At 39.2% G+C, this 288,358-nt stretch overlaps 6 protein-coding genes across 15 annotated transcripts; 2 read left to right on the forward strand and 4 right to left on the reverse strand.

The window, feature by feature from the left end:
• Positions 1-52,241: 52,241 nt before the first annotated feature.
• On the reverse strand, positions 52,242-196,922 carry KCNC2 (potassium voltage-gated channel subfamily C member 2). Of its 8 annotated transcripts, XM_036400377.2 has the most exons (6): positions 196,559-196,916; positions 195,111-195,868; positions 105,159-106,089; positions 102,601-102,768; positions 97,855-97,949; positions 96,724-96,834 (listed from the first exon to the last, which is right to left on the reverse strand). In XM_036400377.2, the coding sequence occupies exons 2-5, from the start codon at positions 195,741-195,743 to the stop codon at positions 97,888-97,890; spliced, it is 1,794 nt and encodes a 597-aa protein (XP_036256270.1). In that variant the 5' UTR covers positions 195,744-195,868; positions 196,559-196,916; the 3' UTR covers positions 96,724-96,834; positions 97,855-97,887. The 8 variants fall into 8 exon arrangements, with proteins under 8 accessions (XP_036256272.1, XP_036256267.1, XP_036256268.1 ...); XM_036400374.2 differs by having other exon boundaries at positions 95,704-98,774; XM_036400375.2 differs by lacking the exon at positions 97,855-97,949 and having other exon boundaries at positions 95,704-96,834; positions 196,559-196,912.
• A 19,671-nt stretch (positions 196,923-216,593) lies between these two features.
• Positions 216,594-236,039, reverse strand: CAPS2 (calcyphosine 2). Its single transcript, XM_054514818.1, has 13 exons — positions 235,938-236,039; positions 235,099-235,131; positions 233,026-233,181; positions 230,596-230,715; positions 228,060-228,127; positions 225,600-225,776; positions 224,428-224,502; positions 222,603-222,666; positions 221,244-221,359; positions 219,070-219,146; positions 218,403-218,583; positions 217,766-217,885; positions 216,594-216,682 (listed from the first exon to the last, which is right to left on the reverse strand). The coding sequence occupies exons 1-12, from the start codon at positions 235,971-235,973 to the stop codon at positions 217,795-217,797; spliced, it is 1,194 nt and encodes a 397-aa protein (XP_054370793.1). The 5' UTR covers positions 235,974-236,039; the 3' UTR covers positions 216,594-216,682; positions 217,766-217,794.
• Positions 236,040-242,911: 6,872 nt separating this feature from the next.
• CCDC107 (coiled-coil domain containing 107) lies at positions 242,912-250,515 on the reverse strand. Of its 2 annotated transcripts, XM_036401463.2 has the most exons (7): positions 250,319-250,515; positions 249,207-249,236; positions 247,636-247,841; positions 246,397-246,463; positions 245,179-245,269; positions 244,195-244,304; positions 242,912-243,589 (listed from the first exon to the last, which is right to left on the reverse strand). In XM_036401463.2, the coding sequence occupies exons 1-7, from the start codon at positions 250,485-250,487 to the stop codon at positions 243,300-243,302; spliced, it is 963 nt and encodes a 320-aa protein (XP_036257356.1). In that variant the 5' UTR covers positions 250,488-250,515; the 3' UTR covers positions 242,912-243,299. The 2 variants fall into 2 exon arrangements, with proteins under 2 accessions (XP_036257356.1, XP_036257358.1); XM_036401465.2 differs by lacking the exon at positions 249,207-249,236.
• Positions 250,516-256,240: 5,725 nt separating this feature from the next.
• On the forward strand, positions 256,241-262,333 carry LOC118698265 (glioma pathogenesis-related protein 1-like). The gene is made up of 6 exons (XM_036401442.1): positions 256,241-256,420; positions 258,555-258,800; positions 259,236-259,348; positions 260,074-260,156; positions 261,958-261,984; positions 262,069-262,333. Exons 1-6 carry the CDS (start codon positions 256,241-256,243, stop codon positions 262,293-262,295), a joined length of 876 nt encoding a protein of 291 aa, XP_036257335.1. The 3' UTR covers positions 262,296-262,333.
• A 1,852-nt stretch (positions 262,334-264,185) lies between these two features.
• LOC118697947 (glioma pathogenesis-related protein 1-like) lies at positions 264,186-275,333 on the forward strand. Its single transcript, XM_036400968.1, has 6 exons — positions 264,186-264,581; positions 269,029-269,274; positions 271,240-271,349; positions 273,085-273,167; positions 274,320-274,346; positions 274,430-275,333. Exons 1-6 carry the CDS (start codon positions 264,402-264,404, stop codon positions 274,579-274,581), a joined length of 798 nt encoding a protein of 265 aa, XP_036256861.1. The 5' UTR covers positions 264,186-264,401; the 3' UTR covers positions 274,582-275,333.
• Positions 275,334-277,105: 1,772 nt separating this feature from the next.
• On the reverse strand, positions 277,106-281,873 carry KRR1 (KRR1 small subunit processome component homolog). 2 transcript variants are annotated; one of them, XM_036401545.2, is made up of 10 exons: positions 281,773-281,873; positions 281,170-281,345; positions 280,574-280,708; positions 280,179-280,304; positions 280,001-280,084; positions 279,362-279,418; positions 278,709-278,879; positions 278,463-278,540; positions 278,243-278,336; positions 277,106-277,763 (listed from the first exon to the last, which is right to left on the reverse strand). In XM_036401545.2, the coding sequence occupies exons 1-10, from the start codon at positions 281,858-281,860 to the stop codon at positions 277,621-277,623; spliced, it is 1,152 nt and encodes a 383-aa protein (XP_036257438.1). In that variant the 5' UTR covers positions 281,861-281,873; the 3' UTR covers positions 277,106-277,620. The 2 variants fall into 2 exon arrangements, with proteins under 2 accessions (XP_036257438.1, XP_036257437.1); XM_036401544.2 differs by having other exon boundaries at positions 281,170-281,348.
• Between the last annotated feature and the right edge of the window lie 6,485 nt (positions 281,874-288,358).

Here is a 288,358-nt window from a genome sequence, read left to right on the forward strand (position 1 = left end):
AAATTACTTATCATACCCAGTAGAGAAGTGTGGCATCTGGTAATGTTGTTAAGTAAAAACATAAAAGCATTTGTTGAAAAAGTACTAACACACATAATGCAGTGTTTCACGCTCTTAAGGGAATTCAAACTTCAGGAGAAAAAAAATTGGTTTTCAAAGCTGGGAATGACAAGGCTGTGCTCTTGATTCTTTAAACAAAAAGCAGGTGTAACACTATATTCATAATTCACACTCCCACTGCAGCAGCCCCACCAAAACAACAACATCCTTCTTTCACCATCACCACAAGAGAAGGAAGATGTTTTGAAGTTGTGTGAACAGAAGTGCTGCTCAAAACTAGTGAGAGCTCTGAGTCATTTCTTTCTGTTTTTTTCCAATTTGATTATTTTTAAAAAGACAACAAAAGGAATAAAACCAGAAACAACATTAGCACCATTTATAAATGGTAGTAAAGTAGTTTCTTGCAGTGCTTCACTGAAATATTCTTTTTGAAAAGTCTTTGCCACCCCCAGGAAATATTTTTCTTGTTCTCTTTCACCAACGAGGCAGATGCCTTATGAAGGACGTCAGGACTTTTCAGTGCAGCCGTTCATTTACATATCAGTCCCTGAAATATTAATATGGGAGCCTTTCTGCTGAATGTCTCCCCAGTGGCACTATTAAAACATGTTCATTAACACCACCTTCTCTGTCACAGTGAGGTGTTGTAGTCACAATGGTTTTTCTTAAGGTAGTCATCTGTTTCCTCTAAAAGAGGAGTATCAACTGAAGACATTGATCTATAACATGATATAAGGTGATATATGAGGACAGAAATACTTCTGATTTCCTTGCAAAAATGTTATTCTAATATATAACCTGTGGATATTGTCTCCCACACGGGGATGCATTCACATCTTACCAACACAAGGGAAAACTGAAGGAAAAAGCTCAACCTTGAAAAGTATCCTGAGAGCAGAAAGGAATAATGACCTGAGGAGGGCTTCCCATCAGATGATTAAGGCACCTAGTTTTTCTGCAAGTCATCCTTTTGTTTTTCTTCGGAATTTAGTTTTGAAAGCCTTCACCAACTACATTTTTAGATTCTGATTCATCACCCATGAAAACTAAAGTCTTTCAGGGTATTGTTTTAGGGTTCATTAAATATTGAAGTTGGGATACATGACCTTCCTTTTACAGGCAGTACCCGTTTGTTAAAAATAGGTGCTTAAGGGTTTTTTTAAAACATTTTAAATTACTGTCAGATGTCAAAAAAATGGCACTTTATGAGCTACTGGTTTTCATACATGCCATTCTAAATAATTAAAAAGTGAAATATTTTGTTTATAATGATACAGCTAATTCTTGTTGAAATTTGAGTTATGACCATCCCATTATATAACATGCAAGTGTTTAACTCCTGTGACCATAATAATATGAAACAGAGTGAAGCAACATATACTGGAAGATAGAGAACTATTACTCTGCATTTGGTTATAAACACATTTTAAGAAGAAATAAAAAGTTGAATGTTGAAATCACTAGAATGAGGCCAGTATATAAAATGCCACCTACTGATTTGATATAACCTGTACTCTGAAGAGCCAATTCATACTCCTTTTGAGAAGTTTGGGCAACCTAAATAATAATGCTCCAAATGTTTGCAGGAATCTACTCATGGACTAGAGCTTAAAGCAGTTCTCTTTCCATTGCCTCTGTGATCCTAAATGGCATTACTTCAGTTAGCAAATTAAAACAAACATGTTTCCCATTATGAATACAAATTAAGCTATGTCTCAATGAGAATTTCTCATTTCTTCCTTATTTTTCCCCTCTTGTTGATTTCTCTAAATATATTGGGGGACATTTATAGTTTTTAGCACTTTGCAGAAGCAGCCACACAACACTAACAAAAGGATAGCAAAGGAGTACATTAACTGTCAGGAACAGAATCCCAGACAAAAGTAGGGAAGGCAAGACTTTTCCTCACTTTGCCCAGATATAGTTTTTTGCCCAGAGAGTATAATAGTTTCCATAATAGTCAACTTTTCATGACCCACTAATAGAAGGATTTTCCAAATGCGTGCTGTTGTGGTTACTTTAATTAGATCAATCTGTCAGAGAGGTGATGTCACTGACACCATTTTATGTCAGTGACATCAGAAACTAAAAGAAATATAAAATGGTTCCGTTTAAAAATGACCGCCAGTGCACGACCTTGCTCATGGAGATAGGTTTATGTTGTTTATGTTGTTGATTTACTGTAACGAGTTCCTCCTGGGTTTGGTAATTAATATCTCCTCAGTTAAGTGCCTCATGTCACTGCACTAATAAATCTCATCCTGTGCAGAAAGAAGTTGAATTTCCTGAGGTGAGCGTGCCACTGAATTTATATGTACAAAAAGCAACATCTTTCTATTCCCTTTCAGGGAAGTAAATAATTCAGTGACATATTCTGTCTTTACTATGGTTTATGTGACAGCTATCTTTAGATTGCTAGAATGTTAAACTCCATAGGATCAAACCCTGTATGTTATATTTTCTCTCTATCACTTAAATCCAAATGTAAAATGTTTTCCAGAAATTACAAACATTTGGAATCATAATACCATTCTTGTCTTAATCCAGTCTGTTTTCAAGCAGCACTTGAAAATAAATTACCTGAAAACACAGACCATGGCTGTGCACACATAACCACTAAAAATTAGCAAGCAGTTTCTAAAGGGAAACTGCTAATTCTGCCCTCTCACTCCAGGTAACTTCCCGGCTGCAGAATTATATTGTTACTATTGATTACCACATCAACAACATGGCAATTTTCAGGAGACCAAATGGCTCCTAAAAATAGCTTCCTGCTGCTCTCTATGAGAAGGACTAGAAAATCCTGCAGTAGTGTTGCTTGTGCTCCAGCAGAATGGGAATGAGACTGCTCTTTCCCAGAGGTGGCTTCCTGCCCTGCCCTTTCAGTGAATTTTTCAGTGAGCAGAAGCAGCAGTGCTCCATGTCGTTGCTTTGGATAGCTCTGGAAAAGCAAACTTGGCTGGAAGGTAAAGTAAAGCCTTCCAAAACCTTCTTTTCCTTCATATGCAGTAGGGCATATGTGCCTCCAAATGTGCAGCAGTGCTTATGTGACAAGAGAAGCTGCTAATGGGTGGGAAGAGCCAGGGAATTCTGCCTAGTTCCCTTAACCAAGAACCATTATCCCAACCACAGGCCCACTTCAACAAAGCTGCCCTATATGCAGGTCCAAACACTTGGATGAGGCCCCTTGCTGCTATGTCTTGTGTACCCAGACTATTCCACCTACCCCAATATGGTCTGCCAGAGAAGAAAAGTCCATGTATGCGAGCATCAGAAGGATTTCAAAGGTGTGTTTGCACGTGGCATTTCTATTAAATGTTATTATTTAATAGCCTCACTTTAAAAGTCAACCTATTTTCCTTTTGCATGTTTGTCAAAAAGCTAGAACTCAAACAGTAGGAAAGGAGGTTTTTTAATCTTAAGAAAGCATTAAATCCCTTTTCATTAATCTGCTTAAAAAACATATTTATTAAATAAAAATTTGCCAACCAAGCTTTCTCATTCAAAAGCATTTTACCAGCTCTACCTGCTATAAAATATTGAAAACCAATAGGATTACCTTGTGTATGTTCAACTAAAATTAGGAAAAGCTGAAAGTCTTTTTCTGCCAGTGCTGAAATGCCCTTGACATATCTAAAATATTTTAGACAATTTTCTGATCTAACTTGAAGGAGTCCTGTGTTGCATCTCATCTCACTAACTAAAGAGGAGCAACCTTTCTGAGCTAAGTGACTATAACTTTATTATACTTGTCATCTGCAAGAAGAATGAACCCTCAGCAGGAAATTTTTGTGCTTCAGAGGATTCAGTTTCAATGATCTGAAACTAATCATAAGTTAAGTCAGCTGGGAAAGCTACTTATAATAAGGAAACAAAAAGAGTGATAATTGAAATGAGGTTAAAAATGCTTAATAAGTTTATAAGATCTCACATGGAGAGGAGGCTACATACAGCATATAATAATTCAGCCATATCTAGGAGGACAGTAAAAACAGAAAAGGATAGAGCATTAGATGGTGAGAATAATTAATAGAAGTTATATGGAATCAGGAAAAGACAGGTAGAAGAAGGAAGGAGCAGGTCAAAGACTACAAAATACACAAAACCAAGAAGGTTTCTCAGAGGCAGGAGCAGGAGCCCTAACACCAGATGTGAGCAGCTGTTGGCAGAAATGACAGGTCAGTAATGTGGAAAGACTATATTCCACAAATGTTCTTGATCTGCAGCTGAAGGAAATCAATGAGTATTGGAGCTCCCAACAGTAACAACCAAGGACACAAAAGAGAAAGCAGTAATTTTAATCATTTTAAAACTAAGCATGCCTGAATACCTTACATTGATAAGTCCTAAAAGACTAAGCTGAGAAGATGTGTCAACACCAATTATGAGGTTTAATACCTTTGAATAACAGAAAATTTCTGACTAAAATAAAAAAAAAAAGCCACTGTTAACATTTTTAAAGTATGTATAGTTCAATCATGCTGGTATAAACCCAGACAAATAATGAAGAGGTGATATAGCAATGGACAGATACAGACCTAAGGAAAGGAAAGGAAAAAATCAAATTACCTTTGATTTAAGGAAAAAATTCTCAAAAAAATCTTAATATTTTGTTTGGTTGTGTTTTTTTGCTGGGACTCTAAGGCTTAGCTGAGAGTGTCGTTGTTAATTTAATACAGTTAATGCCTTCTTAGTGTTGTTCAGAAAGGTTTTGACTTTGTTCTATGTGGTGTTTTCACTAAAATATACAGATGACATAAGTTGACATCACATACTTTTGAAGGATTCCAAAGTAGTTAACTGAATTGGTATTAGAGTAATTCTAAACAGCTTTTGCCATCATTGAACAGCTGTGCTTCTAATAAGGACCCTCGGGGATCATTTATATTGAACATCTTTTCCCATCGACCTTGCAGCAAATGCAAAATGTAAAAAGGAAAAGGCAAGGAGCTGAATCCAGCTGAATCCATACTTATTCCCCCTGCCCTAAAGCATGAACCCACAGTCAAGCTTTAATGAGCCAAATGGGAATCATAACTATTAGGACTAAAAGTACGGAGCTCAAATTTTAATTGGCTTATCATGACTAAAATCAGATAAAGAAACAAGATTAGATGTCATTTTTACTTTGATCAAAATTTTTAGTACTTCAGTTCATCCAGTGCAAACTCCATGTTAGACCCGCTTCTGCTTACCTCTGCCCTTTGTGTGTTCTGATCAGTGTATAAACAAGAGGAGCTTCTACAAAGAAACAAACCTTTATATATATATCAGAAATGGGCATAATTTATATTGATGGTTCTGCTTTCTGAGCAAGATTTACTGCTGGCCACACTTTAGAGAATACTCCTCCAGTCCAACAGTTGTTCCTCCTGCTGATCAAAAGCTGAATAAGGGATACTTCAAATTCTCTCCTGAACCTAACCTAATGCTTATAGAAACAAAGGAGGGGGAAAAAAAACAACAAAAAAACCACCCACACCCAAAACAAAACAAAACAAAAAAGCAACCAAAAAAAACCCCCACAAAACAAAACAAAAACAAAACAAACAAAAAAACAAAAAGAAAAACAAAACAAAAACCAAACAAAAAACAAAACAAACAAACAAACAAACAAAAAACCAACAAAAAAAAAAAAACAAAAAAAAACACCTAAAGCCTGCTTTGTGATTTCTGGTAGCCACTGGAAAAAACCAAACAACATGGATATTAAAAATGTCCCATTTGTATGCATTAGGTAGGATACTTCTATTAAATTGAGAGTCCTCAAAATGTCACTGTGGCTCATGGATACTAACAAAGGCAGAAGAAGGATTCAAAATAACACAGAGCTGTTAATCAGTTTTGTCTCAAAAAGCAAGCAGTGGGCTGTGAACTTACCAGAAATATCTAGATTACTTTCTTCTATCTCTTAAATCTATCTGCTTCCTTTGTGAATGTCATTTCTTTTTCTGTTCTAGCCTTTGGCCTACAACCATCTGCAGGGTGTACACTGATGCTATCAGACAGCTCAGCAGGAATTGGTCACACCTTCTCTGGGGGCATTTCCTGCAAAGTATCATTTCGTTCCACCAACAAAATGGTTCATTTCTCGCGGCGTCCTATTTTACCTTGTTTTGTCTTCCTCTGTTGTCATTTATTTCCTGATGGATTTAGAGGTTTCAGAAATTCACTGACACTCAGTAAGGTGTAATATATCACATACTTTTGCTAGCAGTGTTTGCATCAATACTGTATCTCCAGGTGTATTTCATATATTTTCTCCTTCCATCTGAGAAAGGAAGATTGAAGAGTGATTGTCATGCTTCTGGGAAGTTGAGTATGTCTTCTTTCTCAAGCAATACTTGATTCAGGTGCAATGCATACATATTACTTATTTAGCAGTCCTCCATAATTCCATGTGAGACAGGTGAGGTTTTAGATAAATAGGCCAGTCATAAAGGTAAACAGCTGAGATTTTCTTTTCTCCCATTTGCTGTCAGCAATAACAAATTTACAACAACAACATTCATGCTGTGCTGTGCAACATATTAATTTGGAACATTCTTACCCTGAGTACTGTCATACTCCCCTCCCTTCCCATTCCTCAATAAAAACAAGTTCATAAAAGCTCTGGCCCAGATCCAGAGCACCTCAGCTCCAGTTTTGAGGATGTCTCATTTTTAGGTGCCTGTGTTTGGGAAGAGGACTGAATGAGTTTTTCTAAACTAAATTTCCTATTGCCTTTTAAAGTGGAAAGAGATGAGTACTTATAAAGGACTCTGGGAAGTTCAATCTGCTTGTGGAGTCGGCTGGTACTCTACTGCTTTGTAAAGTATCCCATCAGTAGAAGAAAAAATAACCAGTAGGAGTAACCCTGTGTTTGCAGACTTTTATATTCTGGAGCAGTTTCTCCTTATTTTTATACAATGCTAAAAAAATCAGAGAATACAAGGAATACAATTTCACTGCCTAAACATTTTTGCTGAGATTGCACAGGGTGGTGTGAAAGATAGCTCCTGTCCAGGCAAGAGAATAGACCTAACTGTTGCTTATCAATTTTAATTTAGCTTTTCCAGAAATCATCCTTTCCTAGAGCTCTGGCACTAAACCAAAGCTCTAAAACAAGACAAATAAATAATTGCATTTCATCTAATAAGCTGGAAGAGAATTCCCTTTGAAATCAGAATTGGATGGTATGCAGTATTTTGCATACTTTATATAAATAATTACCACCATCCTCTAAATTATACAGATTTTATCTCTTCAACCTCTGCTGTGTGTATAGAAATCCTTAATGCATAAATCATAATTTTCTGCCATGTGACATAAAGTTTTTAAATAATTCATCCAGATTTGATGTCAAAAGGTGAAATATAAAATACAGAAAAAAATAACCTCAAGTAAACATGGCAAAAGATATAGATATTAAAGATTAAATATGTAAGTTATTCTCATAGTGAACTATCCATTGCCCCTGAAAAAATGCAAACATATCCTCAGGTTATTTATAAATCATACCACCCCAGAAGGCTCTGGAGATTTTCATGACTGTTAGAGATCAGTCAGTATAATCAAGATTTTCAGCAGGGTCTGTGATTCTCACAGAAGACCAGCCATGCCAACTCAGTTGGCATACAGTGGTTCTGACTGGATTTCTCTTCTAGGAGCTTCTGCCTTTTCAAACTTGCATCTCCTTTCAACAGCCACAGCATCCTTTAAGAGGGGTCCCCTTGATTGCAAGAAACTTGCCCATTCTTCTGAGGACTCTGTCACCAAAACTGTGACTCTCCTTATCCATCTTCAAGCAAACAACTATTTTCTCAGAAGTCACACATCCATGTATGGCAATGCAAATTTAGCTACATTTTTTTTCCTGTTATTTATGCACTTATTTATCTCTTTACGTGTTTCTGTATTGTCTTCCTCATATTTTTTTTAAGTCAAAGTGTTCATCTGTCATCAGTGTGACCTCAGTAAAGAGATTTTTAGCCTCCAATTATGCCTGACAGTAACTGCTGTTAGCTGGAGATACTCCAGTGCAGTAAAATGCACATTTTCTTATAAAGAAATTTTTAAAGATGCCTCAAATTTATTAATATAAGAGAAGTAACACCATTACCTATGAAACCAGCAAGGAATTTAACTAGTAGAAATCTATATGAAGAAGAAATTAAACACTTGAAGGGTCCTGGAACCTTAACAGCAGGTCTATAATAAAGTCATATTGTCCAATTTGAGAAAGGCCAAACCTGTGTATAGCAGTGAAAGGGGGGCCTCAAGAGAAAGCCAGTGTAATCCAAACACTGTCCTTGATCCATCCAGGTATCTGTATTTTGCAATAAATCTTCCTATACACGCTGCAGGGGTATTGAACTAAATGCCATTTGGGACACATTAGGACTTTAGGTATTAGAAGTTTGATAAGGAAGAATTCCCTAGTCAGTTATTATATTTAAATTCAAAGAATTGTGCAGGAGCTGCATCCAAACGACACTCTCTTCTGGAGAAGTCTTACTTTAATTGCTTTTGTCCAAAATTCTGCTCCTGAAAACGTCAGCTCATTCTTGAAGAGTTTTAATTCTTTAAGCATTCTCTGAGCAGGTTCAGGGCTGCCTGAGTGGATTATGCCTCTTGGCAGAGGTCACTGCCACACCTGCTGCTCATACTCCATCCTGGTAACAGCCAGTTCAGTCACAGTTTGAAGAAGACGGGTTCCTTGTCCTCCTTTGCCTGAGAATTTTTAAACCTACATCACAAGAAGAACCCTGACCCTCTGCTCCACCTAACTGAGAGCTGGGAGTTGAATAACATCTGTGCCACTTCTAATCAGAGTGCAAAAGGAAACACATTTCCTGTGCCTGTTTTTTAGGTCACTCTCCTGGGTGGGAGGAGGCCTCAGCTGTGGTGTCTGCTCCAAGGACTGCCTGTGCACTGCAGCTTGGAGTGGTGCATGTGAGAAATATAAACAGACCGTGGAAGAATGTCTCCAGCCTGTGTCTTTGCCTGTCCCCAGGGAGTGCTCTGACTGCATAATCATGCAAACAGGTAAACTCTTTCCAGGATTTTGATGCTTTCATGCACATCACAGCAGGTACCATGGGTAATGTCCCCAAGGAGCCAGGTGGGTTAGCAAAGCAGAGAAAACAAGCCTCTGATGGATAGACCTGACCCCTATTCTCCTATGCCGCCAATAAAGATGGGGAGAATTATTTTCTTGCAAGAAAAGAAACGATACTAAAATTACTATAGCTATGTAAATTTAAAATAAATATTTTTAAAAATATGACTTATACTCATGTCTGAAGGAATGCAGTGTGGACTTGTGAAAAGGAGTGAGAGAAAGGGTTGGGCTACTGCAGAGCTGCCCAGGTGCCACAGAAGTCCTGAGGAGCAGGTCAAGCTGGAGACATCCTGAACACCCTTCCTCTTTTTCACTCACTCTGAACAGCAGCTTCAAGGCCCAGTAACCTGGCAGAGAACCCTGCTTTCCAGAAAAGGATCTTGGGGGAATCAAAGTGCATGGGACTCAGAAGTCATCCTACAAGCCAAAGTTGCAAGCTGAACTCATGGCTCCTACATCATGATGTGGGATCCATGTAGCAGGCTGGATTACATCTCTGCTCTGAAGAGCTCTTCTCCAAAATGGTTTAGACATGGAATTTGACCATTTTTCACCTACAGAGATCGATGCATTTAATGCAGATAATTTCTGATCTTATAGTTGGATGTCCCACATGAATCTGGCATCGTTTATTATCAAATGTAATGCCATTTGCTCTTTGTGTCTCTCTAAGAAATAAAAGTTATTCTAACAGCAAAGGGACAGTATAGGTGGTCTGAAAAGATACTGTAAAACTGTATGTAAAAATGATGTGAAAATACTAGCTTGATTCATGGTGCTAGAATCTGTAATTTATTATGACATCTGTGAAATTAAAGGATCCCTATATATAAATAATATAATGTCATTGTTTTTAAAACTGATCAAGGTGAAAGAAGAATTAAATAGTATATCATGTACATGTGTCACTGACAAAAGTGTTGCAAAATGCAAATCAGCTACTATGTTTACATTATGTAAGGTCATAAATTTTTCATTTATTTCAGTAACTTCAATTATGCAGTACTTGAATGCCTGTAAGCAGAAGTTACTACTAACCAGAACAAAACCAAAAACTTTTAAAGAAATCATAGTTCTTTGCTTCCCAGTAGGATTCAAAAGCAACAGAGTTTGTACAACAAACAAGGATAAAAGTACATGCCTTTCCCATAGCATTATTAAGCTGATATCTAAAATACCATACACATTTTAGGAAGTGGCAGCTGTGGAATTCGTGCATGTATGAGAGACAGATGGAGATGATCAGCTGTAACGTCTCCAAAGGGGCTTTTGTGGTGCCTCAGACCAGTGAATCATGAAATGAGAAATGTTTGTGTGACAGAGCCCAGGAGCTCCACACGAGATGAAAGCAAGCATCATCAAGTGAGTATTCTGCAGCCTGACACAGAGTAAGAGACATTCACTTGACTGATACTTTTTTAAAAGATAGTTCCAAAGAGCTTGATAGTTTCACATTTCACAATTTTCTGTGCAAAACTGTGTCCAGTTTCAGTTACTGAAGGGGTAAGATTAAATGAAAGTCAAAGACTAAACTGTTACAACTGTTATGACATATAATTAAACATTTTTACATTTGACTTTGAGCAGTAAAAAGATACCATATAATAGGCTCAAAGAAAAAAAATATGACTTATAGGCTGAAAACCATCATGATTATACATGCTGTTTTATGAACCAAACTGGGCCTGAAAGTTGCACCTTGTTTTGGTCTTAAAAATCTTTTCTGTGTATTTATTTTACATGTACAGTATTTTACATTAAATGTGAAGCATTTAATATCTCTCAAGGCCTTCAGATTCCTCCTCTACTTAGCAAGCACCTTCTTGATCTGGTCCTGGTAGTGCCTGCCACTCCTTTTCCACATTTCAGTTTCATTGCAACTCTTCTAACTGTTACAATATTATTTTTGTTCTCAGAGCAGGTCAGACCAATTCATGGTGGCTAAATGTGGGAAACATAATAAAGGTAAGAAGACTTCTAGGAAGTTGTGGAAGCAGAGAGACTGGAGAACTTAGAGCTGTAAATTTGAAAGTAGAAAAGTTACAATAGTATAGTAGGTAAGGACTTGGGGCAGAGATGCTCTGGTGAGTCATCAGTGGCCCCAGTCTTTTGCCATGAGGATGATAATGATGATTATTTCCTGCTCATTCTTGAGTCCAGTTGGCACTTCTTTTATCTACTTGCTAACACAATATGCACCTTGCTTTTTCTTAATTGGTTTGTAATTCCACATTATATCTGTGTTTACTATTTATGTTTTGTTTTACATGTACTAACTGCCTGGTTCTGGTTGCCAGCTTTGAAAATGCTTTTGCCAGTGTCATCCTATGCCCCTCCAGCTACCATCCCATACCTCTCTGCTCTTGTACACAGCATCTTGAGTGCCCAGTTTCAATCTTCCCATTGACATCAATGCACATGGGAGAGGTTCTACTGAAGTCACTGTTTTCTGTCTGAGAACTTTCAGCCTTTAAGTTACCCTGTGTTTCCTTCAAGGAAACTCTAGGTATTTGAGTTTCAAGAATTTCAAGAAGTTCAGCATTTGCAGCAAAGCTTGATATAAGTTTGTTTATGTGCTTGAGTTCCATGCTTACAGGTGAGCTGATTGCTTATTTTACAGAACTGACATTTTGTAGATCCTGGAAATATTTCCTAGCTTCTCATTTCTAACCTTGATATTTCAGAAGCATAATTGAGAGATTCACTGTACAGGGGAAAAAAGATACAAATTAATCTGTGCCAAAAGCCCATCAGCACCATCTGCAGTTGATTCCTTCCTGATCATTCAGCAGTACAACTTACACACTACAACTGGATGTCCTTACTTGAACCCTCAGAAGGTGTAAGTCACTGTCTTGCCTATTTGAAACCTAATTAATCATAAGAGTTTTGGGGCAGTTGCCAGTCATTGATTTTGTGAGTTTGCTTTAGATATTTTCCCTGTGAATTTGCAAAACAATTCAACTCTTTCAGAATTCTGATTCCTTGGTGCCTCAAGGACAGATCACAGGCACAGGTAAAATTCCTCTCCACTCACTGCTTACATAGCACTTTTGCTTAGAGAAAGGATTCTGTGAGCACTCATAATTTTATTTCAGTGTAATACCAATTTTTTTCATTTCACTTTCAGTGGAAGCATGATATCACCAGCTATTTTATGGGTGTTCAAGGCTGGTCTTTTTTCCTAAAAGAAATGTATTGTCATTTCTTCATTTGATATAAGCACATCATTCTTGTTATGCTAATGGATGTTTCACAGTATATATATTACTAACCCCTTCATTTTCTCTGTCATATAACATTCTTTAAGTTCCATTTCTTAAATTCCCCCAAAATTTTCTTCTGTTGTCACATTTGCAGACTCTATTTGTCTGCTCATTACTCTTCATACAATATCGTGGCTATTTTTTTCCTAAACTGCCCTTAACAAGAAAAGTGAAGACAAAGTTTAAGTTAATATAATAAAAGTTTGTCCTGAACACCAACTACTTCATGAGCAAATCCATTTGGGGTAAATAAAAAAAATCAGCAGCTTACATCAAGCTTCTTGTATTATCATATTTGGAACTTGTCAGCCTGCATTTTTGTACAAACATCTTTGAAAATCTTCTGCTTCTGTCATGTTGTTCTAAAGATAGATGTATTAGTAACAAAACCATATTTGATTAAATAATTAAATTCTTGTCAGCCATAATTAAACACTAGTTCTTAACAGAACTCTAATTATTTCTCCTTAGATTTCTCAGGTCACATAAACTACTCTTGCTTCTAAAACATGCAGCAGCTCTTAATCTAATTTTTAACTCTTAATCTAATCTTGGGTTTTTTCACCCTGCTGTTCTAAACCTATTCATCATAGTCAATGGGGGCCACAATGCCAAGCATCCTATTCCTGTATCATTTTGGGACCCTTTCCCTACTGCCACAGAAATCTCACAGAAAAATAAAGAACCAGTTCAACTGGTTGAACTGGGTTTTAGCAGCTTTTTAGCAGAATTTAGCAGCATTGTCCAAGACAGAAGGCAAGTTTCACCTCCCAACACCATGCCACATTTCGTTTCTTCCTTTACAGTATTTTTCATATAGATCTTTTACAGTGACCACTCATCAGATTCTGAGTTAAATGAAAAAGGAAAACTTTGAAAAACATTTTGTTTATGATAATGCAGAACACCATCTCAATTCACAGAACTTGTATAAAAGAATGGAAATCCAGTGTGATCTATATTTCAGTTCAGTTCAGACCAGAGAAGTTGTGGATGCCCCATCCCTGGAAGTGTTCAAGGCATAGCTGGTGTCTCTGCAGGGAGCTGTAACTTGATAATCATTAAGATCTCTTCCAACCCAAACCATTATATGATTCTATGATATGTTTAAATTAGATGTTTTCATGTTCATGCATGTAACAGATTCATCTCGGTTTGAATCAAACCTGCCTTACAGGTAAACCTGCTTTCAGACTGTTCAATAGCATCAGACATAGATAGAGATCTGGAAAAAAAAATTAAAACAATTTCAAAAAAGAATCACAAGAAGGAAATTCTAAATTTTCATCTAGCATTTGAAAAAGACCAATTTTTTCCTCATAGAAACTAACATTTTGGAATCTACTTTCTGAAAATACTGAAGATCTCCAAAATGAAAACAAGGTCCAGTTTCATCTTAGTCTGGAAATTACTCGGCTCCAAAATGATGCCAAAAGCAGTCATTGGTCACTGAAAAATAATTGTCTGTGAGTAAAACCTTTCTCTTAACAAATTAAGATTGTACAGCCTGTACAAAACTAATATATTTATTCCACTTGTGTCTTACTAAAAAAAAAAATCACAAAATAGAAAGTGGATTTATTTTATTTATTTGGACTGACTTCAGGTCTCAAAGAATGACTTTGGAGACTTTCAATACCGTACAACATCAAAACAAAATAATGTTATTCATGATTGCATTGCATTTTCTTTTTTAAAAAAGTAACACACCATTGTCTTACTTCATCAGATTTCTTCTGTTCATCCTTTTATATATAAAAAGGAATGACTTTAAAAAGTTGAGAAGAAAAGCTATTGCATAAGCTACACTGCTTATTTCTGCCCATTGGCCTGATAAGCTATTTCAAGATAGTCTTTCAATCAGTTTTAAAAGAAGTCAAATGGGATAAAATGCAGTTTCACGGATCATATCCAGATAAAAATAAATACACTAGGCTAGCATCCCTATCTGACCACATTTTATCAGCTTGAACAGCAAAGAGATTTTGGATGTAAAGGCACCTTGATAAAGGTGACTGATCAATTCAGACTTTATAAAACAAGACTCTTTTCAAAACATGACACTTTCAGTACAACAACCAAAACCAATGCTCCAACAAAACAGTTTCCATAATACATTTTCTTTGGGGAAAAAAAAAAAGATTGCTTGAGATTTTCAACATCACAAGAAATATTAGCTCATCCTTCAGTGGATGGAATAGATGGAATATAATACAGATGGAATATAAAATTGGGAAGCCAAAGCAGAAAAAATCCTGTAGTTAAAGCACAGATGGATAGAGATAACAAAATGCTGTTCCCTCAACTATGAAACCACTCTTTTGTTGATTGGAAGTGTTACAGTTATGATGAATCATGACTCAATCCCAGGAAGCAAGCTGAGCAGGCATGAGTTTAAAGTTGGATTGCAAAATCTCCTGTAGCTAAAAAAGCACACATTGCAAAGCTTCACTCTTCTCCTACTGCATATTATTTTGACTGAGTTGTGAACCTGTAGGCCAGGATATTTGCCTCTTCTACGTGTCCGTTTATCTTCAAGAACAACTGGCAGTTTTCTTTACAGGGTGCTGTCCTGAGCTTATCAGCAAATACAACAAATGACCATGATAACATGACCAGATTATTTACATTTACTATTTCTCCTTCCTCTCCCAGAAACTTAATAAACCATTGTGGTTATTACTTATGAATATTGCATGAATATTACACTAGAAATACTGTTCATGCTGCTGAATATCTCCCATATGTAACAAAAAAATTCAAAGCCCACTCTGCTTAGACTTTCAGTCCAGATGGCACAGATTAAATCACATGCTCTTTTATGACACATTAGTCATAAGGCAGTGACATGCAGAATATATGGTGAAAGCCTAATCTTTAGGTGTAAGAAATGACCATCAAAAAGACAACTAAAAATTGGAGCAAATTTCCATAAGCTGAAGTGATGGGCTTTTCTTTAAGTTTGACTTCCAATAAAATAATTCAATTTTGTACAGTATGCTTTTCTGGCTGTCATTTCTCTAATCTGAGCATAATGCTGACCCATCCATTTGGAAGAAAGAGTAGAAATTATTGCTGAATTCAATAAGTAGTTGTCTCCCATCATGTACAGGGTAGCTAGCATTGGAGCTTTGCTGAGCTCCTCTTGCAGGCCCTAATCTCACTGCTGTGACTCCAAGAGCTCAAAAAGGCAGGTCAGTGATTCAGACAAGCTCCTACCCACCATGTGCTAGACCTAGGATGAAAAAATCCTGACACTGGAACAATGAGCAGCTGATGTGTTTCAGGAGTTTCAGAGGAACTCGATTAGCTGGACTAAAGCACTTACCTTTAGACCTTTAGGAAGGAAAACTGGCACTTTGATTCATGTGTGCAGGCTTGGGAGGACTTTGATTATGTTTAATTAGATCAACAAAACAAGATTTAGTCACGAACTACTGCAGAACATTTATATTTTTAGTATTTTGGATATTTTGGATTCATTACCCTTTGTCCCCCCTCTCTCTTCCACTCTTTATAAATGTTGAATGATTCTCCATTCATTTTGCTAAAATGAAGCTGTGCTGTTTGTTATTCTCCTCTGTCTTTTCTGAATATATTGAAACACAAAACTTGCAGGAGGAAATGTCATTTGGAAAGAGAAAGTTCTTACAGAGGATGGAAGAAAAAAACATTGTGTTCTCTTTTATTTTGTCATTCCCCTACATTTTTCATCTTCATTTTCTCTTCCTTTCTTATGGAGATACACATAAAACTTTTGTAAATAGCTTCAGGAAACCATTCATCCCTGGGCTAGACCAGCACCACAGGTAAATCAGGAGATAGAGAAAGTTTTGAAGGATGCCAGAGCACAGAACCAAAACAGGAACCAGTTGGAAGGAGAAAGATTAAAGTTTCTTTCAGAAACATAGTCTGGAGAAGAACCTGGTAGACATGGATATTTTTAATGGAAAAGCATGCCTTTTTCAAAAGTTAATATTATGATGAGGCACTGGAAAATGTTTTCAAGAGAAGTAATGGATGCCCCATCCCTGGAAGTGTTTAAGGTCAGGTCGGATGAAGCTCTGAGCAACTTGGTCTAGTGGAGGGTGTCCCTGTCCTTGACAGGGAGTTTGGAACTAAGTCATCTTTAAAGTCTCTTCCAATCCAGGCTGTTCTCTGACATGATTCTATGATATATTTTGAAACTGAAGCATGAGCCCAGTCTCATTGGATAGTTTGTGAGGTACTGCCCTGGGGGTGTTTGCAGAAGGTTGTGAAGAATTCAAATGTACTTCTCAGTGCCACATAATTTTTCTGTTCCTTGGGAAAAACTGTGTTCTAGAAGTAAAATTGCCAGACAAGATATCTAAATTTACAGAAGAGGAAAATGGTGCATAAAGATGTTTTTGAACAGCAGGGTGTGACTCTACTGCAGGACAACAAAGACACAATACTGTAGGACTTCTGTTTTTATGCATTAAAAGGATGGGCTGCACCCAGACCTGGGTGAGATGAATGCTGTGATCATAGGCTACTCACTGCTCAAACCACAGAGATCCATCAGACAGACAGCTGTCCCTCTGTCTGGGAACAGCACTGAGCAATTCACTGCAGCAGTGCCAAAGCTTTTTGGAAATCATCTCCTCAATCAAAGTTTAGGGATAGCTGCACATATTGCCATGTTGGTGGTTATCATCAGGAGCTGAGGAGCTTATAAAAGCTGAGAACCCACCTGCCACTCCTCTTTCACAGGCTGTTGGGAAGATATAAAAGCAGAGGAGATGCTTTGTAAAGCCAGATTAGGCATGAATTTTCATTTCTGACCAAGTGAGCCACCCTGTGGTATAAAGTTCTAGTATGTATTGTCATTGAAATTATTATTTTCTTATTGAAATGAAATTATTTTATGAACAGTTCTGGGACAAGAGTAGATTAGAATGAAATAAATATATTTGCCAGCAAGTTTTATGCAGCATAAAAAGGCACTTGCAATTTATAAAATATATATATCTATTTCCCAGGCAGTACAGCTCTCCAGCTATTCCCAGGATATGAACTTGGTGTACCTTTAAGTGCTATATTACCAAAATATGAGAAAGAAAAGACATAAGTCTCAGGTACATGGAGGCTACATTCTATTTTTGGTGTTATAGTGAGGTAAATCAGAAGTCAGCCCAGTGAAGAAAATGGCTCTCAGATACACTCGTATTAAGCTGAAAACAGAGCACAGCCCTTGAAATGCAGTTATATAATGTCTGAAGAACAGATTCTGGTGGATAAATGATCTCTGAAATGCTACCAGATAATTAAGCTGAAGTCAAAGCCCAAACCTAAAGCTCATTGCTGCATATTAATTTAGTAAAAGAGATTATTCATGCTTTGGAGGTTACCTTTTCATTTGGGAAAAGCAGGTATGCCCTTAAGGAAGTTTTGACTGGATTTCACTTGCTTATTTTAAATTGAAAATCCTCAAGACAAGCCAAGAGAACTTGATAGCTGATAAACATCTGAGACCAAGGGGGAAACATCACAACATATCATCAATATTTTTAGTTCCCCATGAATGATTTACATTCCCCTGCACTATCAGATATCTTCAAAAGAACATATCAAAACTGGAGAGCAGTGCACTTGGTTCATGTAAAGTTAAATTTGCTGCAAAAAGCCCTATGAATTCAAAGCGCCGAGATCAAGTTCTGATTTCTGATGTTGGGCACACACTTGCAGTCTGGCTTTGAAAAGTTTCAGTGAGTCTGGGGAATTTTAAGGCTGTGTGATGGTATGACTACAGGCAAGTCCCCACTGAGCTCTGGTGCACAGCATTAAAACAGAACCCACAAATATCTGCTCTTTTCTGCTGCCTAAGCACAGGGGAGCTAAGCCTGTGCCATCAGGGGGCTGGTGTAACATCCCAGCTCAAGAGATGGCTAGCACTCAACTCTCCCAAGAAAGCTGGGACCACTGGTTTTCAGATCAGTCTGAGCAATCCCTCCTAGTGTATGTTGTAAGCAATAGCAATGAGTTTTTTTCTTTCTCCTACTTTTTGTTTTTGGTTTTGTTTGTTGTTTTTTTTTTTTTTTTTGTAACTTTCCATATCGGATCAAGCTAAGAATACCAAATGGCAAAATCCTATATTTTTATAGCAAAAGCTATTCTTAGCTGTTCGGTGAGAGGACAACTGAAATTCAATAATGTGCCCAAAATCACGGAGTACATTGCAGAAATTGACTCCAAAGATCTTAGTAAACAGCATACTGATGACTTGCCCTTGACATGTTCTTACCTATTGCAGTGCAGACTGAATCAAGGCTATTTTCACCAGTGGATCATCATTCCTCATTATACTTACTGCAAAGTGGTGGGTTTGGAATCTATCAGAGAATGTATAAATAGACCAGGAATGCATGGTGATGAAGGCATGAGCATGCAACATTTTACAGAATCCATGCAGAAAGAACACTTGATTACGGAAGTGTTTTGAAATTTCTTAATACTTAAGAATTTTTATTTGTGTTTTCCTTTTATCTGGTCTTGATTAAGATGCTGAAGTGCTGCAGGTAACCTCCAATCATTGAGCATTTAAATTAAAAAAAAGCATCATCATCTCTTCTGTCCTACAGTGAGCTCAGAGATCCTCTGCTTCAATAGATGGCCAGTAAGGGGTGAGTGAGCATTCTCAGAACAGAACTAGAAGTAAGAGTTTTCCTTCTGACAGATACATGGGGTCCATGGAATATTTTCTATAAATGCACATTTTCTATAAATGCACATGTAAAATCTACAAAGCAAGTAGTATAATCCAATATAATCCTCATCCTCCCTTCATTGTTGCAGGACTTTAGTGAATAACTGCTAAAAATGGAAGGAGAACATGCAATCATCTGAGAACAAATAAACTATTTTTTAAGAATGCACTGAAAAATAGCTTTAATATTCAGCACAGCTTAATGAATTGAAGACACTTTTCTACTCAGTCCCTACCAAGCTGGAACATTTTTTCTTTGCAGCTAAATGAAAGTCCTTCGTTCTCTTTAGAAAGCTGTTGCATATAATGACATGATAACATCAGTAAGAGTTACACTGGCATTTGTTATAGTATGGCTGTCATACACAAAGGTCGTAGTTACAGTGGCATTGAGCAAGATAAATTTACTCTCTGTAGAAAGAATTTTGGCTAAATCATATTCAGCAAAGAAGAACTCACAACTGATGCCCCTTTTAATTAAAAGACAAAATGTTCTCAGATCAGGCTGGTCTTAATGTGGCTGTGTCATTAGAGAAAAATAGTCTGTCCATTATTTAGGTGACTCATCAAAATGTTTTCTTGCTATTTACTTCTGATTCAGGAAATTTTTTAGGAAGACATATTTTCAGAACATTCAATAAATTTGATTAATAGATCTGAGGATTTTTTCTCTGATGCTTATCTTCTCTTATGGCCACTGATACAGTAGTACACAGTTCTGCAGCCCCCTTCACCACTAGGCTGAACCTTCACTGGACTAACCAGAGAAAGTGGCCCCAGGACTAAGACTGGAGATGTGGATCATCATCCAAAGATTCAATTTTTTTTCCTCATTGTGGTGACTATCAGTAATGGGTAGTAACTAGCCCATGTCTACAGCATTTAGGTGATGTAAATCCTTGAGTACAGGCATTTGTCCTGAACACACTAGTATGACCACTGAGTTAAGGAAACAAGTGAAAGAGACTATGCAGATTAGTGTCATTCATGAATATTTTTAAACTAATTATGTTTTATTTTTTCAGGATTTGGTTAATTTCTCATTATGCTATTTAAGACTGATGCACTTTCTAAACAGGTTTCTCATTAAATGTTACATGGACTTGACAAAAGATCTCACTGCTTTTGGAAAAGAGAGTAGTTTGTCTCCTTGACATTCCAGAGCTGCAGCCAGGCAGAAAACTCTGAACCTTGCTGTAAGCCCAAGAACTTTATTTGTGTTTTTGTGAATGCAAGTGAGCAAATCTCTTATATGCTTGTTTTAAACTGCAATCCCCTCCAGAGTTTGGCATTTGTTCCAGCTAGGACTTGTCATCATGTTCCATCAGGTACTTTTTGCTCCTGTAAAAATGTCCCCAAATGTTCACTCATCTTTAATCACAATAAATTTGTCTCATACTTAATTGATTTTACAAACTAAGATATCTCTCTGAAAAATGAACTACCATCCAGAAGGACACTGTCAAAAGTAAGCCAAGTGCTTTCCAAGTTGTGGCTCTCAAATGTTTTGTTAAGGACATAAATTCTTAGTGTAGGAAGAGAGAAAATTGTGTTAAAATAATAAAAATCAGGTATACTTCTATAATGCAATTGTAAAGCAAACAAAATCTTTACATCAGTTAGTTAAGGCTAAGATTTTCTAACATAGCAGGTTTGTTCTGGTGTTCCTTGATGGTGGCTACAGAATTTTGTTTCAGAAACAGCACTAAGACATGATGCTCCTCTAGCCCCTTTATTTTACCAGATTCTGACTGGGCAAACAATAATCCTTGTCAGCTGCAAAGTAAGAAAGTAATATTGTATTTCCAGCTGAATGATTCAATACTCTGCAGAGTGGAGACCACAGTAATGTCACACATTAACACATACAGGGAACTAGATGACAGTAATTTGTTTCACTTTTTTACCAAGCACAGTTTGGGACAGTTAGATTTATGAAGCCATAATAAAATATGGACCACGTCAGTGGTGGAATTACATTCATTTCACTTTCTTGCTCTTTCTCTCTTACTTATTTTTAGTGCTGTTCAAAATACCTTCCTATGTATCTGCACAGAGATGTAAAACAAATATATTGACTTAAATGAATGATTTAAAATGTAATTTATAATACTCCCATAATTTCAAATGATAATAACATGTTTCCTCAGAGACTTTACTCAAGTAAAGAATAAATAGAGTTCTTATATTTTCCCTCTCCTTCCAGAAATTTTCAGTAACTTACTTCAAAAAGCCCAATTTTGTCAAACAGTGGGATATTCTTACTATTGTAGCCCTGTTCCTCCCTGAATTCCCTGCCCTTCTGTTTTGCTTCCTTGAGTGTTGCAGTGCCCACCCACTCTAGGTGAGAATTTGCTGTCTTCTGACTGAAGAGCATTGATACTAGACAAGCAGAGCAATGGTGGTGTCCTTTCTGCAGGAATGTGTCCATCCTGGCATTTCTGCCAGCACAGAAATGGCAGTCCTGACTTCTCTATTACAGAGCTGCACACACTTTCAATTGTCTTCCATAAGGGAGAGGAAAACAGCAGCTGTGCCCCACAAGGGATGATGTGTGTATCCCTGTGTGGAACAGCTGTTCCCTGACTCTGCCTACTTTCTGTGGCATAAACCTGTGATGGCAGATCTACCCCACATGAATTTAAACCTATAGGAGTAATAAGTGTTCCATCTTGCTGAGCTTGCTGTCTGAGCAGGAGTTCTCCTTCAAATGGAGGGAAAGCAACAATGCACAGCCTGATCCAAGGGAAGGAATGCCTTTTGCTCAAAGCTGTGCTACTGCATATGCCACCTCCACCTGAGGAGGGTGAAGAAATTGTCTCTGCTTTCACCTGGGGCTCAGTCTTGTGTGCCTCTTTATTCAGGTTCCTGTGCTCTCCCACAGCCTGGGACATCAGCTGGCTGCAGAGCTGGGCTATCACAGCTACCTCCATCTTCTCTCTTGGGCTGTTACCAAATCTGGAGGTGATGGAGGAGGCTCTTTCAGCTATGAGGTGCACCTTACTGGAAGAAAGTTCAGATGCACGTGAATATCTGAGCCTGGCATAGAGGTGCAAAAGCAGGTATTTTTTACATGATGGGATCTCATGACACTTCTGAATCATGACAGTGAAATCCATCTTCCTCAATCCAAACCAATAGCAATACATATCTTTTTGGCACATTCAGAATGGGAAAAGGTGCTCTGAGGCCAAGTACAAGAGTATTTGGTGCCTAAGAGAAGAAAGGCTGAGGAGATTCATCATGGAAAACTTTGACTTGCTTCTGGCAAGACTGATGATATTTTTTGCACAAAGAAAAATTAATGGATCTGTCTGAGTTCAGAATGAATTAGAAGAGAGATACAAACATGCAGAGAACTTTTCAAATGTCTTCAGTAGTTTAGAAGGAAATGCAGACTTTGTCCATGTTGTCTCAGACTATTACTCCATCTCTGCTGCTGGACTGTGGCTAGGGAAATATGTAAGCACTACTTTATTAAGTACAGACATAAAGATGATTGGGTTTTCTGCTTTCCATCAGTGCTGTAGGAAAGAGGTTAGAGGTTTGTACTTCTATAATAATCTGTTGAATAATTTCATTCAGCTTTTCAAGTTATCCCAGGTGTTTATCAGACATGTATGGGGAGACATTATTTGGTATGTCATCATCCTAGATACCGATTTCTCAGTTTCTTCTTAATATCTCACTTTGGGGGAGACAGAAGATTCCTGTTTATTCTGTGAAAACTCTTCAATTTGAAGGAAAACTCTCTCAATTCTGTATCACTTTTTTAATATTTCACCTGTGAAGCCACTGTCACATATCCTATTTTTAAGTATACTTTTTAAGTGTTTTGTGACTGTTTCCTTTAATTGTACCTTCTCTTTTTGTCCTTTGCCTCTCAGCATTCATGTCAAGAACTGGTGGAACAGTCCCCAGGGCAAGCCAGCCACAGACACTAACTAGCTAAAGGAGGCTTCAGTTCTTCTCCCCATAAGTTTTTTCCCCTCCTTGAAATATCAAATGCAGTAGAGTTCAGCAACGGACAGAGTTCAGAAAGAAAAGGTGTTGAGGCTTTATGTAATTGCTGGGATGAAAAAGAACCATGGGTCTCCACTAAGAGATCAGCTGGGAACACAGCCTTGGACTTGGGACATGTCCTGCCCCTGTTCTTGACAGACCCTTACTCTTGGATGTGGGAGAGGAGGGACACAGAGTAACTTTCTGGGGACTCCCCCATCTCTGGGAGATCCACAGGAGGTTTCTGTGAACAGAATTTTAAGACTGCTCCTTCCTTTACAACTGCTCCACAGCTCAAAACAAACAAAGCCCAGCTGTTACCTCTTGAAATATTATGTGTTCTAAAAATATATACATGTGTGATGACAGTGAGATGAAGCTTTGATTGAATATGAATACATTGCCTCTGATTCACCTAGATAAAAAAAATATTTATTAAATTTTAAATGCAAGATGCAGAGATTCAATCTGTTACAGAAACAGTGAAGTCAGAAAGGAATGGCAAATGTCATAACCTCACCTACAAAATGAGGTTGCAGTCCCTTCAAAATGAGGCATCCTGCTCTGGAAAATTGTATTAAGACAACATTCATGCTTAAACATGAAATGATTTTATTTTATGGTATTTCTAGGCATAATTCTTTTTTTACATAAAGATCACCTGAATTTTCTCTAGTTTCATCTATGCTACCATGATGTCATGTTCTGAAGGCTTGAAAAGGTCTCTTCCAATTACACCTGACAGGTTTTGGGCATCTGAGAAAGAGCACTCCAGTCCTGTGGCTTCAGAAAGCTGCACAGCTCCATCCCTCCAGGCAGGTGTTTCTGCTCTTTCCAGCTGAACTGAAGACAGATGGAATTTGACAGTGTTTCCCCTTCAGTTGCTTCCCAAGGAAAATTAGCTAGCTTTGTCTTTTGGTTCATGTAGTCACAAATGACAAACAATTGACAGCCAAAGGTATTTTCCCACACTAAATCCACAGATCTGACAGAAAACACGACTGAAACAAAAGCAATAATAAGGAAATAAATTCCCATGGGCCTGTGAAATTAGAGTGCTTTGTAAAAATGACTGCATTTTTTATCTGTGTCATTAATGGCAGATGCAAAGCTAATAATGGTATTGGTACAAAAGATGAAGTTAATAATAGGGAGCCCACAGGGCCTTTTTACTAATATTGCTGTGCCACAGCTATGTTCGAGCTAGACAAGAAAAGAGATTAATTCCAACTGTACAAATGGTGAGTTGAAAAAGCTGTAGCATGGGAATGAAATGAGTGAGTTCTACAAAGTTCTTCCTACAGCATGTCCAGCTTTTTTTAAGGACTCTATGGATTTATAGTAAGAAGGCCACAAAGGAAAATGTTACAGAAATGAATTTGCAAACTCAAAGAAAGGTATTAGTAATACTACTATGTCTAAGAAATTCACTACTTGGCATATCTATATGAAATACTCTCAGCCTATAGTAGTGTAACGTGATGGAAAAGAAATATTCAGGCTGAAGTAAGAGACTGCTAATATAACCTTCATGCTGGCCCTTCCTTTGCCAAGTATCCAGTAATACAATTTCTGCTCTCTGCAGTCACAGAATAACGAAACTCTTGCAAACTTTCTCTCCTGACCTCCAACAGTGAAGAAAGCAAATTTTGCATTCTCCTGAGTTTGGGAGCATGTCAAATCTATTTACTAGTGTCCCATTGTATTTCTTGCTCTTATTTTAGTCCATATCAAAGGAAAATAGCAGCTCAGCCTTATTATTCCAAATGTCTATTGATCTAAGGTCCTTAGGAACAAACCTTGCAAGCACAATGATCTTATGGTTTTGTTTTCTGAGGTCTCCAGGTAGATCTCAGATTTAGGGTAACATGCAGCTTTCCAAGAGTATTTTAATGTGATAATACCTGAGCATACAACTATTAAGAGGAAAACACTCTAAAAATTACCTTCCAAAAAATAAAACCACTTAAGACTTGCTGGGTGTTTTTTCAATCCAATTTACCATATTTTTTTTAAAGTCTTTAAGTTCAAAAGAGAAATAGAGAAAAATCTGGTTTTTTCACTCTCTTTTTCACAAGAGAGGGAAAAAAGCAGATGGTTATACAGGAGCATTTCTGTTCCTGTGCATACAGGGATTAATGATGTGCTCATCAGTACCTCTGTGGGCATACATTAAAAGATCCGGTCAGGACTGATAGTTTGCTGCTTGTGTTACTTCACATGTTTCAGAAACTCCACTGAGTCTCCTGAAGTCACAGCAGATTTTACAGACCTTCAGCAAAGAAAATGGAACCACTGTAGGCAGTTACACAGGTTTTCGTCTTTGTCAGAAATTAAGGAGTGAAAAAGGTGCAAAAAAACTCTATTAACAGCTTTCTACAGATCTAAATATCATTAGTACTTCACTAAATGGATGGTTTCTTGTAGGATTGCATAAAGATAATTCCTTTAAAAGAGACTTTTTTGCCCACCCCTTTCACATACTGTGCAATACATACTGACTATGCAGTAAGATCATTACAAAGGTAATTTCTTTCTGCAGCATTATAAAAATTTTATTGGATCGATAGCTGCTGAAGTATTGAAAGCAGTCATAAATTTTTACGGTATTAACAGAATTCGGTAATTTGTCACTCAAATGGGTCCAAATGAACGAGGTCTATGAAACTATTTGACAGTTGCAAAAGCTATAGAAATAATGCAGGTAATTTGGAAAAAAATAGTTGGGTAAGTTTGTCTCAAACCATAATTTGTACATCAATAAAATCAGAAAATAGCTTTCTGCAAAAGACTGACAGACTTGGTTCCTGGCTGCCACGTTACCCCATGGCCTGTGAGTTTAGTTCTGGCAAATATGCTTTGCTACTGAATGAAATACAAAAGTCTCTATTCCCTTGGAAACACAGATCCTTAAGCTCCTTTAGCCTTGCAAAAAATGGAAGTATTGACCATCAAGTAAATTATTTCTCTTTCTCTGGAAAAAGCTATGAGAAAGAAAAAATCAAACAGTTCTCTCCTCAGTTTGCTTCATAGGGACTATTTTAGCTACCCATTAACTTCTGAGCCATTTTCATCTTTATTATTTACCAGTCAGCCATGAAACAGAGTAAAATGAGATATCTTTTACTTATCTTAAATTGCTTACCTTTGGCTCCACAACATTTTCCTTTAGGTCATTTTGCTCCTTTTTTCAGTTGCTGGTTTTTTTCTGGTTTTTTATTCGTTTTTGTAATAACAAAATCTGATATGACAACAAAGAAGGAAGAATAATTTTTAAAAAGACCCTTCACCAAAATCTAATTAAATTATTTAAGTAAAGTTTGTGGTTTGTTTGGGATTTTTTTTTCCTTTACCCAAGTAAATACATTTTTTAATGACAACTACGACATTTCCTCATCTTTTAAAAAGCCACAAATTAGTTCCAGATTATTTAGTATTATTTGTATTAAGATTTTGGAAGAAACTATTTTTTAACATGATGATATCTCTTCAGGCCTTTGCTACACTTTAAGCCTTTTGTTTCACTGACAGGATCGAGACCAGAAGGAAACACGACTGAACACAAAATGTTTTATGAGGAGGTTTCATGATTCTGTCATTTGACTTCCTGCTGCAGCGGGGAAACAGTGCCAGAGCCCATTTTGTACTGTGGTTTCTATTAGCTCTGCTGGTGCTAGCACAACCAAGAGTCAAATCTATTCCAGAAAACACAAAGAAAAACAGACACTGTGGCTGTGACTCTCCACCTTAACAAGTCTGATCTGCACCAGCCCTCCATAGCATTGCATCAAAATCATGCATCACACCGCACAAACTTCTCTGTGAGCTCAGGCGTTCCTTGATGTTGGTATGTTACCAATCCTCCTCACCCCAACAGCCACAGACCAGCGGGTTAATCAAAGCATTTCTCTGTCCTGATGACCCCAGGTCTGCAAAAACCACCCTGGAATTTGTTGATCCATCATTTTGCACCACAGTACTACCAAGCTCCATAGAGTTCATGCCACCGTGTGCTGGAGAAAGCACAAAGCTTTTCAGCTCATGAGATAAAAGTAAAATATGCCAACTTTATTTAGGTTGCACTGTTAATTCTACTCTAAAACACATGCATATGAAAACTAAATCTGGAAGTGCATGCTTCAAAATGTCAGGAAGACAAACACATGGTCAGCACAAGTTTTGTAAACATACACACTGACATAAGAACTACAAACCAAAGCATGTTCTCTAAATTTATATCTGGTTATCTGAGACAAAACCCCATGGCTGATCTCAAAAGTCGTTTTGTACAGAGTAGATTGGAATGATATGCTAAATCTTGCACATGAGTTGAATGTGAAATTAGCCATGAAAGGGAGATAAATTACTTTATTATGTTTTTCTATTTATAGAAACGAAAAGCTACAGAAGGTTTGGTTTGCTTGATTTACTAAGCAGCTCTGCAGGAACTAAAGCTACTCTGAGGGTAATATAAGTAAACAAGTGTACGTAAAGAGAATGACCACCTTTAAATACCCTGGCCTCAGAAATAATCTCCAGGAAAAAAACAAGGGGAAAGGTTTTGTTTCATCTTCTCAGAAAACCTTTTTCTTTAAGAGAAATTCTTTTCTCCTCATTTCTTGCAAAAGTCCATTTCTAGTGCTCTTGAAAGGCACCTCAATTATCATGAATCAATTTATTTGTTGAAATGATACTTGCATCAGGTTTTGTATATTTCACTGCATCTGGTCGTTTTTAACACCAATTTATTAATCATGTTAAATCTACAGATAAAACTAATTTGAAAGCATGAAAAATCAATATTTTAAGTTTCTGAAATCCATTCTAATTTGTATACTGAGAGAAAATATTCTTATAGCTGCATCCGAGATCAGCATCTTTAAATCTTTTCAATATATTCCATTATTTTTAAATAATTAGGAAAAAAAACATTTAATGGCAGAACATTAGACTATTTCCTAATATAACGCACTGAAGCATATGAAAATAATATGCTGTACTGAATCTTACATTACATAAGATGCCTCATAAAAAAAGTCATGTCTAGCCTTTTTTCAACTTTCATTACTTTCTGAAACTCAGAGGAATAGCTGAATCAGGTTAAATTAACTCTGCTTGCTCAAATCAAATATAGATAGAGCTATAGGAGATATAAATGTTCAGTAATTAATTAAATAATTTTCTATATTTTCTATTTTATTATGATGCTTTCTTCATATAAGACCTAAATTTATTATTAAAAATGTATTGTTTTACATTTTATCATTTAACATCAGAAGCTTCAGCAGAGATTGTTCTATTCTTAAGAAAGTAATATAGAGGAACAGCTCTTAGTGAGTACAACTGTATGCAATATTCAGTCATTTAGTATCTCTCCTTTATCCCCATTGGAGTTGTCCTTAAAAGAACAACAAAAATTTAATTATGAAACATCAAGAGTTTAACTGAGACTGAGAAACTGTTATGTGCCATAAAACCTGCACCACTCTTAATCTCATGACTCCTAGAAATCCAGAGACTTATAATTCTATTTACCATTAACACATTTTGAAGGTGTTTTGTATCTCTTGAATATCAGGAGTCAGAGGACAATCACCTTTGTGTGGAAATTTTTACTAATTTTGCCACTAATTTCTCTTCCCTATAAGCTCATGTGTTTCTGTGCTGTACTTTCATCCTCTTTACATCATCTTCAAGCTGATCCTTAACATGCAAAGTATTCCTCAGCCAAACACACAAGTCTGTATTGCAAATAACATGAACTAATAGTTCCTTCAGTGAACGTCTAGCACAGAGCAAACATGTCCATCACTCAAAACATTTTCCCAGTGATTCCCACCACAGACATGGTAATCACCACTCCATCAGACCATCTCTACTACCCCATTGTTGATCAGGCTCTTACCATCAGTATCATAAAAAATACACCTTTGAACAACCACATAAGTCATATACAAATCAAATGACCATGTAAGTCATATACATAAACAAACATGTCAGTGAAACACCATATCATAATATCCTCATAAACAAACTCAGGGGGTGCTGGATGAGTGGACAGTGAGATGGATTGAGAACTGGAAGATCCCAGAGGGCCATAATTAGTGACACGGGGTCTAGTTGGAGGCCTGCCACTAGTGGTGGCCCCCAAGGTTCAATACTGGGTCAAACATTGTTTAACTTATTCATCAATGACTTGGATGAAGGAGCAGATGCCTCTTCAGCAAGTTCACTGACAACACAGAGCTGGAATGACTGGCCAATACCCCAGAGGGCTGTGGGCTTTTCAGAAAGACCTTGACAGCTTAAATAGATGGGCAGAGAAGAACTTTCTGAAATCCAAAATTGGCAAATTCAGGGTCCTCCCCCTGGGGAAGAATAACCCCATGCACCAGCACAGGCTGTGGGCCAATCTCAGGCTCAATGCTCTGGGGACAAGGACCTGTGAGTCCTGGTGGGCAATAAGCTGCCCATGAGCCAGCAGTGCCCTTGTGCCCATGAAGGCCAAGAGCCAGACTGCACACTGGGGTAGATTGTCCAGCAAGGTCGTGGATGTTCAGGATATTCAAGAACCATCTGGATCCAATCCTGTGCAATGTGCTCTAGGATGATGCTGCTGGAGCAGCTGACCCACTGTGGTCCCCTCCAGCCTTACCCATTCTGTGATTCTGTGAAACTAGAAGTTATTTAATGTGTGAGAACCAGGATGCTGCATGCAATGCCATTTCCTGTGAGAAGAATCGAGATACCAAACAATATCTCCATAATATTTCTCTAGCAAAAAAGAGATCACATTCTCAGCTGAATCTCTTCATTCTTCATATCCAAAGGCAACACCAACTATTTTCCAAACATAAGTTTAGAAGCTAGGATTCCTAGTCATTGTCCTATAACAATCAAAGACAAGAAAAAATCCCAAACACCAAATTCTTTTTCTCCCAATTCCCAGCTTTAAAATATGTGATATGTAGCATGCCTGTGAGACTACCCAAATGTAATGTAGAACTTGTGCAGAACTTGTGGTTTACCTGGCCCAGACTAACACTTGTTTGTAAGTACAAGATAGCACATCAAAAACAGATGAGCATTGTGCACAGTTTATAACGTGTCCTGAATATTTTTAGTACTGTTTCAGTTCCAAATCAAATGATCAAGAACATGTAGCTATTCATGGGTATGCTTATTTTCCTTTTCACAGATGAAGATTGCTCAGCATGATCATCTTTTTCCCAATGCAAAGTTTTTGTGGAACAGATTCTTACCCTGAGCCTCTGCTGAAAGATGTGTGACAGCTGCTGAAGAGGTCCCTGCATCTTTAAGTTTTGAGAAACACACATATTTTCATAGAGTCATAGAATCACAGAATACTTTGTATTGGAAAGGATCTTTAAAGATCATCTGGATTCAAGCCATCTGCCATGATTGTTGGACCCTCCACTAGAACAGGTTGATCAATAATCGGGTTTTTTTTGCAGTGAAATAAATTTGACCCACAGGACTCTGACTATAATGGCACTGCCTAGCAGGGTATCAGCTCTTGTAGGGAGGACTTACTCTTCAGCTCTTCCACCAAGCGCAGGATCCTCCCCAAGGCAAGATATCAGCAGCAGAGCTGCCTGTGGACTGCCAGACCTCAGGATGTGCCAGGCACCAGCTAGATAAGAAATCTTTGGAATGAGATTTCAATGAGAGTTCAATATCTACTAAATAATCACAGGCCAGTGCTGGTCCATCCTTATCCCAATTTCATTGCACTAAACACAGCCTATATACCATCCATATCAATGCAACAAAATAATTTGGTGTCTGGCTTAGATAATAAACTTCCCCTCCACCTAATACTGATGTGCAGATTTGCTTTACTTCCTACAGGAAATTCTTCCAATTGCAGGATGTTTTAAGGACTGAGTGACTAGATGTAACAAGGCTGTGGTGAAGCACAACAGTTTAGTTAGGAGTGAGGAGATTATGACTGACTAGCAAAGGAAGGAAGAACATGGGACACTGCCTGAGAGGAAGGGTTGAGATGAGTGTGAAAAAAAAGTAAAAGGTCAAAGCAAGAAAAGGAATAAAATGAAAAAGGAAATAAAGAGAACCAGAAAAGAATAAAAAACACAGGAGAGACGGCAGCTGAGGGGAATATGTTGTAAATAAAACAAGTCTTGAAGTGCAGCAGGAATAAAATAATGTATTCAAAAGACCAGGACCTGCAGAGCTTCTCTGAGTTGAATTTAGTGTTTCCAGGTCCTAAGATGGAAATAACCTGGGTTAAGAGATGAAGGAAATGATGGTGCTGCTTATCTGTGCTACTATTTAGACACATTTGCTGGCAAAATTATCCTCCATTTAAAGATTATGGCTGAGCCCATCATGCCTTCCCATTATTTTCACTGATAGCCATAAACAGCCAACAGCCATACAGGTGAAATGCTTTGTTGCATGCAGGCACCATACAGAAATAATGGCCCTGTGTTCAGGGGAAACATTACAGCATGGCCACATAAAACCCACTTAGAAGCAGGATTCCTGATTGTGCTGCACCCATGGCCAATCCCATCCATGCAAATTGGTGTTCCTGTGCACACACTGCAAGGACCACAGCCCACCAGTTCTCATGATTTCTACATGAAATTACATATTACTTACTGTTTCCTGGACTACAAGAAATATTTGGTGACACAAAGTGAGGCTTTCCTTCTGCTACCATACACAGATTTTCAGTCCATGAAGTTCACTGGTAAACCCTATGTGTCAGGACTAAACCAAGACTTCATTGCTGCATGCTCTCATCTGATGCTTTCATTTCTTGCATTGCTCACTTGAGTTTCCTGATTAATTATCAAAACTGGCTGCAGGCATGAGTCGTGCTTTAAAACAACCTAATCAACTCATCAAAAAGGATATAAAGACTTTTCACTAGAGCAAATTTTTCTAATTGGGTCACAATCTTTTTTTTTTTTATCTACATGACATGTCACAAAAAAGCCCAATTGGTTTAAAACCCCTAATCCTTGAGAAGTGTTTTATCTCCTATGCTGATTTTCATGAAAGTTATAACATAGAAAAAAAATCAGTGATACAGATGTTTTGCATAAGTTTGTGTTACATGTGTAAGTGCTTTTTTGCACTCTTGGATGTGACATCACCCCTGAGCTCACATAGGCCGTTGTCATTGCATAACATGCTCTGCAGTCCTGAAATCCTGTGAGGAGAAGCTTCTCTTAACTGTTCACAATTGAATAATATACATATTATATTATGTCATACACAACTGAAGATTTTGCTACAGCTATGGGACTAGTGAAAATCAGAAGCTGCAGGACTGTTTCACACAGGTCCCTGGTCCTTTGTGAACATTTACACTAACATCTCCATTTTTGTTACTAGCACCTTGCTACACATAGGAGCATCATACTGAGGTTGGGTTAATTAATTATTTAATGAAGCTTCTGTAATTATGATGGAAAGGAGCCAGACTAGATCTATATCTCTTGAATACCTTGCTTTTGGGTAGGTTTTTGCCCCCTTCATGAAGCACTAAGTAAGTAAATTGCACAGTTTGTCCTTGGTATAAAGGCCTCAGAAGTGTTTGCCTGGTGTGTCTTGTTTACCATTGTCACATTTAAGATTGAAAGACAATTTTCTCTCCATTGAGATTACCAGGGTTTATATTTGACTTTCTCTGAAGAAAGGCAAAGAAATTACCAGTTTCTAAACCTTTTTATTTTTTTTACGCCACATGATCTCCCCTCTGTTTTTGTTCACATAAAACAGCATAGCTGTGGCTTTTAAACTTAAACTTGAAGTCTGAATTTTTCCCAAACTACTGTGAGCATTTTGTGTCCTGTGCTGAGCAGGGATGTGAGGAAGGGGTGTTCTGTGGAGCGTTTGTCTGAACATCTGCTGCATAGTTGTCTGTGGCAGAAGGACAAATTCAGGGCTTGTGTAGGATGGTTTGTGGTAAATTGTGTTCTTCTGAGTGCCTTATGTAATGCACTTCCATCATAAGGGGAGGAGAGACATAGGCCAGTACATGAACATGTGGCCAAGAGCAATTACTTTAACAAAAAATTTGAGTGGTGTCTGGCTCAATAGAGGTCGCACCTTTGGGACACAATTCATGATAAAACAGCAAAATAAAACTCAGACATCCAGCAGAGCTGACAACACCTGACCTGCATGAAAACTGTGATTTGTCAACTATTTTTCTGTCTCGGTCTCTGTGACCCTGAGGCAGGTTCAAGCAAAACTCTTTTCTTGGAGTTCATGAACCATGCAGTCCCTGGTCCTCAGAGCTGCCCTCACACCTTTGCAGCAGCAAGGCAGAGCTTTTGGGTGACTGCCTCAAGTGTGCAGGAAAGGCAAATTAAGGAAGGGAAAGGAGAGGCCTTGCTGAACTCAGAAAGCAGCAAACCTCAATAATGTGGCTTTTGCTGTAACGTATTATTTCCTTTCCCTTTCTTCCCATTTTCTCTGTGCCACTTACTTCTTCTTGCCTCCCTGCTCACATTATCATCAGAGAAAGAATAAGAGCAAATTGGAGGGGAGGCAGAGGAAGGCAGCAATAATGCCAGCAAGCTGTGGGAGTGCTGGGAGGAGTCCCAGTGAATCCTGTTCCCCTGGTTGTCCCTGTTTGTATAAATGTGAAGGTCCATCAGACCTGCCTGCTTTTTTTCCTGGGTTTCTTCTTTTTCTGATCATTTTAGGTGGAAATTTGAATCTGGAATGATCATGAACAAGTTGATCAGGAAATACTTCATAATTAAATCAAAAACAGTAGAGGAGAGTAAAAAAGAGCATCTTTTATTAATTGATAACCTGAGGCTACCTGACTCCCTGTAAGATAATATGTAAATCAGTGGAATAAGCCCCAGAAAGCACAACAGAGAGATTCATTAGTCGGGGAAACAGTCATTATCAAGCTGCTGGAAAGTTGTCCTGCCACTGAATCTTGTAATGAAGTGTTCAAACTTCTAAATTAATTGAAAAGAAAAAGTAATGCAGAGACCAAGAAGTCAGAGAAATTTCTGAATTGTTAAATGTGCAAATGTGAATATAAATACACTATTGCTCCATCTTTAGCATTTCCTTTGTCACTTTATTTTTCCTTTGCCATCTTTGTGATCTTCTTCTCCACTGTCTCAAAGCAGTGTCATGGTTACATAGGGGCTGTTGCTTTTCAAGGCCTGCTGGTGGATGTTCTTTGAGCACCAGGGACCCTGTACCCAGTGGGGTTACACCAAACAGGCTGCACACCCTGCAAGCCAGGCACATGTCGAGGGGCAGGAGAGAGAGAGAGTGTCATACCCTGGAAAAACCACCATATCATCCTTCAGTGCCCATCCTCTACTCCAACTGAAACTGCCCCATTTCAGAGTAGCATGTTCTCACACTAAATGGACCAATAGCTTTATTTTTCCCTCAGAAAAATTGCACAAATATGTTCAGCCATAGTTTACCCCTAGGCAAAAGGATTACAGTACTAAAAGAGAATAATTCAAATCAATGTGAACAAACTTCAGCAGCATTTAGTCTCTTATGAGAACATTAACATAACAACAAGAACACTACAAATAATTTAGATTATAATTAAGGCCATTAAGGAAACATGCACAGTATTAAAGCACATCTGTATACTTACACCTACAAGCTGCTGGTTTTCTTATTTCTGTGAGGAATATTACCTTTTTCCAATCTTTGCATAACACCTGCTGCTAGAGCTTCTGCAAGGGCAGCCAGGGGCCCAAATGCTGATGATATCTTTGTCCCTAATGGAGAATCAGGAAACACATAATTCCAGCTTGCTGCTGCTGGCAGGAGAAAGGGCATACCTAGATTTAGATACATATCTTCCTGACAGAACAAAAGCTGTCTCCTTGCAAAAAGAAAACTTTCTTTTCTAAGCAAATATTATTTCACTTTCTATCAGGCTACAGCACTGTGGAAAATGTTTCATTAAGGCAGACAGTGGATTGTTACTCTCCCTCTGTCAACACAAAGACAGCTATGCAGCCTGATTCCATAGAGAAGAGATGTGAGCTAAGCATGGATAATGCTAATATAGATACTACATATAAGCTTAAATAATTTGAAAAGGGAATTTAATAAGCAAAGCCTGATGCCAGCTTGGCTAGCAGATGTGTGCCTTGAGTGCTAATGGGACAATAATTACTGTGTGCAAGTGTAGGGCACAAGGAAGCTGTATCACCACTCAGAAAATGTGAGTTGTCTTTACCAGGCATGAAGGCAGTCTTGATGTCTTTGAAATCAGAACATGAAACAGAAAACAGGAATGAACCTGATCTCAATATGCTGATACTCTGCTCCCCTCCTTTGCTTTGCTAGAGCAAAGCAAACTGGAGAAACATTTGCAGTGTTAGTTCACCTCTGTGGGTTAGTGGTCCTGCTCCCTGGATTGTGAAAAGGCAGATCTTGAAAACAAAGGGCAAATAGGTTTTGACAATTTACTTTTATTTACCCTTGGTTTCAACAGTGTTAAGAAGAAAATAGTAATTTCATTTGCTGCCCAAATTTGACTGGGATCAATAAATATCTAATTTTTTTTTGCACTGGCCAAAAAAATTTGTAATACTTTCTTGATTTAACTGAAAGGCTGCTCTAATGGATTGTAATTTATTGTCTGGGGATGTCCTCAACACTGGTGTCAGGGAAATGTGTCCCCTTATCTATTCAGACTGTAGGAAAATGCTGATTTCAGGAAGCTGCAGGTTGCTAATGACAAACTCACTCTGTTTTGCTTTACTATATGGTTACAGTTTGGTCTTCTTCATCTTCCCCTAAGGAAATACTTTGTGTCCTTGGGACTGCAAGAGAGAAGCCCAGGTAGGCAATATGAGCACCCCCAGGTCAGCAACCAAATGTAATTTATCCCATCAGCACCTGCAGAACTGAACTAAAAAGTATCAAAGAACTGCTGCAAGAAAAGAGATCGCAAACCTGAATTTATCTCTGGCTCAGAAACTGTGTGTACCCTCATAACAATGTGAAAAACAAGAAGGTCTTTCCCGTTGTTCTCAGAGACTCAGAACAGTGAGGGCTGCAGGCCCACCCAAAATGAAACTCCAGGTGCAAAACAGAGCAGCAAGTGCTGGGTCCTGGCACAATTATAGGGCAGCTAGAAAGAACCTTAGGTCCTGAGGCTGGTAAACAGCAGTGTGAGACTGGGCACTAATGGACAGTTAACACTCTCACTACTAAACACAAATATTGACAGTATTGATGTTATTGGAATTCACTTTATGTATGTGGGTTTTTGCTCATGGCATCAGGATGCACAGGACTTAGGACCTGAATTTCTTTGTAGTAGTGATTTCAGCTCTATTTGACTATTATCTCTTAAGCTTTGAAGTTGACACCATTTTTGATTCTCGGACTTTCTTTAGAACAACATGTTATGCTGGCATCACAATGCAATTTTTGAAAGTTCTCTCTTTTGTAAGAAGTAAAATGCATTTTAACTCACTTCTGGATGTACTCATTCAGTGTTTTTTGCTTGAATCATGAAAAGAATTTGAACTATTATCAGTTTTGATGCAGAGAAAGTAAGCAACCTATTCACATTCTGTTCCATACTTATATTAAAATATTAGCACAATTAAATGGTTGATAAAAATAAACTATTCTCCAAAATTAATACCAGGTTATGTTTACACATTCTGAGCAGGTTTTTTTTAGCAGGAATACAGTGAGAGTCACTCTTAACTGTTTTTCTAGCTTAGGCAGGTCATCACAGCACTATTTTAAAAACCCACACATGCTCAGAATTTTTATTTCTATTTTTTTTTCCTGACTAGAGCTGTAGTAATTGGATTCCTTCATTACTCCTTCTACATCGTTCTAGGTTAAACAAACGAAGGTGATTAAAATGAAATGGAGCAAGTAATTGCTAAAGCATTAGCATCAGCAGAAATGAACAATTTCACTGTACAGTGTATCCCTCCCACCACTGCAGGAGAGCTTGAAGTCTGCTGTTGTACAGAACAGCTATGAAATTTGATGCCTGACACAATTACAATTATGCTTCAAACAGTGGGTGCTTCCACAAGCACACTAAAGGCCTTTCCTGGTGAGAAATCAGGTGATTTGTAATGTGTAAAGCACTCTGTTTGAAAAGACTTTGACACATCCAAACGTTCCTCTTAATTCTCCCTTTCCTAAAATGGTAAATACTTTCTCCAACCTAGGAGAGTGTTCAGACTCTTCATATGAAAACCTCACTCAGACCTGGGCATTGGAGAATCTCTCTTGTACAGTCTTTATTTCCTACATTTCAGGCAGAGCATGCCTTCCCAAATGCTTTGTCAGAGGTTCATTTATGACAATGTGTAAGAAAATTTTGAAATCATGGGTTGAGATTATCCATGGAGATTTTCCAGGTTTCTTACAGCTTGCATTGGATGCTTTAGAGAAGGGCAGACTGCAGCACCCAGCAGCTGGAGCAAACCACACCCTCACAGGTTCTCCGGGGTGCTCCAGCTGCTGTATTCCCCAGCAGACACAGCCATGAGTCAGTGGATTAAGTTTCCATAGTAGCAGTCTGGGACTGGCACAGATGTTGCAGGTCCTGCCTCTCTCTGTACACAAATTGGTTTTGGCACTAATCCTTGTGTTGTGTTCTGCTACTCTGGTCCCAGAGATGGCCAGGAGAAGGACCAGGCCTGCAGACTTGAGGATGTTGGGAGAAGAAAACATAGGAATACTTTGATATGAGGCTTTTCTACTCTTTCTTTCTCATTCTTCCATCTCCATACATCTCCATCTCATACTGGATAAACAGGATAGCATCCCTATCTCATTATTTATTGCTGTCTCAGCTATTCAAAGACAAACAAACAAAACAAAACAAACAAAAAAAACCAACCCAAGCCTCAATTACCCCTAATTTCTGAACTGTGGAAATCGACTGCTTAGGGATTTAGTCTGTTCTTTTGATCGACTGGTAGGATCTTTCCAGGACACATGCCAGCTTCTCTTTATCTGCACTCTCCTATTTGTGAGAGCCCTGTGACCTTGGATGCTACAGGACTGAGAGTACTTCTGTGAAGGCTTCACCTTTTTCAAGTACTTTACAAGCTGTGTATATCAAATAACATAACAAAGCATCAAAAATAGCACAACCCAAATCAGAGAAGGCGTTTACCAAGGACTGAACTCAGCTAAGCATTTTTCTTCCTCTGATAAATGATCATCGACTTCCTCTGATAAATTATCTTTTTCTTTTGATCCAGAACCCATAAAATGCACTAAATAACAGTATCATAGGAGAGTCCCTACTGTTTGAAAGCTACTTTGTCTGTATTTATTTTTTTATTTGGTTTTATCCTGCTGGAAATATCTAAACACTCACATAATGAGATTGTCAGCTGCAAAAAATTCAAATTCTGTTCTTGGGGCAGGAGGTCAAAGATCATCTCCAAAAGCAAAAATGTTGCTCCTCACAGAAAAGGTACTTGGGAACTCTAGGTATCTATCTTTTCCAAAAAAAAAAAAGCAATATTAGGGTGCTCGAAGCACTCTAGGAGCAACTCATTATTAGATAATTTTGTCTCTGAAGCATTGAAATAATACATTTATTCAGTGATGACTAAATATAAAGATCATAAACATTAGCAGGAGTAGGCAACTGAAGCCCAAGTTTCATCACTTCCAAATGAGTGCCCCAACCACAGGTATAAAAACTGTCCCCCTTGTTTTTTGCATTCATTCATATGAGGTATGGCAATGAACCACACATGAAGCAATTAAGCAGAAGGAGGGGGGAGTTATAATGCTGCTGTTTGTATCATGCTTTGGAAGGTGGTAAATATGAAAGTAAATACTAATGCAGAAGGAAAAAACTAATGGAAATTCAATCTCCTACATCCCATACCATGCCTGACCTATTAGCTCATAAAGAGGCACCACCAGAAAAAGGCCTAGGAACTCCATTTTGTGATGTTTTATGAATCCTGATTGAAGTGCTAGAATAAAGGCTCAAATATTATACTTAGATCCAATTCTCTTCACTCTTTTCCTCCTTTCTGGCTAATGGAAATCTGCACTCCTGTGCTGGCTCCCCTGGGCTCTTCCCCAGCTTGGGAGGTGCACAGCCACACCTGGCTGTGAGGGACAATGGTGCTGATGCAGGGCCAAGTGCCTAAAATAATGATGTTACAATAAGAACTATTGCCTTGTCCATTCTCCTTAATGGATAGAGCTCTTCAGCATACATCCCAGATCCCCAGATATTTCATCACTTTAAAAATTCAGGTACTTCAGAACATTGGCACTAGTGTAGCAACTGTGAGGGAATTTCTTCCCAGGAATGGAGGTACTTTACCTCTTATTTATTTGGGGTGCCACAGAAAAGGGTTGAGGCTACAGTAAGTGATAGTGGGAGCTTGCTACTGTAGAGGAACTGGTTTGCATCTAAAAGCCTTTATTTTAGGATTTTAAATGGAGATCAAAAAGGCTTAGTCACAGAGTTATTTATTTTCCATTTTCCGGGAAAATGAGCCAAGTGAGAACCTTAAGTGCTGCTACCCCTGCAGCCTAAGACTTCAATCCCAAGAATAAATAACTTTCCAAATTTATTGTTGCACAGAGTTTTCACATTATTGCCTCCAATGAATCTAGTGGGTTTTTTTGAAAGCTCATTGACATTTATCACCTTCCATCACAAGAGAAAGCAAAAAACTCCTGGATTTTGAGGCAATTTTTTCTTTAATATCATATTGAATGACAAAATTCTGTTTTCTTTCCATGACCTCACTGTCCATCACTTTTTTATTATATTCAGCTTTTTATTATTGTTTTTAATGTGATTTTAGGAGACAACGCCAGGAAAAAAATTATAGAAGAATATTATTTAAAAAGACATCTTTTTTTTTCCTGACTTGAGTACATTAATGGCTGAAGAGATACAAAGATATATGCATAGACATATTTTGTATACTTGTATATGTAATTACACTGTTAATGTTCAAGTAATAAATGCACACAATCACATTGAGTATACATCAGTCAGTATTTACAAGCAGAAGAAATTATTCTTGGTCTGTCCATCCAATAGCCAGGAGGGTTGTATGCCAGGTTAAGCAAACATGTCTCATTAGAATATTTTGCTCTCCAGATATTACCAAAATTGGTTTACTAAATATCCATGAAGATGGTGTCACTTGCTCAGATCAATGGAGAATGTAAGTATTGCCAGACACCTGGCACGGGGACTCAGTTTTGCACAAGTGCCCAGCTGAGCCCTGACTTGCTGTCCATACCACAGTGGGAATCCCAGCACATCTGTAAAGCTGCCAGCTTCTTCAGCATTCCTGAACAGCTCTGGAGAGGGGCAGAGAGATGCCAAGTCTCTGCACATGGGCCCTACCCAGCAGCCAAGCACAGGGAAGAACTGAGCCCATAATTCAAGCAAGTGCATAATCACAACAAAGACCTCTCACTGGCAGCAAGCCCAGCACTGCTCACCCTGCAGCAAGAGGGATGTTTCCAGGGCAGCTGCAAACCCAGCCTCCGTAGGGTGAAGTGTGACACCAGACTCCACCTTCTGTGGGTCCTTGCAACACTCCAGAAGGGAAGGCAAGAAAGGAAAAAACAGAACGATTTTCCATTCTTTCATCTCAGATCCATTTCTCATTTTTTCTCTCTCTTCTTTTTACTTCTCAGACTAGACTTCTATGACATGCAAGGTGGACAGCTTTTATTGCTACATCACTGAAAGGCTGCTGGTTCAGATTTCTAGAATAAGTGAGCACAGCTCAACAAAATTTAATTGAATTTTGCTGGAGTGTGTGGACAAAAATTTCAGTGCTGTCTTTGGACCTTTTAAAATATCCCAGCATGCCCTCTGTTGTGACCACTGTGTCTTAGGTCACACCACCATGGGATGCCCCTTCTTCCATCCCTACTCTGTATACCACTGGATTTCAGTGATTGATCATGCCTTAATAGCAGGTTTCAAACGTATTCACATGCTCAAAGTCAGCTGAACCTATTGACACTATAATAGATTTTCTAAGAAGAAAATTATATTTTATGTTCTTCTGTTGTATTAATAAATTCTGGTTCTGTGGTTGATCTGAGATGATACACAGGGAGTAAGTGATCTAGCTAAGCAAATCATATTATAGTGTCTAAATTATTAAAAGGAAAATGTGGCTATTGACATCACTTAAATAGTTATCTGCTGCTATGTCTCATTTCTATGAGAGGAAGATATTTTTATGCTCTACTGAAGAAAGTTAGCAGAGCTTTCTGTTCCCCTAAAATGTGAAGAAACTCCAAAATATGATCATCAACCACTGTATGTAGATTGACATGAAAGCAATGAGGGTTTCTGATGGCCCCACTTGTAGGTAATTTGCAACCAGCTGTGGAGTCGAAGATGAAACAATCAAACTAAGGTTATACTGACGAGGTCAGCTCAGACACAGGACACTGTAAAGCTCCTGGTAGATTTGCTGTTAACCTCTGTGTACAGCATTGCCATGGGCAGGCACGGGAAGTCAGTACTAGGAACACTTTAGCTCCTGAAGCCCAGATGAGAAAATCAGTGTCCTGCTGCCTGTACCAAGAGCAGTCATCATTCTACGGTTTTGCTCTCTTTTAGGTGTCCTTCCAAAATTTGTTCCAGGCCATTAACCATTCATTTGCGAAGTTAAGAAACATAAAATACTGTCAGGCGCAACTAAGAGAATAACATCTGTGAGCTGAATCCAAAGAAGGAACCTTGGCTGGCTGACCTCAGGGGTGTAAACACAGAGCTCAGATGTTTATAGCAGTTCTGCCAGCTTCTGACAAGCCAGGGAGCTAATAAGGAAAACACCAATTACCTGGTATTGCTAAGGGTCTTCATGTTCCTCACAGCCAGCTTTAGGAAGCAAAACTAATTCCTTGTCTTTTTTTTTTAAACTAAGGACTTGGATTTATCATTTTCTTGACTCCAGCAAACAGTTCAGCAACATTAGTCCCAAAGGAATGAACAGGATGGGATAATTTTCTGCAAGTGCCTGTGTCTTGAAAGACTAATAAGCAAGAAAAGTACTCAAATCCTCTGACCTGTGCACAGCACTTCCCAATTGCCTTCTCCAGCAGCTGGATTTGGTGAATCCCAGTTTATGGACCCTCATAGCAGGATTTTAAATGCTGCATTGTGAGTACTGCTAGGTGGTTACAGCATTAAAAGATGCTGTGATTTGACACATTACAACACCCAGATCCTCTCTTTGGATCCTCTGAAATTTGTGCTACAGCCTTCAAGTGGTTCAACAGCTCTACCCATGCAATCCAAAATCCCCATGAAGGAATGTCTTTCTCTCCATGCTTGCTGGCTGAATTCCTTCCACCTGTCTCTGTTCTTTGTGTTCAGCTGCTATCATTTACTCTCTGTCCCGAACACTTCTTCCACAGAATTAAACTTATTAGAAAACTTAAGATGTACTTATGGTGAAGAAGTCATGTATGTCATTGTCCTGTTAGTTCAGCTTTGGAGCCTATTTGACTGCAAATTCATAGAAGGGTTGAATACCCCATACATCTTGTTAAAAAATGGGAAGGCTTCTTGCTGATGGAGAGAGAATATAATGAACCTGGAAATTACTCTTCATTTCTCTTTTTATTTCTGTGAACTAATTTGTGATAACCAGTCCAATATGAACGTAGTAAGAAGTTTCCTGTCAGCCCCATCATGGAAGTAGCTAATCCCAGGGGAATGATGCTGGGGCTGTAGGAGCACAAGTGCAACCTACTCAATTGTTACAGAGTCTCTTCCATAAGGAACCAAAGCATGCAAACGTTATTTCCCAAAAAAGTAATTCAGCTGTCACAAGGTACAAGGGACATTTAAAAGGTCATCATGAGAGCTAAGAAAAGAAAACTGAGGCAGTACTGCATTCAGAATACTTTTAGGCATTCAAGGACAAGTTAGGAGCCTAAATAGATCCTTGGATCTGGGCCTTAGAGTGCTGAAAACAAAGGTGAGGAAGGAGATAGGATTGTAACTGGGCAAGTTGAATAAAGAAGCCTTATTTTGACCTAGAATATGCAAGAGCATGCTTGCAGGCAGTGGGACAGGAGCCAGCAGAGTTGAAGGTGAGGCTGAGATAATGAGAACAGAAATAAAGGAGGAAAGAGAGCTTGAAATAGCAGGGACTGAAGAGATGAGAGGCAGATAATAGTCCACAGACCTCAGAACTGGAGACAGGATGTGACAGGAAAGGGGAAATTAATGGTGGGGGATGGGGCAAAAGGATGGGGAGAGGCAGAAACTCTTGTGCTAAAGACTCATTTTTTAAGAGATGGTGGAGTAGTATGAGAGGGAGGCAATGCAGTCTAGCAGCAATGATGGAAATATTGCCAATGAAAACTAAAAGAAATAACACTTTTCAGACAAGATACTTGCTCATAACTTACTGTATCAAAATATAATCTCTATCACCATTATTGGAAATAACAGTGGAAGGCAATTCACTCTGAATATCTGATATGTGACACAAAAACATGTTCAGAGATGTTTACCGACAAAAAGTATTGAAAGCTTTCTTGCCACAGACTATTGATATAGCCTCTTTTATCTACTCCCTGTTTTCTTCCTTCCAGACCTTTTTTTCTCTCTAAGTGTCTCATGAAATTCTTCTAAAAGTTGCCCCCCTCTTATTGTCAGAAATCCACATTATTCCATTCAGTGTTGACTCTCTGTGGTAATTTCCTGTCAAAATACCTTAGGGCCAACTGTGAAGAGCACAGGGGTGACTGCCCAGTGTTGTGTCACACCAGGCAGGTGTCTCAAATCATCATTCAAATTCAGTGATTCTCAGGCTTATAATTCACTCAGGCACCTCAGAAAACCTAATGTCCTCATCTTTTTCCATCAATATTCACGCTGTGATGATTATAAGTGCCTTCAAAACATTCTGTTCTCCTTTCTTTGTATTCAATGTCTTTAAGTTGAGCAATTTGTTCACTGACTTTGAGTACAAATTTTACTTCCTTTCAGCACCGAAAGTTATACTGATATGAAAATAGGAGTCTGCTCTTCCCACTTCTCCCAAGGATCACGTATTCCCAGGCATGGAGGCATATAAACTTCTCATTTATATGAATTTGATTTTTTTTGTTAACATAAACACAATTTTTTTTTTACTTTTTTTCCCTTATGAAATATTTACAGTCCTTCTCTGTATTTTTACCAAAAAGGATAACTAATAAATATTTCCTTTATTTTTTAAAGAAGATATTTTATATGGAAGACTTGACTACAAACTGATGCCCAGTGAAATTATTAATCATCAAATAGAATATTAGAAACTTAAAGCATAAATTATATTTTGTCAGATCCTGTTGCAACCTCAGTTGAGACCATGATAGCCAAATGAGGTTCCAGAAGCTAAACAGAAATATAACCCTTGAAGGTCACAAGCCTGATGAGACCAGGGTTTACACACAGAATATCCATCTTACTCCTAGGAAAGACTGTGTTAAAAAACAGAGTTCCCATGGCTGTGAAAATAAAGTGGAATGAGACCAAAAAAAAACCCCAAACCAAACCAAAAAACCCAAAACATGTGAAGAATGTAGCACCTCTGACATAAACCAGGGATTGAAACACTGGATGTGGAATCCTGGCTTCTGTCAGATCAGATGTTGACTTCAGTGACTTGAGGCTTTTCTCTGTATCTGTACTACAAGGTAGAGAAAATAAAGCATCTGCTTTATGCTTTGAATTGTTCTCTTTCAAGTTGTGTTTTGTTAGCTTCCTCTTTGATCTTTGCATCAATTGCTTGTTCAATTGAAGCTGCTTCTCTTTTGTTTTGTTTCATAATCAGCAGTATCCAGTCGCTGCAGGGCTCAGCAGAGAGAGAGAGCAAGGCCAGCAGCTGGGCACCTGCTCCTCCTGGGCTCTGCAGAGGGTTCAGAGAAGCTTTATGGCTTCCAAAGCCATGAGGAGTAAAGATAAACATCATACAACCTTTATTGTAGGGAAAGAGGCTTGGGGACATTATGGAGAACCAACAACATCAGATGGCACCACTTCACAAAATATAGTCTGAGAGTGCGGGGCCCAGCACAGCGCCCGTGCAAGAAAGCCTCTCTCATCCCAGGGCGTGAGGCAGTGTGGGAGCTATTGTCCCAGACCACATGGAACAAATGCAAGCAGGCACTGCTGCAGGGCTGCCCCTCTCCCTCTGACACAGGCAGCAGGATGGGGAGACGTGCAGGAGCCCACGCGCAGCTGGAGAGTGCTGTTGGAGGGCAGACATCACCAACAGGATAGGGAGAAACGAAATAGCCACCTTGCATTTGAAAGAATGGAATGGAAGGAAGCTGAAAAGGCTTGGTCGAGCCTGTACATCAAGAAAAGTCTTCAGACAGTAAAGGAGATTGGTACAATGATTTTTCTAGGAGAGCTGTTGCTGCCTAGTTCCCAGAGACCATTCAAAAGTGGCATGGGGCCCTTTGTTATGGCTTAAGCCAATGGGCAAGATGTTTTAGGAAAGGTTTGTGCCCACATGAGCAGCAGCTTGGCCTCTGAAACTCACCAAGAGTTTTCTGTGCCCTTCTACAGATCCCTCCTCTACCACAGCAACCTTCTTTAATAACATTGGCTAAAGTATATCAATCCTTATTTAGTCTTTACATGATAATGAGCCTAAATAGGCAATCTGGTATTTACCTAAAGCTCCCACTGATTTCAGTGGCAGCTGGGATTGCTCAGCAGCTCTGAAAATCAGGCTACTTATATTTAGCTATTTAAATATGGAGTTAGAAACCTAATTTTAGGCGCTCAAATTTGAAAATTTTGACCCTAATATTCGATACCAATTCATTTTTCATCACTTTCAGCAAAATTTTGCGGAAAAAAATTAGAACATTATGAACAAATGATGAAATTATATTTTGTTCTCACATGATTGCATATATCACTTTGATGACTTTTAAAAATAGCTGGAGCTTCCAAACCAGTGCATGCAAATTAACCATATACACTGGTTATATTAAAGAAAAATATCCAGCCTGCTAAAGTTTTCTTTTCAGAGGTTTAACTTCAGAAAAATTTAATTTATTTTCTGTAGAATACAAGTTTGACCAGAGCTCCAGGCAGAGACAGCCATATCCATTGGCTTTCAAAGAGGAAATATATGATTATGATTTATTGCTCCCAGGAATTATGGTACCAATCATAATGTAATACATTTTCTTGGTCTAATGCATCTTTTATTTTTTCCTCTAGTGACTTAATTGTGTTATAGTTCAGAGAATATTTTTAATACAATAATCTAACTGAATTATTGAGGCCCTCTTCTTCACCCTTGTGGCTTCACAGAGATTTCATATAAAGGCCCTGAAATGGGGATAGCCTTCTGTAAATGAGTTAGCTGTGCTGCAGTGCAATTTTCATTTGGTTCTCCCATGCTTCACAAACTGAGGATAAAAAAACTATGTCTTTTTTCAATTCTTTCTTAATAAATGGATACAAAGCATGGCAACATCCTACAAATTGCTCCCAGTGAAGAAACACCTTATTTATTTGACTGGAATACCTCCTGTCACCTAACAGATGTATGAGTCCCTCAAAAGCCTCTGAACTGTTGTGGCTGCAAAAACCAATCTTCTGCCAGAGGTTCCCACAGTGCTGTCTGGTGAAACTTTGGACATGGACTTTATCTGCTGGACCTGCAGGCTTAGTGATGGAGCACGGACCCTGTCTGTTTATTCTTCATGCGTATGAACCACTTTTGCTTTACTCACTGTGTCCATGCATCCCATCTACTTCAGTGAGAAGTCATGTAGTTAAACTCAAGTTTATCACTCCTGGCCATCAAACCCAGACTGTCAGATAGCCAAAGGGATGAAGGAAGCCCGTTGCTGTTGTCTCTGCTCTGCTGGGGCAGCTGGGCTGGGCAACCTCCAACAGAAGATGGTAAAAAGCAGCCTCCAGCCTGTAAAGACTTAAATCACCACAGATGCTAGATAAGTAGACTTATTTTATTGATTCCTGTAACAAAAGGACTACCATCATCAAAAGAGCAATCAGAAGCCTTATATCTTTTTCCTTTGGTCCTTCTTTCTCTTTCAAATTTGCTATTCCCTCTACAGGGACTGTCACTCTTTTGTTCTATTTTTTGTCTCTTTCCTGTCCCCTCCCCTGTTTTTCTGTCATGATGGGTGATCAATCAGCAATTCTTTGCCTCTAGATCCTTCAATTTTTCCCTCTCTTTCAAACAGTCCATTTCCTCATATTAAACTGATTCCTATTTCATCATTCATCTTATTCATCTAAGTTTAAGATTACTGTAAGCCTTCCTCATGCACAAAAGGCAACCAACCTGGTTTTCTTTAAAAGTCATAAATCTGCAGGCGAGACTTCCCCGTTCCCCTGGCTGTAAACCACTGTGTATCACTGTAAACCAAATCTTGATCAGAGCTTTCATGAAGACCTGGATATATGATCAGTCACGGAGTAGCAGTCATGAAAGTGGTGCACATATCCAGAAGGGAAGAGCTAAACGTGCCAGGAGATGAATGTGAATTGAGGGAGAGAGGGAGGGAGCTGGTCTGTATGTTCAGAGCCTTCGTTGTCTGTTCGGAGAAGCAGGACAGCCCAAACTCTGTCTTGTGAAATGGGAAGAGAGCAAAGCAAAGATGGGATCAGTTCCATCTATGTATCCAAATACACATAGATCTTACCCACACCAATCAGAGCTCAAAGACCTTCAGTTGTTCCCCCAGTTACCACCAATTCCCAGGTTCAGATTTCTAAGGTCACATTTTAAAGAAATACATAATCTATTTTCTGCAGTGGGTGAGGCAGTGAGAGATGAGTTTATATTTTAGCTTAAACTAACTCCTTCACATGGAATTTTTTGGCAAAGCTGAGTTTTGTTAGCAAAACTCAACTTTGATTTTTGACTTGCAAAATACTTTTCTTTGGGTTCTTCTAACTACTTCTCTCCCTCTCTCCCTCCCTCCCTCATGCTTTCAGTGTTGGAATTATACAGAAACTCTAACACTAATTCATTTAACAAATAAAGAGAGCTCTGACCTCTCTACTTAGCATATTTAAGAGGTAATCTCCATACAAATATGGCACAGGAAATAAATTTATAGAAAACAGGCTTATGCTGAAAACACATTAAAAGAGGTATAGAAATTATGCATGTGTTTTTCACTGAGAACATACAAAACAAATAGAAAATGCATGTATCTGCCTCCCAAACACATTGAATATAGGATTACCAGCAGCAGAAATATGATCCCAGTATGAGTATTTCATCTGTGATACCTTCTCTCTTGAAAAGAAATCTCTTATTCTTGATGACTTTTTTTTCAGATGTATATTTAGGGAATAAGTATGAACATGTAGTTCAAAATGAGAAAAGCAAAATTTATGTGAAGCTGCTCTACTTTCATGGGTGTATATGTTATTTTTATGGGCAGTAGACAAAGTACCCATGCAGTATGACACATTTTGCTCTGTAGGTCCAAATAATCACAATACTCTTGAAAGAGGAACAAACATATTCTTGAAAGAGACAAGTATTCTGGTGGCCCACAGGAATGAAATAGCAGACTTGCAAATACTGGGGTTATAGGACTGCTCAAAAGCCTCAATTTTTCCTTTTCTATTTACAGAGAGTCAAAAGTCATCCACTTGACTACTCCCTACAGCTTTTTCTGCCTTCTCCAAGCTGCCAGACTGCAGTCAGCCGCCAGTAGTATAAGTGGCAAGAGCATTCATGTTACAACCTTAGGCCAAGATTACAAACTCATCTTATGAGTTCCCCAGATGTGCTGATTACAGCCACAATGTTTCAGTTGTTTTCAGCACACAAAATGCGGCAAGTGCAGTAAAAACTACATTGTCACTCAATCACCTCTGCACCCCTACTGGCATCGATCTAGAGTTTTATTTGTACCCATCTCCAACAGCGAGATGAGCAAAGGGGACACAGCAAACCAATTCCATTTGATGTGGCTGTGCCAGTCATATGTGTGAAGCTGTAGCCTCACTTCTCCAGCACTGTCTGTAAGGGTACACAGTAAGAAATGCCCGAGGAGGTGAGCTGGTCTTTAACTCAGAGTCTCTCTCAATTCAAGTCTGATTAGATCCTGAAAGAGCACATAGGGTGTTAAGTTAAGGGTTTTATCCCAGTGGAAACAAACCTTACTAGGTATATGTAGGAAGAAATGTGTGTACAGAGATGACCAAAATTTATCCTCGAGACATGGTTACCAGAAATATTTAGCTCAAGCTCTGTTTCTTAAACAACCTGCAAAATTGTCCATTCGCAGAGAAAGCTTTTAAATCAAGAGAACAGAAATGTTAACTGCAACCACAAAACCTCCAGAAATAATTTTCTCAATGACAAATCACTTTAGACCATTGATCTTTTTACCACCCAGCAAGCAATACGCAGAAAAATTCAAATTGCAGCCCTCAATGCCAAAGCAGCAGAAGGGCTAAGCAGTATCCTGCCTTTTTTGCTGCCTACCAAGCAGAGTTTCTAACAATTGCTTTAAACATCTTCAGAGGCATTTTGGCACAGCCAGGGCAGAGCTGGGACAGCACAATCCTTTCAAGGCTTTCTAGCCAAGAGCAAAGTTTCATTCCATCAGTTGTTCCTCTTTGGAATGAAAAGCGGTTTTGCTGACAAGCTAAATGCTGGCTGCAGTGGCTGCTGCCTGAATTCCTTACAATAGGATTGATTGTGTGTGTTGAAATACGTTTGAATTTCAGCAGAGAGAGTAAAGATGCATAAGAATACTAGTGTTAGGCTTTCTGCTATTGAAAGAGCAGCTAGTGAGGAGCAGCTGTGGTTATCTAAAAACACTCGTGCATGGAAGAACAATTTTTGTTTCAAAATCTGAAAGAAACTCTAATGATGAATCACAGGCAGGCTATAAATAAAACATGACTATGGATTTGCAGACCCAGAAAACTTCTCATTAGAGAATGTTGGGTTTAGGACCAAATTACCTTCTTTTTTGCTTTTTTTTTTTAATCTATCAGGATCATTTTGGAATAATTACTTCTATGATGTCAAATCCTTTATAATGCACAGTGAAGTTTGTAGCAAGACATGTGACAAGCATTAAGGTTAAGCAAATGAGCCTGGCTAAATATCTGTTAATAAGCATGACTCACCAGCCTGTTATACATTCCCAAGTTTACATCCTCTTTCTATAGATAATAAAGCAGGGAAGGATAGAATTACCAATCCTCAGCCTTCTTTGTGCTGAAAAGATGAACAGTTTCCTGAGTCCATTTTCTAGTCTGAAAGGTCAAATATACTTTCTGTGTCTGATGAACAGGAAAGATTTGAGAAAAACGTAACAGTAGGCTGATGACTAATTTTGATAATTAATGGTAGTTATAGTTAGCAATAGCACCCATTCTTTGCAGAATCACATAATAACCAAGATTGGAAGAGACCTTCAAGATCATCTAGTCCAACCATCAGTCCAGCACCACCATAATCACACTTAAACCATTTCCCCTAGAGCCACATCCAGACACTTCTTGAACACTTTCAGAGCCTTCCAACTCCAACACCTCCCTGAGAACATACTGCAATGCCTAACTATTCTTTCAGTGAAAAAATGTTTCCTAATATCTAATTTGAACCTTCACTGGTGCAACTTAAGGCCATTTCCTCTCATGCTTTCATCTGAGACCTGGCAAAATAGATTGTCCCCCACTTCACTACAACCTCCTTTACAGTAGTTTTAGAGAGCAGAAGTTCTTCTAAGCCTCCTCATCTCCCTCCAACTCTCCTAAAAAGATTAGTGATCTAGACTCTTCACCAGCTTCATTGCTCTTCATTGGACACACTCCAGCACCTCAATGAGCTTTTTGAAGTGAAGAGCCCAAACTTGAACACAGGATTTGAGTTGTGGCCTCACCAGTGCCAAGTAAAGAGGGACAATCACTGTCCTGGTCCTGCTGACAACAGTACTCTTGATACAAGCCAGGATGCCACTGGCTTTCTTGGCCACCTGGGCACACTGCGAGCTCATATGCAGCTGTGAAACAGCACCCCCAGGTCCCTTTCCCCTCAGGCAGCTTTCCAGCCACTCTGTCCCCAGCCAGAAGTGCTGCATGGGGTTGTTGCAACCTGAGTGCAGGACCTGGCACTTCACCTTTCTGACCCTCGTACAATGGTCCTGGGCTGGACAAGCCCATCAATCCAGCCTGTCTAGATCCCTCTGCAGACCCTTCCCACCATCCATCAGAAGAACACTCCTGCACAGTGTCTGCACTGCAAACTGACTGAGGGTGCCCTCAATCCCCTCACCCAGGTAGTTGATAAAGATATGATATGAAATAGGACTGCCCCCAGTACTGAGCCTTGGAGAACCCTCCTGGTGACTGGTCTTCAGCTGGATTTAGTTGCATTCATTACCACTCTGGGCCTGGCCATCCTGACAGTTTTTCACCCAGCAAAGGGTACACATGTCCAAGCCTTGGGCTTCCAGTTTCTCCAGGAAAATATTGTGGGAGACAGTGTCAGGCCTTCATGAAGTTTAGTTAGACAACATCCACAGCCTTTCTCTCATCTCATAAGTAGGTCACTTTATCATAGAAAGAGATAAGGTTGGACAAGCAGGACCTGCCTTTTACAGACTGGACCTTATCTCCTGGTTGTCCTGCATATGCCACACAATGGCATTCAGAATTATCATCTCCATGACCTTCCCTGGTACAGAGGTCAGGTTGACAGGCCTGGAGTTCCTCAGGTTGTTCTTCTGACCCTTCTTGTAGATGGGCATCACAGTTGCCAATTTCCAGTCAACTGGGACTTATCCATTTAACCAGGACTGCTGGTAATTGATTGAAAGTGGTTTGGCAAGCTCTTTCACTAGCCTCTTAATTGTTCTGAGTGTCTCTTTCTAAAGAATATAAAATTATGCCTTATATACTTGTGGAGAATCATAAAAATTGGGATAGGTGGAACCTGAAATTCATCAGACTTTATGGGATTTGGTAGCTAAATGGTAAATGACTGGATTCTCATTCACTGCATGCATTCTAGCCTTGTACGGGACTCAGAAAAAAGAGACTCAGAAATAATTTAATGATGTTTTGAAGACAGGCTTTTATTAGTGTTTTCCACCATAATTTGCATAGACATCTTATTGCCCTCAAGATGCCTCCAAAGTCTTCAAGACAGTATGCAGGTGCTGCAATCTGTGTATTCAGGCTTTACTGCAGGCACAAGGTGGTTACAAATAACAAGAAATATGCTCAGATATCATGTTTCATTTGAAAGGAAAAATTTAGGCCTGAAAATAAAGTTCTGTTCTCAATTTCTTGATAGTCCAGTCTTACTTACTTCATTCAGTAATGAAGTATAGCTGTAAAAGCACAACAGTTTGACATCAGCCAGTTTTGGTTTTTTACAGGTGAGTTCAGGCATATTTTCTCCCAGAGAAGTTCCTTAATGTCATATGCAACCTTTTCTCTTTTCCTGGTTCCAAAGATGATATTGTCTGTAAAAGAGGACAATAAGTATTTGTTAAACAGAATTGAAAATGTAGATAACTGCAGAACCTTTAATATATAAACTATTTCTATTTAATTTGCATTTTCACCAAATGTACAGACACATGTTTATTCAGCTAAGAAATATTTTAACTGACCTCTATTTTTTTTCTTAAAAAAGAGAAATATTTTTCAATACTTTGTATGCCAACAAGTAAGTGAGATCGATTGAACTTGTCATCAATTAAATTCCATTAAAATAAAGATATTTCATATTGATACATCCTCTTTCTTTGTTTTCAAGCATCATAGCCTTGCTATGCTTCCTTTCAAAGGGAATGGAAACTTTCTGGTTTGAAATGGATGGTGAAACTACATTTAATGTTTTCTCCCTAGATAAAATTGGCTTCTTCCCAGTTCTCCTGCACTGTAAGGCTGCCAGGTAGGCTCCCTCCTGTGTAAGCAGTGTAATCCCTGTGCCACAGCAGGTAATACATCCTCGGCTACAACCTCTCCTCTGTGCCTGGAGTATCTCTGCCGAGAAGGGTTAGCAGCTCAGGAGCAGCAACCAGTGTGTGAGCTGAATACTAAAGCTCTTGTGAGGGATCAATAGACAAGGGATGTTCTTATTGTGATTCAGCAATCTCCTCTACCTGGGCACACACCTGCTGTATTAGAGAAACTTCATGTCCTCAGCAGCCTTTCTGAACTGACATGGGCTTTTTGGTACTGCAGGACTCTGCTGTCTGTCAGTGCTAATGACTGGGTGGTCGAGCAGCTCCAGTAATGGCATCTTCTCTTAGCCAAGTATTAAATTATTAAACTGTTTATGTAAACTTCTTTAGGGTTTGAATGTCTCTTTTTTCCTGTTCTTCATTTATGTTTATTCAAACCCTCACTCAGAGAGTTTCCTAATGCGCTAAGTTGATGTTTCTTCATCTCTTCCCTCTCTCTGATTATTTGCAGCTACAGCCAGAAGCTGATGGCATAAAACTGCTTATGTTGTCATCTGAAGCATAAGTGAGATATATAGCGTACACTCTTCAACTAAAAAAAAATTGGGTTTTGTTCCATTGGGATCCTATACAGCATTCAGATTCAATCTACTTGCTTGCCATATGGACAAACCCTGTTTAAAGAGATGCCATCTGTCGAGCTATATGCAGACATGTGCTCATACTTTCTATTTTAGGAATTTTCTCCCAATTTTTAATGTTGTTTTTCTTTTGGCGTTGGATTGGTCACCTGACCAGTTGTAGTGGGTTTTATAAATTAGTCAGATGCTGGGTATGTTTCACCAGCAATCCTGCGGCATGCTGATGGCAGAAACCCTTGTCTGAAGCCTGCTGCCCTTGGCTCCTGGCAATGCTGGGAGGGCTGTGGGGCCTGTGCCCTGGGCTGTTCCCTGGAGGGGGGTCTCCGCTGACACACACTGCTGCTGGCACCCACACACCTCGGGTACTGGGACGTGCTGCTGCCACGATGACAAACAAATCTCCTGACTTAGGTGAGCCAGGAGAAGACCAGATTAATGGTCTAGGTTCAGAATTTGTTGTGAGTATTATGGAGGCGGACCAGTTCCTAAAATAAAATTTTAAAAAGTGACCATGAGTGATCCACAGCATTGATCAGTTCTATGTCCTGAAGACACAAGGCATAACACTCAATATTGAGTTTTCCCTTGAATAAAAGCTAGCACTGATCTCTACTGTGAACCTCCCAATTATTCCAAAAGGAGCCGATATTTTACCTGTTATTTCATCAAAACTCACCAGAAAAAAATACTGGCCTCCTGCTGTTTTAAAAATATCATTCAACTGAGCTCCCAGATGTCCCATGACAGAATTTCTATTAAACTGCAGGCTGAGCAGGACTTCTTAACACAGTTTAGGACCAGCCTTTCTTGCTTTTTCATGTTGTTATTTTTGGAAAATAGGCTGTCAAGTGGGATATGTCATTTTCTCAGTCAGTCTTAGAGGAGGCAGTCAATGGAACAATTGATGATCACAACACAAATTCAAAGATAATTAAATGTTAAGGGAAAGGATTTTACTTGATAAACATGTTTTGCTGCCATCAGCACAAAGACAAAAGACAGGATAACTGTGTAAAGAAAGAAAGGTTGGTGGGAGACAGTAGCATGACAAAAATCTCTAGGAACAAACATTTACAGTCAGCAAGAATGGCAACCTGTTCAAAAACCTTCAGTCAGATTTCTTCAGTGAGAAGAAACAAATAAACAAATGAAAAAGATAAAAACACATTAATACTTCTCTCTAATCGTAAATTGTCTGAAAGCATGCATACTGCAATGAATTTTACATTGCTTGATTCTGAATACATTCAAATTATCTGGGGGACAGCAATTCTTCTAGAATGATGATGGGTCAGCATCAGGATATCAGTTATTCTTTTGGATGAACACGGGTTTCTGGATGGAGTCACTGAGATATTTAGGAATCTACATGGATCAGGAACAAAATACCCAAAGGGAAGCTTAAATGCCACAATACACTTATGATCTCTTGAATATTGATGACTTTCTGGCCCCCCCTAAATTGGGTAAAATCTTTGGATGATCTATCAACTTGAATATTACTAGAAAAAAGAAAACCAGCAATATGTTCTTTGTTTTGTATTTCATGTCTATGATTTCTCAGACTCTTTGAATGAATTTTTTTCTGTACAAATATTTGGACTTTTCATCCATCAATCTATAATTTTGAAGCATTTTAAGAAGTTAAACAATTTCTTAATAATGCTGGAGGTTTTCTGTAATATAGGGGGAAAAAAAGAAAATTATGTGCAAGTGCATATATTGACTTTGCTTCATTCTTTTTTAAATGCTTGTGTTTTCAGTGTCATGTTAAATCTTCCAAAAGCATATAAACCAGAGATCTAGGATTATGGTGTTTGTATGTTTTGAGAAACATGTCTTATCATCTTTATACAAAAAATTCCAAGAGAGATCATTTATGCCACTAAAAATACAGAAACTTTGTGCTTAGTTCTGATATGTAACATGGTTTCAAAATATTACCAGCAAAGAAGATTGTGGTGTCATATTTCTGAGAGTAAAAGTAGCAAGACACTGACAAATGTTACACACAGCTCCATAAATTAAAACATGATAATTTTGTCCTGCTATAATAATGAGGAAGATGAGTAGAATTAAATGGATGATTAATAATCAATTTCCTTAAACTTGAGAGATCTCAGGGAGGCACTTAAGTTTCCACTCATTGTCAACTGCAACTGGAGTCACGGGCAGTGCAGAGAAACAAAGGTGTGCACACACTGGGTGACCATGGGTCCTGTCACCCACCAACCTGGCATGCACACATGGACAGGCTCCCCACAGCTGACTGATAGAAGAGCCTACCTGACCCTAGAGGATTCTGTATTCCCCTTTCAGGGACACATCTGGTATTCTTATGATTGATTAGGATGGAGCTTTGTAAAGCACATTTGGGGCTCATTTGCCCTATCTGTATATCTTCACCCCAGTGCAGTAACTCCGTGTAGATACCTCCTCATAATTACACATCTGAAATCTTTTAAGTAAATTAACACGTTTCCAAAACATTCCATAATGTGAACATTTGCAGGCTGCAGAAGGACAAGTTCCCTAGATGACAGGGAGTTCATAGAGAAGAGATTAATACATTTTAGTCTTAAAACATGCTCCTGCATTCTCTGCTCTTTTGAGATTTCCCCACCTGTTGCCATGGTTTCCAGTGACAGTTACATCTCTGTCTTCTATTTCTCTTTTTCAAGTATATCTTTTTAAAGACAGGTTTATAGTTCCTTTTTCTGGACAGTCCTGTGGGGTCCAGAGAGTCTCTGGGACTCCTCTCCAGACACACTTAGCTAACAAAATTTTGTCCTAATGAGGCTTCTGCACACAACAGTGTCTATATTTTTAACAGTGGCTATATTTTTAGCACTGTTGTTCATGCTGTAATACATTGCTGCAAAACAAAATTTCACATCAGGACAGCTCCGTCTGAAGCAGAATGAAAACTTCATTGGCCATTGCCAAAACCATGTACCTATCCTGGGCCCAGCATTCTACTTCCCTCCCTTGTCATGGAATCCAGGAAAAACAGCATAGAACAGAATGGTTTCTACCCCCTTCAAATTACTTCATCTTGTATCACTCATTATAAACTTACAGTGAGTCAAGTGATCTTTTTTTGCCTTAAGAATTTTCTGCATTAATTTCACAAAGAATTAGGCAAGATGAATATCAAGGTTTATTGGCAGAGAAAGCTCAGCCTAGGAATTCTCACTGAACAGATAATAAATCTTCCTGCTCATCAGGATGATCTCAAATTCCCTATAGTTACAAGCATTCACTATAAGCAAGGTCAAATATAGCTGACTCTCTTTGCCACTTTCTTTCTTGAAAAACATTATAAATTAGAAACTGGATTGAAAGTCTCATAAAGATGTTATTTACCTGCTGACAGGGGGCCTAGCTATATTGAATTCAGAAATTAGTACTAGAGAAATCACACCAGCTAGAAACTCACAGCAGCATCAGGTAGTCTCCAGACATATTTCTTTTCCTATTTTAAAAATATATGAATGAGAGAATAAAAATTATCTATATGGAAATAACAAAAAAAAAAAGGTTCGGTGAAAAAAAGCTAAACTGCTGTTGGTCCACATAATGTGCATTCCTACATCGGTTTCCTGTTCAGGACACCAAAGTATAATATCTATTCAAGGGCAGATTCATTTACAGCTTTAAATGGGATGTTTTACAGAAGCTAGGAGGTGAAATAGGTACAAATAGACACGGTTAGTTATCAAAAAGACAGGAAAATGGAAAAGGTAGTGGTGAGGTCAGAACTTGTTGTGAAGACTACATCTCTTCAACTGTAAATACATTTTAAAAAGGGTCTATAAACTAATGGTTTGACATCAAACTTTCAAAAATGCAAAAATATTTATCTGATATGTTCACACTTAAAACTGATTTCAGATGTACATAGGGATCTGCTGTGCAGCTGAAATTACTCATTTACACCCAAAGATTTTAAAGCCCTGGGGTTGAGGCCGCAACTTCATCTGAGTTCATCACTAGAGTGAATGAGGAGGGCTGTAGTCTTCTGAACTAATAGACATTTGAATAGGCCAAAGGAACAGAGAATAAAAACAGAGAAAAAAATCACACATGCCTGTCAAAAGCAGGCATTTTTTCAGGGCATGTTAACTTATCTGGTGGAGAGGATATGTTTGATTGACAGGACTGAAAGAAGAAGGCTGAAGTGTTGCTGATACTTTTTGCACTCAAACATCTGTATTAAATTACATTTTTTTCTCTTTTTGTCAACAAGCTGGCAGGGTGCACACAACATGTCAGCTCTGTAACACCAGCACCACTGTTGGAAAAGCCCAGTACGAGTGCTTGTTTCTGTGAATAGATGTCTCTAACTAGAGAAAATATAACCAGTGGTGAAGAGAATCAACAGGTGATGTGTGTCAAAATTATACTTAGGCCTTATAATGCACAATTTCTGGCTCTGTCCAGATATTAGCTGGCAGAGAGGTATATCCACAGCCTCAGTCACAGACGCCTGCACTCCCAGAACCAGGAATCCCATTCCCACAATGTTTTCGAGCAGGCGCTTGTTCCCTGCCGCCTGGCTGGTTAATGATGGAAACAGCACACACACCATATGTTTGCTGAGGCACTCCAGAATAGCTGTGTTGGTCCTGGCCTAAAACAAGGAATGAAAAGCCATGGCAAAAATGCAAAAGAGCCACCCAAAAGCTTGTTTTGAATACCTTCTTTGTACCTGACAGCGGTCAGTGAACACTCTCTGCAAGGTGCTCCTGTTCTCAAAACATCATACCATGGTTAACACTCAAGAGAAAGTCAGCACAAGGGGTTTTGTTCAATCTCAGTGAGAAAAGGATAAAGAAGACTCACAAGGAATGCAGCCCTGCCAGTATGGTGGGAGTCCTAGTAGAAAGTGGAATAGGCACAGCTGAGAGAAGGTTACAGCTTTTGCCATGTAACCATCATGACTACCGAGGAGGAGACTTCTGTGACAACAACCAAGAAGGCCACTGCATCTTGTTTCTGAACAGAAAACCTGCTCTGCCCGATGGCAGAGAGGATTAAAAGGATGGCCTGAGATAAATGGTCTGTCAGTCAGAATATTTTAAACAGAAGCTTTTTTCCTGATGAAGTGGTATATACACTCACCATGACATGTTTTTAATACATGTCAGTACTGACAGCCTTTCATTTAGGAAAGAAATGCCATGATATAGAAAAGACCAGTTTTAACATTTTTGAGAAGCTGTTTTAAAGTAAAAATTATTATAATATTTCTTGAAAAGATGAAATCAGAAATTAAATGTTTTGTCTCCCCAAATCGAAACCAAAAAATCCAGTTGATTTATTACAGTTTTTGAAAAGGCTGTTGCTCTTCTGTTACTCCAGAGCAAGTGAAAAATCAGAAAACTAGAATTTTGAATGTAAAATACATTCCCAATTCAATTATTCATCTTACAATGCAAATCTGACAGTCACTTGAGTTCGTGCATACATTAGCATAGGTTTTCACATATTCTGCACATACATCTGGAAATATTTTGATATTGCCAAAGCTGTTTCACCTTCTCATAGACTATTCTAATCTTCCCTCATGAAATATCTGGGAAAAGAATATATTGTCATTATCTGAATTTTAGATATCTCTCCCATGTATTAGGTAACATATGTGGAATTTTACTGTATTTTTCAAAGCAACATTTTACACTTGAATTATTTTTTTATTTTTCTTCCCTAGAAAAGGCACATGAAGTTAATTTATAATAATAAAGGTAAATGTTTCTTTGGTGGGTTAGCCTTGGCTAACACCCAAGCACCCACCAGATGCTTGCTCACACCACCCCCTTGGTGATGTGGGGGAGAAAATAAGAAGAAGCAAAAAATCTCAGAAGTTAAAAGACAGGGAGTTCACTTACCAGTTACTGTCAAAACAGACTCCACTTTGGGAAAATTAACTGAAATATTCCAAGAAAAAAAAAATCAAAAAACAAACCACCAAACCCCAAAATATAATTGGTAATTCTAGTAATGGAAAACAAAAATGCAAACATTTAAAAACCACTTTTCTGTCCCCTTTTCTCAGACTTAGGTTCTCTCCACCCTCCTCTCCATTGCTGCAGCCCTGCATCACAGGGCTGGGTTATTTTGGTCAGTACACAGTACTTGCTTTCTCTGTTCCCTCCTTCTCATATTTTTCCTTTGCTGCAGTATGGATCCTTCACGGGCTGCAAGGGATATCTGCTCTGGCACCTGGAGCATCTCCTCCTCCTCCTGCTCATATGATGTTTTGTGTTCTCTCTGCTTTTTCTCACAATTTTGCTCCTTCCTCCTCTCCCTTTGGTGTTCTGCCCATTTTTAGACATGTTTTTCCAGAGGAACCAACAGCTTGGCCATGTTTTGCCAGGATGTCTGTTGGAGTCTGTAGGGATGGGCTGTAGCCCCTGATCTCTCCTCACAGAGGCCACCTCTGCAGCCCCCCCACTTTGACACTAACACCCAGTAGAGTGACTCATTTCAGTCTGAGCTGTCATATTAATGAGATTCAGCTCACTTAACTTTCACCATTTAGAGGTTTGACTACAAAAGATATTTTTCTTTATGATAAGGATGACATCGTCACAGAAAAATCCACCCCATCTTTCTGTTCATTTCATCCTTTGGAGGTTTCTGTATCTTGAAATGAGGAAACCACAGATGCCACACCTTTCTTCAGTATTAGTTGACATTAATCCCCTCCCTCAGCACAGCTAATTATCCAAACTCTCCTTCTCACCAGGAGAGAACATATAAAGAGCAGTTCTGGACTCCAAAGATGGGAATTGTCTCATTTCAGCTGGGGAATTATCTTATTTTTAGTGACCAAAACCTCAGACACATAGTGAACGCTTGTCATCTGATCTCCTCTACAGCTGATGGAGGAGAGTCAGGCACCTTGAAAGGTACTTTAACCCCCTGTCTTTAGATGGAAGGCATGACCTTTCTGAAGTATGAACTCTTTCCCTTGTCTGTAGAGGGGATCTTGGTGACTGAGATGACTAAAGACCTCTTTTTCAGATATGTCATCCTTAAATTTCAAGACCATATGCTGAAATTAATGTGCAGTTCTCGTTCTATATCAGTCTTCGTAGTTTATCTGAATGTTGTTATTAACAGAAGAGTCTGATAGGTGAAGACGAAAAGCATTTAGTAGAAACCAAATTAGAAATGGAAAGCCAGCTAAAGAGCTGGTATTCTTCAGGTTGTAGGCTCACAGCAAGCCATCATGTCCTTCTACAAGAAAGATAGATGAGAGCAGCCACTCTTCAAACCACTAAACAAAAAAACCTCATCCTGTAGAACTAGAATAATTTACCAACAGTAACTCTGTCTTACCTTAATCACTAGTCTTTACATGTAACAGCAAAATTGATTTGGTGCTATAGAATTTAGATATTCTATCATTCTCTTGTAATCAGTTGAATATGTCTGACTAATGCTTGAATCCCAAAATAGAATTATTGGTGTGTATCTGTGACAAGACCACCTGGAAGACCTTTGCAAGGGATGCTCTACTAAATAAGATACCAAATCTGTAGCTGAGGCTCTTTCTTCCTCTACACAGATATTCTACCATCATATTTAATAACCTACCTAGAGTTTTGATAAGGAAGTGTGTTAAATACTCCATAGTTTTCTTGTCAGTGAATATTAAGGCCCTCTGTTGTGTTAGCCCAATACCTGATGACACAGCTTTCACACTCTCAGAACAAAGTGTCGAGTTGCCCCAATTTCAATTATAGTTGATAATGATAAATGGCAAAGTACTTGTTACCAAATGTTCCTTCTGAAGAGACAAATCCACAAAGCCTGACATCCTAATGTCTGCTCAGTTAATTTTCACTTTTCTCTGTATGTCAAGGGAAGTTTCCATGAACTGGTTTTCAACATGTTTATTTATACTGTATGTTGAACAATGTATTATTTTTGATAAAGTTTCTGTTATTCCCCCCAGGATTTAATACCACACTTCATAAATTCTGTCTCTTATAATTAGCAAGAGCTACAATTTTCACAGCCCAATTTTTTTTCACTTTTCTCTATGCACAAATACTCTCCTACCTGTAAGATACAGCAGTGTTTTTTCCTATTGCTCTATAAATATCTGTCTCACTACGCATCTGAGTAATCTAATATGTTTAAACTCTAAGATCACACAGCAACTCTGGCTAATGAAGTTTTGATGTTTCTGCTCTGCTGTTATACTAATCAAAGGTGAAGAAGAATATTTTAAACAATAAAAAACCTGAAAACTATTTCAGAAGGTGTGAAATTTCTAAAGGTTTGTGCAATTCCTGTCCTGCAAATTATTCCTTGGACTCTCCTGTGGTTGATACTGGGTGCACCAGGAGGTGAAATTAGTGTTCATTCCCTCATAGGTACCCACTTCTGAAAAAAACATACAGGCTCCACTCCATTTAAAAATATCTTCTATTCCACAGCCAAAGAATGTGTCATTTCTCAAAATCTTGGCTTATGCATTTGTTTTCTCAGGTTATGTAAAATACTGCTCCCTACACAGTGCCCAGGATGGTTCCTGTGCCTTGGTGCACCGGGCCTGCCAGTGACCAGCAGGGCTGTACAAATCATGGGTGGAAACATAGTGAATGGGTTTTTTCCCCATCAGATTCTCTGTCTACCAGCGACCTGCAGGACTGTAAAAATGAAAGTTGGACCAGTGACTGCTTTTTTCCTTCTTTTCTCGTGATGGTTCTCCCTCTTGACTCACTCCATGGTTACAGTTAGATGCACAATCTCTTTTTACTTCTTATTACACAGCATTTCTGTAGGCTGATAAACAGCTGCTGGATATTTTCTATGCCAAAAAAGATCACAGCAGTGATGGGGAAAGTGTAATTCTTAAAAAATAAATGAGACATTATGTAAATAAAACACTTTTAAAGCCTCCAGGCTGCAAGGTGCTATCCAAATAAGTATCACCCACACCCTCATGTGCTGCTAAAAAAAATCAGGGTTAAGTGTCAGTTTAGATGTGCATTTCAATGAGGGTTAATAGTTCCACAATAAATGACTCATGCAAAAGCATTTGTTTGGGGGCAAGGCAAGAAATACATGAATTTCATCTCCAAGAGAGATGTGTTTGGGGGCATTATTTTGAACATAGGCCTGATGCTTGAGCAAAAGGACTTAGAAATTGTCTGTATGATTGAAAAACACATTCAAGCAGCTTAAAGTGATTTTTCTCAAATAATTTTTCCAAAATACAATTTAAATAAGGTGGCAAAAATTGTAGCTCTTTTTAGAAGATGAGGCATAGGATCCAGTATTTTTCCTTTGAACCCGCATGCAGTTAAATCTTTCAACTTTCCTTTTTTCTTTTTGGTTCTCACTGAATGGCCTTCTCATTCTTATGTAAGGATTTTACTTTTTTGATATTTGTAAACACTATATATTTCAATAGTAAGCAGTGAGGCAGGCAGAACAGAATATCAGTGTTGCACAAGAATGAGGCAGCAATGACTGCCCCCCTTTGAAAATAATTTCGCAGTATAGATGCCATGTGAGAATTTAGAGGCATATCCTGGAAACACAGGCCAAGGGGTAAAATATTTTTAAATATGTGGCTGTTGGTCTTGTTTGTTAGATGCCAACAATATGAGCAGTTTGAAGGCATAATGAAAAAACCCCTTACTCTGAAGACCTGGTAAGAGGAGATACAGTCAGGAGGAGAATCCAAGTGCTGGGTGTCAGCTGAGTAACAACTGCAAAAAAGGCCTTTACTTCCTTTTCTGTTTTGACTAATACGAGCAGGTTAACATGATGATGGAAGGCTTAAATATACCTAATAATTTACAAAAATATGTCTATGGTACTTTTGAAGGGCTTTGATAATTCTAACATCTTCAAAGGAATCTAAAGCAAAATAGTATTCATTTCTATGAGCTACACAGAGTGTAACCATGAGGTATAGCAAAAGTGAGATTATGCAGCTTGGTGAAAAAGCATAGGGTTTCTACTAAGGAGGCAGATTATATTTAAAGCCATCATGAGCTTAAAGGAAAAGCAAACCTGTGTTCAGCATGATCTAAGGCTGCTACTGAGCAAAGAACAGGCCAGAAGAAACTCACACAGCAGGAAAAGGCTGTAACAATTAACCAGCAGGAAAAGTTTTTGTTATTGCTATTTTCATGGGAATGTATTGCACAGAGACCTGAAATAGCTCTTCATGGCACTCTGCCCTGCTGTCACAGACATCTGCAAGGTTATCTTTCCAGGAGGGCACTAACACTGAGAGAAGACATCGGTGGGCTGTTAGCATTTTCCCCTGAAATAATATAACCTAGCCACGTACTTTGCTAAGGAAGTATTTATGTTTCTGCAAAATGTGCTTCTTATCACCCAGATGGAAAGCAGCTTTGCTGTAAAGGACCTGGGGGTCACAGTGCACACCAAGCTGAACATGAGCCAGCAGCCTGCTGTTTCTGAAAAGGTGATTGAGAGTGTCTTGGACTTCATTAGCAGAAGTGCTGCTAGCAGGCTGAGAGAGGTGATTGCTCCCTCCTACACAGTGCTGGTGAGGCCAAACCTAGAGTTCTCAGTCCTGTTCCTGGCTTCTCAGTACACAAGAAACATGGACCGACTGGAGAGAGCCCAGTAATGAGCTACAAAGACAAGACCACTCCAGAATGACAAACAACTGACAACTGAGTAGCTTTGCCCAAATCCCATCATATTTCATAATAGCAAGAGTGCTATTTTTGGGAATTAAAAAAAATTTTTCCCTTAACATTTTATTTTTAAAAAATAGAATTGTCTGACTGAAAAGCTTCCAGACTTGAAGGGAAGAGAGCTAGGGGAGGCAGGTATGAATATCTGAAGGAGTTAATAATTTTGACAAGGGTATTAACTATTATGGCAGAGGTTTGAAATAGAAAGAAGTGGGGCCATGGTTTGCAGTATGACTGCAGTTTTAGCTTACCAGTCTGGGCTCTGGTCCACCAGCTCCCTGGTGCTGCTGCCTCAGCTTGAGGTCTCGAAGTAAAACACCATAATTTTCCAGGTTGCTTGCAGAAGAACAGGAATATCAAAACAAACTTTTAATCTGTTCTGATGTTTGATACTTCTGGGAGAAGAAAGCACTTAATTCACAGTTAGAAAATATGACTGGAATCAAACAGCTTCCCTCTGAAGTCCTCCAGAACAATTACTATTGGGGCATGTTAGATGGTGACCTTAATTTCCAGGAGCAGGAACAACAGTGTAGAAATGTAGAAATGCAACATGCAGTGTTGCATCGATCTGCCTTGCAAATTCGAATTTTCCTTCTCATCCTCATTTATATTGCCCATGTCTGCTGGTGTCATGAGTACTGATTTGGGATCCTGGTGACTATGTCAAATTGTATTGGGTGAGTGATCTTAGATCACTGAAAGAATCCCTTTCAAAGAGATTAGCAAAAGTCTTTTTAAGATCATGCTGCAAAAGCATGATTTAACAAACTCTGATGGCAAGGTTCACTCCATTACCTGCTACATGGAAGAAACATACAAATGAAAATCATAATCAAGCTAGAATGATTTACACAGAGACCAAAGCTGCAAAAGTCTTCAATGCCCACTTTGTGTTACTCGACTTTGTGGGTTTCCTAGAGAGGTTCTTGGCCCAGCTACAGAACATGGCTTTACCTCCTTTGGAGCTTGTACCAAAATACTGCAGGTTTGGTCAAGGGGTTGAGTGCATCCATCACAGCTGGTGCTTCATTAATACTCAGACAGTCCTGGCTATCTTTAAGGAAAGCTGACACTACAGATTGATTTAATTCACTCACAGAAGACAGAAAAAAAGCAATAAATCCTTCACAACAGCCTTCCTCTTGCACTTTTAACTCTGTTCTAGTACTGCAAATAAATACTGCATGCATCAACTAAGGGGTTTTTTTGTATTGTATTTATAGGGAGAAACTTGCAATTCAAATAGATTCATGAACATTTAGGAAGTATAGACAAATCACATATACAAATTTAAGTAGCTCTTCCTTGGCAATGCAGCTTGGGTTTTGTAAACTGGTCCCAGCAACCTGCTTCAGACACTTCAGCAGTACTTGATTGCCTCCTTCCTTTAAATAAAAGCACTAAACCTAAAGCTTTTAGTAACATTATCTTCAATGAGACATCACAATTTTTTTCTCATTGCATTTTATGTACTTAAAACCACTTAAAGTTAACCAACCAAAGATTTTTGGCAGTAGAATTCTAATGAGCAATACCAACGACTTCCATGGCAATTATTGTTTAATTCATGGGTTACTTTATATGGTTTCAAAAGCTTGGTTACCTGGCAAGTTCAATTAAGAACATTACAAATCAAAGCATTTTATTTCAGTTAAAATTAATTACATTTAGGACAACATATCTAACATGATAGAGGGAAAAAGCCTAGATCAAGCAATTAAATGACATTTCTTCATTAGATCAAAATAATTTTATACCAATCCATTATTTATTCCATAATTTTATTCCATTATTCCAAAGAAAATATTTTCCCAATTTACTCTAGGATCATCTAGTTTAGGTTAAAAAAAAGTGAGCTCCTATCTTGGTAAGAAATTGAATGCTTAATATGGTCTGCCTGCATAGAGGTGATGTAATTTTGTTCACTCTTCTCTTTTTGGAAAGGTAAAATATTTATGAACATGTTTCAAAATATCAAAAGATGCATGTCAAATCTAATTTAATGATATGATTTTTTTTTATTGCCAATGGCCAGGTTGCTGAGTAGTAAAGTAAATTGTCAATGTTGTGTTGAATTGCCTTATTTTACCTTAAGTTTTCTATTTTGAAGTATTTACCCTCAGAATAGTCAGAGTCTGACAACGCTGCTGGTTATATTAAGTGCAACATTCCACCAGATTGGGCACCTACAACATCTGAATCGAGGGTTTGGAATTTGTGAGGCTTTACTTTGGTTAAAACATTTTGACTGAGATGGCCATGTAGGCCATTTTGGAGGTTCTCTTGCCAACACCAACTCCAAGTACTAAACCAGATATGCTTTTGAGGACTGGCTGAACATTGATATCCCCTATTACAAAAGCAGAGTATTCTTGCTTTGAATGGGAAAAAACAGACAGATTAAAAAAAAATGTGCTAGAAATTACTCATTCACTTTTACTGCCTATTTAAAAGAGCAGGCACCCTGCAGGTCTATTTTCCTGGCTTGTGGATGGTTTGGGAAGGTTCAAGACTTTCTGTAGACAACTTCAATTCTCAATCAAGGACAGAAGTCTCTCAACATAGTCCAAGATGAATCCAAATGGAGAGTTCTCTCTGATCCGCCTTCTGAGGACTATACCAACCTTGAGCAGTCTAAAGAGAAAAATCAGAAAATATAGTTGGCTCAAGAGGAAAAAAAGGAAAAAAAATGTTGGGTGATCTGACTAAGTTGCTCCTTCCTCAGTTCTGCTCATCACCTAGGATCCAAAACAAGCATTTGCCTTTAGAAGCCCTACAGCCTGTGGCTTTACTTTAAGAGTTGCTTTTGCCATTTGTTTCAACACTAGAGAGTATTTTATTCCCCAAAAATACAGTAGTGTTCGTATGTGCTATTTTGCAAGGGTGGCCTGCAGTCAATTTCCATCCATTAAGACAAGTGCTGTCACTCACTGTGGAATGCACATTTCCAGCTTGTCATACAAATGAGCCAAGGGTGAAACGAAAATAGTGAAAAAAATACAGCACCATAACAGAAGCCGACTCACGACCTGATGAGATCAAAATATGTAGGCTATAATTGAAAAATCCTTTCAGAATAGTTGCAATTAAATTAATTTGATTGATGTATGTGAACACCAGACATCAGCCTTGTGTTAAGAGTCTTAGCCTTCAAGTCACCATCAGGAAGGACATGTTAGTTTATTATTTTCCTCAAATGGATTAAGTATATAGACTAACCTTTTAAATTTGTTTTAGGATATTGCAATTAGTATTACAATAATATCTGCAGCCTATTTTATGCCATTGGATTGGGTTTGCATGGCCAAGTTTTGGTAGCACGTGGGCTACAATGGTGGCTTCAGTGAGAAGCTACCAGAAGGTTCTTCTGTGTCCAGCAGAGCCCATCCCTGGCAGCTCCAAAGACAGATGTGCCACTGGTCATGATTGAACCAATTAGATATGGTGATAACACTTCTGTGATAACAGATTTAAGAAGAAAGAAGAAAGTTATTGCACAGTTGTAGTTGTGGCTAGAGAAGAGCAGGCTGAGAACATGTGAGAGGAACAACTCTGCAGACACCAAGGTCAGTGGAGAAGGAGGGGCAGGAGGTGCTCCAGGCACCAGAGCTGGGATTCCTCTGCAGCCCATGGTGCAGTCCATGGTGAGGCAGCTGTGCCCATGCAGCCCATGGAGATCCACAGGAATGCAGAGATCCACCTGCAGCCCATGGAGGAGACCCACACCAGAGCAGGTGGATGCCTGAGAGGAGGCTGTGACCCTGTGGGAGGCCCATGGAGAGACGATCCTTAGCTGGAGAAGCCTTTCCTTGCAGAACTGCACCCTCTGGAAGCCTGACCCACACTGCTGCAGTCTGGGGAGGACTGCTGCCCATGAGATGGACTCCTGTTTCAGCTGTACACAGAGAATTGTCTTCCACGGGAGATACCCACAGTGGAACAGGGCAATGACTCCTCTCTGAGCAGCAGGAAAAACAGCAGGTCATAACCCCCATTCCCTTCTCCCTGTGCCACTGGGGAAGGAGGTAGAGCTGGGAAGGAGGGACAGGCAGGGGGAAAGTGTTGGTTTTTTTTTACTTCTCATTATCCTGCTCGGATTTTGTTAGCAATAAATTCAGTTTGTATCTCTAATTCAAGCCTGTTTTGCCCATGACTGTACTTGATGAGTGACCTCTCCTGGCCCCATCTCAATCTATGAACCCTTAATCCATCCTATTTTCTCTTCCTTGCTGAGCTGCAGAGGACAGGGCAAGAGTGGCTCTGGTGGGTGCCTGGCATCCAGCCAGGGTCAACCCACTACAGCCATCTATTCCTCTGCTTGCATACTGATAAACCTGGAACACTGTAGGAATTCACTATACCTCAGATTGAGGAAAACCTCATTGGTTCTCAGTTTCACCAGTCCACATGTCACCCAGAAAAAAAAAATATATATATATCATTTGTGTTAGGCCTACACTGCATTTAAAAATTCTGTGCCTACAGCTTGGTCTTTTGCACCACAGCCAAGACCAACCTTATGAAGATGCCTTTGTACAATCCAGTGAAAATCTTCTCACATGTGGCGGTACAGAAGTGTTTTGAGCTAAAGGAGTAAGAAAGGAATTTGTACTTATAAGAAAGACTATTCAGTTATGAACATAAGAAAAACATTAACTTAAATATCATGATTAGTATTACACACAATACTTTGTGTGTGTATATATATGTGTGAGTTTAAAGCAGATTCAGTGATGGCTTTTGGAGTGATTCCTCTAGTGACTACTGCTGTGGTTGTCACTCATCTTGTTTCTGACAGATGAGACATATCAGAAAGCTCTTATGTTGTTACAAATAATTTTGATGTTGGCCGTGAAGACAGCTCACTTGCTGGAGAGCACTCTGGTTGGATACATGGGTTTCAGAAGAGAGAAAGAAGATAGAAGCTGAGCCCTGGCACAGTGACACTCTTGCACTTAGAGCAAGTACACAGTGTGAGACAAACTGCTCAAATCTTTTTGGGAAAAGATGGACTTACCAAGAAATGTTCTTTCACAATCTCGAGATTTTAGATCTTGAAGAAAAGACTAATTTCACCAAAGCATCTTTCAGAAGCATCTTCAATAAAAGACAAGGCAACCAACAGATAAATATTTGCAGATAATGCTGGAACTTAATGAACTACAGGAAAAATACATACAACCCTGCTGAGTTTTCCTGACTGGAATATAAAAGGTGTGAGAAAATGATTTTTTTCAGGCATCCAAACTCATATTGTAAGAAAACACACTTCAGCTCAGTCTAAAAGAGTCTGTTATATCATCAATAACTACTTATTAACTGAAATAGATGGATAAATATAGAGATCTTCTCTCTTGGTTGCATTGTAGTACAATGTCTTAATATTTTGGGTGTTTTCTGGTAACTTCCTCTTCTGAAATCATAGCCTAAACACACTGTCTATTTAATACCTACCCCTCTGTCCATTTAATACCTAGCTGCAAAGAAAGACTGGAAAATCCACAGGTGCATAATAGGGAAGAATTAGCACATTTATTATTTTTAAGTCCTCATTTTTAAGACATCATTCAAATGGTTTGGATTCTGATTAATGAATTCTGAATACCTGGCTAAGTTAACCCCAGGGCTTAGACATTCCTTCATGTAGCAATGGGCAATGACTCCAGATGTCATTACTTCTCTGTACCATGTGTTTTATTCCAGGAGGAGAATAAGCAGTAGAAAAGATATGTGATCACTGCTTTAGCAAAGTCAGACATCTCAGAGGCCAGGTCAGGCCACCAGACTTCACAGAAATGATTGACAAGTGCTCACATGGCCACAGATGGCACTGCAGGCACAAGAAGTGCCATCAGGGAGACTGGAACAAGCAGCCAGTGTGTGCCAGGCTCAGAAAGCACCTCTTCCCCTTGCTGTGTTGGTGCAGCTGTAAGCCCAAAGAGAAGCATGAAAGCATGCAAAGAAATAAAAGCAGGATACCAGAATTTGCCTAAGGTTTGTTTATCCAGATACTGACCTCCCTGCCATTAGGCTGAGGAAGGATACAGAAAACAAAATTCAGAGGGCAGCTTGTTTGTGAAAATAATGTGGTTACATATGATCCTCCAGTTAATGAGATCCCAGTTAAATACTCTGTAGTGTACCATAATAACTATATGGTAGTGAACAAGGCTGCATTTCTGAATGCTGATAAAGAAAGCAGAGGAAAGTTTTGCATCTGAATCTGTGCTGAACAATGTCCTGTTCCAAGATACACTTCAGTGCTGGACAAGAAAACTGCTTCTGCTATAAGAAAAATATCTTTCTCTTCTAGTTCTGAACAGTCATTGATGGGATGATTCAAAAACAGTTTATTAGAAAACATTTAACACATCTTTAGGTATTTATATTATTTTCAATCAGCTGGGTAAGACTGATTTCCCAGTGTATCAGGGCAAGTGACATTTGACTCTAGTAATACTCTGTAAAAGCTGAAAATGAGACACTGAAAGGCATACAGAGCCCACCAGCAGAGATAGATAGGCACCCAAACAGTTGCATATAGTGGGCATGGGAGATTCTTTGCCATTACCTGCATGTCTTCAGCACTGCTGCCATAAGCAGTGTCTGACTGTTTTGAAGTGTTTTCCATGAATGTAATTAATGATAATGATGGTTGATAAGGTTGGACACCTAGCTGTCACCATCTTAAAGTCAGACATCTGGTCTAATGTACACATTTCTGTTCTTTAAATTCAGTAATATGACATCTGAAAGCAAGTCATCCCATTTAGCTTTCAATTCCTTTCTTAGGGATGGCATGAATAGGAGGTGCTTGTGTCTCTCCATTGCTTCTAAGGAGCATCTTGATAAGGGGCTATTCTCCTTCTAGCATTATTTAGTTCATGATTAAAGACTGTTTTACTTGCTGAGTTTTAAATGTTTAAGCTTGATGACTTGTTTTGGGTTTGATTTAGTTTTGTTAATTTGTTTCTTTTTATGGGTTTTTTTCATGTTTTTTTTTTTTTTTCTGAAAGGAACATATATGATGGACTTTGAAAATTCCTAGTTAAATTTTGTTAAAATTGAATATAATTATATCCTTCAGTAATGGGAAGCACTTTTTCTAATAAATAGCAATAAAATGTAACTTTTGAGGCTGATGAAGTACACGGACTAAAAAACAGCTGTAGCTATTTGAACTTCATTATTGTGAGAACACAATTATTATCTATGTATAAATAGTATTTTGATTTTAGATCCAGGCTAAATAAAACTTACTGAGGAAATGAGGACACATAAAATGAATGGTTGGCTACAAGAACTAGTTTAACAGTAAGATGAAAAGTAATACAAAAATTAGTGTTATAAGTCCAAAATAAGAATTGCAAACTCTCTTATGCCCTGCCATATAGGAAAACAGGTCTGCAACACATATTTCAAGAACTTAATCAGGAAACCCTGCCCAAGTTTCTGCTGGGGTTAAAATGCAGAGTCATTTTAACCAGTCACTTCACAGCATGACTTGAAATTTTGGTAAACCAGAGAAGTAATCTGTCATATTTCATCTTGTCACAAATATTTTTGCTATGACCTCATAAGCATGAGGAATGTTTGAAGAGCAACGAAGGGGAAGATTTACTTTGTAGCTACTCCAATTTAGACTTCACTTAGTACATTCTCCAAACATATATGCAAGTTGGTTACAAATATAGGCTATACAAGAAACACCCCGAACTTCCTCCTCACCTTCTACTTAGCCTTTGTAAATACTTCTTTTCACCCTAGCAAACTTGGGATTTCCTCTTCCAGATAAATTGCTACAGCTTATGTATGTGTTCAGCAAACACAGCAAAAAGGTCAGCAGCTGGATAAAAAGACTGTCATAAATAAATGCTGTGCAAAAGGGGGTGTGAGTACGAGTGAAGATCTTTGTCCATGTCTACAATATGAAGGAAGGGTGTGAGAAGGCCCTGCAGACCCCAAGTGCAAAGCAGCCCTTCTGGCCAGGGCAGTTCTCCTATGCAGTGACCATCACAGCGATTGTGGCTCTCCTTGCCTTGTGGCTCTTGTGCAAACCTCAGCCCAGACAGGCGGTGGCTTGGCTTCTCCCCGTGCTAAAAGAGCTCATGGTTATGGTACCTGGGCACACAGGTGGAGTTTGATGCAAGAGAACCAATTCTCTCAACTGGAATTTCACAGTTTCACTGGACAGAAAAGCTTGATAGACAAACAACCTCCTGAAATCTCCTGAAGTATTGTTTGAGACCTCTCCAAGAGTACCTTCTATGATGTGTGCTTGCAAACCAGTAATTGCTTTCAGCTATAGAATAAAATTTGATTAATTTTTCAGTTAAGTTAGAAGCTATACATTTTACTAAGTCTAGTTTTCCCTACTTTGTTTCTTACTTATGATTCTTCCTTGGAAGGTATAAGCTTTGAAAAGTTCAGCTACTTTGTTTACAACCAGATACCACAACTTTTCTTTCAAAACATGCTGGTTTGTTGTGATTTACTAAAGAAATAATGTGTGGCACTCGTCCTTCATAACAAAATTGTAACATGGACTGTTTACCATTACGGTCTGTCTTCTGCCTAAAAGCACCCAGATGAGTGAGAGGTCCTCATCTAGACATGAAAAATGAGGTTTTTCTGTGGCTTTGCTTCTTTAAGTTGCCCAAATACTCTCCCTGTAAAATTAGAAACAGTAGACCTAGTAAGAGGCTCAACTTTAAGTCCAACTTTTTCCAATGGTTAAGAAATTCAAACAGCATTAGTTTCTGGCTTCCTAAATCAACTGGCTACAGAAGTTGTTGTCTAAGGTGTCTCCATGTTGACATCTGGAAAATAGTGAAGCTGAGGACTCAGTGGTTTCACAAAAGAGTAATGACCAATTTTTTGCTGATTTTCTGTAAGTTTGCATTTGATCTAGCACTAACTGCTATTAGAGCTTTCTTTTCTATCTGAAATTTACAAAAGTTTTGCTCATGATACCCTAAGGCAATTTACAAAGAAGACCTGAACCAGTATCTCTATTTTCACAGATACAGAAAATTAAGGCACAAGTTACTTGGACAGTGCAACTGAACAGCTCAAGGCTGACACAAACTTCCTGAGCATTTGAGATCTGATTAGCCAAACCTGAAAAACAGAGTTAGCAGTGTTACAAGTTAGGACCCCTGCTCTGGAAACCAGACCTCTCACCTGAGGCAGAGTATCTGCCCATAATCTGTGCACAGCCCATTGCCATGCTCAATAAAACAACTTAACTGGCTGGCACTGAGGGTGCTGGGCCTGGGAGGGTCAATACTACCAGCTGAAGAGGCAAAAGGTCAATTAAAGGCAGTAACTTCGTAGCCTGGGGCTTGCTGGTGTTCCTGTGCTCCAGATGCACTGTGTTTCAGCACTCAGAGTATGCCTGTCCCCCATGCTCTGCTCCCACCTCTGCCCTGGCAAGGATAGCACAGTGCATCACCAGGTCCCTTTCTTTTTATTAACACTGCAAGTACTGGTGCATATTTTAGGTTGTTGCCAACCTCCTGAATAAGGACAAATATCCTTCCTTTCCTAGCCAGGCTTTTCTGGCAAGATTCAGCTCTGGACACATAAATGCAGGTTATCTACATGCAAGCTGGGTGCCAATTTATCTTATTTCCCAACATAGCCAGTGAAGAAAAGACAAACAGTGGTGCCTAGGCTGCAGGGTACATTTTTAAATGGATTTAACTTCTTCAACTTAGCCTTCTGGTGCCATTTGAGATGGCCTTGGGTATCTGCCTTGCCTCCAGCAGTCACTACAGGTGACCTGAGGTCCCCTGTAGATCTTGTGACATATCGGACAGCCCAGTGGAGATGTCTAGATTCCTCAAAGGCATTGTAAATGACATCTGAATCATGCCTTGTGTTTTCTTTGGAGAGAACTGAATCATTCTCTAGGCTCCACTAACTGCTGACTAGTTCTAAATCCACCAGCGTGGGAGTTCCAGCACCCCACTCATATGCAAATGTCACATGAAACCCCAGGTTCCTGCTGCCTGTCTAACTCTCACTGCTCTGTTATCTTTCCTGAGACACCTACTTGGACTTTGCTAAATTTATTCTACTGTTCTGCCAATTAGCAGTCAAGTATGGCTGCTTTATTTTTAAATAAATTTCAGGCTTCTTACAAATATTTCTTCCAAAGAGTAATAGGGCCCCTAGAAGCTGTTAGAAGCTGTGCCAATAGCTTGCTAGGACTTCACTTACAAAACCTCCACATTTTCTTCTCACATAAAGGCTCTGTCTCGGTGTCTTAGTTCAAGAGGTCTACATGTTCTGCTGAGCTATAAAAGTCTGCTTTTCAATCTTAATACTCTTATCTCCCACATTTTCTTTTTCAAATTAAAAGATGAAAAATCTTCATAGTGCCTATAGGAGGCTGGATTTTTTTCTGTTTCACAATCACTAAGTTTGGATTAGTGATTGTGGGCCAGGATGCTACTGCCTACACCAGTGCCTAAGTCCTTGTTTGAAATACTGAAGGAAATGCAGCATGGGACCCTTATCACCATTTCTGCCCATCCTGACTTGAAGGCTTAGCTCCATGGTGGAGTATCGACTAGAGGAACTGGGACTGTATCACTGCCGTTGGACATCCAGGGCTGAAGCAGAGCCTGCGTTGTTGATGTTGATGGTCTCTTCCACCTCTGTGTTGAGGGTTTTTCCTCATAAACTCTGCAGAAGTTAGCATTTTTTCTGCTTTGTTTTTTCATTTAAGCCATTTACTTCCCATAATTTGGAGGCAGTGTTTTCTTCCCTGGCTGCTCTTACTGTCTTTTAGCAGTAGAAGGCCTGGAAATGGATGACCATGAAGGCAAAATGTGTTATTGGCATGGGTGTTATTCCCCATGTACTCCGTGCAGAAATCCAAGTGAGGGCAAAGTCAGGTCAAACTTCCAGCTAAAGAGAGCACCAAAAGAAGAGGAGGAGGCACAAGCCTGCCTCTTCTCCTACGTCCAGCTCCAGCATAAGGGTAGCATTTCTGAAAACAAAAATGGGGTCTTCTAATTGGGAAAGAATTCTCCCTGCCCAAGCCTTTCAGATTCAAAGTGAAAGCCAAGTGAAAATAGCCAGAAACACTAAGGCAGGGAAGAAATGTCCAAAAAAAGGGAGTAAAATTCTTATCCTAGCAACAGCAGCAGCTGAGGGAGGAAAACACTTAGCTGAATGAGGGTGTCTTTTTTGAGGCTGGTGATGCTCCCCATGCTTGGTAGGTCACAGGACTCTCTGAGTGATGTGGAAACTGCCATTCCCTTGGCCTTTGCTACTCTCTGACCTAGATTTAGTGAAATAGAAAGGCACTGAATGGTGGACAGGCATTTCAACCATATCTAAGGGCCCAAAGCCACCAACATGGCTCAGCAGGAAGCAGGAAAGGAGTGTCCTGCCCGCATGAAGTATTCCCACTTGGCAGAAGGGAGGTTACAAGGTCAAACACAATTCCTGAGGATCCTCAAGCACTGTCTCAACAGAAAGATCTGTATGTGGAAAGGCAAGGAGCAGAGTTTGGGTTCAGAACTGCAAAGCTGCTCCAGTCTCTCTGCAGTGAGAGGATCTCTACTACAACTCTCAGGGGGGAAGCAGGCACCTTTATCTCTGTAAGGGGCAGGGTACCTCTGTAAGGCTCCGTTAGCCAGAGCCCCTAGGGCCACTTACCAGGCTCCTGAGCTGAGTTACAGGCTCTGAGGAGGAGCAAGACACTTTGTACTCAGAAGGAGATTTTGAAGTTTACCAAGAATTTAGCAGTACTTGCCCTCCAGCATAAGCAAATCTCCCTTTTCCCTCTTGAGTACCAGATGTTGCCTGTTGCCATTTCTCCTATTTCCAGGGCACAGGCAGAGCTCATTAAAACCATCTCTATATTCCTTACAGGCATGGTGGGCTAAATGTCTGGTGCCCACCAAAGCTGCTCTATCACTGCCCTCTTCAGTTGGACGAGGGAGAGAAAATATAATGAAAGACTCTTGAGCTGAGATAAGGACAGGAAAAGATCACTCACTGATTATTGTAATAGGCAAAGCAGACTTGACTTGGGGAAATCAGTTGAATTTATTACTAATCAAAATCAGAGAAGGATAATGAGAATGAAAACAAATTCTAGGAACACCTTTCCCCGACCTCTCTCCTACTTCCTGGGATTAAGTTTGTTCTTGGTTCTCAATGTCCTACCCTGCAGCAGCCCAGGGACACAGTAAGAATGGGGCTATGGTCAGTTCATCACATGTTTTTTCTGCCACTGCTTCTGCCTCAGGGAAAGGAGTCTTTATTCACTGACCTTGGTCTCTGCACAGTTGTTTCTCCCATATTCTCACTCTGCTCTTCTCTGGCCACTATTACTTCTGAGCAACAACTGCTTTTTTCTTCCTTCTTTCCCCCCCATAAACATGTAATCACAGAGGTATGGCTGACACCTCTGATTGGCTTGGCCTTACTCTGTGGCAGGTCTAGCTTGGAGCTGGTTGGCACTGGCTCTGTCAGAGGAAGTTTCTGGCAGTTTTTCATGGAAGCCACTCCTGTAGCCCCACCACTACCAGTACCTTGCCACACAAGCCCATTACCACAAGAAAAGGGTTATATGGAAGGTTTGGGGCAAAGAGAGATCTACAGGCTCTGAGGGAATCAGAGCATTGCTGTTGTGACTAAACCCCTTGTCTACCTCTCCCTGCCTTCTAATGGAGGAGGGAATATTCGAAGAAATCCCTCTGGATACCACTTGCAACACACCATCCTCAAGGTTAAGCTCAAAAATGAGTATCCAGAAAGCTTCCACTACTTCATTTATTTTTTATAAGATGAGTGGATTGTATTTCTGGAGACAATGTGACTTCAGTTAGAGGTCTTTAATTCCAGCATCAACAGTTTTTCCTTTAAAATCATTGGACATATTCCTGGTGATTTTTGGACCTATAGCCCACAGCATATTTTTTATTCTTCCATCACCAAAGAGATTCATAAGATCTGATTCTGAGGCTGGAGGTGGAAGTGCGGAGCTTAGCAGTAGGTTGAGTTCCATATGATATACCCTGTGTAAGCAGCCCTGTCATTGTTCATAATTTTTTCTCAACACAATTTGCAAGAGAAATGACAGTAATCTACATTTCCTCTAAAACTATTATCATTCTGCTATGGCACTAAAATTCATCTGCCCTCAAGAAATGTTTCAATAGGAACCTCCATGTATAATACATGTTTTCAATTTATTATTAATGCACTTCAATCTGAATCACAAATTCAACATGATGTCTGACTTTTTTCAAACTCGTTCTGTTCCATGTCAGCTCTTATAACATGTTCCTCATCATAGCATCTGAACAACAGGCAGTGCATTAAGTGATGGACTTAAAAATCAGTCACACACTGTTTAGCTTCTCAGCTTTGCCCCAGAGGTAGAAGTCTAGACCACGTGGAACATTCTGTTTTGAGGGGATTTTTGGTTTGGTCTGATGCATGTTTTCTTTTAAAATATTTGTATTTCAGCCACTCAAAGCAATGGCTTTGAGTATGTGATGGTCAGGTTAGTGACAGCCCTTGGTTCTTGCATGATTAGCTCCACAGTCTTGGCTTAGTCAGGCCCACCCCAGGACTGACAGCCCTCACCCCTGTGATAAAGCACCAGTCATCCCTTGGCAGGTACCAGCTTTGGTCTTGACCCCAGCATGTCAGGACACTTTGTAGATGGGCACAGGCTCAAAATAAAGATTAAAGTCTAGCAATTAGCTACAAGACCTAAGAGCTAACCTCCTGTGCCTGCAGAGCTGTGGCTGGTACCCCTGCCTGGCTGCAGTGCTGGACCTGTGGAGCTCTAAGTCAGCTGTGTGCAGCTCACAGGTTTGCATTTTTCCTTAGGCTACCCCACAGCCAGGGGAGACTGCAGCAAATCCCCAGGTGAGGGATCCTGCAGTGACAACACAGATCACTCCATACACACGCTCTGGAGAGAGGCAGGGCTTTGTTAGGACATCACCAGCATCCCTCTTACAGACAGCAGTGCACGGTCTCATGCACACACAGCCACTGCCAGGCTGCATCAGGCATTCTCACCATGTAAAATGGTTCCTAAAGCTTCTTTGGTCCCTTCCCAGCACTACCCATTTGCTCCCACAGAGAGGTTTAATAGCCCAGTTACCACCTGGAGAGGATAACAGCTGTGCCACGGGACATGCAGAGCCAGTGGGACTCTTTTCAGAAGCTGAGAAACAGGGGGAAATGAAGCCAAGAAACAAGCACAATGCCACACACTGTCATTTCCCTTTGCAGAAATCTAAGGAGCTATAGGGAATTGTAGATTTTAGAAATGGTTATCTCTTTTCAGGAGTACAGGATATTTTGCTGCTGATGTAAATATTCCATTTATGACTGTAATCTTGATATCCAGCTCCTGTGTGTTGTTCAAAAGGCACCCCTCAGACTACTTCCTCAGGCAGTCAGTAAAATAGTAAAAATCCCACAAGTCACAATTTGCTACAGAAGCACAGACACTATGAGCTATACAGCAGCTGGAAGGAGTCCATAAAATACATCAAAGCATCCCTTTTGAAGTTCTTTGAGAACATGAATGGCAAGCTAGTGCTGAACAACTTTGCATCCAACCATGGCAAATGTGAGATTGCTTTACTTGAAAGGAACAATCTAGCCAAATTTTCTTTCAAACCTCTGAAAAGAAAAAAAAAATTTCATGTGAGTAAGCATTTCAGAAGAATGAGTCTGAGCCAAAAAATCATTATTCTGACATTCATAAAACTCACTTTATTAAACACATCAGCACATATTACAATACTAATGCAGCTATAAGGACTGGGGAACAGACTGAGCCCAACATCTCCCAGCAAGTCAGAAGCAAACCTGGGAAGACAGCTCAAGGACTCTAACTTACAGGTTTCTTGTGTATCAGGCTATATCTCCCCTTTTAAAGAGCTTTGTTGCCATCTCTGCACTACATCCCTGGGTGTCACAAAGCAGGCTGCAAGCTCCAGAAACCAAGGAGAGGAGAGAAAAGCAGTTTGCACCCTAGGAGTCTGATTGCTTTCTGTAGAGGAGAGCCCATCAAAGGGCAACCAGGTTATATCCACCTGCAGGACAGACACCTTCCAGGCCCCATCCTCATCAGGTCTGTGCAAACTGAGCCAAGATCTCATCTGAGACAAGGCATCATGAACAGATAGGAAGCCAAACTAAGAAGGAAAGAAAGGAGGAAAAAATTCTACCAGTAAGGTAATAGTGCATTTACCACAATGAACTGTAAAGGGGTATACAGAAAAGCAGGTCTTGGACAACAGATATTTGATGAGTATGGAATACAGAGTAAATTTTAAGAGGCTGTATTCCACTAACAGGGTTAAATTCAGAATTGCACTCTGAACAAGGTAGAGAAAGCACAGCACCAGCTCTTCCTTAGCTGCTGTAAAAATGTTTCTAAGGAAAGAGATGAATCAGTGATCACAGCAGCAAGCCTGATACCCTGTGAGTTTCCCTTATGACTGTCTGAGAGTTCCATGCTTTCCATGCCTGTAAATCCCTTGTGCCCAGCCAGCCATTCCCCAAAATAGGCCAGCCTGATCACCTCTTTTCTCCAAGCTAAATTTCTGTTCATGAAAGCCAGCTGTCACTCAGGTGTTCCTATTAAATTTGCAGTTCAAAATGGTGTGAGTGTTTAAAAAATTTACTAATGTTCTATTTGTGGGAAATAGCTCTATGATATTCTAAGGAAGTGTATTTAGTTTATAAATATTTGATAAATGCAGCTTCTGAAATATTACCTTATCAGCTTTTTCTCTATGATACACACCCTTATCAAGATTTTAAGATCAAAATTTATAGATAGTGCAATGTCTTTCTTTAGATAGCACAATGTGGGGGCAAGGAAGCTCAGGAAAGTCTGAAAGGATGGATACTCAAGGACATGGGTGACCCACTTCCATGTGCACAGAGGCAATTTATGGTCCTCAAAATTTGACAATGGTACCTCCATCCACAAATCTGAGCACATGAAGCCCTCATTGCAAAACTGGGGAAGGGTTGCAGCCTCCCAGTTGCTGCTCTACCAAAGACAAAGAAAGCAGCTGGCACACCTGAGGCAGCTGTGCAGGAAGCTGTACAGATTTATTTCTGGTAGTGCTGGAAAACTAGACCCCTTTGGGATTAGGCAATATTAAGTGATGACTTGGAGGCTCTGGGTGTAAGTGCTGATGGTGGAGGGGCCAATTCAGGTGAGCACCTAAGTCCTTTCAGGCCCCTGAGACTGGTGAGACCAGAAACCTGGTGAGACCACCACTCTGAGGCAGTGGGTTTCATAAACTGTGGATAAAGGTATGAGATTTCCCAAAGAAAAATTTTGTTGGACAAAACCTTACATACAATTATGTTAATGAATAACCCAAAGATGTGCAGTCTCCAGAGCCATTCAATATTTAATGCTGCTATTTTCAGGTTAATTTATGCTGGTTGTTTGGGACTTTGTTCCTGCTCTCTGACTATCACTAAGCAGAGGTGACAGTTGCCTTTGAAAGACAGATTCAGTTTGAAGCTGCCAGAATTTTCCTGAACTGGTTCAAGATTTCCAGCAGATATTTGTGAATGATCAGAAGGAGCTGAGTCACCTTATTGAAGATTAGAAAAGAAAATAATCTTTAAGCAGCTTCTCACAGAAATACCTTACAAGATCTTTATCTGCTCCAAGGGCATTACTTTGAAATCTGGATTTTGATCATAAAGGTGATTCACTAAGACACTCAAAGACATGGTTTAAGCACATCTGAAGTCAATGGATCTTGCATAAGTGCATGCATTCAAGGGTACTTCCTTACTCTGCTAGGAAGGGATCATTTCTCAGAATGAAGGTTTAGATATTAGCCCTGACATTCATCTCAGTGGTCTGCAGTCATGACCAAGAGTTTCTGGCAGAAACATGCACAGTGCGAAGCACTTACACATTCAATCTCAGAAGCAGGTTGCCTTATATTGGAGAGTTAAATGATGGATATGTCAAAACATTACAAAAAAGGATAAAGCAGACAGCTTCCAGATTGGCTGCAAAAAACTGATAAACAACATGGGGTCAGCACTGCTGTGAAGGAAAAAATCCATGGTGGAAAAATGCAGAGGTTTAAAGAATAAAATTCTGTTGCCCTCACTAGAGTGTGTGCCACCCAGGAAGGATGCCAAAGACTCTAAATATTAGAGAAGTGAGGGATTTTGTGCTAATTTCCCTGCTCAGATTGCCAGCATTAAGAGCAATTACAAGGCAGAGGCTTTAAGTGGACTTGGGATGAAAATCTAAGCAAGAGTTCAAGAAGCTGAAGGAGTCCTGATGTTTTGTAACAGCAGAATACAATGACAGTGACACAGTAAGTGATAGTGAGAGGCTGTAGAAATTCTATCAGGTGCTGGAGAACACATCATTGCATTATGCCAGTCTCCTGAACAGGCTAATCAACCCATGTTGACTGATTTCATTAAATCTTGCAAACATCAGATAGCGCTTTAAACACCAGGATGTGCTTTGTAGATAAACTCTCAGCTTTCCATGGAGAACTGGACAACTTTTACAACACTGTGAAGAAAATTGGAGATCAGAATGTTTCTGGATACTTAAACATACAGATAATGAAGACCTTTGCAAATCATATTAAAAATACTGGGGCACTTCCTAGCAGAGTAGAATTACCAGGAAATGACTGAAGCATTCCCACTTCCAAAGGGCACTTCCAGACAGGGGAGAGTTCAAAGTGCAAGAGGGGCCCAGAGGTCACAGATACCTGTACTTCAAGTGCAGCAAACCAGGAGCAGTACAAGATTCTGTACTGTCTGATGAAAACTGAGCCAGAGCTCAGATAAAAAGGGTGAGGCTTGGCAGGAAGAAACTGAAGCAATTAGCATCTTTATTGCATCCTTAATGCTACCTGGGCTGTGTTCTCAGCCCTTGCACCAGTGAGAGGCAGAGTTCTCAGTAGTGGAATTTCTTCAATTTTTTTCTATTAACAGAATGGTCCATCATTTCTAAATGCTTGCAGAAAAAAAAAAAAGCATTCAGAAGGCTCTGTGAGGGTCATTCAGGGATTGAAAAATTTCAGAGGAGAACCAGACACAGTTTAGATTGACGTCAGTTGACCTCAGATGAACTGTGGCATTATGGAATGTCTAAAGGTTTCTCAACATGGCAAAACACAAGACAAGACAAGTGAAATAACCCATATTGGTGGTACAGAGAAGGCAAAAACTTGCTGCCTGGAGCAAAATAAGCATCCATTTGTTTAATCTGGTGGAAAAAATGTTTCTTGTTATAAATATTTTTCTAAACTAGCAGACACTCCTTTCTAGTCTGAACACATGCTTTGACCATGCTTTGACATATTTTGCACGAGTCGTCACATATTTTGTAATGCATTTATTAGAGTCATACCCATGAGCATTTTTGAATCGACAAACACTTTTGTCATTGAATATTACTGGAACCTCTGTTTAATTTGAGTGAAACCATCTCTGCACAGACTATGATATGAATTCAATGCACTATTTTAATTATAACAAAAGAACAAGCCAGGTTTAGGATTGTGAATATTTACTGCACTGGCCTTTGATGGAAAAAGTTGTGTACGAACATGACTGTAGAAAAACAAACTTTCAATTCCCACATAGTAATTTTTATTACAGAAATGCAAGTCCAGTAAGGGATATGATTGTTATAATCAATCAAAGATGACCACAGACAGATGAAACATGGATCACTCACAATCACCATGGACTCTACACTCACAATAAGCCATATTCAGATATGCTTTCATATGTTAGATGGTATTCCCAAATTCTATCAATATGGACATTTTTGGAGGAGGAGTAATCTTACAAGAAGAGAAGAAAAATAATAAGGTCCATAACGTATGCCTAAGTTTTAATTCAAAGACTTTAAATACACTAAAAGAATATAATTTTTTTCCTCCAGATCCATTCCTGGAAATCATTTTCTGTATCTACTTATATCATCAAAAGCAGTAAAAAGACTAAACTTTCTAGTTTAGTCCTGAATTATTATGTTGCCATTTATTCCTTTACCGTTTTTCACTTTCAGAGTTGGGCAGATAATCTAGATTTCCTTCCATAGTTAGATTTCTGGGACATTAATCTTTTCAGGGGCAAACTTTGGATGAGTGGATTGCAGTAAAAATTTTAGACTCGGCATGTTATTTTTTCTCTTGCATTTTTGATGTTTTTTCCTGGTCTGCACAAAGACACCTTCATACTTAAAAAATGCCTCTTCTTGGCACACTACATATCAACCAGTGGCTTCTGATGCCTTTGCATGATGGCATTCACTAAGGCTTTTTCCATCAATTCCATTATTCTTAATCTTAAAGTTCAATCTTCTATTATAACGAATAGATAGTTATTTCATCTCGCATCTTGCATTCATCTTGCATTGCATCCTTGTGCAATTTCAAAAGACAATTTCACAGGATCACTCTGGTTTGAAAATATGAAGGCAGATGCCATTTTGATGCTTTTTTTGAGAAAAAGAACAAAAATGTGCTTGAGGCCAATCTGCAAACCAGTGTGCACTTTCATGGGAGTTTTCTGGAAAAGTCATATTTCTAAACTTATCTTGCTGCTGGTGAGGCATACATGAAATGTGGGCAGAAGCTCAAAGGCTGCATGTAAAGCAATATGGAGCATTCACAGCCCATCACTCTGACTGATTCTATCAAAACCATTTATATCCTTCCTCTGGTAGCCCAGAGAGCTACATTTGTAAGTGTCTTCCATGCTGAGAGGCAGAGTGAGACATAAAATCACATAAACTGAAGAAAGATTATTGTCCTTGTACTTCCCCTTTTTCTTATTTCTTAGTTGTTCTTTCTGCAATTCAATTTTCCCCTGACCATGAGCATGATGCCAGCAATCTGGGTCTTCTCACACCTGCAGTTAGAGGCCAAAGAAGGAAAGGAACCTTGGGCATCCCATGTCAAAGGCAGGGATGGACCTTAATCTGATGTATGTTGCAACTGGTCTCCAAGTTTTCTAGTCAGTGCCAACTGTCTCCACTGGCCAGGAGTCACCAGGCTTCTGCTTCATCAAACTGCAAATGAACTCTTCCTGTAGCCAATTTACATGACATAATCTTCATGAAGTAATGAGAACAAGCTGCACTGAGGTTTGAGTAAGATCAACATAAAAGCAAATATTTCTAAACTTATTCACAGGTCCCCAGATGGAAGGCTGGGTTTTACCTTTTACTCTTTTGACCCCAGACTACACTGACAGGTTTGTTAACATTATCCATGGGAACAATCCCACCAATGGTTGATTTGGGGTTTTTCTTCTGCCCTGTCAAGTGCTCCCCTCATCTTTCACCCCTCCTGTCACTGAGCAGTGGGCACACACAGTGTCCTCTCATGGTTCTCATAACCACTTTCATCTGCAAATTCCATTTCTTAGTTTAGAACTGTGCTCCCAGCCCTACTTGGCAGGAAGAAATATCTTCCCTAAAATGAGATTTGCTATGAAATGAATAGAAGAAAATAAGATAAATTCTGTAGTCATGTCAATTAGGAGTGTTTGAATAGTCTTTGTTCCATTTGGGTTAGGCTGAATATTTTAATGACTACTGGGGTGTTCTTGTGAACATGTTTGTGCGTGTCACACATTTGCAGCAGAATAACTTCTCACTCTGCAGCACTCATTGTCTTCTCAGATCCAGCCTGCATGGAGTGTGACAAGTGACATTTAACCTCTGCATGCTGAAACACGACTGACGTGCTGTTCCTCTTCAGAATGTGCACCTGCTTGCAAAGGCTACCATGTCAGAAGCAGCTTACCCAGAAACTAAAGCAGATTCAGCAAATGTTTTTTAAGGACAGCTGAACATGGTCTCAATGTAAAGGACTGATAGATATGGAATCTGAAAGTAACTTTGTTGAAACGGAAATTTGACAAAGACTTTTTACACAAGGTACTTCTCTCAGTTTTACATCATAACTTGTTAACATTTGTTCATGGTAATACCACCTTACGATGGCATTCATTAAGGGTTTGATACAAAAGGGGGGAAGCCAAAAGGTTAAGAACCCTCACCTCTAAACAGGACCCACACAACACAACTGCTGCCGTAATCTCTTTATTATTGTCCAGTAAAAACATTATGTTTTCACTTCTCCACATGCTAGAAGTACAAAGTTAGTTCTAGAGAAAACTGTATGTCTCCAACATATAGCAGTCTCTGCACTCCACAAGAGAAAATCATATTTTGATAGTGTTAAAAAAAGTTTAAAAAATTTCTAGTTTTTATTGAGATGGGAAAAAATTAACCCCTGTGCAATCAAGATGACAAAAACACAGTATCAGTCATTTGAGATTATTATTGAAGAGATTTACTTTTGTTATTACTTTAGTTTTATTGTTTGTAAACAGTAAGTATGAATCTTTTTGATTAATGACTGAGGAAACAAAAAGTAAGGAAGTGCACTAATGGACATCCATTAAACTATATGAATTTTTCCAAAGTAATTTTTTTTTTCTGGGATTTCCTTGACAACATTATTTTAGGACAACTATTATATTAAAGAAGTGTTCTAAAGATATACAGTACTACTTTGTAAGTATAACTTTTCATCTTTGTTACTTTTTTATCAATCCTTGTTCCTTTATCTCCAGGAAAAAAGTAAAAAGAGAGTGCTGGTAAATAAATTTGTAATCCAGGTCCACAGACAAGGGCTTCCAAATGCAGAATGATTGTGTCTGAATTAAAGCCAGTGGAAGGCTGCACAGTGCCCATACACTGAGGGAAAGAGCCTGTGGGGATGCTGCCCAAGAGATGCCCAGCATGATGAGAGCATGTCCTGACCACCAAACTCCTTTCCCCAGAGGTGAAAGCCGGCCTGCCACAGCTTTGCTGGCTTGAGGCACAAACCCACATTCAAGCTTCCAGACAGAGTTGTGTCTTCTCAGTGCTTTCCAGGCAGCTCTGTATGATGTGATGGCAACCAGTGGCACAACAGACCACCCCAGATAGCACTAAAAACTCAGTGCTGAGCTCTGAAACACGCAGTCCATCTGCACACATATTGCTCACTGCAAGCACGCTCACAAGCATTACCTGCAGGGGGAGGAGAGGATGATGACACAGATTTGGGGTTTTTTCCCTGCTAGTACAGCATGACTGGGAATTAGTGGTCTCTGGCAGTGCCTCAGCACTCACAGGCCCTGTGCAGATTTCTCACGTGCAGCTCAGTGTGTGGAGCCTCAGAGAGGTTATCAGCAACCCTTCCCAGTTATCAGCCACCCTCCTGAACCACCTGTGACCAAAGAGATGAGCTGCTTCTTCACAGCACAGGTGCCTACAAGGAAGGGCTTTTCCAAGGCTGAGAATAATGTCCCAGCTTCCCCCTGCAGAGAACCTTATGCACAAAGCACCTTTCAAAAGCTCCTGGGATCCTTCCTTGAGTATTTAGCAATGTCTGCTGTCCATGAAGCTCCAGCATGGCAGTGAAAGGATAGTTTTGCTTAGAATCCTTTGTGGGGAGAAAGAAGATGGTCATTTGTATTATTTATATATATTTGTATTGTAACTCACTTGATGTTATGTAAAATTTATTTCAGAAACACTGGCGGCCTTGTAGTCCAATGAGGCTAAAGACCACATGCAGTTGTGTGAAGCCAGTACTTGCATTTCAATATCAGCTGCTGTGCTTTTGATGTCTCCTTAAAACTGCCTTAAGCTGGTCTTGAAAGAGAAAATAGTGTTACAAGAAAAGGAAAAAAAAATAATTTTCTATGTATACACTAAATTCAATAATTAAGCCTAACTGGATATAAAAAAATCCAAGCAAAACAAACAAGCCCTCTTATCACCTTAAATGCAACCATAAGCAGATTCTGGGAGTATATGTAAAATGGAAAAACTCATGAGATAAAGAGAGTTTAATAAGTAAAATTAAAACTAACAAAATGGAAAAACAAAGCCAAGAAAAAAAGTCATGGAAAAAAAGCCCCAAAAATATTGCTCATGACCAGCTGACCAATGCTGACAGACTCCAAGCAACAGCAGCCCTGGAGAGTTCCCTCCCTCACAAGCTTTTACAGCTGAGCATCATGTCATATGGTAGTCTTGGACATTCCTTTGGTCAGTTTGGATCAGCTGTCCCAGCTGTGTCCCCTCACAGCTTTTTGTGCACACTCATCCTGGTCACTGGCAAGGTAGTTGGGAAGCAGAAATGGCCTTGAATCCTGTGTCAGCACTGTTCAGCAAGGGCTAAAACGTGGGTGTGTCATCAACACTGTTTTGTTTGAAGATCCAAAAAATATCCACACGAGCTGCTACGAAGAAAATTAACACAATCCCAGCCAAAACCAGTACAATCCCTTAAGCAAAATGCATAATGACAACTGCATCTCTAACAGCTAGGCCTCTAGAGTCTACACCAAGCCCACAGAGCCATCTATCAAGCCCTGACCACACCACGTTGGGCTGGTTGTGGTGACAAACATATTGGCACCACCTTCATTGTGACAATGCAGTACATAGAGCATCAGGAAGAAAACTGCATTAGGACCAGAAATGCAGAGGTTTTTCTCAGTTCCCAGCTGCTGGGGATGCATGGGGGGCAAGGTGGCTCAGGAAGGAGAGAAGCTGGTGGCTGTAGTGATGCCTAGGAAAGGAGGATCTCATAAGTAGAGTACCCAAGGAGCAAATGCTTTTCTGTGCATGCATCCTGGGGGATGCTCTGTGCATTCCCTCAGAGTGTAAGAGCCAAGCCAAGCCCTACAAGAGAAAAGGGGACGGGGGAGGAGCAAGGTAGAACATTGTGGCAAAGGGGCCAACGTCTCTGGCTGTGAGCAGGAGAGGACATGCAGCAGTGATGCTGCACCCCACCAAGGTGTCCCATACTTGTGCCCAGGCCCTGGCACAGCTCTGCCCACTGACCTGCCCCTCTGCAGTGTCTGCCTCCCTGTGCAGCACAGCTCATCCCCTCCAGCCCCAGCATAGGAGGACCAGCAGGATTTGGCCACTGAGACTGATGTGGGGTAGATTGTTTCAAGCCCTCACAGCATGGTCTCCATCCAACAGATCCCTTGGGTCTTGGTGCAGACAAGCCAGCGCACAGACACAGGGACCATCCAGTCCACTTCTGTCCTCCTCCCACTGGGACCAGCATAATCCAAATCCATCCACCTACTCAGTGGGCAAAAACACGAACTCTTCTATCTCTGAAAATAAAATCACCTACAGCTGAGCTCCCACAGAGAGATTGGAGCAGATCCCCTGCCTCCCACTGCCTTGTGCCACGTGGTACAACTTGCAGCTTATACCAAGCACATGATATTGTTAAACACCGAGATGTGCATGATACAAATATTTCTGTGATGATGTGACTACTCTGCAAAGCCATGGAGGCAGAAAGGAATGAGGAGGGGGCTGTGACATGATTGGCACTCACTGCACAGCTCTGCTTCCCTGCCAGAAGCCCAGTGAGTGAAGCCCACCACAAAGGGAGAAAACATCCTTGTGAAATCCTCAGGAGAAGGGGACATAGACACATGCTGCAGCACAGCAGTGTGGTGGCTGTCACATAATACTGCTTCTTGGACAAACAGCATGTTCCATCTGATTCCCTAAAACTTTTGTCAGGAATTTCACAGCTTAGTATCAAGGTTTGGATACTCTACACTTACACCTCTGCTGGGTCCCAACCAAGGCAGCTGGCTTCAGGGCTGAAATCAGATCCAGAACACAAAAGGGTGTTGGCAGTGCTGCTGGCAGTGCAGCTGTAACACCAGGGTTGTGCCCTGCAGAGGACAGCCACACTGCCCAGTGGGCTGGGATGGGCTTTTTAGGAAGGCAGTGAATTAAATTCCAGTGGTGGCCATAGACAGATGCTTGCACCTCTCTGCTCTCTGTGCTGAAACTTCTACAGGGAATCAGACAGCTGCAGTTCCAACCCCTTCCTTTAGCTTAGACATGGCAGTAACAGCCCCACTGAGACAAAGCCAGGCCCACAAATTTCCCCAGGGATCTACTGTGAACTACAGACCATAACCTGGAGCATATCTGTTGCTAAGCATATGCCTGCCTGCCCTGCCAGCTGTTACAAAACATCTCACCTGAAAACTTGGATAGACATATAACATAGTTTGTTTAGCATTTTTAAAAAGACACAGACAATGCAGGAATGATTGAGTAAAAAAATTACCTGTTACTGCCTAAAGATTTAAACACAGATAAGTGAGACAGGCTTCCTAGCAATAAGGACAATAGAAGTCTAGAAATTATGCTCTAGTTGAAGGGTACTGAGGATTATGAATAAAACTTATTTGAGAGCTTCTGTTTAGGACTAGAATATAAAAACTTTTCTTTAAGTAACTTCTTGTAGCTACCTTTGAGGAATGTTTAATTTCTGACATTAATTTAGCTAATGCACCTCTTTTTGTTATAGATATCTTTGGATCTGAGGAAATTCACTATTACAGTAAGTCTTAAAAAAGGGCAGAATCATGTCAGTATTTGTCATTATTTTTGATAGCTTATGATATATGTTCAGCACTCCAATCATTCTGCCCAGTACTATCATATTGATTAGTAAATGAATAGTTCAGTGAATATGTGGTTGGAAAATCTAATTTCTGAATTTGGTTTCTAAGCAATGATCTCTTTCTGGTTTTTTGGCATGTCCCTCTGTAGTGGCCCAGGCACTGGACATATTCCAGTTGCAAACTGCTTTTCATTGACAGCTGTGCTGCTTTTTAGACAGCATTTTGTGGTTCCAGAATTTAATGTTCCCAACTGTGGCAGCTATACAAAAGATGCTGCAGAGAACTGCAAATTCACTCCAAGCTGAGCTGGACCTAACTACAAAAGATGACATCTCCAACAAGTTTTAGTTGGCTTAAAAAGAAGTCTCAGTCCTGTGCTCCTCTGTCCTTGTGATTTGGATCCAAGTTCACTTACCTTTTCTCTTCCCAGCAGCTCTCATGCAGGCTACAGCTGCTCTGTAATGAGGAGACAGGCAAAGGAGTCAGGGGGGTAAGTCCTGAATACAGGATGGGCAGCATTGAAGCTAGGAAAACTGCAGAAGACAGAGAGCAATGAAGACACATGCAAAGAGAACAAGGGAATAATCTACATAGGGGGTTCAGTAGCCTGCAGAATGAAAAAAATAAAAGCAAACTGGTAATATGAACTCTGCTTAGAGCTTCTAACATAGCCAAATACTCTTCCACTAAGAGTTCTTGAAGTACACCTGGAGCTCATATGACAGGACGGTTTCACCAGAGATTTCCTGCAACACCAAAATGAGAAGCAAGCTCGGGAGTCAGTGTGGGAACACGTTCATCCCATGTGCACCTGAGCATGATCTGTCTCCCAGGCAGGCACTGGTTGCACTCTCCTTTCTCAGAAGAGCCCAAGTGCTGAAAATGAAACTGTTTCTGAGGCAGTGGAGGGGAAATGTCCACGTATTGGCACTGCACATCTGCAAGAGCAAGCAAAACACTGTGAGAGGCGCTGCAGCAGGGCCATGTTACTTCATGTTACAGTCCCTGAATGAGGAGAGAGACAGATCTGGATATTTTTCTGTCAACAGACACTCACAAAGATCAATTTATCAATTTGACCCTTAATGAAAGAGGCATCTAAGACAAAGGTAACATCAGTTTCTAGACATGAACCATCCATCTTCTTTATCTCTGGAGAAAAAAACCCAAGCAACTTCCTTAGAGTTTGCACCAGGGTGTGCACAGAGCAGAGGTGCTGCCAAAGGCTCTGCAGTTTCAGATGTGTAGATGTGGCACTTAAAGCTGGTCTAGTGCTGGACTTGGACTTGCTGTGTAATCAGTTGGATTCGATGATCTTAAGGTCTTTTCCAATCTATTCTATGATTCTATGATGTTGGTGATAAATGTCCTGGAAATGCCCATGACATAAGCCAGTTGCTTCCCAAGACCCAGTCTTGCTTAAGTAAGCCAAGGACAGTTTTGCAATTCATGTTAGAGAGGTTATTTGACACTAGGACCTTGTTCAGATAATGTCCTGTATTGAGGAAACACTTCAGTAATTATAGATGGAGCTATTAAATTTGTGCATGTGTTCTTCTCTGAGCACAGTCCTCATGCTCTTAAGGTCTCTAATTGCTCCTTTATTCAGAGATACAAAGCATAGTTCTCAAAGTTTAAGTAGAGGTTATAAACAGCAGTAACTAAATAAATTTTGTTACTGTGATTTCCAAACAAAACTAAGAGGAGTTTCAGAAATGTAAGAGTTACAGTCAATGTTATGACACTGACATAACAGGGAAAGCTGTGTATTTTTATTTCTATTATTTCTATTTATTCTATTTCTATTATTTCCATTTCTATTTCTATTTATTTCTATGTGGTCACAGCTTCACGTGGCAGATTTCATAAGAAATTAAGAAAACCATGTTGTTCAGTGCTCCGTCTATGCCCCTTTCCAGTGTTCCAGTTCAGAAAAAAACTGGAAAAAACCCTTATTTTTTATGCTAGAAAAATGCAAAAATTGCATCTACACAGTGGCATGATCTGAAGACAATCAGACTGCCAAACTTCATCGCACCAAAAATATTCAAAAGCATGGAGAAAATAAGATTTTCATAAAACCATGGTGCTGCATTTAGTCACAAGCAAGGAAATCCCTGTAAGAAACTGAAAATCCTTTCTATATTTAGCATCAGCTTAATAGGATAATGTGGCTACAGTTTAGTATTCTTCAGATTGATGGAGTTTGCATTGTTTCACTAAAAAGACCAGGCTTCTTCAAGAAGTCTGATCTTGCTTCTTTTGCAAATAAGCTGTCTTAAGGTCAAGGAGAACAACTTCCACTTTCCTCTTTAGTAGTTCATTGTCTTATGCAAGTCTAATACTGCTCTGAGGAGGCCAACACAGAATTTTCTGCTTTTCGTGTTTTAAAAAGGTGCCCATACCATTCTCTAAAACAAAGAGTTGTTAAGCTACAGTCATCTCTTACAGCTTCAGTATTTCCCAGGGACTATCTCCTTCTGCATAGTACAATTCATGTTTACAATTCTATAAGAATCCAAACTACTATGTTTGAAAAAGACCTCTAAGATCATCGAGTCCAACCACTAACCCAGCACTGCCTTGTTCACCGTATCCACCAGTGCCACATCTACATCTACATCTTTTAAATACCTGCAGGGATGGTGATCCCACCCCTTCCCTCAGAAGTCAGTTCTAATCCCTATTTAAAATTGTACTCTCTGACTTGCTCTAGTATCTTATCTAAAAATCCCATTTGAGGAGAAAACTGAGAGCTTCATGTGATAGGAAAATGTAGCAATGCTCTAACCAGATGCAGAACATAAAAGGAACACATCCTAAAAGTTTCAGAATAGCCTAGTTGTGCCCTGGGTTTAAACTGATCTCCAGTCTTCCACCTGCAAATAATACAGGAGATGTTAAATGAAATGCATAACATTTTTGTGCCAAATTTTCAAAAAGTGTCCACCTCCAACTTCATTTTTTTAAAATATGCTAGAATATTGCCATCTGCGAATGTGAAGCTGTGAAAGCATGAATCTGAAATCTGTCAGCTGTTCATCAACATGCTGGTAATAAAAAAATGCAAGTGACAGAAGGTTGGGTTTTGGGGAGGAGGTTGCAGAGGGTGAGGGGATGGTGCCTATTTTGCCAGAAGGCAATGAGATGCTGCACCTAGACCAAACTTGGGATACTTCTGCAGGCTGTGGTGCAGAGCCAGGAGGCTGGCTGGAGAGCATCCCAGCCTTCCCATGGAGACAGCACGTAAAAGATCCCTGTCTCTGGGGCTAGAAATCAGGCATCTCTGCAATTCCAACATGTCCCAGGGATATTCACTGAAGTAGGAGAGAAATGCTCATAATGGCACACCAGCTAGGTACCCAACACCCAGCACTAACAGCTCAGTATTTGCCCTCAAGTCAACTCTTGGCTTTTAAACCCCACCACTGTTTTCTCTTGGGAAATTAAATAAATAAAGTTTATTTCCAAGAGGAAGATAATGTATTATAAAAATATTAATAATTCTGATAAATTTGACCTGGTAGAAACCTTTCTGCTTTTCTGTAATTTCTTCTCACTCAGTATTCTAAGGCTCTATTATGGAATTGTTCAAGCCATTGCTTGTAATACAGCATATTAATAAATTAATTTTCTTTTTCTAATAGCAGTTTTCCATTCCAATTTCCTTTATCTGACTTCTGCTTTTTTTTTTTTAGATTATAAAATGCTCTCTTTCATATAGTCAATTCATTCATGACTTTTAAAATTCATAGTTCACATAACTATGCTGGCAAGTTTGCTCACATTACATTGATCCCTCTCCCCTGTAGTTTTCAGTTACCCATCTGAAGAGATTCCTTAAATTTCCCTCTCTTTTAGAAGTTTTAATTCAATCCAGACCTTTTGTAAGAGAACTTTTATGAATATCAATTTTTTCACACATGAGAAAGCCCCCTTATTATACAGGATTATATTAATTATTATTAGCTGCATGCTTCTTAGCAATCTGGCACCAGTTTGCAGTACACAGCTATAAAAACTCATAATGCAATGTCTCAAAATTTGCTGGAACAACATTTTTTGAGTGCTGAACGATAACTGCCTTCAAAGTCCAAACAACCCATAATCTGCTCATCTCCAAAATATATCACAGCTTTTGATCTCTGCACAAACCCTGCTGTTGTATTAGCTCATCTTTCAAAAGGATGCTCATTTTTGATATCTTGACTTCACAGTTTTAAAAGGCAAATGAATAACAGCTTCTCCTAAATTGTTTTAGCAGATGCATTGCTTGTAAATTCACAGCTGTTTTCTGGTTTTGACATCTAACTCTTAAGTAATACTTAAACAAGGATTGAATAAGTTTTTAGACTCCTAAGTCAAGCCTAGAGATGGCCACAAGCACCGTTTGGTGGGTATTTGATCCCCAGAATACCCACACAGAATCTTCCTGCTTGCACCAAAACTCCTCTCTCCTGGTGCAATTTTGCTTCTCATCATTCATCTACTTTCCTTTAAAAGATGGCCAAAACCAGAAGTGAATGAGAATGTGCAGCCCAATCTTAACATTGTATCTGAGACACTGCAGTACCCTGAAAAGTGAGGTTTAGGTTCAAAGCCACCCTCAGCATGCGGAAATTAAACCTCGGTGTCCCACCTCTTATAAAAATGCCCTTTCACCCTTTCTGGGCCCAGAAAAAGGTGAGGAGCGGGAGGGGGCTGGTGGTGAAGCCACCTTTTTCCTCTTAGAATAGTCAGAGTTGGATTGTAGTTTCAAAACACATCAACAGTTACCAGACTCACCATAAGCTTGACCTCCAGGTGTGTTTTAAAAGAAAGCATTTAAACATGGGCTTGGTTCTCTAGCAGAAAAATAATACCGAGTCCAGGATATTCTGGACTCAAAGTCCAGCGTTGGTGGAGATCCATCCAGGCTCCTTACCATCCAGACAGTAGAAGATGTCAGACACCATCTGGCCATCAGAGTTTTCTACAGTCTTGACCAACAAAATGCACTCCCTTGCCTGCATCCCATCTGGGGATCATCACTGTCCCTGTGTAGCACTGAGGAAAGCCAGGCTCCTCTCTCTAGCTCTTGGGGCAGACATTGCCCTGGGTGACTGGGGCTGGCTGTGAGCCTTGTGCTGCCTGACCACTACACCTCTTCTTCCCTTGGGTACTGCTCACAATCACAGCACAGGCAACTCTTAATCCTTGGGCAAACAGCACAGTGAGCTTTCCTGACATATTATAACACATTTTCTAAAATTGAACACCTGTTTTCTGATCCTGTTTTCTGGAACTTTTCTTACATTACAGCGCATATGCCAAAACACTGTGTTACAACCTCTCAGATCATTTGTAAAATTGCACTAGCTACCTCACTGCTCTCAGACAATCTGCTTGTGTATTTGGGGATTTCTGGTTGCCACAAATACAGTATATTAGAAGCTTTAAGCAACTATTTATCACCTCCTTTTTTTAGGTTTGACTTCACACCAGGATGCAACAAAACTCCCATCAGACTTAAAATACCCAGCCTGACAGAAACTTCCACATCAGGCACAGGGTCATTAACAAGCTGATAAATTTTCAATTGTTGCAGAAGCCAGCTTATGTTAGCTTTTGAATCAGCTCCTCAGGCATTCCAGGAGGCTGGTTGGAGAACTGGGATGGCCACTAGCAGGTAGGGGACCGATACAGCTAAAGAAAGCTCATGAGCCAGTTCAGAAGATATGTTCCAAGTTCCTCCCCAGGTCTTTTGCCTTTTATTCTCCAAATCAGGTATTACATTTCCACTGGTTTCCACCAGGATTGTGCATGCACCTTGACATGTTCACAGAAGTTCCACGATACAGAGTTTCACAACTGGGACAGGTCCCTACAATTGGGACACCAGGGTGACAAAACAGATTCTGGAGAATTTCCCACTGAATAGGATGGAGAGAACATAATTACCACATCGTAGCACTACAATGTCTCATAAACATAGAATAGACTAGATCCATTTACCACAAAAATCACAGAAAATAACTTATCAAAGAATATATATATTTTATGTAAAATATACATTTGTAGAATATAATTTTAATACAATTTTTATACTTATTGATGTTGGGTTTGCAACACTTTGAATTAAAAAAAAAAAACCCACAAAATATTCTTGCTGCCAGAATTTTATTTCTGATAATACTTATAGTTTGAGGTAACAATGAAAGAAGACTGTGTGCTGTGAACAAAGTCAGTGATGTTTGTCTGCAGTCACATTTTTGTTATCAAAGTGAAAAGTAAACTTAGGACTTGGCATGTACACTACAATTCATAACAATTTAGGTCATGGCAAACTGAGAAAGCAAGGACTTATGCAAACCTATTCTGTTCAAATTTGTGACTTTTGCAATATATGCCATTAGTATGACAGAAGTCAAGACAGATGTAGTTTACATCACTATCATTATTAAGCGTGTGTCTTTGTATGATCCACAGCACAGCTTACTGCAGGAACCAGGAATAATAAACACAGGGGTGGGGGTCTTTGCATGGAACCTTAGCAATGATGACATGAATTCAGCTTTCCTTGATATAGATAAAAACTGATTTTCCATGCACACACGTTTTATTTACACTGGCTCATCAACAGTGACTAGTCACCCCTTCCTCTGGCAGCAGTAATTACGAGCGGTCTTTCATCTTCTTTAACAAGCTCTGCTTCGCACGCAAAGTCTCAGTGACCTCCTCAAGGTGTGAGTCGTTTATCAGGGCCCATTCAGCAGCAGCAGTCTCTTTCCAGTACAGTCCTTGGTATGGCTAAATTCCATTGTCCCTTTTTCAGCAGTCAAAAATCCATGATAAATTCTGTACAACACTGTAGTTAATATAACAGCAGCACCAGATATTATATTAATTCATTTGCTAAAAGCTATTTGCAATTATCTCTCTATTGACAATATTTTACCAAAAGTAAATCAATGTACATCTCTAAATATCAGAAATGTATACTTTGATAACTACATTATTGTACAAGAATTCTGACATGCAGGTCATGCTATTGGGCTTGGCTATATACAGAAGAACATGTTACATGGTCAACAATAAATTTAATTTCTTTTCCTAACAAAAAAGTAAAACATGACAGTCAGGTATTATTCAACAATTTCAAGGATCACTTAAGATTTCAGTCATTATGGTCTTCTAAAACTCTACAGTTTAAGGGTAATTTTTCCTCACCAGCCCAGAACCTCAAATTTGCCATTGCATTTGTCCTGTTGCATAAACAGAGGTTAGTATTGAATGAAAAAGCCACTAGAGGAGATACAGTTTCAAAATTGTAATGAATGCTGGTTGCTGGGAGAAAGATTGATGCAATAGGCAACCGATCAGTGCTGAAAAGTCGCTCAAAAAACCTTAGGAGTGCACACGAGTTAGTCTAGATGATACTAACTGCACTTGAAAAATATGTATATTTCTATCTATACATGGATGTATAGTCCATATGAAAAAAAGAGAAAAGGAGAAAAAAGTGTTCTTAGTTCAACTTAAAAGAGGGGGGCATTTTAACAGAATCTCTGTGCTTTATGGAGACAGATGGAGAATACAAGGAGACAGGTTGCAAAACAGACAGACAAACAACACATAGGACAAAGCACCTCAAAAAACATTGACTGAAGAAATTTTTGAAGCCCACTAGCCAGAGGTATGAGGCTGGTCAAAAACCCGACTTGAGAACTACTACCCTCTTACAATGGTAAAAAAAGCCCCCAATAATTGTTTCAATTTTACTTGGTACTCAGCTTCTGAAAATGTTGAAGAACCCTGGAGTAGAGAAAATACTACAGTACCAAGCAGCACTTGCTAGCTTAAAATTGCAAGTCTGGATGGCGTTTACCTTTCTTGCATGTTTTGTGCCTTCCCCAAGCCATTAAGAAAGAGATCTGGCTTCTGCTTGCGTGTAACCAGTAATGACAACCTCTTTGCAGTTATCTGTGTGCAAACAACCGGAGACATTCAGAACTCTGATACAGCAATCCAGTACCGAAATAAGTTAATCACAAAATAAAGTCGTTTATAAACAAGTAGATAGTTAAAAAATAAAGGAAAAGGTTAAACACAGAAAAACAATCCCACATGCAGACCAGTTTATCAGTGCTTTCATTTCAGCAGGATGGTAACAATGTGAGAACACACATCCAGAGCCCTCTGTGGTCTCCACGATCCGCAACACTGCTTGTCAGGTGATGGAGACAGGATGGTCCATGCAAATGAGCAGACCCTTCAGAGCAGACATCTTCAGAATGGATTAGAGTCACAAGAAATGGAGGTTCAATGGAGTGACTGATAATTACTTGGAAGCACATTATTTTAAGTAAATCTCCCTGAAAATATGCTTATTTATTGAATATATGGACAACAGCATCCACTAACTGTCCTTTTATTGCCACAGGAAAGTAGGACAATATAGTAGATAAAAGGAGAAATGCTACCTGAAGTAATCTTTAAAAGCCAAGACAAAAATCTTCAGGTACCCAAGTGGCTTTTCTTACTACTGACAGTTGTATCATGCAGGAGTTAGACCATATTTGTGGAGCCTATGCTTAATGCTACATTTATTTCCAATATGTGGTAAACAGTATTTGATTTAATGCTATGTAGCCGATTGACGCCATCTGGTTTACAAGATGGAAGGGATGGGAGACCGAGAGCGCCTTAGAGGACAAGGTGAGCTGTAGGGTGATGTTACTGGAGACAGTCGCAGAGCATTGCCTGTCAAGCCAGCTATGTTGTTTAGGCTTCGGGATTTTTCATAGCCTTGTATGAGAAAATGCACAGACATCAGTTGAATTCAGCCAAAAAAGAGACAAAGACAAACAGTACAATGTAATGTAATCCAAGGAGCTATCAGGGACTCAGAGGGAATCTGCCTGCAAAAGAACTCAGTGCTGAGACACATTACTACCAAAAGATACTAATAAATAAAATTATTTACAAATTAATGCATCCACTTTTTCCCAAAAAAAATTAAACAGACCACCACACAAGAGGTCTGACCTGCTCTTCCACATCCCATCTTGCACTTAGTATCACAGGCTTCAGCAGGGTTGCACACAGAGCAAGATAAGGGATCCCACCAGGGTGACTGAGCTATCTGGCTAAGCATAATCAAAAACCCATTAAGACAGACTACAGAAACTGTCAGAATTACATAATCTCTGCTACATTCAATTCCTAATATAGTACAATTTTTTCTTTAAAATAAATAAACCAGAAACCAGATAAATTTTATACAGTATGTGTAAATCAGTTTTGCAGAGGACCGAATGATAATATAAGAAGCTTTATCTTCAAAAATATTAACTCTTAGGCTTTGCTTCTAATTTTGAAGTTTAATAAGACAGCAGAGCTTGACGTATTTGTAAATGCCTCCTGAATGGCAAACTTAAAACATTGAATTTGTGCTTCTTTTCCAGATGATTTGAACAAAATCAACGGTATTAATTCATATAAGCAAGTAGTAAATTATTAATCATTAAATGAGGCAACCACATAATGCTTCACAATTTGAAGGGAACATTGCACTTGCAGATATTTCTGTTCACATACTCTGTGAGCTCTAGCTACCTACTTTTTGCTACTGTGGATTGTTTTCACTTCGTAGAGGCTATGCTGTAAACCAACAAAAAATCATTGTTTTCACTGCATCACTATCTTCATATTCAAGTATTTTCAGCAGCTGCTGAATAACCCCATTTGTTAGGAAACAGATCTGCTTGTCAGCCTGAAGATATCAGCAAGGAAATACAACAAAGGTTGAGCCAGCCAGGACCTTGCTCCTGAAGTACATGGGTACATGCTTCAGTGTAAGCATGAGAAGTCTCACTGATTTCAGTGGTACTACTTATTTCCTTGAAGACAAGTATGCATTTAAGCATTTGTCAGGTTAAAATATTCAGGTTTAAATTGCTTATAGGGAAATAATGAGACTTTTTTCCCCAGAAACCTTAAAATACCAATGACAGTAAAGTTAACACCACATGGAATGACAGCAAACTTTTTTTTTCTTTCTGATTGAAACAGTTATTAGCTCAAATTCCAGGTCTCTAGGTAATAGACAGTTAATGGCATCTCTAGGAAAAATCTATCTTAGGCTCTCCCCTGACAACAATTAACATATTTCTTACCCTGAAATCTGCACACTGTAAAACTATACTTAAAGCAAATGTATAACCTCATGTCTGTTAAAACATTGTGCAATGTTCCCTCCAGATGGCAAGGGCAGGCTAGACTGTGATACTACACAGAATTCTGATACATTTCTGAAACAGCCTCCAGTTTCTGAGTTTCTATCAGTATTTACACAGACTAGAAAGAATTATGTTTGGAAAGGGAATTAAAGAGAAGCACAATGCTAGTGTATATATTTAAACTCCCTGTAAACATAAAGCTTATTAAAAAAACCAAAATAATCAGGTAGCTTTTTCACATAAAAACTAGGAAAGTGGTTTTTAAGATTATTTTCTTGCTACTCTTCTAATGATAAAAGGAAAGAACTGAGAGAGGAAGATGGTAATGATTATAAAGAAAGTAGAAACTCCTAAAAAATGAAAACCAGATACACAAGATGAATAGTGAGAGATGCTTGATCCAAAATCAGTACTTTTCAGGTATTTTAATGGATCAGATCTGAATCAGTATCATCTTGGAGATGGAGATGCAAAAAGCTCAGAATAAATTGTAACTGAACGACCAAGAATCAACCAAGGAACAAACCAAACAAGAAGAATGTACCAAAAGAAGGAAAGAAGGAAAGGAAATAAAATGTGAAAGTACTAGACTTGATGTGTGAATGACATTCAAGCATTCAAACCTATTTGTATATTATTTGAAGATATTTTCTGCTTATGGGCTAGCTTCCCCACTCTGTATAAAATACACTCCAAAGCCAGTGACGAAAACATTTCAGCCTCAACTAAGATTATCATCAGAGCCAGGCAAAGAGCATATTTCTCATCAAAAAACAACCCATTCTGAACTCAAGCCCCAGTTTTCTAGTAAAAACTACAAAACCTAAAAAAATAACCAAAAAAATTTATTTTAAATCTAGATTTACAAATCAAAATGTTCCAGGATAAAATAGGTTTTACTGTTATATAAATACGTCTTTAGTAGCTAATGGGTAACTTCTTTTATTATTTCTGATCTGCTCTAGTCATGGTTACCACCATAACTTGCTGAGTGAAGTCAAAAAGCTGATCATGCAAGATGCCATGGTACTCTACCTTATCCAGGTGTTCTTGACCTCCTCAAAGACTCTTAGCATTAGAGATATTTTAAATAATCCTAGTTGTTGAGAAGACAGTGAAATATACGCTCAGTGAAAAACGTAGTAAATTCGTGCAAAAACATGCTTGCAATGATTTTTCATTTAAGCTCAACATTATATATAGGAGTACATAAAATGCCCGAGCATTGAGTCACACTCTGCAAATGCCATACACGTGGAACTGGTTGCATATCTGCCTTCACAGGTTTAACCGACTGAGCTTATGCTTTGAAGTGCAAAAAGAGCATTGGCAGAACAACCAAAGAGAATTCCTTTAGATATATGGCTGGCTATGTTTGCTATGCACCAAGCAAGTTTGGGAAAAATAAAAAAAAAAAAGCCAGAAAAATCTCGGGCAAAAATGTTTGTCCAGTGCCACACGGCTACTTCAGAAGAACTCTGAGGTGAACAACTACACTTCAGCACTCAGGAATGCAAAATCTGTCTGAATGATCCAAGATCAGAGGAATATAATTTGCCAAGAAAAAAAGCAGTTCTTATCTTAGGAAATGGGAAGATTACCACTGGCATGCTGATCTTAGGACTCTGTCCTGATGTTAGGTTTGCAGCCACAGCCAGATGTGGCCTGCTGGGGTAGAAACAATCAGTCACGTGGGAGACACAAGCACAAAACAGTTTTGCAAACTCCACCTGGGCACTCCCATCCTACTAAGCAGAAGGTAATCAGATTTGAAGAGGCTAAATAACTAGACAGGCATTTTTAACACCTTGAAAGGTTAAGCATTGTTTTACTACATAGCTGAATTATGGATGGGGTAGACAGTAATATTTTAGTATCAGTGGTTGGTATTGCCAAGGGAAAAAATAGTTTTTGGCATTATCAGCTCAAAATTTTGTTTGAAAGAAATCTAACTAGCATCTCAGGATATCATTTTTGTGTTTAGAAATGTTGCTTACTTCTGACATGTCAACCTTTAAAGTGTATTCAGCTGTAAATTTTATAAAGAGCAGACTACAGTTATAATATGATTAATTTGTCTTTTAGAATGACAAGTTATATTGAGTGATGAGTGGTTGAATGAGCAAGGTCTGAATTGCAGGTTTTTCCACTAGAGATTACAGGCAAAATGAAGACACAAGTGAAATGAGTGTCCAACATCAAGCACATTTTTTGAAGACTAAAGGGGATGAGTGTTTCTAAAAGGAAAAGAATGACTAGGAGTAAAGAAAAAAAGGTACATTGTGAGTACAGTCTTTCCTCTTAGAGCATTGTGCACATCATTTACTCTAAGATTGTTTTTCACAAGCACATTGCTGAGTAACCTTTTATGATCTAATGAAAGAAGTCCATACCTTTCCTGATCCCTCCATCAGTAGCACACGTGTAATCACCTGTTGTCAGTAGGAAACATGTTCCCCCTCTTCTGTTTTTGTCTCTTGTACTAGAACGTCTGATGGGAGGGAGCCTTTCACCAGGTGAGAGTGGCTGCTCACTTCCTGCACTGTCTTCACCTGATAACACTGGTTAAAGCACCATGCCCATTTACAGACAATAATGAATGAGGAAATGAGACATCACAAAGAGCTTACGCTGAATGCCAGATATTCCCATCACTCAAAAAGTAGATATAAAGTAAATCATTAGAAGAAAACAAGATTGCAATTCATCATTAATCAGTACAAAATGGCAAAAGATATACGTTTTGTTCAAGAATAAATGATCTTTTGACTTTCCTGTTCTTCTTCTAAAATTTGAATAAAATTAGATTGAACTAACATGAACTGAGAAATAATCAAACCAAGGCTCAGTTATTCACCTACTCTGGACTGTAATTTGTCAGAATACAGTCAGCCTTGGATATTTCAAATACTTATTTACTATTTTGGCTATCATTTTTGCTAAACAAGAGGTCATGTTAGGCATTTTTGTTTAGAATATATAGTTTAATGTTTTAAAGACAAGCCCTCACCCAGAAGGACTATATTTTCAATATTTGGCACTATACACTGTTTATTAACACACTTAGCTTTCATTTCCATATTTATTACACTTGCACTGCTTGTCATCATAAGTACCCAACATTAAATGCTGTCTTGGTCTCTGTACTTTATTTTGTCAAATGGCAAAACCTGTACCTCTCCTGATTTGTCACTCCCAAAGGACTCTCTTTTAAAATTATCTACCATTTCAAATTCAGGCCACACTTCAGGAAAAAAAATCTCTTCTCAGTACAGCACATAACTTCAGCTTTACCTTTGCATGTAAACCTGCACATGGTTTTTTTCTGAACTGGGAATGCAAAGGGCAGAATTCAGCCTTGAAGTTTTGCACATAATTCATAGTGACTCTAATAACATTCTCTACCAGAAATAAAGCTACAGTGCATGATGTGAGTGGTGGCACTACTGAAAAGGAAGATAACACTTTAAAATGGCTCCTTCTTGCATGTCTGCTTTCTCTCTAACTTCAAGGATTATAACCCCTTGTAAACAAAGCTGTAGACACAAAAAAAAGTGTCTCTTAATGAGAGACACAGTGATCACACTGAGCTGTCTCCATTAGAATACCTTCAGTAGGACCTGATGGCATGAAAAAGCTGTTATCATTCACAATTTAAAGATGCTACCTCAAAGGTTATCAGTCAAAGCACTGAAAAACTAACCATATTTTACTGTCAGTCTGAGTATTTTCAAGCGTTTCCATCTTTTTAAATACATTTATGATGTTCAAAAAACTGTGTTAATTTGTGAACAGTAACTCGGAGAGTGAAACCGAGCTTCTTTGAACAGAAATGCTCTTCAGTAACAGAGCAACAGACAGAAGAAGGATATTGTTCAGAGATGGATTTTCCGGACTCTTCTTTTTAAAATCTATATTTCAATTACTGAATTACACCAGTCATGAGTGGTTTTGCTCTTATTATGCTTTAGCAGCTTTACAGCTGGAATCTCATGGCTGGTATGTGAGCTTTTAAATAGATTGTATATGGCTTAAGAATAAATACACTTAAGAAACAAAAAAATATTCTTGCTGCTAAACTATTTAATTATACTGAGAGGTAAAATTTACTTTTTAATTGCAACAGATTTGGAACACGGAGCAGTGGCTTGGAGGGACTGAGGCTGTCATTTGATAGGCAATTTCACTGAGTAAAGCAAAAAATACTCCTTATTCATCATTTGGAACTCTAACAAATAAGGTAATAGAAATCACAAAAATCAACTGTAATAGAGATGATGTTGCTAAGGGCTGTCATTTTCTTTTTTCTTGACAAGATTTACATCAGCTATGCTAGTATAATTTAATGAATAGTAAATATCATGCAATGTTTCATCTAACACAGATGAAGGAGATTCTTTTAGCCAGGGAAGCAGAATGCCAAATGGAAAGAAAACTAGAAAGAAAATTTCTTCCTATTTCCTTTGAGTGCTGGGCTTTGGATGTAAAGCACCTGCTCCTTTTAAATGACTGCTTCTTTGTAGGATCTTGCTTAACAGGCCACGATGTGGCACAGGCAAAGCTGACACAAGAGACAGACACTGAGGCAAAACACCATGGAGTCCAACAGGGTGGGACACGGTGGCTGCTCAAATAGTCACAGTCATGCAGAAAAACAAGAAACATCCATACAACGCAACAAACAACAGGCAAAAGAAAAGGTTGATATCATCAGCAGGAAAGCATTCTCAACAGAGCAAGCAAAACTGTATAGACCAGCTACATAGAGGTTTGGGAACATCACTATACCTATTTTTGTCCTCTATGAGACTGACACACGCAAATGTTGGAGGGGAGAAGGGTGGGAGCTACATCTTCTCCTGGCAGAAAGACTGGCTGCTTTCTGACCCCTACCAAACATACTGGTCTATAAAGTGTTTTCAGAGGACATGCATTTCCAGTGGGGTCCTACCTGATGATCTGTTGTGTTCCATCAGCTGGTTGTCCTTGCCCAGGCAGATGTCACCCTGCGTGCTATTGCAGGCCATGTTCAAGTCAGTCTTGCAGAAGGTGGGTGAGCTGGCTTGAGGAGCAGGAGGGATGTGCTTCTTTCGCTTCCTTGGCAATTTCTGCTTTGCCATGGCCAGGGAGTAGTACATCCCAAAATTGTTAACTATCACAGGCACGGGCATGGCTATGGTGAGCACTCCCGCCAGGGCACACAGGGCTCCCACCAGCATGCCTGACCAAGTCCGTGGATACATATCACCATATCCCAAGGTGGTCATGGTGACTACAGCCCACCAGAAGCCGATGGGGATGTTTTTGAACTGTGTGTGTTCACTCGCTGACGGGTCATTAGGCTGGGCTCCCACCCGCTCTGCGTAGTAGATCATAGTGGCAAATATCAAAACACCAAGTGCCAGGAATATTATCAGCAGCAGAAATTCATTGGTGCTGGCTCGCAGAGTGTGGCCCAGCACCCTGAGGCCCACAAAGTGGCGGGTGAGCTTGAAAATCCGGAGGATCCTGACGAACCTTACCACCCTGAGGAAACCAAGCACGTCCTTAGCAGCTTTGGAGGAGAGCCCACTCAGGCCCACTTCTAGGTAAAAGGGCAGGATGGCCACAAAGTCAATGATATTCAAGAGGTTTTTGATGAATTCAAGTTTGTTGGGAGAAAAAATAACACGTACTAAAAATTCAAATGTAAACCATACCACGCAGACTCCTTCCACGTATGTCAGTGCAGGATCTGTCTCAATCTCATACTGTAACACAGCTTCTGTCCCATTGATGACCTGCTCAGTTTTGTTTATAATAGTGTTGAAAGCCTCATGTGTTTCCAGGCAGAAGGTTGTGATTGAAACTAAGATGAAGAATAAAGAGGCAAAAGCGATGAACTGAAACACAAACAGATAAAAGAGACATCAGAACCACACAGGTCTTCACATTAATACAAATGATGTCTGTGTTTATAGTAAAACTTTTACTCATTCTTCCCCAAATGGCTGACAAATTCATACACATAAAAATTTCCATCTAGGCCAGAGAAGAGCAGCAGACAGCTCTCACATGCAGGTCAGGAGTCCAGAAGCAGGAAAAGCCTTGGCAATGGATTTTGTCAATCGTGACAAAATGCAACTCATTAGGAAAGTGGCAACAATTTCTTTAATCTGTACTAAATTGTCTGAATTTGATTCAGTTGTCACGATTCCTTTCAAGCAGTCCCCATACACACCAACCACAGCAGTATTTACACATGTCCCGCTCTCACACAGTGGAACATGTGGGCTGACCCTAACAGTCTTGAGATTATGGTTCAGAACTCACACATCTTGAAGAGCACCTCACAGGGATCTAGGAGCAGATCCAAATTCTGGGTTTCCTTTATATTTTCATTTATTTAAAAGTGCAGGATATTTACTGATGGAAAATGCCTTCTGTGTTACAGGTAGAGTTGGTTGCATAGCCTATTATGTTTGTAGTCATCCATCACTGACTCTCTCAGGCAGCCCTAAAAGTAACCCTTGCAGAACCTCATACACTGTGGTGGCTGAGCTTTGTCCCATTCTTAGGATCCACAATCCTGCTAATCAGGTTACAAATTCAGGGCAATCCAAACAAAAAGAAAAATACAAATTCATTTCTAGTAGAGGCATGTGAATTGATAAAATGCAGGTAAATAATCTGGAAACAGCCATCACAAAAGATTATTTAGGACTTAAAAGGCACAGACTGCCTGATCTTCAACTCAGCCATCACAGCCAAGCATTGAATAACAGAGAACATTCAATATAGGATCTCAAAAATTAACACTGAGCCAAACAGCTAGAGCAGGAGATAGATTTTCTTACACTGAGGAATATACACCAAATGAAAAGGTGTTTTGAAGTCAGCTGCTCCTTTGCTACAATAGCCAACTTCTTTTCAATGACAATACAACCAGTTTAGCTAGCATTCAGCAGCAGTGGTGTGGTATATAAATAACAACAGTTTTTATTTTGAATTTGCATCTTAATAAACATTTTATAGCCAATATTATTCTGGGGAAAAAAGTCTTCTGGAGACATGAAGATTTTTGAAAGTGTTAGGGGCCCAAGCAGGCAAAAAGATGCCAAAACAGGTTAAAAATATCTAGTACCTAGTTACCACACTGAAATCTTCAATGTCATTGGAAAAATCTAGTTGCAAGGCAGACAAAATAACAGCCATAAGCAGGAATGCCTCTGTTCTGCCACTTTAATCCAAGATACAGCATTGTGGCAAAACTGATTTCGTGTACTTCGGATATCAATGACTGAATTTAGTATTAGCATTCATATTTAGTGCTATGTGCCACAGGAACTCATTTAGGCTTGCACAATACTGAATGCTGGTATTTTTCTAACACAGAACACTTGTTAGACAATAAAATATTGTCTCCACAACCTGTAAAGAGAATTCCTTTTATTCTGGAAACAAGCTTAAATTTGCAGTGCAGGTCTGGCAAATTTATTACATTCAGATTCATGAGATGGATCTATGAAAAATCCCATATAACTACCTATATCAGATATTTGCAGGTTATTTATAGCTTCCTTTCCCCAGTCAAGGAAACAAAAGTTATTACACCATGCCCTACAATTGCAAACACTCTAAATCTGTTACCTTTCAAAAAGTACTGAGTCAGAGACTGAACTGAACACTTATCATCCAGTCTGGACTTCTAGCCACAAGCTAAGCAAACAATCTTACACTGTCTGATTTTTACTGAACAGGCTTTTCTGCCTTTGCCTTAACTACAAATTTGCTGCATGCTCATAGCTCACAGCACCTGACACCAACATACACAAAAAAGCCTCAGTCTTGTGTGAGACAACTTGTGAGAGTCAGCAAATACAACAAGATTTATAAAACCTAAGTGAATTAATCTCAGCAGATCTTTGCAAAACTTCTCCACAAGAGAGACAGAGAATGTATCAGACTCTAAGCCACTGGTGGGCTAAGAATGACCCTTGGGTGTGTCCTAGAGCATCCTCCAGGATCCTTCTACACAGTCAAGCATGGAAAAAGCAAATCTTTGGAGGCTGAGTCACTGAAGCTAAGTCAGCACTGTAGTTTGTAATTTGGGAGGGAAGTTTTGACAGATAAAATACTGGGCAACCTCTTCAACAGCAACATTGGTGATTTCAGACAACTGTGAAAATTTTTTTGCCTGAAAATAAAAGAAAACTACATTCAGCCTAACCAAAGTAAAATTTACCAATTAAATAATTTACCAACAACAGAGATATGACAAGGATTAACTGTGCATTCAACAGCACAGTGAACCCAACAGTACATAAATAATTACCACTGTTTTCTGGACTGTATTTCAGAGTCCATTCAGGTTCAGAAATCTTCTAAAAAATGCCAAATACCACGAGAGTAACTACAGGTAGAACTGCCTGACAAGCTATTTATTACTGTTTTGCTTAACATTGACACTGCATTGACATTGCACTTGGCAAGGTAGATTGGAATTTTTAGCTGTGCACCTACATTCAGTGTTTTATTATCCCTGAAGGAAAAAGACATTCAGTAATGCCCAAAATCTATCCTAAAGACAGTCATGTTCCAGAGGTTAGAACAAAGACAAGAAAACACTATCAATCTGGTGACAGATTTCTTGGTAAGCCTGCAATAAGCATTGATAGAAATGTAAAACAATAAGTTGTACACATTTTTCCATGCATATGCATACCATCACTGATTTTGAGCCAAGACACACATTCCTTTTATCTCTCATTGCATTTGGTTTTAAACTGCCAGCTCCTTGGATGAGGACAGAGCTTGCATAGCACCTAGCAAGATGAAGCCTCATACACAAGAGACCTACACTGTTATTGCAATAATTGGAGGATTCAGGGAACATGCAAGAAGCAAATGCAAGGACCAATGCAAGCCGGAACATTTTATCAGTCAAACAAAAAATGCTTAGGGATTAATCTTATATTAACAAAGATGCTTTGTTAGTATTATGTTACCTATCAGGCAATATGTTGAAAAGCTTTTCATACACAGCTGCAATGATAGAAACTAAATGAAGTCATGTACTATCCCCATTTTATGCTTTCCTTCTCCTTCATCCTAAATCCAGCTTCTCTAAAGTAATTAGCCCCTAAAAATACATCCATTTTTGTCATGTGGGCAAGCACCACATTTCAGAAAAAGCCAGTACAGATTTGAACTCACAGATTCTCTGGTGGATGTGCTCAACCAAGTTCTATTCCTCAGTCCTGCAATAGTTCCTCAGTCACAATAGCCAGGGTAGCACACACAACTTTCTGTTTTTTTTCCTTTTTACTCTTATGAAGCACAAAAATCTAAAAGGAGTTAGCCTGATCATTATTTCAGAAAGGTTACAGCAAGAGACAATTTTCTGTTTGACTCATTAGCAGCCTTTCACTGTGAGAATTTCTGAAAACTTTGGTTTTGACTAGTTGCAAGACAAGTTCAGCCTTGGTATAGAGCAAAACATCTTATTCACCTCCTTTTTTAAACCAAAGATTGCAGCCCTAACACATTTTTTGGGAGTCTTCAAAAAAAGCTGAAGAAAAAATTTCAAATAATATCCATGTAATCATGATCTTTTCCTCGTTTCTTAAAAAGGGGTTGTCTTTTTTTTAAGTAATTGCTTCTCGTTTGCTTCAATGGATGTGATAAAATTAACTTTCTTCATTTAGGTTTTCTTTTTTCCTCCTGAAGGAACCATCTTTCTAAGTGACAGAATGGTTGTAGGCACACTCTGCGGCCACCATTTGAAATTCAAATTGAATTAATAAAAAGTTCAGTCCATTTCTGCCAGAAGAGAGCTGTTAAAAGTTACAAAAATGTTCAGTATGTAATACACAGCATGTAGAGCATTCCTCATTAAGCAGTTAAAGCTCTCAGGAGGCTGCTGATTCCCTCTGCTCACAGTTTGAAGGCAGTGTGCACCCAATTTTGTTCTTGTGTGTCAGCATCACACGTTCAGACAGTAGAGATTCCACCTCCCAGCTTGTCTATTGACATGATCACCAGCCAAGCTCTGTTGCTAAGTTCTACTAACATTCACAGTAAGTGGATTAATCATATATTCCTCAATTTTCAATGAAGCACATAAATCTAGAGTGTGAGGTGCCTGCAGATAACTTGTTAGAAGTTATAAAGAAAACTTTATTATTCTTACTTTGAAATCAGTGTTTCATGGGGGACTGAGTAGCTCAGAGTTTAAAGCAATTTCAAAATTGACAACCAATTCTAGAACACCAAATTGAGCAGTCTGTGGATTAGCAGAACTTTTATGAGTCCAAAGTCATGTTTTACTTTGCACATGGCTCCTTAAGTGCCTAGAAAAATTAAGGTCACTAAAAATTGTGGCTGTAAACGACCTGACAACAGTCTTAGCTCATGGGCCATGTCTGGATTTCCCAGTAGGAAAAGGCACAAGGTCAGAGGATGCTGTGGCTCACATCTGACCCACAAATATATGCTTCTTTTTCAAGCAAACCCAGACATGGGACTGGTCATTGTCCTGGGATGGAGCCAGGGCCTTGCTGAGCCATTCTAAGGCTCAACAGCTTAGACAGAGTCCAAACAAAGCAACCGTGGAGCTGGAAATTAACCCTCGCACTCAGGTGTATTATACATATTAAAAAATCAGGCTAACCCTAGTCCATATTTAAAGTAAGTTTTTTCTGTCCATCCCATGCCCTTAAATAGGTAATTTTTTCTACACAATTCTTTAGTGTTCTAAAATGGACAGGTCATAGTCAGTGAAGAGGTTAATGAATAGCAAAGTGTTAATAGCCACAGTCATCCTAACTTCTTGCTTCATATTTAAGTTTAGAATAAAATCTCTCACCATATTTCAGTGTTTTCTCAAAAAAATAAATCCCAAAAAATATATTTCCAAAAAAAAATATATGTATCTTGTCTGGATACAACTTGTTCTGGGGTTGGATCTCAACAACTCCTCTTTCAACTCCCCTCACTGTGTAATGTATATTTTGTATCATGAGCACTTAACAGCAGCTTTTAAGAATCATTTAGTTTGAGTTACATTCCAGGACACAGAAGGTTTGCCCTTGACATACTTGACAATGGAAAAAGAAAATGACTGAATATTTAATAAGCCCTTGAAAATACAACACTTAATATTCTCTAATGCAGGTACAGAATTGCCTTTAAAGAACTTAGATCAAAACGTTGCTTTAAATAAATTTCTTCACAGGCACATAATGAGATTTAATACATGTGTGAACTTAAAACGATTTTTAAAAATCACTATTCCTCCCCACCACACTCACAGACTAAAAATACAACTATAAAGCATCCAAGAAAAGAGACTGTGATGATTTTTTTCTAAAGAAACTAACTCTGATGGCTTGCTCACTATTATAACCAAAATCCTACTTTCATTAAAAAAGGTAAGAGATTACTGAACAACTTATTTTTTCTGACCAAAACAAGAGTAGAGGAGTTTCCACTCATGGGTTCTTTGCTTTCCCAGATAATTCATGTTAACCAGAACCCTCAAAACTGGGTAACTTCTGTTGGACAACAGAAAATTTAAATGGAAAGCAGTATTTTTTTGTAGTACCATGCTCATTTTGATAAATTAAAAAAAAGTCCAATCTTTGGAGATCTAAAAATTATTCCCAGTGATGTCTATTCACATCTGTTAGTTTAAGCCTCATCTTTTCATATTTCAGAATATAAAACAAATTATTTGAAAAAAATAATTCAGTTTCTTCGTCATACTAACCCTCTGACCACAAAAAGTAAGCTGATCTATGCATTACATGCACCCACTCTCACTGACTGCAAGAAGTTAGTCATATATATGCATTACAAAATTTTATTTTACAGATTTTCTTCACATGTATTTTAAGACTCATAGAGCTATTTCTTAGGATAAAGCAGTTAATAGTTGTTATACCAAAATTATATACTCCCATCATAAACATAATAAGCTGATATTAATTTGGTTTTTTGTCTCTCTCAAGGTTCAGGAAAGAAAATACTTTTTTCTATAAATCTTCCATAAATTTTTCCTGTCATATTTTCCAGAAGCCTTTTTTATTCTTTCAGGAATTCAAACAGTTTCTGAAATCCCCCTAGCACTGCAGGGGGACTGAATAAGACCCAGACAAACAGGGAACAGAGCCAAAATCACATACTGTTTCTAACCAGTCCTATCTAACTTGCAATGCTGGTTTTTTAATCTAGTTTTATAGCTGCTTAGTCATATAAAACCAAAGTCTCAAAAAAAATCCCATAAAAATGCAATAAATTTGGGCATTCAATGAGAATATGACTCAACTTGAATGTTACTTATGCAGAAAAAGAAGCTGTATTTGTAAAGTACATGGCATGCTTCACTCAAAGTAGCAACTAACCTTGGCAATGAAATCACAGAATTAGATACCACTTCCAGCTTTAAAGAGAGTTCTTTTTGTTTATATTTGACAGATTGTCCTCATTTCTGATTTCAACATGATAGATTTTTTTTTTCTGTTTAATTCCATCTGGCTATCAGGAGACTACTAAAATCATAATGTGATGTCAGAATGAGCTCTTGTGATGAACTTACCTCTCTATGTAGTTTAATGTTCTGTGTGGCACAACTTGAACATTAATGTGCATTTCACATAAACCCAAATACCTCACCAAACATACCATCAGTCTCTTCACAACTCTTTTTCTCACAGCTGCTATTCTCCCTTAGCTGTAAGTTGCCTATAAAAAACTATAATTTCATGAAAAACTAAAAAGAAGGCAAAGTCACAAGTTTTTGTGGCATAATGCATTTGCAGTGCACTGTATCTGGATATACTTAGTAAGAAAATAAATACCATCAAAACCTACCAACCAAACTAGTGGCATTTAAACTATAAACTCAAGGCAAACATACTATCAATTTACTTCACCACTTATAAATCATATTCTCTCACATTATTTCTCTCCAAAGATTAAGGAATTGATACAGACATAGCATTTTAAATAAACCATCAAAGGACAAACAAAAACATGGTACATAAAGTATCAGTCACTAAGACCAATTTTATATCTCTAAATCTGTAAAGCACCCTCCTTCTTATTCTGGGGAATAATGTGGAATGTCAGCATTAAAGTGTTTTTTTTCAATGTCTACATAAAGATTTAACAGCCCAACCTTAGCATCCTAATTGGGAAACTGGCCCCCATAATATCTCAACCAGCATCAAGCCACAGTTAGAACAGTTCTTGCCAATATTTTTGTTTTCATCTTACAAAAGATAGGTCTACTCTTTTCAAATCCCCAGTACAGGTTTACCTCATTTGTACCCTCTCCTGCTAACAACATTTGGCATTCAATTTAGCAGTTAAACTGCTGCTGTTACAACTCTACACATAGTCATAATTGAATGAAAAAAAAAACCCAGTATGGCAATACTTTTATTGATATACTGTCTAAGAACAGCCTATAGCTAATGTCCAATGTATAGATTTATAGTGCAGCAGTATTTACAGCTGACAGTGGCTACTGTCTGTATGTAGTAGCAAGAACACAAATGCTCTCTTGCTTACTTATTCTTTTCTCATTTGTTATAGTTTTAAAACCTGTTGTTTTTTATTACCATCTGGAGCACAAATAAAAAGGTTATTAATGCATCTTTTCATATTTAGAAATCCAGGCACAAAAGTAAGTCACTCTAACTAAGCTGTTAGGTAAATCAGCAGTCTAACACCAGTTTGACCCAGATACATGTCTGACTCAACAAATCCTAGTCACATCTACATTTTAAAGCAGATCATAAAGAAAACCAGAGTTACAAATCATTCTGCATTTTAATTGCATTTAATTGATATATATCTTTCTAAGGAATTCAAAACTGATTTACAAAGCTACCCTGGTTTACACATATGCTCTCCTGCTCAGCATGCAAAACTTTTTCCTCTGCCAAGCAACTGGAAAGAAGACTTGAGCATGAATTTCAGTGGCAGGACCACACCTCATGCAGTGGGATTCCTGGGGACAGGACTGATCTGCTACCCAGGGCATTCCCTCATACTCCATCCCTCACTGCCTACAATCCAAGAAGATGACTAATTTCCTAAATAACCACTGTTGTTTCCCACTAGGCAAATCAAAATCATCTGACTTTGTTGTCCCATGGAGCATCTCAGTAAAACATGTCACACCAACACACAGCGTACATTCCACTGCATGCTACTGCCTCTTGGAGACTCAGCAGAAGTCCTTGAACAGCAATTACACTGCCTGCAGAAGCCTCTGTTTCCATTCACTTGAATTTATGAAGCTTTCTTCACTTGTGATTTTTCTGAGCTGTGACTGTTGCAGCAATGCTTTTGGTTTAACAGCTAGCTGTGTGCATTATTTTAACTAGACTTGGCATTTATATTCTAGCAATCATTTTTTAAAAAGGCACAGCAAGGCTCACTTTGCCCTTGTCTTACTGAAAAGGTCTGCATGGCTATGTGGCTTGATAAGCAAACCACTGCCATTCATTCATTAAACATTGCTATAAATCTAACAGGCAAAATATTTATAGCAGCTGCAAAAACGCAATGGATGTTCTTCCCTGAGTCAAAGCAAAGGTGAGAAAAAGAGGAATTCACAGCTTGTATTCTGGCCTGGTATAAGACATTCAGAGGTTTCTTATTACTAAAAGAGCATATTCCAAAATGAGCTAAAACTGTCTGAAGGGAAGAAGAATGCAAATTTTGAAGCGTGCGTTTCAGCCAATCCCAAATTTACATAATGTGTCAAATTAGCCTCTCTGTTTGCTTTGTTGCCCTTCTCTAGGCTACCCGCTGTTCACATCATTACAGGAAAGATTAGGCTCTGGGACCTGGCAACTTGAAATACTACACAGGCACTATATTTCTTTCTGCACTTGATTTATCATGAGAAGTTCTCATTTGCCTCAAAGGGTCAAAACTGGAAAAAAATCTTCAGCATAATACTATTTATTATTAATAGACTTTTACACCCATGCGGACAAATGGAGAAAAGAGAGACATTCTTAATATAAATTAATGAAAATTCTATTATAATGTAGTTTGCCTAGTACATAAATCTCACATCCATTAAAATTACAGAAACATTTTCATCTGTATCATCTCACTTAAGCACTCAGGCTCATTTATGTTTCCTCTCCCTGAAAACAAGTCTGATGGCCTAATTTAAAATTACACTTGGGTGAATTCGGAAGAGTTTTTGAGGCTTGACATCCATTAAGATTTGTCATAGAACCCATGCCAGATTTCACCAGGGAAGCCTTTTCACTAACTCATCTAACCTCTTTTTGTTATCCTGAAGCTAATCAAAACATTCTGGAATAGCTTCCTAGTTTTCCAGGCCTGTGTCTTTCCTGTACAACATAATAAGACTTTTTACTACCAGTGCTGGAATGAAAACTACTAAACTACTTCTTAAAAATTGAAGGGATGGAGCCATTTTCTAGCTACTCAAAAGTGAATGCAAATTCCTCAAACTGCTGGTTAACAGGTCTCATTTGACTGGAAGCTTTTCCTTCCATACCCTATTCAAGTAGCACTGGGTTAGTTTTTCATACCTGCACCACAGCAAAAAAATAGATTTGATACTAACTAGTACCTTTGCTTCATGATTGCAATTTAGTTATGGGAAAACAAAACCATAAGGAATAGGATGCCCAGACTGTGGCATTGCCTAACCCTTAGTTGCTTGGTAAGACAATCCTAATGATGAGCTTCCACTGGAGCATGCTTTGTGGAGTAATCTAGGCTTAATAAAAGCAAATCATGAACACAGAAACTTCAGCCTGTGGTTTCCTACTGCCACAGGAACTGCCACAATTGCGATGCCGTAGAGAAAACCTCTCTGCCACTCGCACCAGCAGGGTAGCCAACAGCAGGAGTACTTTAACTGACTCATGGCAGAGCACACAGTCCCAAGGCTCAGCAGTCTCCAGCTCTCTGGTTCTACCTTGAAAATCCTCTAGGAAGTACAGATTTTTTTCCCCCCTCAGATGTCAAGAGTTTGACCCTTTCTGCATTTCCAACTCCAGTGTGTCCCCTACCCTGGTACTTTCTCTCCCTGTCCTTCTATCCCTTTCTCAGCCCCAGCTCTGTTCATCAGGTTCACTGCTGGGTCCCAGACTTCCTTCCTCTCTTCTTCTGAGCAATCTCTTCTTAACTTATTTGTATATCCATGTCCTATACCTCTAATCATAATAATTCTTTATTTCCTTATGCAGCTCTCTTTCCAGAGTTGATGTGCCTCTTCTCTTCCAGGCCCCAGGCTCAGACTTCACCTCACATGCTACCTGGCTGTTTGTCCCAGGCTGTTTGATCAGTTAGTTTGCTCAGCTTGTTAGTCTCCTTTACATAAATCACAACCACCTTCCTGTTTTCCATCTCCAAAAGGAAGACATCTTCCTTCTGCTCCAGTGCTGATACCACTCCATGGTCCCCTGGTCCGGCCGCCCACTGTCATGTATCTTTTCTCCTCATCTTGCAACCTCATCAGGATTTTTATGCCAGCCTACACTCCCTGTGCAGTTTCTGTGACTTTTATATTTGTATCTGAAGGGCACATGTGCCTGGAAACTCATCTGATCTTTCCAACCGAATAACTGGTCTAATGAAAGATATTTTTTCTTTCAAAACTGGTTTGACTTTGAGATCAAGGCTTCCTCCCCTGCAAGGGGGAACTAGATTCCAGGAAAATGGAAGGAGCATATACTGACCCTAATTTTAAAAATCTACCTTCTAATAAAGTCAGAATAGCTCCTCTTCAGAGAAATATTTACATCATTCTATAGTTAAATCACTGGACAATGTATAAAAAGAAACAGTATCTCATCTTTACCCTTTTCCTAGGCCAGACAGGACAATATCCTTGCAACTCCTCCATGACACATGACCCTCTGAAAAGTCTCAGTAATTTTTTTAAAATAAATATTTGAGATATCTAAATCAATGCACCTTAATACTCTGGTACAGCTGAAAGAGTACCAGAAGAAGCACTTGAAGAAGAATTTAAGGTCAGAAGGGTGTTTTTATGAGAGAGGGAAAGGTAAGACTGCTGAAACTCCTGAGCTTGATGTATGTGAGTATGTTTCAAGTTCACAACACAATCACATAGATCAAAGCTAAATTTAGAGACTGTGAATTATTCATTGCAACTGTAGTCAGCTAGGTTTATCTGAACCCTGAGGAACCAAGCATCTCACCCCAGACAACACTAGTTCACGTGTTTTTTCAGACCTATCTTTTGGCTCCATGGTGCAAAAAAATTGCATTGGTCAACCAGTTACCCAGAATCTTGTTGAAGGTTTTTTGAAAGATGGGTAAATAACTATATGTAGCTTACTTCCACTTTTTAATACATTAAAATTCCATTTAAACTTGTCTCCAGGAATGCAGAAGTGACAGCTCAATTGAGCAGAGAAAGCAAATGTAAGAAAGAGAAAAGCCACTAGTGCAACAGCTATTAGGATACTCAGACAACTGTGACATTCAGATTTCATCCTCTGTTCAAAGCAGACACTTGAACTGAGATGAACGATAGTTCAAGGCTCTCCTCTAGAACCTGGGAGAAGCATATCAAAGAGATTACACAAGTTTATGAGAGGGATTATCGACTCTGGGCCTGTGATAAGAGAGGATTGGAATCAGATACCCAAGAGGTTCCCCCAGCCCCTTGCCCCCATGAATATTTCCAAATCCAATTTACACATCTATTTAATACACAGATTATGTTCTAAGCTACTGCCATTGCAAGCATTAGCCCCGACTCTGTGAATAGCACCATTTCAATGTATTCCTATTATTTAGCTTAAACGTTCTCTTAGAGCTTCATCACCAGCTTGCCCGAGGGACTGACACTAATACACTGAGGGCTGGACTAATCAGCACAAGGACAAATAACAGCAACGCTGTGCATCATCCTGCTGAAGATTCCTTTATTCAAGAGCTTGCTGTTGATGAGCAGAAGTTTGCTAACAGCAGAGGGGAACCATAGAGGACTTGCTTTGTGACCTCAGGAAAACCCAGGACTGAATTCCTGTGTCAGACCTGTCAAGCCAACATGGCATATATATTTCTTCACAACCAGGTGCTGATATGGACAAGAGAATTCACCCCAATCCAGAAGGCTTCAGAAGAAGCCTTCCCAAAATGCCAGGGAAAGCTACTGTTTGTCTACTGCTTATGACAACTCATCTCTTTCAGAGGTATAACATCTATTCAGAAAATAAATATCTTTATCCTTTTCCTTGTGATTCCAAATGCCACTTATTTTTAAATTTACATTATTAGCTTACTTAGGAAAAAATCAATACTGAAATAAACACAGCAGACCCATTCCAGCATCTTTTAATTACATTCTCCACACAAAGGAGTGTGGGAAGAAATATAAATTTAATATAATAAAAAAATTGGATGTTCTGGATGTCCAAGATTCACCTACAGTAAAGCAGCCACCAGTAAGAAGTACTCCAATGATCATGTATGTGTCAGAGTGAACACGCCATTGAGTTTGCTGGGGGAGATGTTTTTCTGTGCAACTAGGGTTTTGGGCAAGCTAAAGGCAAAGAACTCTGCACTGGTTATCTTTACAATGGGCTGGTATTTTTATTTATTTATTTATATATTTTATTTATCATTTGGGCTGGTGTCTTTCCAAAGATTCTCACAGCAATGAAAGGCAACATTTGCAGCATTCAGTGGAAACTTTGCATTAAGGGAGTTCTCCAGAGAGCATTTCTGTGGTGAAACCAGGTTAGGAGATGAGGCAGTAAAGGAGATCTTTGATATGTCTGGAGATCTTGCTGATGATTATGCACAAAGGGGACCATGGGAGAATGAATTGCCACTGCTGCCACTACCAGGCAGATTTTGCTCACTAGAGACCTTTTGTGACTGTAATCTGCAGAGAGTGGCACGCAATGCTGCACTGAGGCACACTTTGCAGTTTCTATTTCCAGTTTAAGTTCTACATGGCATATTTACTGCTGGCACTTACCTTTCAAGACTAGTTACATCTGCCTGCATACTTCTCTTTAAAAAAAGAGCAGGTTACTTGTACATGGAATTAGAAGTGTTGTCCCTGATGAAATATGCATGTGACATACCAGCAGAAGGTGGTCACTGGTGGTGTTTATCAGGCAAACCAAAAAATTAGCAGGATGCCAGTGTACTTACCAGCCTCCTAAATCCATTTATTGACCACGAAGTTTCTTTGTTCCTTAAGATGTCCCTTCAGAACTGTAACAAAACTGCATTAAAACATCAGCTGTGGGTTTCTTCTGGGGGGGGGGGAGAGGAAGTTGTTTTTGGACTGAAACTACTTGGACAGATGATCATTAAAATAGTTTAAAGCTTATCACTTGCAGTGTTCAGGATTACTTTGCCAAGCAAGAGCAGAGACACATTAATAGACTGCATATAACAAACCAGGAAGACTGTGGGAAACAGAAGAAAACTTAAATGCATGAAAGGATTCTTTCTAGTTTGCAGCACATAGGAGACAGTATTCATTTTTAGGAATAAAAGGCTGATTCTTCCTTTACTAAAGGAGATGCTGCAATATAAATGTTAGCCCAGCCAGTCAGATATTTCCCCCACCCTCAACAGATGAATAGCTCAGAACAAAATCATTCAAGATTTTGTGTGCAAGATTTACCAAGTATTCTAAGTTTACAATTATATTTGCAGTACAGGTTACTTATACATCACTGTGTTTGACCTGCAGTTTTACATCAGGCTGCTCTGGGGCATGTCTCTCAGTTCAATTATGAATTTGGCCCCTGGGGAGAGACAGGAGTGGTGCCAGGTTAGCAAGGTACCAAGGTTGAGAGTAGCATCTCCACCCAAAAAATGGAAGAATCTTGTGACTAAGGGAATTTTTAGCACTGCAATAAATACATTAATCTGATTTCAGCAGCCGTTGTGACTCCCATCTGTGAACCCATTCTTTTCTAGAGGAAAACAATTAAAAGAGAAGTTACTTTCTAAATTAGTACATAAAGAGTCACCTATACTGAATATTTTTCATCCTCCCCAACTCAAGTACTCCAAAAAGATTCATGATACCATTTTTACTGTGTAGGCTTGCATTTTGAATCCCATGTGCCCATAGTTCCTCCTGATTCTGAGCTCGATTCCATCCCACCAGAGAAAGAGCAGGCAGCTCTCAGGCCACAACACTATTATAGATTCTACCAGTACCAAAAAAAAGGACTATTTCCAGCTTCCTCATATAGAACAGAGATGAAAACCATCAAAGTTCAGATAAAAATAACCTGTCTCCCACATCTATGCAGTCTGGTTGCTTCCAAGACCTTCAGGCCTCTCACTTCTCTGTCACTGCATTCATTTAATCTAGAAATGAAAACTCCCTAAACTGTGAATGGCATCCAGTTATAAGTGAGGGTGTTTGGATAAGTCACTGTGCTTCAGTTGATTTTTTTTTTCTCTTGGTCCTTCACCTTCATTCATGAGAAGTTGAACCCTGTTTCTGCATCAGTACCACACACAGAGTGGATACAAAAGCAGTGCCTGGTGAAAGCCATGAGCAATTCCAGTACATTTCCAGCTTACTGTGAACGTTTGGAAGGACAGCACTCTGCATGGCATGCAGGATCTTTCACTGCCAAGTTCTTGTGTGGAGACAAAGCTTCTGTCTCAGGCAATACAATAGATGCCCTCCAAGCCTACAGACATGAATAACACTCTTCTAGTAGTATCTTTCTTTATGCTGAATGTGGATATTGATACAGACTTAATGCATGAATAAGGCACTTAAATATTTCAAAACTTTCAGTGGCAGTGGATCTTCCAAGAACACTGAAAACTGTCAAACTTCTTCCTCCCATAAGTCTCAATATATTTCTGGGTGGGAGTACATAAAGAAATGTTATACAATATCTGGAAATGTTCCAGTTTGAAAAATCATAATGTCTGGTCAACTCCCTTAGTTCTAGCACATCATCTGCACACTGCTACTTCAATTTCTAGAATAATGTAATCTAAGAGGTGAAAATCTGCTATTATTAAGACAAGAACTTTTCATGACATTTCATCGGGGATTCCAGTCTCCTCAGGAGAGAATTTAATTTCTTATCTCCCCTGTCTCACCCCCCACAAAAGAGGTGTCCCACCAAAAAAAAATCCAGTATCCAGGGGTCCAGATGCTCATGGGGTTGATGAAAGACCATGTCAAAGTCTCTCAGGAGACAATGTGTGCCCAAACTGCAGCCTTCCAAAGTGAGAAGTCCACCCTTCCCTGCTTTCCAAAGGGCTAAACAAATCTCAAACCCCAAAATTTATTTTAAAAAAGTTTTTGTTTTCCAGTCGGCCATAAGCATTATTTTATCCCAGTTCCCAGTGAGTAAAATTTTATAACTGCAACACCCCAACATATTCTCTCTCGTTCTTTTCCTCTCCATCTCTTCTTTCTGCATCAAGCACCATCTGAAGTGACAGACAGGCAGACAATGCACCAGCCTTTTCAAATCCTACTGGGAAGCACATGTGAAAGAGAAGTATCAAAACCATCCAAAACCACACACAAAATATAATAACAAGCAATTAATTAACCTGTCAAGAGAGAGGCAGACATTATTGTTCTGATGAGCGTTTTAGATTGTGGGTTGTTTCCCTTGCCAGGTGCAGCTGCAGTGATAGCAGGGGGGAGCTCACAAAATACTGTACTGCCAGTCCAGAACAAAATCTGGCCTTCAGACAAATGGCCTGGCCAGGCACTCAACTCAACTCAATACCAGAGCTTTGCTCCAGAAGAAATCAGACAAAGCAAGGGTGAGCCTTTTGTATGGGTTTGGGGTTTTTATTTTCCATTTTGCACAGCTGGCACCAATACTATTTCTATTGATTAAAAAAAAAAGCAATTGGAACCCAAATGGAACCAAATATATGTAGCTATTTAGGCTCAACACTATGAAATACTGAGCACCTCCTGCAGTGGAAACAGCTCTCACTGTTACCCACATTAACATACACAGCTTTCTCTTTTGGCCCAATCTGCAAAAACCTTCTGGGATTCAGAAAATTCTCTATGTTACATGAGGTTACATCACTACCAAGATTAAGAGGGTTTGTTGAACGTGGCAATTACACAAGCCTCTTTATTGTGGGGCCTTTCTTGTTCCTAAGTTCACCGTAGTTTATTCATAAGGTAAATGAGTAGGAAACAGCTAATCCTTCAGGCACAGATAATTGTGGTGCAAAGAGCAGACTGTTATTCATTGGGGGGGGGGGTGTTTTTTGTTTGGGTTTTTTCTTTTAGATTTCAACCATAAAATTTCAGCTGAATCTCAGTATCAATAGGCATCCTGGGGAAGACATAAACAACATAGCCTGGGAAAATTTTCTAAAAGCTATAAAATTATGGATAGCAAGAGCTTGGGAAGCAAGAAATATTGCCTCTCTTAGCAGACTACCAATATGGAAGAGGCTACGAGATTACTTTTGGAAAAACAGGGTTCTGACACCAACTGAAATATATGTCAGGACAGCTAAGATGGAGTTTTAATCACTGAGTATAGATCTACATTTCAAAATAAAGGGAGCCTTATTTCCCATGTCACATGTAGAGATTTCATCCAAAATTTTGGCTACCAAATGCTATCAAGTCATATAATGCTTCAGATATGAAGTCTGAAAATCTATGTTTCAAAACCTCATATTAACAGTTTATTTCTAACACATGAAAAATTATGCAAGATATGACCAGGAAAAGTACTGAAATGTCTAATTTTAAATCTCTTTCCATGTACCACTGGCTAACAACCCAAATACTCAGATGTTAGAAACTGAGGATGAAGCGTAGGAAGGCTTTTGTGCACTTCTAGATAGACCTAAGCCCACTCTAGATGAACCAACCACTGGTATATTGCCATATCCACTGTCACAAATCCATGACCACATGGGACAACCAGAACAGGAAAACATAAAGTCACTACCTGTACTGGTTGAGTTAAAGTATTTTTTGTTTTATTTTACTTAATCTGATAATAGTATGTCTGAAGACAGGATTATATTTGTTTTCTGCTGCTCTCTGTTACCAAAATATGCACATTGCAAGAGGCTAAAGAGGCCACAGTGTGACTTTGCTATAACTGATTTGACTGTGAGGTTCTTGAACTTTCCAAGGAAAGAATATAAGGTAGTGGAAAACTTCAAGCAAAATGAGTCAAATTCTGTGTAGATAGAGCCAAATATTAAAACATTTTTGTGGTTTCTTGGCTGCAAAAATGACAAAGCATAAAATTGGCTCATGAAATATAGGGTCGACTTCCATTTATGAAGAGATGCATACAGACATCAGAAACAGCCCATTTGAAAACTTGGGCCTGTGAAAGAACATAGAAGGCAATAAGGCAAGTCACATGCCAGAGCAAAAGAACTGTTACCAGTTGAATGTGCATTTACAAGGCACACCAGGGAGGCAGGAGGACATCAGGTGAGACTCTGTGGTATACATGCATCTACATTATAGTGCAGCAACAGTATGCACAGGCAAGGACACCTTTCCCTGGTTTCCTTCAAATCCAGGTTTCCTGTAATGCTCCCAGTATCAATGACACTCTTCCAAAAGTATAAGCAGATTCAGGCTTGTGAATCAGCTTATCACTTCCCTTAGTGCCTGACCATCACCATGCAAGATCTGATTACAAATGCAGCTCCACTGGTGCAATAACAAAATAACTCAGTACAACACAAGGATGTTCCATGCTGTTGGAATGGAGAACAGAACAAACCAAATCTCATAAAACTGGGAAAAAGAGAGAGTAAGCCAAAAAAGTAACCTAGGCTGGCAACGTCAGACCACCTGAGACAGTGACTGCAATTCAGAGTTTGCAATGAGGCACATGCTCAAGAATCTTACTAAGATAGCAATAAGCACATCGATTTTGGTAATGTGATGCTGACTCCATGAGTCCACGTATGCACAAGCTCACTCAATGTGCACAGACTGCTGCTGTACTGGTCTGCAGCTACAAGGGGCAATAAAGTTATGAAGAAGCCATAAAACAAAATCTGACATCCATTGCTCTGAACAGGGACTTCAGGATCTTTCTTTTACTCCAAATAAATCTGGAAAAACTCATGTAATTTTGAAGTACCCAAAAAATATATTCAGTACAGTCTTGTAAGATATGCAGACACACAGCAAGATCCTGATCTATGTGACAGGGTATGTGAGAAAGCTCCAATTCCCCTGGGTCCCGTTAAATATCTCCACTAAGATAATGGCATGGTAGAAGTGTTCATTGAACTAAATCTGGATGACATGTATGCATCAAGCCTTTGGAATCTTTACATACCAAATCAGCCAAATTTAAAGTATTCAGTTGACACTGTAAACTAGGCATGAGTGTAACAGAAAACAGTAAAATAAAACTTACCCATCTGTCCCCAAGGCACTTTTGCACGCACTTTTACTTTTAAGACTATGACACTGCCTTTTTAAAGATTACTAGCTGGAATGACTTGTAGGAGACAAACAGTTGATGCTATTTCCAAACATTATTTTCATAAAGTGAGTCCTAATTTCTAAGAATAGTCCTAATAATTATGCCACATAATGTAGCTCAGTACAAATGAAAAAATAAACACAGCCTTATTCAACCTCTGGTGATATTCTTATCTTAGATGCAACAGAAGTTGATGAAATGCCAGCAGAAATGTTTTGAATTAAAGGCTGATTAGAAGCCTCATTTTGATCTTCAGCATGAATTTACTCTGAACCTCAGGCTAGACTTGAGAGCTGCTATCATATGTGGGCTAACTAGCTCACAGAGGAGACAGGAGGAATTCCCAAGTTAGGAGTGAAAGGAAGGCTCGCATACTTGATACAGAAAAATAAAACTTTTTTTCAATTCCAATATCCTTTTATTTACTTTTTAGTAAGTTACATGCAGATAGGGCGATTTACTTCAGAGGCTTGCTGCCACCATGAAGCATTGAAGGAGCAGTTTCTTCAGAGTTTCCTATCTCTCAGATACATGTAATTTGGACAGTTGGTCTAAATCACAGATAAAAACACGGTGAAGCAAAGGTTTAAATTTTCTGAAGGTCTTCCTATTATGCACTTGTAAGTGTTCTTGCGTGTGCTTGAAAATTCTGTGCAGTTCTAACATTTTAGATTTTCAGCCTACATTCTTACTAAGGAGAAAATTCTAAGAAATGAAGAAAATGTAAGAACCAAGAAAAGGTAATAACACATTTCATGTTTTGACTACTGTAACAGAGATTTTCTTACAATCACAGAAATACAAAATAAATCCTAGCCTTCAAAAGTATATTTTCTCAACCTGGTGGACTCAAAGAAGAAGTAAAGCAGAAGGAAGAACCCACCAGGATCTCCAGAAGCAACACTAGATATTGGAATGAAACATTCAAATAGGAGCCAGTCTACCTGAGGGAACATATCAACAAGTGAGAGCTGGAGGGTACCTTTAAATGGGCGTAGAAATGCACCACAAAGAACTGTAACTCCTTTTCTTAGAGCTGACCTTCAGTCAGATGCTTATTTACAGTTTTAGCCCTGGGAGAAGTATCCTGATACCTCAAGTAGGCAGCCTGGTTAAGGAAAAATGAGACATGGACAGAACATATGGTCTGATCGCTAGTACCTATTTAACATAATTAGCCCTTCACATGTGTTTTGGCAGTCACTTGTGCCACAATCAAAACCAAGCTTTCCATAAACATTAACCACTCCCACAGAAAGACTGGGTTTAGATGTGTAGTTTAGACTTAGACTACTAACTGTGTGTAGATGAGATCAGACACTTTTAGTGAATTAACACTGAAAATTCGTGAGGAAGGAGCTGATCACAATTACCATAACTGGAAAACACTGAATGAAAAAAGGGTTTCCTTCTGCTGGTGTAATAGTTTTGAGAATTGCTCTTGTAACAAAGGACAGAGAGAAAGAGCTGCTCCTTAGAGGACAGGATCTCTTCCTGGCAAATGTACATAACTGAAAATATGCCTTTGCTACAGGCTGCTCTGTGAGTTCCTCAGCATTCTAGATGCTCAATTCAGGATGGTTTTAGAGTACATCTAAAGAGAGACCATATTTTCACCGGGAACGTTAAAAAATCATCTTGTCTTTAACCTGATCATGCAATAGGCAATTAATTTGTTTGCTTTCCTAACGAAAAGGTAAATAAATATGCCATAAACATTCAATCTGCAATCTTTCTCTCTTGCCAGTATGTAGTTGGTTTCTCATGGCACAACAGCTGTGCCATTGTCAACAACAGGCCACTTGAGCTACTGCAAGCCTGGACTAATTCCACTGAATGTAACAGTCCCGTGTCTTCAGTCCTTCATCACAGCTGTGCCCCTGGTGGAAAGGCTGGTTATGGTGGTTCAGCAAGCCAAAGGGCAGCAAACAGCCCCGGGCATAAGATCCTAGACCCTAGTGGGACGTCCTAGTCCCTCTCACCTCCTGGCTCACCTCCCTCGGATGCTGCTCCTACAGGGATGCAGGAACAAGTAAAGATAAAAACAGATAGCTACATGTGCTCCAGAAACCACTCAGAAGAAATAACTATGCAACAGAAACCCAGGTTGGTTCAGCAATTTCAGAAGTCCAGACTGAAAGTGGTGTGTCAGCAGCAGCATCTGACCCACCATCAGCTCATTGTGATGATATTAAATCTTTTATCTTTGTAGCCCCTACTACATTCTTCCTTTTGGCCATCAGTCATGTAAGGTACCTGATTTCATTCTGCAGATTATAAGGCCATTTATTGGTAAAACAATTTTCTGCCCATGACCTTCTCCTTAATATCTAGTTGACCTTGGTCAAACGCCCAATTAAAGATTCCTCCTTCATCAGAAAAGTGTTTATATACCATGTTTTCAGTATAATAGCATATCAATCAAGATGCCAGCAGTCACTAAATGCAGCTTTCACGCTCCACACTAGGTAGCTGTTTGCTTCTCTAGCTGCCTATAAATTTCACAGCAACTAATAATGCATGAAAGCAGCTAAATAGGAGGAAAATTATAACAATATGAACTATAATGAACATTTTATTGCAGCTTACATTGCCAGTGTCTGGAATTCTGGAAATATTACTGTTCAAAACAGTATTATTTCAAATAATTGCACATAACACAGTGAATTATTTCCTCTTAATATTTGACTGTAAAAGAAACTGTCTAGATAAACTACACACAGCATTCCACAGGACACGGATTTAATCAGAAATCAATCAGCATATATGCTCTTTGAATTTAATAATCAAGAACTGTCAGTGCAAGCTGAAAATATCCCAAGTTAGATTTCACCATAGTTACTAGCCTGTTAGAAGAATACAAAATGTGATCTTAAAAATCCCTGTAACCAATTGACTACATATGTCAACTTGCCTTGAAAGATTAACTTAATTATGTAGAAAGGGGGAACCAGAGCTTGTAGGATTGGTGGGATTTAAAACTCTTTGATGTATGTTTCTTAAGTGCTGAAATAGGACAGTTGAAACCACATATAATACTATGAAAATGTGCTTTGAAATTCTTTGAAAATATGAAGTGCTACATAGCTGCTATTACAATTACTGTATCTAAAATGTCCATGCACAAACCATCTTTGAATGGCAAATGTTACAAAATCCTTAACCAGGCTGGAAGTTATATCAAAGGGATGTTTTTAAAGGATGTTTTCTAACATCTTGTAAGTTCCTGCTATTGTAGAAATAATAAATCTCATCAAAGTTAGTGGAAAATAGGCTTGCATTGAAAATCTAGCACTTACCGATTTTTCTCAATTGGCATCTCTGTGCCAATTTCTTCCAAGCTAAAAACCTCTACCTTTTTCAGGTTCCTAGGTTAATAACGCCAAATTCAGAGGTAACAGTCACATGTGACTACAGGACTAGAGTCCTGAAAACTACCAAAGCTATGCTATAAAAGAATCTTCTTATCTGTCCTCTGAGCTTTGAGGTGCACAAAATCACCAGCTGACTCCTTATTGTGTCTTCATAATTTTCTAGGAAACATAGAGGTTCTCCTTATTAAGAGCTGCCCCACTCAGGGAATGTTAAGGTCTATGTTCTCCTTAAGCTCACTGGGGCTCCAGAAAATAGATATTCTCTGACATTTACAATGAGTCTGCACAGAATTCCTACCTTCTAGCCTCTCTTGATAGTGGGGCAATTCTGAGTTACCCTTCATCTAGCCCATGAAGAGGTCCCCTTTAGAACAGAACCCATGAGAGTGGGTTCTATGTCTGTTTGGGGGCGGTTGTAGAGTGATGATGATGGTTGATTGTTGTTTTTGATAGTAGGAAATACAGAAGAAGGTTAATTGAAAGTGTATTGATGACAAATTATTTGGATAATGTAGGGATATGTGGATCATGGAAGTAGATCGGTCTGAACACCTCTATGCACACCAACATTTAAGAAAATGCATCTTCACTTCTAATGCACCTGGGATACAAATACCATCGAAACAACCTGAGGATACTCTTCATATTCAGGAAGCAGATTTCTTAAGACAAAAGACTGATAGTGACAACAATTGTACTTCGAACTGTTAGGCTTCAGTTACCCTAGCTTTGAGGAGAGGGAGAGTACAGATGTAAAGTTTACATAACATGAGGAGAATCTGAAACACTGAATATGAGATTTTATATTGGAGGGAAGATTCAAAATGTTTACAGACTTGTAAAATAACATTCAAAAAAATCAGTGAGATTATTTTACCTCTGAAATAATTTCATTATGACCAGACAGCATCACATCCTTCAGATAATTTTGGAAGTCTATTAATTTTTTTTTATTTCAAATCTAAATGTTTGCCTCAGATCCTGAAACACAACAGAATAATTTCTGCTTGTTGTATCTCAGACTATAGTTATACAGTAGCTATAAAATTATGTCCCAAGAAATTTCCCAAGAAAAAATGCTAAGTTAGGCATTAAAGGAAACTGTAATATAAGAGCAGGTTTTCAAATACTTTTTCCCAATGTAGTGTTAAAGCCAGATCAGAAGAAATTTTTAGCAAGAGAATGACATTGCAATTTCATCAGGAAACAAAGTGTGACATCTTAATTTGATCATGAGATACAGTCTATTTGGTTGAACAACTGGCCAATTCTTTCTGTTTAAAAGCAGTTATACAACCTAGGGTAGAGAAACAATTAGTTATTAACTCTACAAATGAACCTCTATGTTAGGGCAACAATACACTGTAATGAACAAACATTCTTATTTTAAATACAAATTGAGAAATATTTTGCTCTAGAGAAACAGCACACAGGAAAGTTTAAGAGAAAAGTATCTTTGATACAGTATGGTTTAAGGAGTGCTTATAACCCCAGGGATCAGTGACATTTCCTGTTACACTAGCAAAAGTCTATTTAACAGGGGCAAATCCATTAAACCAGAGATTTCCTGGCTACTGTTCAAGCTAGACATCATGACTAAAAGAACATGAGTTCTGAAGGTCTCCCCAGAGACCGACCAACAAGACTGGATTTTCAGAGATCACTTCATTGGAAATTCAAAGGTGTCTTAACACACACACTCACGTGAAACCTTTCAGAAGACCTCAGGGCTGAGAGTGGGCTCTTCAGAGGCACTGAGAGCTGCTGAGAGCAAGAGTGACAGCAACACAGCAAACCTTTTCCACAAACATTAGCAAACCATCACAAAACACTTCCTTTGCACCTTTGTTTTAAAAATTAAGAAACTGACACTTAATAAGGTGAAATGAGTTTACTAACAGGAGGTTGGACTGAGTTTCCCTCCCATCCCATGCTATGCAGCCAGGTGTAGTACCCTCACTAGTCACTTACATCAATTTTCAGAAGAATGTCTCTAACTCACTCCTATCATATTTTCTGGTTTACCCTAATCCAGTCTAATCTGGCTACTTCCCACTCTGACTACAGAACTACTAACAAAGCCTAATTCTCCCTCATGTTCCCAAGGTAGAATGCCACTGAATTCAAAGATGAGAAAATTAATTATAGACCAAACAATTTCTTTTATGAGAAAACACAAAAAAAACCACTTTCTTTTTCAAAAAGATTCTTCATGTTTTCTCCATTGTATCAATGTTTTGAAGATATGCAATGCTACATAGCTGCTATCACAATTATTGTAACTAAAAATAAGCTATTATGGTGTCAGAGAAAAAAATAATTTAGGAAAAAAAATATATACCACAATACTCTAGCTCTATAAAAAATGCACTCTTGAATGTTTTTATGAACTTGTTTCACAACATACATATACACAGCCAGGATACACAGAGGCCAATGTTAATGTCCCCCTTCAAAATATCTAAAAAATGAGTCAATAAGATTCACAATCAATGTCCCGTTTCCTAAATGTGCTATCATTACTACATTTTCCTAAATTAGATATATGTTACTGTAGTATAGTTTTCATTTCTTGTTACAAGATTTAATATGCATGCAAAACCAGCAAAAATAAACAGATGAATAGAAAAGAGTAACCACTTTAATATACCAACAACAGGTGGATGATTATTTTGTTGCTTGGTGAACTTTTCCTGTGTAAGAAATAGCAACAGTTATAAACTAACATAAGCAGATTTATAAGCACTGAGTGCAAGCATTAACTGAAATAATGTCCCTCTGGATTGAAAACTTAATTTTTCACATTGCTGATCTTTAGAATTGTTGAAATGCATCTATTTATATTCCTAGGTTTTCAGCATATGAAGAGAAAACTTTGACTTTTTGCCTGGCAAATGCACCTTTAGCCTCTATGCTCTCTTTTTTGCTCTGGAACATGTGAAAAAAATAATAATTATGAAAGTTCAAAAGAAGCAAAAATGCACTCTTTAGATCTTCAAAGCTTATAAATTATTAGCAATTAGGAATTAGAAGCATTTAAATTAATGAAATTTAAGTAAAAATGAAAAAAATTTTGACTGCCTTTGAAGGCATTATTTCTTCATTCTCTAACAAATAAATATGGTTTTCATATGATTAAAAAGTATCTGTGATACTTTCCTTTTTAATTTTACATCCTTAGCCTACCCATATAAAGACTGCATCTTCCTATGGAATTATGAATGCAAGCAAAACAAAAATCTAATCCTCCTTGGTTAAAGAGGAGAATCAAAGCAAAAATTCAGTACCTGATTAACTCCTTTCCCTATTGCTTCAGAAGTAACAGTGAAAAAGAAAGCAAGCACTCTGTTCCCATTTGATTCCACCAGTAAGCTCCCAAGGGGAAAGGATGTCTGACTCATGAACTAACACCTTGGGAGTTCTCAGAATTCTTAAAGTATTTAGTTGCCTTGCTCTCCTTGTCCTTCATCCCTAGACATCACATAATGTTAAAAAACTGCCCGAGTCCTAACAGATAGGCTTACATGTGAGTTGAACTGCTACAGCTTCATTTTTTGCTCTTCACACACCAAACAGGGATTAATTATCAATACGCTGTAGAGACCTAGAAGCAACTTCAGTTTAGGGAAGTAAATGGTGGTATAACATTGTTTGATTTGACTTTTAAATTTGCTTCCAGATAATGAAAATTTCTTCAGTGGCATTTTCATTTTAACAGTAAAGTTCCCATACATTTATAATTCCATGATTTTTTTTTCTCTCTCCAAGAAGGCTTATCTTTACCTCCCTTGTATGGACTGTGTCCACCTGCTTACAAATATTTAACAGTAATTAATTAGACATAAAACCAGGTGCCTTCCTTTTGCAGATCAAAAAATTATCAAATTGTGCTTGCCCTTGAGATGTTATACATCAAAGAGGCTCTTCAAGCATGCTGAATGAACAAAGATCAGAATGTTCAGCTCACATTTCACATGAAGAGCTATGATATTTGCAGCACGCCTCATTGGTTTATTTATTATTACCTTTCTCAGGATTCGTGGGGTTAGGTGGCATTTCTGACTCACCACCAAAACCAGCAGGAAGCCAATGGAAAGGAAGAATTCCATCAAGCATGTTATCATATAATGTGAAACAGCATTCCTCCCTTGTCTCATCTGCCACCACTCGGTTAGAGGGCTGAGAAGTCTCTATATTTCACTGTTCAAAGCTCAGAAGATAATCGTGAAAAAGCCCTCCCTGAACCTTCTCAGTATTTTCCACCTCTGCAAGTTAAAAGGGTAAATTTATTTGTTGCTTCACAGGCAATTTCTCCTCACCTTCAGGCATCTGCCTCTTAAAATATGGAGGCAGGGGAGAGTAGAAGAGATGGAAACAATAAATTTTTTCTAACATTCAACAAAACCCTGTTTTTTATACAGTCCCTTCCAGAACTATATTTTCCTTGCAGGTCTTCTCAATGAAACATTGGGATTGTTGACAGTCAAGGAGCTGTGAAGAGTTAAAAGAAGGTCAGAGAAGCCAGTAAGAAGGGAAAATGCAGCAAAAGGGGCACTGTCAGGGAGTCAGAGGGTGTAACTATCAGTACAAGTCCAGGACTGTCATTTTGAAAGTTCGTGCTATGAGCAGTCAGCAGCTTGGGTAGTGAAAAGCACGTCCCACGAGACAAGCACACAGGAGGTGAGGCACACTCAAGCCCACAGAACACCTACATGATTGCCCATGATGTGTCAGCATCAGGCCCTCAGAGTACATTACCAGGGGTGAGTAAGATAATTTAGCAGTAAGGTTTACACTTTACAGTAGGTGCTTCACAGCATAGGAACAACATGGGCATAACATCAACTGGAATGCCTTACACAAGAGACCACAAGTCAGGACGTTGCCACTCTGAGAACATCCATTTGACTAAGGGGCTGAAACTGAAGATGTTAGACAGCCAAAAGAAGTGAAAGAAAAAAATTAAAAGGAGGCAGGGAAATGTTTTTGCCATTGATAATGAAGGTTACATATAAGATACCATTAAGGAAGAGTTTCAAAAGACAACAGATAGTTTTTGCACAATTTCAATTCTACTGGACTCTATTGTGGATATATCATTTAACTATTGTTCCATTTGTCATGTAAACAAGGAACAAAGAAAGACATTCAAATACTCGCTTTGATTGCATTTTCTTTTTGGTATTGAAATGGTTGGTTTACATAATTTCATACTCCAGCTGACTCACTATGATACTCATTATGAAATAAACTATGAAATAATGAGTTATAGAAAACACACATTTCTGCAGTGGTCTCTTAGGACACATGCTTGGGGCTAGCCATAAAATCACCTTTCTGTTTAGAAGGCCTTGGCCTTGAATATTTTCTTCTAAATTATTCTTTAAGGCATTGACATACACACAACCATAAGGATTAGAAAGTTATGTCTCCATTCTTTCCCCATATCCTCTCTGTGTAAAAAAATAGAACATGTATTTGAAGTGACAGTATGTATACCATCTCAAACTAAATAATTTCAAATTACCATCTCTGTATAGACATGCATAAAGGCATATTTCTCACTTCCAAATAAACGTCTGTATGTTCCAATACAATATTTGCAATACTCAAACTGTATCCCTTTCTATATGAAACAATTTTCTCTCTATGCCTCTACTGTATTAAGACCAATCCAACAGTAAAAAAAGGAGAAAGCAAAGAAAGAAGAAATGCTGCTGGCTGATCTGAGTTATCAAAGAATATTAACCAGGATGGATCCATAATTTCACCTATTAAGTAGTTCCTATGTACCCTCTACAACCCACAGAGTCAAAAGCAGTCTTCCTTCCTAGCAAGAGATATCATAATATGCAAAGAAGTCTGATATTGAATATGGGGAAGAAAAGAGACAGGAAGCTGCATAGTTTTCTTCACCTTCTTCTGACTATTTGGGAAGAGCTGAATCTGCTGGCTCTCCGCTGTGCTTCCAGCAGGGAAGGGCGCATTGACCATCCCCTCACCTTGGACAGCGGCTGAAAGCCACAGTTTATTTTTAAACACTTTAATAATAGAAGGCTGAAATAACCTTCTGAGGTCTGAGCCGGATCCAGCATGCACATCTGATGGCACGATAACTCGCACGGCCTGCACAGATAGTCAGAGACACTTTGAAATAAACTTGATTGAAGTCACCAGCCAAGTGCTAGGTGCATTTTGAAGGCAAACCCCTCAGGCTGTGTCTTCTCACTTCTCCTCTGCCCAAAGCACCGGCTCAGTGAGCAGGCTCTGAAGCAGCTGCAGCAAAGCACAGTGACTATTAATTGCAAACAGCAAAAGCCATCACAACAGCCAGGGGACGAGAAAAACCTCAGAAGTCTCAGGCATGAGGAGTTGCTAAAGGAGAAACACAAAATAGCTTTAGGTTACATTATTTCCTCTCAAAAAGCATAGAGAGAGCAGATACCACTGAACCACTGAAGGTAAAATGAATAAATGCAAGAAAAACATCCCATTTGTGCTCAGGTCATTGGTAGCAACTTGGTTTGCACAAGATACATGATGCTGCATATTTTGTGAGCAAAGGAGGGCTTGTTAAAAAAAAATCCATAATGGCAGCCACAAAGCAGGGCTTTCATACTTACAGCTCCTCTGCTGTATTATAAAATGTGTGGACACTAGTTAACTTTCAGCCACTTCCCTCTGTACAGAAAAGGGAATTATAAAGGAATCACTCATTCTCTTCACATACAACATAAGGTTCCTCAGATGATCCTTTGAATTTGCCAGTGTTTTCATCAGAAACACTGCTTTTCTGACTTAAATTTTCCCTGCTCACGCACTTCTTAAGTCATTCATTTCCAAAACCAATTCACAGCACAGCTGCAAAGCTTTGTGGCAAAACTGCAAAGGGAGCAAAGTCGGAGGGAAAATGATGGGTCCATGACAAAGCAGAAGTGCTACAGGCCAATATCACATATGGCTTTGTCTGATAAACCCTTGGCTGGGGCTGGTTATTGAAATGCCTGAATTTGGGTGATGAAATGTCCTCTCTTCCCCCACAACTTTATGATTAGAGGTGGAAAATAAGAGCAACCTAAGGGCAAACAAGAGTTGCTGCATTAAGAAGCTGCTCCTCCTGTCTCACTGTAGCCAGCCTGTGCCTTTCCACAGCAACACACATCCTGAAACACCCAGTGATCAACAAAAAAATGATCCATTTTCAGCAATAAAACCTTCAGCAATACTTACCAGAATAATTAATCTGCCACAGAATGATCCATACTAGTTTTGCAAAATACTGAGCATATTATATTCCACGTAATGACAAAGATGCTAAACAGTGTTGCCCCCTACAACAAGCACTTAAAGCCAGTGAGAAATTATAATTGTCAAAAGGAATATGACAGAACAGCATTCATAAACAAACAAACGTAACCAGACTCTTCTTCCCTCCAGGATAAACCAGAGATGATTGTGACCAGGAGTCACAGAGGTCTTAGTCCTGATTTAATGCAGTGAAAACATCGTTATCTTACCAGGATCTATGCAGAAGAGCTGGAAGGACAGAAAGCCACAAAAAAAATCACCCTGAGAACTGCACAGGGCATCATGCAGCGATTTACAAAAGACAATTATCTTTCCCACTGCTTCATGAAAGGTATTTTTCTTTAGGTCTAAACGTGAGGAGATAATGAAAACTCACACAGCTCCTTTGGGTTTCAGTGCTAGTTGTTAACACTCAACACACTAAAACTGAAGGCCTTCAAATGGGAGATGGATAGCTCAAGCTGCATCTTTTTAATTTTACTTCACACAGCTTCCAGCATCCAAGGCAACACCTTAAAGCTTGTTGACTTGCCTTAGCTGTAAAACTGGAGATGGGACAGAGGAGAGAAAGACTTTTTTTCCCTTGCTAATGAAATTCAGTAAAGCCTTCATTTGCATCAAACTGACTTTTCATTGATGAATAAAGAGGGAATATTTAAAAAATCCAGCTCAAACAGCTTATTCCAGCAATGGAAAGTGACAGCATATGCACACATATAATCACATGGGAAATAATAATAGTACATCCTAGTGCACTGCAGAGCATAAGAAAGCCAACTGCCTAAGGGATATGTCAAGAATGATTTATTTGTATACAGGGCTCTCTTTCCATGTGTCACCGCCTGATTTCTTCAACACAATCACCAAACCTTGGTAGAAAATAGGTATAGTTTCTTCCCCTTATAATTTTAAAATAATTTAAATAGTCCTTTAAGAGAAATATAGGATCTTCCTCAGCAGCTGAAAAATTGGAGGGAGGTGTTTAAACTACTTTGTTTCTAACTTACATTGACATATGTAATACAATAAAATGTTTAGATTCTACCAAAAATACCAGTATTTTTATTTGAAAAACACATTGCTAATTCAGAAATTGATGGAGGGTTTTTCCTTTCTCTCCTGTAGTTGCTATCTCATGTGACTTTTTGTCTCAATATTTTCCAGCTTTTGCAATGTAATTGTTTTGCTTCTGTATATCTATTATATTATTTCAAACCAATCAGATGTATGGGTAATATATCCATGCATAATAGTTAAAAATTTAATATCTTCTCACAAGACTACTCTCTCCTTACTATCTTCTTTTACTTCTTTGTTTCCTTCATCCTCCATTGCAACTTCCCTGAAAAGTTTAAAGGAACCAGAATCTACTGGACAAGGAATTGAAAAACAGACAGCATGAGGAGTGGTAACATCTGGCTTTCCCTGTAATAATTCCTTCTGGAAGTGGGTGGTTAGTCAGAACTTTGACAAAGATTTAGCAACACTACCTGCAGTATGAATTTTATCCAATGCACAGGAGCAAGGTGCTTATGAAATAAAGGCACCTCATTCAGTCATCTGACAGATGAGAGAATATTGTGTTTTCAAATGCCCAGCAGCATTAACACTTGAAATTCTCAGAATTCCTCTAAAGGCAAAGGCATTTCTTCTGAAAAGGGTCCTAAGTGTTCCCATTACATCTTCCTGAGCTCTACCAGCCACCAAAGCCCTTAAAAGCACAATCTTGCTTCTAATTTCTAGACTTACTGAAATTTTAAAAAACACACAAGTCCTCATCCCATTTCCAGGTGAATTTTGAAGATCAATGAGCTTTAACTTTGGCCTGGCAAAGTTTGAGAAAAACAAAAGCATTATGAAATATGACCACTTACTATGTGAAAGCAATGAGATGATACATCATTATGGTGAAACAGAACAGGCTGCAAGATGACAAAGTCAATCTTAACACATTCTAAAGATGGCCTGTATGATACACATCTGTTGGTAGCATTTAATGGAATAGATGACAAATCATTGAACAGCTTTGTTTTCACTCATTTTCTTGTTACTTTTGGGGAAATGAGGACAGAAATTATACTCATAAAATGACATAATATTGATCACATGTTGATCTAGTCAATATAGATAAATAGACATGTTCAATTCTTAATACCACACATCATTTTTAAACAGACTGCATTTGGTATTCTCGTTGATGTTCTGCCTACATTGTGCCAGAGATACAAGCAAACTATTGCTATTGTTTCCTTGACAGCACCAAAATTGTCAGCAAAGGAGTTTGTGGACAATAGGAAAGAGAAAATTTGATGAGGTGAGATTCACATGTGTCTGCGTCCAAGGGAAGGAGCACCAGTGCTCCTCTGTGAAGTGAGCCAGGTAATCAGATAAGGAATTACAGTCCAAGCGCATGCAGTGAGCACACAGGGTATGTGCTGCAGCACTGAGCATAGCTTATCCATGGGGAAGCTGAAGAGTTTCCTGATTTCCAGATCAGAATTTAAAGGCTTGTTCAGCAAGGGAGGAGGTGTGATTTAGCAGAAAATCTAAAGGCAGAAGAAGTACAGCAAACAGAGGAGGACACCATCATGGCATTATTCAGAGAGGCAGTGCCAGGACATTGCTCCCTGGATGTGAAACGTATTGAAAGGTAGAAGTGGGAATCTCTGCATGAGCACCCACATCCAAAGTACTTCTAACTTCAACATATATGATGCAGTGTGATTAGGTAGGTGACATATTCATTAAAGCAGTAACCATCATTGCCATTCTCCATGCTACACCACAGAAAAGAAACCAAAGATATAAACAGTCATTCAGTTTTACTGATGAGCTAGAGTTATGAAGGGTAAAGGATTTCAGTTTCCCTACAGAAAAAAATATACTGCATTCATTTTTCATCAGCCAATTTGCATACAGAACAACAAAAGCATAAACAATAATCATGTATTTTATTTTCAAAATGTTATGGCCACAAGATTTCCTTGCAAATTTCATAACCTGAGTTATTTTCCACCCATATTAGATAAGTGAGACAGGGATGACTATGCATTGCACAAATTACTCTAGACAAACCTCTATAAGTTCTGAGCTAATGCTTTTTAATCACAGGCCTGAATCAGCAGCTAGGAAAAGTCACTCAGCTGCAGATAATGACTGGGATAGGTGTCAGGAGAGAGTCCCCAAAAGTCACCTTGCTTCTTGGACCGCAGAGGGTGAGCTGAAGATAGTGAGAAAACCTTCCCCAAGCCCCTTAACAATGTGTGAGATGCTGAAACCAGCAGCAATTTATTTCTGCCAGGTTCCTGATGCTCTGCAGCCTCACAACAATCAGGCTGGGGTAGGTTTTGCCTCCTTTCCATATGCCCAATGGAAATGAAAATGTAGGCTGAAAGCTTGAAAACAAAACAGATGCATGCAGCTCTCCTAAACATGCAAACATCACAGAGATTATGCCAAGGGTTAGCACTATAAATGTACCACAGTCAGGATGCAATCAGGCACAGGTTTGCTTTTTTCATGACTGAAATGTCACCACACCATGCAAATTTGAATATATGATGAAGAGAGAGGTAGTGTGTGCAGCATTAGTTATGCTTAATAAATCATAACCCACTCTTAAGCTCTTTTTAAGAAGCTTGGGAGACATATCTATTAATCTTTTTATTTGACTGCTACTGAGCAGACATTAAGGATTTGTAAATTCTCATAAATACTGCAGTTAACAGTTTCTCTAAATATTTTTGTGAACTGTCACCAATTCAGCACAGAAGGGTTCAGAACCTACAATTCAACTACTACTAAATTCTTTATCTCTGTAACTACCAGGACTCATTCAAAAGTTAAGATGTGCACACCCAGATCATTACCTAAATGATTTCTAGGCTTTACATTCAGTTTCTCTATTTTTTAATTTATACTGTCCTTGTACTTTTAAAGGGCTTTTTATTTCCCTGATAAACATGAAATATTTTACATAAGGAAGAAAATAAGCCTGTACAAAAGACATTTCTTCAGAGACAAGCAAATGCACAAATCTCACAATTTTATGCCTTCTACTACATAGGAAGATGCAAATTAACATATCATTTTTGTAAAGTAGTATTGAAAATAAAAACATGAAATCGCGAATTGTTAAGAAAGTCCTTGTAAAATTTGCCTTATTCAGAAAAAGCAAAGTAAAAACCTCAATAAATTACTTAATACACATTGTGAATAGATGAAATCCAAGGATTCCTACCTTCTGCTATTAAAACATTTGTGGCAGTACTGAGCTTTCACTGCAATGTCAGGAGAATTTCACAAACTCTGAAGTGACAAGTCTCTGCCCCAAGAGCTTTTAGCATAATTCAAATCCAAGAAATCAGTAATGGCTTAATTGCTTCAAAAATTTTGATTAATATATCCATTTGATGGGAGAATGTTACAAATATCTGAAAAAGCTTAGAGAAAATGCTATTTAGTTAATTCATTATAAACATATAGCTTTGTGTACAGTTATTTCTACTTGCATCAAGTTGAATAGCCAACAAGCCTTAATTAGCTGCAATTTTCACAGAGTGTGATCTGCAGGGACATTGGAGTCATTTTACATTACAGCAATTAATCTGTTAAGCCCTGTAGCTTTATGCTTAAAAGGTACACCATATCTACTACTCAAGCAGAATGGAAGGAGATTGCATGGATTATGTGAAATTAAAACAGCTATACAGTAGTTGATTCTTTCTCTCTCTTTAAAATACACCAAAATTACATATATATGTGTTGTAAATAAATATGGATTATAAATAAATATATGCATTACACAGAATTTATATACACACAACCACTAACTCATTGATAAAGACAGTATTCCTTGCACTTTCAATGAGCTAGCATATTCAAAAACAAGAATGTGGGTTCTCTATGCTCATTCTGAAAATATATTCCTAGAACCTGTTTACATGAAGGTTGGCACTATGGAAACTTGCCTTCCTCCCGGCTCATTAAAAGTAGGCTTTCTCTGCAGTCAGGTAAAGCAAGGCTTTGACAGTGCTCTAACACAGCATTTAACCAACAGGTCTGCCAACCAGTTTCTTCCTTTTCATCCTTAGACCTCATCCCGGAAAGATATTAGAAGAGTAAATCTGGAAGGATTATTCTCTCCTTTATTCTTATAACTAACTTCAGGCGGAATCCAAAGAGAGGACAATTAGCATACACAGCATACGGCAGGCATTAATGATTAATTTTAGATGCCTGATCTGTAGATACCTAAATCTAGGTTGTGTTTATAGCCAGGGAAGAGAAATAAGCATTCCTGGAAGACGCAGTATCTCAGCCCAAGGATTTTTTTCTGCCATTGCAGAAAGGTCCCACAACATCTTAATGGAGCTCCCAGGGAAAAGCTGGGAGAAGTGGGAAGCTTTGCTGGAGATGTCCTTTCTCTGTATGCGAGAGGTACACAAAGACAAGTGCAAGGAGAAGCTGACGTGAAGGAACAAACTAAAGCAGTTCCAGGAGAAATTTTACACCCACAGAAGCACCACGAAGGGCAAAGCACAATCTAAGTCCAGGGTGGTTTAACTTCAACAGCTGCCGAGGCTCTTCTCTGTCTCCTCAAAGGAAAATGCAATACAAATACCAGCAACCACCAGGCAATGTACCTGCTAAAAGGAACTGAGGATTATGGATGATAAAGAAATTGCATCCATTAGCATTTCCCTCCATTTCTTAGTAGATTGACCTTTTGGGCCTTATTGTGTTCCAGACAGAACCAGACAAGCCGAATAAGGAAGGAGATTCCATAACACTCCTCCCACCAAGTAATGAAGCCAGGAACTATTTTGCCTTTTCATCCTGCCTCAGAACTACCCTATGCAGCCACAACATCTGAGTGACAGGCACTTTGGGTGCTGATATAAAAATTAGCTTCCTTATTTTTATGAACTGTGTTATTAAGAGATGCTCTTGTCAATTTGTACACCAAGGTTACAACTTCTGTTCTTTAATTTTTTTGTGAATTCTGTGAGTTCTCACTTGCCACTGGACCCACACCATACACTTCAGTGCTGGCCTTGAATTTCTCCCAAGCCACTGAGCTAACCAGCTTTCATCTGGAAGCTTCTCTGCTGGATGTGAGTTAAAAGAAAAATATTTAATAGACATTTTAATAAATCACTAGTCTTAAGAATTAATTAACTGAAACTTTTTCGTTTAGCATGACCAATGCAGACAAGAATGTAGGCATTGTGCATTACAATTCAGGATGAAATTCTCAAAATCTGAAGGTAACCATGGAATGGTTCTCACACTGATTTATTTTAGTCTGCAAACAAATGACAAGAGGTCAGTTATAGTTCTCTTCGGCCATTAAGAAGAGGGAAAGTACACATAGAAGCTCAGCAACCCAGTTTAGTTTCTGGTTGGATACACCACATGGATATTTCAGAAAGAATCAGAAAACACTTGTTAAAACATGGAAATTCTCACAGTCCCTTTTTTTCCACAGGACTTGGGCAAGAAGAGGAAATTATTTCTTAATTCCTGCAGTATTTTACCTACAGACTAAAAACATTGTCACTAAGCTCAACTAAGATTACTCAGATTATGTGTATTTTCTTAGTGTTTTTTCTCCCTGGATAATGAAATAGTTGGACCCATAAAAACTCATGTTCCTAATGATTCTTATCAAAAATACCAGCAGAGTCAAAACAGACATTTTCATGGGCTATGAAAAAATTACCATTGAATCATTTTTCCAAATTGATTGTATATATTTTTGCTGTATGAACTCCTACATATCTTTAGGGTATCTGACTGATACTTGGTTTTGCACTAGCACCGCACTCCAAAACACCACTAATTTTTCAAAGGTCTTGAGACTGTATGAGCCTGCAGAGAGATGGACACATTTTCTAATAAACAGTCATTGAAATAATTCCTAGAAATTTGCCTTTAAAGTGTTTTCTTAGGAACAAAAGCAGCTGAAATGAAAATTATGAAGTCTACACTCATACATCTTTAACAGGTCTTTTCAATTCAGTTTCAATGTTTAGCTATTTAGATGTGAAATCTGTCATGGAATCTGCGTAGTCTATAGGCTTATCTGAGGGTGAACTAAGTATTTGGCATGGCAGACAGCCTCAGAAATATTAAGATGGTTATTCGCACATAACATTTACAGCTCATTAAATAAAATTTACAGAAGAGACAGAAAGTCACAGCTTCCATGTATAGTCCAAGCCTGAGCCTTGGAGCAGAATTTCTGCTAAAAGTAGCACTACCCTGCCTGTCCTTCTTTTCTTATTAGAAAGATTTTCTAGCTAGCAGAAATCCCCAACCATCATGTTTTTGCTTTAAGCTCAGATTTTCACAGGCAACGTCTCACTTTGAGTCTAACTTTAGCCAAGGGTTACCTTCCTTGCGTTCTAGTCAATCTTTGATTATTTACCACAAGGTTGCAGGCAGCATCTTCCCTCCAGCACTTACTGTCCTTATGTAGTGTAGACAATTAACATTTGCTTAAGGGACTTCAAGAGAGCACTCAGTTGTCCCCTTTTGCAGTAGACAACAGTTCAACTAAATATCAGCCCTCAGGAAAGCTTCATAAAAGTAAATCCTAACTAAAACTTTTTTCAAAAGAAAAAAATCATCCAGTTTGGTTTATAGGCTTAACAGTGTTTTAAAGGAGTCTTTCCCATCTCCATAAAAGGTTCCTTCACACCATGTGGCTGAAGGTGGAGCTGGGAATTTTTCTGAAAATGGGTCCAGGAGTTTGCTTTGACTTTTCCTGAAACTGTCATTTCCAGACACAAAATGGTTTTCCCTTTTTCCTCCTCCATAGGTTTCCTCAAGAAGGAAACAAAGGGAAGTGACTGCAGAGAGGGTTAGCAGCAGTTTGAATCACCAGCATGCAAAAGGCTGCTGAGAAGCCATGGGGAAAAACCTAATTGCTGCAAATAGGCTTCATTTTGAATGAACAGTCTAAACCTCAAGTGTAAAACATGCCAAGTTCTTCCAGCTAAGGAGTCATGCACACACCCAAGTTGACTGACCTTCTAGCCTGGATAGGTCTGCTGGTAGGATTGTACTAAGGAACAGGATGGATTTGGGTCAAAGAACCTGAAGTAGCACAACAGCCAAGCTCAAATCAGGAGCAAGAAAGTAGATACTAAATGTTGCATTTTTCATAGTATAAATCCAGGTAGGGCTAATATATACCCTTGGCTGTTTGAATATAAATTTGGTTGCACATAATACGAGGAAAAAAAAAATCAGTACATTAGGAGAAACACAAATACTTTTGTCAAACATCATTCTGAACTAGGGATGCCTTCAGGAAAGCAATATGCTGGATGAGGAGTGTTGGATGAGGAACCAAGAGCAGAATTACTCTTTCACAGTCTTTGGAGAGAGGCAGCATTTCAGGAAGGAGATTCTTATCCTTTGGAAACTCTTTCCATGGACTGTGATGAGAATGCAGACACTAATGAAATACAGACAAACAATGTTTAGATTGATTAGGCCAGGCAAAGAGCATGGTTTACTCATTGACTATTTCTACCTCCAGTATGAAGAGTAACACATGTCAGTGACCCAAATGCACATCACTGGACAACTTATACCACTGCAGGAAAAAATTGTGCATGGCCCCCAGCCACAAGCCATGTAATATGAGAAATTAGGAATTAAAAATCTACAAGAGAAATTTCCACTTAGTTTTATTTTTAACCTGTATCTATGTGCATCATCATGACATCATCATCATCACCACTGCCCCAAGGAGATTTACAAGAGGCTTATGCATGTGACATTCCAATGAATATACCTGCCTCTCAAAATAAATGAGTGTTGAGCTTCAGGAATAGCTCCTGGAAGTTGTAATGAGGGTAGAACATGAACTATCAGAAGGTCTAAAGGACAAAAGTCAGTACTATTTTTTTTTTTTTCTGAAAGGTTTCATAGATTTCAGAGGTACCATAAAAAATTCCATTTGTTTCCTAATCTTCACTCTGGAGAATCCAGGAGACCTGGTAACTCCCTTCAGAAGCCAAGCTGCTGGAACTTCAAAAAAACCAGACACATCCTGATTCCCCATGAGGTTAACAGAAACATGGTGAAATCACTAGCTCTCCAGCATAGGTAACAACCCTGAGATAGCTCCAAATGTTGTTCAATCCATTAGGAACAAAAAGGAAGAAAGATAATTGAAAGCCCAGATGTCTTTCAAGTTCAGTGTGAATCTGCTACTGTAGTTCTGAAAGAGTAGGCAAAAGATGTTTTACAAGCCTGACATAAATTGCTAAAAATAATCCTACTCCCATTCATAAAAAGTTCTCGTTTTCTATTTCCAACAGCTGTCACCCAGATATCTGCCTCCTAATTTTTGTGTTTAAATAGTGGGGGGAAAAAGAACTTTATGACAAAGCTGAAAATCTTCCCCAATGGATTCTTCTAAATTTCTCTAGAGATACATCAAAAAACGTAACTACAGGCAACTGCCTATGAGCTTAGATTATCCTTCAGTTAATTTTCCATGCATATTCATACTAGATGACGCATATGGTGTTTCAAATCTTCCTGCCTGGATAGCCTTCTAAAGTTTTATGTAACACAACATAAGATCAGTACGGTTTAACCTACACTGCATAACTACCATTTTTATGGACAGGGTCTCTAGAAAGCATTCTAACTTGCATGATTTTCAATTTAAGTCATTGCTTTCAAAAGAAAATTCACATAAGAAACCACATATGACAAGCTAATAAAAACTGTTCTAGTCAGACAAAGACCTTTATGTGAAAACAAAAATGTTTATGTGCAAATAATTTATTTTTTTTTTCAGGAACTATAGCTTTCCCATTTTGAAAAGCCAACTTGAAGCTCACTTGTTTGGTTCTTTTCCAAAGTCACTAATAAACAGGACAAAAATAAAAATTTTTAAAGCCAAAGTTTGCGGAATTTAATTTTTTCTTGTCTCAATTTTTAAGACATTTCTGTCTTCTGCACAGTTAGATTTAAGTAAGAATAAAGTAAATTATTTATTTCAACTAATTTTTACATAAATGAAACAAATGTCCAGAGTTGTAAGAGTGGAAGGAACAGAGACAATTAAATATTGTAATTTATTAAGTCATAGAGCTTCATAACACCATCTTTAGCCTATTACCTACAATGTGATTCTTTACTTGATTCTGATTTAGTTGCAGTGAGCAACTTAGCTCTGATAAGACAGCTTTTTGCATCTATGAAACAACCTGGGCAGGACTGTATAATAGCTTTTGAAGTTGCCATGCAAAAAGTGTAAGAACTAACAAGTAAAGCAGGTAAGACAAGGAGCTAGGGAAAAGCCTCAGACACACTTGATCAAATTTTTCTTAAAGAGTTGACAATGTGGAAAAATACAAAACAACAGATGTGTAGGGATGCCTTGTGAAGGACTGAGATTAGTGTGTCAACAGATCTAATAATCAAAATCACAGTTTCTTTCCTCAAATTAAAAAAGAAATTAAAAAAAAAGAGATTGGCACATTCACTTTGATTAACCACCATTAGGCTGGGCCAATTCACTGGACTGATTCATTCCTATCATCCTTATTCTATACATTGTAAGAGATGTGGACTGCATAACCTAAAACTCATTCAAAGTTACAGCCACGAATGAGGGAGGCATCCTTTTTGGTATAAAGGTACAATATACAAACTTAGAACCACTTAGGTTGGAAAAGACCTCTAAGATCATTGAGTCAAACCATTAACCCAGTATGGCCCAAGTCGACGAACAAACCACGTCCTCAAATGCCACATCCACACCTCTTTTAAAAGCCTCCAGGGGTGGTGACAATCATCTCACTGGGCCACCTGTTCCAGTGCTTGACAATCCATTCATTGAAAAAAATTTTTCCTGATATAACCTCCTCTGGCACAACTTGAGGCCATTTCCTCTTGTTCCATCATTGCTTGGCTGAAGAAGAGACCAGCTCTCACTTGGCTACAACCTCCTTTCGAGTAGCTGCAGAGAGCTATATGGTCTCCCTGATCCCCCTTTCCTCCAGGCTAAACAGCTCCAGCTCCCTCAGCCACTCCTCATCAGACTTGTGCTCCAGACCCTTCACCAGCTCAGCTGCCCTTCTCTGGACTTGCTCCAGCACCTCAATGACTTTCTTGTGCAGAGGGGCCCAAAACTGAGCACAGGACTCGAGATGCAGCCTCACCAGTGCTGAGTACAGGAGAAAAAGGTGGAATTAATTTGGTTACTACTTGGTTTGAAATCTACACTGATTTTGTGTTAGGAAGGCCTGCACTTTGAAAGGTTGCTCATTCCTTTCTCTTATATAATACCTTGCAAACAAGTCCCTTGAGTTCTTGCAAACTTGAAAAGAAACATTAGAAGAGTATTCCTTTCTGGATCTCAAATAACCTTCTCCTTTCACCTGTTTTATGAATCCATATTTCTTGGCAAAGCAAAATTAGTAACTGCAATAATATGCTAGGGATAAAATTTTCAAACATAAGGTTTTTCTACTTTGGTAAAAGCCTATCATTTAATTTAAAGAAGGTTGATCCTGGTACGTTCAGTATTTTTTCCTGGATGAAGAACTAATTTGGTTTTAGATTTTTTTTGTCAGTATTTGTTCCCAGAGAGGTTACTCATGGCAAAGACAGTATCTCCTGATGACTGATTTCCACCAGAAAAATACACACAGTATTTAATTTTCTTTTCACTAAGGCAATAAATCCTTAGAGACATTTTAGTAAGTAACATGCATCTGACTAATTCATTATTCACTTATTTTTATCTGTTTGTTTCATTTCAACAGACTGGCTCTTAAATATTTTACTATGGGACAATAAATGTTCTAATCCAGAATAAATAAAAACCAATTGTATGTTCAGTCCTAATGGGATAGTTATTTTATAAAATATAATGTTTCTTTCCAGTAGAAAAATATGACTAATTGAAGACAATTGTATTGAAGGATATTTACTTTTCACCATCTGCTCTAATGTGAAATTTAACCAGATCGAAATTTCAAAGCCAAACACTTTTTTTCAATCATCTTAACCAAAGTACTTCCAAAGAACTTCAGCTCCCTATCAACCCAAACACATGATCTCTGAAGAACTCTGAAAGCATTTCTAAAATCAAACAGGTAGGATAGCCAGGAAGGACAGACCATCCACTAAAAATCTGTGAAAGTTAGTTAATTCAGGGGGTTCCAAATAAGCTTTTTGAGTTCAAGCTATCAGCATTTCTAAGTTTTACTTTCTTTGAAAATCTAAAATAGCTTATCTTTTTAGATAATGCCTGAAAATTATTGCTGTTGCACATTTCTGATAGGAACTCCACATTCCTTCAGTGTTGGAATGAACTAAATATAGACTTTTCAAGTGGTCTCTCTTACGTGATATGAAAATTACATTAATTTCTCATTTTTTCTACTATTTTTTATGACTTATAAAAGTTACAACTTACAAAAATGAGCCACTCGATACCTTTATGCTCTAGATAAAAAAAAGTAAGTAGCATGGTAATCAATTCAATTTAAATAAGGTAAATTCTCAGGTTGAAAGAAATTGCAGTTGTTTTCATCTGATATATCCACTGGTCTCTAAAAACTCTGCAGCCTTGAATTAACTAAGCTTACCTGTACACCTTTATCTTGCCATTTTACAGACATGGAAAGAAAAACATGTAAAAGTATTAAATGACTTCTTAAATCTTCTGCTAGAGCTGCATATAAAGATAATTCCTCATTCTTATTTCTTTGTTTCAGTTATAAGCAATTTCCTTTTCCTTCTGAAATAATTTTTCATTAATATATATACCAGCTTTTTCAAAATGTTCTGCCTTGCTTCTCTCTCACTGTTAACATCCCAGTTCACCACAGCTTTAGCATTTCTCTGTTTAGAGAGACAGGAGTAAAAACCAACACAAATATTTGATTTTTAAATATGAGCCTGAAGTGCAGTAGCCTCATCAAAACCTCACAATTCAGTGATCGGAAGTAAATTGTCTCCTTGTGCAGGGGAATAGAATATTTTATGAACATAAATCCAAATACTTTAGTATAGCTTGTATTTGCAGATTTGACATTACTTTATATCTTTACTAACTAGTAAGTCAGCAACAGCGAGATCTAGAGTCATTCGTACATGTCAAATCTATCAAACTTCATCTACCACTTCTGTCTAAAGTGTAATAAGTCAAAAATTTATATAGACTATTTTGCCTCACCATAAAAATCCTTCACAGTAATATTTGTAACCCATTTATTGCCTTTATCTTTATGGAAAGTGCTCTTCAAGAAATGGAAATGTCAAAAAGCGCTTATTTAAAGCCATTACATTGAAACTACTTGATTCTATAGGGATGAAGACAGTGCAGTGCAGTCATGGGTTTTTGTTGAGGTAATATTTAAGAATGGATTAATTTTATTTTGCTAGAGACAAGACCAGACCCAGAACACTTCTACATGTGGCCTGACACCACTGAAACCAAAGGCAATGACTGGTCTGTCTAATAAAGAAAGCTGGGTGTTATCACTGAAAACACAAAAGCGACAGCAGTAGCAGCTGTATCATCATCATTATTATCATTTTTGCTTTTTTTACTGTTTTTTACTGTTTTTTTACTGTTATTTACACTATAAATTGTAACACTGATCAGCACATTGTCACCTTCCTTTATACAATCCAGAGAGGGCTTAAACTATGCCAGACTTAAACCTTTATGTGTCTGCATCTCGTTAGAGTAATTTTTCTGGGACATGTGAAGTTAAGACTCTAGCCCTACAAATTAGTCCTCTGTTTTTCAAAGAAATATGTTTCTTTTCTGCATGGAAATAAAATCTTTTCCATAAGGAGATTAAATATTGGCAAACAGGGTAATGTTCATGTGTAATTTTTCTTTCAGCTATAGGAGCATATAAAAATGCTACCCCATAGACCAAAAAAACCAGTAAATTATGCACCATATAGACATTTGAGAACAGCATCTTGCTTTGATACACAGGAGAGATCTTTAATAGACCAGATCACAGTAAAAAAAATTGATTGTAAAGGCAAAGCAGCAGTAATGAAACAAAAAGTCTGCATTTCTACTTAGCCAAAAACCTCAATACCAAAAAATATAATTTAAGAACTCCATTCATACTTAGATCATCAAATCTCTTAATTGCTAAAGGAGATGCTCCAAAGAAATGAAACTGATTGAGCAATTATATGCACTATAACGAGCAAGCAGAAGGGAGGAGGAGAATTTGCTTGGGCTGCTTGAACTTTTGCATGCCCTGACTTTTGAAGTGTGCAAGCCTCATGACTTCCTTCTGCAATCGCACACATCAGTCACTCTGAGCATCCCTCCAGGGCTTGTGCATCCCTTTGAAGCTTCACAGACCTTTTTGGTGCATGGCACTATTGATAATTATTTCTGAACAATCTTACAAATCTCAGTGTACTCCAAAACTGAACTGAAAATAAGTTATCTGCTGCTATGCACAGACTTTATTAGAACAACTTAACAAATTTCATCTTACAGATCAAGATGACAGGAGCTTACCCTTTTACTAATCTGATCTTGTTGAGAGTTGCTGGTCAGGTCTTCCCCTCCAGCTCAGCACCTGTACTGGGGAGGCTCTCCTTGAAAAGCACCTGTGAAAATTTTCTCACAAAAGATAACTAAAGCTGAAGCAGGAGTAGATTTTTTTTTTTTTTTAGGTAAGTGTTCCTCACAGTTGAGCTCTTAAGCTGTGTAGTATTAAATGGTAGTTGTTTTTTCATTTTTCCTGTTGCTAAGAAAAATAACATTATTTTAAATATAAGCTTGCAATAGGAAAAAAAAAAAGGTTGTTTCCCTACTTTACCTCTATATCTGACAATATACCATGAATTTTCACAGTCAGAAGCTAGTAGTTAAACTCTCTATATGGATTCAGAAAACAGGCCAGAAAGTCACCCTTCCCCTCACCTGAAAGGATTTTAGTTTAGCCTGCACACCTGGTATCAAAGGTTTTCAAACTTAATATGAGATACCACTTATCTACTTAAGCAGTTTCTAAAAGACACTTTGAAGTCCTTATATGCTTTTCATAGCTGGAAATCCTGACCCTACACCAGCAAAGAAAACTGAAAATAGGATTTATTACTCTTGCTGTCTAAAAATAGAAACCTCTTACTTACTATCACAAAACTCACACTTCTTTTTAAAATAGTCTAGATTCCTCAAATATTTATATTTCCATCTTTGCAACTACTGTGTATTTTTGTATGTATATATGAAATATGTTATATTTCATGCATATAACCTGGGTTCCTCATGTAAGCACAAACCTTTTAAAGCACAGCTCTCCTTTGCCAGGGAAATTAACGTGCTTGATAAAATTTGCATTCTGTGCAGTGCAAATTAGTTTAGTACTTATCAGTATGGAGTGATTTTGACAAAAATATAAGCAACTAAAAAAATGGAATTGCAATGAAAAAATAACAGACAATCTAACTGCCGGCTACAGCTATGAATTGTTTTGGTTCTCATTGTGTTCAAAGAACCTGAAATGATTCTTTGTGCTCTGAAAAACTATAGTGTTTGTTGGTAAATGAAAAGAAGGCATTAAAAATGGCTGCAATAAGAAAATACTGAAAAGAGAAAATGAGGCATTGTAGACCAGAACAAGGGGAACAGCTAATTATCTAACATGTCTGAGTAAGTTATAAATTCTGTAATATTTTGTCTGTCTATTCTAAATTTTTTTTTCTTAAATGGCAAAATATATACTGCTGGTTTTAAAAGAGGGAAAGAGGGATGGAAAGTCTGTGAAAATGAGAACTGACATCTAATTGACTTACTGGAACTGAATTGTAAAAGACAGACAGAAGAGAGCAACTCTTCTTTCCAAGTAAAAACAAGTCTGATCTCATGGCTTTTTCAGCTCAATAGTAAATATGGCTGAGATGGGAGCAAACGAGAGCAAGTATGCTTAGTAACTACTCATATCCTTTTTTTTTAAATTATTTTTCCCCCAAAATCCCAAATGGAAAGTTTCATCATGGTAAGATGTGCAACACAAGAACTAGTCAACTGTATCTATTTTGGGTGATTTTTTTCTTTGTTTGCTCCCTTTCCACTTCTGCTCTGGCAAAGTAATCATTCATCATTAGAAAATATCATATATACTGATATCATAACCCAAACTCTGATTTTATGGCTCTTGAGAGAAGACAGAATTCCACTCTATAGGAACATCCATGGAAAGAATATATATAGAGTTTGGCACAAAACAGGAAGTTAAAGCCAGCTTCCAAGTTACTTTCTGCAAATGTCCACTCAAGTCTAAATATATACAGAAATACTCTATTTTCTTTCTCAGAATTAAGTACAAATTGTCTCCACAAAGTGTCCATTAAAGAGCATCAACACGATAAATTATCACAGCATTATTTTCAACATGCTATGCACAGCTGAAGAGAAGGGATTTGAATAAAATATCTGTCTCAGCTTTAATTACAGTGTCATTTCCTCAAAGCTGTAATAAGGTTCATTTCCGCAAAGCAGTTTTCCATTTTTCCCCTTACTTATTTTATCTCAACAGAAAATGCACAATTAAAAATTTCTTAGAATCAGAACAAATGTTTCATGTTACAGAAAGATCTAAAAAATCCCATTAATCATTTCTCAGGTGAAAATTAAAAGGGAAAAGAATAAGAAAACAAACTCAACACAAAAGAAGCTGTTCCACTGAAACTGTTGGAAGAGAACAAGTTTATTTTAAACATTCTAAAAGTACTCAAAACATAAATTTTTCCTAAATATAAATGTTGCAAAATCACTTAGAATTAAGGTACTTCTGTATCTAGCACCCAAGGACAGCTAACTACATTAGCAGAATGGTTCACACATGTGTTCAGATGTTTCATCCACCTTTTTATCCTAAATCGCTTGCAAATACCAAGTGAAAAAGGCTTTGAAATACTCTGCTCACTTTAGGAAGATCTAAGTCTGAATCACCAAGCCTTTGTTTTGGTTGAAGGTCCTCCTTCAACCAGTACCAACCAGGGAAAACCACTAGAAGTTTGTCTCTTTTCTCATGTCACGATTAGAGGGCTACATCCCTTGAAACAAACCAAATAAACAAAGACAATACAGAATTTGATGCTGAGCATGAACTTAAGCCCCAAGCTAACATGACTAAAGAGACTTCAAAGCTTAGGCATTACAGTATGGACTGCCACAGACTACTGAAAAATGTATTACATCCAATAAGATGATGTGGATACATTTAGTATTAAATTCCAGTCACCAGCAGAAGAATACAGGTGGTCTTGATGCCTGAAGCTGACTTACTGAGTTTGGAAAGCAGTAAAAGAGATTTGCATTATATACAGAAAAAGAAAACATAGCTGACTTGTAGCTTTGTGCCTCCTAGCAAAGCCAAAAGAGGAGGGAAAAAACTAGATTTTTCAAGGTGGATTAAGAAGAACCAGGAGAAAGGCTTGGCAGTAAAACATAAATAATGCAAGCGTGAGCAAGGAAGACTTTGCGTCACTGCTAGAAACAGAGAGGAGGTTAAGGAGGAGTCTAGGCTTGGGGGAAAATCTGTAGCTGTTTGCTGGTGTGTGTACAAAACTGTTTATAGTCTACAGACTGGACGTACTGGATGTTGATACTGGTGCTACCTGACTATGTGGTCCATAGCTCTGCTCCAGAGGGCAAACTCCACACACCCTGAATTGGTGTCCCTGTACTTCCAAACTCCTTCACACAAAATCTGCTCTCTCAGATAAGGGAGATCAAGTGTAAACTGCAATGAAAAACATTTTTATTTCTGATGCATCTATTTTATTTCTAATGCATTAAGCATTTGATGAAGCAAAGTTAAACTAAAAATTAAATTTACTGTTCCCTGCACCCATCATCTGGGACATGTAGTCACAAACTGTTCAAATAAAAGTTCTTCTACTGCTTCATCAAATTGAATAGAGGTGTTTTTTTCCTAAAGTACAATGTGGCACAGTACCTAATAAACATCACAAAACTGCACAAAACCTCTTACTGGCTAATTTGTTGCTCCTGGGAAAAATCTACACACAACAAACATTTTTATATGCATGGTTATTTTCTATTTATATTTAGGTTTTGACTAAATGCACTAATCACATTTTAAATGGCCTGTTCTGAAGAGAAGGATTTACCATATTGTGTCACTGTCAACACAGAGCAGTAAAACTCTCAAGTACACAAAATTCAGCCCTTGTTTGTCTCCTGCCCTGTTTAAGCACTGTGCTGCAGCATTGTTGAGGCAGGCATCATTACTCTCTGATGACTCTTACCCACAGGATGTGAGAAAAATCAAAATTTCAATATTTTTTAATCAAGACTCACAGTCAATCAGTAATTTTGACTGAAAATTTTGTACATTACAGCAACCTAATGCTTGTGAACAAAACAAAATCCTATTGCTGTAGGAAATGTCTCAGTTGTTGATCACTACATTACTGTACAATGGCCAATGTGGAATATTACCCTGCTGGGTTTAGATTACATAGGTGCAAGTTAAAAATAAGGAGATAAACTTGCAAAAGAGTGCTTAAACAGCACAGAGGTTAGACTCATAGAACTATTTAGGGTGGAAAGATCTGTAAGATCAATGAATCCAACTGTTAGCCTAACACTGGAGTTCACCACCAAACCATGTCCCTAAATGCCACATCTACACCTGTTCAACATGCCGCCAGGGATGGTGACTCAACCACTTCCTCAGGCAGCTGTTTCCAATGCTTAACAACCCTTCTGGTGAAGAAATTTTTCCTAACATCCAATCCAAATCTCTCCTGGCACAACTTGAGGCTATTTCCTCTCATTCTATCCTTGGCTGCATAGAGGAGAGACCACGTCCTACCTGGCTACAACCTCCTCTCAGGTAGTTGCAGAGAGCAGTAAGATCTCTCCTGAATATCCTTTTCTCCTGGTTAAACAGCCCCAGCTTTCTCAGGTGCTCCTCATCAGACTTGTGTTCCAGACTCTTCCCCAGTTCTGCTGCCCTTCTCTGGACTCGCTCCAACACCTCAGTGTCTTTCTTATAAAAGCATCCCCAAAACTGGACACAGACTCAAGGTGTGGCTTCAACAGTGCCAGGTACAAGGGGAAAATCACTGCCATGGCCCTGCTCGCCACACCATTTCTAACACAAGCCCCAGTACCACTGGACTTCTTGGTTACCTGGGCACACACTGGCTCATGTTCAGCTGCTGTTGACCAACACCCCCAAGTCCTTTTCCACCAGGCTGGTTTCCAGCCACTTTGCCCAGGCCTGTTTGCTGCATGCAGTTGTTGTGACCCGAGAGCAAGACTTGCTACTTTCCCTGCTCAACCCTCATGCAACTGGCCTTGCCCCATCTGCAGACCCTACCCAGCAACAGATCAACACTCCCACCCAACCTGGTATCATCTGCAAAGTAATTGAGGGTGCACTTGATCCATCCCCTCATCCAGACTATCAGTAAAGATATTACACAGATCTGACCCCAACACTGAGCCCTGGGCAGCTCCACTAGTGATGGGTTACCAGCTGGGTGTATCTCCATTCACCACCACTCCCTGAGCTTGGCCATCCAGCCAGTTTTTTATCCAGCAAACAGAGCACATGTCCAAGCCATGAGCAATCCCTTTCTCCAGAAGGATGCTGTGGGAAATCCTGTCAAAGGCTTTACTAAAGTCCAAGTTGACAACATCCACAACCTTTCCCTCGTCCATTCAGTGGGTCACTTTGCCATAGAAGAAGATCAGGTTGGCCAAGCAGGACCTTGCCCTTCATTCACCCATGCTGGCTGGGCCTGACCCTGTTTGTCCTGCACATGCCCTGTGATGGCATTCAAGATGATCTGGCACTGAGGTCAGGCTAACAGGCCTGTCATTCCTCAGATCATCCTTCCAGGCCTTCTTGAAGATAGGCATCACAGTTGCCAACTTGTGCTGATTCTACAATAATTTGTAACAGTCGTTGGAATTTTTTTTAATATATTTAACTGGAATTTTCTCATGCATAATCTCTTACTAACTGGACAAAAATGGATCCATCTTGTATCCAAGCTACACCATTTTGCAGAGTAAAAAACAGTTCTATTGTCCTGTTTCAGATCAGTCATTACTTTTCCTTCTCTTCTGGACATAGAATGCTTTCATTATTTATTTGCAGGGTTTCAGAGCGGTATTGTTGGAAAAGCAATAACCAGGTCATCCAACGTTTCTCCCAAATATAGCACTGACGTACACAGTGAACATGGTATAAAAGGCCACCAGGGTCAGTGGCAATGTTCGAAACAATTTAGATCATCAGCTTTGTTATTCGCTGCTGAATGCTCATTTGAGAGCACAGCACCAGAAGCAAGGCATGCAAAATGCCCAAACAAGGTGCACCAACTCTGTCTGAAAGCCAGCCACAGGAAGAAGAAGCTGATCTATGACCAGATGATCTTTATGATCAAGCTCTGCGAAGCTCAGCCCAGCCTAGTGGTTGATATTCAGCTGAGCTCCTCTGCTTTTTATTCGGACAGTGCCCATTTCTGGCAGATGGCAGTTTACATAATGATGAGAAATGTGAGTGAGCAGCTGTCATCAGTGCTCATCATTTATGCATCCTGCAGTATCAGCAGTAAAATACTCCCCTTCTGAAGGGGGGAAAATATTTCAAATCCCCAAAATCAACACCTAAAATCACTCTCTCTGGCATAAAAATAGCAACAGGAAATAGCAATCACCAAAAAGTAGTGACTGGAGAACCAGGAAGAAGATATCCTTGACTATTTTGGGACTACTTGACCTCTCCTATGGCATATCAGTTCCATAGGAAAAAAAAAAAAACCTCTTAGTATCTTCATTTCATTCATTTCAAAGCAAAGCTTTTCATCTTAGCTCTAAATACCTTCCTAAAGCATTTTACAAGATGTGGATGACAAATCGATAAATTATTTTTCCTTGCAACTATTATTCTTCAGTCATAATAACCTCTATCCTGGTGGTAATACACAGGTAACTGTTAACATTGTCTTGATGCCTGCAGGAAAGGGCATCTGCCTTTGCCCTCAGCAGTGCAGGAAATGGTTTTTCATTCAGGTTCCCTCCTAAGAGCCACATTTCAGTATTTGCTACAGCTTTGCAATCATACCAAGGTCAATGAACTGACACTAGTATATATAAAAGCTTACCTTAGCTCATCTTTTCAGTTTCTGACTCTCCTGCGCCATGAAGAAGAGATCTATAAAACTAAACACTAAACATTAATTTGCTAATACCTACTTTTCCTGTTTCTCTTTACGTACTGTTCTTTTCATTAAGTTTACATGGCTGTTAACTCTTCATGTTTACAAGAAAATTCACAGTAATTTAAGATTCATTCTGCCATCTTAATTACTGCCTTTTACTACACTACTGGAGACTCTGTAATACAGTTCCTTGTACTTTAGGGTTACTACTTTGAAATTGGGTCGGTGCAGTGTCCTTCAAAACCAAAACTGAAGATGATTTATAAAAGAATCTTGCATCAAACTTTGTCCAGCTACAAAAAAGATGCCTATGTCCTGTCTGTATGCAAAGTAAATAAAATTAGGCAACAGCTAAATAACACACCTGTCATCCTATCTTTTCCAGTTCATTCCCTTTAAATAAAAAAAAAAGGCCTTGGAGCTTCATATTCTGTCTCTCAGAACATTAAAAAAAATAGAATTTCCACAAACTGCCACTTCAAGCTATAATGGGTTCTGACTCAATACAATCTGCAAAATTTAAAGTGGCACTAATATACTTCACATATTTCTCTCATTTTCTTCTTTCATCACCCATTAGCATGCAATATGAAACTCTGCTTTCTAATTATACTTATATTTCTCAACAAACAGTTGTTTCTGTTAGCAAGTTCCATTAAAAAGTGCTTTCTTTCAGCTGAGAAAAAAGTTTTTAGACCTAAATTTATGGCCATTCTGTTTTGGTTTGGGTTTTTTTTTTTGTTTGTTTGTTTTCATTCCAAACCTCATCTGATTCTAGATTTTCCAGCTGAAAGCCACAATGCAGAGCAGGTGTACTTGAAAGCACAGTTGGCATATTGAAACAATTGTAGTCCATCTACACACTGTGTGGTACCCAGCTCACCCACGAAAGACTTTGGCTCATTTGTCCATTAAAATGCAGGAACTTGATAAACTATAATTTTGCATAATTCATAAGCAAACAAATTCCATCTGTCTTACCTTCAGAGACAGTGTTGACTAGGGGGCATGAATGTAATGAAGTAATACTCAGTGGTACTCTGCTGGTATAAACATATGCTGAGGAAGCTGCAAAGTTTCAAGCTTATGTGCAAAAAGAAAAGCAATCAGGACTTGAAAAACTGCAGGAGGACTCAAGGAGTTCCTGCCGGGCTTGCAATACCATGACAGAACATTTAATCCTCATGACCACCCTTGCATGAAAGGTAGGCACACACACAGAAGGGAAAAAAACCAAGAAAATCAAGAATGCAAACGGGAAAACATAGCCACTTTGTGAATTTCTAATTGCAACACTCATCTTTCCTGACAGATCTGCAAAGCAAAGGTCCCTTCAAGGGAGGCAGGTGCAGGCCTATTTGTGCAGCCTTCTTTAGACTGTACAAATTGGAAGAAAGGCAGCAGGTTCACTGAGGTTCCTGTTCCAAACACAGTTCAATACACTACCTGTCCAACAGGCTGTCACAAAACCTCCAACTGCTCTCTGTGTAAACAAACACATTTTATTACACACAAGGCACAGGCACAAACTATCCTGAACTGTTCTCAAGCATACACTAACCAGTGCTCCAAATCCTCAGTTTCAAACAAGGAGCTATGGATATTGTAGGTATTTTCTGCGTGTTTTGGCTTACTCCTTTTAAGGGATAACACACTTAGAATACTACAACAAATTTTAGGATTAACAGAATGAAAACACCAAATGATGACAACTCTCCAGCTGGTATAAACTGTCTTTTCCACTGATTTCTGTCCCTTTCAACAGCTAAGAATTGTGCAGGTGCTCTTGGCTGTCCTACTGCATGTGTTCTGCTCCAAGGGACAACTTTGGAATTTGATACCAGTTACTAGCTCTTCCATTCTTTTTAAAAGACAGTTAGGAAATTGGAAGATCTCCTGGCCACCTCAGAACTACAGCTGCAGACTGATTGCCTGGTTTCAGCACCTGTACTAAATAAATGCTGGCAGCTGCTGAAAGGTTTCCTTTTCTCTGTCTCCAACAACACCACATACAGATAATGTCTTTATGTTTTCTGAGCAATCATTCCATTCTAGATACCATGCATGTGACTTGACATCTGGGGAACTTGTACTGGCATGTTCAGTTACCTTCCCTGATATCTTGCCACAGAAAAGAGAATTCTGATTAACAAAGAGAAATGAGAGTGAGATGTAAGCTAAGCAGATTGATGGGTGGGGGGAGGGAGGGAGACAGAGAGAAGAAAGAAAACTTTTCTTTTTAAAAAATGAGGGCAGAGTGCAACAGAATCAATAGTCCTTTGGAAGAAAAAAAAGACATCAAACAGTATTTTAAAACTGCATTACAATAATTTGAACAGATTTCTGTCAACAAGCAGCAACATAAATTCTAGCATAGTGACAAAGTAATTTCCAGACAAAAATGAGTATGTATTCCCCCAACATACCTATAGACTTGAAGGAAAATCTGTATGTCAGCAAATTTTACCAGCCTAAGGCTTTCCTCCTCCAGATCAAACAATATGATCCATCACAGCAGCACTCTGCACCACAGATAAGAAGAATTCTTTTCTCTGACTTGTCTAGATGATCTACATAATGTCATCAACCTACTATCTCTGTTGTTACTGTTTCTCATCTGACAAGGGCTTACACAGCCAAAGCCTTTCCTACTGCTTCCCTCTGTGCCTTCTGATCTCACAAAAGATTTATTTCTACCTGTAAATCATGTTTCTCTTCCACCTGTATTCTAGCAGAACTACAACAGCCTGAACACTAGAACTAGGACAAACAGCTTATATAGGGCAGCTCACTTCTCTCCAGCTAGTTGCTGTCAAAAAAAACATTTGCCAACATCCCAGATTCCTGCTTCTCCCCTCAGTTCAGAAGGTTAAAGAACATTACAGTCTGCAGCAGGAAGGGTTCAAACTGTATTTTAATACTGAAATTCAGCATTATAGTTTCAGAACTCCCTTTGTTTTTATTTGTTACAAACTGCCCCAAGACTAAGGAAACAGTCATGCTCTGCATCTTAGCTCTCATCTCCACAAAGGGAAGCTCCAGCTGATGAGGTCTGCCTCAGCAGCGAGTACTACTAACTTGATGGAATAATTTCAGAAGTGTTTTGGGAGATAAATGCTGATTCATCCATATGAAAACAAAGCACACACAAATAAAAGCAATAAACAACAACCACAAACAACAAAAAGTCTTATATGTTTGCTCCATAGTTACTTTTCATCTCACAGAATTAAATATTCATGGACTTTCCAAAGCTAGCTGCCTACTACTCAGGAAAAACTGTTAAATATGTAGCAGGATGATATGCTGTGTGAGCTTCATACACTTAGATATTAAATTTTTTATATGATGGCTTTAGGATTTTCATGTATTTCACAGTTTTCTGCACCTTGGTTCTCTGCCAATGCCTGTCACAAAAGGCATTATATCAGATAGAAAACAGACAAAGAAGGCTGGTGAATTTTGTCTGTCTTTCCAACTCAAGCAGAAACACTGCTAAAAGCATCAGAATTTATGTAAGACAGCAGGGCAAAATGCAACTAAGGAAAGCATTTATTTAGAGGAAAATAAGTATTGTAAAGTAAAAACTAAAAACCACATGAGGAAATGTAAGCTGAGAAGAAAATTTTAGCAAATCTTTAGTTTGAAAAACTTACAGAATTAAATATCTTCATCCTAATTCTGATGTGAATTTCAATCATATGAGGAATACAGGAGAAATCTGCACTTCTCCCATTACTATCTATTATCTATCCATATACAAAGTAACATTGATGGTTACCCTATCAAGGTCCAGACTGATTTCTGGCCCCAAGGAAGGCCCCAAGAAGACCTGGCCCCACCTGTGACCCCAATGAAGGACCAGCCTCGGGACCCTTCCCAAGACATCTGCATGTTGTCCTAGGTTGACTATATGATGCTTTTATCCCCAACCGTCTGTTCTGCTGAATAATAAGTTTTAAGACTTGTTCCAGAGAGTGAAGGGGGAAGAGAAGAAGCGTGCAGTTTGTCTTCAGACACTGCACTCACTCCTCCACATTCCTGCTCCTGGACTGTGTTGTCTGCGGATGGACAGACAGCAGGACAGAGTTCTCTAGTTTTAGCTAGCTGAGACAAAGAAGTTCCCTGGACTGTGGGGTTTTTTTTTTCTTTTTCCCTTTTCTTTGGAGCTGTTCAAACCTGCTCTGGACTGAACACCAGCAGAGCACCAGCAGCTCCACCTGTGGCCACCGGGCCGGGCCTGGCCCGCGGCATTTCCAGCACTACAGGGACTGATCTGAGACTGAGTGAGCTGAACTGCAACCTGGGGAGGGGACTTTCTCAGTTTGTCATCTCTTTTGGAGAAGCAAGGGGTTTTATTGATTAATATTGTTTAGGTTTCATTGTTTAATAAACAGGGTTTTTTCCACTTTTCTCCAAGGAGGTATTTTTCTCCTGGACGGGTTCGGGGGAGGTGCCGATTGAATCTGCTTTCCTAGAGGAGCCCCTCTGAGGGGGTCTCTCCAAAATTTGCCCTGAAACAGAACAAATACATCTAGCGGTGCCCAATGTGAGGCTCAAGAAAGTGGAAAAAATCCTCTACGGATTGCATGTTGGTTGTGCTTGCTCTGTAGTGAGTTAAAGCAGTCAGTAGCCATGTGCTTGAATTCGTAATGTCTCTTGGGGTGGAGGCCTTCACAACCCCTGCAGGCTCACATCAGCTCATTGCACACTCCTCTTTCAGCCCAAGAGCTCCTGTGATGCTGCCTCCCACACCCCAAAGAGAGCGAGAGGTGACAGCTTCCAGGACCATAGCTTTTATAGTTAGATGGTACGGTGGCATATTGCAAACCTTATGAAGGCAGCAGCTTTATTTCCAAACGCAGCCTGGACCAGTGCTCCATTCAGAAGGTTTTGAAGCAGTTTTTTTTTTTTCTCTTGACAAAAGAACATTTCTATAATAAACACTCCCATAGCTCACAGACAGGTGATCAATACCATTTAGATAAACAATTCCTTCACTGATGTACATAAAAGAGCAATCATTAGTCAACTCTTTTAACAGCTGCAGCCTACATAATGGCAAGAGAAGTTTAAAATAACTCATTAAACATGGGAATCTGTTAATATGTTTGAATAAAACACCTACTGAATGAAAAGGTAAAATATTTGTGGACTATGTCAACACAAAGTAAATTAGCAAATGCTTAAAGGGACTGAATATTCAATCGCTTAAAAAACCAAATACTCCACACTGGTCAAAAAAGTATCTTGAATGACCTTTGTAGGTATTTCCTACATGTGAAAGTTCAGTTTTTTAGAACTTAAAAGAATGAGATATTTTTCTATTTGTATTTTTCCAAAAATAACGTTTTGCACAAAGCAATGTTCTGCACTCACAAAAAAAGGCATTAACAATATTAGTGAGATCATAAAAATCAAATACTCAGAAGACAGAAATGCCAGACTCACTTGCTCCAGCTCCATTCACAGGAACAGAACATGTTATCACCACCATCTATCCTAAGCCCAGAGGTCAAGTAGGCAGGTGTTACTATTGCAGGCAAGTAAACAGTAAAAAGATATTTATTTTGATTTTTTTTTTAAGATGTGACCTCATGCTGCTGCTAACAAACACTCTACCATACTGTCTAAAAGAAAACAAACCCTTTCCAAACCAAAAACCTCACACTTCTGTCCTAAAAGAGACCTAAAAATCAAAGGAAGTGACCCAGACCCCATTGTACAAAGGAATTAAGATGATAACACACCAACCAACCAACCCACCCACTCTTGACTTTCAAACCTGGGTGAGAATGCTCCCTTACCTTTAACAGTGCTGACATGTCTGAGCATGTGAACGTGACAAACTGTTCAGGGATCGATGGCATACTGGTACTTCTCATAGCATCAACACATACCACCAGTTTTTCCTATCTACCTACTTGCAGACACTCCTGTATGCTTAAAAAAAGGTAAAAAAGGAAAAGGAACCAAAAAAACACAAACAAAAAAGAAAACCCCTGGAAATAGAAAAAAAAAAAAAAAAGAGAAAAAGGAAAAGAAAAAAAAAAGGAAAGGAAAGAGAAGGAAAAAAAGAAAAAAAAAAACCAAACTAAAAAAAGAAAATCTCTGTAAAAAGGAAAAGGAAAAAAGAGGAAAAAAAAAGAAAAAAAGAAAAAAAAAAAGGAAAAAAAAAGAAAAAGCGAAAAAAGATAAAATCCCTGACAAGACAGGAAATACACCAAAATACACCAGAAGGCCCAGGGACAATTCCAGTAAGCTGTGGGCAATGACTCATACACAAAGGATGGAGATAAACTCTGTCAATACCAGTCATATCTCCTTTGGGGTTATCATCAAGCTGGACACCCATGAACTCAGATTAGCTGGTTCAATTTCTAGCAATTTTATCACCCAAGTCCATCCATAAATTTACCAAGTTGTACCTTAAATGATTCTTTTCTTTGTTCTTGGACAGAATGAGTTCTAGTTTCAGCAAAGCCTAAGCTAGCCTAAATCAACACTGATTTTGCCACTAGAGTCCACAAAAGAAACCCATAATGCATAAAAACAGTGACCAAAACAAGGAAGACAAAGATATATAGTTTCTTTGGCATCTGAGCATTTCTCCCTTTTAAGCACTGCCACCCATGGCTGTCCTCTTCATGAAAGATCCCCAACTACCCCCAGATGAGCAGATATTCAAGGAATGCCTAGTCTTGCTCAAAACAGAAAGTTTTCACTCTCCTCTCAGCATTTACACACATGCATGTACAGTCCTCACCTGCCACAAGGGAATATGTTGAAGTGTAAGGGCTGTTTCCAATCTACTTCTGGTACTCTGCTCTTTGGAGTCATTTGCTGTAATCCCAAACCCTGACAGAGAGTTATAATCAAACAGCAGGCAGTTTAAAGGACCAGATTTTCAGGCTCAGTGATCAGACTGGTTATAATCCAAGGCAATGCTTCATGATATTTAATCATATATTCTGCAGCTTCTGAAGAAAGAGGATTTTTATTTCCCAAAAGAACTGCAATTATCCTTTACAAAGCCTGCAGACTTCTTACAGTACAACAGCTGCAATGTCCTGTTGCTTTAACTCTTGGACAGTCTGAGTGTGTGTGTATATATATATATATATATATATGTATATTCTTTTCAGGGAAGAATAATTTCAAAGCACGTATGCCCCACTAGAGCACCAAAAAACTATTTATATGAAGGCTCATGCCTCTATACAAATCTGCAGGCTTAAAACAACCAGGCCATGATATTTCTACCTAATTCTGCTATTTCTCTTTAAGTAATTATCAAGCCATGATTTCTACTTATCTGAAAAGCAAGTACACAAATTTTATTTGTAATGCTGTTGGAGATGCAGAACAATTCCACAAATAAATATTTTTATTTTAGCAGAGAACATGAACTAGTTAAATCAGCAAACCATGCATTTGAATGTCTTAATAACAAAACTGTTTGTTTTCCATTAAACTGGCCTCAATATTTAGTTGGAATGAAACTGTGGCTGCTTCTCTTAACCTAAGCACTTAGAGGAGAAAAGCCCTCACAGCAAAGCCTTTCACCATAATGCAAAGCCTCCCAGAGGAAAGACAATGTATGGAAGGCTGGGGCTGCATGCTGGGGTGAGGCAACACAACAACCCACAGGATTCACACAAGCTTTGAACCCAAGCCAAAGTCATCAAGAGCTTTCCATCAGAACAAATCAATTAAAACCGAATCTTGTTATTAATATACCTTGTCCATGATACTTCTGAGCAGAAAGAATGTAGTGACATCCTGAAAACCATGACTTAAAAGAGAAGCACTGACATATCCTTAATTGTTTGAGGACAGAAGTAGCAATGTGATTGCTAAATAAGCTTTGAAGAACTGTTGTAGTAGCTTAGGAACAAGGGTAGTGAGCAGTGGTAGAGTTATTAATGCCACCCAAAAAAAGTTGTCCAGAAAATATGATTTTTTCTGACGATCACAGATGACCCCAAATACAAGAGATCAAAAGGCCTGAGCTTTGGGAACAGACACTTGCAGTCTCTGAGTCCAGTCTGCTTCAAATAGTTTAAACTTTCTACGTAACAGGGAAATGGCTCAGCACTGCAGAAACTATAAACAAAAACATTTTTTATTAATCTAAGATGGGTTTTTCATTGCTAGTGTGCTGTGCTCATGCTTCAAGTAGATTTATTAAAATGTTTTCCACTGTAAAACAGGAGATTGCACATGCATTGCTCAGGGTAGGCAATTACAAACTCATGAAGACTACACAAGATTTAACAGAGAAAAATGCTCTCACTCTTTGGTATGGCAGGCAAGTTTAGTAAGGTTCTTCCCCATGCTGTGCAGTAAACATCTAGACTTTTTCTTTTCTGTGCTGTATTTCTTCCTTGCTGAAAGTAAAATACCCCAATATTCCACCAGCTGAAAACTATAACCAGCTGCTTGTGCAATAAGAAGGTACTGCTTCCTCTGAAACAAAAATTTACCTTTCTTCCAAGATACCCAGTGTTTGTTTATTTTTAATCAAACAAGTGATAGTTTATTTTAAACACTGAAAAATCATCAAAATACAACACTAGTAAATCACACCAAATGGAACATTAAGAATACTGATTTGCCATATGGTCTCAGAAAAAAACTAGATCTTTATCTTAGTGCTTTAAGCCTCTCCATACAAAAAACTTGATGCAGGTAATCACAATGATTCAAGCCAAGTTTAGGGCTGTCCCAGCTCAGTCATGCATCAGTGAAAATGAATGATGACAAAATCCTGACTCTTCTCATATCTGCCCAGAGACAGGACAAAAGAAGCTAGCACAAACGAATATAGAAAATTATGTTTAATGCAAGAAAAATGTATTTTACCGTAAGAATGGTCAGGCACTGGCACAGGCTGCCCAGAAAGGTTGTGGAGTTCCTATCTTTGATATCCTCAAACAGGATACATTACTGAGTAACCAGTTCCAGGCTGCCTTGCTTTAAGCATGGGTTTGGACTAGATGGTCTCCAGAAGCCCCTTCCAACCTCAACCATTCTGTGATTTGACTGCAATTTATTTGGATCATTGATTACTGTAGTATGTGTGCCATGACCTCAGCCTTCCTGCTAGCCTACACAGTGAAGCCAATAAGCAAACCTTTTGGCTCAACTCTGACTTAAAAGCACCTTCATGATCTTAACTGGGCCAGAACTGTAAACATGGCTGTGTTACATGAGGAAAATGAAAAAAATGTGGCTCAAACTCCTACCAATATTAGAAGAAAATAAATACATCATCAGTATTGCAAAACGACATATTGTATCATCAAATTATACAAGTAACTATCAAGATAAGAAGTAAGAGCAGTTGCAAAATTCTAATCAGGTCTAGGAAATACCACCATAGGTTGTGACAGTGACATTTAACAAGAAGTTGATGCTACACCGAGAATTGTTCAGAGTCTCAAAAACAGCACCATATTTTGGCTTCCATCCCACACTAAATTAATTTCTAAAGGTTTGCAGATATACACAGCAGAACCCCATGCCAAACTCTTAAGCAACTGCCTCTCATGCACTTTATTTGGGACTAATATAAAATAATCATTTCAAGACCCCTAAACTTGACAAAATCAAAATATTCTCCCAAGCCAATTTTGCACTGAATAGTCAAAGGAATAGATATTTTTCAACATCTGATCCATAAGCAAAACCTAAGAACATTAATTTCTATCAAAAGTTTAGCCTTGGAATTCTTGCATACAAAACTGAGACTTTTTTCCTACTTAAAAAGGATAATGATACTGAGGGAAAAAAATCCTGAAATAAATTAAAGTAATAAGAGCTTTCTGATGCATTCAGTAAATAAAAAAGACAAGTTCTATTATGGTGTAAACAAAGAGTTTCTCCACTAAACTAACAACTATCCATTACACCCAGTTTACAGCAATTTATAAGATGAGTGATAAATGACTATTGACCTCTGTCAAGCAGAAATGACAGAGCAGTTTAATAAGCTGAAACATTATTGGCATTCAATACAATTTGGCACAAATTCTGGGTTTTCTCCTTTGAAAACCACAACTCTGAGCCTTGGAGAACATCAGCAAAAAGAAGCCAGAATATAATTTAATTCTTCCTTTGGAATAAAAGAAGTCACAAGTGGCGGCAGTTTTATTTGTTGCATGCAAGATAAAGACAACCAGGTGACACTTCTCTTAACTCCAGAACTGTAGATGCAATAGATCTATGATTTCCCTTCTCAAATATTTCACTCTCTAACATTTCAGTGCTGAAAAATTCAAACCTATTCCCAATATTTGCATCTGATCCAGACCAAAAGAAAATACAACTACCACAAATCAGAAACTCATGCTGCATTCAGGACACAAGCAAATAAAACATGTAAATTATCCCTCCTGCAATTTCACTGGAGGTAGTACTCTTTTGATATGTTTCACAGGCCTAAAAATAATTTTTAAAATGGGCCAAGAGGAATCTCATGCAGTTCAACAAAACCAAGTTCTAGATGATGCACTTGGGATGGAGCACCTCTCCTATTAAGAAAGGCTAAGAGAATTGGGTTTGTTCAGCCTGGAAAGCAAAGACTTCCAGGTGACCTAAATGCAGCCTTCCAGTACCTGAAGGGAGCCCACATGAAAGATGGAGTGAGAGTATTTACAACAGCAAGGAGTGACAGGACAAGGTTTTAACCAGGAAGAGAGGTTTAGGCTGGAAATCACATAAAAATTCTTGACTGTAAGAGTGGCAAGGCCCCAGAACAAGTTGCCCAGAGAAGTTGTGAATGCCCCATCCCTGCAAGTGTTTCAGCTGGATGAAGCTCTGAGCAACCTGGTCCACGGCAGGAGCATTGGAACTAGGGATCTTATCTTTAAGATCCCTTCCAACACAAAGCATTCTACCACTGTGATATTGGGAGGACCAGACCATTTGCCTCTATCAAAAGAGGACATAAAGTATTCCTTATGTTTGGACTTAACCTCACTATTTGTCTGCTAATGAAAACCTAACAGGCTCTAGGCTTGAAGATAGTAATTAATAACATTAACTTACAAAACAGGCTTCTCCAAGACTTTTACCAATTCCAATAATCCCATCAGCTTCAACACATCAGATGTACTTACTTTGCCTTATAAAGCTCTGTGGCATCCCAACTGACATTCAAATGTAACAGTTGTAATTTTCTGTTGTGTCCTGACACACTTGGCACTTTGCATTTAACATTTCCACCACATGGGAAAAGGACTCTGGCATGGTTGATCAAATGTATCATGTCACAGCAACTTGCCTCTCTCTCTCTGTTCCCTTGGCACTTCATCTGCTATTTAAAGAAAAAAAAAAAGATAATTTGGAAAACCCCAAATACCTTATCTGTTATGGTGGAAGTTTAATTAGACCTAGACTAATTTGAAAATGCCAGCAACATCTTTTTTGAAGAGCATTTAGGTATACTCCATTTAATAATAACATGACATGAACTAAGTAATGAAATTACGACCGTGGGAGTAAAAATTGTTTTAAAAGAAAGACTATTACTCATACTAAATACCACGTGTTTAAGTGACTGGCATTGCATTAATAATTATAGTAGTTATCACTCTTCATTGAAGAGAAAATATATTCAGATTACTAGCTCTATTTAACACAGCAAAAAAAGACAGATTTAACACATGTTACTGTGGAGTTGGGGTAGTCATCTGCCAGCCTGTATTCCCATTATTAGTAGCCAACTTGTCTTAAGTCACTAAAAATATGGCTCAGTAAATTGTTATTTACACTAACACACTATTGACAAAACCCCAGATAGATATAAGACAGAATATAAAAAAAATGCATTTTTCAACTCTTTTTGTTCTTCTTACCTTATTCTATCTGTTCCAAATAAAGAAAAATTAAACATTTATTCTAGTTTCCATTGTTTTATGACAAGCAGAGTTTCCATATAGAATAGATGGACATAAAAACCCTGCTTTTTCAAATTCTATTTACTATCAGTAATAGATAAGCTAGAAGTGCCTTTACCTTGGCAGACTTCTTCAAATCATTTACCATGATTAACCTGGTTTCCTCAGGATTGAAAGAGCTCTCTAGCGCTTTTCCCACTTGCCCATTAGACTGCTTGGTACTCTTTAAATGCCAGAAACTCATGATCAAAAGAATGACTGCCTTGGATATATCCTGAAACTAAACAGAGAGCAAAACACCCATTTCTACTAAGAAAATTAATACAATGCTATTGTGAAAAAAGCTATTGATTGCAGCCAATGCAATCTTGTATTCACTGGTGCAAGAGAAGATTCTTCCAAGAAGAGTACCAGTTTATAATCATACTAGAAATGCTATGAAGCAGATTCTGTCTAGCACTCTAGAAAACTGGCCTGGCTTTTTACTCCTGGGATGGCCAGAAGGAAGAGCAGAGGTGCTGCATTTGGCCCTTTCAACCACACATATTTCCAACTAGCCTTTGTGCTCTTTCCTCACCACAGCTACTACTGCTTCTCCTTCTCTGAAGAAGTCTCCTTAACACAGAAAACAACCATGAGCTTCATTTTGCTCCAAAAATCCCCCCACGATGTATATTCTGGAGAGTCAGTTCAAAAAGATCCCTATGTGGGTCACTGCTCACCCCCCTCTCTACTGTTTGTTCAATTGTATTCAATATCCAGATTTATCTGGCCAATTATTAATTTGTAAGGCAGCCAAATCAGCCAATAAAACAGGACATAAAGGTCATGTTTCAAACTCCCAGGCAGAAAGACCACAAGCTGAATTATCACACTGCCCATTTCTGCATAGCTGTCAAAATAATCCTGGCACTGCTCAAACTCTGGGCTCATTTAAGAAAGCCCATCTGGGGTATCTATCCCATACAGATATATCTGTATGACATATCTGGTCATACAGGTATCAGGGGCCACTTGATATTTTCAGTGCTTCTTTCCTCCCCCTTCCCTTTGGATTGAATTATTTGCAGCTTTGATCATTCAAAGACGTTGTTAACCTTAAATATTCAAGACACATGCTTCCATTACTTTAGCATTTCTTTCTCCCTTTAGCAGAATTGCTCTGAAAGGAATTTTTCTACGACACTGTGAGTACCAGGGAAACATGCTGTTGTATCTCTCCAACAAAAACCTTTGAGTAACATCAGAAATGTAGCACTCCTGGTAAAACATCTGCTGAAGACAGTTAACCTTGACAGTGCTGTGAGCTAAAGTATTAGTAACAAAATGAGCCTACATGGTGGGCATATGTGCCTGCTGATGTTCCTGTACAGGAGGCCTTCACCTCAGACTCTGTCCATCTTCATTACTCCGTCAAACAGATCACTGAACTGAGTTAATTCATATTTCAACTCATACTACAGTGACTGAGAAACAGCACTCAGTATAGCAAACATAAGGACGGGAAAAAATTCTGTTATTAATATAAAAAAAATTAAAATACCTAAGGATTAGGATTTTTTTAGTAGTTATTCCTTCACGCAACACAGCCTTTGTGTCATACTTTTGAAAAAGGCTCCTTGCACAGGGAACACATAGCAGTACATTCCTCTTGTATGAAACTGCCAGCAAGTTGTACAAACCCTTTCTCCTCAAAAGCTTATTTACCTGCAACCAGTAACTACTCTTGCAAAGATCAGTTCTGGTCTAAATTTCTGACTCAATCAGAACTTTTCCACCTTGGTGAAAATACCATTGAAATGGTATTTCTCCTGCTTTGAGTTTTAAAGTGAAACAGTCATTCAACCTTTGGAAACGAAACTGAGACTGATGAGCTTCACCAAAGAAGCCAAGTCAAAACTGAGTGCTGTGTGAAAGACTTCATAACACATGTAAAGAGAGAGCACATAGGCTGGAGTTCCTAGTTTTCCCGTGAAAGGAAAATCCCTCACTGTAGGTCTACGAAGTTCTCAAGAAGAGAAAGACTCACATGGGTCTGCAAGCTGCCAACACACCAGCCAGGTGGGACTTGACAGCGGAATCTCACACCAGTGGCACCAGGTAACTCAGTCCCTGCAGGACAGCTGCTGTGACAGGGCAGGGACAAGCCTGCACACTTGTACAGCAGCTCAGTGACACCTGGACAACAGCACTAATGCAAACTTCTCAGTGTAAAGAACATCCATCATGGCACAAATTACAGGTGCATATAAAATAAATTTTGTGTAGGCATTCCAAATAGCAGAGATGCCCTCTAAAGCTGTTTTTTTTTTTGGTTTGCGCTGGGATTTTTTCCCAGGGGTGTCTGTAAGGATAATACTTACTTCTCAAAGAGGAAAAGCCCTTACCTTGCCTGTGTGCATACTCCATTAATTCAGAACAGCTGCTGTAACTGCAACATTAACTGTTGTGATTCCTCATATTGAAACTTCTGTCATTATCAATTCAGAGGTTTCTCAATGGAGGAGAAAGTTCGTTTATATCTTATTTATACAAAGGAATTCCATTCCCTTTCTGCTGGCAACTGGGCTATTTTTGCTAAAATTCACTTATTAATTCAGCAGAACAAAGCTCACCTTAGTAAGTTATGCACATTAATAGCAGTCTATTATCCATGTTGCCTTCTTATGAATCAATTAAGTTCAATGTCCAAACTTCAAAATGAGCAGAAGAGACATATTTCTGCATAATGAACTCTGAGGAAAAGTCAACAGATGTTCATAAAGTCTCACTACATCTATCTACACAGGCTTTTAATGAAATATATTCATGTTTATAAAAGAAATCTCATCTATATTTTTCTAAAATTTGCCTCTACTTGAGCCTGAGATTTAATGAACTCATTAAGACCACAAACCATACCAGGCTTTGGGTACTTTTTTAAATGCTTTTCACATCTCTTACTTGTATTGAAATTCTTAGCCCAGATTTCCACTTCTCCTTTCCCAAGACAACTATTATTCTGAAATTAATGAACTTCTCCTGGCAGCCACACAGAAGTTGTCTGAAGTGCACATGGCTCAGACGTCCTGGTACACGTTTCAGGCAGCCTGAACCCACACCACCAGCTTCTCTGACCTGAGCAATCTGTTGGTTTTGCTTTGGGTGTTTGACATCCAAGCATGGTTCGCCCTTTAATGCTGCTACTGTAAAAGTCCTCCAGAGAGCTCTAAATTCTGCCTGCTTTCTTCTTGGTTCCCCAGAAAGCCTTAAATGCCTAGCCAGAGACAGTCACTTCAACAACAAAAATAATGGACTTCTCAGTTTGAGGAACACACAGAAAAACAGAAAAACTAAACATTAAAAGAGATCAGACATATGGACATCAATCATAATGGACATTTTTCTGGTTTTATTTGGGGTTGAGTTTTTTGGTTTTTTTTTTTTTCTCTCAATATCAAAATATTAAAACCTATCTTCTAATTTTTTCTGATTTTAGTGAGATTTCTACTGAATATGACATTTCAGAATTATTAGCTGATTCAAAAAAATTTAAAATGCTGCGCCTTCCCATTATTTCTCCTTCCCCAGATCTAAATTATCCAACAATAACAACACAAAATTTATGAATACATTCCATCTCCTCTAAGCTGCAGTTTGGACAAACTTATTACTAGCCAAGTAATAATAATTACCCAGCATTTCAGCTGCCTTTCATGCATTTGAATGTACTCCCACCTATAAAAGACACTCACTACTGTTAGCATTACAGCCCTGATTAGAAAAGTATTTAAGAGCATAAAAAAGGCATTTTCCTGCATAAGCACTAACAACAAAAGGCACAACATAAGAAGGCATGACAAATTCAGAAGAAGAAACAATTGAACAAATACAAAATATATGGGAGATAACATCTGGTTGATGTCAAGGTTTTGGAGGGTATTTCAGAAGGTTTCTGTTATTATTTTCAAGTCTTTCAGAATCTATTTTCAGATCTTATTTCAGGTAAAAAATCTTGCTAGCATTTTCCATAAGAAGACAGATCTCTCAATTAAGATGAAGTATTTTTGGCACAGGCACAGACTATAAATGTTTCTTTTTTCCCTGTGCTTACTTAGATCCCTCACTGGATTATTTATAAACTAGTGCAAGTCTTTCATATGGATTCTAGACACAGAGGTACAAATTGGCTGGCATCTTCTCTTTTGCCAAACAGGCTTATAAATCTTTATTTGTGTGACGGAAATCATAAATGATGATTCTGAATTTGATGTGGCCAAAGCAATAGGATGCTGCACCTCCTTAGTCACCTTTCAGACTCATAAAAAAGCCTAAAGCTTGCTTCGTGACTGGAAACCCTGGAGCAGGAATTCATGACTGCCCATAGAGACTGCAGAGCAAAAATGTTCCAACCTCCCAGCCAACTCTTCCTGGTGAGCTATTGCTCTCTTCAACACCACTATTTTATTACACAGTTATTTAAATATGAACACAAATAACTTCAGTCTCCATTCTGACTCCATAATTGTCTTAGCCCACAAAACTTCTCTCACAGGAGTTGTAGAGAGCTGCTTTTGTCACTTCGTGCTTTTAGCAGCTATACAGATCAACAATATGTGGTAAGAATGCTTTAAAAAAAATTAATCAGGACAACACAAAACCCTAACCTATAATTTGAGATCACTCTCTTATTCTATATACCATGCAAATGCACATTTCTCAGATTTCTGTGACTGGAAATATATAATCTCCTAATTATTAACAGTTTCTACCATTTTTAAAACTCCAACAAAATACTCTTGCAATTAAGAACAAAACATGAAACAAGCGTGGATGGGAATGAAATACGGATTTTCTTATCCAAAACAATTATTTATTTATTCTATAACTGTCTGGCTACAGAACTGTAATTTGAACTTTAAATCCTAAAGTGTGTAGGCAACTCCACAGAATGTGGAAAGATGCAAGGAGACAGGAGCAAAGTCTTGGTGTTTCACACTTATGGTTTCAGCTCAGTATCATTAGAATCTGTTCTGCCTAAACTAAAGCACTGAACTAAAATTAAACTAAACCTATACTAAATCCTTCCAGCTCCAGTTGAATCCAATTTTGCTCTCCTTGGTACGGGCACTGGAAAAGCTATGATGAAAGATATTCAACAGGAACTTAGGCAATGATCAAATGACTTATGCAGAAGATGCAATGAGCCTGGCCTACCCAATGACACAAACGCCCTGGGAAGAAAAGCAGCATCACCAAACTATTCCTGTTCCTGGATGACAGCCACCAAGTCCTTGTGAGGCGGCCCTGAAGAGCCACCCAGAAGGGGTTCACCAGAAGGAGGAGGGCACTAATGCACTGGCAAAGCTCAAGGGACAGAGCTTTGTGTAATCTCAGGAGAGAGGAATACTGTGGTGTTTTTACAGCTCAGGGTAATATAAAGAGGTATTTTTTTATTCTTCTCTTGGTTTGTTGGGTTTGTTGGTTTTTTTTTTTGTCTGTTAGCTATTGTTGAAAGGGAGTCACCAGGAAATATTTATACAGCTGTTCAATTCAAGATACAGTTTTTGTGCATACTAAGACAATTCTATTTTACAGAAAAACAACAAAACTTTGTAAAGCACAACACAAAAGCCACATAGGTTCTATAGTGTTGTCTTCATAATACTAGAATTTCACAATTTAATTAATGAAAGTATTATTCTTTATGGTATCAGTCTATCTGAGTATTTAGTTTTAATCTAAGTCCTTAAGTTACAATCTTTTGAAGTTAATGGACTTACATTTTTTTATAAGATTACATAGCTAGAAAAATAAGATTTTATTTTTTCTTTTAATGTGTTAATCAGTTAAAGGGTTAATTATGTTGATGCTTATTTGGTCAAATCAGGGCTTCAGCATCCACTGAAGCAAATGAGATAGTTCATGCCTCTTGACATTAATGTTTACCTTGCCTGACTCTTGGAACAAAATATTACTTTGGACACAGACTTAAACATAAGCTCTGCAACAGCCAAACCTTGGAAGTTTGTATCTCCTCAGGTCAAAATCATGAAACAGAAATTTCTCTATCTCAGATCTTACAGTAAGAATAAACATTCAAAAATGTAATAATTCTTACTTTACTTGGGAACAAACTTAATTAAAGAAATACATCAGTATGAGGTTAATGTACCACATAAGCGTCTAGCATCCAGTAAAGCAGCAAACCTGGTTCTCACAACTCATCTCATTTGCTGGAAACTGTAATATAAATAGGAAACAAAACATGTTGAAGTGATGCTGAGCAGCTACACATTACATGACCAGGTTAGGGTCCCACTGGCAAGAACTGTTGCTTTAAAATTTAAATCAAGGATTTTTTTTTCATATTTATGGCATTTACAATGACATGTAGACAAGCAATCTCTTTCTAGAAAACTAGGAGACAGTCTTCTCTGAAATGGGTGAAGTCATTAACTGCAGCTAAGAAAATAAGTGTTGGCTTTCTGCTTCTGGAAAAACAAAGCTGCAATAGGGAGCTGAGTTCTTCAGAAGCAGTTTTTCCATGATAGTTTGTTTATTTATTCTGGCAGTATTTGGAGGGCAGTTCTTGGTCTTTGGCAGAAAGTCTGCCTTTGTACTCTACTCTGACACTGCTGAACACTACACAGCAGACTGTCCATGCAGACCAGTGTGCACATTAGTAAACCCCAATAAAAAGTCAGCTGGGATGGATACAACTCATTCTGATGCCCACAGCAGTGTTGTAATATGTAATGAGAAAACCAAGGTCATCTTTACATCATCACCTTGTTATTCTTCATTTAATTACTGAATCTGTTCCTTTCATCTACTCAATGGCTTTGAAAGTTACAAGAATATTTTCACTTCACACAAAAAAAAAAGAATAGATATAATCTAATGAAAGGGAAACCCTTTTAGCACAAAGTAACACACAGTATTCCCAAATGAAAGCAAGTCCCAGTCCACACTGGCATCATTGCTTTTCACACCAGATACTGAATCCATTGCAAAGTTTTCAAGGAAATATAAGGACATGAAAAACTAGTAGATACCTACCAATACGTCTTTATCATGCAATGGAGTATGGTGAACAAACTGTAGAGGCAGCAACAGCCCTCGTAGTCTAAGTGAACAGTATCCCCAGCACTACAATCTTGTGCCTTAAATACACACATAGGATGGTGTTACTGCTAAACACAGAATTTTAGCATTCCCTAATTCAGAGTGCTAACTGTACAATTTTAATAGGTGTCTTTTACTGCAATTTCTACATTTAAAGGCTATATATTGTGAGCATACACAAGACCCACAAGTACGTGTCCATTACCTACAACAAAAAGATCTTCTGAAGATCTTGGTGTTTCTGCTTCCCAGGGAGAAAGACATGGGAAATTATATAAGAACTGCAATGGTATAACCTACTAGTCCACTCAACACAGAGGGCCACATTTATTTCCTCAAAATGAACAGGAATACACAGCAGTGCAAAGGAGACAGTTAATGAAGAAGGGAAATAGGCAAAAATATAGTTTATTCTATCAAAAAGTTACCCAATAGTTTCTTGTACCAAAAATTGAAACAGCAGAACTAGAATTTACAGTTAGGGAATTATTCCAGCTTCATAAAATAAAAAGAAACTAAACTGAGCTACCATGATGCTGCATAAGCACATTGTGCCTTCCACTTGAACATCACTTCAGCACTGCTGAGCCTACTGCAGCCTCTTCCCAGGCTTCCTGCTGAGCCCCTGCTTTACTTTCCCTTGAACAGAGACTATTTACATACCCTTTAGAATCAAAACGTGCTGTCGTCCATTTGGACTGTGACTGCCATTCCTTCATGCAGAAAAACAGTTTTTATGGTTGCTGGTGTTTTGATCTGTCTCTTACTCTGTCACCAAAAAAGGCCTGAAAAACAAAGCCATGGACTTCCACAGGTCTACCCTGGCAGCTGTCCAGTACTCAGTACTGCTCAGTACTGCTCTCGCTGCCCCACACATCACAGGAAAACAGACCTCACCCTGTGATCCTCCTGGCTGCCAGCCACCACAAAAACACAAGCCTGCTACTTACTACAGGAATTTCTCTGCTGATTCTGAACAAATCCCAGCCTCATACAAATCTTCCCATATGATGCAGCCATCCCAGCTTCTGCTCCCTGGCTTGGAAATGCAGAATGCGGGGTGTGCCAAGGAGAATGGAAATCACTAATATTGAAGTAGTAGATTAAGAGGTCTGCCCCAACAGGGGTCACGCAGCCAAAGCACATCCCAAGATAATTCAATGGCTCTATTGGGCATTTGGAGGGCATGGCAAACAAGGAGGGAATTCAGCACGAACGCAAAGAGTGAAAAAAAAAATCAATCGGTGGTTATGTGATGTTATAAATTGCAATAAAGCATGCTGGCAGCTGTCACAGTTCCTCCACATTAATATTAAGAAGATATGCAAGAATGGAATAAAGATGATTTTACTGACTTGATGAAAAAAGAACATCCAAGCTCTCTAAAATATGCTAGACTTTGATGAGGTCACAAACTTGACAGTGAATTGCATTAGGAACTCATTACTCTCCCTACCGGGGCCCATGCTGTGCAATCCAAAACACACACAAGCCAAATATGTGCAGACATATGGCAACAACAGTCTGCACGTGTATGGAATCTACAGCTGGAAGAGGCTATGGCAAGGACTGGAAAGATAAAAGTACAAAACACAAGCAATAAGTATCCCAGAAGTAGCTAAGAGTCAGTTCAACCTGATTTCACTCAGATACTCAACTTCAAGAAAACTACTTCTGGTTACACGTCTCTATTTCAGACATGTATCTCAGGCAGTCAGAACCAGAACTGATAGTTCAGGGCATGCAACAGTGGCTTCCTAGAATTTCTTACAAGGGTCAGAACACTCTAGTATTGCAAGTGACCTTTACAGAAATAAAAACTGAGACATTTCTCCAGTTTAGCTAAACTGACTTGCAAAGTAACTTATTTACATCAGAGACAGCCTGCAGTACACTCTGATAAGAGTGGGAAAATGGGTTTGGAAGCTAAACTAAGCTGAATGAGTACTGGGCACTCTTAACTGATTGAAGCATAGTCATAGAAGCTTGCTACATGGATTTAGGCAAATCAGCTTTAGCTAACAATTTAGTTAGATCAGTGCCAATTCTACATTTAGGCCACAAATACAATTTTCACTTTGCACATTGTTTAGTTCACACTAGTAGAGCTTATGGGAAAACAAATGCAGTCCAGTGAAGTAGAGAGCACAATTGCCCATTTCAGTCTCACATATAGCAGGATTATATTTAAAACACTCAAAAGAGTTTACTGTGTCCAAATGAATGCATCTCTCTCAGCTATTTTCAATCATCAAGGCCTGTACCTCAAATTATCAAAAAGATGGGGAATCTAGATTCCTAATATTAGATGCACTGAATTACACCCCCAGGCCATGCAACTGAGAAATTATATACCACAACATTTGAGAGCTTTTCAGGCAGACTTTGTGTAGAGGATTCTGTAACAGGCACATAACAGATCTGCAGATAGAATTAAAAACTAGATGCAGTTCTCTCTGCAGTTTTAAGATTGTTAAATCTAACTGTGTTTGAAAAGAAAATAATATTGTTCATTATACTTAACAGTGAGCCTATCTGTAGAGATTTATGGCTTTTTTTAACAGTACTCAATAAAATGGAAAAAGAAGGGGGTATGGACTTTGCCCATTTATTCTGTATTACAGGATCAGATATCTGAATTCATGAGATACACCACCAGCTCTACAGATATAAAACCCACACTTACAGGAAGAAGTCTTGCTGATGAATCTGTCTCCAGAGGAGCAAAAGGTTACCTAAATTTAGAGAGTCCTCAAATAATAAGGAGGGGAAAAAAACTGAAAAAACCAAGCAGAAAAATAAGTGAATTAGAAAAAGTAGAAAATAGCCTGAAGAAAATTAGTTTGTTCCAAAATGTAACAAATTCATGAAATAAGAATGATGATGATTCATATGCATTAATTTAAAAAAAAAATAAGAAAAATCTATATTTAGTGGAGAGGTAGAACTGTCTCTGACTCTGCACATCTGGGCAGAATTTTCCTTTCCACAGAATCATCAGTAAGGCATTCTAAAGTGAACCTCTGATGAAAGGTGTCATAAAATCATCATTCACACATACCAGTTTTCATACATTTGGTTGTTACCCTTCTTCCTGTTTATTCCAAAATAATTCAGGTTTTCATGAAGTAAGTCTGATTATGAACACAGACAAAGCAGATTATCAAGACTGTCTGACACTTTAATCGCCATCACTTATAATTCAGGAAAAGGGGTATTACAAATCTCCAAGCTTTGTTTTTGATTGTTAGTGTTCTTCCTCTCCTTGGGTCTTCATCTCAATTAAATGGACACATAAGTCTCCTAAACCTAATAATAAAAATGATAAAAACGTATCCTAGAGAGTCCTTTTTTTTTTTGTAAACTTAAAATGTGGCAGTAAGAAGTTTTTCTATACAGTGTTTATGATTTTTAAAGTCTTTTTATACTCAGAGCAACACAGAAGAGGCAGTTTGCTTCACTGTTCACTTGGCATGCCCCTCTTAATTCTGATACTGTGTAAAGAAGTCATGCTTCTTAGTGATCTGGAGCTGGAAGTCCTTTGCTTGGCTCTAGGAGTCTTACTTTATTTTCAAGGGGAATTTCAGAGTGAACTGCTTCTGCTATGGATTAGTGCCACAAAAAGTGGAATCATCATTCTTAGTATCAATGTTCTTTCAACAAGAGCCCTAAAATAGGTTGTGAGATGTAGAAAAAGCTTTCATTTGAGTATATCAGGTCAGAATGTATAAGACGGTCCCTTTAGGATAATTTTATTCAAGGCCATTTTGTAAAAATTAATGAGTTTGAAATTAAAAAAAAAAACTCTATGCCACTTAGTGGTTTTCCTGAATTTCAAATATTAAACATTTATCTTATTATCCTCTCTTCTTCCTACATGACCTATTTTTTACTTTCCTGTGAACTGAAATAAAAAACAACTCAATGTTCCAATTTCTTGAAATTCACCACTTAAACAGTATTCTTAATATGGCTACATACAGGTACACACTTAGATAGTTTATCTAACATAGTCAGACCTCAATGCTACATATGTTATATATTTAACTTCAAAATGTCTTATCTAAAAAGTGACAGATACTGCACAACAGGCACCATGTTTAATAAGGAATTATTAAGCACAGCATCAGGATTATGAGCTATGGACACTCCAGAAAATAAAAAGTAAATGCATGTACAGGATTGCATTCTAAAGCTTACAGAGGTGCACAGAAGTTTTGCCATTCAGACGAATCTTCAGAGAGATACATGGTAACTGCAAAGATTTAATATATTGCTTTTCAAAAGTAAAATAACAACTGTTTAAGAAAACCTAAGACTGTAGCTTTGTACAAATGGACACTGAGGCTTCTCCCTGCCCTCCTCCTTTCTCTTCCCCTGCCAATACTTTAATCAGCTGAAGAATTCCCAAGGACTGTGATAAATGCAAATATTTCACCCTACAAAACTGGTAATGTGTATTATTTCTTCCCTAGGCAGCAGAATAAAACAAATCCAGAAGTAACTATAACCAACACAACCTACATTTCAGGGCATCACCACTTCCTAATTTCTGGAGCTATGCTTAATTTATAGTCTTCAAACAAAACACCACTCTCCAACAGGCCTTTCCTTTTCTCACTCTTGACCTTTCTTTTTATTTAACTGCCATTTCAAATGTATCACTTTTCTTCGGTATCCCCCAATTAGATTTCTCCTCTAAGATTCTCTCTCCTCAAGATCTTTATGTATTTTTTGCAGATTGGTTTCCTATTTATAGGCACACTTCCATCCCCTAGCACATTTAATTTACCAGTTGGACAATGCTCACTTTGTCCAGTACTCCCTGCACATTCTAGGAAATCCTTTCCTGGATCAGAGATTGCCAGACTAATGCAGGAAGCAGTGTACTTCTTTTAAGCACAAAAAGCCTTGACTCAACAGAACAGTACTATGAACTCCAATCTTCACAAAAAGCAAGGTGAGTATTTATCTAGGTAAGTCTTGAAAATCCATCCATTAGGGTTTTCACTCTAACAAATATCAGAGGAGTAAAGGAGAGCCTTCTTAACAACTAGTGCCAAACTCAGTTTAAAATGCACTGCAAATCATTAGCATGGCTACCAGCTCCTAGCTTTTTCAGGGTCAAACTAGTCCCTCAGGCCAGCAATTTGCAACGACAACTAGAAATACATAGAACTATTTTTTCATATTAAACTCCTATTATGGAAGGTTTGGGGATTTTTAAGATACACAGTGAACATGAAACCAGATCTGTCCTTAAACTCCTGGTTCAGAACCAGCTTTGCCGAATTCAGAACAACACACAATATCAGCACAGTGCATGAACAAAACAGGAAGTGCATGTGACAGACATGAAGTTATAGTGCTATAAATTTTCTCTTGACAAACACTTTACAGCTGGTTTACTGACTGGGAATGTGCACTGATTTCTAAGTGTAAAACGTTGTATGTTGGTTTAAGTTTTGGCATTACTCTGTATTGGGCATCAATGCTGAAATCCAGCCCTGTATTACACAGCTATTAACAACACACTAGAAAAGAGTTTTCAAACCTCAAAAGCCTCAGAAGAAACCCCCACAATACAGCCATTCTCCGTCAAAAGTATAGGCAGCCATCATTTCAGGTAGAACAAGACACTGGGCTCACTTGTTTATCCTGCATCTTGTTTGTTCCAAAGCAATTAAGTGAATGAAGAAATTGCTTGCCTGTCCACGATCACAGCAGACTTAGGGCTTGCCAACTGCCGTCTCCTGGAATTCATTCAGCCAATACTGTCACATGCTTTCAGCACATCCTCAAATCTTGGCCAGACATAACTCAATGTTAGTTTTGTTTTGCTTTGTTGCTCCCCAGCAGAAAACACCACAGTTAAACTATTAATGAATTTCCCGTAATAACTCAGTATAGCTTCCTTAAAATGTATTTCCTGATATAGTTAACTCATTATAGTTTCCCCTTGTGAGGGAAAAGAGAAAAAAAAATATCAAAGTATAAGTGCCCCCAGGAATCTTCAAAACACCACTTCAATTTTGATGGCAATGCTCTTCTTCTTCATGGCCTTCACATTAGATAACGGTTCACATTTCTGATCAATAAGCAAAATGTTTGGCATTGTTTCACAATGAACTGTTAAGCAAGAGATTACACATCTTGCTCATGAAAATGCATTTACCATATATAGGACAAATTCCTCCATCTCTACGGAGAAAACTTACAGCTACAGCTCTTATACATGAAAAGCAGGACACAAAGATGGGTGTTCTTTTAGAATTAAGGATTAACTTCTGTTGAAAAACTCTCATACTAAAATTTACAGTAACTCAATTACAACAGCGCTGTAAGCTTAGCCAATACTAATCTATATAATTAAGTACAAACTATTAACCTATTAAAATACAGGAAAGAATAGCAACTAGCTTTCAGTAACTAATACAAATGCTCCTGAAATACAAAATTAGGTGCTACTGTAAGTACTGATGACACTGACCATGCCCTTGGAATCTTACCCTCTTTTTTTTTTTTTAAAGCCCGATGAAATGCATCCCCTAGAAAGCAGCCACGGAACACAATCAACAATTAATATGAGCTCATTCAACAAATTCATCATTCTAATACACTGCAGATCAAATTAACAGCAGAACTGTAAAGACTGAACAACATTTTCCACTTTGAGACTTTACATTCTGTTGTGCTAGAATTTAACTGCATGGGCTGAATACCAAAGGTCTTTGCAGACAGTCAGTGAACAGTATCAAATTCTGCAAACTTTTTACTTACTAAAATTGTGGAAGAAAAATCATGGCAGACCAGTATGTGCCAACCTCCTCCTTAACTCGTGATTTTAAAGGTCTTTTCTACTGTTCTATGATTTTAGTTCAATCTCCTTGTGTTTACATCCAACAAAGCAACTATTACTAACATGACTGAAGAGTTTTTTTCCATATAGACTCTGCCTCAAAATTGTCACTGTTTTCTTATGGAAGTCAGAATGTTGGGGTTTTTTTCTGTATTCTTCAGGTGTAAAATATAAGCCTTCTTCTCTGAGTACACTTCTCCAACTCTGCTCTGCAAACACTATTATCAATACATTGAGGATTTCCTCTTATTACTGCATACATCCAAATTGCTACACAATCACACTTTACTTCTACCGCAGAGCCACTGAATGAAAAAAAAAACAACAGAAAAAAAGAAGGAAAAAAGGGACTGTTAAATGATTATGTACACTTACATTTTCAGGCACAGAAATCAGCGAACAACCCCAACGTTCTTTGAAAATTACCTTAGCAGTCATTGCACTATATTTTACAGTCACAAACAAAAATTCGATTGCTTCTTTTTTAGAAACACTGTTATTTGAGCACTAATTGTTTTTTTAATTTTTTTTTTTTTTTTTTGGTAAGGTAAGAGAGTAGTTGTATCTTCTCAGTTTCCAGTCAAGGGTGAAACACAGCAGACATAAACCTGGATTTCCAGAACTCCCGGTTAGCACTTTAGTTCCTGATCCCTCTTCAATCTCAATGTCCCTCCAAGCCTGACCAAATGAGTTTATTGTCACATAATCCCTACAGCATTCCCAGCTTTCACAATATTATGACATTCTGCATCTTCTGCTTAAATGTCAGTTTTGTAGTTTTATGCTTCTCATTAGTCAATAATCCTCACAAGAAGCAGAGATGTATGAACTTAACTTGAACTGATACTCTATTCCTTTCAAAAAAAAAAAAGAACTAAGTGAAAAAAGTCAGATTAATAATAAAACCAGCTGTAATACTTCAAAGATGAAAAATCATTGTGTGTTATCAACATGACCTGATGTAAATGATTGCCAAATCTGATTTTATTTAATATACCCCCTCACTAAAGCTAAAGGAGGAAAAGCTGCATCCCTGGGAGACATGACTTTCTTAAAATGTCTTATAAAATACCATAAAGAATGTATGTTTTAACAAACAAGAATAACTTTATTCAGCCCTGAGAGTCACCAATGAAATAGCAGTTCACAGAAAGTAAGATGTCTTAAGTTATATAACTCCTTCAGGTCTCTCCCACATTCACTGAGATAAAATTTATAAGGAATGGAACACTACTCCTGTTATCAAACATGATTAATTACTGCATGCCAATATTGTAATATAGATGCATATCTAGTAAGACTGATCCATCATAGCCCAAGAAAGCAAGATACTCATACAGTCCACAAAAGTCTACTCAAACCTACAGCCAGGAACTGAATTAAACATCTAAAAGCAAGAACGTTGAATTAATAATGAAATAGAGGATGCAGCCTTCTTCATTAAAATCTTCAAGGACAAATTCAGAAATCAAAAAAATAAAATGAAAATAAAATCTTACTGACTATCATAATTACAGGTTAGAAACACCTGTGTACTAGTCTGTTTATAAATGTGTGTGTATGTCTGTGCATGTACATACATCTGTATAAACACACAAAATACCTGCATCCACATTTGTATATATGGATAAGATCACCTCAAGTCTGAAAGCACTAGGACCCCAAACATTCTCCCTCCTGTCTCACACTCACATTTCACCCCATTTTCACATTTCTTCAGTGCACATAATTGTCACACTACTTGTCTGAACAGTAGAATGGCAATGAAAAATTTAGGTCACACACTTTCCTTTAGCCTCCACTTTTTTGAAGACTTTCCCATCCACACACAAGGCTTGGGTTTCTGGAAGCAACATATTACTCACCCTGTGATTATGAAACTGTAACAATTACCTTGTTATTTTAAAATTCCTTTGCCAGTAAACAAACAAAATAACATTTGCAAAGTTTGTTCATTATAATTACTAACAGACACCTCCTGATCCTTATTTTCAAGGAGCATACAAACAGCAGCAGTACAAAATAGGATTTTAATATTTCTTCACATTTTAGAAAATTAGCTCTTCACATTTGAAGAAAGCAGGTATCTTTTCAAAGAGTAATGCCTTCATCTCACAAATCTGTCAGGACTGCATTGCAAGAGAGGTTGCTCTAATGAAATACAAACCCAATGTAAACTTACATCTTCACTTCTCTAGAGACTAATGGGTACATTTCTGCTACCAAATACTAAATTTAAATGTCTTTCAATTGTTGAGAATACAAAGCCATTTAAATTTTGCAGAGTTTTCATTTCAGTAAGTGAGGCAAGCTACCACACTTCCAAAGGAAAACTGATAAAACAGCTATTAAAGTAGATAGGTATCTACAGCTATCATTGCACTTCAAGCCATAGCAAAATGGTAAATTTTAATACAAAAGCATTGGAAAGGGCATTGATTCAGAAGTACTAGAATAGCTAGTCATTGGCTCAGTGACAGTGCAAGATGCTGAATGCAACACAGTGCAGCTGAAGAGTGAAGAAGCAAGTAAGAACCAATTCTGAGAGCCGTCAATGATAATTCTAAGAGACACTCACTGCTGTCACAGCTCCTGGATGGAGGTGCAGACTGTACCTACTTACCATAGCTGTTTCAAAAATGTCATAATCTAGTCATTAGGGAAGCAATTTTGAAAAGACAGAAAGATCAAAGCTCCCATCTCACAAAAAGATTAGGGAAATGGAAATTGAAGCAAAAAGTTTAAGTAGATAAACCTGCAGTTCACAAAAACTCAGCATCTTCCATCCTTAAAACAGTGAACATAGTCAAAAGAAACACACATGCAACCTGAAACATCTTTGCCAGTTTTAAGGTTTGGCTGGCTATATTTGAAAAACCAAGACAATGAAAACATGTTCTTTGCTTCAGTCCATAACAGCTCTTCTTTTTCCCCAAGACATAATTTTCCCTGTTATTAAATATTTATTTTCATTTTTAATTCCCCCATTTCATTTTTTCTGCTATCAAAGCACCAATTTTAAAAATGCAATGACTAACCAAGGAGACCTTGTAGCTGCAATGCATCAAACCAGTTTCTTTGACCATTCACAGGTCACTGCACTATTAGTTTCACATGCCTGTTTTGGAGACAAATGACAACCACAGCCATTTCTTTTCCAAGCTGCACGGGTATATCACCTAGACAATCAGGAAAAAAACTCTGTCTTGCTGTCAAGAGTCTCAATTGTCAAATTTGAACTATATTCAAACAGTCTCTAATACAGCCAGCAATAAAATTCACTGGCCAAAGGATTAAGATGCCTTAAGAATTTAAATCAATTTAACATACAGTATTACCATATAATGAAGAGATAATGAGTTATACAGCAAAGCTGATGTTCAATACCTACACTGAAATCCTACCCTGTTTGACTTTTACCCTAAAAGAAAAAGTTGATGTCATTTATTATATATCTTTTACCATATACACTTTTGTTTTTAAACTATGAAAATATGAAACACTATCATTACTAGATAAAAGGACTTGATTTTCCATTGTAAGGGAAAGAAAGTAAGGTTGGAAAACCAGAACTTACTTCTTTAGAATCGAATATATTCTTTCAGTTGGAAGGGTCCTACAAAAAACATCTAATCCAACTGCTTGACCACTTCACAGCTGAATCAACAGTTAAAGCATGGTTTTAAGGGCACTGCCCAAATTCCTCTGTAATGCTGACAGGCTTGGGACATCGACCACTTCTCTAGGAAGCCCTTTCCAGTGTGTGTGACCACCCTCTCGGTAAAGAAATGGTTCCTAGTGTCCAGCCTAAACTTCTGACACAGCTTTGAACCATTCCCACATGCTGTTACTGGATACCAGGAGATCAGCACCTCCCTCTCCACTTCCCCTTCTCAGGAAGCTGTAGAAAGGCATAACTGGATCCCAGCTGAGTTATTTACCATTTTTTAAAATAATTTTTCAGACCAAGGGAAGAATGTTCAAGGTGAAATTCAGATGTGCTTGTGCATCAATTACATCCTAAAATTCAAATGAAAATCTGACTGTAGGTGTCAGATCTAGAGCTGCAAATGCAAGAAAATTTATTTTCCAAATGAGATCAGAAACCAGGAAGACAAATAAGGTTCTCTCCAAACCATATCTGGATTAAACTTAGAATACTGAAAAATTCCTGTCACAAAAAAGACCTGTGTAACACTTGATGCTACTACTAGAAAATATCAAAATTATCTCTTTCAGCTTTCAGCAGTTAATAGTGTGAAAATGAAGACACTCCTGAAACCAATTATTAAACATAATTGTCATTCATATTCGTAGGATTACCAACACCCAATAAAGACTATTGCTCACTTGAAAAGTTCAGAGAATTTTTAAATACCTATGCAAAAATAAGGACTACTGAGGACATCTCCTTTGATATTGTCTAAGAACTAAAGAAAATTTATATTCAGACATTTGTATACTTCAAAAACATTTTTATATTTTCCTATAATAATTTTTGCATCTACATTAATAAAAACATTAAAGCTATTTTACTGGACAGGCTTTATATAAAATATTAATTACTACATTTTATTTTATTATCCTCAATCTTATCGTTCAGAGCATACAAAAGCCTAATATATTTTGTGAACATTCACAATCTGAGAAATTACTTAGGCCAACAGGAATGTGACTAGAGGACATTGTTATTCCCCCCACCCCTTAAGAGTGTGCAGCAGCAGCAGCAGGGTGCTGCTGGGGATGGTTAAACTCTCGCTCAGGGCTGCAGCAGGCACCAACACATTCCCCTTGCAAAACTCTCAGGGACTCAGCCTGTGCCCTGCACTATGGCAACAACATGTACCCAGCACTGTTCCACAGCCCCCTCTTTCAACTCCACTACATTGCATCTTCCCCAATGCAATTTTCTCTGCCATTAACTGAGTTTCAGCATTTGATTTCTGTTGCTCTAAAATCCCAGGTACTATCAAATCCCTAATATTGGAATAGCCTTGTGCTTTCATCAAAACAAGCATTTTAGCAGGGTGAAAGTCATTGCCAAAGAAGAATTATTTCTCTTAGGGTAAGAATTAAACAGTTAAAAAGAAGTTTACTGCTATATAGCTACAATGTCTTTAGTACTCTAAAAATTATCCAAGCCAAATGCACAACCTTCAAGGGATATTTACCGTTTTATAAAGACTAGGCAGAGTGGAAAAATGTAATTCTCTACGCTATACACTAATGAAAAGGTAAACACTTTAAACTATACTTATTTAAAACTACACTTTTTTCAGAAACAAGCTTAGATCATATTGAGTGTCATACTTCATGCATATTAATGAACCCTACCACACTATTCTGCATTGGGCTAAGAGACTGTTCCCTGTTTACAGCCTTTTGCTGGAATATATCAAAGAAGCAATATCTAAGTTTCACCTAGAAACACTAAGAAACTACAAAAGGCTGTCTGTAACAAGAAAGAACTGAATTATCACACTACTGTAATAATTAACCTACTGGTAAAAAGACCAAAACCCCAGCAACACCTCAGAATTTTCAACTTAAAAGCAGCAGGGGGAATATCAACACACTACCATAATACATAATTAGATGATTTGATTTTTAAGCTTCAAGCCACCACTTCAGCCAGGAAATCTGTAAAGCAAATGACAAATCACAAGACATTGTATTTCATGTGATTAGATGGCATTCTATTTTTAACACTTCCGATTAACAGATGGAAGTGGAGTTTTTCTTTCCAAACTGCTTTAGTCATCATAAAGTACCAACAAAGATGTTAATCAAACAAATTAGTATAACAAAACAAAAAAAAAAAAAAAAAAAAAAAAAACAAAACGTGTGATTCATGCTCATTCTCTACAGCTATTTCTATAGCATCTGACAAAATTACCATTTAGTTATATCAACATATACACATGTATACCACTACAGGGAAAAAAATGTACCAGGTCATCAGTACAACTTGAATCCCTTTGATCATGTTGATAAATATCACCAAGCTAAATTTATACTACTATGTCCTTGCACATTACCCCAGTTGAATATTTTGTTCACCAGAATAAATTATTTCTGACGTGCGAAATATCCTCGTGTTTGAGCCCTCACATCAGAGAGAAGGCTCTTTGGAAGTAAGAGCACACGTAAGATTGGACGTAGTTCCCCTATTTCCTCTCCAGACAAAATCATTGAATAGCCTTGCTTAACATTTCTTTAAAATAAGAGTTTTATTCCTGTGTAATTACTGATTTATCCTGGAAAAGTGTGTACTTGTGAAAGAACAAGAGTATGTAAAGGAACTGTATAACTATAAGAAATACACTAAGTAGACTGACAGCTGATAGCTTGATATTCTGAATATTACTATACCCCTATTTTATTTGCCTAATTTACTCACAATTTTAAAAAAAATCCACCACCAAAGCCCTGCAGAAATCCCCACAAATTTTTACACTGAATCAGTAAGTTTATGTAAACCATGCTGACAGAAATGAGGTCTAAAGAAAAGTTTAAAATTAAAAGGGAACACACTACCTCCACTGGGTGCTAAATATAGAGAGCATAAACCCTCTCTTTCCAGTCATGGCTGAAGGAAACTTTCCTTCCCTAAGATGAGCCACGAATCTGAATCATAGGACAAGCAGGAACCATCTCTGGAGAAATGAACAGTGCTGAAACAGCACTTGATCATGAGAAGAACTTGTTTCTTCCATCTTAAAACTACTGGACATCACTTTTATAAGAGATTATTAAAACATTAAAGATTTACAGAGGGAGCCTTTCCTCTTCTCTTATTCTTCTACCCCAGTTGCAAGGCACCTTCATAGAAAGAGAACAATCACGTTCTGCCAATGACCACTGAGGGAGAGAAGGATAGGCAAATTTTACACAAACTTCTCTTACAGTATATTAAAGTTCCTACAGTGAAGGATATTAATCAAGGATATGGAATTTGTCTGAGTTCTGAACTGTTTTGATTATGACTTAACACAAATTCTCCAAATCAAGCAAAAAATGCTGTTTTCTTCACAGGGTATTGATTGGTATATTTACTTTGGACTAAGTACCAAACACCTTAAGAATAAAAGAACCTTGAAGATATCAGTTTTGTTGCATCACTTATTTCATATTCTGACTGCATCACATGATGTGCATAACGTGATTCCTCATCTGACAGTAGCACTGAAACCTATACAATATTCATCCCAAGTTGTGAGCTATTCCTCCCACCATCATCTTAATCAGTTTGAGAATAAATTCTCATCCTCTAAGTAAAGCATTTAAGAATTTTATCACTGTAAACAAACATGACAAATACTACTATCTATAATAACTACATAAAAAAGAGAACATTGTCTGCCAGACTTCTCAATTTAAAATATTTCTCATACTGTTACTATATTGGGCTGTGTCTAATTAGTTGATTTCCACTTCCAGTTACACCAAAGCAAATTTAACCTCAGTCCATTAACTAAATTATTTTAGAGTCACTGAAGGACAATCTGGCTGTATGCACGTGCACATACCTAATAGCATCTATTTCTGAAATGATAGGACAGATCATCTCTGTGTCATTTATGTCAGAGCCATGACAAAATCCTTTTCCCAGATGAATAAGTGACAGTGAGAAGGCTGTTTTCAATGGGAAGAGGAAGCGAAGAGCTGGCTTGTTTCCATGGAAACACTAGCAGCATCAGGCAGAACAGCTGTAGAGGAAGAGGCAGAAGTTAGGAAGGCAGAAATCTTGCTGATTTTACCTCTATGATGTCAGTACCATCAAAAAACATTTACACTTAGGGCAGATCAAGCTAGTTGATTATACATCATGTATTAAGCTAAAATTTCCAGTCAGGACTTTTAAAAGCCAGCATGCCAGAAGTAAATTAATAAAAATCACTTACAATGTGATTTGGGCAGCCCATGTATGCATGAAGCTACAGAGTGTATGAATATCTGTAACAGTAATGCAGTATGACTTTTGTCATTAGGAACACATCTTGACGTGTCTTTAAAATAGACAGCTCCCATAGCATAAATGCTTTCAGCAGAATGACTGTTTCTCACTTATTTCATGTAATTGACTATTTTCCCACATGTAAATAAATCCAGCCTTTTGATTACCAACAAAAGGAGTACCCTCTTTGAGGCATCAACCTTAACTATTTCCTTTGTGCCATTTTCAGACAGATGTCTGCCTAACTAATAATTGAATGGTAAAATCTAAAATATACCTGCTTTCCTCATTGAATAAAAGACAGAGTAAAGATTTCCATTTATGTATTAAAGGGCTTCCTATCTGTGGGGATAGCTAACCTTTGCTATTCACTATTAATCTACAAACATATATTCTGAGATCAATGCACCTCCACCACTCCATTCACAGTATTTCAGACTGATGCAGTAGTGTTATTTCCACCAAAAATAAAACCTGTCTTTCATCAGAACAGGCAAAGCCCTAAAAATATAACTCACTTCAGTCATTCACCATAGTACATGACAGGCTTCCTAAATCAAGGCTTTCTTGACAGGTATCAAAACAGGTATCTAGGTACCTGGAGAAAACGCAAGCAAGCCACCAAATAAAGACATAAGCTATCTTTGTTAAGAATGTTCTCCAAAATAATTTCTGTATCTTTAGCCTCGAGGCAATCTATAAAACCATATTTTTCCCTCTCTCCCATCCCACTCATTTCAGCTGATTCTTCACCTCACCCAATGTCCAAAGCTGGTGTACATGCAATGGACACTGAAAGGAATCTCTGACAACTAAACATCATATAAAGCAGTAGAGGGGGGATGGTATTTTTTCCTCCAAAAATACCACCCACTGCTCAAATACAGCTCCCCATGTCACTATGAAGCAGCATCTGTATTTTTAAGAACACTTTCAAGATATATCTTGATGCCTAGACTGCAAGGCTTTTGTGGGTTTATTTGCATTGCAGTGAATATTTACTTACAGCAAACTTGACAAATACTCGCTAATTAGGATTTGTATTTCCTTGTAAACCAAGTTATGATGATCTTTCCTAGAGATAAAAACCATAGCAAAGGGGCTGTGTAAGCTGCCTTCAGCTGCTGCAAACAGCAGTGCCAGCTCAAGTGCCCTCGGCCATGCTGACTCTGGCACTGCTTAACCACCCCACTGGCTCCTTATCCACAAAGAGATTTACAGTCTCCCCAAAACATTAAGGATATATAGCTATGGACCTGGTGAATTTCAGGGCCATTTTTGCATTCCTGCACCCAGTAAAGGCGTAATCCATAATTCTTAGGAAAAATCAATGACAAATACTAATTACTTCTTTAAACAGCATCATTTTACAACTATTACTCAAAAGTAAAAAGGCTTTAGAGGTAATTACTTTGAAATATGATATCTGAGATGAGCACTGGCATTCCAGTTCCTGCTGGACACCTGCAGACACTTTTTGAACTCGGCACTTAACATTGCCTCTTGAGCTTTCTTACAAACTGCTTAGATGTATCTTTACACTTTACTAAAGCAAACAATACCTGGCACCTAGGAGCCACTGGACACCAAAATCACTTACAGATATTAACCAACAAAACGGTGCACAGGTTTTAGTCAGATAAGGTGTCTGTTTCAGACAGGTTTAAACCAACACACAAAGATTCAGTCACCCAGGACTCCTCCTCCTGTGAGAGCACCTTATGCCAGTAGATTTCCACATCTACATTAACAGCATTGTGTCAAACAGCCTTTTGTGAATGATCGTTCCATTACGCGTGGAGTGAAAGGAGTACGGCTGCACTCTAATTTCATTTCACGGTCTGTGAAATCCAAAACGATAATATGAAGAGAGAAATAACATTCAGACCTAACTCCTAAACTTGGGAAACAAAGGGAAGTGTTGCAGGTTTCAAAGCAATCATATACACATGGATTATATTTCATAATTACAAGCCCCATGTTTAGTAGATGTCGCTATCTGACTACCAAACTGCATGCACTAAAAGTTGAATTTTTTTGGAATCTTGACTAAAGTAAACCTTCTTGTCAACAAACTAGTTCCACTATTTATATAACATCACTGGATGGTCTTGCTAGAATAATCTTGTGCGTGCACTATCCCCAAAGAGGTTACCATGGCAACTTATATTTGAATTTCTATAAATTTCTATTTTTAGAGATCACAGTTTCAAATAAAGAAAATCACAAATATTAAGTACCATTTCATTAACAGAAAATACCCCATTTTTATCACCATCATAATTCCCAAAAAAAGACACTAGTGAACCTAAATCAGTAATGCTAAAAGAAAATAATTATCACAGTTCTCAGGAAAGTTTACCACTAAGCAGCCCCACCATTATCTCACTGGTGTATGAGTCAGTAACTAACACTGTGAGGCAAAGATTGATGTTCACAGAGTTTTGTCTTGATTTCAGTAAGCCCAGGATTTCACTCAAATGTTTTTAGAGTTAGTCATCAACTCAGCTGACATAAAACAAGACTGTATTTGCCAGAATACTGAGAAAATAAGGGCTCTCGTTTCAGGTGTGGAAAAACATAATGTCTCAGCTCCAAACTAAGGTTACCATCACCTTAAATTACTGTGTTCAAGAGTGCTTACTAAGTGCATGTGAGTCCTTAAATACAAATTCACTTTAATGCTTTAAAACTCACCAGAAATGCTCGAAATTGTCTCCCTACCTGAAAGATCAAGCACAGATCTTTGGAAAATGAAATTACAGATTTAGACGCTGCTGTTACGGTTCTGACACTGCCTTATTCTGGCTGCCTAGGTTTGAAATCAGAATAAAATCTTCAAAACCAGTTAAATTATAAAAAGGTAAATACTCTATCTTCTAAGAGATTAATATTGCCATGCTGCAATTTCCTACTATAGTGTTAATTACAGTATTCGTTTTGCAAACTTGAAATATCTTCATCCAAGCCACTAATGGTTCAGGATGACCTAGTACAGATGGAAAATTTGGAAAGCAAGTGCCTATAGCTACTGTCAAAGACTGGACTGAAAACCCAACTCCAAGGCACAACAGCATGCCTACCTTCCTACTTCTCCTGATATCTTCCATTTAACATTTACTCCCTACTCTTCAGTTCTCCAGAAAAGTTGAGCAGGAAGATTTTCTGTCATAAAAGCTGCAGTTTTGACACTGTCAGCAACTTTCCACAAGACAGTAGGTGAAAGAAAACCTGCAGGGCAATCACTGCTCACACTACAGCCTGTCAGGTAACTGACAGCCACATTTTCTTTAGGATCCCGACAGCTGAGATGCGGGTATGCACTGAGGAGCAAAGATAGACACTTCTGGTAACTTTTCTTCAGAACCCATTCTTTATTAAAAACATACTTTAAGAATCAACTGGAGCCAGCTGTTGAGGGAAAACATACTGGTAGGCAACTTTCAAAAACATAAACAACTCTGGTACTCAGTAAGTGACAGTAATAAGTGTGAGGACTTTTACTTTTGGTTTAACTTACCTCAATAAGCTCATAGGGTGAGTGAGCAGAAGCTACATCATGCCATGGGGTACAGTTCCAGAAGTCACTAAACCACAAACCTAAGTGCACATCTATGAGACTGCCAGCAGAATAAGTGGAACTGATTAGGAGATTACACCTACCATAACCGCACTTTCTGCAAAATGAGGTTTAGCTCCGAATACTTCATGGAAATCCTGATAAATATGCCACAAAATATTTATTGCCATTTTATAATCAAGCATTTCCTCTTACAAGCCCTTTGTCATGTATTGGAGGGAGGATTTGCTGGTGGTTGCTGTTCTGGTTAAATTAGAGACATCACTGCATATTTCTCAAAAAGGAATTACAACCATTTGTTTGCTCCAAAGCCCTGAGTTGAAAGCAAACCCGCATCACCCCTGACAACTGCAATGAAAAGATAGAACTAAAATCCAACACATCAAAGTATAAAGTAGTGAGCATAAAAACCTGAAACCCCTATCTAAGTAAAAGAAAGTCAGTATGATCACTTACTCTCTTGTCCCCAGTCCCTCAGTCACTGAGCCAGCCAGGGTCACCCTGAGAAATCAATGGAGGAAGAGCCAGGGTGACCCCCTGTCACATCTACTTTGTTGAACCAGGATCACCTACCAGAGCAGACAGAGCAAAGCTCAGAATGGACTGAGGTCGCTCTCCAGTGTCACTGTCACCACCTGACCCCAAACCCAAGACCTCAGGCCCCCTGCCCCAGCCCCAAAGGCACGTTCATGCAGGAGCTCAGGGAGGATGAGGGTGCCTTGGGGCTGCTCCTGCTCCCACCCACACACAGGTTCACCAGTGAGTCACCCCCTCCACACCCCCACACAGGCCAGGGGGTGACTCTGGTCTCCCTTGCAGGCTTCTCGGGGCATAGCTCCCACCTCAGCCCCGCACACTCCCATGGGAAGGATGCCGGCACAGCGGGACCCCCGTGCTGCCCGACATTGCCTGCAGATGTACGGGAGACAAGCATCACCACCCCACGCAGACCGATGTCCCCCTTGCAGTGGCCCACCAAAACATCTCTTCTGCAGGCACAGCCCGAGCGGGGCAGCCTCCCCGCGATGCCGGCTCCCGCTCGGGGACCCCAGCAGCCCCTCGGCCTCCCCAGCGCCCGCTGGGAGCGCCGGCCGGCGGCGCTTACCCTGGCGGCGCGGGAGGAGTAAGGGTCCTCGAAGAGCGCCCAGACACGGGGCTGCAGCCGCCGCCAGCGCCCGCCCTTGCCCTCGGCGGCCGCCCCCACGTCCTCGATGCCCAGTCTCTTGGCGGCCAAGTCGTCGTCGTCGCCGTCGGGGGGCGGCTCGCCCGTCAGCAGGTCGGGTGCCTCGAAGATGTCGAGGGCCTCCTCGGCGTCGCGGTGCTGGCGGTAGGTCATCCAGCAGCAGGGCTCCACGTCGGTCTCGTCGATGCCCCAAAAGGCCAGCTCCTCCTCGAAGAGCGGCCCGCAGACGTCGGCGGGGCAGTGCAGCTTGCCGGTGCGGTAGTAGTTGAGCACATAGGCGAAGACCCCCGGGTGCCGGTCGAAGAAAAACTCGCTGGCGCCGCCGCTGCCCCGGGGGCTGCAGCCGCTGCCGGGCTCCGGGCAGCCGCCCGCCGGAGGCGGCGGCAGGTTGGGGGGCGGCGGCGGCTCCTCGCCGCCCGGGGACTCGCTCTGGGACTCGCAGGCGAGCAGAGCCAGGCGGGTCCCCGGCAGGGTCTTCAGGGTGCTGCGGTAGGTCTCGTGCCGCGTGCCCCCCACGTTGAGGATCACCCTCTCGTTGTCCTCGAGCTTCCCCATCGCTCCGGGTGGGACATGACTGGGGAGAGCGCGGGAGGCGGCGGCGCGGATCGGGAGGGGGGCGCGCCGGTCGCTGGCCGGGGGGCAGCCGGTCGCCGGCAGGTCCGCGGGGAACGAGCCTCTGCCTTAAACGCAAACAGAAGAAATCGAGGAGAAACCCCACAAGCACCACCGTAGGAGGACCGTTCCCCGCCGTCACGGCCTGTCCCAGACCCCTCCCAAGACCTCCCGCGGACCCGCACTCCGGGAGAGCCCTCCCGGCCCGGCCCGGCCCGGCCCGCCACCCACCGCCGGCCAGCTTCGCTCGCTCCGCCGCGAAGGGCTGTGCCGCCTGCCCGCTCCGGGCACAGCTCCGGGCTGCCTCCCGCTTCCCCTGGAAGCAGGCTACCGAAATGGCACTGCTGCTGCTTCGACCGCCTATGGATCCGCCACCGTCCCCACCCCCTTCTCCCTCGCGGGGCTGTGTGAACCGAGCTGATGGAACAGAAAGTGTACGGTTAATTATTTAATGGGCATCTATCTTTTATTGTCCTAACAGCTTAACCAGGGGGAAAAAAGAAGGCTTGGATATTTTTCTCTTCCTCCCCACCCCCACCGTGGGAGGGAGGAAAGGGTTGCTTTTTGGGAAGAAATACAGAGCACCCCACCAGCGCAGGCAGCAGGCATACTCTAGGAAAAGCTGTCTGTGTGGAGCTCGGCTCGCTACTTTCTCAGACAAATCACGAAGGCGAGCGCGCATCTCGGGGAAGAGCAGGTGGGATCAGCCTCCCGCTCCCCCGCCAGCCCCGCGCTCCCTCCCGCCGCCCCGCCGCTACCTTTGCCGGAGGAGCGGCTTCTGCTCCCGGCCGGGCTCCGGCCCCGGCCGCTCTCCGTGCCGCCCTGCCAGGCGAGACTACTTGTTGTCGGTTCGGGTGTTTCTCCGCGTTCAGGTGGCTGTTTCACCTCCCTCCGTGCTCAACTCCGACAGGCGTAACAGCGGCTCCCGCCGCCCGCGCGGAGATCCCGCTCCCCTCATTTTACAGGGGGGATGCGGCTGTTCCACGTCGGGGCTGGGAGCGGGGACCAGCGGCGGAGCGCAGAGCCATGAGCGGGGACCGGGACGGCCGTAATTCCAGTGGCGCTCCAGGCAGACGAGCCCAAAGGTGAAATCGTACCTCATTTGGGGCCGCAGCTCCGCCCCGGGGCGGGGGCAGGGCAGCCGAGCCGGCCCTACACACCCCTCCGGTCCCGCGCTGCCCGCCCGGGGGGCGCAGGGAGGCGACAGCGAAAACAAACGCTGCATCTTTCCCAAAAAGACACCACCTCCGCTCCTGATACATGGGCATTTCGTTCACTCAAGTAAAGCACGCGGGAAGGGAGCGGGGCTGAGAATAGCTCTTTTTCGGAGAAATGCGGAAAAATGAGCCGTAGCTACAGGTGGCTGCGGAGAGGAGCTGCCCGGCCCCCAGGAGAGGGTCACGGAGCGCCCGCAGAACCCCGGCGGGCGGGGCAGGGATGCTGCGGGGTGCCGGGGGACCGCGGCTGCGGCGGGGAGCGCCCCGACTCGGGGGAGCCCCAGAGCCAGCTCCTGAGCCGGCCGGCAGCGGGGTTTGGGGATCCGGCTTAAGGAGGGGACATCCAGTTTCCATGTCGGCTAAGAAGATAAGGAGTAGTGGGTGCACTTCAGGCTTCGTGCGCTGCATAGGTGTGAGGTTGTGTGTGGCAGAGGGGATGGAACTTCAGTCCCCAATTATATAGGAGGGAAACCGATGCCTGTGCACTTATAATATATGAGAGAGTCCATATCTCTGCCTCCAAGCCAGCTGAGTTATTTACTACAGCCTACACTGCTGCCTAGTTTCAGCTGGGTTAGTCAAAGGGAAAGAAGCTTCCAGTCCCAAAGAGAAGATATACAACATGAGAGGTGATCCCTCTTCCTGCTTCCTCAAAAGAATAAAAAAGTCTTCCTCCACGCAAAGGGTACTCCCTGGCCTGAAGGAGGGCAATGAGTGGAATAATGGTATCTGAAACGTCCTCCTTCCACATCAGAGCCTGTGGCTGGGCACTTGCTGGTGTCTGGAGGGCAGAGCTCTGCTGGAAGCAATGCTCTGAGGACACTCTACTTAGACCAGATTGCTTTAACCCAGATCTGTCTATATGTGGCATCCATGATGTAAACACAGGCTCCCAAAGCAGCAGTAACTTTAAGAAATGGGTTTTGGAAGCTTTCTCCAGATGTACATTTTGAAGTTCCTAAAAAAAAGAGTGAAATCTATCCTGACAAAGCAGATATAATCAGTTAGTGAAAACCCTTGGAACCAAAATTAATATTCAATTACATAGTTGTAAATGCAGTGGAAAAGATTCTACCATCCTAATGCCACCTATGGCCTCATGCCGTACTTGATTTTCTTCGCAGATGGGATTTTTCTGAAAAGGGGACATAGAGAAGGAGTGAGTAAGACAAAAGAAATATCCTTTATCTTCTCTCTGACCTATAAGAGGTTTCTGGAGAAATGCAACACATTAAAGCTCTGCAGCATTCATCATCCATTATGGAAAACCATAGGGTGGCAGTAGCTGCCAAAACACTACACAAACTGTATCATCACAGAGTATCAGGACTTCCTTCTGAACTGTCACCATCTGCTCAAGTCCCACATCTGTGCCCAAGTTAAGAAGCTGACCCCTCCAGAAAAAAAAACACACAAAACAAAAATCAAAAGCCCCAACAATACCAAAATCAACGACCCCCCCCCTAAACCCAGCCCCACTAACCACCCCCCCACAAAACCCCTCACAACCCCCCAAAATCCTAAGAAACCTGAGACTAACAAGGATAGCATCTTATAAACAAAATCTTTACAGTCTTACCTGTAATGCCGTTGCCATGAAAAAGGCATTTTTTATGAGCAACTGGTTGACACTTCAGACTTATGAAGCATGCAGGGGGTTTTATTGCATGGTAGGAATAAGCAACAGAAAGAATTTTTCTAGTTGGTAAGAAAAGGAATGGTCTCTTCCAGAATATAATAGTCCTTCAGTCGTATAAAAAATGTCACATTCTATAACTTGTCTGTTTCTAAATATAATGCTGTTAATTTCTCTGTGTGTCATTCTTCCTTGTAGTTTCATCATGTGGCAGACTTCTCAATGAAGGATGAAATTATGTTAGATGTTGACTTTCCAGAGCTGAAATTTTCTTGAATCACAATATCCTACGTAGACATAGTGACATTTATGAATTAATTTCCTCCTTACAAGAGTTTGACCTGAATTTTTGCACTCCTCAGTGCTCCCAGTAAGAGTGAAAGCACGAGGCATATGTAAGAGAGAGAAAGGTGTCTGTGGAGTGAACCTTACCTTGAAATATGTCTGCAAAGGGAAAAAAAGCCCTACAAACCCAAAAACTATTTACAAACATATTCATTTAAAATGTAAGTAGAAACATTTCTGTAGCTCAGAATTTGGAGCTTTATTTGAGGAACTGAGTGATACTGAGCAGTGCACAACTGATTTTTCCTGCTGGCTAATAATTCATTTACAAAGGGAAAGGTCCTATGTTATGGTTTTCACCAGCAAAGCAATAAAATTAGATGTAATGATCACTGTGAGAAAACCAGGGCAAATGAGCATTTTATTTACTAGGAGCAATCATTCTTTGTGCAAGCTTGAGAATTGTAATGCAAACTCATTGGGTTACCAGCTGTCTAACAACAAGAGTAAATGGAAGTAGGGATTTGCACAAAAGAAAAGCAAATCTGAGGACAAACACAGTTTACCTCAGCTAAAGTCATGCTCTGAATCACCTTCTGGAGGAGATCTGTCCCTGTTAACTAGTGGGTCCCTGGGAGGGATAACCTGGCCAGATAACATCTGCCATCCTGAGGAGGACATGAGGGTTTGAAGCCACCAAGTTTTTCTAGTGCAGATCACTTTTTCATATTCATATGATGTTGAATTGGGAAACAAAAAATAATCAACTTTACAATCAAAAATTATAACTGAAGACAGTGCAAAGATAAAATATTATCTATTTATATCAATTTATATCAATCATTAAGTAAATTAATTATTTTAAGTATCCACTGTCATTAACATTTTATTAAGCCTCTACTTGTTTCTTTCATGTATTTTGTTATTTTCCCTTATTATTTATAATCATCTCTACTATTTACAATTACATGTACTAATTCATTATACATCTTGCAGAACATGGCAGCCACATTATACTGAACTACACTGATGATCAGTCAGAATCTTACTCTGAAACTGCAAAAAACCCTGAATTAATAGATTAAGCAAACATATCTGAAATAAAACTGTAAGGAGCCATGGTGTAGTTAAATTGGATGAAGCTCAAAACAAAGCTAGCAGAAAGACTGTTATTATTATTTTTAAATTCCAGTGCAGGATTGCATTTTTTAAGGCAGTTGAGATATAAGCTGGGTTTGATCAATAACACAGAATTATTGAAAAAAGTCTTATTGTAGAGAAATATGAATAAAAGTAAGATTGGACAGGACAGATGTACAAAATGCGAAAGCTGGGATGAAGTCAGCCTACTCTTAGTCCCACACTAGCACACAGGAGCTCTCCATATGAGTGGCTTTATACAGACAGGTGTGCTTCATATGCTTTCTCTTACATTTCAGCTCTCTGTGAAATTCTGGGGAATGTGGTATCTCTCATTAAAAAATGAGAACCTGGAAAAAGTTCTTGTATATTACACTTATCAAGGAAATTAAAAATAGTGAACACAAGGCTGGGGACCCCTGAGAAGAGATGATGCAGTAGAAAAAAGTCCAGGTGAGCACTAATTGCATTGCCTAATTAGGAATCCCCAGTGCGATCCAGGCTATATGGTTAAATCTTTGCCTTCCCTAGTGGTGGGGATGGAATTCTAAAGTGTGTGTACATTAAAACTGGCTTTGGGTTTCTCTCTTCAAAAGAAAGGGAGAGGTTGGTGTGTCCAAGGGTGAAAATCCCCCACCTCAGGATTATTTTGCCTGGGATGCTACAAGAACACCCATAGGAAAGTGCAGCCTTTCCAATAGATCACCTCCTCCAGGCTCATAAAGGTTCAGATCCAAGGTACCTCTTCTCACAGGTACCTGCTCTCACCTGGTGAAACTCTTCCTTAGAAACTGTCACCGTTCCACTGTTCCTTTAGATCTGGGGTAAATAGCACAAGGCCTTTGCCCAATTTCAACCTCACCAGAATCTTCAAGTCTCTGCCTTTTTCCTTCATGATCAGCCCTGGGTGTCCTTTCCCCCCCAGTACCAATGCCAGAGGCATTAGCAATGCAAGATGGTGGAAGGCAAAATTACTCACCTGCTTCTGCTGTGATTCAAGTGTCTTTGTCAGTGCTGATTCATGTTTGTGGGATGCAGATTTTCTCAAGAGCTTTAGGATATTACATTCTGCTTATAAAAGGAGATATTGCCTCAGGCTCTGTCCACACTTACATTTTTTAGTGTCCAGTGCTAAAATAGTTGAAATGAATTTTTTATCTATCCTGAAAATTTCCTTCGATTTCAGGGAAAGGTCAGTGATGTGTTTTTCTCATTTGTAACTAGCCAGCACATGAAACCCCTTCTAAGGGTCTGGCACCTCTCAGCAAGACAGTGTCTTTGTAAAGACTCATTAGGCAGTGAGAGTAGTACTGAGCTCCTCCACAGCCATTTACTCCTTAGCTGAAGTGTAAATACATGGACTGAGCTTCTTTCAGGTGCTCATGGTACTTAAGGAGACTGAAGGAAACAGGTCTTGGAATGTCCTCGTCAAGCATACAGAGACCCAAGAGATAGGAAAATGAATGCAGTACCTCCAAATAGCTCTCAGGTACAAGCTTTCCTCATTCAAAAGGAATAAAGCTTTCTGTTTCTATCTGGAAAGTGCAGAGAGATGGAAAATGGGGAAATGCCAAAGCCGTATATCTTGTCTTACAGCATGGCCAGCAGACCTAAGGTAGCTCCACCAACTTGAGGAGTTTCTGTTTCTTGTCTCATGAAAATTTTGGGAAATTCTACTTCTAAAATTTCTGTGATTTTCCATTTTTTATTCCTCTCATTAATTTTAACTGAAGTTTTTGGGCAACACATAAATAATAAAACTTTGTGTCATTATAATGAGGGCCTCATCTGGTTGCAAGTCTTAAGCATTCATATAATATAAAAAATGAACAATCACCTAGATTGCAGGACAATTAGGTTTCTTCAGCTACAGAAGAGCGTGCTCTGAAAGAACTAAACTTGTCTAAACAGAAGTGCCTTATTATCTGATTTTAGAAGTCTCATCAGAACAGAGACCAAAAATCCCAAACCAACCACAACCACAACAACCCTAAACAAAACAAGAACATCTGTAACACACTTTGCTCTGAAACATCTGTCAGTTTCATTTCACTGGCAAAGACTGTATCAAGAAACACCCAGTTTATAGAGGACTGGATATGTACCACTAAACAACCTTGCAAAGAAATTTAAAGTGATATTTAGTTTCTAAGTCTTTGAAGTGATTGAACTGACTTGGATGTATTTTGTATTTCGTAGCGAAAAAAATGGAAAAGAGACCTTAACACTTGTATTTTGGTAAATTAAATTATCTATCATCCAGCATACACTCTATCTACTACCTAATTGATATTCAAACAGTTATTGAACAGCTAGTGTGTGTTTTTAAAAGATTAGGTCCATTCAATAAAATATTCTGGAAGGAGTCTTATGTTTCAGTTAATTTTACCTTTTACTAATCTTCTAAAATCAGTTCAAATCTGAGACATAATCTACATATGACAGTGATTTATTTGAAGAAGTCAGCACACCCTCCCTCACATGCTACCAAAAGCAATGGAAACACACTATAAGGACTACAGAGGTTTTCAGGTGACTGGCATTGTTACACCTAGTTTCTGTGTTTCACCAAAGTTCAACTGGAAACCTCATCTATCATCTTCCTCCTTCCCATGACTAGCAATCTCCATTCTTTTCATTAATTTTTAGGAAGAGACCATAGTACAAATGCCTCAAAAATGCAGGCAAGTGCTTCAATAGATCATCTTCTGAAGTGAAGATGTTTGCACTGATGATCATTGAGGAAACCCGGAGCAGCAGTGATTTAATTGATTATCAGTGTATAGAGGATATTTTGTAATAATAATTTTCTACTATTGATTCAAAGTTTAATAATTTTGTTTTGCAATGCTTTTTTCTTCCCACTGTGAATAGCTATAGTTTGTTTACCTGTTAGAAAGGCAACTCCAAGAGTTCAAGGCACAGAAGTCTCCCACAGAGCATCACTGACTGAGGCAGGCAGATTTGAAATCAGATGCTGAGCAGTGTGGGAAGCAAAGAGGTTTCTTCTTAGTTTCTGCAGTCTCTCATGGCAGACCCAATCTCAGTGCATGCAAGCTTGATTAATTTTGACTGCCTCCATTCAGCTGCAGTCAAGTTTTTCCTCTCCTAATTTTTTTTTGTGCTACTTTGCAGACAAGATTGCCCAAATCTGGCCTGAGCTGTCTACTGCCATGGAAACAGAACAGCATTCTCAAGAGATAAACACAGCATCTCCTCTGCCTGTGCTTAGGTCTTGCTTGCCAAAGTTAGAGGTGCTGCTACAGATTTCTGCTATGACCCATAAACTGGAACCATTACCCTACCAGACAGGGGAGAGCCAGATAGGAATCACCAGATCCACTGCAGGCAGCATCATCAGCATTTCCTCCTCAGAGACAAGGTGCCAGTGAGCCTTAAACAGCTGTGCAAGGTCATGCTGAGGTGGGAAGTCTTGCCAGAAACAGCCTAACTAACTATGAGTTAGTAGCCCTTCTTAGTAGTAGGAAAATGATACAAGGTTGTAAAACTGCAGGTTTCTCTATGTCTTTGAACAAGTCAGGTTATATAGCTAGTCACAGAGTAAAACCACATTGGTCACACTGACTGTTGCACTTAGCTGTTGGAGGACATGCCATGTCCATGCTGATCCTGTAAGCATTTCAGCAACATTCAATACCCTTGAGATCTTTTCCCAATTTGTTTTGAACTGCAGTGCTCTAGAAGAAGTATGCTTTCCTTAAAATAAAAAAAAAAAGAGCTGGTTTGGACCAAGGTGGAGTAGGTGCAGGCAGAGGGGCTGCTGTTGCAGCAAATACTGTTGAGCACACCTCCTGGGGACAGGAGGTACAACACAACCAACAAAACACCAGCCACAGCCACCTGCCTGTCCTGGGTGTAAGTGGAGATGTGGAGAGATGTGCCTGGACTGAAGGAATGGGGCATCAGGGCATAAACAGTCTTATCTGAGGCCCTGCACACCTCCTGCAGTAGGCACCCAGAACAGAGACAGGTGCTAGGTCCTGGACTGATCTATCTGTCCAACCATAGAAACAGGGAAATGGGGATCTACCTCTAAATCTGTGTCAGATAGAAAGAGTAAATACCCACTTCACTTTTGCTGGTCACTATAGCTGTGGTGATTTCCATAAACTTTTACATATTCAGAAAGAGAATGATACATGCCTTAAAGTTCTGGAAGGCTCTGCTTTTTCTTTGGAATAAGCAGACAGCATAAAGAGTGTGACAACAGAGGTACCCTAAAGCAGCTGCCTAAAGCAGCACACTCCTGCCAGGGACTAACTGAGACTCTGCCACAACTCTCATGACACCTTTTCTTGAGAAAGGGTTGCTGTAAAACCTCCATTTCCCTCCAGCTTAAAAGCACACAGGCTAAAATGTCCTGAAAGTTTAATATCCCTTTTTAAGAAGACATTTTCACTTCAAGATCCCAGCTCATATGCAGCAGCATGGGTACAAACTTCCTACCAGCTTCTGGTGGGAATTCAAGGTGCCTGTTTTGTAACTTTTACCCTTATACTTAGCTTGCAATTTGGCCTTTAAGAGGACTGGCAGAGAGACAAGTCAGTCAGCTGTAGTTGGGAACACCATTTAAATGTGCAAGACAGCTGCTTGCAAGGTGTGCACAGGGAAGCCTCTTGCTGTCATTGTGTTCCACTCAGGTCCTCATCTGCTTTTTCTCAAGATCAAGGTTCACAACAGCCCATAAACAAAGCCAGCAAAATCTCCCCTCTTAGATTCTTTTACAAATGTCACTGTCAAAATGGAAGAAGTATTCTCATATCATGTAACAATTGTTTTTTTATAAATCTTTATGCAGCCAGGAAATATCACATGGGAGATTCAAAGGCCCTCTCTAAAAAATAATGGCTTCTAAATATCTGCTTGAAAATTGCCTAAACAAAGAAAATCCTTGTAATATTTTTAACCCCTACCTATCTAGGGACCTGTCTTAGTGTTCCTGCTGGACTAAGCAGAGCTGAAGATTTGCTCTGACTCTTCAATAATCTTTTCACACTATAAATTGCTGCCATAGGTACTTGTTAAACGAGATGCAATTCAAGATGCTTGCTATTACATTAAAAGTGGGCTGTTTGTATCATTAACATAGCATCCCCTTCTCCCATCCTCATGTCTTCCAGGTCTCATATTCTTTTCCAACTCATATTTTACATTTTCTGAGGCAAGGATTATATCCCAATGTAGTAGTGTGCATTGTGTTTTGCTCAGGCCATGACACATATTTTAGGCTCTTTAAAGCTACAAAGCACATTAATGAAACAGTCACCGATGTCCCAGCTCAAAGAGATTCGGCAGCAAAAGGGGAGGCAGAGTAGAAAAAAAATGCAAAAAGATGCTCTGAGAGCAGAGCTGCTGACTTAAATATACCTTTAAATTTCTCCCACTACTGGGACTAAAAGATTTGTACTCCTCCTCCATAAAAGGAAGCTCTAATTTAAAATCTAGCAGTATCATAATTAATGTGAATATTATGCTAATCCTGGGGGAGGGGAAAAGGACCACTGCTTATCAGGTTCATTTACATGTTTTAATACCTCCTTGGCTTAGGCTTTTAATACTAATTTTGAAAATTTCTTGGGGAAGTTCCATGTGCCAGCTCCCACCCTACAGCCACCCAGCCCTTCCCATAGGCAAAATGCATTCAAGATGGGCAAGAAGTCCTCTGGTTCATCATCTCTTCTAAAGGGAAAAGCATGTCCACATCCTGTTTTGGTGACAGGAAAATTAGCTTCCTGCTACAGAGTGGACATAAGGCATTTCCAGAAGCACAGATATGACACCAGCCTCCATTTACATTTTATTAGATCCACTAAACTGACATCTACCATGCCAATTCTTGTTTGATGCTTCTGAACACTTTTTATCAAGACAGATATTAGAAACCAGCAATTAAAACTCAGTCTAAACTGCTGTTGTCCTCATTCTGGGTTGATTTAAAAAAAAAAAACAAACATCTTTTTCCACCTTTAAATTGCTTATAGATATGTTAAGAATTCACAGCCTACATTCATGCTGCTATCAAATAGTCTCTACAGCCCAAGAGTACAATTCAATCTAACAAATTATCAAAAAGACTGAAGTAGACTCTTTGAAGTAGAAATGCAAAGGAACAGTTTGTAGTCCATGTTATTTGGAACTAATACAGCTGCCGTTTTAAGTACTCCTTTTATTTTAGTGAGAGAAAAATGCAATTAAGCCAAAAAGAAGGCTAAAATGTTAGTAATCTTGACATAATCCTGCCTAGTGTCTAAAGCAACCTTGTGAACTGCTCCTTCAGGGTGAAAGGCAGTTCACAGTTTTATGTATTATTTATGGTAGTAACTTCACAGGGGAGGAGGAGGAGGAAGGCACTGCAGACATGAATACAGTAGCAAGTTGACAAGGGGGCTGAAGAAAAATCTCACCTGGAAACACCTCCACTATGTTCACTGAATAAAACCTTTCACTTCACCAAGTTAGAGGCAGCCTAACTTAAGTAAAAGAAGAAAAGAGAGGAGCAGGAAATAGACATCCTACATCTTAAACATGGTTGTAGAGAGGCAAGCTTTGGCTTGTCTTACCTGCATTTTTGTGCATCAGACTGCAACGGGGATTACTACACATCTCAAAGTCTAATAAAGATATTTTCAGCTGAAACAAAGTATCTTCCATAGATTTCATTTCCATATGGTATCAAAAATAAGCAATGGTAAAACCTATTCTAATAAATACCTGCACACATAATTATATAACATTTATTAAATGCATAAGAGACTATTTACATACAGCACCTGACAAAAGCTGCTGTGAAACACCTTACATTTTGGTTTGGCTTCCTTTTACCCTTAGCCCTGCTCTTAAAAAAGTAAGGATTAAAAAAAATAAAATTGTTCAGTTCTTCTTTATTTTCCATTAAAGATTCCATGTTTATGCTGTGTATTCCACTAACAGGTATCCTATGAAGCTAAACTGGAAGGAGAAATAATACTTCTAGCCAGGTAACGCTGATGCAAACCTGTTAGGAGCCTGAAAAGAAGCATAAGCACAAAGCTCCCACAAAACTGAGATACTCACACCAGATTTTCCAGCAAGAACATCTCCCCATATCTCAAAGCACGGTAGCATTCACCATTTCACTTCAACTGACATGATGCAAGAAAAATCAGTTCTGGAGAAGAAAATTTGTGAGTTAAAATCACAATGTCAGCAAGACTTAATAATATCAGGTTGTGAAAGGAAAGAGAGAGGGAGGGAAGACATCTGACATAAAAGTAAGCTCTATAATGCAAGTACCTCACTGGCAAGACCTTGACCAGAGCACCGCACCTCGCATAGAACGTTGAATTCAACACAAGGAAAGTGCCCATTGGCACTCATGGGAGAAAAATGAGAATGGTCTTCAATCTGTTAATGCAATTTTCCTAAACAGCCATATTTAGCAGACTTCAGATCAAAGGGGATGTAATAATAGTTTTCAAAGCTGTTACATAAGGGAGGGATGGGCTAGCAGTAACTGTAATCAGCTTAAACCATAGCAAGAAATATTCAGGTCAATCAGCAGGCAACTTGTACCAGCAACAGAACAGATTACCTGGGAATGTGGTGGAGTCTCCATCACAAGTGAGAAAGCAGCACAAGTGGGGTTTTTTTTCAGATAATACAGACTAATGGAGTAGACAGCCTTGTAAAATCTCTTCCAGGCAGATCTCTTCTGACTTAATGTGAAGGAAGAGTATTTAGATGGACCAATACTACAGGGTAGGCTTTGCTTTATGACCGGTGTTCCAGAAGGAAGAGGAAAGTCAAAAGATATGAATGAACAAAAAATATTAAAGACTTGGAATGCCATTGCAGCTACTATTTGCTTTTATCTGCCCTGTCTCCTATCCTTTTCCCCAGAGACTTTTCTTCCTGGATGTTAGTTCATATTTTGAATTATTTCTGAACATATTTTAGCATTATGGGTGTTACTGAAGAAGATCATTTCCAAGAAGGATGCTCCCAAAAGAAAAGTTTGGAGGCATACCAAGATAAAACTGGAAAGAGAATTTAGGAATCACATAGTGTCAAACAAGGGGAAAAGTATCAAAAAATAAACATGAAGAATATGGAAAGTTAATTATCTGGCACTGACAACTGATTCCCTTCTAACTGCACTGGTTTTAATAAATAAATAACTGAATTTTTAGAGTGCCTATTTCCTGTGGTTACTTTGATCTATGCAACAATAATATCTAGAACAGATACCTCTCAAAAGCATATTAAGCCCATAAAAAGCAGAATATCTCGGTTTAAACTGTGTTGCTACATCAGGCACTTGCAAAATGATTGTTCTAAGGGAAAAATAAAAGCACTGGTTTAACTTTTGTTGCTATTTCCTTTGGTCATGAAACATTGAGAACAGAGAAGAATTCAAGAATGTGTAGAGGATGAAAACAACTGCAGTATTCACAACTGAAGCCTTTAGTTAATCACTGCATCTGCAAGGCAAATGCTATTGTCAAAAGAAATTACTTCAGGGGAATAATTTTACCACTGTGAGTGCAGGATTTAATTCATGCCAAGACAAATCATAGGATCCCAGAATTAGACACAGGAGTGATTAAGTGTTCACTTACTCAACACAAGTTGTAAGAAAAAAGGAATACTGCTTTAAGATACATCTCCAAAGCTGTTCTTTTAGCTTTCACTGATATTAACCTGTGCTTTACTATAGCAGAATGGGGTTTCCCCATGTGAAGTATACAGCAGTGTAAAGCAGTTATCATTCAAGGCATATTTGTCCCAAAGCATGTTTGTCCCAAAGCATGTTTGTCCCCTCATCTGGGCCCCCCAGGGTGCTGAGGATGTCACCTCAGCCCCCAGCCACCATTAGGGTTAGTGCTAGGGCTTAGAGAGTTACAAAGCATACAGCTCCAGGGTTACCTGGGCTGGAAAAGGCATGCCAAGGGGAGCACAGCTTAGCATCAGCATTGCTCCTTTCACACCTTTCCAATTTGGGCCTCCCACTTTCCTGGGGTCCTCAGGCTCAACCCCAAGCTGCCACTATGATTAGGGTTGACTATGGTTAACTGCACTGGAACAGACTGCCAGAGAGGCTATGGAGTCCTCCTCAATGGAGAGATTCATATAAGACATGGCATAAAACAGAAATATGTGGAAAAGTAGAGGCTGAAGTGTTCAAGGCCAGGCTGGATCGGGCTTTGAGCAACCTGGTCTGGTGGAAAGTGTCCCTGTCCAAGGTGTGAGAGACTGAAATGTTATGGCTGATGGCTTCAACATTGTTATGAAGCACTTTTTGCCATTCTGGCAAAACTGTATAAAGAAGCTCTGATCACTGAACTTTGGAGTGTGAGTTAAGCAACCTTAGGGAAATTGGGATAAGATAAAGGTGACACTATTATCTCAGGTCTAGGCAGAAGTGAACAAGGCTGAGGGAGAAGAATGTAACCCCAAAGACAGGCAGGCAGCTTTGCCTCTGCCCCCACCAGGGCAGCCCTTCTCACCAGTGCTTGTGCCTGCTGACCTCAGCTGTCCCAGAGGAGGACCTCTCAGGTCTTTGTCCACTGGGAAGGAGTCCAGCAAAGAGATCCTTTGAGATTACTCAGAAGGGCAGTTTGAAAGCCATGTTGAGTGTCTAGAGGGAGAATTCTCATTAATTAAATACCTAGACAGCACACCTTCTTAAAAAACACTTTTTCCTTCATTTTTCAGAATTTCTCAGGTTCCTTTTTTCTCCTAAAACTGGGAGTGGAAATTACAGTAAAAGGTCAGAAGACGGGAGTTAGAAAAAGCATACACAAGCCAGGAAAAGCTGTTAAAATATTAAACATCTTTCATGAGAATGGAGCAAAAAATCAAACCACAAAGAAATTACTATTACTTCTCTTGGAGCTGCTTCTCTGGGGAGACTGGACACACTAAGTTCTGACATTGGCAGCAAATGCTGATAGTGAAATTTCTGTGCGCATATCCAATTAATTCCACCCAATATGTAACATGAGAGAGGAGGAAAAAAATACCCAGAAAAGAGGTAATCAGATACTACAAATTCCAGATAAACAAAATAGATGCTCTAATAAACATTATGAAAACTGTGATAAGCATCTATTTCTTTTTTTTTTTCTTTTGCTCAAAGGTATTTTTTATCAACTTTAGCCCTCAAGTTCCTCACAGTCAAAAAGGGACACCACAAAAGTACAGGAGTCACAAAATAAGAATATTTCATAGGGTCATGATGCAAATAATGTCTTAGCAAATTTCTTTCCTAAGTACCTTCCAATCTGGTTAATATTATGAAATGTCCCCTGTGAACAAATAGCCTAAATAGACCTCTTGCATCAGTGGAGACATCTGATGGTTACAACAGAGTAGTTCTGACTCAACTTGTCAAAGACAAGATGGTTAACAACATGAAAAGCAAGTACTGAACTATCTCAGTCTCTGAATTGCTAACTATAAAGAAGAAGGATAAACTATTAGAGTAATATCAAGGGAAAAAAAAAGCATGTAATTTTTCTACCTTCCTTTTTTCTGACACAGAAACTTACCTGTCTTCTTCAACATATCAGAAATCAGTTCTAGGCTTTTTTACTATGCAGAGATAGCATGCTTAAAACCAAACTAAACAAAAAATAAAACCACAAAAACAAACAAAAACAAACAAAAAGACAAAAAACACTCTCACACAATAAAAAAAAGCATAAACAAAAAAATCCCAACCAACAAACCAAATAACCAATGCACATAAAAACAAAAACCCAAACTCCAAAAGTAAGTGCCACGTCCCTACAAACACACAGTGGTAGATATGTTTTTAATCTTTTTGCTGTTCTGGCCATAAAGATGCACACAATTTGATCACCTGGCATTAACCTATGGAAAAGAAATGAGTTTTTGAGTGTGAATCAGTAAAAATGCCTCCTCTCAGCAACAAAGCCAAACATGGTGAGGATGCTGTATTTCCATTAGCAGACAAAGTGAAGCTACTGCAGGTTTGCTCTTTGTGTGCCTGTGCTTCGATTTTTCAAAGTGCTCTTAAACATTCCAGCTTACAGTGTCAGTGCATATTCACTTAATGAAGTAGTTACAGACCTTAAGAATAAGGAGTTAAATGACTTAACTAATTTCTGCTTGTCTTCTGGGAGCCTGCACATCTAATAGGACAAAATACATTCACACCATAATGCACTTCTGATGTTTTCAACTACAGCAAATTGCTATAACTTTCTAGCAGAAATGTAAATCATGGTGGCATGAAGACAACTAGTTCATTAAGCAGTGAATTTCAGTGAAGAATCTTCTTTGAGAACCCCACTTTAAGTAAGAACACACTCTAATTTGGAAAACATGGGCAATTCTTAAAAAGCTAGCAAATGTAGAAAGCTTTATTTGAAATGCATTTAAAGGCAGTAAACCCAGTAGTTTTTAAACCCAGTAAACCCAGGTTTTAAAGCTACAAAGCATTGATTAAATGAAAGAATTCAGTTCATTAAATGTTCACAAGTACATAAGAGCAAGTCAGAACACAATTATTCAGGCCATTGAGACAACTCTTAATAAAAAATCAGATAGCACAGACCTTGGTTTGAATAGTTACTGTGTTTTTCTACTCAATGTAAGCATAGTGGGCAAACCTTGGGAAGAATTTGGTTTGAATTCTTTGCCACTATCTGAAGTTTAGACAATGAGAAACTGTGGGCAAATAAGATTGACTTTTGTGAATGCCATTAAAAATTTTTCATAGACATCACATCTGATGAGGCAACAACTGATCACAGAATCAGTAAGGTTGGAAAAGACTGTAAAAGATGTCAGAGTCCAACCTTTGACTAAACACCATGTGCTAAGTCATTTCTTGGACACTTACAGGGATGGTTACTCCATCCTCTCTGGGGAGCCTGTTCAAATGCTTGATCACCCTTTCAGTGGAATTTTTTTTCCTGATGTCTAATCTTAACCTCCCCTCACTGCAGCTTGAGGCCATTTCTTCTTGTGCTGTTGCTGGTTACCCAGTAGAAGAGGCCAACCCCCACCTCCTTTCAGGTGTGTGTAGAGAGCAGTAAGGTCTCTTCTGAACCTCCTTTTCTGCAGGCTAAACAACCCCAGCTCCCTCAGCTGCCCCTCATATGACTTATTCTTTAGACCCTTCACCAGCACTACATGTTGCTCATCTCTGGACACACTCCAGCACCTCAATGTCCTTCTTGTAGTGAGGGGCCCAGAATTGGTGAGGTGTGGCCTCACTGGCACCCAGTACAGGGGAACAGTCACTGCTCTGCTCCTGCTGGCCACACTATTGCTGACACAGGCCAGGATGCCACTGACCTTCTTGGCCACCTGGGCACACACTGCTTCATGTTTGGTTGCTGCCAACCAGCACCCCCAGGCCCTTTTCCAGCAGGCCACTTTCCAGCCACTCTGTCCCCAGCCTGTAGTGCTGTATGGAGTTGTTGTGACCCAAATGTAGGACCTGGCATTCAGCCTTGTTGCCCAAGTGTAGGACCCCACACAACTGGCCTCAGCCCATTGATCCAGCCCAGATCCTTCTGCAGAGCCTTCCTCCCCTCCAGCAGATCAATACTCCCACACAGTCTGCAAACTTACTCAGGGGGCACTTGATTCTCTCATACAGATCATCAATAAAAGTATTAAACAGGACTATCCCCAGTACTGAGCCCAGGGAAAACCACCAGTGACTGTTCACCAGCTGGATGTGGCTCCATTCACCACCACCCTCTTGGACCCAGCCATCCAGCCAGTTTTTTACCCAGCAAACAGTGCAGCTGTCTAAGCCATGAGCAGCCAGCCTCTCCAGGAGAATGCTGTGGGAAATGGCATCAAAGACTTTACTGAAGTCCAGGTAGACAACTCCCAAAGCCTTTCCCTCATTTACTAGGCAGGTCACTTGATCATAAAAGGAGATCAAGCTGGTCGAGCAGGACCTGTGTAAATGACCTTGTAGTTAATAGAAATTACATAGCTAGCAGGTTTCACTTAATTACCACAGTACTGCTTTCATTTTCAGGAAAATTTTGACCTTTAGAATTTATCTTAGATTATCCTGTTAGGGATCTGTCTTCAGATAAAAAAAACAATGCAGGACTATAAAAGCTATGTTCTTATAACAGCACCTCATTTCCATGATAACAACAAAATAAATTTGCAGTAGATATGACTTACACAGCTTCTTCTGACAAGCAGGCCCACTTAGTATACATGAATCTTTCCATTCCATAGGAAAATGTGGAACAATTTTCCTAAAAGCTTCGCAATAAAATTAAATATTGCATAAAGAAATATGTCAGTAGCTCATTTCACATTCATTAAATTGAGCTACAGTTTTATCTGTTGGTACAATTCTCCTAAGTGAAAAAGTCTAAATAGAGCATGATTCTTTAAAAAACTAACAAAAATGTGACTTGGCATTTTTTCAGAAATTTGAATGGACTCATTAAATGAGCAGATCACTCTACAACCAGCTAAAGTTTCCCTTCTCAGAATTACCTGCCCTTCTCAGAATCACTAGTTCCAAGGATAATAATTAACAAAACCTTTCCAGCAAGAGAAATTCCAGCAAGAATGGGGAACAAGAAAATCGTAATGAGTCAGAATTCTTGCTCAGAATATGCATTGACAAAATCTGCTTTTCCCTGTAAAAAAATATGTACAGCCTTTTGCAGCCCCAAAAGAACCCACCCAAGATCCCTCATTTGAGGATTTAGAATAGAACCTCCAATACTTGTTACATTTGAGGCCATGGTCAAACAATCCAGACATAAAAACACACAAGTTATTAGAACAAGGAAGTACTATATCTAGACTATGCTAGCCAGCCACAGGGGACCAAAGTCCCTCATTCCAGCACTGCCCTTTAATTCCTATGAAACACAAATTCTGTCTCAGAGGAAGATTGCTTTACCAACAGACTATAAATTCAAAACCAGGCAGACTAGCTTAGAGGAAAGTTATATATTTTAATTGCATAGGCTTAAGAAATGCAGTTCAGCATACAGTTAATTTCAGTGACAGATGTATGAAAATCAAAGTCTCTCTCTCTCTCATTAACTGTGTATTTTTATTTCTTAACACAAAGAATTTTACAGAATTAGCAAGATATATTACATTGAAAAGCGTACCTGTCTGAACATTTGAAATAGCAAAGAATATTTTAATTTATAATTTAATTTTTGTGGTTGCCGAGGTGGTTGTTTTGGGCCTTTTTAAAATACTTTTCTGTTTTATACTTTCAGAATAGATAGGGAATGCTATATATCAGTTTGACAAAATATATAATTGCTATGTTTTAGTTAAAAAATCTCAGCAATATAAAGACAACAGATATTTAAATATAATTTTTTAAACCATTTAGCAAAATACAGGAAAGAAAAATATGCATTACAAAATACAGGTGTGATTACTAAAACCTTTGAGATCCGATGCTCAGCTTCAGATGCCTGATCAAAATGACAAAGCAAGATCCGTCAAGAGGGTGCTCAGGTCAAGGGGCTAAATGCTGTGAACATCTCTGCACTTTCAGTACAGCAGACATTCTCAAAACTGGAAAAGGATGACCTGCTCTCTTTCAAGCTAAGTACCAGCATAAGAAAAAATAAGCAAGACAAAGAATGTTTAAAGAAAATTTCTGAAGGAAAGCTAACATTCACATTTATGCAGTCAAATGTGAAGATTTTCACAATGCATCATAAAACAAAATTTTCTCTTGCACATACCCCTTCAGGCATTTTAGTATTCTAATTCCCTCTTATTTTAAAATAGGAAACTTTATTTTAATATTTTAAAAAATGACTTTTTGTATGGGAAACAGCCTTAATAATATCCAGTGAAAAGACATGAACAGCATTTTTATTAGAAGAATGGCTAGCATAACTCAACAGACACTCCATGAAATTTGCCATGTATTATTCTGAAAGCATCTGAAGTTTTCTGTCCCTGATTTCAGTTTAAGACATTAATTATAAAGTAATGTCCATCAAGATTAAATCCTCTCTTACTTAGTCACTCCTTGTTTAGAAAGTGTCCCTTCTTCTTTTTTGTCATCTTCCACTCTAAATTCCCCATGAATTCCTTAAGATATTAACAAAATCATCATCACCCACAATTCCAAAACTTAATCCTTCATAGTAATCTTCAAACTCAGAATAGGACACTTCACTGGGGTTGCTGCAGGACTCTCCTAATGCTTCTAGAAATGATGATTTAATTTCCTCTTCTGCAGTTTTGCCTGTGAAAGTATATTTTTCTATTAAATACATTTTAAAGAAGAGTGAATATGTAGTATTTAATATACTTCAGGCAAGAAACTTTCAAATTTTAGCTTGCAGATATTTTTTTCATTAATAAATTCAATATTCTGATTTCAGAATTAAGTCATTGGTTCACTTATTACCACCTGTGGAAATTACCTTACTTTAATAGCATGATAGAATTAAGTATCCACAGAAAACACAGGGTCAGCCAGTCACAATGAATTATGAGAGCTTGAAAATGTTTTTCTTCACATGACTGCAAAACTTGCATAATGCATTTGTAAACTAAAATTCTGAAGTTATCCTGTAAGAAAGTGTATGTTTACTGTAATAAAACTTCAGAGTTCTGGGAAAACTTTAAGATGGAAATTGGCATTTGAAACATGTTTTGCAATTGACATCTGTGTCTTAGCAATTTTATAAAGATAGTACTCAAGATTATTTCATTGAGGAAAAAATTACAAAAAATATGGCATTACAGCATTGGAAAAAAAATCATATATTGTGTCCCTATACCCCCTGTGACTTCATGTATTATCATTAAAATCACTGGCAATATAAAAAAGTCCCTCTTTTCTACAGGTAAAAAAGAAAGGGTCATGACATTATGGAGACTTTCACAGTGACTAGTTTGGTACATGGTGGTATTGTTTTCTAAAACAGACATACAAGTATTTAAATTTCTATTTTTTCAATATCAGACTTTAAACATTTTTGAGAATCCTGGAAAAAATAATGAAGAAACCAGAATTTCCTCTCTACAGGATGACAAACCTGTCCCAGAAATAAGTTAAGTTCCTTCTGAATAAATTATTCAAGTGCTGAGTACATTCCATGTCACTTAGAATCCTTGCACATTTTGATGGAAAACAGTAATGTGAAAATGAGAGTATCCTACTAACTGAAAGATATTAATATCATATTTGCCACTGATAACTTACAGATGAAAGCTGTGAAATAACTGCTTACAGAGGTAGGGAAAAGAAGTACTCTGCATACAGACAGTATTAGCAGCTTGATAAAGGGCAAGTATTAAAATTGTGTATATGAACTCATTACTACTTACAGTTATGTTTAGAGAGACTCAATTCAGATGAAGAAAGTTCCCCTTTAACAGCTCAAGTCTAAGTAAATATGAAAACAGTTTGTATTTCCAACCAGTTTCTGGATCTGCTATCTCTGCTAAGAAGATGATCTCCGTAGTTACAGATTTTTGTTTGTTTGTTCATCCCAATTACCTGCCAATACTAGAGGATGTTTCTTTGCACAGTAACATTTTCTGATATCTACCACAGGCACACTCCCAGTTTTGTTGAAATCTAGTTTCATATAAGCCTATAGGGGAAAAAGGAGTTTCATATTAGCATCTCAGGAAAAAAAAAAAAAAGTGGAAAGATAAAAAGATCAAATACACTTAACTACCTACCACATACTTTTAGATCTTGTGGAATGGATGATGTCAATTCACCTATCTTATGCAAGGCACCAGATACTAGAAAATCCTTCTAGATTATGCCGTTTCATGATTATTTTACCTCAGCAGTTTTCACATCAAATGTGTGGCCAACACAAAAAAAATTGTGAACACAAAAAAATTGTCTCCTCTCCCTAATTTCTAGCTCATCTTTAGAATCAGAAGTTCAGCTGCTTCCCTTATGCCTCCTCTAATTATTAAGATTCCGCATCATTCTGACAGAAGCCTCCCCACAGCCTCTCCAGCACTGCTAACAGCAGCTTCATTTGCATTTCAGTTTACTCAAATACACATGCTCCATACATAAAGCTAGGAGAGTCAGATCCTCCATGATAGAAAGCATGAAAGTATTTGTCATTTTTCTTGATCTTGATATCCAGTTGCTACTCCTTTGGCTGGTTTGTGATCAGTGTCTGATACGGCAAACAGCTCCACATTACATTATAGACAAATAACAAGTGGCATTTCCCATATAACGTCTCATAAATATGATGATCTTACTGTTGGTCTCAAAGGAGACAAGTATTGCTGCATCCTATTTCAGGCACTGCAGGAAGAAAGTCTACACATGCAGATTTGCCAAAATTTGTGATTTGTGATTTGCCAGAATAAGGAAACAGGCTTCTGGAAGAGATCATCTTAGGGTGCCAGATACTTTATACATGGGACTGAACTATAAGAACAGCACATATGCATGAAAACTCAAAATAATAAAGGAATTAATTCTAAAATTTAAAATGAACTAATTTAACAATGGAACAGCATGCAGTCCACTAATTTACCTTTCTGTTGATAAACTGATCTGAAACTTCAAGAAGTCAATTTCCAGGTATAGAACTTAAGAAAAATAGCAACAATACCCAACAACTAGAATATAATGAGTGACTAGCTCCAAAGTTAGACTGCAAAATATCTACACTTAAAATATCTGCAATAAAACTTACTTTTCTTACAAATTTTTTCCTATATTAATTCATTTCTCCAAATATGGCATGAGTAAATTCTCCACAGTCGATCTTATCACTCTTGCTATCATCAAGAATAAGCCATAAGGATTAAAAGTCCTGCAATTTAAAAATATTTTGCCTAAGTTCTTCATTATATCCTGAAATAGAACAATTGCTATAATTGGAAATTACAGTATTCTCTCAAAACCTCTCAAACTTCTAGATCCATACTCACTCAAAGATCTGTTAAAATAACACGTTATCAGTGGTCGGTCACTGATGACCATAATTCACATTGTTCGCAGTTCTGATAGCTGTGAGCTACTTTTACAACATAATATATAAAACAAAGAAAGAACCTAAGTAAAGAGCAAAACTATTTTTCTAAAGCCTAAAGAGAAAAAATGGGTTGCAATCACACTTGTTTCTTCATGTCATGATGTAAAAAAAGATTGCATGTTTTAAAATATATTATTTTTTTATTTTGAAGAACTTCACATAGAACTGAGTGCAGAAATGCCAACATACCTTAAGGGGAAAAAAAACACCAAAAGAAAACATGCACAACCCAGGTATGAAACTATAGATTTAAGCAAGGAAAAGAAGCAATTCCATAAATTAAGAAAGATAATACCCATGTTTAGTTCCAGCTAGACTCACTCCTTCAGGCATTTCCAAATGGAACACTTTTGGAGCTTCTTTCAAGGTTGTCCGAGAGAGCAGACCGTTTCTGTTCTTGTCTATTTGTCGGAAATATTTTCCTAAGCCTGTTATAACCCCAAATCCTCTTTTACTTAGTGTTTCTCTGAATATACCTGAGGATTTAGAGAAATAAAGGACACAACATTTACCTGAAATTGTCCACTTGCTATGGAGACAATATAGAGGTAAAGAACACCACGTTCTTTACTTCTATATGATGGTGCTGCTTAGAAAGACATACCCATGCATTCAGGTTCCCTTGTGTTTGATGAAAAAAAGCCAGTCCAAAAGAAAATCATCATTTTTTTTAACATTTGAGTGAAAATCATATAAAGTATGTCTAACAAGCAATATCTAATAAACTTTTTTCAAAGAGACCACACAAGAAAAGAAAAAATGGCTATTGCCCTCAATATGTTCAGACTGTAAAACTGCCTACTTCTGTGAGAACTGATCACATGCCATTATTTAACATACAAAGCAACTATGGAACAACTACTTCAGAAGAATACAGAAATTCCATTATGAGACACAGAGTTGCTTCTTTATTCTACAAAGATAGAGAAACTAAAATTGAATGGGTTCTGGTAGATACAAACCTTGAATCTTCCTGAAAACTTCACTTTCATCGACTACTTGCCTGGAACACTCTTCCTTGAGTTCCAGAGAGGAAGCTCTACAGAAGTCAAAATTAATGCTGATTGGTATAATTACATGCAATATGACTATATTCAAAACAGATGTAGTAAAAAAATGCCAACATACTCAACTTTAATTCATATACTACCCTTGTAAACACAATATCCAATTGCTTGAGGTTGAGAGGGCACTCACAAAAGTTTTTGCTGACCAGCTGCAGATACGCAGAAATTCTCTTCTAACAATATTAACTGGAATTGCCTCTACTAATTTATAACCCATGGATAATTCCTCCCATGCATAAAATCTCCAGAAGTTTAGTTCAATCTTAATCTCATACCACTGGAAGAGTTTGTTAAAGTAACTACATTTAATCACCAACAGGAAAAAACATGTAATACTTTTCAAATCTGTCTTTAGAACACAAATAGCAAAGGTGTAGACCAAAAGTATATCTAGAAATTATGATTAAATTTTGTGGAGTTTTTTCTGCTAAGTTCCCTTCTGAGAAGGGCTTCCCAACAAGCCTTCATCAAAAATTACTATAAAGGTTGATGAAAAAATATTTTGGAAGAACCTACTGGAAGAAAAAAAAAAACAAACCAACAAAGTCCTACAATTATTTTAATCAGAATATTTTTAGAAATGGAAAATCATTACTGTCAACTTTGAGCTGCTTGTTCACCAGTGTTTTGCCATGACAAACTCCTGCTTTCTGAGGCCAAAGACTTATCTCTCTCCCATCTAGTAGAACTTTTCATCTCCACTTTGGGTACCTTCCATTATGAAGTCCCTAAAAGCTTACCTACATCAGATCACCTAAACTGGAAAGTCAACAAGCACCTGCAGAGGACCAAATATTCTCTCCAGAACATATGTAAACCAAAAGATTCATGGTTTGTGACAGAAGGGCATAGCTGCTCCTGGGAACCTGCAGTAGACATTTTGGACTGCAGCTGAACAGGATTTTCTGTCAGTAGAGTAATGGAGGTAAGAGGACTCAATTCAAGATTTATGCACCAGAGAATAGAGGGCTCAATAACATCCTCATACAAAAGAAAAAGATAGACTGTAACTTAGTCAGTAATGGAAAGAACACAGAGAGAGTATAAAAAAGGAAATAATAATCAATTCTACCACAGGTAGTAAAAAAACCAAAATTACAACCCATTGAGCTGCTCTTCTTTATGGTTCTTCTATTCAGAGATAACATTGGTTCAATTCCAAATTTCACAGGTATAAGATTAGCCACAAATGATAGAACAAGCTGCTTTACTTGAATGATAGGCTGCTGAGATGTAAAATGTCTTACATAAACTAGCTGAAATTAAACTATATTGTGTTTTACTTCACTGAAACCTAGCCGAGAGGGAACAATTAGCACTAAGCATCATACAACTATACAGTTCTAGAACCAATTAAATTTGAATTTACTGTTCTATGCACTGCTAGCTTACTATGGCTCCTTTGCAAAGCTTTCAGTCTAAAGGGACTTTAAGTGAATATAACCATATCTGAGAACAAGCTTCAGGTGTCTAAACAATTGCAGAAAGAAAATAATAGTCAAGTTCTGCTAACAAACAGACAGAGTAGTCTTTAGATACTGAGCATATTTAATTGAAATTAAAATTATTCTCTTCCTAATCAGGAAGGGATCAAAGTATAAGATATATGAGGAGAGCCTGGGAGAGCTGGAACTGTTTAGCCTGGAGAATAGAAGTCTTGAGGGGTCTTAGCCTCAAGTACATAAGAGTACCTGACAGAAAGGAGTAAAGAAAACTGAGACAGGTTCTGCTCAGTGGTGCCTGTTGACAAGACAAGAGGCAATGTGCACAAACTAAAACAAAGGAGGTATATGATTTGTATATAAAAACATGTGACCTCAAACAAAGCAAAAGAACAGATTCACATTTCCATTCTTTCTTTAAAATTACTCCTTACCATTCTAGGAAGTTACTGGACTATGCAAAATCTTCTAATATCAATTACTAATTTCTCCTAACAACAGCCTCAGTATGGATTCTGCTTTTAGCAGTATAAACAATAAGGAATTAGGAGCTAATTTTTTTTTTTTTTTTTTTTTTTTTTGCTTAAGAAAGGAAAGGTAATTTGAAAAGCAGTTATCAGCACTTACTTTAGATAATCCATAGCTGCTTCATCAATACTTATCACACAAAGGGTGAAGAAAGGGTTCTGCTTAACACTTTCTGGAAGGTTATGATCAACACTTATGAAAGTCAGATTGGCTCCCTGTTGGTAAAGCACACAATGATTTGAAAATAGGTTGTGTATTTCATACATAGAGGGGAAGGGGAAATAAAGAAAAGCAGCAAACTAAAAGTAAAGAAGACTGAGAAGAATAAAAATTGCAGTAGCTCAAACTGTAATATCTGTATATTGGTTTATAAAGTCTCCAAAACTCATGACTTTGGAAGGAGGAGACAGAGACACTGTTCCTGTGCAAGGGTCTCAACCACTTGGACTTTGTGAGAGATCTGCATGTCCTAATGTCAGCCCAGGAAGCATGATAGCAGATATGGAGATTCACAGACACAGCATCATTCCAAAGAGGTACTGAACTCAGTTCAGTACATTTTATGGATGACTTTAGGATGCATCTTTATTCAGAATAAACTTCCATCTGCAGGCTGCAAAAATACACATGACAATAAAACACGAATATCCCAACAAGTAGCTTTATCTTCCATATCATAACTCATCTATTTCATCTTCTAAATTCTTAGGTGGTTGTGTAAGCAGTTAGGATAGGCATGTGATTAGACAAAACACACTAAAACTCATGTCAACATCTTTTACTTTCTACATTTCTCACAAACATGGTTTTTCCTCCAAACTTCAGACTTGCAGGAGCATTTGAAGAATTTGTGAAAACAGTCTGTACTTGAAAACTTTCTCAAGTATTTACAAAGCATGAACACTTTAGGCAGTACAGAAGTACAGCAGTACAGAAGGTGCAATATGATTTTTAATCAGCCACCAGATTAGATGGTAGACAAAGCTTAACATTGTTTCATACACTTGCTCTAAACAGCTGTTGTTTACATTTCAAACTGTAGATTAAAAACAATAATTAACCTGCCATTTCTTCATGTTTAAAAAATATGTAATCATTGCTTCGAGTGTGCCAGCAGACCTTGCAAAGATTATTTACTTTCAACAAGTACTTTGGTCTACTTCAGGACCTCCTTCCCGAGAGAAGTGGATCACTTCGTCCAAAAAAGGTCCAGACTGTCAGCAGTCTTGTGCCCTCTAGGGGGAGAACTGCAAAGTACAGCTTCATCTGAAACCTAAAGTTGGAACCTCTAAAACGTGGCACAACAAAAAAATCAGACTTCTGAAAATCTTTAATTCAAAAAAGTCTCTTAAGGGGAAGACATTTGGTCTTCCCAGAAGGCTAGATCACAATTACAATTCAAATATCCAAATATTACCTCCAAAGAAATAGTATTACATTCAGCAGAAGAATACTTACAACGTAAGTCACTAAGATCATAAGCTTTTCCCTTTCTTTGTCCACGTTGATGATGATAAACTCCCTTTGAAATGAAAGGCATTTGTCCTGTGAAATAATTCAAAACTGGTACTAAAACAATTATATTTATTTAAGCTCCTTGGATGCTTGGATAAGTGAAATATGTTTTCTAAAACCCCTTTTAAAAAGTAATTAATCCTACCTGTTTTTTCCAAACTGTCGAAATTCATACACAGTAAGGGATTTGTCACACGTGAAAAAAAATCCAATCAACTCCCTACAAGCATCATGACCATTTCTAGAAGGAAAATTGAAAAGCACCTTTATGTTTTTCATCTACATAAATCTAATTCAACCCAAACATAAGTAACATTTATTTTGGAATCAGAATGGTTTGAGTTAAAAGGGTCCTTAAAATGATTAAGTTCCAAAACCCCTGGCGTGGGCTGGGACACCTTTCACTAGACCACTCTGCTCAGAGCTCCATCCAGTCTGGCCTTGAACACTTACTTGCAGGCATGGAGCATCCACAGCTTCACTGTGCAACCTGTTCCAGTGCCTCACCTCCCCTACAGTAAAGAATTTCTTCCTAATATCTCATCTAAACCTGCCTGCTTTTAGTTTGAAGTCATTCCCAATTGTCCTATTACTACATACCCTTTAAAAAAATACCCTCTCCAACTTCCCTGTAGCTTTTTGTGGGCACTGGAAGGGTCTAAGGCAAGAGGGTCTCCCTGGAGCCTTCCCTTCTCCTGACTGGACAATTCAACTCTAAACCTGTCTTCCTAAGAGAGGTGTTCCATCCTTCAGATGATCTTTGTGACCTTCCTGTGGGTCACTCCAACGGGTCCTTCTCGTGCTGGGGACTTCAGAGGTGGACAGAGCACTGCAGGTGGGGTCTGACAGGAGAGAAGCAGAGTGGCAAATCCCCTCCCCTGCTGGCCATGTTCTTTTGGTGCAGCCCAGGACATGGCAGGTTTCCTGGGTGCAAGTGCACACTGCTAGATCATGATGAGCTTCTTATCCACCAGCACCCCCAAGTTCTTCTCCTCAAAGTTGCTCTCGGTATCCATTTTATTTCCAATGTTGCATGCTGTACAATTGATTTTTTTAAAGAGCTCTTTGACTATTTTCTCTAACCCACCATGAAATTCAAGTTGTGGATTCGGTCACGTATTTTAATTCAATATTCCATTCTCCATAATGCTAAAACACTTCTCAAGGTTTCATGTTTTAGTATGCCAATATAATTTTCACTGATTAACTAAAGGATTACACACACCAGGACTACTGCATTCATTGAGGTATATGAAAGTGTGTTGCTGAATATTCAGCTGTGTCTAACAAGTATACAGCTCACAGCTGCAGAAAAGCATCACTTTCAAAACTGAAAAATATGTTTATGCTACCACTACTTAAATCAGAACGTTCTAAAATTTAATACATTAGCAGCTATGAACAAGTTGCAAAGCCACTACTACTTATAGTAGTTGTCACATCTAAGATAAGGCTGAAATAATTTTAAACAACTGAGATGCAACAGCTAAAAGCACTATTTTAGACAGCCCCTGTGGTAACTGTCCTGAGTAGAGCTATGGGTATGATGGTAACATAACACAATTAACAGATCTTAACATTGTACAGTGGGACTGTAAAGCCACTATCCATTAGCCACGTCAAAATTTGTACTACACATGGACACCCACACATACTTTTTTCCTTCAACAGAGAGAGCAGAAATATTCAGTGCAATTAATCAGTCCAAGAGAGTAATCCTCATTCACAAATTGAGAGCATTGAAAAACTTCACAAAATTTGTGATTACCTCGATATAATCCTACTATCGAAGCGTAGCTTGTTGGAGAGCATGTTCTCAGTTAGTCCTGATTTGGTCCTTATTCTGTGAAAATAATGCAGCATGTTAATGATATCTATATGCTCCCAGATAATTGTTACATAAAACTCAACCATTTTCCAACAGCAAAAACCATGCAATACAGTATCCTTGGCAACTGGCTGAGGAGATGATCCTTTGTAGTTGAATTAGAAAGCAACTCAGAGCTGTAAAGTGTTCTGTTATTATATAATATGAGAGTACATTCACAGAGAACATAGATATGAATGGGAAATTTTGTTTACATACACTTACATAAAGAATTAACCTTTACCTCTACCACCCACCACAGTTCCATGAAACAATGCATTCTCTTGCAAAAATATCCAGGTGGGGGCATTTTTACCCACATAAATATTTTATATTGGCCCGATTACTAGTTCCAGAAATGAAGATTTGTCTATGTGATGGATGTAAGAAATTGAGACTGTTATTTTTGTCTTTTTTTCCTTTTTTTAAAAATACAAAGATGACATTGGATGGGAAAGACTTAAGAGCAGGATGTTAAAATGCACAAAGCAGAAATTCTTGTCTGAATGTTGAGAAAAATAGAACAAAACTCAGACCTGCAGATTCATTTAATTTTATGGATCACAGTGTTTCCTCAGGTTTTTTTAAGTCCTTGAAGCTGCTAGTTCAATGTTGACTGTCCAGGAATGTCATTTAAATGCCAATAGGATTAATTATTGCAGCAGAAATCAAAACATGAAAGAAAAGTATGATTATTGTGAAGGTCTACATTAGCATTTACAGATGCATATTTATGCAATTTATGCACCTAAGGATAGGACTCTCTGAAAGGATTGCAAACATCCAACCACTTAGAAAAGGCTGGCAAATCCTTGTGATGAATAATATCAACATAAGCTTAACAATGTTCTCCCAGTTTTTATAAATTCTATGAATCAATCATAATTCACAGAGAATTCACAGAAAAAGGTCCCTGTTATCTCACTAGGCAATAACAATCACAGGAAAGCTACAAAAAAGGCCTCACATGAAGCTGGTGGATCCAAGCCAAAACCAGAACATTTGGAAAAGCAAACAGAATTCACATAGCTAAAAAAAAATATATAGCAGAAAATTTACTTTTATAAACTTACTTTGTTTCATGGAGGGTCCTTTTTCTAAAACGCATTGGTGCCATCCCAGCTCCCAAAAGTCCTGGAGCTTCCTGGCAAGCATCAGAATGTGTGGACTGCTCTGGATCACTTATAACAGCTCTGACCACAAAGAGCAGGGAGAAACCCTCTGACTGTTCGTATGGCTGGATTTCAGGTCTTGCATATTTTTATGCAGGAAAGAAAACACCCAAGAATAATATAGTAATACAATCTTGGAGTGATCCATTAAGATTGCATAAATTTGTGGGCCTAATTTTTTGTTTATTTTTACAAATTCTTAAGTCTATTTCACAAAATCAAACATATGCAATAATATTCTGGCCGTGCACTGCTATGTAGTAATGTTAAATGCAGATACATATTATTTAAAGTATATTTTATATGTCTTTATATAAAATAAATATTATTATTATGAAGGCTTGTGGGGTTTTTCATAATTTCTACTACTTCTGTAATATTTCATCAGTGATATTCTTTAATCATGACTCCCTCCAGTATCAGTGATATCAATGTAGTAGCACTGGCCAGTGACATCACCTCAGAATCACAGAGTTGCCTAGGTTGGAAGGGACCTTAAAGATCATCTAGTTCCAACCCATGCTGTGGGCAGGACACCTTTCACTAGACCAGGTTGCTCAGAGCCCCATCCAATCTGTCATCCAACAAAAACATTGGCACTTCCTCCCTCAAAGTGCTAACTACACAGCTGAGAGGATTTCAAAGTGGCAACAAGCAAATAGGAACAGATTAACTGGGTTTTGAACGTTTTGATATTCTCTGTGTCAGTTCAACAAGTTAACAAAAGAAGAGAACCTTTAAAAATAAATGAGATGCTCATTATGCTATTGAAATGGTTATCAGAACGGAAAAAATAATTTTGCATGGCTATTATAGTTTAGAAAACTATAATAGTCTGATCTATACAGATACATCTTTGTACACATCAGTTACACTGATTTAATTGCAGGATCTGCTCTACTAAAAAAATATTCAAAATACCTTTGAATTTCCTTAAATAGCTTTTATTCATGCAACAGTTTTGAACTAATCTTTTCCGATTAACATCCTGATATCTGATTCCAATTTGTTTAGAAGTACTGACAGAGTTATATTTGGAACATAAACAGAGAGATTTTTTAAATTAAAACTTCATTCTGATGCAGCTGCAGCACTACTGAATATTGTTTTGACATTATCAACAGAAGAGTTCAGAGTAGAAGAAGGAAGACATGGAAAAAATAAGGCAAAGCAGCAGAAGGAGGAAAAACACAGAATGGGCACAGAGCTGTACGTTTAATGCAACATCAGTAGTACAAAAACACTTCAACATAACCAGCATATTTTTATGATCAGATCTGTAATAATCTTTAGAGGGATATGACACAAGCCAAGCACTTATCTGAAAACTGGGGGTTTCAACCCAGTATAGTTCCATACTTTTAATCCTGAGGATTAAAATTGGAATTTTACATTGTGTTTCATGACAGTCTTATTTCCCTCAGGCAATCTTCTTGTCATGTCAGCTTTTAAATAGTGTAAAAGTGCTAATAGACTTTCAAACAATATAGGTCATTTAAACTGCCACTGTAACAGAAACAAATAAAAACTAAAATGGTGAAGTGCAACAACATTTCAACCTCAAAATCTTAAGATTTGATAGGCTAGAACACCAGTGCAGATGACTCCACAGACTGTAAACTATGCACAGAATGCAAAATAATCTAGACATACCCACAGATAATTTTTTGTAAGTATAAAGTAATGTGAAACTATATTAAACTAGCTTGCATCTTCTTATATTGTCATAACCAGACAGCTTGCATAAAGCCCTGAATTATTAAAGCATGCTTAAAATAGAGGGATCTTTCTGCGCAGAAGCAATGCTTTCTTGAAGCTAAAGGGATAGCAATGAAGGCAGGAAATCTTACTGTACAACCTGGACCAACTCAATTTATAATACTGCCTTTTTTTCCTACATGCCCAGCATTGGTATAATAGTCCTTTATGCCTGAGAGGTGCTGTTTCAGTATTAATAAAGGATTAATAAATATTAATAAAGCTATGATTTTTAGAAAGGGCAATAAATATTGAGGACATGTAATTTATAAGATCAGGCATCCATGTATTTTCTTGAGGTGCAAGAGGGTTATTTTCAAGATCTAGTGCTATTGTACAGACCTTAAAATAGGTTCAAGCATAAAATTAGGAATTATTTCCAGAAAAAAAATAACATACACATGGCACTTTAAACTGATATTTTAAGTTGCATTAAAAAGCCTTTCACTTAAAGAATTTTTTGCAAATAATACTTCTACATAAGACTTCACAGGATTTGGAAGAAGATGATCAAAACACCTCTTAAGCAAGAAAAGCCAAACACTAATGGATCTAAATTCTTCTGTAGGGAAAATGGAAATTTTACATTATAAATTCATTTACCTACATAATTGATCCACCATAACTTGTTCTACAACAGCCTGTTTTCTCCTCTCTGCAGTGACATCCTCCTGCAATGAAAAACTGCCTGAGAACAAGTGAAATATATAATAGCAGGCACTTCAAATAATAAGTCACCCTTTAAGACAGCATTCAGAGATCACAAACTTACCCATGCCACAATTAATATTTTTTATCTTTTTAACAGAGTCTATTTGAATAAAAAATAGACATATAATATTCTCTGCTATATTCACTCAATTTGTCTATGCATATTAGTTGTAATTAATATGAGAATTCTAGTATCTAAGTTTACAGACAAAATCCTTATTTCTGTATTGTTTCTAATACATTCTGTAAGTACAATAGAACCTGAGGAGACTCACATTATTCCAGGTTTTTCAGGTGACACAGATTCCAACTAAGAGAATAAAACTTTACCTCCAGCAATATTTAGTCAAAAAAATTTTTTTAAGACTTAGTCTCAATTGCAAGATTTTTCTTTCCTGCATGCCACAATAACTTTCTGCTGAGACAGGTCAATCTGAAAAACCTCTCATGAAATATCATCCTAAAGGGGAAAGGAGATTTTACATGAACTTCTTCTTATTTTTATTAGGGTAACACTGATCATAACCTTGTACCATTCACTGTAAAGTGTGCAGGCATTGATCATAACCTGTTACACAGAGAGAAACCAAAACTCAAGAGGATGGTCCAGGATAGTATGGAGGCCACTAGCAACAACCAGGCCTCAGCACCTGTCTTAATCTTCCAAATTCCTGAAGTTTTTTACTGCATTTATTTTGCCTTTTATTCAAAAAAAATCATTTTATATATGAGAAAATATAGCTTATTGTTATTGAGGGGGTTTATGCAATCTCATTTTTTTTAGATATTCTGAAACTAAAGATTTAAGATCTTTTTCTAATTGCTCTTGTGTGCAAAGAAATCCTAGAGAGATCCTGTGCTGACCATGAGTGCTAACAAATAACAAAAGGGTTCTGAAGACCTTCAGTAACACCTTGCTCAGACACCTGCTGGCTTTATTTTAAGGCATGGCAGCTACAGCATATTGTATTTTGTAGTTTTGCACTGCTCCCTTTCTCAGGGCTTTCACTGTACTTGCTTTAGCATTAAGTAGTTACTCTAGGGATACTTCAAGACTTTTTTCCATTCTCTTTAGCCAGTAGTATAGATTTTTTAATTTATTCTAAAAATAAAAGCTTAAGTACTTCCTCAAAAGATTTTCTTGTCATGAAAATTAACAGTGACCTCAGTACAGCAATATCTGCATTCATTTCAACAAGACTAGAAATCAAATAAATGATGCAATGATGCAAAATTCAATGCACAATGATGAGCAAATAAAATTAATTAAAATTACTATTTACTTTTAAAAAATCATAACATTTCTCATGGCTTATTATTCCATCAGAAAGTTAGAATGCATAACCCTTTTCAGCAACCCCTTAAAAAACCAGTTATAAAAGCCATCACTCTGCATATGCAAATACTGAATCATGCAATATCAAATGAAGGTTCTTCATCCCTATAAATGATCCTAAACTCAAGGCCTGCCTCAGACGAGCAAGACTCCTATTGTTCAGTCTCAAAAAAAGTAAAATTCACATCTATGTAATAAATCAAAGAAGTGTATTGGGTACATCCATGTAAGGAAAGTTTTAATTCCCCTCTCTGCATGCTACTGAGTCCATGGTGGTTTCCAGACTCCCCTCTTCCTTCAGAAAGGATCTGACTAAAGACCAGAGCAAAAGCAATTGAAAGGAGCAGCTAAGGGAGCTTGGGTTTGTTTAGTTTGCAGAACCAGCAGCTATAAGGCATTCTGAAGAGAAGTTACAAATAGAACCAAACTTTTTTGACAGAAGCCAAGAGTATAACAGGAGGTAAAGGTGGGAGGATTGGTGTTTGGAGTGGACAATAGGAAGAACTTCCTCACACAGAGAATAGCATGTACATGAAGATGTTGCCTAGAGACACTGTAGAAGCTCCATCCCTAGAGCTTGAAGACATAGCCAAAGTTGTTGCTGACTCAGTCGAATACTAGCTGATGGAAACCATTGAATAGAGGTTCAGCTAAAAGCTACAGATCAGAGGAAATCCTAGAATCATAGATTATCCTGAGCAGGGAGAGATCCACAGGGATTGTCAAAGTCCAACTTCTGACACTGAATGTAACATTATGTTTAGGTTCACTCAAGTACCTCAGTTATTCTTAGTTGTATGAATGCATCTGTACATATTACTCATAATTTGTGTTCTCATTTATATAGATTACTGCATAAAATACAAGCACTGCAGGTAAGATTTTAAAATGCTCACTGGATTGCTCAGTTCAGCTCCCATTGAAAGAAATGTTTAAACTCACATGATTTCAATGGGTGCAATTACATACTAGACCCAAATCTCCAAAGGCATAACTTCTGCTGAACTTTTGGGAAGCCATTCTCCACATCTAGGTGGAGAATAATAGCATACATACCAATAACACCAGCATAATACCAGTCCAAATACTTACAGCTTCTGATTTCCTTATGTTGTGCTGCATATTATAAGGTAGGTTTGTATAGCATTGTTGCAGGAGAGCTTTCTTATCAAGGGTTACAAAATCATTGTGTCCATCTTCAAGCTGTGTACCCTACACAAAAATACATTCTTTTTATAACTCAAATGTAATGAATTGTAATAAAAACAAACTAAAAAATCCACATATGTTTTCCTCAAGAATTTATTTAAAAATACTACTTTCTTCTTTACTTTTTAATGTGTCTACTTCTTCTACTTCATGCTAACTAAAAGAGAATTTTGTTAAGCCTAGCTTTTTACAGAAACTGAACTTACAAGGAAAGACTAGAGAGCAAGATTTGTATCTTTTGAATACTTACCAGTTTTCATTCATACTGAAATAAATAACAAAATTTTTAAATCTCAAAAATACTGTGTTCCTACAAGCTTTGTGAAAAAACAGCAGCAAGTCAGAGAAAGCAGACTTTAGTATCTCTGAGGGGAAGCAAAGAACTCATCCTTTTTCTGTTCTGCACAGGAACAGCCAAGTGGAAGCAGAGGATTTGCTGTTAGGTATAAAGCTCAAAGCTCACTATAGAGATACTGCTTTGTGACCAGTGAAGAAGTTAAATATAGCCTAGACAGGGAAAAGCCAAAGCATGCTACTGGTTCTAACAGACTTGTAAACTAGTCCAAGAGTATTACAGAAATATTTCCTACATGGACAATATGAAAAAAAAAGGATGCAGAAAGTTTTCACAGAAACAGGTTTAGCAATCTCCTCTATGAGCACCTTCTTTACAGAAAAGAGAAGTTGTTACAAGTTCCACTAATCAAGCAAAGCAAGTGTACTGAAATATTTTTGTTTATTCATCTAATCAAGTAGTGATAATATCTAACACAAAAAAATTGTTCTGATAGACATTATATTAAAATCTGTGAGAAGAATTAACACACATGCTTCTAGTGCTTAACAAGCATCTTTCTGGAACCCAAAATCACCAGGAAAAAAAAAAGCCAGTCCTGCTTTTTCTCTCCTAACATACATTTGCCATCTATTTCTTCATTTTTAGATAACTTTGCTGCTCCTGTAAATACCCTTTTGATGGGCTTGCAGTAGTGCATATAAAGGAGTCACTCCTTGAAAAACAGATGATACTGATATCAGACCAGTACATTAGAGTGGAATCATTAGAAAAGGAAAAAAAAAATAAAAACCAAAACACCAAACTATAACAAATCTCCAGAACAGAAAACCTTATCTGCCATTAAATATTAAACTAAACCACAAAACACTTCAACTTTTTTTTCATTCACCTCTTATTCACTGAATATTTATTAACAGGTTTTTTCAGATCCTCCTTTATCTGATCACTAAAAGTACAATTTGAAGAGAAAGCTCTTTTAAAGCTATCTACAATATGTGAAACAATCTTTCTTTTGAAAATCCTTCCCTTTTCATTCTACTGAATGTTAAGAAAGTAAATTCAGTAAACTCATTGTTATTAATCACAAACCTTTTCTCTGAAAAGAAATGAGCACAGTATGTTCTATCAACATTTGCATACTTAACTTTCCATTAAGGTTCTTAAATGGTCATCTACCCTCAGCAGAATCCAGCACTCAACCAGTCCTCCCAGCTGTTGTTACTTAGGTTTCCTGCCTCCTTACACCTACAATGATGCATCTTTCCCTGTTCAAACACTCGCCTCCACTATCTCAACCAAACACTATTAAAGTTGGGGTTTTTCACCCCTCTGTTTTCCAGTTTCTCTCCATTGATCTACCCTTCTTTCCACCTTAATTTGAAAACACAAAAGAAACCTGGCAGAATTAGTACAGCTTACAGTCCAACTGTACTGAATCTTATACCATATCAAAGCAAAAAGTACAGATAATATCTTTCATTATTTTAACCCCATATTCTTTAGCATTTTCAGTGTTAATGGTCCTCTAAGGAACATATTAAATCTTTAATTTCTCCTTTTTTAAGTCCCAATGCACAGAATAGTAATTAAAGTACTTCTAAACTTAAAAAATAAAAAAAGTTTGAATTAATTTCTCGTTTTGGAAATAACACTTTACCAAGACCTTTCTGCTGTCTCTCCTCTCCTGATAGGCTTTAAGTTCTGCCTCATCAATCATGCTAACCTTCAGGCTCAGGCTAGAGGTGCACTAGGAAGGCCAGTGTTATCTTCTTTACCAGAGAACACAACCAGACACAAATTCTCAGAGAACTTCAGTTTCTCTCTCTGCAACAACTGAAACAACCTTCCTACAGTTTATTTCCTCCTCAACATCAGATGTTTAAATTACATGGTTTTATTTCTTTACAATAAAAACACAAAATCAATTACATACATGTGCAAACCTTTCCAAACAGTATAATGAAATATTGATGTACATCTGCTATTTAAAAATGCAATTTCTAATTTCCAGCTACCTTTATTGAAGTGTCTGGGCACCGGAGGTGGTCTTTTTTCTTTTCTGCAATTCTCTGAGGATGCTGCTTATATTCTTCCTTCATACCTTCTTCATACTGACCATGCTTCAACTTGGATCTGTCTCTGAGGGCTGGCAGATTTTCTGGTCTTGTCCTCTGCTCCAAAACAGAATGTTAAAGCAATTAGTAATTAACATAAAAGCCTCTGTCTGGTCTATTGAATGTCAACAGCATTTTTTTAATTCCTATAAAGTATAATGTCTAAAACCTCTTGACATAATGCTTCAAATTAAGAAAAAATGCAAACACTGCACATTCAGGCTTAATTTTCATTGAGTTCTTCAAATCCTACCATTTTTTAATCTAAAACATACACAGTCACGTGGTTTTACATCACTTTTAAAGAAAGAAGTCAGATTCAATTGTTCTGCCTCATAAAATCACTAAAATGGAAATTCTGACATTTGATTTTTGGATGGCTGAAAATAGATGGATGGATGTTTTTTGGTCAGAAGTTCTAATACTCTTGTATGGCCGATGAGAACTGGGACACTGTTCCTTAGAACAACATCAGCTGCACAGCTGAGTACCTTTCTAACTTACACCCATTTCAGGCCTCTGCACAACAGAGGCTGGCATCAGCAGAAAGGGCAGCAATGACAGAAGTCCATGATTCCATTCTCTTCTGTCTCCCTGAGTAACTAACACCTTCAATATTTAAGTTCTATTCCCTCAGTGCTAATAAAAAAAAAAGTAAGGTGGCCTTCTCTAGCATCTCTACTCAACACTTGCAACTCATCTTGCAAAAACAGAGTTACAGTCCTGCTCTAGAAAACCATTCCACAAAACCCAAAAAAGATTTATGTTTTTGAAGAGCCAACTTTCTCCTTCAAAGGAGGATTCACATCCCTTCCCTGGTTAATTCCTGAATTATAAGAGTATATTTAAATTTTTCTTCCAAAAGTGACCTCTTTTAGGAAGATTTACTTACACAGTTACTGAAGAATCTGGAATCTATCTGGCTCAGAGAAAGCTTGGTCAGAGCCCCAGAAGCAAGAAATGCAGAAGTAAAGGCCTCTCAGAGGAATACATTAAAATATTTTAAAACAGCTTAAAAATCTTCTCCACCAAAAAAAAAAAAAAAAAAAGATGGGGAGCAAGTCAGGCAAAAAAGGGAGAGAGAAAGAGGGAGAAAGAGAGACAGAAAGGGTAAGTAAGCAGAAGATGCATTCCATTACTTTGGGCAGTCAGTATTTAAGACATAATGAAGGCAGAAAGGAAGCAACAAGACATAAAGGAAAGCAGAAAAGAAAGGGAGAAAGACCCTGAGAAACAAAACCCCACCAACCTTCGACTAGCACTCCTGCAACTTGACAGAGTTATACATAGAAACTTTGTTTAAAAAAAATGGTAAAGCAAGCAGTGTAAGCATAAGCATCCAGACCCAAAAAGGCCATAACAACTGAAGCATGTTTGCACTGCACATTTACAAGGCAGTAGAAAGGAAAATAACCTATCTGTAGTTACATGTTTACAGTTACATCTTGAGACATGTATAAATACCTATGTTGGGCACATATTCTAAAAACTAGTTTATTCTTAGTACATTGTTTTAAAAAGACAAAAAAACCCACCATTTCAGTTTTTACTTAAATGAAATTGGTTTTCAAGTAGAGAAACAATTTGGTTATATAGAGGAACATACAAAATAGTGATCTTGTCAGATTCACCTTGAACTCCAGCCAATCTGGAGCTCTTCCCTTCAAGTCACTATATTATTTGTTTCAAGGAGCACAGGTTATGTACAAATTAATTTAAAATAGGTTTTTCTTCTGGTTAAAATCCTGGTGTTTTTGTTGGTTTTTTTTTTAATACTTGGATATTTCTTAGGTTTACATAAGTTAAATCTTTTTGAAATAATGGACTTTTAATCAGTTTAATTTTAATAGTTTCTCCAATAAGCTAGTTCCTGTCACATAAAAGAAATTATAACATACTACATTTTCAGACCATATACCACAGGGCTGAACTGATAAGACTTTTTGTCAGTCTGTATTTTGTCAACTTCTTTACCTCCAGTTTGTTCTGACACAATTTTCTTGACACCTGTTTAAAGGAAAGCAGGAAATAAGATGGATCATGATCAAATAAAAAATTGTCACATTTATTTTGTTCATACTTAATTCAGATATAAGAATTCAAAAGAACTCTTCCTGCATTCAGGGAAGTGTAATAACTGAGTAATTAAATTAGCTCTAAAAACTTTTACAGTGGATATTGATCATGAACAATGTTGCACTGTACTGTAAATCATAATATTAGCATCTGGGCTCCTGATTTTCCTTAAAAAGCACCTAAGACTAGTTGTGATTAAGTTTCTTAGTCATCTGGGGGGGGAAAGCTAACATGATGAGGAAATTTTAACAATAAAAAGTACATCAACAAATTAGACACAATTCCAAAGTTTATGTCCCAAGTTCTGTTTTAAAGACAACAGCCCTAAGAAAAAAAACATTAAATGGCTGCAAGTAACTCCAAAAGTTTTCTTTTCACCAGAAGTAACTACTGCTCCATAGAAATAATACTTAGTGTTTGTAAACATGGATTTTGTCTTCAATCATACACTTACTACTACTAATCTTTGTTATTTCGACTGTTAATATAGCTCTTAAAAAATAAGTACAACAAAAGGGTAACTGCATCAATCAACAAAGAGCTAAGCTATGTAATAAAATATTTTTCCAAATATTCTAAAGAATCTCAGTAAAAGGACTTTGCTAAAAATATTTTGGACCAACAGCACTTGGATATGAGCTTAACCAAAAGAACTTACATAAAAAAAATATAGGCATGCTTTTCTAAATTACTGCTAAAGGGGCATATTATAAAGATATCTGTAGTGACAGACTGACATGTTGATGCTGTGCATATGGAGTCTGTAATGACATTCTCCACTCTGAAGATGAATCTTGCTGGCACCTATGAGAAGAGCTTCCAATGTACGACTTGTAAGAGTCCCCATCCTAAAATCACAGGAAAAAAAGGACAAGCAATCACAATTGTTTAATATTCAGAGCAATAATTTTAAAAATTCCTGAAAAATGTGAATTCTAAAAACTTTTTGAGACAAAATTAATTTACAACTACCTCTTCATCAAAATCTCCCAGCCTCCCTAGATCTAGGCATGGCACCCTGCAAGGAGTTAAAACAATCTTAACAGCAATGCATTCCCTTATTTTTTAACTACAATAAAAGCACTGCCTATTAGTTATTATTAGGTCCTTCACAAAAATTTCCTGGGCTACTCAGCAAATCTCTATTAGCCCCTCTTGCTTCAGCTCAGCAAGTGGCCACTGAGCTTCTCTTCTCCAGTAGCAGAGTACCCTGTCAGCTGAAAAGGATCCTTCTTTACTCCCACATTGGCTTCTCTTCACTCCCCAACAGGAGCTACTGCAACATGATCATAAATGATGGGTGCCTTACTCTTGTCTTCCACAGCACATCCATGTCAACATTCCTCTATAACTAGTCAACAGAGAGCAAAAGGGAAGCAATTGCTACTTGGGATGCAAATCTTGTGAACTTTCCATAGAAGATTACCACAGTAGAAGGCAACCATGCCTCAGGATCTTGTTCTGCTTAAAGAAATGAAAACATCTCCAATTCATCCAAGCATCTCTGTGCCTTCTGCCTTTACTCCAGGTATATTGGTGCAGAGCACCATGAATACATAATTTTTTTATTTTACCACCAAGATTTGCAAGCAACTCTGTTATATCTTCTTGGAATAAGAGAGTTCCTTATCTTACAGTCTTTTTTTATTAGATAATGACAGACAGTACACAGAAATTTGAATGTTTTGACTTTGGTTGGAAGAATCAAAGGTCATAGTCACAAACACTATAAAATAATTACATGAATTGGCTCTAAGGCATTTCAGTAAACAAAACTGGCTAAACTATCAATCATGGTCCTTGGAAGAGTAGATACTCCTTATGTGCCACAGTCATTATAAGGATTTAAATTTTAAAAGCCCAAACAAAATTTCCCATTGCTTGTAAAAACCCTTCACAACAGTTTCTCTGTATTTTTTACTGTAATACCTGTAAAAGCAGCCAACAGATAAAATACCATTTTTCTCCTTTTGACTTTAAAAATATTCAAGCAAAACAATGTATAAATATGCAGCTCTGAGTGACACCCTCTGAAGAGGATGGAGCCAAGTTCTGCTCCGTGGTGCCCAGCAATAGGACAAGAGGCAAAGGGCAGAAACTGATGCACAGGAAGTTCCACCCAAAAAACCTCCTTCACCACAGGTGACTGAGCCCTGGAACAGGTTGCCCAGAGAGGTTGTGGAGTCTCCCTCACTGGAAATACTCAAAAACCATCTGGATGCAATCCTGAGCAATGTGCTCTGGGATGACCCTTCTTGAGCAGGGAGGTTGGACCAGATGGACCAATGGGTTAGACCCAATGTGGTCTCTTCCATCTTTACCCATTCTGTAATTAAACCTCCACTCAGCCAAACATAAGTCAACTTTATTCCAAAGTAAATAATACATCAAATATTCTACCCCAAATATAAATCACAGAAAACAAACCTATGATAAATTTCATGGAATACTAAGTCACTATAAATGCAAATGCATTGTGTTAATAATACACACAATTAAACAAGCTGATCAGAAATAGAAGCAGACTTACTCTGGTGGGCAAGGACTGTGTGTAGCCTGTCTATTTGGTCTCCAACCCTAAAAGAATGACACATTATTACATACCTAGGGGATCCAGATTAAAATACATAGTTCTCCTTTTCAATTTCTCTTTAAATATTTAAAATTAGAGGCTTAAAGTATCTGTCCAACATACTTGACTAAGACACTACTAACAAGGGGAAAAAACCAAAAACTTCTCATTGAAGGCTAATTCTTACACATCATGAGACCAGCAGACTGAATATTCATCATGACAGTAAGACTTCCAGCCATTAAGAATCTAGACAGCATCCACATCAGCTATTAATAATACATTAAAAATAATGCGTGCTCCTGAGGCTTTGTACCATCACTGCTCACAAAGGCTTTAGGTCACATTGTCCTTGTTGGGTGGGAACCAACCCTTAAACCAAAACCACAAAACTGACAGCCAGATGGCTCACAAGGGGCAGGCTCAGACCCCAAAGAACCCCTGATATTTGGTGTAACTGTTTCATCTCCGCTTTACTATAGCAGTCCTGATGATGATTAGGCAGTTCACTTTATTTATTTTGCAAGGCTGAATACCACACAGATCTCCAAACTCAACTGAGCAAGAACACAGCAGGAGAAAAGACTCGAGTCAAAGCATCACCTGTCCCCCTATGGCTTTTGAAAACAGCTAGCACCAAATCCGTAGGGAAGGCTGCTTGCGGCAAGCACAAAGTAACGATTCACCTAACTGGCCTCCCAGTCTGAAAAAAAATTGTTTGGGAACACTCAGAACCAGGGCTATCATTTTTGTTTTCACACTTCTCAGCTCATAAATCTCAGCATCACAGCCTAAACTGAGCAGAATCCTATTTCCAGCAGTGCTCGAACATCCTTCACGATCTGAGAGCGAGCACAAAACTGTAACTCCTTTCTTGCCATACAGCCTTGTGGCTGCTCCCGAAGCACAAGCTCGGCAACACTACCCTCTAGTGACTCCAGAAGGAGCCCGGGTACCCAGCTCTGAGAGCTCTCCGCACGTAATGAGCACCGCCACCCTGTGGTCACCTACCTAGGACCATCAAGGCATCAAAAACAAGGCATTACATCCCACATTCCTCTTTTTTTCTGTACTATTTTAACTGTGGTGAGGCAAAGAACACAGCTAATTCTAGATGCTAAAGCCTTAACGTTATTCCTTTTCTAGAAGTCAACAAATCAGGAAGAAAGCAAACAAAAAACATTGTGAACACTGGGGTGAAGCACATGATTTCAGCATAATTTTAATTTAAGATTTACTTTTGCAAACTACCAAAAATCATGTGGACTAGAGAATCTAAATTTGGAAACTTAGTTGCACAAGAAAGAAAGAAAAAAGGGATGAGAGATTAGAGGAAAAAATGACAACTATTTCCTTTTACAACCTACACTAAATGCCCCAAATGTTCTTGTTGTCCACAGGTACTTAATTTTCAAAAATCTGGTTAAAACATTAACAGTAACATTATAACATTGATGTATTAACGTTCACAAAAGGTCTTTTTTCATTCCAAATCAAACTGAAAAGAAGACCAGCAACCTGGCAAACTCCAAGAATTCTCAATGGGCTCATTAGGATTTGATTCTAATGCAATTCCTAATGCAACAAATAAGGAGGTAAAATGGGTGCTTGGGGGCTGAGGGAGGATTAGCAATTAACTTTCTTTCATGGACATAAAGTACAACACTATCTGTGAGAACAGTCAACTGTTACTAACAATATTGATATTTACCTGAGCAGTAAGGAAAATAATGGCCCTCAGAATCCAAGATCATATTCGTAGGGACTATCAAAAGCTAGCCCTAAAGTTTCTACTACAGTGAACCTGTGAGGGTTGCACACCTACCCTATTTTAAAGCATAGACTATTAGGAATTCCTGGAAAAACGTAATTTCCCTCCATACTGAGATTCATTTTTCATGTCAACCTAAAATCATACCTTTTCAAATTATATGATGGGGGCTGCTTTACTTTATTGCTGTCTTGCAAAACAAAAACACAGACACACCTGTTGCCAGTTTCACCAACAGCCAGAGAGCACACAGTACATGTTCAAGCCTCTGTTGCTCTTAACTGCAAGTACTAGCTCATTCTTAAATCCCCCACATTCCAATTAAGTACTCAGAGTAGCAGTTATTCTTGGATAGCTGTTTATATTGGAATTTCTCACCTTCATTTGAGAAGCTGTCATACTAAACTATCCCTTTCCGACAAAAATAATTATTTTAAAAGGTGTCTCCTCTATAGAATGGATTTTAACCTCAAACTAAGAACCTTGTGAAGTATGATTAAAATATTTTTAAAATGTCAAAGTAAGGAAGAAAAACAATCACAAGCCTTCCATTGACTACCTGACATTTCTTCCCCCTCAATGACAACTCAGCCTTTCTTCGAGGGGATGCAGCAACTCCTTTAACTTCCAAATCCATGCAAATTCAGTGGCTGGCAGCTTTCAGAAAAAAAACTGAAAAACAGAAAATACTATTAAGAAAAACATGTATTTTTTTATCTAAGTACTTCTGGGGGAAAAAATGTTACTGCATTAGAAGGAATTTTGGTACTGTCTTCAGCAAGCTATGAAATGCTGTTAGTTTCTCTTTTTCACAGCCTCTTAATTTCAGCCTTTTATTACTAATGCTTAATCAGATTCCTGTTCAAATTTATGCTTTTGCCTCAAGCTTAACTCCCTCTTTCCCTTACATTTATCGATACATTCTCATTCCAGTATTACTAATTTGTTACCCCTTGGCAACATCAAACCTTTGGTACTCTCGGCTCACACCCTGGCTGCCTGGCTCCCCACCGCTCAGTGCCCTGGGAACATTTCAGGACTGTCTCCGAGAGCTCCAGGGTGCCGTGCCACCAAGCATTCCTGCTCTGCTGGCTTTTCCCTCCACGCAGCCCGGTTTGAACCAAAAGCCCATCATTCGGACACTCCATTTTCAAACGACAGGCTGAGGGCACTGAGCAGTTCCCACTGCCAGGCACCTTTTCCCTTCCCGAGCAGGAGCGGGGCTGCAGGGCCTGCTGGAGCCCCGCACAGCCCTCCGGCCGAACCCTTCCTCAGGGCACCGAGAATGCCCGCGCACGGCCAGGAGGCTCTCCCGGGAACGGAGCATCCTCCCACCCGGGGCCGCAGACAGCGCTGTTGTACTTCACGGTGCACACGCTGAGATTACTTTTACCAAACACCAATGCCGCAAAAGGCGGAATAAACATTATGAGCTCAGCAGCTCCACGGAAATGATGCATTTTCCCAGGAGAGGCGCGGGACGCCGGCGGGCAGGGGCAGTGTCTCACCGGAGCAGTCCCAGGGCTCACGGCTGGCGGACCGGCCCCGTCCCGCACCCCCGCACCGTCTCCACGGTGCCCGCACCGCCCCGGCCGCGCCGCGGGGCTGCCGCTACAGCAGCGCGGAGGGGCCAATCCGAGCCAGGCCTCGCACCGGAGCTGCGCAAGGTGCGCCCGGCGGAGTGGGGAACCGCAATTCCCGACTGCTCCTGCGGAAACTCCCTGCCCGGGGCACGGCCGTGCCTCCCTTCCCGCGCCCAAGGGCGGCTCTGCCCGCCCTGCGGCCCCGCAGCTCCGCCAGGACAGGCGGGCGCTTACACAGCACACGGGCTCTGCCCCCGGCAAACCCCGGCAGCTGGAATCGAGACCTCCAAACTGCGGCAGAGAGCGCACGCGGCGCGCTTGTAGCCTGGGTCCGAAACAGAGCGATCAGCCCGAGGCAGCTCAGAGCCTTTCGGGCAAGGACTTCGAGTGGCAGCAGCCTCCGAAGACTCGCGGAGGTGAAAGGCACAGCAGTAAAGATCCAAACACTGCCCCAGGCGGGGAAGGGCCCGCCGTGGCCAAGGACACCGGTGCCAGTGCCTGGAAAGAGCGGGACTGACCTGTACCCTGCACACACCTCGGCAGCCAGCACACCTGGCTCCCACTCCCTCGCTCCCGCAGATCAACGGCTTTGACATTAGTTCACTTTAATACATTAGCTATTTCAAAGAAAAGCCTCAATGAAACTGATTTTTTTTTCCAGTTTCATTTGTCCTGAATGCCCAGAGCAACAGCAGTTATTTTCTAAAATCAAACTGTATCCAAGTACCAAGATCTGGTACTTGGATACAGTTTGATTTTAGAAAATACCAGATTAACCCCTTCCGTCTTGGGGGAAAAATCTGCCACCTCTTGAGAAACCCTGGCTCTGTAGTCAATCAGTTTTCCAAAGTTAGGCAAAATCGAACTCAGTGCAAAACTACTAACACACTGATGCAGGATGTATTTCTGGATGCGCTGCTACTTCCAAGCCTGTGTGATCCAGTTTTAGAACAAAACACATACCATGTGTCTACACCAGAATGAACAATTCATTCCATTTCAGTGAGTAACATGATAATAAATTTAGTCCCTTTAAGTACAGTACATTAAAAACATAAAAATAAATTAACATGCTATTTTCCTGTAAGAATAAGGATGCCAGAAGAGTTCAGGCATCATAACTGGCCTAGTTAAAAGCGATGCAATTATAAAACAGAAAATGTAACAGTGCCATACTATCAGACCTACCTCTAAGGCAACTCCTGTCATTAAAGGCTGGTAGTACCATAGTTGTGTGCATTAAGTGAACAAAAAAATTATTAAATATTGAAAGGGTGGACAAAAATTATTCTGGCAAAGGAAAATAATGCTTTTCCTAATACTGACCTAAAAAGGCAGATATCAAGTTGGCATAATATATTGAAAAAAGATCCCACACCCCACAGTTCTTGAATGGTACATAGCAACACAGCTGTTAATTCTGATGTAAAAAAAAGGGTATTAAAATGAATCAAAAAGTCAGATTCTATGGTATTAAAATAAATGTGACACAGAGATACAGTCCTAATGGGTATGAATCAGTTATTAGACAGCTGCTGAGTTTAACAAGTGACAAGTAGGGAAGAAATTAAGGGATCCAGTATAATATATTTGGGATTAAGTTGACATACAAAACTAAACATCATTACTCAGGAGACTGCAAATTTAGACATCATTATTTTCATATAGTGTCCATGGCTGAATTTCTCTCTCCAAATAAAGAAACTTAACTATGAATGAGTATCAAAGACTTAATGCATACTGCTTTTCACACTCCCAGAGAAAATTTTTCCACCAAGAGCTGAATTCATCAGTGCATGCTCTTTAATGAACTCAAGAAAGTCACAGTTCAAGTGGCATAATGCTTTCTAGTTACAAAACATTTATGAAACATCTATTCTTTATAGTCTCAATTAGAAGATATTCTAATATTTTAGTGAGCCATCAGATATAATTACAGTGCATTATATACAGAGTACAGAAATATTTTTATAGGGAAAAAATAAATAGAAAAAATATGTAAACATCCTGAGTAAAATTCTGCTGCCACTGAAGTCAGTTACAGAATTGTCATAGATACGAGCAAAGGCAGTATTTCACCCCTCTTTTTAAAGCATATAGCAGTGCACATAACTTCATTTCAGTTTAAAGTGCATACAACATTATAAAAAGAATTCATAAGCTTTTGGAAGTTTTACATATGCAGATTCCATTCACATCTATTGCGTCTCCTCAGTCCCATCTCTTCTGATTCAATGGCATCTTTGCTTATAATTTCTTCATCTTCTACAACATCTGGCTCCAACTGATGCATTTCACATTCACTATGTAATTCATGCTCTTCTATTTTGTAATCATTATCAATATCCTCAAGCAAATCTTCATTACAGTCATCTTCTCTGTTGTCCATTTCTTTCTCTTGAGAATGTTCGGCAAACGACTGAATGAGATCTTCAAGTTTCTCATCACAAATGTGTCCAAGATCTTAAAATTCAAAAAAAAAAAAAACAAAATTAAAGTTTACTGGTAAGGCTCTGAATTTCAGGGTCAGTTTAGAAGTAGAGTATTTTTAAATTCTTTTTTCTCTTTTATTAAGACTCAAATAATGCCAAAAAATCACCAAATTTCTAATGGACCATTCTTAACATTTAAGACTTCTCTTGGGCTACCATGCAGCTCTTGGAAGTCTCCAGTTGAAACTAACATACAATTTGCTGTTTAGTGTTTTATGTAAGCATTACTCACAGCCTCTGAGGTCCTCATTTGGAAATCCTTTGCCTAAAGTTACTCCAGTACTAACAGACTACTTAGGAACTGATGTTCCAAAAGCCTGTTTTATCAAAACAGAATGTGACTGTGTGGTCCATCCCAGTTCAATGTCTTGAGCAGCTATTCTTAAATAAATCATGATGTATCAAAAATTTGAAATTGGATACATCTCAAATAAGAAGAATGGTATTCCTCCAGAATAAAACTAATTCCACACAAATTACCCAAGACTCAGAAGCTGAACATTATTATAGTAAGATTTATTTATTCTTTTAAAATATAAACTATTTAATTATCTATCTGTCTGAAAATTAAATTACCTTTCATCTTGTTTTCTGATTTATCCAATCCACTTTCTTTCATCAGTCGTCTAATTGATTGGAGCTGTGTCATTATTTCATCTTTCTGCTCACAAGCTAAAGCACTGACACTAGAAAAATAAGACAAATGTTAACAGCTGAAAGATTATCTTGGAAGGGAGTGTTTGATAATAATACACTTATTGCAATATTTCTTTCTGTGCATAAGTACCATAGTGAAGTTTGTGAAATGTTTAGGTCAAGCTTTCCTTTGAGAACTGTCTCTTGAGAAGTGGGGAGGCCAGTACATCACACAACTACTGAATGTCACTGAACTCTGGCTTTGGAGCCTCAGTGGCCAAGGTCGAGAAATGACTACTGAGAGTAACAATTATCCAAAGTTGTACTACTATCCATAGTAATACAACAATGCCCAGTGTAGAACTTTAGAGTTTGAAGGCTTTTCTCATTTAAGGTTTTTTAACTTTCCACCCCACCACTACTCGAAATTTGTTAGGCAAACTGGCCAGTGACTTTTCTGTTTAATAGTTTCAGCACATATCCAGTTCAGAAGTACACTGCAGAAACAATCAGGAAATTCTGCATGTTTTAACCTGTGCTTCATGAAGGATGTCAGTCTAGAAATTAAACTGCAAGGATACTTTTATTTCTAGTAGATGAGTAAGGCTCTAGCTTCTTAAGAACAGAACTTCTCTAAAACTACAAGGAGCTTTTACATTACTGATTCCTTTGTCCTAGTAAAATAGACAAGTTCTATTTCACTGAATACACACACTTCACAGATTCATTTCAAAACACAAAAAATAAGCAGCTGTACCTTCATAACTATTTTTACGTAAAAGCTACAGAAACAGTAAGCAATCAAAGAAGGTTCCTAAAACTTTCCTTAGCTATATATAAGGATCATTTTAAGAACTCTTCGTTAACATTTTGGCAAATTTCAATATACAGGAAACAAGAGTGAGATTTTTTAGAAACACTCACCAGTTTGAAAGTGGATCCAACTGAGTCAATAAAGAATTTAACATTTTCTCTGTCTGTGCTAGATGTTGCTCCAGTTCTAAAAGCTGATGCTCTAACAAAACCAAACACAAACAAAAGCAATACAACAAAAAAAGAGGGAGGCGTGAGGGGAGGGAGAGACGGATGAGGAGAGAAAGAGCATTGTAAAAATGTCTTTACAATATCATTGGGATATTAATTTATATTTTTCACTGGACAGATTAAAAACCAGAAAGCTTCTTTCATCAAAAAAATTTGACAATATGAAAAGGGAACGGTGGGGGTAAGAACAGAAGCCTTATTATGTGTGAACAGAAGTCCCTTCCACCCATTAACCTATCCCCAATAGTGCCCAAACAGAGGGCACTTTGTAGAAACTGAGCAAGAATGTGCAGCTCATCTTCCCAGTCTCAATAACTGTGCAGCTACAAGACTTCCTGAGATGGAAGTACTGTATTTATACATAATATGCTTTCATGTGTTCTTCTATTCACACCTTACAAATATATTTAATCCTAAATGCACTAGAATCAAGAGAAGTCACTCCACCTAAAATACAATTAAACTTAGAAGAAAGAAGAATGCAACACACAAGGATGATGAGTAGCCTGTGTGGCAAATCACTGCTGAGCCTCATTACAGACTTGGTGTACACAGACACCAAAAGATGCTGCTGGTTGTTTAATTCACTAAAAATGTGCCTATAAAAGGGAGGAAAAGGTATGAAAACAGCATCAACTTTGAATGTTTGTGATAGGTTTGTCATTTGGCCTAGAAATCATAACTGGTCTCTTAATTGTTTAGCCACACTGTTCCACTATCAATACGGTTCAGTTCTAAATCAGATCATTATATTATTTTAAATACCCTATTTATTTTTATTTAATTATATCCCATTTAAACTGAAGAAAACTGAAGAGATCTTAAGTGAGAAAAACATCAGACATTTTAGAGTCAGAGAATCATACTGCATTACTACAGTTGTTTTAAACAGCATTACATCTGGAGAATTAAAACAAACCTCAAACAAGCATTTCAAACATACCAAATAACGAAGTGGGTATTTGTAGATTCCTAACTGCTCTCAGTAATTTGAGAGATTGCCTTCATTTAGCTCGATTGCATCAATGAAAACATGTTTTGTTCCAGTAGGAAATAAGTAGTTTTGTTGAACGTATGCATTCTGAATGGGTATCTTACCTGTTTCCTTGGCCTTGTCTTCTGTACTTTTTTCCTTTTTGGAGTGACTTTCTTCATGTGACTTCATCTTTAAAAAATACAATCAAGATTAACAACCTCATCACTATTTGTGTACTAAAAACAAAACTGCATTTAGAACTTAAGTGAAAGTAAACAGCAACCATAAAAATGTGCTACATTAATGAAACTTTTCTTCTGTGATGCCTCATCTAGTCTTAAACTAACATTTCTGATTTTAAGCAAACACAACATGACTGGAAAAGCTCTAAAAGAAAGCAGTTGCTATTTCAAAAAGAAACAGAAGAAACCTTCTAGGTTACTGGATCCAGTCTCCTATCACTAATTATGATATAGAATTTATTTCTTAAAGTAATAAAGATACTATCATAAAAATATTTACATTTTAATCCCACAAGCCCAAGCATAAAGAATGGCAACACCCAAAATACGGTTTTCATGTTTTTTAAATCTTGTACTAAACTGGGCAGCCTCTATACTCATTTTGCTAAGCTGTGGTATTTTTCTCATACACAAGATTAACATGAACTGACTCCCAAAATAAGCATGTTGTCTCCAGTCTTACTCCTGTTCATTTTTATTTTCCCTGAGGGCAAGAAACAATATTCCAGGTGTACTCTCAGCTTTGTGTATCTCTTACTATAAATAATACATTTCAAGACTGATTCCTTTTAAAAAACAACCGATCACGTGCTCTCCTTTTTGAATTTACAAATAGTAGAAAAGGTATTCCATAACATGAATAAACCTGCATGTTGCAACTGCACGATCACATGAGAAGTCCAAACAAAAGGTCAGGTCTACTCGCTGTTCTACCTAACTGCTAATCTAAGATCACTGCTCTGCAGGAATTGTCTGCCTCCTTCCCATGCTCAATCTCATTCTGAAGAATGAAAAGGAAGTGAAACACTGATGAGACTTAGGTTACAGACTCAGGTAGCAGCACTGTTCAGGTTCTCAGATTCTCATTAGAGGCTGCAGGGTGAGCAAGATTCTCATTTCTTCAAGCATCTAAAAATACCTAAGCCAGAGGTCTTCATACAGAAGAATTAGATATGCTAAAATTTTAACTTTGGACTTCACATTCAAAGTCAAACAGAGCAAGAAATGGCTTTTGGACAACCCTATACATGGGCTCAGAATTAGAAAAACAAACAGACAAGCCAAGAATTTACATTTCCCCCTAACTACAATAATTTAATGCTTTTTCTTATGGCTTACCTTAAGAAGTTTGTATGCTGCAAACACTCCCACTCCAAGAGCATACAGCGGCATGAGGGTGAATGCTAACTCTCGACCGTTTCCTCTCGTTCTCTCGCTTTTGATCTCTTTTTCCATTGCATTTCTCATTTGTTGAAAACTCTGGTAAGTATTACTGTCAGAATTTCCTGGATTCTGGTGAACTTGATAAACTGTCTGAGGACTACCTTAAAAATGAAATTGAGGGAAAGACAACAAAGTAAGAAATAAAATCAGCAGTCCACAACTGGAATTAAATTGTTTTCTTTTTGTGTAATCATCTTTGTTCATCACTTTTCTAAGTTGGTGTAGGCAGCCTTGTATCCACTTAAAAAATTGAGAATTATTCTTATATTAACAGGATGCACAGTTTAGGCAGCAAAAGCTCTCAAGCCAAGCTTGGTTTCTCTAATATACAATTTTTAAGTTTCTTCGCAGCAACATTGGCAAACCCTCAGCAAATCACAGAAAGATAGATGTAACAGAAAGATAGATGTACATTTTGAAATTAAAGCATACTCAGAGAAACTATTGATAATGCGGAAAACAGTAATTCATATCTTTTCCTTAGCACCAAAGGAACTGAGTTAATTACAAATTGAATTGTCTGGTCCCAGGAAAAAAAACGGTTTTGTTGAAATACGCTGTGCTGCTGCTTTCATTATTTTGACAGTAAACTCAGGTTTGCATGGATATTCCCACAGGCTTAGAAGTACTGTACCTCTCCAAATCAAATATTTAGCAGGAGAAGATTATACAATACCCAAGAGATGCAACCTTGGAAGTCAGAAGTATTTTTGCATGTAATTTGCCTACCAGAACAGGGAGCAGATGAGAAAACAGCCAATGTCATTGTTCAACTTAGGAAACAGGTTATTTGGTAGTTAAATCAAGGGTTCATGGGGCATGCACATGTGGAACAGTACCATCAGCTAAAGAATGCAGATGCTTGCAGAGACAGACAGCAGGGAATGGGGGATTGTGGAGTTTTACACTGATGTCTCAAACGAGTGCCTAGACTTAAAACGTAATGTATCAGAACTGAGTATGGGTATGGGAAGGTTCACATTCTTTAAAAGCTCCCAAACAAAAGACCATTATGCAAATCACTGCTTATCAATTAATACTGTAACAGTGGCATTTCAGGAACTCACAGTAACGTAACTCAAGTGTGCAAAGTACAGCCACAATCAGATAGAGAAAAAATTAATGTTACACAAAACCTCAATGCTCTAGCTGATACAATCAGAACTCAAGCTACCTTCATCATTCAGTGCAAATTCAGGTAGGCATTGTCTTTCAGGACAAGTAGATTTAGACTTGCTAAACTCACTAAACTTGCACTAACTAAACTGGAAAACACATTTTATATTTTTTCCACCTTTCAGAATGTTTCATACTGATTCCTAGTTTTACATTTACACTCACCTTTCCCCCTATTTTAAGTTCTATTTGTTTTTAAAGTAAATAAGTAGTTTTACTAAAATAGTTACTATCACAGATGAACAAGATTTCTACAGATCATGCAAATAAGAGTGTGGCAAGGGAAATACCTTCAGGGTGGAGAGGAGGAATGTTGAATCCTAGCGGAGATCCAGTGTCCCGCACCAAGTTTATCCCGCAGAAGAGATGGCAAAGTGAATTACTAGCCAACCAGGACAAAAGAACCACCGAGAGAGATGACAATAGGAGATCTGTCTGAAATTTATTTTACTCAGTGCTGGGCCAGTACTTCAGTAGAATCACAGGCATGTGAAGTGGTTTTGGGTTTTTTTTTTAGGATTTGGTTTTAAAATAATTTGATCTGTAGGGAATATACAGCTACCTTATAAATAAAAATAATCAGGCGAAACAGGCCAGGCAAGAGCTTATGAAGCACTGTAAGTTTGATATCAGGTGGGAAGAACATGGTAGCAGCTCAAGCCTCCATTTTTCTGCCAGCAGGGAAAAGCACAGACACATTTGGAGGATTACAGCAACTAGCTGTCTCTTGGTTTGAAACACCTCGGAAGGCATCAATCACACAGCTACCTCACAAAAGCTGGCGTCCAGTGATTGTCAAAAACTAAGGTGCTTTTTGACAAGACCTTGAGCTAAATCGTGACATGCACTGACATGGCTTAACATACATGGATACCACTATAGCTCCTACAAGTAGTAAACTCTGTAACCCATTCATTGATACCTTTTCTAAACAAGCATCTTGGACTCTTTTCTCATATACTGCCGGACAGATTTGGTATGACTGTGCGTATATTTACTAACAGTAACACTCGGCTTCCTGATTGCAATTGATTTTTCCCAGTGACACCTCCCGTTTTTGTTCGATTGTGGCCCTGCGGGCATTGCTCGCCACACCGCTCGGCACTAACAATTACCGGGTGCTTCCTGCACTTAAGAGCAGTTTTGTAAGACAACACAGACAAAGCCCAAAGCCCCGGCGAACCAGACCAGCAAAACACCGCAGGAGGTGGAGGTGTTTCAGGCGCGCACAGGCCAGCTCGAAGCGCTCTGACCAGGCCTCTCCGTCCACAGCCCGTGTACACCGGGAGCTCCGCCGGACGAGGGCACGTCCCCCTCGGATCCTGGGGTTCCCTTCGAGCCCGCCCGAGCCCGCGGCGCCTCCCGCACGGAACTCCGGCCGCGGCACCGCCCCGGCTCCTACCTCTGCCGTGCTGACGGGGATCGTAATGGCCGGGGCCGGCCTTGCCGCCCCGCGGGAACCGGCCGGGCCGCCCGCCACCTCCTCCCCCGAACATCCTGGGCATGACGACGAAGACGCAGAGCACCAGCACGGCCGAGACCAGCACCTGCTGCACGGCCGACAGCGCCATGGCCGCCGCCTGCCCGCCGCCTTCCCGCGGCCGGGCCGCGCCCCGCGCCACAGCGCCCCCGGCGGCGCCCCGCGGCACGGCCCAGCCCGGCCCGGCCCGGCCCGGCGCGGCCCCGAGCCCCGCCCGCGGCAGCCGGCTCTCCCTCAGGGGCAAACGTGTGACTGCACTCCTATCTCTGAAGGGCACTTCAGCTGGCAAATGAAAATTTTAGCTGGAAAGGGTTAAACAAAAGTGAAGAAGATGCAGAAAAAGCAGATGTTTGATGTTTAGCCCGCCTAGTGCCACAAGAGGAACATGTTAGCAATGGGCAGCTAAATGATGAGCATCCTGAGCGCGCTTGGAGCACACATTTATCCAGCAAAGAATGTCCTTTGGTTGGATGGGTTTTAGGCTGGATTGGCAGATAGGAGGAGGGGTGGTGATTTGGGAAGTGATGAAGTTTGCAAAAGACACCACACATGGTTTTAAATGCTCAGGAATAGGAAACCCAGGAAAAGTTATGATGGAAAGTATGGGTTGAAGAAAAGTTATGATGGAAAGTATGGGTTGAAGAAAACCAAAGGCCTTAGGGAGGAAAGAGTATCAGCAGCCAGTGGAGTAAATTGTAAAGTTTTACAATTGTAAATTGTAAAGAAACTAAGAGTGAAGTGAAATGTAAGAGCAGTGGTAAACCTAAGCAATAAATCACAGCATCTTCTAGTAAGATATAAAACTGGATAATTTAATGGTGAACTTTCTGAAACAGTCATGACTGGAAGGCAAATACAGAAGATTGTTCACATTCAGGAATCAGCTGCAAAGAAGGAAGAGGTATTAGAATGAGTTACTGGCCAGGAATTGGTACGTTTACCTCATAAAGCTGTCCTTGCAAAATGCCCTGATGTGTATTTAAAGCCGTAGCATAGGAAGAGCAAATATTTATTTCTAGAGGCTGTCTTAAAAATACTTAAAATATTTGTACTATTAAATCTAAACTATTGGTGCATTTTACTCTGAATTAATTTTTGTGCATCAAATCAAAATCTTAATGAACTGTTCAACAATAAAATCCAAAAAGTTTTGTGTTTAATTAGCATGCCAGCTATTCCTTGCCTGAAGAAAAAACTGCATTTCAAATATCTTTTCAGTTGCTATCAAGCGCTCTTACGAAGTTAATTTCCAACAGTGAAAGGAGGAAAACCTTGTCTAATTAAACTAGTTCATATTTCTGTACTGCAATAGGAAAAGTCAAATAAAATAAACCACAGGTACTTGCCCAAGTAAGGGAAAGTATTTCTTTATGAAACTCCAGTGTTTGATATTTATCTGCTTATTGCTGACTGGTTTTATCTGATTAAGATTTTGTTGTAACTCAGCATTGCACAACTATTTCACCTTTCGCGCTTTGTAGACTTGGGATGTAGCTTTGGCACAGACTGCAAGGACATAGACAAATGGATGCATTTTTGAGCATAACATATACTTAAGTAAGAAACTTCTGTACCATCCTAATTTCACATCTGTTGGAGAGAATACTTGGATTGGAGGTCATGAAGTTTTTGATGTTGCTGATGCCATTAAGTTGGTATGGTGAGGTCAGATTTTTAATTTGCGTAGTGCGGAACTGTACTAAGGTTTGTGGTTGTTTCATTCAAGTAAGAGTTGTCTGTGGTAAAATGTCCTGGGTAGTCCCTACCATGTAAATCAGTACCATCTGTAAATAACACAGAAGTGTCCATATGGGTGCAACTGGTGCCTCACTGTCTTTTTTAATATCAAGCAATGACTGTACTGCCTTACCCCTGCACTGCCTCACCTCAGTACCTTGGACAATAATTCTCTCTTCTTTTCCACACATCGACCTCACTGAAAGCCTCACTTCTCATTTCACTGCATGATTGCTACATGAACTTTATAAAATAATAATTTCCAGTTGTCTAGTTACCAAGCCACACAGTTCAGTATTCTGTAATTCTGGAGATGCCATTCAAAGTAATCACAGTAATTGCAGAATGTCTGTGGGTATTACTTAGTAAAAATGTCAATAGAAGGATAAAATCCAGCCAAAGTAATTTTTTTCCTTACAATTCTCATAAAAAAGAAAAGGAAAAAAATCAACATCAAAATTTATTATATTCCAATTTCTCAGTAGTAATTCAGAGAAACTTAATGCTGCTGAGAAAGTAAAGGTTTCTTTTGAACATTTAATATTTTAAGTGTAATTATTCATTCCCATTTTGAAAAAAAAAAGCTTTGCAATAGATTCAGTTTTATCTATGAGCAAATACATGATATTTCACTGATCTAAAACAGATGATAATTTTAATGTCAAGTAGATCTTATCCAGTAAAAGTATCTCTTCAATTTCTTATCTTAGTGTTCAAAGATGCTTAGACTGCTCTCCGTGTAAATTACAGAGGAAAATACTGTGCTACCACTGTGTTACCAGACACAATGGTATCTACAAGATTATTTTTTAGTAAGCTTTGGATTGTGAAATGAAAATACCAAAAGTTACTAGAATCATTTGTGGACCATTTTCCTTTCACTTCTTTTTGTCTTTTCTCGCTTATTTCTCTTCAAGTGTTAATTCTTGTTTTCTGCCCCTGGTTCTGCCTATAACAAAACCAAAAGCAAGGCTGGAGGATTTAAGTTTTGTTGTTTATTTAGAAGGCTAGAAGTAGACAGTATCATAGGAAAGTATTTTTCATTATTTCTGTGGCACAATAAATTATGAAAAGTTACCTAGCAAGGTAGTTTTTACATTTAAATAATTGCAATTCAACCTTGTCTGCATAAAATTCTGGAGGGTTTTGCACATTTCTCTTAGAGTGATGTTCACATCTAAACTTTCTTTCCCTTGATTGTTTGCTTCTTTCCTGTTATACACAGTTAAGTCATATCCAAACGTTCATGCATTTCAGGCAACATTTCAGGGAAAATTACAAAGGAAGCTAATCACCAGAAAAAACAAGCAGTGTACATGGCTTAACACTGTGGACATCAGAATTGATAATCGAGATCATGCATGATCCAGGAGCAGTCGTGTTTTTGAAGACTCAGACACAAAATTGAAAATGGGTAAAATTTATGACCCATAAATGGATGGGCTGTGTAGACCTGTTAAGAGAGCCACAACACTGGAATCTCAAGATGGTAGAAATCTCAAAAATGTATGTGAGGCTATTACATAAAGGCCTCTGAAATGCTTAGTCCTTAACCCAGTATTAAGGTAACAGCACTTAAAACATTAAGATCCTTTTCAAAAAAACGGTTATGTTTGATGAACACAACAGCTTCTTTCATTTATAATTGAAGAGAGAAAACTTTTGGGAATGTTCGAGTCAGTTTGTCTGCTGAGACCTGTACAATTCCTACTGGAGAGATACTCCCATACTGACTAAAGCTACTATGTCTGCATGGCTTCCAGAGATGGAATGTATGATCATTCAGGTGTTCTAGGTATAGAATTAAACATTTTTACCTGAATTCAGTACAGTTTGGTTAGTGATGTACAGAAGTTATTGGAAGAATCTCCTAAGAAAAAGCAGATGCCTACACTATAATGCCTGTCTTCTCTTAAGTTTGGCAGGTAAAGCTTTTTGGTCTAAAAATTTGCAGTGCCAAGGCTTTTGCACTTAAGTTTACAGGAGTAGTCATCCAGATAACTTCAAAATTACAGTAAAACTATCTGCAGTCCAGCCACATACTAATGGCCTCCTCTGTTAATTGTGAAACTGTTTAGAGCCTCATTATTACAAAATAATTTTAGATTGTTTAGCTTTTAATGAACACAAAATGGTGTCTTACAGAATAATTCTTGTGGAATTTCAATACCACCACTGTCCTGTCCCATAATCTGTTTTCTGCCCTGAGGTGCCATTGTGTAATAGCAGCAGCAATGCATGTCAGAATATTGGTTTATTCAAAGGTCTGGAAGACCAAGTGATCTTGCAGCTGCCTAATCCTGTGGATAGAATAAGAAAACCCAGCAGATCCACCCCATTTGCTCAAATGAACCTAGTAAGTCAAGGTCAGACCTTCTCTCCCAAACAAAAGGAACAATACTGTGGGGAAGCTGATGACTTGAGAACAAAATTAAATGTAATTTCACAGACTCCCAGGCATTGTGGATACCTGTAATAGGCTGTAATTCACCAGTTTTTAGTCCTCTAGCTAAATAGAACATTAGAGAAAAATTAAAAATCTGAGATTTTGTTTTTCCAGCCATTTTGAACTAAAAGCATGTCAGAAGTACAAAAGTGGGATGTAAACATGGGGGATTTTTCAAAATTATGAGGCTGTAAATCTTCTTGCATGTTTCCAGCTCATGGTTCTAAATTTCACTTGAGATCTGTGGATAGGCAATGGCTTGTATTGTCCAGACTATGCTATCCAAATATGCTATAATGCTATAATGTGCAATTCAAATCCCAAAACTTAATAGTTGAGATCCACTGCTTAATGCCGGCAAAAGTCTAAAACGCTGTTATTGGGAAAATACCATAGATGCTCGGGGGGAAGGCTGAATTTCTGCTTTAATTATAGATAGAGTCACTAGATGGAGCCAGAAATGCAAGAAAGCATTTTATAACCTGGACTATCCTGGGCCCATCAAAATTTCCTACTGCATAAAATCTCCATTCATTTTCCAAACACAGAATTTCAACTGCATGCATATATAAGTGCAAGATCACTGTACTGTTATATGGTGCAGTTTTAGTGTTTTTGTGCAAACTTCATGTAGTTGTAATATAATCATGGTTTACATTAAGTCTGACCAGCAAAACTAAGCAGGGAATGAGATCCATTAACATTTCGCAATCTATTTGCAACAAATTTTCCCTGTAAACCTACCTAAAACTGGGTTACAAGACCATAGCTCTTAAAACATATGGTTCTTCTTATGCTCTTGCATATTTGTACAATTTGGCTTAGGTTTGAAAAAAAAAATTCAGCCAGCTTGTAGAACAGTTGGGGAGACAATACAAATGCCAACACATACCATCCTACTGCCCTGAGAAGTGATCAGACTTGGAATGTTATGCCAGGAGTGCTAATCCTGTAGCTGCTCTCCAGGAGCACAGGAAGCTGCTCCAGTGATTTCAGGCTAGCAGGTAATAGCAAATAACTAAAGAGGAGAGAATCAACACATACTCAAGCCTGGGATTTCCAAATTTTATTTTTTGTTACATGCCAAACCAGGCCAGAATGTCTGTTCTGCAGCAGGGTGCTGTTCAGGAACCATTTTTTTTCCTCTAGCTGAAGCACAGATTTCCTAATTCTGTTTATTTCTTGAGTAATTCTGATGTGGAACCAATGTCCTGCAGCATAATTGTAACTAAGCTGGTATGACTAAGCAATACTATTGGAAAATCAGCTGAATAGCAGATTTCTGTTTTGTAAAAGCTGCATTTTTTATGATTGATGCAGTTTTTAAGAAAGCTGTTCAGCAGCATCTCTTCAGATAAGACAAAAAATCACAGAATGGTTTGGCAGTCACCCAGGATGGAGCACACTCAAAGAAAAGACAGAAGTATGCTTGGAGTGCTGCTCCTTGCTGATATGCATGGCAGGTTTCATGCTTTACCTTTGACTGCCAGCTATGATGTCAGATAGAGTTGTACCTGATTAAGCAATTGCTCTTCACTTCCTGTTTGACACTTTCAAGTGCTTCCACACCCAGAGGACAACCTCCGAAAAACTGCTTGCCGGTATCATCTCCACCTAAGGGATTTTTCATTTTAAAACTTATGAAAAAACACTGGTGAATTATGAGAATCACATTTTTCTTTGCTGCATTGCTCTTACTGGATTTCTTCAGTTGCATTCATGCTTATCTGCAATATCCCTTGCCTGACATAGAAGATGCAAAGTTCATTGCAGATTGTGTGAGAGCTCACAACGCATTTCGATCCAAAGTGAATCCACCAGCCAGCAATATGTTTCGCATGGTAAGGTGGGGTTTGTGACCTTTTTGAAATTATTATATATTGGGCTGCTAATTTAGCCCACCTTATTCTTCATTTCTACTGTGATATTCTTTCCATTTCAGTTAATGATTTCTGTAACATATATGTTGGTTCTTTGTATGAAATAGAAAATACATTAATTAGCACGGTATTGTTCAATTTTTAATAATTTGAAGGGAATTTCTTTTTTTAGCACAAGATTTAGCTACTCTCAACTTCAGTCAGAGCAAAGGGCTGTATTGCAAAAAATAGTGTTCAGTTCTCAGTATGTCATCTACCTCTTTCTAAGAGAGATAGTAATCTGGTTTATATCAGGTCGGGTTTCATACGTGGAAGCTGTTTGACTTTTTAAAAAGTTTCTGAGTAGGCAGTCTGCAACAGGATTTGTTGAAAATCTATCATCTCTTCTTGTTTCTTCTAATCTAGAACATGTGTTGAATAAAGGGATTTTCCAGGACAGCCATTTAGATACCTGATCTTCATTTGCTGTAGCAGGGTTTGAAGAGTAGGGATAGTAATATCTAGGCTGAAAAGAAGAGCTTGCTACAAATACAGTGAATATCAGAACAGGTTATGGGTAAGACACATGTTGTTCAGTGGAACACATAAGGAAAGATGTGTATAGCTAGCTGAGGAAGGTAACCCCAGCCAGTGCATGTGAGTTCTCTGAGCCCTCCTGCAGTGCTGCATAGCTGGAAAGGAAGTTAAATGCATAACCACATCAAGAGTATGAATCATTTCTGCAAATGGAAACTCACAGTAAAGGAATGAGATTCAGAGTACCGGGGACTTTAATTCCTGCCATGTTAAAAACAGTGTTTAATGTAAAAAAGCTAGTGCAAAAGAGTAAACTTACCTGCTCAGAACAAAGACCCAGCAATTCTGGAATAACAGCAGGACAAATATATTTAAACCTCTTGAATCAAAGGTGTACTTGCAAGGTGTACCAATCACGGTACTTACAAGCTCTTAATGGATTTTTTTTTTTCAGCCTTGAGGTCATAAAAGGTTTTATAATTTCTATCATCTCATGGCAAAGGGCTGCAGAGACTAACCACAGGTTGTGTGAAGCTATTTTCTTGTGTTTGATTTGGGTCTGTTAATGCCTAGCTTCACTTAATAGTGTCTGGTTTTTGTATTGGAAGACACAAGTTGATGCTTCTTATTTACTATTTCACACAAGATGTCCAGATGTCTCTGAAGCTGCAGAGCACTCTCTGTTGCTCTATGAAAGCTCTCTGAACTTGAAGATGATCATCCTATTCCAAGTTCTCTCTGGCCTTTCTAGTTCTAGTGTACCTTTCCAGTGGTGGGGTGCTGTGCTGCACCCAGCATTTAACAGGACTTCTGTTGTGCAGAAGTGTGATTATTTGTGTGGTTTTATTCTCCATTCCTTTGCAAAGAGTTTTAATACTTTGTTTGCTTTTTAGTCAACTACTTTCAAGTGGTAATAGCCATCTCCAAACCTGTTATTAGGAACATGAACTCAATTTTTTTTTCACATCCCTTAACTTGAATTTCCCTGTACTGAACTTACCTGTCAACGTAAAATCTGCAAGTCTGCCAGACTGGTTTGTATGGGAGTGTTTCCTTCTCAGCCCAGCAGAGATGAGTTAGTCTTTTATTTGCTTTGTCCATCTGTTGAGGAGGGAAAAAAGGAAGAAGGAGCTGAGGAAGGGAGCAGCTGTGACTCTTCCTTCTGTCCTGGACAGCAGAACAGAATTCCTATCTGGTCTGGTAATAATTGCCAAGTGCAAATCCCTGAACAGCCAACATCTCCAAGGCACAAAGTCCCCCAAGACCCTCTACAGCTGGAAGTTTCATACAGTTACCCCCTCCAGGTGTAGCAGCTTAAAGATTGCACTCCAGCTGTAAATATATTAACAAGTCAGATACAACAGGACAGTGGATAGATCGTGCATGTCCTGCAATAGCAAAGGAGAAAGAAGACAGAAAATTCTTATGGGAGTAGAAATGTCAAGTGAGATAAAACTGAAGGCAGGGATAGGAAGCAGAAAAGGGGAAATGAACTCATTTAAGTTTCTGTTTAAAATTGTCTGAATTCAGCTAAGTCACTGCAGTGCAGGTTATAGTATGTTTTCTTCCTTTTCTACAGTCCTGGGATGCTGCTTTAGCTAAGAGTGCCAAAGCATGGGCAAAGAAGTGCAAGTTTAAGCACAATACCTACCTTAAAATACCAGGAAAAATGCACCCCACCTTTCACTTTGTTGGAGAGAACATCTGGACTGGCACAGCCCGCATCTTCTCCGTGGAGGCAGCTCTCAGGTCCTGGTTTAATGAAGTCAGCAGCTATGATTTCAGCACCAACATATGTACTGACATGTGTGGTCACTACACTCAGGTGAGTCTTACATGCCCAGTGCTTTATAGTCTAACATATAGTCTAATATATAGATATAGTCTAATTTCACTGAAGATCTGAGCACAGGCTTGGAACAGATTGCTTTGGGACAGTAATTACAGCAGGGCTTTGCAGCCCACAGTTTATTGTTGCATGAGATTGGAAATAAATATGAGCCCCAGGGATCTCAAGTTCTACTTCCAGTAATGGTGGAAAGGGATTATCCCCTGGCAATTTCACATTTAAAGGGTAGCCAGATAATAAGTGAAAAAATGGCTGTCAAATCTGTCATTTGTCACAGCTGCCCTTCAGGTTAAGTTGCTCCTGTGTCAGCTGATTTAAATTTCCCTGAGCTACTTCCCTTCTCCTTCTTCTCTTAATGCTGTTGCTTTGGCAGTATTTGAAGTGCATTTTGTACTTCCCTTTGTCCTGCAGGTGGTCTGGGCAGAGAGTTACAAAGTTGGCTGTGCAGTTCACTTCTGCAGTACAGTTGAAAATTTTCCAGGACTGTTCGAAGCAGCACATTTTGTTTGTGACTATGGGCCAGCGTAAGTTGATTGTGGCATTTGGGTTTTGTTTTGTTTGTTTGTTTGTTTTTTTTCTTTAAATATCCCAACTGATATTTGATCAGCTGCCAACAATGATGGGTGCAGTGTTAACAAATTTCAAAATAAGCTACATCCTCATGTCACTTGTCCAAGGGAAACTTCCCCTGACCATTGGGAACAGAACCTACTGGACATAGCTAGTACTGCAGAAAATCCCATTCTAAAAAAAAGCAGAACAGCAGATCATAGCTGACGCCACTCACCATAATGCAGATGGTGGGAGAAAATCTATTATGACTTCAGTCTCTGCAGGAAAATTGGGAAAGATGTAATCTTTCTGCTGCTGAAAGATTACATCTTTCTCTGGCCCTACACGAATTTCAAATAAGACATTGTAATTTAAGAAGTAAAAGGAAGACAGTCCCCTAGTTGATCTGGTACCTTGCAGTATTTCTACTTACTTTTGACAGGTTTGTTTTTTATAATTAGGTGGGTAATGATGGGCTAGAGTCAAATTCTTGTATGCTTACAATAATACAGTATTGCCTGAGAAGTATCATTAATTTCCAGTGGCAGGAGTCAACTGCTCCCCATGCCAGTGAGAGCTCTAATGTGATTTAAAAGGAATTTCAAATAATTGCAATGACCAGTTTTTTGATTAGGATATTCCCTCCCCTTGACAGCTTTTCAATGACAGCTAAAAAAGTACTGTTCCTGTTTTGCAGGGGGAATTACCCAAGAAAACCATATAAAGAAGGACAACCATGCAGTAGATGCAGTAACGAGAAGTGTGTAGACAGGCTCTGTGGTAAGACCAAAGTGATCATGTAAGAAAATTGCACAGAAACAAAAGTGGCATAAATAGCAGTGGAAAGACAACAAAGAGACAATTTGCACAAAACACATTTTTATTTGCTTTTTAGTCTACTACTTTAGTTTACTTTTTAGTCTACGCGTGATAATCACACCATGCAGCAACAGTACCAAACTCTGGGAGGAATACTGTAAGAAGGAAATAATTTAAATAATTTGCACTTGAAGGCTCTCAGAGGAAGAAGCCAGAGTTTCTGATGCAGGGAAGTATCAGTTAGACTATTTTCTCCCTTTTATCTGGTCAGTAAGTCAAATCCAAAATTTTAGCCCCAACAAATATTCACTATTTCTTCTCTCTCAGCAGAAACAGGAAATGTATCTTCTGCTTTTTTGCTTGTTAGCGTGTCCTAACACATTTTCCAGACAACTGTATTTCAGAGCTAATAATAAGACTGTACTAAAAACCACAGTTATTTCTAACTTCCACAGTTTTCTGAAAAACAGCAGTAAGAGTTTGTTTGTAAATCTTTCTCCTACTATGCTCAGTGTTATCAGAGTGCTGGTGGAAAGTAATTAAATGAACAGTTGTAACAGAGCTTGGAAGGCTCAGGGGATGAGAGGATTTTAATCAAATCTCGAGGAGCAATTAATAAAGGACTGGTAACCCCTTTGGAGCAGGCCTGTGGCAGCTGTGGGATCTTTGGTCAGTGCTGGAAGCCAGTGCAGAGCTGAGCCAGCACAACCCACTCCCAAACCCTGCAAAGATACACCAATGAAAGGAGTGTGGTTGGAGTAAAAACCTCTCTGGGGAGGAGGTGTTCCCTGCAAATGTGCTGCCTGGGTCTGGGAGAGAAGTGGGTGATGGTGAGGGGTTCAGCTTCCTCCCTCCTCCTTGCCTCCCCTCTAATGAGGCAGAGAGACTCTGTGCTGGGTCTGTCTCTTTGTGTCAGGGGGTGGGCACAGCAGGGAAACACACAGCTCGTACCCCATCACTGAGTCGGCTCCAAACAGCAGTGGACCTTTAAGTCAATTCACCTTTAAGTCAATTCACCTTATTAAAAACATTGCCTAGTTTGGGACTTAGTAATTAAAGGAGATGCAGCAATGTCTTAAATCAAATATTAATTTTATACAGAGGTTTAATGGGGATGGTTTTTACTAGCCAGGCTCTAGACAGATTCAGCTGTAGAAATTATTGAGCATTTGGTGTTCTTATTTCCTTCTGTAATATCCTGGCCGACTCATCTGAAAGTCTTAGACTGACACATCACAGGAAAACTAGAAATATCTCAATGACTAGGGGGAACAGGGACAGGAGGAACAGAGAATTTAAAAGTTAAGTGCTAGATCCTACCACCTGCTTTTACCATCTTCTCCTATAGAGCAAATGAGGAATTTCAATAGGATGCACATAGGCAATCCTGTAAATGCATCAAAATTTTAGTAAAGGCATAATTCTGTGATAAATAAGTAGTTATTTTTGTCTGTCTGTATCTACTTAAATTTGATATATGTAACTATTTTAAATAAATTCCATGTTTTGTTGTTATTTTTTATTCCTTCATCTCCATAACACAAATGCTTCCTGATACAGCTGGTTTTTTCTGTTTCTTTTTCAATTCAATAAAAAATATGAACTCCACACCAGTTAGGAACCTGCTCTTGCTGGCCTGCTTCCCCCTTGCAGGATGTTCCATGCATTAACTGGCATCATCAGTGCAAAGGCTTGCCTCTTTACATCAAGAACCACCACTGAATGGTACTCACATTACTTTCCTCTTCTGATCTCTTTGCAGAAAATACAGAACGTGAGAAGCTGATAAGTACGTATCAAATTGTTCTTAATGGCTTTCCTGTAAGTATGGCTAAGACTAGGTCTCAACACCTGTTTCTTCACTGACTTTTAGGTTATGCCAACTGGTATCCAGACTGGGATACACAGCCCCAGCCACCGCAGCCCCGTCCCCCCAGGCCTCCAGTGCCATCACGCGTCCCACCTGCTGAGCATCCACGACCCTCTTGTGACCAATACTGTCTTAGTGTTTTAATTTTAAGGCCACTGTTTCTTGTATTGAGTTTTGGTGCTGTACTTCTAGTACAACAGCAATTTCCACACACTTTTTTTTATGAGTAATGGTCAATTAAGAGACTGATTGTGATCCTACTGCTGTATTACTCTCACACATTGAGCACATGTTTAAAAAAAAAAAAACATTTTATCATCTTTCATTATCCCTGCAATCCAGCATGGGAAAGGCTGCTTCTTTACTCAAGGCAAGATAAAAATGGCTGTGCACAGAGGTAATACAATTTATTGGCAGTAGCTGCAACATGCTCCTATGTCTGTATGAGGCTCTTAGCTCTAGGGGTAGTTGCTAGAGGGACCACAGAGACTAGATATTCCTCCATGTGCTAACAATCCTCCTGGAAGCCTGGGGCATCACAAAGACATGTCTGAAGTGGCACACTGTATCCAAAAGAAGCAACAATTCATCTTCATTAACCTTCAGTTATCCCAGACACAATTTCCCCCAAGTAATGGAGATTTAACTGTATATATTACTTTTTATTAACAAGAGTAAAGCTTGCCCTTTGCTTTATTTATGTGTTTCAGTGTCCATTCTCTATTGTCAGTTGTACTAGTCCATTCTTCTCCTCTCAGGATTAATCCTTGTTCTCCATAAGTAGAAGAATACCAGGGAAAATTGCCAGAGTAAGGATTAAGGTGGGGTGTCAATGGGGAAACCTTAATTTTAGGATGTGAGATAGCGAAAATATCTAGAATGAGAGTAGATGGCAGCCATCGTGAGTTTTCAGGTAGCAGGAAACAGAGACAGAAGATGAAATGGGCCCAGGACAGATTCTGGTTTAGCAATGAAACATCTCAGCCTCATTTAAAAAGCCCAAACCTCTGATGGATTCAGTTTGTTTTAATAGACATTTAGCCCTCAACCTGACCCCCACTGTTCCAATATAAGTTTGTTAGTGAGGGGAATATTTCAGGCCAGGAGAGATACTGACTGATATTAGCAATGCATAACTGTGGTATCAATATTTAAAGCTGTTTTTTGCTCTTTTGTCTTTGTTCTAATATTTTAAGAACACAGACTCAAATTCTGAGCCATATTGCAGCATGCCATCTCACAGAATAAAAATGGGCCCCAACTGAGGCTCTTGTTAATAAATCCCTTGGGGTGGATTAGAGTGAAATGACACTGAATGACCAGTATATAAATAAATAAATAAACAAATAAGGCATCTTTATTTTATAACAGTTTGGTTGTAGTGGAAAGGAAGAAAACATATAAGGAAAGAGAAAAAGCAACAGCTTTAACAGCATCTAGTTTCATCAAAAGAAGAACATTTATCCAAAACTTTTCAGCAATACATAGTGATTGCTATGAACAGAATTAACAGGGGCCAAACAAATAGTAACAAAGAAGCCTAAAGGACAGGAGAGACATTTGCCCACCGCAATTAAAGAAAGAAGAAAAAAAGAAAGGGACAAGGCTGCTACAGCTCTAATGTGATCTTGCAGTTCAATTTCCTTATTCTCATAGTAGCGTTCTTGAAATATGACTCGTTTCCTGTGACTAGCTTTGTATTCAATTACCATGGCTAAGGTAAGTCCAGCCCACAAATCTTCCGAGCAAAATGCTGCTGGTTGACCTAAAACCACTTCGTTCCGCTGAAACAGTCTGCTTTTAAAGCTGGAAGACCAGACGTTGAGAAGCATGACTGTAAGGAAAGGGCTAATGACATTCGCAGTGCATGCCTTAAGCAAGTGCTCGGTGACGGAACTGGTTGAAGAAAACTTCCTTGATGCCTGTGCACAAACCGCAGAGATTAACCGACTTTCGGCGCCAGCCCTGCGGGGGCAGGACCGACACCGATGCTTTTTCCCGGCGGCGTTCCATTGCGGTGTGTTGTACAGAGAGTGAGTAGCAGCACAAGCACAGGCAGCGAGCTCTCCAAAGGACACTGGACTTTGGGGGTTCGCCCCGTTCGGCCCCGCAGCAGCCGCGGCCCACGCCCCGGCACCCCCGGCGGGCGCAGCGGCCGCGCTGAGGGCCAGGCCACGCCCAGCCGCCCTCAGGCTGACGAGGGGCTCTATAAATACAGGCAACCGGGCACCGAGCCCGCCGGGTTTCAGCACCACCTGCTCGGGACGTCTAGGGATGCTCCTAGATCCACCGTGGTGACTTTCTGCTTGCACCATCTCTCTTCTTCTCCCTTCTCAATGACAGGCAGATTTTCTACTTGTGCGCTGGCTTTACTACTCTTTTGTTATTCCTCTGATTCTTATGATCCATCGACATTGCCTGATCCTCGGGATCCAGAGTTTATTAAGCAATGTGTGCAAACCCACAACACGTTGCGGTCCAGAGTGGATCCACCAGCCAGCAACATGCTCTGGATGGTAAGGGAATCTTCATGACTTACGTACAAATTTGTAGCATTGTGATGCTGTTTATGATTCTCAAAGATTGCTTTTGTGATCAAATGCAAAAAATCAGAAAACAACCCCACAAAAACCTGGGGTCATAAGACTGACCGCTTTTCAAAGCAGAGAAGAAGGCTGTAATTATCGGGTGGGATATGTGCAGTTTAGGTGTGACTGAAATTCCTCACCCGCAGCCGAAGATGCCCGCCCTCAGCCCAGCGGTGCTGCTGGGCTCTGTTGTGTGAGGAGCCTCTGGTTGCGAGGCGCCACACGCAGCTCGGCAGCCGGGGGTGCGGGGTTTGTGCACCTCTAAGCACAACTTTCCTGCTCCAGTCGGCGAGGGCAGATCCTGTTGCCAAACAGCGCCGGAGAGCTTTCTCTGGGCATTCCCTGCAGGGCTCTCACGGACTGAGCCAGCAGGGCGGCAGCTCCGAGGGGCTGGCCTGCAGGGAAAGCCAGAAAGCACCAAGTTCATTTTCCGTGTCTGGTTGTCAGACACTAAAAGGTAAGTGCCCCACTTAGGAGGGGTAACCGCACAGTAATAAAACTTGAATTGCAAACATGACAGGAAACTTACTTAGTTTCGCTTCTAGATGCATTTTTTAGATCAGCTCTCCTCAGCTGTGCATTCTGGCCTTCAGAACATGTTCTTTCGACTCTGTATTTTCTACCTTGCTTTACTGGCCCTAAGCAAACAAAATATTGTTAGGATGTGTTAAAAGTGCAGTGTTTGTATTTTTAAATTGTGCTTAATTTCTTCTTTTGAAAAAGTAAAGAACTGAAATCTGAAAAAAAAAAAAAGGAAGCATAAGAAACAGACAAATAAATTGCATCTAAACCAGTAACTGAATCATGGCAAGTTTCTTCAAAATACTGCAAAATCCCTAGTCTTAAATATGACCTCTTCCAGGAACTATTTAATGTGGAGGTAGCAGTGCAATACATGATAAAATCTATTACAAAACTAAAAGCATTAGAACTGAAAACAGTATTATGAGTGGCCCTTTGCACTTAAAAAAGGCAGAAAATAAGATGGTGCTTTTATTTCACAAGGAGCTTCTTTTTTGCTGGAAGTAACTGTCCACCTAGATATGTGAAAATTAAGATTGAATTCAGGACATTCTCATATTTTGGAAAAGTAGTTTTTAAAAGAAAATGCAAAATAGAAACTCCTTTAATTGCAAGTAACAAAGCTCAACCATTGGTATTTGTAATACATGTATTATAAAATGAGAATGTTGATCTAAGATTTTTTTCCCTGACAAATGTGAGCCCTTTCTCATCCACCCAAAGCACTACTTAGTTCTGTTCTAAGGCTCCTCAAAAACAGCAGAGTCTCACCAGTTTCATCAGGGCTTTGTAACAGTCTCCTTTGAATTAGTGCTGCCTTACATCACTTTTCACATATTATGCATTAAATTTTTCCTCCTTAAGTCAGCAAGCAACTTGTTATAAAATGAAAACTGAGAAGCAGTTAATGAGGGGGGGAAAAAGTAAGTATTTTTTCCTTAAACAGCAGTGATATCTATATGCAAATCTCCCTGTCCTGTGCATTTTCTCGCATGCGATTCAGTCAATCTTTCTGTTTAAGTGCAGTATTATAAGCAAATATGGAGTGTAACTGCAGTTAAACTAAAAATAATTGTGAACATTTCTGTACACTGCTTTTCATCTGTCAGCCAGATTAAGTATTCACACAAAATGGAAAGTATATTTAAACTTACTATGCAACTTTGAACTTAGTATTATTCATACCTTTATCAAAGTTTAAACCTATTACTACTATAGGATGAGGGGAGGAGGTGCATGGACTCTTAAAAAGCAGAATGTGAAAAAAAAAAGACCATGAAATGCAAAGGTGCATCCCCCTGTCGTACTTCTTTCATAATGATCATCTCAGAGCCTTGACAAGATGTGAAATGAAAGCTTCGGTCTTAACTGTCAGGGTTATCTTCTAGGACTGGAAGACAAGTTCTGTGCAATGCCAGATTTTATCCATTGTCCTGAAAAAGTATCTAAGGAAATACCAACTGCTTACTTGAAATAAGACTCCCTGCCCCAAATTTCGTACTCGATGGACTGAGTTCCTATCTACATTATTTATGTCCTGGTTTTGTGGGTGTATTTGGTTTGCACAAACAGGTTTTGAAAGCAGAGGGGTCATACTGGGATGGCTTCTCTGAGAAGCTGCCAGAAGCTTCCTGAATGTCCCACAGAGCCATTTCCCTGCTGCTGGCCAAGGCCAAATCCTTCAGCGACAGTGGCAGTGCCTCTAGGATATTTCATTCAAGAAGGGGAAAGGCTGTGCACAAGCAACTGCAGCCAGAGAAGAGTAAGAACATGTGAGAGGAGCAACTCTGCAGACACCAAGGTCAGGGCAGAAAGGGTGGGAGGAAGCACTCCAGGCACTGGAGCAGAGATTCCCCTGCAGCCTGTGGTGCAGCCCATGGTAAGGCAGGATGGGACCCTGCAGTCCATGGAGGTCCATGGAGGAACAGAGATCCACCTGCAGCCTGGGGAGGACCCACACTGGGGCAGGTGGAGGCCTGGAGGGGGCTGTGACCCTGTGGGAAGCCTGTGCTGGAGCAGGGTCCTGGCAGGAGCTGTGGCCCCATGGAGAGAGGAGCCCGCACTGAGCAGGTTTGCTGGCAGGACTGGTGACCCCATGGAGAAGCCACTCTGGAGCAGTGTGCTCCTGAAGGACTGCATCCTGAGGGAGGGACCATGCTGGAGCAGAAGAGCTGAAACCCTGGGAAGGACTTACATTTGGAAAGTTTGTGGAGACCATCTCCTGTTGGAGGGACCCCACACAGGAGCTGGAGAAGAGTGTGAGGAGTCCTCCCCTGAGGAGGAGGGAGCAGGAGGGAGTGTTTGATGAAGAGAGCATAACCCCCAATTCATGTTCCCTTGTGCTGCTGGGAGGGAGGAGGAGGAAGTGGAAAATCATGGAGATTATCTTAGTGAAGTTATGTCCTGGAAGAAAGAAGAGGTGCGGGGAAGGTGTTTAAAATTGTAATAAATACAATTAATTTCCCCAAGCTGAATATGTTTTGCCCATGACAGTAACTGATGGATGATCTCTCTCTGTCTTATCTCAATCCAGGGGCCTTTGTTTGCATTTTCTCCCCCCTCCCCAGCTGAGGAGGGCAGTGATAGAGTGGCCTTGGTGGGCACCTGGCCAGTGTCCACCCTACCACATTGGGAAAATACACCCTCCACAAACATTAGGCAAAGGAAGAAATGGAAGACATAGGTTAAAAATTTTTTTAAATCTCCATAGATGCATTTTGGCATGATCTGGTGGTTTTTAATTACTAATTGGTAGTGTAAACAATACAATACAATTGTTTCAGACTTAGCTATGGTACAAAAAAAGTTACTTAGTTAAAACATAGACATAAAATCCAACAACCTACCTTTGTTAGATTTTACCAAAATCTACAAAAAGGTAGATTGTAAAATGCACCTTTTCCTTCATCATTTCTGATCCATTCAAAACAATTTCCTTAGCATTTTCATCATTTGCAGAAGCAAGTAAGCTATTTTAATTAATTCAGAAGAGGAAAAATAAAAGTTTATTTTTAAAAAAAACTTCAGTACAAACTAGTTCAGTGCTAGATAACTTCATTTACATAACACAAAGTATAACTAGGACCACAAGCATACATCTGTGGTACTGTATCTACCAGGAGGTACAATGTTGTAATTACTCAAGGTGTGGGCACAAGAAAACCCAGCAAGAGCAGACACCACCTCCAGTGCAAACAAAAGGCATTTACATAACTCAGTTGCTTAAATAGCCACTTTCTCTAAAACTGAATAGCAAGTGAATGAGTCATTCCACAAATATGAATTCAGCACTCAGGTTTCAAGCCACCAAACAATGATGCTCACCAAAGGGTTGAGTTTAAACTGTCCCCAAAATCACAGTGTGCTTGTGAACTGACCTGCCAGCCATGGCCTTAAGCAAAAATGAGGCTACACAAGACTTTTGCATTATTGATATGGTAGGCATAAGCCTCATTTTCCAGTTTCCATGTAAATTCATTTTAATTTACATTAATGTTCTGTCATGGCCAGCACAGCCTTGAAATGCTCACTGTGCCACAAACACTGTATTTGGCTGATGTACAGCTCTTGGTGTCCAACAGGCCAGTCAGCCAAGATCATTCATCACCCCAAAGAAATTTCTTCAAGCTTAATCAGCAATTTAAGTTCAAATCAGAAACAAACCTACAAGCTGATTTACCATGTAGCTCTGTAAGTCTCCACAGAAGTAAAAAATGAATGAACCAAAAGCATCTACACAATTGAGATACAGCTTTTCCTGAGAGCTGCTCTGAATTATTGCACTGCCAGTATAACAAAGTGATTTTTAATTGTTTATTTTGTGATTTTGTGATTTTAATTCTTTATTTTGCAGAGTTGGGATCCAGATTTAGCAAAGACTGCAAAAGCTTGGGCAAAGAAATGCTTATTTAAACATAATATACACCTCAAAGAGCGAGGGAAAGTTCACCCCAGATTTGCTACTGCTGGGGAAAACATCTGGACTGGCTCGGCTTCTGTCTTTACTGTGAAAGCAGCCCTCGCCTCTTGGTACGCCGAGGTCGAATCCTACGATTACGACACCAATAAGTGCACTAGAGTATGTGGCCACTATACACAGGTAGGCATTGCATTTCTCCATCTAAACCATGAACCAGCTTTGCCATTTTGATACAAAACCTCCACATTTCTGTTGAAGATTCAGTGAATCTTTCCAGGTTCTGTAGTCTTACTATATGTCTGTGTGCACAAGATGTTCTTATGTTTCAAATTATGGGAGGAAAAGAGTTGCAGTGTTATTACTTTAAATGTGGGAGTTTGTGGGGTTTTTTTGGAAGAAAATAGTGCAGCTATCAAGCAGTCAGATTAGCCAAGCAGTGGCTGAAAAACAGACAACAGCAGTGGCTGTGAGCTGCAGTGCATGCATGGAATGAGGTCTCAGCTCTGTCAGGCAGACTTCAAATGCCAATGGCTGGAGAAGTAACATAATGAAAAGAGATGTCTGCAGTTCTGCAAACATCATGTGCACACTTTGTCCAACTGCTGTTCCCAAAGGAAGCAGGCAAAGGGAGCAAAAGGACTGCAGCTGCCATGCAACCCTGCAGTCACTACCCACAGCTATAGGAAAGCTTGCAACAGCAACTCTAGGCTTAAATTTTGACCTGAGGCTATCTAATATTTTTTGCTGAGATACACATGTGCTTTTAGGACTTGAGCAGATGAGGTGAACGAGGTGGGCTTTCTGAACTTGTGTGCAGAGAAGATACTTGGATGCAGGAGATGTGAGAGGTGACTGTACTGCTCTTTGAGCTTGCTCTCAAGAACATTGCAAGAGTCAGCACCTGGAAACGGCACAGCACACCTTACCTGGCACTAAAGCACAGTGCTGTTGACCATGGTGTTTGTAGAGGAGTGGCCCATGCAATTTCATGGGCGTAGAAGAAAAAAATAAGATTATTCTCACTTGGAGTTAGCAGTGATAGCAATTGTAGCTAGAAGATGTATATCTGACAGCCTCAGGAGGTATCCTTGGGTTTTTCCTGTCAGGGAACTCATCATTCCGCTTCTTCCCAACTGTGGAGAAGAGAATTTTCCCTGGGCACAATTACTGCAGTTACCACAAATCATTGCTCAGTCAGTGGCCTCCTGGGATAGGGAAGGTCCTTTTATTCAGTCCTTCACAGTCCTCAGGAAAGTTATTTACAGCTGGTGCCAGGAGCAACCTCTGCTCTGCCACTGCACTAAGAAAACCCTCAGGAGCCTGAGGATTGTCCCATCTTCCCAGAGCTGGTACCAAACAACTATAAACAGAAAGGCCCAGTCCTCCCCTTTAAGTCAGTGGAAGCACAAATGTATTTATGTTCTAAGTTACCAGGATCCTTCCATATTGCTCATGTAGTCAGTCATTGCTGCTGTTTTATCACCCTCAAGTACTGCTGTGCCCTTGTCTCCCCTCTGCTGCAGTCATGGGACTTAATTTTCAGGACTGCAGCATTTGGCTGCACTCTGATAGGATGCTGGGTTCCACAGAAAAGCTTCTGGTAGAGAGAGGATCAGTAAGTGAAGTAATGGCCTTGCCCCTAGATTATCTTAGTCACTGCCATGATGTTAAAAGGCAGGAGTGCAGTCTAAACACAATCCTCCTCCCAAAGCACCAGTGCCTTCTGAAAATTTGCTTTATGTCCCTACAGGATTTAGTGAAGGGGCAGCCAGCCCTCATAAGAGCTGTAGCAGATCATGAAGCCTTTTCTGAACAGGTGTGAACTCAGCTCCCACCAGCAAGAAAGATAGAATGCTAATGGATTATGTTGAAACAAAGGAGGTGAACTTCACCTTTCTCCTTTGCAAGAAAGGAAAACAACCTGTTACAGCCAGTTGTGTCTTCTTTCTGCACAGTTTTAACAAATATATGGTGAATTGGGTAAAATAATCAGTCTTTTTTCAGAACAAACTATGATTTATGAGATCCATTATTGTCCTCCTCATCCCATTTGTATGTGATAAAACAAGAGAGAGCATGTCTTCTTCTAACTCTTCAGGTGCTGAATCAAAGCCTTGTCACCAGTGTATCCATCTGTCTTTGCAGGTAGTTTGGGCTACAAGCTACAAGGTTGGTTGTGCTGTGCACTACTGTCCCACGGTGCAATACATCTCCATACGCAACGCAGCACACTTCGTCTGCAACTATGGGCCGCCGTAAGGTTTTTTGTTATGAATATTTCACAGGTCCTACCCCTTCCCTTCCACAACATGCAAATTTATTAGATCAGTCCATTTAGTCCTTTTTTTTGTGGGAGGAAATAGTCTCCAAAATAGAGAAGAGGTACACCTTTGTCCAACCAGCTGTTTTTTATTTGCTAGATGAGGGCTGTATATTGGAGACAAAAAGTAGCTGGACTGGAAGAAAGGATTAAATATAAGATGTTGACATGAAAATACTGAAATGATCATCTGAAAGTTAATCCCTTGCTCCTAAATGCCAAGATGGCCCCATACAGTTGCCAAGTCTGAAGATATTCCCACACGTGCCTGAGGAATTAAGCCCTAAGTCAATGGCTTGGATAAACAGTGAATTGTGCAGTGCTGGCAGCCTGCAGTTTTAGCAGCTGAGGGCTGCTTAGGAGGCTGAGGCTGCTCAAGACAAAATTTGATCCAGAGGTCCTTCATGTGCATAGTTAGTAGGATATCCAGCTAGGATGGATGTATTATTCTCTGCTCCAGCTAATTAATACCACCTCAGTATAAATGCAGCTTTAAAAGCCTTTGCCCAAGCCATGTTGGGCCAAAGCCAGGCAGCCCTTGAGCTCAAGTAAGTTTGGCATTCCTTTTGCCCACGTCTCATCCTTGGAAGAATATGTACCCCTGACTAAATATCTTGAAATGACACAGCTGCTGCTCTCCCCAGAAGTCCCACACCCAAATGTGCAGAGGGCCAAAATCCCACTGGATTTCTTGCCCTGTGTTGGCATGGGGAAGAGGAGTAGTCCCTTCACCAGCACCCAGCAAAGCAGATAGGGCGCTCTCTGGAGAGGCAAGGTGCTCTAGAGAGGGCTTTAAAGCTGGGCCCTTCCCTGCTGGGTGAGGACACCACAAATGGTCAGTTGCATGCTGACAAGTGGAGGAATGTCACATCCAGCTGTTGATTTTGAGAAGCAGCAGTTTCATTGCTTTGTTTCAGCTCTGCCAAGGGCCCAGGCAAGATTCACACACAGTTTCCTCAAGTGAATGTACTCTTCAGCTTAGACCAAGCAATGAAAGCCTTGCCTTGCTGAAAGTAATGAGGTTTTACCATGAAGTTTCATCTCACTGCTGAGATTTCATGCTTACAAAATCCCTCTCTGTGTTCATGGGCAGTTTGAGGCATGCTGTAAGTCTTGCTTTGGCCATACTTTGAGCAAAGCACTGAAGCTGTGTTTGGTGCAGTATCAGCCTGAGCAGAGGTAGTTGGTCCCACTCACACCACTGGCAGAGGGAGGTAGCAGGAGAGAGTCCTACATCACTCCCAAAATATTAAACAACAAATGGATGAAATCACCACCTATGATTCTCCAACACCAGAGCATTCCTCTTCAAGGCTGAATACACACATACATACACACACAGTAACTGAACCTGCTCTTGCTTCCATAGCCAGAGCCAGCTGTGAGGTTCCAGAGTCTCCATGCACAAATTACCCAACTCTGAGAGTGCTTTAATTCCCAGGTTTGCAATGCTGCTGTCTCCAAATTTCTAAACAGGGTGTCCCATTACACCTAATCTCTTCTGTTTCTCTGCATGTCTTGGGCACAGGGCACTCAGATGGAACTCTTGAAAAAAAACCCCATCATTCTATCAACACAAGTGAAGCAGAACTCAGGTTAAAACCTAATTAGCAGTAGTTATTACCATCTTCCCAAGGGCTGTTTGAGAGCCGTGGTGTTTTCCTTTGCAGAGGGAATTACCCAGTGCGCCCATACAAGACGGGAACAGCGTGCAGCGAGTGCGGTGGTGAGAAGTGTACCATGACAATGTGTCGTAAGTAGAAGACAACCAGATATCCTCCCCAAGCATGTGTAGAAAGGGAAAGAGCACACAAAAGATAGTGGCAGGAGGCAGGCACAGCACTCTCCTGTTCCTAAATATAGGCTGAAAACCTGCAGTCAGAAGCCAAGTGGGTAGTAGTACATAAAGAGAGGGGATGAGGGCAGAAGGAGCCTGTTTTCTGCCCTGGGGAGTGATGGGAGGGGTCTGCTCTTCAGGTGCTGGAGGGTGTGTTACAGGAGATATGGTGGCTGCAGTTTAAAGTTGTCACCCCTGCCAGAAATAACTACTTGCAGAAACAGAAAGCAGAGAATGGGATACCTGTCCTGGGGCTCCAGGTTATCCACACCTGATGTGTGAGCTGTGGCTTGAGCTGGTGCAGGTCCAAGCAAGCTTTGCCCCTGCCATGCCACTGCGGGTGGGGAGAGCAGCCATGGCACTGCCAAAGCTGCTCTCTCCACTGACCATCAGCCAGGCCATCTGCTTTGCCCTAAGCACTGGGAGAGACAAGGCTGACATGCAAGATCATTCACGGAGATGCAGTGCTCAACTCAAATCTGACAGCCTTCCTGATATGCCTGCACTTGGCTTTTTAATGGCTGCATGGAGTCAGGAGGGAAGGAGAACTGAAATTTCCATAAAGACAAGGCACTGTGCTGTGGCCATTGGCCTGTGGGGAGCTGAGGATATGGTCACACTTTTCCCCAGCACTCAACTATTGGTGAACTAAAAGGAGTGGGAAGATGCTGTTAGAACATCAGCACCTAAGGAATTTAAGGGAGTCCTGGATTCACAGAGCTGTTTAATGTTAATTGCAGGCTCTCAAAACACAGGCCACAGGGCAAAAATCAGTGATCTCGGGAAGCACACCCGGGGGGGGGGGGGCAGGGAGGGGGGGGAGTCCTTTCTCCACCAGCCACTGGTGATAGAAGTCAAAAAAGTGTGATGAACCACTCCTCACCAGAGTCCTGAGAGTCACTGCAGGACTCTCCCAGAGTCAGCAGGTCTTTGCTTTTTCCTGAGAAGAAACACATCAGCTGTATTTGTAAGCCCATTGTGATGCTCACATTTTCATTCCCTTTTGGTTAGAGACAAATTGTTTCTAAATTATAAGTGTGCTTCTGTTTACTTCTTTTCTCTCTCCAGAAAATGAAGAGCGTGACAAAGTCATTGGTAAGTACCACTGGAATTACTGCTTCCTTTTGTTGCCCTTGTTGCAGTTATACTTGAAAACAAGTGAATTGTTTTGTTTACAGAGGATTCCAAGTGGCAACCAGACTGGGACAGGCCTGCATGTGATGAGTTCTGCATCTCCGTTATTGCTTTAAGATTAATACTCCTTATACTGATATTTGTGGCCTCCTGGCTCTTACCAAAATATTGGTCTCTAATACCTGCCAGTGGGTAGCACGCATGTAGAAGACCACAAGAGCACCTGGCTCAACTCATCTCTTCCATTCACATAAGTTACAGGCAGCACAAACATTGGTAGAGACATTGTTTGCAATGTGATTTACAAGTACAGAAATAACATCTTCATTGCAGGTCGTAGTTACAAGCACTGATAAGCAGCTTTCTCATTGCTCAGAACCAGTTAAAAGTTAAAATAGATTTCGATGTTAAATTTGTTTTAAAAGTTAAAAAGTTAAAATATTATTAAAGTGGAGGAGTGTGCATGTGATCTAGTGGGCATGATGGCACATAGTCCAGGCAGCACACTAAGGTGCAGGCAGCTGCCCAACACACTTTAGGAAGGGCTGGAGAGTGTCCAGCCCTGGAGCCAGGCCCCAGGACACAGCCAAGGCACAGGCAGAGTATGCACCTGTCTCATTCCTATTGCACTCTTATCTTGGGCACTCCGACAGCAAGATGCAGAGTGGCCTGTATAATTTAAATTTTTTTAAGGAATTTTTGGATCCCTGTGAACTCTGGCATTTGCATCCTGCAGCAGGCAGTGCACTTCCCAGTCTCATAGAGCACTTGTCATTGGTACTTTGCTTTGCTCAGAAATTGTTTTAAACTCATGGCATCTGTGCCTAAACAGTTTCACCTGTGTTTACATAGTTATGTATCACTGCAATCTTTCCTGTTGTGGTTTATTTATTTTTTTGAGTATAGGGGTCTTACTGCTGTTTCAAACAATAAATTGTTCTTTCCTTCTTCCTGTGTATGGCAGTCATGAATTTGCAACATGACCTAAAGCTTAACTGCTGGTGCACAAAATAAACCTAGATTCAGCTCCAACTTGCACAACACTAGAAACAATACTGGGAAACATAGAACTCCAAATAAAATCACACTGTGCCCATAGTTACAAGTTTGGTTCAACAACTGCCAAAGAACAAATCTCCTGGAACCTGCACATCTGGAGCAGGCAGAAGGCTGCGGGGACAGCTGCTGCATTCAGCTCGGTATGTCCTCTACCAACCACAGTCACTCAGCTCAAGCAGAGTGTGGAAGCAGCAGAGCTGCACAAACTCACAGCTGGACCACAGCAATCCCTGTCTACACTTTTAGAAGCTTCTGCACCCTGTCCCTCTGCACACACTGCTGTGGGGGAAGCTGGGAAGTTCCCCTCACCCCTTCATTTCTGCAGTACTGTCACCACAATACCTGTCACTGTTTCTGCATGCCCACTCCTGACCCTGACCTTACTACTGGCATGGATTTTAACTGAAAACACTGGAACTGGGACCCAACATTTCTCACATTACACTTCCAGATCATTATCTGCTAGTACTCTTATACTAGAATCATTTCAATATCACAACATTCCTTGAATAAATAATTTTTCAAAATGCAAATATGTCTGGGGACAAAATTACGAATTTCATGCTTGATATATCTTTATATATATATACACACATCTTTGGTGACTGCTGGAGCCTCCATAGCCAAGACAGCACACTCAGAGACACTCCAGTGTGAAACCCAGGTCTTAAGTTCCATGTACTGCAAAGTCCCAACTAAAAATCAGCTGGCAAGTGGCACATGGGCAGCAGGATGTAATGTGTGGGTACTCCTCCTGCACAGGGCTCCACAGCAGACCTTGCAGCACAGTCTCTGCCCCCCATGTGGGGTAGTGTCCTACTACTGGAAAGAGGAAGGCAGGAAAGAGAACCAGATACACTGCTGTGTCCGGGGAGCTTAAAATGAGCTCAGCAGGAGTTCTCTCCTGCTTAGTTTAATTAATGTGTGGTCTCCAGGAGAAGAAACAGAAGCAATGCAGAGACCTGAAAGTTCAAAATGTTAACAGTTTCATTTAACTATATACTTAAGCAGCTCTTAGGAAATCCTAAAACCTTCCCTTAAAAACCTGTGGGCATAGGGGGATTAAACCCCCAAACTTTACAATGTGGCATCTATCAAACAAAAAAAAGGATGTGTTTTCACCTACTAGTTTCAAATAAAAGGTCACTAAAAGGCATTGAGCTGCATCCTTCTAGAAGAACCATTTCCACTGCATGTGCAGTGACAAAAATTCCAAACCCTAGCAAAGGCACTCAGAATCATAACGTTAGTGTGGCTCTATCTCCCCCTCAATACATTTGTTTCTTTAATCTCAGACATATGAAATAAGCAACAGCTGCTCTGCTGGTGCACTTTATTTCATCACATTTCACAGTTTTGGGAAATTGAAAAACCTCTAAACTTCCTTTAAAATAGGGCAAGTGCCAAAAAACCCAAAAACCATAGGAACACATTTTTTAAAGATATTCTTGCAAGAAGGAACTAAACTAAGAATATATTTAAAAGTAAATATCACAACTTTTTGCTTTCCCTGCAGCACAATCCCTATGTAAAGACACTTGCTTTATACCATATTCTGTGTAAAAACCCATCAGGATAATGCTAATAAATGACAGTTTATCATTGTTTTCCTGGACAACACAATGAAGGTTGTGCAGTAGATTAACTAAGGTTTCAGAACATTGTATTAAAATAGTTTATTAACACTTAGACAAGACACACAAAAAAAATCAGCTTTTACAAAAATAAAAGCATTATATAGTAATAAATCTTGCCTCCCTAGCAAAAGTTATCACCACAACTTGAGGCTCCATATTGTCTGGCAGTCTTTTACAGAATTACCTTGAGCTTTCACCTTCCCAGAGTTATCTGGCCCAAATGTTTAACACTCCACATTAAACTCATCAATGTTTCTACTGGGAAACCTTCCCTTTCCCTATCATATCATAGATGGATATGATCCAAATACATTCTCTTACTATATCAAACAACACAGCAGCACAGATTTTCTTCACCAACCTCACCAAGCTTGTACAGCTGTTGTAGGTCCTCTAATTAAACTGTACTTAGGAAAAGAGAATGATCATTTACTTAGTCTTTTCTTGTCCGTATTACACTGACAGCAAAAAATCTCCCATCTTCAGAGTGTAAAAATGTTCATTATCAGAGGAGACAAGTAAACATCTTGGGTGGTGAATTACTTCTTTTTCTTTTTTTTCTTTTCATCTGCTGCCATTTTTAACTTTACTTCTTCCTCAGGAAGCGCTCCTAATTTCTTCTTCTTTGCATTCTTTACCTTTTCTTTGATCGCTTCAATATCAATCTTTTTCTCAGTGGAGGCTACACAGTAAGAAATACAAAGATTGTTGTTTCTCCAGTTAAAAAAATAAAACATTTAAGAACATCAGCTCTTACTCTGCACATAGTGTGGTTTTACTTTAACCTTTAGAAAAAGTTGGAACTATTAAAAAAGGTTAGAACTATTTACCCTATCTTGTACAAAAGTTGTGATGTAAGTTTTGCAACTAAGTATTGCTTTCTGTTTACTTGAATGTAAAAGTTATGGCAGCATCACTGTAAAACTGAAAGGCAAAAACTGATGAAGCTCAAACAACCAATTGAGATTGACTCTTCAATAGAGAATTACCATTTTATAGGTATAAAATTATTGGCTAGATGATCTTTCTACTGTCCCTGGGCATGCATCTTACCACCAGGATTTTTTTTGCATGATCTTTCTTTTTCCTAGGCTGTATTTGCAAAATCACTCAGCTTAAAAATTGGCAACAGAAGATTTTACAACAGGAAAAAATGGTTACCTTTCTTTGTTTTCACAGCTGGCTTTTCCTTTGGTGGGATAAAAGCTTTATTTCTTTCTTCTTGTCTTCTCTTGACTGCATCTGCTTGCTTTGCCTGAATTTACCAATAAAAAGGTCAAGCAGCAACAGAGCAGGGCAAAAAAGGACAAAAAAAAAAAATCAGATTCCAAGTCAGCAATCAAATGCTTTTTAACTGGACCCTGGATTAATACAACTTTACCTTTATCTCTTCCATTTGCTTGCGTTTCTTCTGTCTTTCTTTCAAGAAGTATTCACCACTTGCCAATTCTTTATCAATCTGTGTAAGACAAGTAGCAAGAAGCCTTAGTTAATTATGCATTATAAGCCAGACCTGTAGTATCAGGGAATCAGAACATGACAGAAAAGGCCTCCCCAACTCTTTTTACAAAGAACACAATTTCAGGTGTGCTATATTCCTGCATAACCAAATAAGGATTCAACTGACCTGGCTTTCTGGCTGTGGAGGTGGGAATGGTGTGTACTCCTTCTTAGTATTTTTCTTCTTGGGCTCCTTGCGTTTTTTCAAGTTCTTCCGCTTGAATTTAGGCAAAAATCTTTCCCAACTTTGTGTCCTCAGTTCAGGATCTTTTGCTAATTCCCTTTTGATCATCAAAGTCTTCAGTAGTTTCAGAATGTCACAAAGAAGTTATTAAAAAAAGAGTATTACAGTAGAAGCCAGGAGATCCAAACTAGAAGTTTACTAGACTGTCTTAGAGGGAATATGCTACATTCAAACCTTGCACAACTCACTTCATTAAGAGCAGAGGAGCTTAAATATGAATAGCAGAACCAGAAAGATGTCTCAAAACAGGGACAGAATGCACAGGAGAAGGTGCTTCAGTTTAAATGAGCAAGTATCAAGCCAACAATCAAAGGAGAATGTTTCCTTTGATTTTGCAGATACTGCCATTATGGTGTTACGGCAATGTATCCTAGTAAAATGAAGGATATCAAAGTCAGTGGTTTTTATAAAGCAGCACACTACAGAAATTCTCAAAATAGATTACCACACAGAAACATGCAACTTTTTAACATACAACCCTCTGGGAAGAAATAGCATTTTCTTGTAAACAAAGATGCACAGTGGACCATGCTAACCTTGATGTTATATATGGGATGTATATTCTTCATTGTGTCCAGAACAACTTTTCTAACCTGTATTGAGTACAAAAGAAGAACAGAAAGCTCATCAAGCATTTCATATGCTAATCAATTAAAATATCAGCTATAACACACTGTGCTTCCTCTGCCACCCCGAAGTAGTAACATTTAAAATTACAGAAACATTAAGGATGGCGAAGATCTCCAAGATCATTGATTCCAGTCTTTAAAAAGCTAAAGCACAGGGTTAATTGGAAGGAACAGCAGTTCAAAAATGGCAATACTATTGTCATGCTTCTAATAGACTCCAGCAGGCCCCACAAATAATATTTTCACGTTACCATGGATGTTATGGTGTTGTGAGGAACTTGCTTTTGACAAGCATTCTTCTCCCACATAGTTATTAAAATATCTACAGATGCTTTTTCTTCCAAGACAGAAAGATCTTGGAGTCTAAACAAAATTCGGCAGCTAAGATGATAATACTGTGGACATTCATGCAAATGTAGCTTACGAACACACAGCTGAAAAGTCAGTGAGATACTGCCAATATTGCCAGATTTTGTGTATCACCCACCCTCGAGCTGGGCACAGAAATTTGTTTGCTACACAAATGGCTCATCTACCTCATCTTACCTCTTTTAGCCCACTAAAGGGTCCAAGAGCTGAAACAGTGTTGCCTTGCACCATAATATAACAGTTTGTTAACAGTTCCAGGGCCTACACCAAAAATGAAAAGAAATTAGTGTAATATGAAGACCTGACACAAATTTGGGTCTCAGTATTGTGTGGTTACTACACCTCTAGGAAATACCTTCAGAGTAGATCCTTTTGGCCCAAGAAGCCGTGCTCTTCTTTTTATAAAAGTCTCTCTCTTCCTCACCAGAGAGCCTATCTTAATGATGTCACATGCAACGTCATCCTGAAGGATACGAACTGCCTAAAGAGAAGCAGACAATGTCATCTGAATTCAAATGTATTACTCATAGCAATCAAGAGAATACTTCAGTTTATTCTTCTCCCTTTGCTTTCATATATATTTACTTTAAATATACATTTTATTTTACTTGACTCGCTTGAATTTCCCACATTTTTAAAATGTAGTATTTTATAAGTATTATGACTGAATTTAAGTATAACATTGTGATAGAATTTAAGACAAAAGATAGGCATTTTGATAGATAAAAACTTTCAGGATTTATTACAGACCTGCTCAAATGGAACGCTTCTTGCCAGAAGTTTTATTAAGTCTCTAGCCCTAATGATTGCATACGGATCAAAAGTCTTCTTAGTGGTAGTGACAGTCATGCTTCCCTCAATTAGATCCAGCGCTGCATTCACATACTGCAGAATTTGAAAAGATACACCAGATCATAATTCAGCTTTGGCAGTAAGCAGTTAACTAACAGAAGGCAGATCTATTTTCCGAAATTTCTTGAGAGACTTTTAGCTTAAGAAAATTCACACACACAAAACCAAGACTGAATATGTGTCCAAGGCCCAAAGCACCACCTCTCTCCTCTCCCTGAATTCAAGCACAGCAAAGCTGTCAGTGCCTGGATGATGAGCTATTTGCTGCTGCAAATACTGTGCTGACAGCATTTACAAAGAACTGCAAGTCTGGATACACAACTCTTCACCAATTTTGATGACAAAAAATGACACTGCTAATTCAAAAGGCAAGCACAGTAGAAATTCACAAACATGGTATGAGAAAAGCAACTTGCACTGTTTTCATTAGCTTAATTAAGACCTGTATGTCCCAAAAGGTAAAGTTTAGTATCAAAATGGTGAAAAGTTCATACATGTTCCCCCAAGGCTTTCTGGACAAGTGGCCAGCACTCTTTCAAGTATGCTTCTCTATACTTCGGGAACAATGTTGCAAAACTGCTTTCTTCCAGTAGCCCTCTGGGATTATCCTCTCTTGTAAAGGCTGGCTCTTTCCATCCATCTGGCACAGTGAGAAGTTCAGATTCATCAACTGCTATTAAAAAGAAAAAAAAAAGCTATTGTTATAAGAAGATTGATTTAATACACTGTTAAGTGTGGTTTGCATCTCTTCTGACCTTAGAAAAATTACTGCTTTAAACTCTTTGTATTAAAAAAAACAAAAAAACAAAAAAAACCAAAAAACAAACAAACAAACAAACAAAAAATAAAATCCGCAGCTGAGATATGCACTGTTGATCTGGTATATACAAGATGATTATTCAAGTATATTACACAGGAACAAGGCACAAAGTGAGGCGAGGAAGCCGAGAGCCCGAGAGCAAGCACACCACAACACGGCACGGCCGCTGCTGTCCCCAAGCACCCACCAGCCGCCTGTGCCCTCCGCAGCGCCCCACGGAGCCCCCCTCATTCCGCGGCCCTCCCAGCCAGCCTCCAGTCCGGCATCCCGCCCTCACCTGGCGCCGCTTTCTTCTTGTTCTTGTGCTTTTCTCTGCGCTTCGGGCCGGGGCCGGACCCGCTCTCCTCGTCAGGCACGGCCGCCATGTCCGCACGCGCCGGAAGGGGCGGAGCCGGCCGCGCGGAGCTTCCCCCGCGCTCTGTGGGACCGCCCGGCCGGAGCCTGCGCCCCAAAACGCGTGTGGAATTACTCGGGTACTGCGGTGCTCGTAACTACAGAAAAGGGGCTCCTCGAGAGACCTGGTTTTTCAGCTGAATAACGTACTGTTCAGTTGATTAATCCGGATAGTAAATAAGGAATTTAAGGTTTTCTGGGGGATGCTCTTCATCCTCTTCCCTGCCCCTTCCTGTACACGTACCTGAGCATTTCCTTCAATGAAGAGCAAGAATGTGCCTCCTCCGCTGTCGTTTGTGGACACCATGAAAAGCCAAGGGGGTGAAAAACTGGAGGAGACCTTTAAGAGCAAGAGCACTCGGAGGCAGCACAGTGTTGTCTTTGGCAGGTGCTCACTGCATTTGTTCATAAAAAACCTGCACTCTACGATATTTAATTACCTAAATGATGAGGAAGAGACTTCTATCACCTGATCTATACCTGAGTAAAATACTAATTTAAAAATCAGTTTTGACTCTCCTAAAACCTCTCCTTCGGACCTTCCTTCCTATTTTTCCTCGCCTGCTCCATGTGCCAGCCCTTTGCACTGTTCCCCATCTCCCACAACGAACAGGATTTACTTCCCAGTCCTTTCTGTCTGCGAGCTGACATCGAGCTGATGCGAGCTTTGAGCCATTCATGTTAATTTCTGTCTCTCAGCATCCTTGAAGCAGGGGCCGGGAGCGGTTCCCGGCGAGGGGGAAGAAGCTGAAAGGGGAGCCCGGGGGCCCCTGGCAGAGGGTGCTGGCGGCGCTTGGGGAGGCTGGTTACCCATCCCCGGCCCCGCTAGATGGCACTGCCCGCCGCGCTGCGCGCAGCGCCCGGACGGAGCTGCCTCCCGCGGCAGGGACAGCACCGGCAGGGAGGGATGGAGGCGGTGGGGAATGTGCTCCCCCTCCGCCCAGACAGCCCTGCCCCGCCCGGCACCGGGTTTTGGATGCCGGATGCCATTGACATTGAAAGGTTCCGTGTCCCTGGACAAGCACAAGGAGGCAAATTTGCCTCAGCTCTTGGACACGGGAGCTTTCTGGGGCTGCTTGCCGGGCTGGCATTCCTCAGCGCTGCAAAGCCTCTGAGCACAGGACGGGGTCCTGGCCGGCTACAGGCAGCCGGTGGATGCGAAGGGAGGGCTGGGGCTCCTGGGGAGGAGGCGCGGTGGAGCGCATGAAGCGCACGGTGCGCCTCTCTTACCTGAAACCTGCACACGTGTTGTGAAAGCGCAGCAAAGCAGATGTGGAAAGAGCTGGAGGGACGATAATTAGTTTAGTTCTGCTCTTGTTTAGTGTCTGATGACTCCTGTGGTGCAGCCCACCGAAAAAATCATGGGAGTGGGCTGTGGAAGGGGCATGTCCTCAGCGCTGGGCAGTGGGAGTAAGCCTCCTGGTGGGATAAAAGAGTAAAGAGGCTGCAATCCATAGTGTTGAAAGTGTGAAAAGAAATTACAGGCTGCAGCCTCCAGCCTGCCAACCTCCTAAGTAGTGTTCTTGCTTGCTTGTGTGTGCATCCCACACCTCCGAGTGGCAGCGACAGCCTACTCATGTGCCCTGTCCTCTCCTGCATCCCAGACCCTCGGCCAGCTACTGCTCCAGTGGGGTCACCCAGCCCCCAGCCCCTGTGCTGGAGGAGAAGTGAACAGTGTTAGGGGTAAGGGGCAAGGGACTGGGGCCTTGTGACTTCCTTTTTAATGATGGGCAACCCTCTGTGGTCCAGTGCTGCACTGAAACGTCTCTTTGCCTGATCAAGACAAATACACTGAAAATAACAGAAAATAGAGGCGGTAGTGCTAACAGACTTGGAAGATGTGATTTGAGAAGGGTCGTCAGGCCCCTCTTGTTTGATTCTTTGAAGGAGACAGTATTTTCTCACCTTTCCTCTTACCTCAGTATCTGCAGTCTGGCTGGATACAAGGAAGCCACTTCTCTAAATTCCTGATAGGATCAGGATGCTCCCACAGACCTGCTCTGCTTTTCCAGACAGCAGCACGTGTATATCATTTTTACTATTCACAGCTCAAATGCAATAACCAGCTGCTGCTCATTCAGCAGGGTTAGGAAGCTGATGACAGCTAGCTACAGGGACAATGGCTGCTGAGGGGACAGGGACTGGCACTGCTGCCCAGGTGACTGGGACAGGGATTCTGCAACCCCACAGGAGCAGGGTCCTCTGCACACTGGTTTGAAGCTGAGCTCCCAGGCAGGAGGGATAGTGTGAGGGCCACCGCAGTGGTGGGGCACAGTTACCACAGGTGGGGATGCAGTGCTGGTGCATGCTGTAAATCACTGTGCTCCACCACCCCTTCCCACAGGGTGTGCATGCCCTCCCAGCTCTTCCAGGAGCAACATGTTTTCCAAAATCACCTTTCAGTGGCAGCACATACCATCCATGTTCAGTGTTCTCCCCATTGCAGTGTGGGATGGAGAGACCCAGGTGCAAAGGGCTCCTTCAAAGTCCTTTGTCTGAATAGTACAGATCCTAGTCTGGCAAGACCCCTACACCTGGCCAGCTCTGTGTGTGGGTGTGTGTGTCTATGTGCAAATGTTTTTTTCCTCTTAAAAATAAAGTGAAGGAATGAAGCAGCACAGCCTCCCTCACACACATTTATATGATATGCTAAATAGGCAGAGCACTGCTGTTAGAAGGAAGGTGCCTCTTTATTATGCAGCAAAGTAATTATTTCCCAGTCAGTAGATAGGACTCCAGCCACTTGGCACTTTCTTACGTGCCATTTTCCAATCCAAAAGAGCAACTTGGGATTTTGTGATAATTCAAGCAATCAGATGAGCTCATGCACATGGCATTCATTTGCTAGAAACACCACACAGATCCCATTCAGCCCTAGCACTCATAAATCCATGTGACACTTTTATCTATTTATAAACTTTTAACAGCAGGTTATGATTGTTATGCAAGCCATTTTCCAGGGATTAATAAGCAGCTTTTGTTGATGGCAGCAAGAAGGGCCATTAACTGCTCTGGGACAGTCATTAATCTGTAGTAAATGCTAAGCATTTGGATCATTTCTGTGTAATTAAATAATCAATACTGCCTTTTGATTCAAATAAGTGGAGATTTGTATTTCAAATTTATCTTGGCTTAGGGTGTTCTTAATTCTTTTAGTTTACAACAAGGCAGGAGGCACGTGGACAACCAAGATTTTCTCCTGGTGTAACAGGCTCTTAAAGTACCAGGTGTTTTATACAAAGCCTTTCAAGTGGTCAAAATAGCATTCAAACTGGCCACCAAAACTAATTCATTGGATTGGATGGAGAAAAAAATAATCATGTGTTGTCCTTTTTCATAATAGACTACTTTCATTACTGGAAAAAAATTAGGTGACCTGACCCTGGGAGGTAGCCTGGAAGAATTAAAATAATCAAACAGAAACTTCTCCTGCCCAGCCACCCTCAGATAAGTCCATTTTATTTCATTCCCTGGCTCACATGACCTCTGCGTCCTCAAGTGGATGAGGTTGTGGTGTCATTTCTCCATCTCCCTCTCTCTCTGCCTTTATCTCTCTGGGCACGGGTGTGAGTCACTTCTCTGGTTTTGTTTTGTTCTTGTCTTTGCTGTGGAATCCATTGATCTGCAGAGGTGCTCACAGATGATGGTATTGGTGTCCACTGCAAACCTGGCCAGGCAAGAACACACCACAGTGGGGCTGCTGCCTTCACCACACACCACAGTGTGGGCTGCTGAGCTCACAAAATGCCCCAGCAGCAGAGTTCATCTTTCCCTTTGAAAGAGAGCAGAGAGGCCAGTTCCTGCTGAACCCTCAGAGTAACAAGGAGCTGGAAAATGAGAGGACTGTAAGCCACAAAGGCATCTTAAAGGGCTGGCTGGAATAGCAAGGCAAAGATAATTTATGGCAGAAGGATGAACACAGAATAAGTAGGAAGAACCTATAGGTAAAAAAGCTTTGTCTGGGAAATTACTTGTTTGCAATAAAATTGCTGTCATTTTAGGGGCAAGAAAAGGATGAGAGCCAAACTGGGAAAGGAATTTAGTGTCATGAAATCAAACCAGCAGGTTTAGATCAAAAGGTCTTTGGAGCAGGAAATGTGCCTAATCATGTATTCATGTAGTGACTGACAGAATGAGGCTTTTGTCTTGACTTGAGTCTCTGGGAATCGTCAGAAAGCAAACACCAGACCAAGGCAAGCTGCACCAGGACCTCTGAGATATACAAAGTGGAGTAAAAACGAGAGTGAAGGTGAGTGGGGGTCAGGGGTAGGTGTATCAGAAGATGGGGAAGACAAAGGCAGGGGCCTGAGGAAGGCAGTGGAAGAAAATGCCTAAATCATTATACTGGTCCAAAGCCTCAGAGGGGAACAGAGTCAAGTGGGGATGAGAAAGCATTTGGAACCATCAGGTCTAGAAGGTCTCCCACAGGGTGTGGAGAGCAACCACAAGTTCCCAAAGGCCCAGTAGGGACAGCTAACAGATTTCTCCAGCTGTTGCAGTATCCATCCTGTTTAGATAATGCCTAACATGGGCTGTGCATGCCAGAGCATAGCTGGTCTAATGCCTCTTGACTCCCCAAAGGAACAGGTGTCCCTCATCACCTGTGGATGATTGTGGCAGTAGAGCACCAAGTGGACACCAGGTGCCCAGAGGCTCATATCTGTTGCAGCACTGAAGGGTCCTCTCTGCCAGTGCCTCTCCCAGCCCTTCTAATGGGGAAAGGGATGATCCTTTCTGAATGAGGGCAGGGGAAGCACCCCCAAGCCCCCATCCTCCCTGCTAGAGAGTGCCAGGGCCCAGCCGGAGCAGCACAAGAGGATCTGCTGTACTGCTCTCTGTAAGCATGCAAACAGCAAACCCATTCTTAGAGACATACCATACCCCAGGCCAGTGGATTGAAGCTGAAAATTCCCCCCTGTCAAAAGGTCTTTTAATATAACTTTAAAGTCATACCTGAGAAAACAGAGTTTGAGCCTGGTTTTTATTTAGGAATTTGCCTGCTCATGTGCCTTATTCTGAAGCACTCCAGCAGTCTATTTTTCTCTTGCACTAGAATCTGGACATTATTATGCAGATTTCCACTCTAGCAATATTACGGCAGAATAAATAGCTCTGCTATACACGAAGGGGAATCCTATTACATCTTCAGTATCTCTCAGTAAGCATTATCGCTATTATACCAATTGAAGAGACAGAAAACAATTTTTAATTAAAAATATTTATAGCAGGCATAATACCAACTGCCAGTTTCACTATCCAGTGAATGATTTTGCAGCTGGTACTAATTCTCTCTTATTTCTATGAGGTTAGCCAATATCAGCTGTTCATTAAGCAGAGGACATTTCAGGAATATCCGTATTATATGCTGTCACTAAGTAAGAAGTTCTTCCTTTGACAGATATTAGGAAATCAAGATTGCTTGGCTATGTTATTCTGGGACTTCATAATAGAGAGGTCGTTTCCCAGTGATCTGAGTGGGCTGCATCATCAGTTTTATTCAAATCAATCCTACAAAACTGCTTTCCAGCAGATTAGAACATTTTAATTAGCAATATATCTTTTGTCTTGTATCTGCAGTGGAATAGGGGGTGGGAAATTGATGTCAGTACACCCTTTCTTTTACTGGGAGAGCAGCATAATCAGAAGGTGTCAGCAGAACCACAGGCAAATTAATTTTGAGATGCAGAGCTTTCTACAGCTAGCCACAGAGCTTCTCCTCACACTGAGTCGGGCCAGGCTGTGTGGGCGACTTCACCGCTGCTGTCGGTGCCAGACACTCTGGGGGGCAAAGTCTGATAAGGCTCCCTTGGGTGAAGGGCATGACAACAACCCACTGGCTCACCCTGAACATTCTCACACTTGCTGTACCACAGAGCACATAAAACCTCAGTTCCTGTCCTTGTTAGATGTATGTGTCAGTAAATGTGCGTATGTGTAGCTGTAGGTGATGGACAGCTGTCCCTAGAAGCTGTAAAAGCACCTATCTGCTGCAGCCATAACTCAGGCTCAAAGGAAACCAGCAGGCAGAGGATGAGCTGCAGAGGAGCCCTATTCCCACATATCTTCCATCCTCCTACCTCTCTGTGCCATGGGACACGTGTCTGAAATATGGAGCTGGAACATTGCCTCCACCAGTTTTGTGTACATGGAGAGCTTTTTCCCCATAAATGCAGGGATTAATGAGAGTCAGTTTGTCCTTGGTTCGCATTCGTGTGGTTCAGAGGGATTGTGGCATGCTGAAGGTTCCAGCCCATAAAATCTAATACAAACTTCTTGTTCCCTGCATTCACCCCAGGATAGCTGGCAGCCCAGTCAGTGAGGAAATCCCCATGTGATTTTTCAAAGGAGCAGCTGGGAACTGACAAACCAAGCAGCTCATCATAACCTGGCATGCGAATTGCTAAATCCCATATGGTTATTGTTTTTCACTTTAAAATATTAGCAGTGAGTTTCAAAACACAGAATTTAGC

Source organism: Molothrus ater, chromosome 5 (genome assembly GCF_012460135.2).
Source record: "Molothrus ater isolate BHLD 08-10-18 breed brown headed cowbird chromosome 5, BPBGC_Mater_1.1, whole genome shotgun sequence".
Classification (NCBI taxonomy): Eukaryota; Metazoa; Chordata; class Aves; order Passeriformes; family Icteridae; genus Molothrus; species Molothrus ater.

What these genes read in the sequence shown, in the direction of transcription:
- KCNC2 (XM_036400374.2), bottom strand. Translation starts at nt 195,743, where the DNA reads ATGGGGAAGCTCGAGGACAACGAGAGGGTGATCCTCAACGTGGGGGGC. An exon ending in GGAACACAACAGATCATCAG is followed by an intron (nt 102,769 to 105,158) that starts GTAGGACCCCAC and finishes TGCTTTAACCAG; the next exon opens with TGTTATCAGGTGAAGACAGT. An exon ending in TGATGGAGGGATCAGGAAAG is followed by an intron (nt 98,775 to 102,600) that starts GTATGGACTTCT and finishes TTCTCATACAAG; the next exon opens with GCTATGAAAAATCCCGAAGC.
- CAPS2 (XM_054514818.1), bottom strand. Translation starts at nt 235,973, where the DNA reads ATGTCATTACAGACTCCATATGCACAGCATCAACAT. An exon ending in ACATAAGGAAATCAGAAGCT is followed by an intron (nt 228,128 to 230,595) that starts GTAAGTATTTGG and finishes TTTTCATTGCAG; the next exon opens with GAGGATGTCACTGCAGAGAG. An exon ending in CTAGCTGGAACTAAACATGG is followed by an intron (nt 217,886 to 218,402) that starts GTATTATCTTTC and finishes TTTAAATTGCAG; the next exon opens with GACTTTTAATCCTTATGGCT.
- CCDC107 (XM_036401463.2), bottom strand. Translation starts at nt 250,487, where the DNA reads ATGGCGCTGTCGGCCGTGCAGCAGGTGCTGGTCTCGGCCGTGCTGGTG. An exon ending in TCCCCGTCAGCACGGCAGAG is followed by an intron (nt 249,237 to 250,318) that starts GTAGGAGCCGGG and finishes GATCTCCGCTAG; the next exon opens with GATTCAACATTCCTCCTCTC. An exon ending in ATCAGAAAACAAGATGAAAG is followed by an intron (nt 243,590 to 244,194) that starts GTAATTTAATTT and finishes TTGAATTTTAAG; the next exon opens with ATCTTGGACACATTTGTGAT.
- LOC118698265 (XM_036401442.1), top strand. Translation starts at nt 256,241, where the DNA reads ATGAGAATCACATTTTTCTTTGCTGCATTGCTCTTACTGGATTTCTTC. An exon ending in CCAGCAATATGTTTCGCATG is followed by an intron (nt 256,421 to 258,554) that starts GTAAGGTGGGGT and finishes CCTTTTCTACAG; the next exon opens with TCCTGGGATGCTGCTTTAGC. An exon ending in TGTGTGGTCACTACACTCAG is followed by an intron (nt 258,801 to 259,235) that starts GTGAGTCTTACA and finishes TTTGTCCTGCAG; the next exon opens with GTGGTCTGGGCAGAGAGTTA.
- LOC118697947 (XM_036400968.1), top strand. Translation starts at nt 264,402, where the DNA reads ATGACAGGCAGATTTTCTACTTGTGCGCTGGCTTTACTACTCTTTTGT. An exon ending in CCAGCAACATGCTCTGGATG is followed by an intron (nt 264,582 to 269,028) that starts GTAAGGGAATCT and finishes TTTATTTTGCAG; the next exon opens with AGTTGGGATCCAGATTTAGC. An exon ending in GTGTACCATGACAATGTGTC is followed by an intron (nt 273,168 to 274,319) that starts GTAAGTAGAAGA and finishes TTCTCTCTCCAG; the next exon opens with AAAATGAAGAGCGTGACAAA.
- KRR1 (XM_036401544.2), bottom strand. Translation starts at nt 281,860, where the DNA reads ATGGCGGCCGTGCCTGACGAGGAGAGCGGGTCCGGCCCCGGCCCGAAG. An exon ending in GAAGCGTTCCATTTGAGCAG is followed by an intron (nt 280,305 to 280,573) that starts GTCTGTAATAAA and finishes GCTTCTCTTTAG; the next exon opens with GCAGTTCGTATCCTTCAGGA. An exon ending in AGCTGTGAAAACAAAGAAAG is followed by an intron (nt 277,764 to 278,242) that starts GTAACCATTTTT and finishes CTTACTGTGTAG; the next exon opens with CCTCCACTGAGAAAAAGATT.